At 39.4% G+C, this 243,793-nt stretch overlaps 1 protein-coding gene across 1 annotated transcript; it reads right to left on the bottom strand.

Moving 5' to 3' along the window:
* Positions 1–300: 300 nt before the first annotated feature.
* On the bottom strand, positions 301–171,276 carry SYT9 (synaptotagmin 9). Its single transcript, XM_063095326.1, has 7 exons — positions 171,132–171,276; positions 126,423–126,774; positions 116,534–117,080; positions 45,434–45,554; positions 43,803–43,974; positions 41,619–41,748; positions 301–409 (listed from the first exon to the last, which is right to left on the bottom strand). The coding sequence occupies exons 1-7, from the start codon at positions 171,274–171,276 to the stop codon at positions 401–403; spliced, it is 1,476 nt and encodes a 491-aa protein (XP_062951396.1). The 3' UTR covers positions 301–400.
* Between the last annotated feature and the right edge of the window lie 72,517 nt (positions 171,277–243,793).

Raw genomic sequence — 243,793 nt, 5'->3', positions numbered from 1 at the left:
ATTCTGTCCTTCCAGGGCATTCAAGCAAATAACATCATGTCAGAGTGACTGTTGCTAGGGCTGTCTCTACCACCAAGGGCCTTATATTAGTCACTAAGAGTCCCGGTACTCTTGGTACTCTCACTACATCATTTGGTTTCTTCCACAGTGCAAGCTTGGTACTTGGCCATGAGAGATGTGCTTCTCCTGCAACACATCACCTTGGCCACCTAAAGAAGGTGGCTGGACCATTCAGGTTCACCAAACCCAATCTGGAAAGAGGGCCAGTTATTGCTGTGATTACAGCTGAGCATTTGGTCACTGGAGTTCTCCGGGTGTTGCTGGATGGGAAAAGTTACTCAAAATCTTTGTAAGATGGCTGTCCTACTGTGTCCTTGGCACGAACGGTCCTTACCCACAGTCATCGTTTCTGCAGGAAGAAGAAAAAACAAGAATAATTTGGTTTTCAATCATATATTTTTAATGCGTACCAAACAAGTGCTAGGCACTGTGACAGATGCTGGGAATACAAAGGCCACGAGTAAGACCCTCACCTGCATTCAAAGGGCTCACAGAGGGAGAAATTACAATGTGAGAAGCTGAATAATAAGGATGTGCCTAAAATGCTGTAGGAGCAAAGAGGAAGGAGGGACTAACTTCAAGGGGATTGAGAGGATTCTGAAGGATGAGTCTTGAATCAGGCCGTTTAGACTGAAGAGGAGCCCATCAGGAGATGAGGGCAGGGAAGACCATTTTGGGCAGAAGGAAAGAGCCTGTGCAAAGGCACAAAGGCAGGAAAGGGCATGATGCATTGGAGGAAACCAAGACTTTTATAAAATGAGGTGTGAGGAAAGATTTTTCTATAGTTCATTAAAGCACTGACCCAGTGGGATCTTGGTGGAGAGATGGGGTGGTGAAGACCGTGGCATCAACATGAGAGACAGCAATGGTGGTTTTGAGGGCGGATGGGCACAATGCTAGCCTAGCTGGCTCCAGTGCTGGTGCCAGGCCCATGTGAGTGGGCAGAGCAGCAGTGTCTTTTATCAGAACCAGTGGCCTCCACAGGTTTAGAAGGTACCAGGAACTTCAGTAGCATCAACAGGGAGTAATGGTTACAATCCTATCTGAACAGAGGGGGTTTTAAGGGAATTCAATTGTCCTGAGACACAGGGATCTGACTTGAATTAAACTGAATTGAAACTAAAGATGAGAACCATCTCCATGAAAACTGTAATGTGCAGTGACATTTCAATCACAAAAATGACAGCTGATGTGAGACAGGCCATTGAAACTGACCCGAAATTAAGAACATGAAAAGACTGAGTGGAGCATTAGATAACCTCTCTCTGTGAATTTGAAAATGGGTTTTGATTGCAGGAAGTACCTAAAGGCTCTGAACTAAGAAGCTTGTCAAAGATTGAAATGATTCTTATTACATGATTCAATCTCATGTACTTAATATTGTTAAACTTGCATTTTAAAATATTATTTAGAAAGCACTAAAATCTCGGGATTTTGTTGATTATTTATTGCTTAGCACAGCTCTGCAAATATATTAAGAAACTTTGTGCTCTACCTGCTTAGATTCTGTTTAGCTTCTCCCTTTCTCCAAAGAGGGCATTTTTTTTTTTTTTTTTTATTCACTCCCCTGCTTCCCTTGAAGAACTGGTATGTCAAAGAAATAAAGCAGTGCGAATGTGACTACACTGCCGATCAGGAAATTGGGGCAATAGTGTGGAAAATGGAAGTCCATTTGGATAATAACTACTATTTACTGAGCACGTAAGCTTTCTCTCTATCCTAAGAGCTTTGCATACCTTATCTCATTCAATCCCCACTTCAACCCTCTGTGATAAACATTACAGTAACAGTTTAACAAATGAGGGAACCTAGTCTGAGAAAGTCCAAATAATAAAGGTAGGAAATGGCAGAGCCAGAAACTGCCACCATGCCTTTAAGGATCCAAATGTCTGGTCTTAAGTCCTGTGTCCCAGATGGCAAAGCATCATGCTTTAAATGCCAACTCCACTACAGTGCCTTTCTCCAATGGATTCCCAGTCCAGTAAAAAATTATGAATAGTCCAGACTTCGTAGAAAAGTGAGTTAAGATCCATTGTGAAGACGACCTCAAGGGGAAAGGTGGCGTATGGTTGCATGTGTGACATGTCAAATGTCATTTGCCGAGAGAGGTTCATTAGAAACGACAAGAGGCAAGGCTGTAAGAGTAGTCAAATTTCTTCAGATGAGGGGGCAAGTTAGGGAATTAAGGCAAAAATTAATCTACATAATGAAAGTAAGTGGAGGAGTTTATTATTCCAAATTTATATTAATTACATTTACTAATTCACTCAACAAACATTTATTGAGCACCAGGCACTTGTGCTGAGCACTAAGAACACAGAGACGAAGGATGCACCCCCACACGTGAAGAGCTCACAGTGGCCATTAGATGAGTACAGAATCAAGGATGATGAGGAAGAAAAGAGAGTAAAGTGAAGTGTTGGCAGGAAGCTCTGCCCGTAACTGCTGTGTGTGGGTGCGTGTGTGTAATTCCCTCTACTCAAATCAGGGAACGAGAAAGAAAAAAGTTATGATAAAAAATTGCATAAGTGTGAAAATTGAAAAATTCCTAGCATACACTAGGGTACTTCAAAAAGTCCGTCAGAAAATAGAATTAAAATACAATACAACTCTTCCTGTGAACTTTTTGAAGTACCCTCGTATATGATGCACTGGACTGTGAAACAAAATTGCATTAAAAAGGCCTGGGACTGTCTCCCACTGAAAGTACAGCAAGCAGAAGACAACCAGAAGAAGGGACTTGTTTTTTTTAATTCATAGCCTGGTAAAACTCTCCTGGGAGGCAACCCATACCCCATCCCTGTCTGCAATTTGGGACTCAAATCTATGAATGGCCATCTGTAATCTCTGTTGCTATAGGGGACCTGAACTGATAATTCTGTTCCTATTACAGTCATGCATTGCTTAAAGACAGGCATACTCTCTGAGAAATGCATCATTTGGTGATTTCATTGTTGTGTGAACATCACAGAATGTACTTACAAAAACCTAAATGGCACAGCCTACTATACACCTAGGCTATATAGTACAGCCTATTGCTTGTATGTGAGTAATGCATTGCTCTATGACATTACAATGGCTATGATCTCACTATGTGACAGGATTTTTTCAGCTTCATTGTAATCTTATGGCACAACCATTGCATATGAATTCCACCGTCATTGACTGAATTGGCACTATGCAGCACATGACTAAAATTGGAAAAGTAACTTTGCAACAACAGAAAGGTATAACAAATAAGAATTACAGATGATGAAATAAAGATGCTTTTGCGTATATTTATTCAAATGCAATATACATTTTGTTATCCCAATTCTGCTTTACTTATGCTTTATGTTTTTAAGATAATAATATAGTAGAAAATTATTAGATTTATGATCTTAATGGATATATTTAGGAGAACTTAACTGGTTAAATTTATAGTCTAAGTAGTCTAATTTAAAAATGCTTAGGAAAATCCATTATACTAAATTTATAAGTTAATTTTTTAAATGTTGAAATACTTAAGATAATTTAATATAAATGTGTAAGATTTTATTTATTAGCATTATAGGAGTTAAGTGCTTGAGGACAATTTGCTTAACAACTACTGTGTTAGATGTTTGAAATATTTGATATAATCACATTTAAAACTTGTGATCTTAGTTTGCAACATTAAAGGGAATTTAGCTAATCAATTGCTTAAATTGCACTTAACTATTTAGAAGAACTTTATTTGCTAGATTTATAAGATTTTTTTCTTTATTTTGAAATGTTTAAGAAAATTTAGTTAAGTGTGGAATTTGTGTTTAGAAGTTTAGAAAAATTTAATCTGTCAAATTAATGAGCTAATTGAGAATTATACAAAGAATAAGTAAAAACAAATATTTTCATTTCCAAACAAAATGATTAAATTTATAATTTTAATAACAGTTAACATGATATAGCATTTGGTATGTACCATTTTAGGAATACTACACACATTAATTAATTTACTCTTCACCACAACTCTCTGCGGTAAATACTATTATTATCCCCGTTTCACAGATGAGGGAAATTGAGGTATAGAAATGTTAAATGACTGCTTTACCAAGTGTATTAGTTTCTTAGGGCTGCCATAACAGAGTACCACAGACTGGATGGCTTAAAACAACAGAACTTTATTCTCTCATAGTTCTGGAGTCTAGACTTCTGAAATCAAGGTGTCAGCAGGGTCATGCTCCCTCTGACGGCTCTAGGGGAGAATCCTTCCTTGCCTCTTTCAGCTTCTCGTGGCTTCTGGCAATGCTTGGCTTATAGCTGCATCACTCCACTTCCTGTCTTCATTGTCACATGGCATTCTCCTTGTATGTCCCTCTGTGTCTTCATATGGTCTTCTTATAAGGACACTAGTCATTGGATATAGGCCCTACCCTAATCCAGTATGACTTCATCTTAACTAAATATATATCTGCAAAGACCTATTTCTAAATAAGATCACATTCTGAGGTACTGGGTAAGCACGAATTTTGGGGGGACACTATTCAACACAGCATCCTATGGCTACCAATATCCAGCACATTGATAAACCCAGTGTCAGTTGTCAATCCTCATCTTATTTATTATATCTTATTTGACACATCTGGCCATTCCCTCCTCCTGGAAACAACATCCTCTCTTGCCTTCTAGTATACCGCACTCTGTTGGTTTTCTTACAATGGCAATGACTTTCTCAGTCTGTTACTTTCTCTTCTTTTCCCTATCTTTAAATGTTGGAATGTCCCAGTTCTTAGTCTTTGGACCTCTTCTCTTCTTCATTTATATCTGAACCATCTTTGCAACTATAGCCTGACCTTTCTCTGGGACTCTAGATTCCTGCATCTAACCGCTACATGGTGTTTCCCTGTGACTATACAATAGGTGCCTCAAACTTAGTGGGTCCAACTCTTGATCACCTGGCACAGGTGCTCTACCTGCTGCCTTCCTCACCTCACTTCATGTCAACTTCATCCTTCCAGCTGCTCAGGCTCAAAATTTTGGAATCATACTTCACTTCTCTCCCTCATACCTTACAGGAAATCCTGTTGGGACTCCCTTCAAAATATATTCAGAATGTAACCACTTCCCATCAATTTCCCTGCTTCTGCACTGGTTCAAGCCTTATTATTTCCATCTGGATTACAGCAGTAGACTCCTAATGGATATTCCTACTTCCGCCCTTGCCCTTATATAGTCTATTCTCAACAAAGCAGCAGAGGGATCAGTTATAAGCTTAGGTTATGTCACATCTGTGTTGAAAATTCTGCAATGGCTCTCTGTTCACCTCAGAGAATGAACCAAAATACTTACAAAGATCTATCAGGTTCCATGTAACCTGAGCTCTGCCCACTGTTACCTTTCTGATCTCATCTCCTACTTCTCTCTCTCACTCCCTCTGCAACCCACTGCGTTGCTCTCTTCGCTGTTCCTTGTATGAACTTCCTTAAGGGACTCGTATTGGCTGTTCCCTCAGCCTGCATGTCCATATGGCCATACGGCTCACTCTCTCTTCTCATTCAAGTGTTTGCTCAAATGTTCCAATTGTCTGTGAGCCCTACCATCATTTCTACTAAGATTACCCCACCCCTTAAAAACAAACCAACAAAGCCCACCACTCTTCTGATCCCTCTTACTTGCTCTTCTTTATTTTTCACAGTACTCATTACTTGCACAATAATTGTGTACTTTATTACTCTATATGCCCATTTACAGTGCTTACTTTGTGTCTCCCATTAGAATGTAAGTTCTAGGGTAAAGATTTTTGTCTATTTTTCCCCCACAAATGTATCTTCAGTACCCATAGTAGGTATTCAATCAATATTTGTTGAACAAATAAATATATGCTTGAAATCCCCCATTTCCCTCTGCAAAGTGACTGTTTTAGAGGAAGACTGATCGATCCTTACTTGAATGGAATGCCCACCATACAGCACATGAGGCAATGCAAAGAGGCATCTTGAAAGGTTGCTGAGATGAGCTGACAGCACAGCAGCCAGCATGGTGGTTCCAAGCATGAGGGGTGTGGAGCTTTCTGGAAGAAATGCCTGCGGATCTTCCAGCCTGCCTTTTACACTAAGATAGGTCTCTTACCAAGGCCTTTATGAGATGGTTTGAGTCTTTGTGCTGCTGCAAATCTCATTTGAGATGATGACTGGGACCTTGACTGCCATTGTCTTAACTCTTATGGGTGTTGCCTTGCACTTGAAGAACTGGGTGCCAGAAGGAAGAGAGGGCTCACTTAGTCCCCAAGAAAATGGAACTTTGGCTTTCAGAGCTAGTGCTCAGTTAATTATATGCATTAAAGAACCACTAATTAACATTCAGAGTCTGCCTAAGAAATCAGTAATCCTTTACAAGTTGTAAGAGAGAAGAAATTGGAATTGTATCCAACAAGAATTTATTCAATGGTGACTTTGTGCCAGGCATTTTGCCAGGTACTGTTTATACAATGATGAATATCACTCAATCTCTATCCTCAAGGAGCCGCTGGCTGTGCTGGAGATGACACATACACAGATAATATCAAGTGACACCGAACACTGTGTTAGGGGTAGGCACAAAGCGCTAGAAGACAGCACAGACAAGAAACATTTAGCTCATACTAGAGGATCTTCAGAATGCTTCCTGAAAAGATGACAACTGACCAGATACTTACAAGATAAGCTGGATCTAGCCAGGCAAAGAGGGGTAGAAAGGACAACATTAGAAGAAGGTAATGTAGGAGCAAGGCATGGGAATGAATAAAAAGCATGTGTGAACCACCCGCAATCAGGCACAGCCCCAACATAAATTGCAAGGAGGAGATGGAGGCAGGGTCATACAGGACCTTGAATGCCAAGGCAGGGAAACTGATCTTGATCTTATTCAGGATAAAGGGCAGTTATGGAAGCATTTTAAGTAGGGAAGGAACATAGTCCTATTTGTGTTTTAGGACGAGGACCCTGTGGTACAGAGGAAAGGCTCACTCATCATCTGTAGCAAAGGTCAGCAGAGAGCCCAGTCAACTAAATACCATCACCTCAGTGAAATACAGACAGATCCTACTTTTCACTTTCACTATGGGGAGGAAACACTATCCCTCCAGGGGTTCACGGTCAGGAGGGAAGACAGATGTACCTAACTATAAGACAAAAGCTAGAGATGGCAAATGGGCAATGTGACTCGTAATCAAATAATTATGTCAGCACTTCATGCTATGGGGTGTGGTTTATTGGAGGTGGCACTTAAACGAAACCCTGAATATTATGTAGAACTTACATGGTGAGAAAGTAGAGAAAAGGTATTCTAGGCTTAGAAAGTATCAGAAGAAAAAGCACAAAATAAATTGATTTAGGGACTGTAAGAGGTATGGCCAGCCAGCAGAAGCTTTTGAAGGAGAGAGACAGAGTCAAATCTGGGTTCTCCTTTCTAAGGAGAATGGCTCAGAGTAAGAGGGAAATGACCGAGGGGTTGTTGGAGGAAGGGGAATCCCTTCCAAAGACCACCTGAGGAAGAGATAACAGCAAAGGGAGACCTCCTCCTTGGGCACCTGCTGGGATCAGCCTCACCTGATTGGGTGGTGATACTCACTTCAGCAAACATGACCCAGGGGATGGTCATTGTCACCCAGGTTTCTCAGGCCAAGGAGAGCTGCTGCAGAATTAATTTGTAGCCTATTATGATACCACAAAGGATAAGATACTGACTGCATGAGGGCCTCAAGCAGGGTCTTCATACCCCTTCCCCAGGCCCTTCATACTCCCCTTTCCTTTTCCAGGAATGATTATGGATGAGTTTTCCCCCATTTGGGAAGAGTTCTCAGAATTAGCTTAAACATTGGGATGTAGTCATACAAAAAGTTCAAAAAGTTCATGGAAAGATTCATATTACTTTTCAATTCCATTTTTCTACAAACTTTTTGAAGTACACTTGTATGAAAAAAACACATTTAATAAGTTGATCAGAACTTCATTTTAAAAAACCAATTAAATATGTGCTAATTAAAAATGTTTAATGTCTTGCAGCTTACTTTTTTCTGAGATAAAGATACATTGAGAGAGAGAGAGAGAAAAATAAAGACTCTTAAATGTGTCTGTTGTTTGAAAAGAGGGTATGAGATAGAAAGTTTCTTTTCCCCTAAATGTTTGGAGGCTTTTACTGACATAAGTTATTAATAATATCAACATTTTTGGTACTATTCCTGCTATTAGCTTTTCATCTCAAAGATGCTCACAATGTCAAAAGAAAAAGAAAACACCTATCAGCACAATCAATTTTCTCTTATCTTAGTATCTGCTTTCCTGTAAAAAATACTGATTGTAGGCCATGAAATTCATATCTCCACAATGCTATTAGCACTGGGCTTTCTTGTGAATTAGGAACAGGAGCCCCCTCCAGGCAAACTCACCCCTTGGTGAGTGGAGAGAAATGTGACTTGAGCTTCTCACTCAGCCTGGCACGGTGAAGGAACCACCCACATGACAGTGTGCCGGGCCCTGCGGAGAAGCTCCTTGGGGGGCTATGGGAGGGGCTTGGGTTATCCAAGGTGAAGCCCAGGTCCTGTCTTAGCACAAGAAGCTGTATTACTCTGTCTCACATTGTAAAATGTGTTCCCTGTAGGCAGTTTCCTCTTGCCAGGAGCAATTATGTTATCAGGAGGATGTTTCTTTCTCTGGCTATAGAATGTCCAGCTTCAATTACCTGCTTTGTCTTACAATCACTCCTGTTATCCCCAACCTTTAGGAAAGCTTCATTAAATACTACAGTCTGGCATTAGCTGTGCTTTGGGGAACTGAGGAAGGGGCTGTGTCCATGCCTGGGATAAGCAGGGGAGGAGAGGATGACAGCTGGAAGAAGCAGTTCCGGCACCTCTACAGATGACCGGCAGAGACCTGGAGCACAGATGGGAGTAGGAAGGGTAAGCAACAGCCTGGAGCTTTCCTCAGGCAAGCACAGAGCCATATGGGGAGAAGAAACCAACTTAGGGCCAGACAAAAAGGGCAGAGATATTTGTGTACTAAATGGAGGGTGATTCTTGGAGCTGGCAGATTCTCATCAAGAGGCAGCTGTCTGGCTTCATGAGGGATTGGTGTGTTACACCGTGATCCCCTTCAGGGAAGCTGCCCTCACTTAACTCTGCAGGGAGCCTCTGGCCTGTCACTCAGATGGGACTGCAGAGGCACTGGCTGAAGGGACTGGGCCCAACTTCTCTTCCCTGGTGCTCCTGATGAGGGCATGTGAGATCAGAACCTCAGAAGCAGCCGCCTTCCATACCCTGACCCTGACCTCACATCCCGTGGCTCTTGTCACTCACAGTCCCAGCTATATCTGCCTCCCCTCTTCTTCTGGATGTGTCTACTTCCTCCAGAACTTTTCACTGGCCACCACTTCAATGGTGGAAATGCTCTTCCAGGCCTTTGCTCAGCTGTCTGCTCTGATTAGTCAAGTTAAGTGTTACCTTCTCAGAGGCCTTCCCTGCCACCCAGCACATCTCGCTGTTGTATTTTCATCCTCCAGCTCATTGTGACCTATTTTTCTGTTTAACTGTTTGTGATCTGTCTATCTCTCTCCACCAGCATATGAACTCCATGGCAGAGGGGTCCTGCCTGCCTTGCTCAGCACAGTATTCCTGGTGTCTGGAACAGCATGCGGCACAAGACAGGTGCTCAGTAAACGCCAGCTAAATGAACTTGTGTGTGGTACAGATCAGGGAACTGAAGACTGTGTGGGAAATGATGATAAATGTGCCAGTGGCCAGCCATTAGGGGTTAGGGGAACACAGTTTGGAATATCTTCCCAGCTCACGCTGACAATATTCCCACTCCCTAGCTGAAGTGCCATCTGGCCACAGCAGCGAGTCCCTGGAAGTCATGCTGTAAGACAAGGCTCTGCTCTTCATCCCCACACCCAACTACCTCAGCTGTGTGAATCAACGCAAGATGAATGAATAAGAGGTTCTTCTTTGGGAAGACGGAGACGGAAAAGAAAGGGAAAAAAGAGATAGGGAAATGAGACTATGGATAAAGAGAGAAGTGTGGTAGAGGTAAAGAAAGGAGAGAGCAGAGTCAGAAAGGAAATAAACGCCCAGCTTCTCAACAGTCTCCAGTCCCAGTCATTCCTGGCACTGGCCCCTATAATTCCCAAGTCAGGATCTACTGAGTTAGGGAGCCCAGCAGAAGCCTCAGCCCCCTACTAGGTGGGACCTAGAGTTCTTGCAGCCCCTGGTGCTGGATGTGGCTTGCAGAGCTACTCTTGTCACCTGCAGGTCCCAGGGCCACCTATTTATACCAGGTCAGCCGTATCCTTACTGGTCTCAGCCTCTGGTCCCAGCACCATGCTACAGCTTCTGCAGGGCTGACTTTGGTAGGGGTTCTGCCACTTTGCCTGCCTCTGCCAGACTTGAAACTGGTCCCTGGCAAAGGATGTGTCCTGTGCCCTGTCAGCCAGCCCTCCCTGAACAGCTCTGTGAGGCTTCCCAGCTCCGGCCAACTGCTCAACATTTCTCTTCACTTTCTTGTGCTGGTGAGGTGCTGGCCAGTTCCACCTGAGCTCTCCAAAAATGACATCACCAATACTTCTTCACAAGCTCTTGGCCAGCCCATCTGGTTCTCTCTATTTCTCTCTATCCCTCCCTCCCTCCCTCCCTCTCTCTCTCTCTCTCAAACTCTCTTGTATTTCTCCAACTCAATAAAGTCTCAGCCACACTGTGGTTTTGGATGCATCAGATGTGGGTACTTATATGAGGTCTTGGTAAGCTTCAGTTATTTCTTATAAATTCATAGTACAGACGTTTTCACCATACACAAGTACCCATCACTCAGCTTCAACGGTCATGGTCATTTCACCTGCTGTTGTGGTTTGAATATGGTTTGTCTCCACTGAAACCCGGGTTGAGGCTGGGTTCCCAATGTGGCAGTGTTGGGAGGTGGGGCCTTTAAGAGGTGGCCTAGTGGGAGGTGTTTGGGTCATGAGGGTGGCTATCTCATGAATATGTTCATGCTCTTCTGAAGGGGTGAGTGAGTTCTAGCTCTTACAGGAAGGGAATAGATGAGTTCCTGGGAGAGCTGGTTGTGAAAAAAGCCTGGCACGTCCCCTCCCTCTCTCTTGCTTCCTCTCTCACCATGTGATCTTTCACATGTCCGCTCCTCTTCCACTTCCCACCATGAGCGCAAGCAGCCTGAGCCCTCACCAGATGCAGCTGCCCCATCGTAGACTTTCCAGCCATCAGAACGGTGAGCCAAATTAACCTCTTTTCTTTATAAATTACCCAGTCTCAGGTGTTCTTTCTTTCTTCATGCTGGAATATTTTAAATCAAATCCCAGACATTACATCACTTCATCTATTAATACATACACATCTATAACCAGAAAAAGACTTTAAAATGTGTAACCATAAAACCATTACTACCCCTAACAAAATTAACAATAATTCCCAAACATCATCTAATACCTGTTTAAGTTCAAATTTCCCCAGTTGTCTCAGAACTATCTTTTAAGAGTAGGTTTGTTTAAATCAGAACCCAAACGTAGTCAGATGTTGAATGTGGCAGATATGTCTCCTGTCTCTTTTAATGTCTCAATAGTTTTCCAGTCTCCTCCCAACCTCATGCCATTTATTCTGCAAGACTGTCCACATTCTCAGTTTGGCTGTCTGCATTCTCAAAAACATGGCTTAATGTGTCCCTCTATCCCCATATTTCCTATAAATAGGTAGGAAAATTCAGAGGCTTGATTTCAAATGAAATTCAAACGTTTTGGAAGAATATTTCATAGATAGGGAAGAGCTGTGTTAAAGCAAGAGGCACATCATGTCTGGTTGTCCTATTTTTAGTGATTTTAAGATGGATCAGTGGGTTCAGACGTTGTGTCAATCTAATCCACCCATCATCAAGTTCCCCTAACTATTTTAAAACTATAGATGATAGCTGATTAGCTGTTGCAGCCTTTTCTCCTCTGAAGACTGCAGAGCCAAGAGAATCTCAGAGACCTACTAAAGTAGACGTTCTAATGACATTGTAAACCTCTGGATTAAAACGCACCTCTCATTGTTTATTTACATGAGACAAATTCATTTTATTCCTTAAAGCGGTTTGAGTTTGGTTTTTTGTCCCTGGAATCCCAAAGCATCCTACTTGACCCAAGGCATGATAATTGTCCTATTCAAAGTGCTGTGGGCATCTAGTTAGTAGAAGGCCAGCTAACAGATGGACATCTTCAGTCCGAGGTCTGTTGGCTACATCAGATGAAGTTTACGCTCTGCACTAGGGACCAGCTCTCTATAAAAGGTCTATGGGTAAGGCAAGAGATAAAGAAAGAAAAAAAAAAGGCCTTCTGGGGAGGGGAGATCTTCAGAACTGTTCTGATAGAGCAGAACCAACATGTGGATGCTCCAAGGAGGTCATTTGACTCTACAGAAACAAAACTTTCCCAACAATTACAGCTTATCGACGATAGCCTCTTAAAACACTGCACAAGTGGATGGGAGAAGTTGCCTTTGAGATGGGCCCAACCCAAGCATCTGAATCCCTACATGGGAGACAGCAGTGGCCGGAGTCAGAAGGCAGCTCTTCTGTGTGAGAAGAATGGCAGGTAACAGAATCAGGCCTTCAGTCCTGAAGGTGGACAGTCCATAGGGATGCCTGGAAGTTGGCCCTGCTGACATCGTAGGGCATGGTCTGTGTCTGTGAGCCAGGACATTCTTATCTGATACCTCGAGGCCAATGTGGTGACAAGCAGCAGTGCATATGGTAGATTTTCCAGGTGTCAATTGCTTAAAGTCATTATGTACATTGACTTATTTCACATTTGACAGTGGTTTCTTATAGTTTGATTTTGTTTCCTAAAAGATTTTTTTTTTTAATCTATAGTGCTGTTAGTTTTTCCTTTTTTTTTTTTTTTTTTTTTAACTTAGTGGTCATTGACTGCTCATTCACATTTTAAAATTAAGAACTGGGTATTTTTTGTGTTTTTTTCTCTCCTTTTATGTGTGAAGAATGATTTTCTAGTTATATCTTTCCCCAAAGTTGGAATTCTGATCAGGAACTATGTCAGATTTGTTATTGTTGGTCATGGGGTACATGCTAGTCCCTTGCAAGAGACAGCTTCAGGCACAGCTGGATCCAGAGGCTCAGACAATGTCACTAGGATTCATTATCACTTTTTCCACCTCTCAAGTCTGGTTTCTTTTGTTTTGCTCCATTACAGGGAGGGCACTAATGTTCTATTGGCAGGATAGCAGCCAGCAACTCCACATTTACATCCTCACAGCTCCAAGTGCACTGGAAAGATGTGACTTTTCCTGATAGCACCCCAAAATCTCCTGGGCCTAAATTGGGTAATGTGTCCACCCTGAACCAATCCTTAGATGTGCCATTTGAACTTAAGCCTGGGGGGACACAGAGACACTCCTGGAGCTAAGGGTGCAGTTACTTCTACCCAAACCACATGGACAGTTAGGGGAAGTGGGGATGAAACCTCAAGGAAGCGGGCTTCTTTAATCAGAAGAGGACAGAAGGGATGCTGCATAGGAAAAATAAAAAATGTCCACTTCAGGGCTTTTCAAGCTAAGATAGATAACTAGGGAAAATCATGTCCTACTTCGGAGGAATCAAATCTTTGCAACTACAAAGTTTAGTCTTATCAGAATACAACATTTAAAAAGACATTTGTGGAAAACCCCCAGAGAACTTAACATGATTACTAAAATGAAAGAGAATTCCATTAGCTTTCAGGGTTTTAAAAACAAAGGGCTTTCAGTTAATCAGTTTTACTGCATATTGTTCACTGCAAGTCCTACTGGTTTTGGAAATTATGGTTATGCTGAAGCAGATGATTAGGTGGGAAAGAAACAGCAGAAGCAAAACAACTGAAAGTAAATTAGCAAAAAGCTTACATTGCAAATCATTCGAGAATATACAATCACAAGGGATAATGAATTGGTGTCAGCAGAATGGAAACGAAACAATTTTCCTGAAAATTCTTAGGCACTGTTTCAGTTTTACATTATTCAGTGAACTGAATAATAACAGCACAGAAGGGAAAAATATTTTAGTACCAGCAGGTGTGTGATCCCTAAACTGACCATATAAGAAACTGGCTGTGCTCTAATCGATACAGCTATGTCTTCTTCAAAGCTGCCTGACCAGCAGAGAAAGAGAAAAGTACAACTAAAACATCTATAGGTTATGAGATTCATTTCGATGACAAGGTGATGAAGAGACAGAGCCTTTCCTATGGGGGTAGACAGAAGCCCACTTCTGGATCCAGTCTGAATAAGCTTGGTAGCTATGCCCAAGAAGCACTGGGTGGAAGAACACTGGGAGTGTAAAAGCACTGTATGGAATCAGGAAGATCTCAGTTTAAATCTGTATCAGTCAGCTTTTGCTGCAATAACAAACAATCCCCTAATATTGGTTGCAATAAACATGAATTTCTTGCTCATGGGGTTGTGGGTTGGCTGCAGCTCTGCCAAACAGGTAGAAGTCTGCTTGCAGGTCTTGTCATTCCAGAACCAGGCTGAGGAAGCTCCTGTTGTTCAGGGCATGTTATCCTCATGACTGATGCCAAAAGCTCAAAGGGGTGAGTAGAAACATGTACTATTTCTTAAAGCCCTCATTTGGAACTGGCATCCCCCCATATTCTACTGGTCAAAGCAAATCCCAGGGCCAAGTCCAAAGTTACTGGAGTGGAAGACCCTGACAGAGTGTGGAGGAGCACATGACAATGAACAGATGGAGGGGAGGAAAAGTGGTGGACTACTGGGTACAAGACTATGCTACCTACTCTAAGTGAATCATTATGCAGCATGTGCATGTATCGAAGCAACATACTGTACCCCACAAATATGTACAAATAAATGTTAAAATAATAATAATATAAAACCATGAACAGATAATACAATCTACCTCAGTCTGCTATCTCTACCACTTACTTGTCTCGTGATGTTGGGTAAGTTAGTTAAGCTTCCGTCTTCTCCATCTAGGGAGACAATACTGTTTACCTCACAGAGTGGGGGTTAAATTAGATGATGCACCCACAGAACTTAGCACAGTCCCCTGGATAGAGGAGTTGTTCAATGTAGGAAAGCTAACATCATGTTACTACTAATCCAAGGTATCGTAGTATAGGCAAGACATGCCTGCTTGTCGGGAGGGCAATGGCCCGCACTGGGGAGAAGGGAGGACAGGGATTGCCAGGTTAGACAAGCACAGGAGAGGAGGTGGTGGTCAGGCAGGCAGGTAAGGGTTTAAGGTGGTAGTAAGACCAGGAGCACACTGGACCCAATGTTCATAAACACCTGATGATGGATGGATGAATGGGCACATGGCAAGAAACCCTCTCTCAAACAACTCTATGAGAAGGCTGTGCTTTTATCTTCCCAGCCCTAGGACAGCCTGGTCACCTTACTTCCTCTGAGAAAGGCAGGCTTTGCCACTTGAGACCAAACTTGCCTCAACCCCTTGCTTTCTGCAGTCCAGTCCACATCACCTCTCCTCTCCCTGCTGTCGTCCACATCCTGCCTGCTCTTCCCCTTCTCTGAACCCGGCCCCTCTTTCCGCCGTCTCCAGCCCTGCTCTGGTGCTCTCTGTTCTCCATCATCTAACTCCCTGACATCCTTAACCCTTTAGTAAAATCTATCCACTGCCTCACCTTCATTGAATCCTGGTTCTCCCTCCAAGCCACAACTGTCTCTGTAGCGCTCTCCAAAGAAGGCCATTTAATCCCTCACGTTCTGAGAATTGCAGGGTGGGGTTGTCTCCTTTGCTCCTCCATACTTTGCTCCCCCACCTGCTTGTCAACCTCCCAGTCTACCCTCTGCCTCTCCTCCTGCTACCATCGGGAGCACCCGGCCACCCCCCTTCATTCTGTAAAGACCAAGGTACCTGCTGCTTCCAGTTTTTCTTTCCAGCCTGAGCCCTGCCACTGCACCACACCAATAACCAGGCCTGGTGGGTTCTCATCCTTGGTGCTGACTCATCCACCATGAAATACCAGCTGAGAATTATGGCAGCGGGAACTCAGGTCTCTGGGGTAGCTGTAACTCATTGTGTCTGCTGAAGAATTATGGTTGAGGGCCCATAAAAAGTGAGCTATTTTGAGAAAATTCTTTGTGCTCTGTGGTAGAGGAGATTTTGCTATTTATTAACCTATTTCAGTAAGTCTGGAAAACAGAACCACATGTAACACAACATTGGAGACACAGAGGGTACAATTGCCATTTTCAGCATAGATTGCAGAGGAATAAGGGGAAGTTTCAGCATGAAACTACAGTAGATAAAGCACAGTAGTCTTGCTGACGCTGACACACTCATGGTATACCCTGGTCTTCTGCCTTGTGGAAACCCACCGCAGGGATTTGGTGCCCTGAGCGGTAGATCAGATTCACGCAAGGTGTCTGCACACACCACCCTTTTAGCAGGAGCCATCAAAGGCAATTATATTTCCCCAAGCCTCGGGCCGGGCCCCTGCACCTGAGTGCAGCACCCTTGCACTGCAAAGGCCACTTTCAGCATAGATCTGAGACAGGAGCACCCTGCTGTGCAGCCCCACTAAAGGTGGGCTTCTCACCCTCTGCCCTCCTTCCGGGCTGCTTCTCTAAATCGTCTCCAGGTGAGAAATGTCTCGAAGTCCATGGGACCCCGACATCCAGCATTATTTCTCTCTTTGTGGACTGCAAAAACTTTTCTTAAAGGCCCTCCAGAGGGGGGGATCTCATGCTGTTAGACAAACCATGGGATGTTGCCAGTGGGGTTTTCTCCATTCAGCTTTTCAGTGTGTGTAAGTTTAAACATGCAATCTTCTGGAACTGTACAATGACTGCCAATGAAGGATCCCCAATCTGAGTCAAGAAAGCGGTTTGCACACCTCATGCTGAGCATGTGGGAAGCTGAGCCATTGGGAACTGGGCCCTCCCACTTTCTTTCTCTTTCTCTCATTCAGCCAACACTGAGCACCTGCCCATGTGCTGGGGCCTATACAAGGCTTTAGGCATTTACAGATGTATAGACACAATCCCTGTCCTCAGGAATTCATAATCTATTTAGGAAAACTGACAAAATCACAAAACGGCATATGGGAGCTTCCACAAAGGTATATATAGAGAAAGAAGGTTATGCATGGGTTGAATCCTAAAGAAGTAAACATTGGCAAGGCAGCTCTGGGAAGTATGCCAGGAAGAGGGAACAGCACGTGCAGAAGCAAAGTGACATCACAGAGCAGTGTGTCCAGGGTCCTAGAAGTAGTTTGTGTAGTATGGCTGGGCATAAAATGTCAAGAGGCAGAAATGGACTATGATCCCAGATGGGGAGGGGTTGGGTCGTGAAGGCCTCTGTGAGCACACTAAGGCATATGGGCTCTAACCTGCAAAAGGAAGCCAGGGAGACCCAGAGGGAAAGATAGAGAATCGGGGCGAGGTGCCAGGGTGAGACATGAAGCGGGCAGGCAGCTCCCTGATGTGTTCACCGTGGCCCAGGGGAGCTGGCAGCATCTGCTTCCTGCTCAGAGCGGCTCTGATACAAGATCGGGATTGGACTCCACCACGCTGTTCCAGAGAATCAGAAAGCTGTAGTGGTCCATCAGCCACGGTGACCTCACCTGCTCTGCAGGCACACACACACTTCCATGTTGCCAAACCTCACATGCCAAAGCAAAAGGGCACTAGGATGCCCCAGGCCCCAGGGTAGACACCCAGGCAGTGCTGGCATGCCCCGTGCTTCCCTACCACGCTCCTCTCAAGGACTGGGTCCTTACTGCACACTGAATAGGCATCATTTCATTATTCAGGAGTCATTGCAAGAGGCCTGGGGGGCTGAGCAGAGCCAAAGTGGGCTCACAGACAAAAGACAGGGAAGGAACCAGCTACCCACTTTCTCCAGGAGGAGGGAAGGAGAAGCCAGGAGGTACAAGTGCACTGGAGAGGGAGCTCCGGATATCCCCCTCCTGTTTTCCTATGAGGGAAAGCACATGAAGGAGCTGGAAGGGAGGGGGTGGCCAGGGAGTACCTTTCCTTCCCTTTCTCTGGGTACTGCCAGTATCCAGTTTCTTAAGGGACCGTCTACCTGTGGTACCAAATGTTTGATTTAGGGATAGAAAGTTGCCATGATCACTGGGCCTGGAGATGACTGGACAGAGGACCTGCCCATGAGTAAGCCCTCCTGGGAGTTCCCAAAGCAGGAGAATCAGTGTTTCTGGCCAGGACTCCATAAGCCTCATGAGGTCTGATTTCTCCTTTAACAATAATAATAACTAATACCCATTGAGCAGACACTAGGTACTAGGCACTCTTGTAAGTGCTCTGCATTTACTAACTTATTTAATTCTTGTAAGTCTCATAGGTGGTAGTTAAAAATTAATCTCCACTTTATAGTCCTTCCAATGATAACAATGATTATCCCTGAACACAGAAACTAGACATCCCAGCTCCTTGATTTCACCAGTTGGAAGCTTCTCATTTCTTTTGCAGCTTTAAGCTCAGGGCTGGACACAAATGTAAGGTCAAATGTGTGCTCTTCAGGCTGGTGTGGCACCTGGACTAGATGCTGTGCTTGGAGCTGGTTCCCAGCTAGGGGCTCTTACACAGGGGCTGCTCCCGCTAGGGCAAAAACCATCCTTATGGCCTGTGCTAGCTGCAAGAGCTGGGCTTTTTACTAATCCCAACAGAAGAAATCATGTGCTGTGGGCAGTAGAGCAAGATGGACTGAGCCCAAATGCTGACTGGAGGACTGGAACAACAGCCTGGAGAGTCGCTCACAAATAGGGACTTCCTCAGGGCCTCATGATGTAGACAGCCTCTGGGTTCCCAGCATTAGGTACTGCTATGGGTTGAATTGTGTCACCCATGTATTAATCCACACTATACCAGTGTTGAGGGTGGGAAATCCTATTATGGTAATTGAAAAGTGAGGCCTTTAAGAAGTGATTAGATTGTGAGGACCATGCTCTAGTGAATGGATTGATCCATTCATGGAGTAATGGGTTGATGGATTAATGTGTGTCATGTGCATGGTTCTGATGGCTTTATTTTTTTTATTTTTATTTTTTAAAAGATGACCGGTAAGGGGATCTTAACCCTTGACTTGGTGTTGTCAGCACCACGCTCACCCAGTGAGCAAACCGGCCATCCCTATATGGGATCCGAACCCGCGGCCTCGGCGCTCCCAGCGCCACACTCTCCCGAGTGAGCCACGGGCTCAGCCCCTGATGGCTTTAAAAGGAGAGCAAGTGAGGAGGTGAGCTCTCTTGCTCAGCCCATTCGCCGAGTGATATCCTGCAGTGGTGCAGAGAGTCACCCCCAAGATCCAGGCCCTCACCAGATGTGTTCCCTGGACTTTGGACTTCCCAGCCTCTGGAACTGTGGGAAATAAATTTTATTTCTTTATAAATTACCCAGTTTCAGGTATTCTGTTATAAGTAACAGAAACAGGCTGATACACAGGTTTAGAGTCTGAAGAGCTGATTCAGCCTGAGTCCTGCTTGTTAGAAGAAGTGTCTCTCTGGTGTCAGGAGACCAGGAAGCAGTTGCATCTATGTGGGTTGTCTGTCAAAAGCTGCTTTGTGTGGTGTAGAAAAAACAAAAAGTGACTAAGGACAGAAACTTGGGACATGACTATGCTCAACTGTCAGCCCACAAAAGCCCATGAGAGAGACAGAAGAGGGCAGTCAGACATGCAGGAGGAGGGTGGCTTGTGTAGGGAGCCGGGGGAGCTGCAAGGTTCCTGGAGAAGCATCAGGCAAGACAGGGAAGAAGGGAGTGCAAAGTGAGATGCAGTCAGGAGCTCCTGGGTGGGTCACCCCGAGAGAGGCTAAGGTCTGAGAGGGCAGTGGCTGTGAAGTCCAAGGCTGGCAGAGCACCCAGTGGCAGCACCAACCACAGCTCCACACGCTTCCAAAAGCTGCTGGTTCTCACAGAAGAATTGGACACTCTAGGTCTCCCTTCTGCTTCTCTACTTCCCCTGCACGTACTTGTATGTTAAACAACATCAATTACTAAAATTTACCTAGCATCCATTTAGTGCCAGACACTGTATTAAACACGTCCAGTTAATTTTTTTTATTTAAGTCTCACAACAGCTCTATGAGGTAGGATCTATTATTGTATCATTACAGAGTGGAATAATCTGAGGTTTGGAGAAACTTAGAAACTTGCTCAAGGACACACAAGTCAGAAGTGGTAAAGCCAAGATGGGAACCCAGTGGTCTGACCCCAGAGCCACACTCTCCTGGGTTCCCAGGGTGAAAAGACCTGGTATGAGTTAGTGGATAGTGGCCCAGGGCCCTTGCAGAATCCCAGCAGGGGAGGACCCTCTGGAAGCTTCTTGGCAAAACAAGCTATCCACACCCTCCCCCACCCCCATTTGTCCCCAGCCACTGACCTCTGAGACCTAGCACTAATCCTGCTTTGGAAAATCACGAACTCCATGGGTGATCAAAGGCAAAGTCCGGGCTCCCGCCTGCCAGTCCATTACTGCTTGGTCCTTCATGTGGTGCAGGCTTCCAGGGAGGCAGTGACCACACGATCTCTCGGCTCTGCCTTCATGGGGAAAGCACACACGTGGGCCTCCGCTGGCCATGAAAATGGGGCAATTTTTCACTTAAAACCATCTGAAAACAAACTTCAATGCCTTCAAAATTATATATTCACAGAACATTTCTAGACTCTGGAATAGGATTAGATGGTAATGATTTAATTGATGGTTAAGTGTGTAGATAAAATGAATGTGCTGAATCCTTCCCGTAATTATCTCTCCAAGGAGCCCCGGCAGCTTTAATTACTGTCTGAGGCCAAAATTACAAACCAGCTGTAGTTTTAAGCAAAATGTCTTGCAGGCCCTGCTGAATCTTTAAGGAAAAGTGGGTCACTACCAGCACAGGGGCCCCTAGGACCTGTCAAAGAGAGAGAATGGCCCTTGCAGAGGTTCATTTTCCAAACCTCAGGGAGTGTGTTCGCACAGCATTGTTCTGCGTCCCTGCCCCTCGCTGTCACTGCACACTGCTCTGCTCTCTTTCCCTTCTGCTGGAAATCCTTCCTCTGCCCTTTCTCTGCCAGAAAGATTTCTCAGACCAGTCAGCTCACCCTGACCTTGCACCCTGTGGGTCAGAAAGCAGGCTGAACAAAAAGGGGGACAACACAGGGATGATGGCAGAGCCCTCGCTAGCATGGAGGTAGACTGGTGGTATCGCTGCAACTCAGAGTAGACACCTTGTTTATGGCCAGCAGGCCAAGTTAGGTTATAAATCCATTTCTGTCTACAATGAACAGGAATGGCTGCCTTCATTGATCAAATGAGTCCAATCATGACCAAATTCTTCGCAGAAGCTCATTTCCTGCCTGGCTAGTTCCGCAAAATTCATGCGTTCATTCAACGACCATGTGGAATTACAGAGTACCTCCTAGTGCCTGGTACCATGTGAGGGGTTGGGCAGACATTGATGAAGAGAGCAGACACGGACTGCAGCTCTTGAATTATCTTTGACTGGACTTATTTGGAACCACCAACAGTCCCATCTGAGACATCAGGATATGCATATGGAGATGAGGGTTTCAGGATGAGGTAGGCATGCTGTAGATGAGGAAAGAGCGCAGGAGCTGCTGCTTGTCACTGAGCGGGCTGGAGCCTCTGGCCATGACTCTCAGGTCCCTCTGCTCTGCTGCCTCTTTCACGCATTCAGCACTTCCTGGTGCCTCAGACTCTGGGATTCATTCCTTCTACCCCCAAAACCATTGTATGAATAAAACAGAACACTTCACCACGTAACACTTACCACAATCTGTCTAATGATTTACTTATGTCTCTCTCCTTAGCTGGTTTGTAAATTCCATGGGCGATTGGACCAGCATCTCCCCACTGTATCTCCAGAGCCTGGCATAGTGCTTGGCATCTGCTTAGAAATATTTGGTTTATAAATGAAAACAAGTCCTAAAATCCTCGGGAGGAAGAAGGCAGATGTGACTAGCATGCTCCACTGACCAGAGAGAGGTCAAAATCCCAATCTCCACCTGAAAAGGGGAAGGGGTACTCAATTCCACGGACTTTTTCAGGTTAAGGGTTTAGGCATGGAATATGCAGAATGATGAGCTAATCTAGGCTTCCACAGGGGTGAGCTAGAATTCATTCCTTCCCTTTCATTGTCATATTCTCTCTCTTTCCCTCTCCCTCTCATTTTCCTCACTAGACTGTGTACTCCTGGAAGGCAGACACCAGGTATTCTTACTGCTGAATCCTCAGTGTTTGGACATCGCCTGGTACAGGGTGGTCCTAAATAAGTGTTTATTGAATGACTGCGTCAATGAGCCCACCAGAGCCCTAAGGGGTTACCTGCAGTCATGCCCATGGCCAGGGGAGGGCAGCAAAGGGCAGCAGAGCTGATGGCAGAGGCCCAGGAAAGGGCTATTTGCTCTTTAGGAGACAGATGCTTGGCATTGGGTCAAGGGTCCTATTATCTGTGTGAATATTTGGGGACATTGACACACCAGGACTGGAGAAAATTGCTGATAGGAGTCTAGTGAATCCCATTGTCATGAAGGAGGGAGACCAATTTGGCATCTGCTAGAGAAGCAGGTGGCCAGTGCTGGTGGTAGAGGTGTGTGGAGAGAGGAGCTAAAACCCAGGTGGTCTACAGTCACAGTGCTGGCAGCGTCATCCCTGAGCTACGCACCTTAGGGAGCTCCAAACATACCCTCAGGGCTTCGACTCTGGCTCCTAAAATGACATGTGTCTTGTAAGTTGGGCGTGACACCATCCTTTATTCTGATTTCAGCTTATGAATGAACAGTGGGAGGAGGGGGCCAGGAGCAGACCAGAGATGTGTGCGGAGGGAGCTTTTCAGTTCCCTCCTCAGGCCATCCACAGGTGTGGGAGTGCCAGAGTTTTGAGTCTTTGGAAGAAAAGCTCCTCATCTTAGTCATCACTGGAGAGTAGAGATTCGATGGCAGGTGCACAGGTGCTCCCAGGGGGCCGCTGGGGGCCTGCCAGGGTCTTCTCTTATCTGGAGTGTTTCTCAGTGGGAGCTGCATGTCTGACATCCAGACTTTGGAATCTAGACTTGATTTTCTTCCCTGTGGTGCCTATGCTGGTTTGAGCCTTTAGTATTGGCTAGAAAATGGTTTATTTCCAGGAGGGCAGATGATGGAGTCTCGAGCTGTTGTGGGAAGAAATTGTGTGGGAGGGGGAAGAGACATAGCTGAAAGGTTGGATGGGTGTTGCTAGGGGAGGAAGGGATGATGTTTTCCATGGTGTCTCAGAAAAGGGGGATCCATCTTCAGGGTTAGACCTGTTTGGCCCACATAGCCCTATTCTTTTTGCCAGATATTGTTTCAAAAACTGGCATACTTCTGGCCATGACATGCAAGGGAAAGTCTGATAAAGAGCTACATGAAGTACATTTTCCTCTGGATATTTTCATGTCTGGATGCAACACCTAGACTGCATCCTCTTGACACCAACCTGAAGATGAATCTAAAGGAAGGATGGTCCAGCAACCTGGAAAGAATTGGTGTTCCAGACACTGAATCTATAATCCCTGAACCCCCAGCCTCTCTCTGTACCCTTTGGCCAGATGATACATTTTCTGATTGTTTAGTCCAGTTTACATCTGATTTCTGTTCTTTACATCTAAAGTATTCTAATGGACATATCATGCAGCAAAGCAACTCAAGAACTTGTCTGATACTCTGTCTTTAACCAATGACTTCCAGGACATGCCTCCTCAGTGGGCTTCTCCCTCAAAGCTAGCTTTTCATCTCTGTACTAATGCTGTGATTTGCTTTAGGAACATTTCCCCCTACCTGTGATATTCCTTTAGTGGGGTCATTTCTAAGTCCCACACATAGGTTTCTCAGTGAGTTTTCAACCTCAGATGCACAGCTTTCTGGGCAGGTACAGCACATTAATCTATCTGCTTCCAAGTGGTCTGTTAACATGCTTGGATGTCAGTGATACCTGCAAGGCTGTAGACATTGCCCTGGGTTATTCTGTTTGTTCTCTGTGCAGAATGCATTAGGACACCTAAGGCCACATGCATCACTTACAGCTGGGCACCTCCTGTCCTGACACTCTTTTTCCCACATTCCACTTAATGTCATTCACAGCAACTGGTCTCATGGGTTATCTGTTTTGTTGTGCTGTCTTCCTCTTCCTCCTGGTATTAGCTTTTAAATCTTTTTGATGAAGTTAGCTAATCAATCACTGAGCAACGTAGTCCCCCATGTCTTCGCAAGATGCTCTGCATTTCTGGCTGGAAATGATTTCTTCTGGTCTCTTAAGCCATGGTTCAGAACCTCATTCTAAACCTGATATTTTAAGGCAACTATTCATCATCTTTCAGGTATTCCTGTCGTCCAGCGTTCCAAAGGGCAATGGGAAGAAGTAATGAAAATACCACCTGTATTCTCAAATCCTTCATTTTCCCACCTCCAAAAACACTGCCCTCGAAGACACATCCATGTTTGCTCCTAGTGGGTTGTCTATGTTCACGAGAAGCAGTGACTTTGACCATTTTGGGGACATTCTTTATTATACCTTATTCAACATAAGGAAGCCATGTTGCCATCAGACCTTTTGGGTCCATGCTCCATTTTTTTATGCCTCACAATGAAGAGTCACCAATCATGGTCTTTTTTTAGTTTCCCTCCAAGTAGCGTTCTTCACACTCAAGTGACTGGGGGTTTCTCCCTCCTCCATGCTTCTCTTCCAGAAAGTCTGGCTTCCTCCCAATGGAATGAGTCTCATGCCTATCTATGTTATTTTGCCAACTATGTGAAAACAAATGGAGTGGTCAAACACACTGTTCATCAAATTAGCTTCTGGACAGTCCCAAGTCCATATGTGTTTTGGTGAGTCTTGACGTTGCAAGGAACAGAGACTTGCTCAATGTAGTTCAGTAAAAGTTTAGATGGGAGTGCTTGTGATGATTATAAAAATACTCACAGAACTACTGCAAATGAATTCTGACAGAAGCTCAAGAGACGGAACCACGATAGAAGTGGGTGCAGGAATTTTGTTTGGGGTCCAGCATATCTCCCAGGACCTCAGTATCAGAACCTCTGGATTTTTGCTCTGGTCTGTGCTATTAATGAGACTTAGCTTTTCTCTGTTCATCTGCTTCTCTCTCCTCTTTTTTATTGATTGGCTTCTTTATCCTCTATTTTGCACACATTTCCTCTCACTAAAATTTTGGGATACTTATAATGTGGCTTTCTCATGGCCTATCAAGATTTCCAGATCCTATCTTTAAAATCTCATGACCCTTCAATTTCTGTTTCTGCTGATGCCTCATTTTCTTGACCTTTCCAAGTTCACTGGAAAATCTAATTGACCCCACTCACCTTGTGGTATCAAGCCATGTCATAAGTCATTAGACAGCCCATAGACTGGCTGCTGGGAGCATGTGCCTGTCTTGATCCAAACACCTGCTGCCAAACATACACATCATACAAACCACGGTGGTTAGGGCTGCCTCTTCAGCCGATATTAGGGGTGTGTGTGCATGCGGGGAGGCTGACAAGGGGCAGGCATTGTGAGTAACACATGCCTCTGCCGGCTGTCTCTCCTCTGCTCCGTATCCCACCCCTACCTCATTTTTCTGACCTCCCATTTGCTGAAGTCTGATCTCCAGTCTTGAAGTCTCTCTGCTCAACCTCTCCAGCCTTCAGCTCTAGTCTTACCTCTTGCCTCTCAGTCTGTATTTTGGCTTGATGTGGCCTGACTGTACTTCCTGTGCTTGGCCTGGGGGTCCACTCCCATGAAATGCTTCCCTGGCAGCCTTAGCAGGTCTGGCCTGGTGTTCTTGAGCACTGGCCACTCCCTCGGCATCAGTGTAGGCTACTTGAGGTTATACATGCAGCTCTTTTCTATCACTTTGGCTCCTTCATTGACTCTCCCCAGCCTCCTCTTTCTTGTTTCCTAGAGTAGAGAAAGTTTCTGGTTTCCCAGAAGATTTGAGTTCACGTTCTAGGTGAGGGTCTTACACTATCATGGATCTCACACCATGATGGATCGAGTGGCTTTTCCTTCTCTTCTGTGTTGTGTGCATGCCTCCATGCCCTTACTAGTGTGCATACATCCCATTTGTGTAATTGCTTCCATTCTCTCCTGGAACTTTGTCCTCTCTATTAATCTAGGTTTTTAGGAACATTTTCCAGGCTGCTTCATCCCTCTCAATGTCTTGGGGTTTGTCTGATTAAAGCTAAAAGGTGCAGTGAGTGTTTGCTTTCTGAGTGGTGAGAGGAGGCCTCTCGCATCGGCACTGGGGCTTTTAGAACTTTAGAATAAACGTTCAAAGACTGCCCACAGCTGGACTTGCTGGAAATGAATGAAGGTGAGGCTGAGAATTAAACCTGGGAGGAAAGGACTTAGCAGGAAGAAGCTTCTGTATCAAGGGCTGGTGCTGAAATCAAAGATGAAGTCTAAACAGAACTGTGACATCCAAGTGTTAGGGGTGGGACGTGGGAGGTGCATGGCATGACAGGGGGTGGGGCTCTGATCTGAGGGGTGCAGTTTCAAAGTACAGAGCAGAGCACGGGGGAGAGGCGAGGTTGTTCCAGACAATCCGATGAATGTTGATGAACACAGAAGAATAGGGTCTGGATGCTGGCAAAAGACCCACCAGGACCAAGGGGGGAAAAGAGGCTCTTTCAAGACTAAGCCAGACTGGAAGAGGGCAGAACTACTCCCAGGACAGCACCTAGGTACCAGGAGGTCTGGGAGTAAGGAGGAAGGGGATTGGCTGGGCTCAGTTCTAGTAGTTGGAGGAGATGGTAGGGGGCACTGCATAAATGCTGGGTCCTCTGCTTTTATATTGAGAGAGGACCAGGCTACTTCCTCGCCCTGCCCATGGAATAACATTTGCTTCCATACACTATGGAGGCAAGACAGAACCATGATGTGCATGTCACAGGAGGGGACCATGTCTTGCATGCTCTAGGAGAAAAGCTGGATCACATGTCTCCAGGTGAAAGCCCATACAGCAGTTATCCCCTCTCCCTCCTGTATCTCTTCAACCTTTCCTTCCCCATGGACTTTTCCTCAGCTTGTAAAAATGCTCACATTTCTTGCTTCCAAAAAAGAAAATCCTTCTCTCATAATCCTTTACCTAGCCTGTCGCTTGCCTTCTTTCATCCAAGACACTTGAAGGAGCTGTCTATATTCATTAACTCCTCACTTCCCTGTTCCTTGTTCCAATCAGGATACCACCAGATAGCACCACTCTCTGAAACTACTCTCCTTAACAGCAGGCAGACATAAGGACTCAGAGTAGTCAGCCCAACCAATTCATGCACACAGAGATGAGTAGCAGAGGCATGGGACATTGTGTTGAGAAATGATTTTAAAATATTATTAAGTTTATTTTGCTATCAATTTGAACAGATTTTGCTCAGCCTCCAATTTGCCCTGGCCTGCTCAGTGGCCTGATGTTGGCTGTGCTAGTGTTTCTGTCTCCTTGTGCCTCCCCAGCCCTTGCTCCCTCCCTGGCTCCTTGTTAGGCGGACAGCCCCATCTGTCCACTTCCCTTGCTGGCTGTGTTCCAGAATTTTTTTTTTTTCCAGTCCTCACTCCAGGCCTCAGCAGGGAGAGGGCTGCAAGACAAAGAATGCACCTGTCTGAATCCAGGTCCCTTCTCTTCATATGAGGTCACAGCTGAGTCTACAGCCCTCTAGTACTGACATTTGGGCAATGTGGGAAAGACTGCAACCTCCCTTAATCTGAGGAAAGCTTTTCTCAGTAAAGCTAGAAACTTTCTGACATGCTTTTCCCCAGTGGATCTGTGGCTTATAATTCAGGCTAACTAGTGTTTTGTCAGCAGATTACGGGCACAAGCATTTTCAAAAGTTTATTTATTTTTGATTAATACATAATAATTGTACATATTTATGGGGTACCTGTGATATTTTGATATATGTATAAAATGTGTAATTATCAAATCAGGTTTATTGAGATAGCCATCACCTCAAACATTTGTCATTTCTTTGTGTTGGATTTTCTTTGAAAAACCCAGGTGAACAAATCTGCCATCGTTCATGTGGCCGTAGGCCCAGAAAAGAATCTGACTGGCTGTCAGCTAAGAAAGGGTAGGAGATAGGAGCAATTTGTGTGTGTGTGTTTGTGTGTGTGTCTCTGTGTATAGAGAGATGGTTAAAATCTAAGAAATTTAGTTGTGAACTCAACATGTCTTTTAGAACTATCTTTATGAAGAAGGTAATGTGTGAATTGTGCATTTTGTCAAATTCCATTGCTCTTGGAACATGCTGAAACTCCTTGTCAGCTCCCCGCTTCCCTCAACCCTTACTCCAAACATCCTGCCCCTTCTCTACCATTCTGCAGCTCAGCAAGCAGCAGGACCATCCATCTGGCCAACACAGAGGCCTGGCTATCATCTGAACTGCTCCCTCTTCTTGACCTCTCATTCGGTTTTAGCTCATAAACCTTCACAAGTCCATTCTCTCCCACCCATCCCCTACTTCTGTCCATGTCAGGCCAGGAGGGCACAGCTCATCTTGATCTCTGCCTCCAGCCTCATCCTCTCTCATCCACAGCTCTCCAGATGGTCAGCACAATTCTTTTAAAACATCGATGTAGGCTTGCTGCAGCTCTTCTTAAAATCACTCCAGAGCTAACCTTATTGCCCCAGCAGAAAGTCCAAACCCCTTATCGTGGCTGAACAAGCCTTTCCCTCCCTGTCTGGCCTCATTTCCATCCCCTGGGTACTCCACCTTTCAGTCATCTGAACTTGGTGTCCCAGGCACCGCCCTCCTCTTTCACACCTTCATGCCTTTGAATGTGTTGATCTTTCCTCTCAAAAGTCCTTTTCCTCTGTGCAATGGGAGGATTCCTTCTAATTTCCAAAAGCTTGCATGAGCCAGGTCAGTGTGTGTCTCTGGTCACTACCTTCACCCCTGTCGGGGTTAGGAACTCTCTCATCTATGCTCCCATACAAATTTTGAAAATGCCAATTATGTAATTTACAATATTACACTGGAGCAATTTCCTATCAGATTCCACTGCCAGACTCCTTGAAGGTACTTGTCTCCACCCCTGTGCCTGCAGCACTTAGTGTAGTACCTGTCACCCAGCAGGAGTGAAGGAGTCGGTGTGGAGCCAGTCACCTCTGCCACAGCATGCCACACACCTTCAACTAGAATGGCCTCTTCCTTCCTTCTGTGGCTTTACACAACATTTTCTTTCAATTATAAAGACAGTCTGTGTCTCTATGCAGCCTGGCATTATAAGGCTAAGCACAGCTCCAAACTAAAAGGTTAAATATTTGTGGTAAAAATAATTTATTTGTGCTCATGTAAATGTGGCAATGCAAACTCAGGCATGCAGAATCCTGTACAGAGAAGCTCACACCAAGGGAAGGTGTCAATTCCTGGCCAACATGTGATGAGAAGTCCAGAATTTTGGTCTTTCGGAGAAAAAGCACCCCAATTGGCTCTAAAAATGTGTGTGGTTGGTTATGATTCAGTTTTATATCTATGTGTGTGTCATAACGTAAAGTGCATTTCTTAATGTGAATCATAGCCAAGAACATTTGAGGCACACTGCTCTACTCCATATGTAACTGGAAACTTATTGAAATACTGTGCTACTTACATTCTTGACATTAAAGTCTCCATGAAACACTGGAAATTCCCGAGACAGAGAAAAGAAAAACTTGGAATATCTCTCGAAAAGTTGCCCTTATTTGAGCATTGTAACAGCACCATCAAAAATCAGCTACGGAAAAGCCTGCGTGGAGTTATATTTTCCCAAGGTTTTAATTGGCCACAAAAAGGAGACAATTGTTGAGCATCTTTCACTGCAGAGACTACACTAGGTGCTTTCATACATGTGTGCTACATCACTCGATCATTACAACAGGTATTTAAAACTAGGTACTGATATTCTTATTTTATGGAGGAGGTAATGAATCCTTAGAGAGATTAATAAATTTGCTCAAGCTCAGCAGATCTAAGTGGCAGAACTGGCATGAGGCCCCTTTTCCTGTTAGATACCAGTAATACTACCACCGCAGTCCATCAGGAGGTTTAACTGGGTCATGCCTTCCTCTTTGATTAAATGCTTTTGCTCTCCTTGCTTTTCATCTGCTTCTATCACAGTGGCTCTTGCATTTATCTGCTTTACACGGTTTCCAAATTACATTTGACTTCTGGGAAGAGTTCAGCAAAAAGCAAACAAACAAACAAACAAAAAAACTGGACACCATTGTATTAAACAATTATTTTAAGCTTTTACATATATGCTTAAGTTTGCTAAGAACTAACGTAAATTTTTACATACACACACACACACATACACACACACACACATTTAAACAGCAGTTACAAATAATTTAGCATCATGTTGGAGCACATGGACCTTCCAGTCTGGGGCCAGACTCAGCAAGCTCTCTTTTTACAGCCCAATGCGAATCCTTATAAATTCTGCTGAAGATATTGTCCCCAACTTCCCCTCCCCCAGCACAACCAAATTCCTATCCCTGTGGCTGGCCTCTGCTCCACACTTCTCTCTCTTCCAAACAGTAGGAAAGCTTCTTCAACCACCTGGAAGGAACCTTATGCAACAACCTCCCACCCACCCTACTCAATAGCTATTCAGCAAGCACATCCCTCTCAGCAGCACAGAGCCTTTAAAACAGAGATTCCCTAATGTTCTCTGAGGATGGAAGGGGTGGTGATGGTGAAGGGGGCTCAGTCCTTAACTTCCAAGCCCTCCTCTCTTAGGATGGGAATGGGTGAGGCCCCGAATCTGGTCCACATCTATTTCTTCTTTCATAGTTCTGGTTCCCCATTATTCCTTGTCTCATGGAGTCCTCTTTTGGTATTTGCCCCTGATTTTCTAATCAAGGAGTCATGCTAGTCTTTGTCTGCAATTGCTCAAGGACTCTCTTTTAAAGTTCAGAGACCGTCCACCTCAACTACAACACAGGGCTCAGCCACTGTATTTCCAGTGTTATTGCTATTATTAATTCTGCCCCTAGTTCCTGCTACAGAGGAAAGTTCATACTCAGCAGGAAAGTCTCCTGGGCTCCCATGAATTCAAACACAATCTGTAAAGACAGTGAAGGAAGCTACATCTGTGCTTGGGGGCTTTAGAGAATTATTGGCTTGAAGCAGTAAGAGGAATATCTTCTGGGCTGAGTAGTCCTCGAAGACTCCCATGTGATTCAAAAGTCCTTTTCTTCGCTATTATTCTCTCTCTTGCTTTTAAGCACCTTCTCAGGCAGCAGCAATTGGAGCTAAAAGAGATTTCTCTGTAATAGAGAGCAGCTTTTTCAAGGACTTTGCTATTAACACTTTCATGCCACTGACATGTGGGAGAAACAGAAGGCTGGAGCTGATGGTGCACAGTGAGTGATGCTTAGATTCTCCCTGGACTTAAACTGTGTGATTGACTGATGGCAGTATCCCTGATTTCTCCTTGTTACCCTGAGAGTGTAGGGTTTCTCTGAATTTTATTTCTTTCTCTGCAAAGATCCCCAGATCCTCATTCCTGATATAAGATTTAGTTGCACATTCACATGATACCTTGGTTCCATACCTGAAAAGCAGTGGAAGTGCCACATTATTTATAAGCAGTAGGATAAGAGGCATTAGCCCTAATCCTGGGAGTGGACATTCTGCAACTTTAAGAAACACAAAATTTTAAATGCAAGTGAAAGATCAGATTCTGTCACCCCCCAACTACTCACCCATGAATACAATGATGACATCACCCAACGGGCTTAAAATAGAGAAGCAGATCTGCCCTCCTGTGGCTGCCCTGCCATGCTTTGGGGTCCTGTGATACAATCTTCCATAGCCAAGGGGCCTTGGCTGTTGACTCATTCTGGACTTTGTGTGCTAAAGCAAGTCCAACTGCCCCACTCTTCACCTCCGCCACTAGGTTAACCCAGACTGCCAGGCTAGGATCCTCAAAGCAGGATCCTATCTCGATCCTAAAAGTTTTCCATGAAGAGCTCTACCATGACCCTCCCTCCAACCAGAAGCCCATCCTAATCCCTGCCTGGCTGCTGGTTCCTTTGTTAGAGGCCATCAATGGCACTGGAGGGCCCCTGTATGAAAGCTTCCAGAACTAGGATGACAGCACCTGATGCTCAGCCTTGATATCTTATGTATGGACTCTGTGGGCCAATTCCTGTCTTCCCGAGTAGGTGCTGCCTGCTCCTACGCAGCCTTATTTCTTGGTATGCCCTTGACACTAGTCAACAAGGAGGGTGTCTTAGTCCTTTCAGGATGCTATAACAAAATACCTTAGACTGGGTAATTTATAAACAACAAAGTTGATTGTTCACGGTTCTGGATGTTCTCTGACTCATGGATGGCGCCTCTTGCTGCATCCTTATGTGGTGGAAGGGGGAAAAGCTCCCTGGAGCCTCTTTTATTAGGGCACTAATTCCATTCATGAGGGCAGACCTCAAGACCTAATCATTTCCCACCTCTTAATACCACCACATTCAGGATTAGGTTTCAACATGTGAGTTTTGAGGACACAAGCACTCAGACCACAGCAGAGGGAGAATGCAGACAAGGCCCAGCGAAAAGCACAAACAGCTGTGGATTTCTGTGGATCCACGTCTTCATGCCACTGTCAGAAACTTCACTTAGTGTTAATAACAAGAAGAAAAACCCAGAACATTTACATTTTTTTATTTTAAATCAATCTTAATCCATTTGTATGGTATTTACTTCCTTGATTGGTTTTATGATCTTTCTATAGTAAACTTTATCAATCTGGACAATTACTATCAATATGCAAAGTATCCTAGCATGCACTGTTCAGATCCTCAGCTATGTAGGAAAAAGTCACCCTGTACTTTTCTTGCCTCATTCATAACTGCTTCTTTGCTGACAATCTGAGTACAACTTACTACAGTATACTATATAACTGAAAGGTAAGATTGCAGTATGTAATTGCTAAATGATTTGTAAAGCTCCTCTTGCTTTTTAGAAAACTCTATTTTAAGCATTTCAATTAGCAGTGTCATCGCATTTTGTGTCTTGAATTTTATTTAAAATGGGAGATAATATGTAATTCTACCACTACTGACTGAAGACTTTAAACATACACCTGAGCTTTACTTAAAATAAATAATATAGAAATAAAAGATAATGTTAGGGTTGTTAAAACATTGTCGTTAAAAGAGTACAGATTTTCATTTTCATTCTAAACAAATGAATCGCACTACATCACAGGAGACACTAATGAGGAGGGACATATGATCTTCACTCCCAGGAACTGTGCCTTTATCAACTGAAGGGAGCAATTATAAAAAGGAAAACTTCCACTCCTTGCAGGATTTGAATTTCCCTCTGGAAAGTAACATATAAACACAAAAGGCTAGCAGTTTTCCCCTTAAGTATATACAGTATTTGTGTGTCATTGACAGCAAAATGTCTCTCTTTTGGCCATGACTGTTTCAATACACAAGTTAATTAACCAAATGTCAATAACTTGTTTCAGTAGGAAAACTTTATTGAGAGTCTACTCTGTGCCATGCACTTTGTTGGGTATGGAACATACCACAGTGAGCAAGACAGAAGAGCTGATCTCATGGCACTTTTGGGAATGGTTCTCTTCACTCCAAGAGAACACCGTCTGGGCAGGGTGGGTGTTGACCTCTGTCTCAGATAAGATATTGTCTGTCTCAAGTAACAGAAATCTCACCTAACGTTGCTTACACACCAAAAGGAATTTACATGCTTACATAGCCATAAAGAAGTAACATGTGTTCAGGAGAGGCTTGATCCAGCAGCTCAACCATGCACATGAGGGTCTGGTTTCTTTTTACTCTGTTCTGCCACCCATGGGCTTGGCCTCTCCCGTAGCCTCACTCCTCTATTGAGGTCCAAAGAAACCAGAGCTGCTCTTAGGGTATATATTCCTTTGTTTACATGCAACAAAAAAGACAGCATCTTTGTCCAAGCATTCACACCCAATCTTCTACAGTACTCTATGACTGAATCAGCTTATGTAGTGCTAAGCTCCATGGTTGGCTTGGCCACTTTAGCTTGAGACTAAGTCATCCATATCATCATGAATCCAGGATCCCTAGAATTACCAATCAGAAATCAGGACCATCAGAAAAAGGGCTTGATGCTGGGGAGGCAAGTAACGTTCATGCTGTCAGTGTGTGTGTACTCACAGGCCTGGGCAGGATCCTTCATGAGCTCTTCTGCTTTTTGTTCCTGGGGTGTGAGAACTAAAACCATCTACCCCAACACACTTTACTATCTACAAAGTAGACTCTATATTAACTACATTGACTTTACCGTTCTATTGTCTTCATTAACATAACTTTACTATTCCAAGAGACTCTTGCCAAGAAAGATAAAAGTTGCAGATAACATTATTTGTCATTCCTGGGACTTCCCAAAAGACTGTTCCTTAGAAAGCATGAACAGTCTACACCCCAAGATTCTTTGAATCCCAGGCTCAAAATCCTTACTTTGTTGTGTCCACATAAACTATTATATCATGACCCTTGCCCAAATCCTAACCAAGCTCCCACATACCCACCACATCCTTTTGCTGCACTGAAAGACCCACCTTAAACCAGACTCCAAAACTGCAATAAATCATACCCTGCCCTTCCCCTTCCATCACCACAGAAAGCAATAAACTCAGCTTTGCAATCAACAGGCTGTTCTGATGATGATAGGCTGGCAGCATTTGACAGGCTTTTCTACTGAAAGACTCATATCCAGGAGCAGTGGCCTTCCTGGATGTTTACTGCCAGGGTGCTCCACCTTTGCCCTGGGCCCCTTCCCCAGGCAAGGGATAGTCCTCTTCCCCATGGGAATATCAGGAGGGGGTGTTGTTCTTTCAGAATGTGGCATAAACCATTCTGGTTCATTTTCATCTGAAGGGAAAAATCAGCCAGTCATGTTAGCAGTCACCTCTGAATGCCATTCCTGGAGACGGAGACAGCCCATTGTCATTCACCTTCCCACTTAATAACTATTCAAGTGGGTAGCTGGGATGCTCCAGGGCAGTGACTGCGGGAGCAAGGTCGTTTGTGAATGAGAGGAGAGTCAAGATGAAGTTGACTTTCTGTTTAGGCAGATATGTTATTTTCTACTACATTGTTGTTATCTTTTATATCTCCAGTGTTTACCCTAAGTGTCCCCATGTTTTTTATAATTATTATCTCTACAGACCTTCAAAAAAGTCACTCATCCCAGCCGAAGACGAGAAAACTCTTAGCATCCCTTTTTTTTCCTACTGATAATTCAATACAAGAAAGAAGGCTTGCTTGGAAAAGTCCAAATGGTCTTGGCTTTGTTTGCTGACCATACCCTCCACCAGCTGGAAATACAACGCCCCATTTACACTAGCCGTGCCTGCTTGTCCAAACCACATTCTGGCCCTTATATCAACTGGCACAGATCCTAATAGGTTTGTTAATGTTTTTCAGATCCCAAACATGTAGCACACTTTTATGTTCTTTTCAATCAGTTTTGCTTCAGTGGCCCTGCAGGTGTTTATAGATACTGGCATGCTACATCTCACCATTAAAAATAGGGTTTTTTGGTGTAAAAAAAGAATACCCTCAGAAATAAGTCCTTCATTTTGTCCAAAAAACCACCTTTCCCACTATTTTTCTCTTCTTTATCTTCACGGGTAGGTGAAGCAAATCATTACCTTGTATAAAATTGCTGCCGAAATGCCTTCCTGGTGAGAAAATTCCTTGTTACCTCCTTATCAGCACTCACTCAGGGTGCAACTGTCTGCCATTTACCACTGGGATCCCTGTATGCTTCTTCTCTCTTATGAAAGGGGATACTGAAATACTCTAGCACCTGGCCACCCATCTCAGCTCCAGAGGGACCTTCCTAAGCTACTAAGGGGCCTCAGTTGTTCTGAATATTTCTCGATTGCACTCAAAATACAAGGGCCAGCCCCGTGGCTCACTCAGGAGAGTGTGGCGCTGGTAGCACCAAGGCTGTGGGTTTGGATCCTATATAGGTATGGCCGGTGCACTCACTGGCTGAGTATGGTGCGGACCACACCATGCCGAGGGTTGCGATCCCCTTACCAGTCAAAAAAAAGAAAAGAAAAGAAAAAAAATACAAAGCCACTGTCATCAGATGGCAGTTCATGGGAACCAAGGGAGAAAACGAACTCTTCTCATGTCCTCTTAAATGGAGAAAAGGTAATCAAAGCTTGGACCTTAATAAGGACCATCTCCAACAGCCATCTGCAAATTTATTCTCAATATCTTTTATATCTTGCCCTGAACTGACTTCTACTTTATACTCCACTGAATGGGGCGTTCTGGAACTTTAGAACTAAAGAAACCCAATTTGTTTCACTATATGTCTCATTCATTGATTCATTCATTCATCAATTACTAACTCAATATCTATGTAACAGGAATAGTATTTTATTTTCCTTGTCTGTAAATTATGTTGTCCCATGCATTGAATCAATGCCAAGGGCAAGCCAAGGGCAATTAATACTCCTGCAAGCCAAGGGCAATTGATACATGGTCAATGATCAGCTAGTCCCCCAAGAAACAAGTCTTAAAACCAAGCCTTGTTGAAAGAAAAGGGATACTTCTAAATTCCAAACGGTTCTTTTACATGGTTAGAGAAAACCTTGGAGATGTGAACATAAGTCTTAGGTAGAGAGGAATCATGCTATGATACAAAGGAAGTTTCCATCAGATAGGAAGAGGAAGTAGAGGGTTTTTAGCAGAAGAGATAGGGAGAGGAGAGGAGGAAAGGTTCTGGTTTGACCTCTCAGGCTTGAACCCCCAAGTTCAACTGAGGATTAAGGGGGAAGCTGAAGGCAAATGTGGGCTAGAGGAATAATGCAGAGATAACCACGTAACTCTACGGGCATGAAGAGTCTCCTGCAGCACCGATGTGTCTTTCCACATCCCATCCTTCCTGGAGAATCACTCTTGTTTCCTAAATCTGTTGGGAATATCAATTGCCCAGAGTGCTAAAGCCTCTCACTCCTTTAACTTCAAAATCTCTGGAGAAGCAGTCGTGTTCATTTTAGTCAATTTCCCTGTCCTGCAAGGACCCTTCTTAAGAAATCTACTCCCAAAACTCCTGCTGGAATGAGCACCGGGTCACATTTCCACGACTTCAGGTCTATAGCAAAATGGACCAGGGATGGACAACTAACCCAACCAGGGCAATCAGATGCTTTCTCCTGAGATCCTGTGGACCTTGAAGACTTCAGGTAGGCTCTATTGGGTGCTTGATAGATAATATCTAGAGATGGTTTAAAGGGGCTGCTCGTGTAACACCAAGACAGGTCTGGGTAAATGATGTTTGCTTTAGTCCTATAGCTCTAAATTTACAGCCTTAAGGAGGCTGAAAGTGGTGAGGACTCTGTTCATGCCAGGACGTACTGTACCATAACTGCCCCCTAGTTATGCTGGAATTGTATAACCCTGAGTTGAAGAGGGGTAGCAGGCTCAATGAGGTGGTCCCAGCAGACAGCCAGCCAGATGCATGCAGAATCTTTTCAGTCATATGTACATGTATGTACAAAGGCTGAGCTTGGAGAGAGGAAGACTTATCAATGACTGAACACACCTTGAGTAGGACTTTGGGGGTTACAATCTTGCACCTCCATCAATCTGGATAATGTTGCTGCTCTTTACTGTATATTCTGATTGGATTATCTCTTCTATCTCTTTTAGAAAAGCAAAATTTGATTTAACCAAATGTGTCTGTGTCTGGTCTTCCCATCAAATCAAGTTTACTACTTGTTAATACAGATATTATATAGCACTACACAGGGAAGCAACAAAAACCTGGAACTATTTACTAATAGTCTCCCTGAAGGTCATGATGTGGGTCAGCCTGACCTTCAGGAGGGTGGCACAAGTGCTGGAATAAGGCCAGGAAGCACTATCTTCTTTTGGTTGTACGGAGGGTTCTGTGGTGAGGGATCCCTTAGAGTGCTGCCATCTCCGGAGGCCCCATGGAGGGGATGCTGCTATCTCCAAGTCCCTGGCAGCCTGATCTGGGGGAGGTTTGCCCAGCTTTCCAAGCCTTTGACATCATGGAGAGTAAAGGGAGCAGTATTGGCTGACCTTTGAGTGTGCAATGAAGCCATCCAGAATCCCTGAGAGAGAAATGGATTTTTGAACTCACTGGCATTGAAGACTCCATCTGCCACCTGCCCTGGCAAGGTCAGGGTATATTGAATGCAGCCATAAGCAGGCTGCCAGATTTCTGCAGGGCTCAGTGTTCAGTCCTCACCTGCTCCCTAGGTCCCCAGCAGTGAAAAGCTTCTGCCAGGCCAGCTCCCGTTCACACTAAATCCCAACTCCCCCATATTCATTTCTCCCTCTCTCTTTCATACGCACATGTTCATGTGTACACATACACACACACACTTATCAAGAGGACTGGGATTTAATTGTTGTTTTTCTTTTAAAGCAGAAATTTAAAAGGTTCTTAGTACAACAGCAACTTATCTTTAAAGCCAAGGAAAAGAGGAAAAGAGACACAACTTATTTATGTGCATCTAGGTCCAGCAAGTCCTGAAAGACCCCTCCCCCCAATCTGAGATGATAGCTTACTGGGTGCAGGGCTGGGGGGTTCCCAGCCTTCCTTTGTGTGAGAAAAGTCTCATGAGGACACACAGCAGCCCCTCAGAATGTGGGATATACACATAATGATAGTAACGGAGAACTTTACTGAGCACTTATTATGTGCAGCCACAGTGCTGTGTTTCACGTGGATTAGACTGCTGAATCCTCACCACCACCCTCATGAGGAGGTGCTCTTATGGCCACTTTACAGATGAGAACACTGAGATTCAGAGGGGGAAGACATACAACTAATAGATGGCAGCACAGCAATTCGAGTCCATCCAGCTCCAGAGTGAATGCTTCCAACGGCTCTGTCCATTGTTCCCTCCATCCTTACAGCTAAGAGCAAGGCACAGCTAGCCTCTCCAACTCTGCTTTTCATCTCATCTGGTTCCATTGCCCCAGTTCTGCCAGTTACACATTTATTTTTAAAAGGGAAGCCATCACTTCCCCTCTCGGGATGGATCTGGAGTCCTGGGCAGGTACTTCAAAGAGACAAGAAGCGACAGGGAAGGGGCGGCTTCCGTTGGTGTGCCCTCCATAGAAGGGGCACAGGCATTTCATTTCCTTAGATCTACTGCAACAGTTGAGAAACAACCACTGTATCAGCTGAAGTAATTCTAGGTACTGTAACAAATGACTCCCAAGTTTCAGCAATTGAACCCTAAAGACATTTATTTCTCACTTACGTAATTGTCGAACACAGATTTGCAAAACGCCGAGTGCTCAAGTTTTAAGAAATACCTCCCAGGTGACCAGTGTCGTACAGCAGTGGAGGAAGCCTCCCAGGTCCATTTTCTACACTCTCCATCACGTAACACGTGCATGCACTGCTGCCACACAGGGTCCGTGCACATCACCCACCGGGGATAGGGGATACTAACTGCCAAAGTCATTGAGCCCACACTGCTTGTGCATGAACCAGGGCTCAGCTCTCAGCCCTGCATCACACTCCTCATCCTTACTGCTTTCCCACTTCCTGTTTCCTGAGAAGAACAGAGCTTTGACACTCTTTGACACTCCCAATTACAAATAAGAATTAAAGCCAGCAATGACTTACGAGGGTACAAAAGTTTATTACAACTGCCCTAACTGCCGCTGCTCATGACAGGCCCAGACAATTTAATAAGGCCACAGATGGATTACTTTGAAAATTCACCACGAGCTGAAGAGGTGAGGTATCAGTCCCCTAGCTACTTCTCAAATGGCTCATAGGTCCTACGCGGCTCCCTTAGGGATTAATTTTGTGTCCAGGAAAGAAAGAGTCTGTCTTAGCTCCTATGGCCCAGGGGCAGAGATGACCTCAGGGACCTGAAAATTAGTGGGCCCCAGGCTCTGCTTGAATACACCCAGATACCCTGATGATTAGAATCAGTCCATAAACACTGTCTTACCCTTCTCCCTCCTGCACCATCTCCAACAAAGGAGATGTCTCTTGCCCTTAGGCCTGGGTGTGAGGCCTCCTGCCTCTTGACACCTGCACCACACATTTACTCCAACCAGACTCACCTGACTATCCATGGCAGAGGTGCCCACACAGGCAAGGCTCCTGTCTTGGTCTCTCAGGATGGTTTTGCAGGGAACAGAGCTGCCTGCACCAGGAGAATGGAGGAAAGTTCTCTGCCTGGGACCCAGGTGCCCTTCTTAAGCAACTGTCACCTGCTTCTAGGCATTCTTATTCCCAGGGGCTCAGTTCTCTACATTTACTGAGAGCAGGAAGAAGGAATGCTTCATAGACAGTCTCCCCTAAGCACAACATGGACTGCTCTCCTCTGTGCTCCTGTAGCACTTTACATGGATGGGGATGCTTACGGTTGCGCACTTTAATAATTAGTTTATGCACCGTCTTCCGTCTTCCATTTCTCTTATGGCCCATAAGTTATACAAGGGAAGGGAGGTTTCTTCTTCACATCTGTATTTTCTGAATCTATTATGGCATTTGACCCTCGTTACTCACGTGTACAAATTATTTTTGAGAAAAGGACTTAGTGGATAAGTAAGAGAGTGAGTCAGTGAGCAAAGATGAATGGGGTGAATAGAGAAGTCAGTGAGGGGGAGTGAGGGAATGGAGGAGGGTGTAAGTGGCAGAATGATGGCCAGTCGCCTCCAGGAATCCTCTCCTCTTCTTCCTTGCAAACAGAACCCTGGTTTTTAGTTGGGAACATTAACACCCATAAACAGAATACATTTCCCACCCTCCCCTGCAACTAGCCATGTCCATGTGACTAAGCTCTCTTAACTAAATGGAATGTAAATAGCAGTGTTGCATGAGACTTCAAAGAGAATCTTTAAAAAAGGACTGTGTGTCCTTTTGGCTCTTGCCCCTTTCTACTTTTTTATGGCCTGGAAGATATGTGATGGTCAGAGCTTAGCATTTGTATTGCACAACAAGGTGACTTCAGGAAAAAAGCCACAGCAGGATGATGAAGCAGGAAGACAGAAGTCTAGGTTTCTATTGATCATGGAGCCAACACAATACCCTAGACTTCCTTCCTCTGGACCTCTTGTATATAAGAGAGAAATAGATTTCCATTTCATTTATTGTTCTTTTATGGTTTGTTAGTTTTGGTTTTTATTATATGTAGTCGAATCTGATACTAACCAGCTTGCCCAGAATCACAGGTTAGAGCCAGACCCAGACCTAGAATCTAGGCCTGCTCTCTCTCAGTATCAAGTTCTTTCCCAAGTCAGCCTCAAGTCACTATATGATGGCCTGAAAGGCCACCCAGATCCTGCAGATAACCTCCAAATGCCAACCCAAAGCCATAACATGATATTAGAGAATTTTGATCTTTTTAATGATAATCACAGTGAGGGATGATCTCTCGATGCTCAAAACCTGCCAGACCAGCGGGGAGAACAGATTCAATCTCAGATTGAATCAAGTCCCAGTGGCCCCAGGAAATGCAACCAGGAAGACCCATCTGTGACCACAGATCCCGGTACACTCACACTTCTAGTGGCTCCCGCATCTCAACGTAAAGCATTTACTTTTCTGCAAAGTGGAGCATGTTGGGGTAGGGTCTTACCTCCACCAGGGAATGCCAGTGTGCAATGGGCTTCCGAGGATATGACAACATTTCACTCCAGTGGTCTCTGCCCAGCCTCTCAGCCTCGTTGCCTACTTGACACACGCCGATAATCTCATTGTGACCTACACTGTGAAAATGTTCCACAATAGTTTTTTCTTAAAATTTTGGTATGTAAGAGCAACAGCAACTCAATTAAACTGATGGAGGAATTGGGGAAGTGGTGGTTTCTTTCATTCCCTAATTCAAAACTGCAGGCCAAGCTTAACAGCCAATAGGACTTAGGATCTAATATCACATCCCAGATTTCCTATCACTGACATGGGTTAGCTTATTCCTAAGAACCCTGTGTTCGAAGAACTCCCTGATGTATGCTAAGAATGCTACCTCTGGTTTTGGAACTAGGTTGGCCTCCTAATCCATGTAATGAAAAAGGAGCCATCTGAAAGGAGGCTTTTGCAATAACGGCTACTCAAATTCCCACAAGAGGCAACCAAAAACAGGTGAGGGAACAGCTCTGTGTCTGGCAACCGTGGGTATTGAGCTCACAAAGGGGGCAGAGTTGAAGAGCTCCTGGGTCTTGTTGCTTCCCCTTTCTTTAGAGAACACTGTGGTCGTCTCATGCACTCCCTCTTTCCTTCCAAACCCAGCTATGCTTTTTTGACTCAACTTGATTCCTCAACTGTAGAAAGATACTTATCTTCTTTAACCTTACTGCTAATATTTCTGAAACTTTCCCTGGGTAGGTCCCTGCCTTCGGCCGATTTTTTTTCTTATCTTTTGCATAACTGGAATGATATAGCCTATCATTTAACTCTTTGGTATCCAAACTCACATACTTTCTCTCTTTCTTTTTCCTTCCTGCAAAGATGAGTGATTTTTCTCCTATTTGTATGTGGGGAGTAAAGGGCTGAGACAAGGTTGGAGAGGTAGTGTGAAGGATATTTGAGTCTATGCTTATTAAAATCAGATGCGTGCAGAAGCCCCATGAATTCTGCCATGGATTTTTCCAGGCCAGATTTATGAGTTTACTGAGAATTAAATTGAGGCAGAGCTCACATAATCAGATTTGTCAATGCAGGAAACTTGGCAATAGCTTGAAAAATGCTGGCCTTGCCTTCCACAGTTGGCGGGCAATGTCCCTTCCTGGGACCTGACACTATTGGTGTTGTGTGCTGCCTAGAGGAGATGGGACAAGGTCTATTGCCCAGCATAGGCTGTCATACCCATGGGCACCAGAGCCAACTCACGTACCTTAGGTTGGAAGATGTCATGCTTCACGCTGACATCTGCTGGAAAGAGTGCTCAGGTCACTGATGCTGCCTTACTGGCATTTCAGAAGGATGTGGGAAAATTTTTAGCTATAAATAATATTTGCAAGATTATATTAGATTTAAGAATAGTTTTTTTTTATAATTGTTCCCAGACCACGTGGGAGGTTTCTAATTAAAAAGGGACTTTGCATTTCAGTCTAATGACTGGTTTAACATGTATAATTCCCTGTTGGTACTTTCTTTGCATATTAAAATGACTGTTTTTCAAATCTGTCCTTTAAATACACAATTGGCAACAATGCAGGCTATAAATATCTCTCCTGTGCTGTATTAATTAAAAAGCCAAGCATCTTATACATGTTAATGTACCTTGTCATCCATACTGATTCCAGAATTTTCAAGAGAACATTTCTGTTTGCTTTCAGACTTCAGTGAATGAAATGATATTTATTAAACACATTGCAAGAAGGAAAAAGATTGAAGTTATGTATTTAGAAATGTTGATGGTTTGGATAAAGTAATCATTGTGCTGTTTTGAGTGGAATGTTTCCCATGAAGGGCAGTCAGGATTGTTCAACAGAAGATAAGACCTGGGGACCACAGTTCTCCAAGCTGAGGTTCCAGGAGGTGCGAAGAGATGGAAGAGGGGAAGAGGTGGGTTGGGGGGAGGGTGGAGAAGGAGAAAGAAACAAGAAAAGGGGAGGAAAGAATGGGAGAGCTGAGAGGCACTTTGGCAATCTGACCCTACAGCACGGTTTGGCAAATAATGACTGTTTTCCATGTGCTGCTCCTTCAACTCATTTCCTGTGGCTGTAGACACCACCTAAGACTTTATGGCTGCTCTCCCCCTCTGCCCTCCTTGCCCATGGCACAGTGCACTCGCACTCAGAAAGAACTCCAGGTATCTCACCGGTCATAGTCCATGACTGCTATGGACAAGTGGATTTGGTCAATGTTCTCAGGAGGGACATCAAAGACTATGGCTTCGTTGTAAACAGGATTCAGTGTGTTCCTCTTGGTGGACGTTTTCCTCTTCTTCAGTCGTCTACCATCACACATCAGTGAGACTTTCACGTAGGGATCTGTACAGACCATGAGAAGCAGGGGTACTGTGAGGATAAATGTAGATTTAGGCCAGCAGTTAACAGCACTGTTGGTTTTCATGGACTATGGTATGCAGAACTCCTTCACCTGCCTGTGGACTGGAGTTTGAAGATTTTAATTAATATGTATTAGGCAGCAACTAAAGTTTGGATAATTAAGTCATTCATTCAAGAAAAAGCACAGGACACTGTCTTCTCAAACTGAGTGAAATTTAACTATAGTGTAAAAACATCTGTTACTGAATTAGAAAACATTCCAGCTAGAATTCAAGACCCTGGCTGTGATAGTAATAGCAGTGCATAGGCAATTTCAAGGCCTGGAAAACAGGCCCCTTGACTTTCAGCCACCTCAGGGAATCTTTCCCATAGACCGGATCCTTAAGAAAGAAAATCCTTAGATTCCTAGGATTTCTGAATTCCTAGAGGACTGGGAGGGCATCTAGGGGTGGATTTCCTGAAATACAGGGGCCTGGAGCCTCCAAGCCACCTTCAGTTGGGTTGCAAAGAGAGAAGAAGTTCAGCATGTCAAGGAGAGAAAGGACACAGGCTTGCTTGTGGTGGAATGCTGCAGTGGGGTGACAGATGACAGGCTGGATCTTCTTCACACAGGGCTCTTCTGGTCCCCCCGCCCCTGCTCAGTGGCGAGCTCTCCTCTCTTCACCTGCATAAGCATGCATTTCCCCAACTCCTATACGTGGCCCAGGAGGGACTCAGAGGGCCAGAGGGGCCACATCTTTTTGCTGCTTTGGAAAACACTGGACTATAGGATGCAGAATATATTGCATCTAATGTTCTTTGAGTTCAGTGACTGCGAGCCAGTTTGTACTGAGTGTTTTGTGACCACATTTTGGGAGCCTCTGCAGAGGCTGCTTGTGAACTCGTATAGTAGAAACTACATATTGAGGCATCTTTTGTTAGGGTTTAGAAAGTGTACTTGCTTGATTTACGGAAAAACCAAATGGCATAGTTCATTTTTATAAGGAGATATAATTGTCTTCAACCTTCAATAAGCTTGGAACAGTGATATCGAAGGAAACCCAATTAGATAAGCTATATCAGCATGTGCAAACTGTAGGTCCAGTACACAATTATGCTGAGGGAGAAGACCCATGAGAGAATAATAACAACAACTATAACTAACATTATGTGGCATCTAGCGTGCATCAGATGCTGTTCTTACAGTTTTATATATATCAACTCACTTAATATTTCAACGATCCAATGAGCCAAATACTATTATTACCCTCATTTTACAGATGGAATTCTGAAGCCAGAAAGGTTAAGTAACGTGCCGAAGGTCACACAGTTATTAGGTGGTAGGACTGGGATTAAACCTAGGAAGTTTGGTTTCGAAGTCAACATGCTTTATTACAATACTACATATTTCATAAGGAACACTAGAACAGGATGAGGAAGTCTGAATTTGGGAATGTCTCACCTGATGCTCCTGTTATGTCCATTGCCTTTAAATTCCTTGCTTTTATAATGGTAATGGTCAGCCTGCCAGCCGTTGGAAGATAGCAGAGGGAAAACATCAACTCTCCAAGATCCACCTTGTCCTGTTGAGAGAGCACAAACTGAAGCATTAGAAAGCATCTCGAGCCTGGTGTGCATGAAACTCAGCTGCAGGACAGCCCTGGAAGAGACCACGCAGCTCCTTTTGCTCAGCTCATGAATCCCTGGTATCTCTTCCCTTCGTGTCAGTCACATGGAGGGAGTTCCTCACCCTAAATAAGCATAGCCCATCCTTAGTTGGCAAAGCTGCAAGGTTGGCCCAGCCTCTGCCACCACATATCCAGCCACACACAGCACTGCACAGCCTCACATGGGGCCACCGAGCCCACAACCCAGCCCCCGGTGCAGAAGCCCCTGCAGACTTAAAGATCCTCCACAGTGTCCCCTACTCATATGCCTACCAAAATCCACAGAGACCCCAGGACAAGCCACACAGAGATGTCCCTCTTCACAGGCCCACCCATAGCCTAGGTTCATTCTGCACATAGCTGCCCCATGAGGCATCGTGCCATCTCTCAAACAGGTCCTCACCCCACCCCACCCAATCCCCTGCACAGTGCCCTCAAGTCAGTCATAATATCCCTGTATACCCCTGTATACCCCAACCCCCACATGCAATCACTGTGCCCCAGAGCACTGCACGCAACCTGGCCACACACAACCTGTGCAGTCAGCTCATGCCTCCACTGGACCCTGGAAACTTCTAGTCCCTCACATAGCTCTGCATGAGACTGAGATGGCATCCAATGACTCCACACATCCACAGCCCTGGACACTCCTAGACACTAGCCTAGACCCACAAGCCTCTACTCAGGGAGAAAAGTGTGGAGACCCAGATCTCCAGAGGCCCCTTAGGCCTCACTTCGCCACAGCTCTTCCATTCTCTTGCTGTGTCTGTGAGGAGCCTCCATGTCCCTCTGCTGGGCACACATCTCCTCAGGCAGTGTTCAGCCATTCAAATAGGTCAGAATACATGATTCTCTTTCTCCTTTCATCCCAGGGAGAGTGTAGCCAGAAAGGAGAAAAAAATGCCAGCTCATTTAGTTTTGATTTCTGAGAGATACCTGAGGTTATGGAGCTGGATGCCTGTGTCTAATTAATAGTTTCATACTGACAGTGCTCTGGGGAGTCAGGTTCTTGCCCTCAACATCCACAGCCTCCCCTCCCCTTCTCTATTCTCAAAGGATGCTTCTATTTTTAGAAGCATAGATTCAGTTCTGGAAGGTCATCTCCCCAGCCTCCCTGCCTTGACTGCTTCCACAGGAGGATGAGGCAAAGGATCTATTTGGTCACTAAAGCAGATGGATTGCTTTGTGTCTTCCTGCATCACTGGCCTCAGGTAATTAAATGATCTCATCTTGCAAGCCAGGCTCTCGTGTTACCTGGAACTCTGACCTCAAGAGGCCCAGGTGGCTGGGCCTTTCCCATTGGGGAGAGGTGGGGATGGGGAGAACAGAGTTCTATAGGAGTGGGGGTTTCACACACAGCAGTATCTGGACTGCTCTGTGGTGCTGGGTTCTCTTTTACGGGAACAGTGTCTGCTCTCACTAAAAAGGAACGGGCTGACCCAGCTCCCTGCTGGTGGCAGAGGGGAAAGAGAAGCAACAGCTGTCCCGCAAATCATCCTTTTGCCTCCTTGCTCCCTGGCCCCCTTCTTTGCCTTTGACTTCTATTCCTCCTTCAGAGGGCTTTCACTGCACCTAGCTCTCTCCTTCCCCCTCATCCTGCCCAGAAAATCTTGGTTTGACAAAGTAAATTTGGAAGTAACCAAAATCATGACTATGAAAAAGACCTAACAAACAAAGGATAGGATCTGCTGACACAATGAAGCTGTTCTTATTTATGGAGTAAATAAATTAATAAAAATAAAACTGTAAATATTGCACTCATAAAAAAAAGATCATGCCTATGAAGGTTCATAATCAATTCTTTCAGCAAACATTTCCTGAGAGTGCACACTGTGCACATACTTTGTAAGGTTTGGGATGTAAAAATGCACACAGTCTAGTCCCTGCTGTAAAGGCTGATGCACATAATTAAATGTGATGCATCAGATTACTCCTGTGCTAAGTATGTTGGGTTTTTGTTTTTTCCAACATAAACCCCACTCACAAATATTTATATTATATGACTATTTGCTGATGAGTTAAAAGAAAAAATCAAACCTCAAACTTGGTGGTATATTCAGAATGTAAACTAGTGTTAAAAGTCCACATTTGTACTTAAAAAAAGAAAAAGGCAATAGCAAATTAAAGAAATAGTTACCAGATGAGTCACACTGCACTCATTTGCTGGCTTGATTGCCTGCCCAGCACCACCGCTGCACCCCCTACACCACTGTTGCTGCCCCCATCCCCACTTCCACCTCTAGGAGGTGCCTCTCATGGAGACTGAGGATCAACCCCTGGCTGAGAAACTCACAATTAGACTGTTGAGAATTCCTACTACTGCCTAAAGAAAATCTACCTTGATTTAAAATACAGGAAATACAGGCAGAAGGAGTGTACAGGGACCTCAGCAGCCATGGGCAGCCCCCACGGCTGCCACAGACACTGTTGACACACAGGTGGTCTGCCATAGCCACCACCACAGCTACTGCTGCTGCAAAAGTGGACTGATGCTGCAGCAGCAGCCACCACCCAATTACCACTTGACTGCATTAACACAAGGAGAATCAACAGTGGATCTTGGGGAGAGAGGTGAGTGAGCACAGACCTGAGACCCAGTGGCCCAATCCACAGGGAGAATTATGCTGCCACACACAGTAGCACACGTGGTGGTGGTAGGTACATTTGCTACCTACGTGACTGCCTTGATCTGGGGAGAAACACATGTGAAGCCCCCCGAGAGTAAAGAAACCCAGGATCCCTAACCCTAACCCTAAACTTCAAATAATTGGGATATCCAAAGAAGAAGAAAAAAGAAGAAATGTAAAAAACATATTCATGGAAATAATGGCTGAAAATTTCCCAAGTATGGAGAAAGATGACAAGATCCAGGTACAGGAAGCTCAGATGTCACCAAATTCAATCCAAGGAGAAACACCTCAAGGCACATCATAATCAAATTATCGAAAAACAAAGACAAAGAAAGGATGGCAAAAGCAACAAAAGAAAAGAAACATATAATATTCAATGGAGCACCAATATATCTCAATGGATTTCTCAGTAGAAACCCTGCAGGCCAGAAGAGAATGGGAGGATATATTCAGGGTGCTGAAGGAAAAAGGCTGTCAGCCAAGAATTCTCTATCTAGCAAAACTGACCTTCAGATATGAAGGAGAAATGAAGTCTTTCTCAGACAAACAAAAGCTAAGGGAATTCGCCAACACTAGACCTGCCTTACAAGAAATGCTAAAGGGAATTCTTCAGTTTGAAAGAAGATGACACTAAGGAGTGGCAAGAAAACAGCTGAAGGTACATACCTCATTAGTAGAATAAATTCACAGACAACCTCAGAATACTCCAATATCATAAGGGTGGTGAATAAAATGCTTATATCCTTAGTATGAAGACTAAACGACAAACCTAACAAGACAACAACAAATAAAACAATTGTATAAGACACACGCAATATTAAAAGATGGAAATTGAAACAACAAAATGTCAAACAGTGTGGGGCAGGTGAAAATGCCAAAGTTTAGAGTTGGCTTTGGTTCTTCCTATTTTCTCAGATATCACAGTTGTTATTAGTCTAAAAGAATTTGTTAATATAACTATAACATAGTTTTTCTGTAAGCTTCACAGTAACCATAACACAAAAACTTTTAAGAGACATACTAAAAATAAATAGTGAGAAATCAAAATACACTGCTAAAGAAAACCACTCAACCACAGAGGAAGACAGTAATATCAGAAAAAAGAAAAAAATGATCAGCAAAACAACCAGAAATAAGTAACAAAATGGCAGTAACAAGTCCCTATATACCAATTATAACCCTGCATGTAAATGAATTAGATGCCCCAATTAAAAGACAGAGAGTGGCTCAATGGATTATAAAACAAGAACCAACAATATGCTGCTGACAGGAAACTCACTTCATCTATAAAGATGTCTACCAACTGAAAGTGAAGGGATGGAAAAAGATATTTCATGCAAATGGAAACCAAAAAAGAGCAGGAATAGCTATACTTAAAACAGATAAAGTAGACTTCAAACCAAGGAAAGTAAAAAAAGATAAGGAAGATCATTATATAGTGATAAAGGGATCCATTCAACAATTTGAAGTATATATGCACCCAACACCGGAGCACCCAGTTCCTAGCTATACAAAGCAATTACTATTAGACATAAGAGGAGAAATAGAGTCCAACACAATAATAGTCAGTGACTTTAACACCCCACTTTCATCAAAGACAAATCATCCAGACAGAAAATTAGCCAAGAAACATCAGAATTCATCTCTACTCTAGGCCAATTAGGCCTAACAGACATATATTGAACAGCAAATCAGTAGAAGGAGAGAAATAACAAAGATCAGAACAAAAATAAATGAAATAGAAATTTAAAAAAGAACACAAAAGATTGATGAAACAAAGAGCTGTTTTTTCCAAAAGATAAACAAAAACGATAAACTTTTAGCTAGACTAACAAAGGAAAGAAGAGAGAAGATTCAAATAAATAAAATCAGAAATGAAAAAGGAGACATTACAACTGATACCACAGAAATACAAAGGATTATAAGAGACTATTATGAACAACTATATGCAAACAAACTGGAAGACCTAGAAGATATGGATAAATTCCTGGGCACATACAACTTACCAAGGCTGAATCATGAAGAACTAGAAAACTTAAACAGACCATTAATGAGTAATGAGATTGAAGCAGTAATAAAAAGTCTCCCAACAAAGAAAACCCCAGGAACAGATGGTTTTACTGCCAAATTCTAAATAGCATTTAAGAAGTACTAATGCCAATTCTTCTCAAACTTTTGCAAAAAAATTTAAAGAGGAGGAAAAACTTCAAAATTCATTCTAGGAGGCCAACATTAAGTTTATACCAAGACAGGAAAATGATACAACAAAAAAAGGAAACTACAGACCAATATCCTTAAAGAAGATGTGAAGACCCTCAACAAAATTCTAGTAATCAGCGTCCTACAACACATTAAAAAGATCATTCACCATGATCAAGTGGCATTCATTCCAGAGATGCAAGGATGGCTCAACATACACAAGTTAGTAAATGTGATACATCACATCATCAGAATGAGGGGGAAAAAAATCATACGATCATTTCAATAGATGCAAAAAAAGTATTTGATAAAATCCAACACCCCTTCATGACAAAAAACACCCAACAAACTAGGTATAGAAGTAATGTACCTCAATACAAGAAAGGCCATATAAGAAAAACCCATAGCTAATATCATACTGAATAAACAAAAACATGGAGGCTTTTCCTCTAAGGTCTCAAGCAAGACAAAAATTCTCACTTTCTCTACTCTTATTCAGCATGGTACTGGAAGCTCTAGCCAGTGCAATAAGGCAAGAGAAAGCAATAGAGGACATCCAAATTGGAAAGGAGGAAGTCAAACTATCCTCATCTGCAGATGACACTACTGTATACATAGAAAACCCCAAAGTCTCCACCAAAAAATTACTAGAAATACTAAAAAATTTGGTATGTTGGTGGGATAAAAAAATCAACAGACAATAATCAATAGCCTTCCTATATACCAATAACATAACAACAGAAGAAGAAATCAAGAAAGTAATCCCACTCATAATAGCTACCAAAAAAAATGAAATTCCTAGTAAATGTAACCAAGAAGGTGAAAGACCTCTATAATATAAACTATAAAATATTGGTAAAGGAAAAAAACTGAAGAGAACACAAATAAATGGAAAGAAATCACATGTTCATCAGTTGGATGAATTAACATAATCAAAATGTCCATGTTACCCCAAACAATCAACACATTTAATGCAATCCATATCAAAATACCAATGACATTCTTCACAGAAATAGAAAAACGATCTCAAAATTTGTATGGAACCACAAAAGAGCCCATATTCCTAAGCAATGTTGAACAAAAAGAACAAAGTTTGAGGCATCACACTTCCTGACTTAAAAAATATACTATAAAGCTATAGTAATCAAAACAGAATGGTTCTGGCATAAAAATGGATAAATACACCAATAGAAAAGAATAGAGAGCCCAGAAACAAACCCGCACTCTTAACAGTCAACCGACAAAGGTGCCAAGAATATATAGTGGGGAAAGGACAGCATCTTTAATAAATGACACTGGGAAAACTGGATATCCACATGCAGAAGATTGAAAGTAGACCACTATCTTTCACCATACACAAAAATCAATTCAAAATGGATTAAAGACCTAAATTTAAGACTCAAAACTATGAAACTACTAGAAGAAAACATAGTGGAAATGCTATGTGAAACAGGAGTATTTTGAACAAGACCACAAAGGCACAGGTAACTAAAGCAAAAATACACAAATGGGATGACATCAAACTAAAAAGCTTCTGTACAGCAAGGGACACTATCAACAAAGTGAAGAGACAACCTGAAGAATGGTAGAAAGTGTTTACAAACTACACCTCAGACAAGGGGCTAATATATAGAATATATAAGGAACTCACACAACTCAACAGCAAAAAAAGCAAATAACCCAATTGAAAAATGGGCAAAAGACCTGACAGACGTTTCTCAGAAGAAAACATACAAATGGCCAACAACCACATGAAAAATGCTCAAAATAACATCACTAGGGATGTGCAAATTAAAACCACAATGAGATATCATCTCATCCCAGTTAGAAGGGCTAATACCAACAAGATAGAAAATAACAAATGCTAGTGAGGATGTGGAGAAAAGGGAACCTCCTACATTGTTGGTGGGAAGCCATTGTAAATTGGGACAGCCATTGTAGAAAACAATATGGAGGTTCCTCAGAGAACCAAAAATAGAACTACCTTATGATCCAGCTATCCCACTACTGGGTACATACCCAAACGAAATGAAATCAATATATCAAAAAGATACCTGCATCCCATGTTCATCACAATGCTATTCACAACAGCTAAGAGACAGAATTAACCTAAATGCCCATCAATGTATGAATGGACAAAAAACCCCTGTGGTATATATACACAATGGGATACTATTCAGCTACAAAAAATGATATCCTATCCTTTGCAGCAACATGAATGGACAAAAAACCCCTGTGGTATATATACACAATGGGATACTATTCAGCTACAAAAAATGATATCCTATCCTTTGCAGCAACATGGATGGAACTGGAAACCATCTTGTTAAGTGAAGTAAGTCAGCACAGAAAGACAAATACCATATGATCTCACTTATATGTGGAATCTCAAAAAAAAAAGTGTTTCTCATAGAAGTAGATAGTATAATAATGGTTACCAGAGGCTGGGAGGGGAGGGGAGTGGGGGAGGAGAAGGGGTAGAATAATAGGTACAAAACTATGCTATCTACTCTAAGTGAATCATTGTGCAGTATATGCCTGTATCGAAACAACACAGTGTACCTCACAAAAATAAATAAAAGTGAAAGAAAAAAATAGTAAAAAACAATTTTAAAATTTATATGGAACAGTAAAAGACCCCAAATATCCAAAGCAATGCTCAGCAAAAAGAACAAAGCGGGGGACATTGCACTCCCTCTAAAAATATATTAAAAAGCTATAGTAATCAGCATGGTACTGTCACAAAAACAGACACAGACCAATGGAACAGAAAAGAGAATTCAGAAATAGATCCATATACCTACAGCCAACTGTTTTTCAACATAGGAGCCAAGAACATACATTGGGGAAAGGACAGTCTCTTCAATAAATGTTGCTAGGGAAATTGGAGATTCACATGCAGAAGAATGAACCTAGAACCCTCTTTCTCACTATATACCAAAATCAACTCAAAATGGATTAAAGACTTAAATGTAAGACCTGAAACTATCAAACTTCTAGAAGAAAACACAGGGGAAACACTTTAGGACACAGGACATAGAACTAGGCAAAGATTTCAAGAATAAGACTTTTAAAGCACAGGCAATAAAAGCAAAAATAAACAAACGGGATTATTTCAAACTAAAAAGTTTCTGCACAGAAAAGGAAACAATGAACAGAGCAAAAAGACAACTTGCAGAATGGGAGAAAAAATATTTTCAAATTGTGCATTCAACAAGGGATTAATATCCAGAAAATACAAAGAACTCAAAAAATTGTAAAAAAAAAAAAACGGATTTAATAATGGGCAAATGAGCTGAATAGACATCTCTCAAAGGAAGACATACAAAGGTTCAACAGGTATATGAAAAAATTCTCAACATCACTAATCAACAGAGAAATGCAAATCAAAACCACAATGTGATATCATTGCACTCCCCTTAGAATGGCTGTTATCAAAAAGAGAAAATAAATGCTGGTGAGGAAGTGGGGAAAGGGGAACTTTTATACATTGTTGGTGGGAATGTAAATTAGTACGGCCATTGTGGAAAACAGCATGAAGCCTTCTCAAACAACTACAGATAGAGCTACCATATGATCCAGCAATCCCACTACTTGGTATATATCCAAAGGAAAGGAAATCAACAGTTTGAAGGGACACCTACATTCCATGTTTATTGAAGCTCTATGCACAACAGCCAATATTTGGAACCAAACTAAATGCCCATCAGCCAAGGACTGGATAAAGAAAACGTGGTATATATACACTATGAAATACTACTCAGCCATGAAAGAATGAAATGCTCCCATTGGCAGCAACATGGATGAGTTCTGAGAAAATTACATTAAGTGAAAAAAGCCAGGCACAGAAAAAGGAATACCACATGTTCTCACCCATATGTGGAAGCTACAAAAGTTGATCTCAAAGATGTAGAGAGTAGAATAGTTACTACAGACTAGTAAGGGGAGAGGGATGGGGGAATGGGGAAAGTGTGGTCCACAAATACAAAGTTGTAGAGAGAGAGGAAGAATAAGATCTAGTGTTCTACAATGCTGTAGGGAGACTACAGTCAGCAACAAATTACTGTATAACTTCAAGTAGCTGACTGAGAAGATGTTGAATGTTCTCAACACAAAGAGGTAACAAATGTTTGAGGTGACAGAAATGCTAAATACCCTGAGATCATTGCATACTGTATAAATAAACCCAAATATCATATTGTATTCCATATACATATACAATTACCATGGGCCAATTAAGAAAAAATAAACTATAAAGAAAAGAAATTTCAAAGACAAAAGTAGATTAGCAATGGGGGGAAAGGAATAATGAAAAGTTATTACTTAATGGGTAAAGAGTTTATGTTTAGAATGATGAACAAGTTTTGGAAATACATAGAGGTAATGGTTGCACAGGATTGTGAATGTAATTAATTCCATGCAATTTTATGTTTGAAAATGCTTAAAGTGGCATTTTTTTACCACGCTAAAAAAAAGAAACATGAATAAATCTCAAAAACATGACGTTGAGTGAAAGAAGCCAGACAAAAAAGACAACATAACTGTATGATTTCCTTTATATGAAATTCTAGGAAAAGCAAAAATAGTGACATAAAGTGATCAGTGGATGCATTGGAGTGGGAGTGGGAAGAGAAAACTGACTGCAAAGGGGGCCAGGAAATCTTTGGGAATAATTGAAATTTTCTATGTCATGAATGTAGTGATGGTTACATGACTATACACATGTGACAAAACTTGTGTGCTTAAAATAGGTTAATTTTATTGTACGTACTTTAAATATCAATAGAGGGGATCAAAAATTCTGAGAAGATAGATTTTGCAAAGGTCTATATCTTTGTCTTCTAGGTTTATTGCCTTGAGTTCAGAAGATATGCCCTGATGTTTTCAACCATTTAAGATATTACTCTATTTTATTCTATTCCATTCTACTCTATTATTTGTGTTCCAACGCATCTGAAAATTATGTGTATTCTCTGTAAGTAGGAGACAAATTTCTGTGTCTATTAAATCAAGCTTATTAATTTTGTATTTAAATCTTCCTTCTAGAATTTATTATACTTCTGTTTTTTAAATATGGTTTCTTAGTATTCCATTATGTTTCACAGCCAAATTATCAATAAACATTTAAACTATGGTTAAAATGTTTTCATTTCTTTGAAAAGTTTCTAAAAACCCACAGCATCCCTCTTTGTATGTACATTTTTCATTTTGCTAGAGTATGTCCCTGGGGCCCTTTTTTTTTCCCCAGAGAGAGTTCACAAGTAGTTAAAATAATCTTTGTTAATGCTCTAATTCTTAAAGGAAAGTTAGCTGGGCATAGAATTTAGGTTAAAATAATTTTATCTTAGAATCGTTTTACGTTGTCACAATGTCCTTTAGTACTTCATGTTCCTGCTGAAGTGTTTGATGTCATTCTTTGGTATATACTTTTTCTCTCAAGGAGTCTTTAAGATTGTCTTTTTATACTTTTACTTTGTACTTGTGCCTTCTGAAATTTCTCCAAAATTTATTTAGATATCTTGTTTTTACTGATCTTGCTTAGTACTCAGTGATAGACGTTAATTAGAATTCTTTCTTCTCTCTTTAATCTCCTTCGGGGAGAAGTTGATCTATTTGTTTATTTTGTACCTTTTCTTTTGTGATGTTGGTTTTTTCTTAGATTTTAGGACATCTTTAATTGTCTCTATTTATAACTGAAGGGTCAAAGCAAAAGTATTCTGCTTATGCCTTTTGTAGTTTTTTTGCTACAAAATATCAGTTATTTTATGGGGGTGGTGCTGCCCAAGAAGGAATGGGGGCAATCTCATGTTTTTCATCTGACATATTTAACTGGAGGTACTGATGAATTTTTCTTTAATTCTATTTGCATAATAATTACATCACCAAACTTATTAAACTTTGGCTTTACCCTTCTATAAAGGCAGGCAAAGAGAGTCATTATCAATATACTTTTGATACCCCAATCTCTCCAATATTTTTTGAGTAGCATCTTGTCAGAAGTCCCCAAGACCACCCTGAGGTTTGATGATTCACTAGAAGGACTCACGGGACCCAGAAACGCTGTTATATTCAGAGTTACAATTTTCTGGATTGGCCCAAGGTCTTTGTATAACCTTGGGCCTTAAAGATCACCTGTCAGGAACCAGTGAAGAGCCAGTCCTTTCTTTGGAATCTTTAGGGTTCAAGAACTGTAAGCCTGCTAAGTAAACCCTTCACTGAACAACAACATGAAGCCCTCATTTAACTTGCCTTTTCGCACATATTTTCCTGTACTGAAAAGGGAAGAGGTAGTTGTGGTCCATATGCTTGTGTACCCAACCATCACACGTTCTCACCCAGAAAACAAGGCTGATGTCATGGAAGACATTCTGGAAGGAGGTTAGTTAAAAGCCTGGCTGGCAGAGATGTTAGACTGGGTGAGAGATAATCATAAGGCAATTAAGCTAGAAATCTATAATAAAATGATAACTAGAATGTTTCCATATGTTTGGAAACTAAGAAATACACTTCTAAATAAACCATGGATCAAAAAAAAATCACAATAAAAATTAGAAATATATTGAACTGGATGATGATAAAAGTAACATACTTTAAAACATGTAGAATACTGAAAATCATATTAAGGAAATATTTTCAGTTTTAAATGCATAAAACAGGACAAAAGAAGGCCGAAATAATCAGTAATCAAAGCATCTATCCCAAGAAATTGGAAAATTAAACAATCAATTAAGTGAAGTAGAAGAAAGGAAATAAAAGAGCAGAAATTAATAAAATAGAAAACAAATATATTTAGAGGGAATCATCAAAGCCAAAAGTTAGATTTTGAAAGGCAAATAAAAATAGCTAACCCTCTTTCAAGACAGATAAAAAAGAAAGGGTACAGGAGAGCAAAAAAGTAACAAATAAGCACGTCATGGTTGAGAATGTAAAACCACTTCAGATCCTAAGGGCATTCAGAAGATAAAAGGATTTTATAAACAACTTTATACTCACAGACTTCAAATTTGGATAAAATGGACAAATTCTTCAAAACACAAAACATAAAATAGATGTAAGAAGAAATACAGACTCTGAATTTCTATGTCTCTTTTAAAAAATGAATATGTAATTAAAACCTTACCATAAAAAAATTTCAGGCTGGGTGTGTTGACTGGTGAATTCTATTAAATATTAGGGAAGAAATAAAGCCAATATTATGCAAATATTTCAGAATATAGAAAAATAGGGAATACTCCCCTATTCATTATCTGAAATCATTATATTTTGGGTATCAAAACCTGAGAAGCCCATTATAAGAATGGCAAAATTACAGTACAATTTTCACTATGAACTGAGATTTAAAAAATTAAGAAAAGTATTAGAAAACTGAATCAAGAAAAGCATTGTAATGATAATATATTATAATCATATTTGTTTTATTTCAAGTTTACATGGTTGATTTAACATGTGAAGTTTAAACAACTTAATTGTCCATAATAACAGATAAAGAGGAAAAAAGTCATATGATGACCCAAATGAATGTAATAACATCAAGCATTTATTTATGATAAAAGCTCTTAATAAGCCAGATATGGAGGGGAAAGTATCCACTGGAGGGCATCTAAAAACAAGGCTACTGCAATGGTATATTTAATAGTGAAATATTGAAAGCTTTCAAATTAATGTCAGGGATAATCACCACTTCACATAACCACTTCTATCCAATAATGTACCTGCGGTCCTAGCTAGTGAATTAAAGCATGAAAAAGAAATAAAAGGTACAAAGTTTTGACATGAAGAATTCATTCCATCATTATTGTTAGATGACATGATGTGCAAAGAAAATCCCCTCAAAATATACAGATAAATTGTTAATTTCATCTGTACCTTTATTTTTAATAAGCATGCTTATGATGATTGATGGATTGATGGATACAAGGTCAGTAAACAAAAATAAACTGCGCTTTTATATATCAGAAAAAACAGGTTAAAAACAAAAAATAGAACAAAAATCTCACAATTAATTGCCTCAAAAACATTATATACTTTGGAATAAATTTACCAAAAACGTCCAATATTTCTTTGCATAAAAAAGGTAAAAACATTATTAAAAAAATTTAAGGAAGGTCTAAAAAAATAGAGGAATATACCACGCTCATAAATTGGAAGACTCAATATTACAAAAATATTCCCCAAACTGATCTACGGGCTAAATGTGATTCCAATCAGATTCCAACTTGACAAATTGATTCTAAGTATTATTTGGGTATACAAAGTGACTAGAATAGCCAAGATTCCCTTGAAGAAGAACAAAGTGGGAAAACTTGCTGACCTGGATGGGAAAACTTGTTAGAATGCTGCTAGACTACTGTCCAGAATGAACTGAACTAGTGCAGCATTTGTGGAAGGCAAATAATCCATGGAGCTGCCTAGAGAAGTCAGAAACTGACTCATGCATATACAGATATTTGCTTTATGTTCTGGTTTTCTTATTTATTTATTTGTTTGTTTGGTTATTTATCTATCTATCTATTTATTTATTAAGAATATTCATGAGATACAAAGCTAATTGTCACCCTTTGTGCCCATGATGTGAGGGCCAGATTCATACTGGGGGTATACCCATTACTGGAAATTACTTTTGTACCCTGTCTCCCCACCCAATTATCCTCCAACCTCCCTCCCTCCCCCTTTCTTCCCATTCCACTTTGTAGCCCTAGGAATGTTCCCTCCCTCTGTAAGACCACCGCACTACTGTGGTCTTTCTTTCCTTCCTTCCTTTCTCTCTTAGCTCCCACATATAAGTGAGTACATGCGGTATTTATCCCTGTGTGCTTTGCTTATTTCACTCAGCATAAGTTTCTCCAGGTTCATCCACGTTGTTGCAAATGGGAGTACTTATTCTTTTTTATGGCAGAGCAGTATTCCATAGTGTATATGTACCACAGTTTCCTTATCCAATCATCCATCAGTGGACATTTAGGTTGGTTCCATATCTTGGCTATCGTAAACAGAGTTGCGACCTCATCCATACCACTCCCAGGCTTGCTTTATGCCCTAAAAGCCTGTGCTCTATAGAAAGAAATGAAACTTGATGCATTCATTTAGAGTCTTAAATGTCTGATGGAGTTTGGGATGAATTAGCAACAGAGTGCATGAACACACACACACACACACACACACACACACACACACACACAGCAAATAAAACCAAGGTGATTCATTCCATTATTCTTTATTCAACAAACATTTATGGAATGCAATTATTTGCCAGGTACTCAGCCTTTGATGCTGGGAATCTATCAATGAACCAAACAGGCAAAAATCGTTTACCCTCATGGAGCTTATATTTCTTGTGTGAGAAGATAGACAATGAGAAAAATAAATTATACACACACATACATACATACATAAATACACATATAATGCAGTGGAGAGAAATAAAGCAGAGAAGGGCGTTAAGTGGTTTTGAGGGGTTAAATAAGATATTAAATAGGGTGGTCGGGGAAGGCTTTCTGAGAGGGCAACTTTTGAATAAGGATCTGAGAAATGGGGTAAGCCAGCTAGGCATGCAGCTCTCTGAGGAAAACTCCACACAGAGAAGCAAGCACAGACGCCCTGAGGGGACAGTATACCTTCTGTGTCTGAGGAAGGGCAAGGTAGGTGTGGCTGGAAAGGAGTGAAAAAGGAAGAGAGTAAAAACGATGGGGTCACAGAGGTTGTAAGAGACCAGATCACGTAAGCTATCGAAAGGATTCTGGCTTGTGCTGAGTGGAAATGGAAGCCATTTAATGGACTGAAGTAGAAAAGCAGCACAATGTCGCACAAGTAGCACAAGGGCCACTTTAACAGGGCCTCTCAAGCAGCTGTGCTCAGAACAGCCTGGGGCGACCAGGGCCACGAGCAAGGAGGTTACTGTAGTAAATCTGGTGTGAGATGACATGGTGCGGTCTAAAGAAAGCAGTGGAGGTGGTGAAATGTCATCACATTTTGAAGATAAAGAACTAGGATTTTTTTTTTTTTTTTTTTTCTTTTTAAAGTGACCGGTAAGGGGATCTTAACCCTTGACTTGGTGTTGTCAGCACCACGCTCTCCCAAGTGAGTCATCCGGCCATCCCTATATGGGATTCGAACCCGTGGCCTTGGCGTTATCAGCACTGCACTCTCCCGAGTGAGCCACGGGCCGGCCCCAAGGATTTTCTCATAGATTAAACAATAGAAAGAGAGGAGTCAAGGATGATTCCAGTATTTGGGGCCTGAGCAAGTGGAAAGATGGACTTACCATTAACCTCCATTTCTAAATGGAAGGGGGCAAGGCACCAGGTTACAGGGGAGAGCAAGGACTCAGTTTTGCATATGTTAAATGTGAGACACCTACTAGACATTCTAAATGGAGATGTCAAGTAGCCAATTAGATATATGAGTATGGAGATCAGGGGAAAATCCAGCTGAGATATAAATTACCAACTCCTGAGGGGAAGAGAAAAGAATCAAAACACAGCAAACTACACGGTTCAGCTTTAAATTAAATTTATATAATGATAATGATATAAACATGAATAATTATCTCCACAAATTTATAACTATTTTGAGAAGATGGGAGAGGAAAGTTTGGTGTGAGGAGTGACTGTGTGTGTGTGTGTGTGTGTGTGTGTGTGTGTGTTTAGTGAATTTAGGAGCTAAATCCTCATCTCCCATACTAAAATTCAGTAGAAACCTAAAACTAAAAATAAAGTCAAATGAAGCATTTTATTTAAAATATGGAGGCATATTTTTACAAAAAACAGTTAAAGTAGTTGGTAGAAAGTCCTTCTCAAGAGTGGGAATTGAGGTTAGGAATATAAACCTAAAGATGACTTCATTTGTATTTAAAAGCTCCTGAAGCCTGGACATATGGTACAATTGATTAAAGCTGAGTTCAAGTCTTGGCTCCTCACTTAACCTCAGATAGGCTACATATTTTCTCGTTTCTCAGTTTTCTGTTTTCTCATTTGGAAAGGGGAATTAATATTTGAAGCATAGGGTTGTTAAAAAAATTTAAATGAGAAAAATGTATGAATGCAGTAAGTACTGAACAGGAGGTAGCTATTATTATTTTTGCATTTAATTACACATTTGTCACTCTGACCAGTCTGTGCACTCTGCAAGAGGAAGGATCACTTATCTGTCTCTCCCAGTGGCTGCCACTTAGGAGTGGTCCAGTCAATATTTCTTGTAATTAATGAATTGAGCCTTGCTTCCTGGGGTTTTTGAATCAAACGCCCAGTGAGCCACCAGGCTATGGGACATCTGGTCTCTCCTCTCTGTCTCCCTCTCTTATCCCTCCTACCCTGCCACCATATTCTCCAGTATTACTGGCTCACTGAGAAATCCTGTTCTTACAGAGCCTCTTTCAAAAACAAAAACCCTTGTGAGATACAGTGGTAAGAAATCATTTATTTAGCAAGTGGAGAGAAAATCCTAGTTGCAGCATTCCTCTGAAGTGTCCTTAGTCCTCACCTGTCATAATTACACTAACGGTCCAAACCTGGTACACCTGTAACATAGAAGCTGTTAATGATTTCTTCATTCTATTTTCTCAGAAACTCCAGCTGTATTTCTGATACTTTCCCCAGATATGACAGAATTGGCAGAAACATCTTTTTTCAGTGATGGATCCTACCAATAATTAACATGCACTGTTAAAGTAACTGTTGATTGCACTTTATTTATAGATATTAATATGATTAATTGCACTGGAAGTGTGCCTGGATGGTGATGCTTTCCGAGCTGGTGCTGGGGCACCAGTGAACCCCATCTCCTTCACTGGGTAGTGGGTGAGGATTGGGATCGGCCCACTCCTGTTTTCTTCCTGAATTGCTTCTTCAAATAATTCTAGGTCTAATTCCATAAGAATTAGAAAAAAATTAGAAAAAATTTTCTTTGACCAATGATATGTCCAGCTAAGAATGGACAAGATAACATCACATATGATACTGTAAAACTCTTTATGGTCACTAAAAAACATGACATCACTATCTTATCTGACCTTATCCAGTTCCCTGGTTTAAAAATGCCACCTATATGAGGGGTCTTCAAAAAATTCATGGAAAAATTTATATTATCTTTTAATTCTATTTTTCCACAAACTTTTGAAGAATCCTTGTATATGGGTGACTCCAACATTTATGTCTCTACTACAGCATCTTCCGTGCATTATAGACTCGTTTATCCAAATGCTTCCTTTAGATCTTTATTTAGTTGTCTAATAGACACCTCAATCTTAATATTTCAAAAGTGGAGCTGATTTCCTTCCCCTTCCCCTAGCCTTACTTACTACCTAAGCTGCTGCCTTCATCTCAGTCTGGTAAAGAAACCCTCCCAGAAGATGAGGCTGAAAATTTGGTAGTCATCGTGTCTATATTCCTCCTCTTCTCTCACCCTCCCACATGCGCAAGTCATGTCATTCTTACCTCCAAAAATATCTAGAGGCTGTCCAATTCTCTCCTTCTCTATAGTGCTACCCTATTTCAAGATGCCATCATCTCTCTCACATGCACTGCTACAAAACAGCAAAGGCAAAAGGAGCAGTGAGTCCATAGGGCAGGATGGTTGCTACAATATGCTCATATCCTAGGATTCTATGCCATGCAATAAGCTCACAGCTGCTCAAGGTAGAACAGAGCCTCAGGTGCTTGCTTATGTATCCTCATGCCTACACTGCAACATGACTCTGAATCTTGGATTCCCAGCCTGGTCTGATGCACTCCGGAGCACTCAGAGTGGGCTCCAGAAAAGGGCTGGTTCCATCTGTGGAGATGATGTGATGTCGTGGCTCTTTACTTCCTCACGTGATTATGGTTTTCCCCTCCAAGGCATCTAGAGTCGATGGGGTGGTGGGAGCTCTCCACCACTGGCTCAACTCTAGATGCCTTGGAGGGGAAAACCACATTCATACAGGAAACTGGTTGTATCCTAGGGTTGCAGTGGCCGATGGGACTGATAATAATTATCACACAAAGGATAATTAAATATAGAAGAATGATAATTGCTCTATCTGAGCAACTCTTTGCCTTCCTGTAAGAAAGACGTGGCTCTGGCTTGTCTTGAATGACATGATGTGTGGTTTTGCATTTTTCATATTCCAAAACACACCCCAAAAAGTCAGGGAATATGTGGTGAATCTGGCAGACACACTCTTCTGTGACACACTTAGCTAACAACATGTCACTGAGGGCTTACTAGGTACCCTGTTTTTCTCAGTACTAGAGGTGACTGACTTCTACCCCATAGGAGCCCACTGTTTAGGGTGACAGGGCAGAGCTTCTCTACAGGGCAATGGTTGGGGTCCCTAATTGGCAGAGAGGGAAACCACGCAACAAAGTGTAAAGAGCTGAGCCTTTCTCCTGGGAAAATAAGCTTGGTGCTCATCTCAGGCATGTTATCAGAATTAATTATTAAAAGGTTTCTTAACCCCTAAAAAATCACTGAGTCTTAATGGGTTTATTAAAAACTGGTGATACCAGATTAACATCATTTTCTTTTTTGACTTGGGTTATTGGACTCATATATCAGAGGGCTTTTGTAGGTCCAGTAAATGTGGATCTCAACACAGCATCTGGTAAGCTCTCTGCTGATACCCTCATAGAGGATTTGAGTACATTTAGGCCACCTGATAGTAAAACAAAGTGAATGCATATCTAGTTTGACAACCATATCTAAAGGGTGCCAATTAATGATTCAACAACCTGAGTATAATCCAGTTTTGTAATTTTATCAATAGTTTAGAAGAAGAAATAGAATTTGGGTATGATAAAATAGGTGTACTAAGCACATTGGAGTCCAAAATCAAGATCCACAAAAATCTTGACAGGTAGATGATTTGGATTAAAGCCTAACAATATATATTTAACAAGATAAATTATCTGAGGGCTTTAAAAGTCAATGATTCAATCTTCGAAGTACATGTAATCTAAGGCATTTGAAAATAAAAGGCTTTATGGTTTGACCTTATTTTGAATCAGAATGTGATACGGCTACCAGAAATGAATTTTGCTTTAGGCTGCATCAACAGAGGTATAGTGTGGAGAGGAAGGTTATACACCAGCCACAACACACCTGAAACATTCATTCTGTTCTAGGTATCTCAATTTTAGAGATGTATAAACAGCTGGAAGATGGTATATAGAGCAACAACCATGAGAGAACTATTACGTTTCAAGAAAAACATTCAAGAAGCCCAAGATTCTTTTCAGCACAGATCTGAAGGGGTGTTACAGAGAAGAAGGACTAAACTTGTCTTTAATGGTTCCAAGGATTAGAACTAGGACAAACAAGTAGAAGCCACAAAAAGATTTGGAATATTCTTCTCTATCACAATCCAAAACCCTGGGCTACCTGTATCTGAAGGTGGTGAGTTCCACATCTGTTCAGCAAGTTTCTCTGCTTTAGAGAAGAATAAAGTATCAAGCAAGTGTTTGGACAAATATAAACCCCTTTCCAGCCCTGATCTCCTGTAATCCAGAAATTAGCTCTAGGCAAAAGGAGACAATACATTTCTGGGGCAGGGCAATTGTGTTATCAGAACCATGTCTGGTGGAGTGTGCAATTGTATTTGAGGGGAAGATGTGCAGACTGACAGGCTGGAAAAGATGAGGGCTGTTGACTAACTAATTCAGCATCCTAGGAGCAGGCATACTTTAAAAGGTGACATGGGAAAGAGGAGGTGAATTCCAAGCCTTGGTGCACAGGAATTTGGGGTATTGGAACCTTATTTTTTTCTCAACCTGCTACCCTAATAGATAGATACTTTGAGATTCATACATGATTTTTTTAATCCTCCTATTTTCCCGGGGAGCATGTATAGTCAAGGAGAGAGTCCTTCGCTAAAACAAAGATAGCTTTAGAAAGTTAAAGGGTTACAGAAAAGGCTTTAGTATTATATTTGAAAGTTAAATAACCTACTCTGAAAAGACTTTTTACAGATACAGCATTCTCAATAGAAAAAGACAAAAACAAAAACAAAAAGTAATTAGAGGTGAAAATGTGTTCTTATTTAAAGGCGTGGGAATATCAGAGCATCCTTAGAATTGAGCATTGTGTGCTGGCTCTGTGTTTCCTTGGCTTTTGAAGAAAAGAAAACATTAACATGAGTTAGAAATAATTTCAAATTTACCCTGCATTCTCAGCATCCTTGCCATCTGGAAAATTTCCATCAAAACTAAGAATTCATGCAGTTTATGAGAGATGAAAGGATGGAATTCTCTAGTAAAAATGCCCTTTAAAGAGCATGGCAGCAAGTGGATTAAATCAACATGCTCAGGGTATGAACAACCAATTAAATAAAAATACAATATTTTTATTCTTCCACGGATGGCGAGCTGCTCCATGGATAATCAAAGGACATAGGGTTGCTTTTTTTTAAAAAAAATCTTTTATTGGAGACATGCACTATACATCCCCCATCCCTTTTCCATCTCTATCAACTGTTCCTCCATCCCTATTATCATGGGATGATGATATATGATGAGGATATCATATATCATCAGAGAGGTTTTAAGGACTTGCCCTTGGTCACAAAGTTCATCTCTTACAGCTTAGTAGCTGGGTCACCAAGTCATGTTCATTCTACCTCCAAAGTATGTCTTGATCGCAATTCTTCCTCTCCATTCCCTTTGCATCATTCTCTGAAAGATTACACAGGAACAATTTACCTCTTCCAATTAATCATCCATGTAAACACAGACTTGATCATTTCATTCTTTGCTTAAATCTTCAATGGGTCCCAGATGCTCTTAGGCTAAAATTCGAACCTTTTAGCGTATCCTATAAAAGACAACTTTTCCAGCCTTTCTCTGTTATTTCTCCTAACATACCCAATTCTCCAATCAGTTTGAACTATTCTTAGCTCTCCCCATACACCTTTCCCTTTCATTCCTTTGTGTGCTGTTTCTTCTTCCTGCATGACCCCTGCTCACCTGTCTGCTGGCAAAGTTTTCTTTTCTTTTCTATCTTTGAAGGCACAACTTGATATGTTATTCCCTCTGTGCAACCTTCAGGGTCTCTCCAAACCTGTGCTCTCTGCTCTGGTAACTCTGTCCATATTTCTATTACCACATTGAAATTACAGATATATGTGACTCTCTTGCTAAAGGCAGGAGCTATATCTTCTTCCTTTTGGCACTTTTATCTGGGGCTGTGGTCATTTTATAGAGGAGAACCCAGAGTCAGAGAGGTTAATTAACTTGCCCAAGGTCACATAGCTAGTTAGTGCTGGAGCCATGCCCCAGCCAGGCAGTCTGACTGCAGAGCCTACAGAACTCCCAAGTGGGGAGTCCTTGCATAACCCGAGAGGCTCTCAGGGACTAGAAAAAAGGAAGGTGGCCCAATTCTCCTTTCTTGTGCGGTGGAGGCTTAAGGGAACTTGGAGGAACTGGACTGGGAACTAAGTCTCCAGATTCTTTCCTTTACCACACACAATGTTTCCACCCCCAGGGCTGACCTTCTCTCTTGTCTTTTATTAGCAGGAACTTACTTTTCCTTTTGCAGCTAGCGAGGAAAAGAAAAAGAGAGAAAGAGAGAAGCTACCATGACTGAATCCTATTTGAGAAGTAGGGCAAATGGCACTTTAGCGATTTGCCTCTCCTCCAAGCACAAGCATCAGACCACCTCCCTCTGTGTCCACTGCAACTTTTCTAAACTCTTTAGGGAAATAAGAGATTTTGCTATAATAAAGGATAGTGTAGATGCAATCAGGGATCATCTCAGATATGTTTCAAATAGGGACAATAATAATTGTCTCTCTCTCAAATTAGATGAACTAATACATGTAAAGCATTTAGCACAGTGTCTGAAATGTGTGTTAACTCATTATCTGTGTTGTTCTCACGCCTATTAGAGCAGTGCCTGGCACACAGAAGGTCCATAATTAGTAAACTCGGTGCATCAGTGAATGAATAGCAGTGGCCTCTACAGGAAGGGAAAGATAGATTGATCAGGGACAGCTCAGAGCAGAGATGCCTCTCCACCAACCCAACCCACATTCAAATATACTCTTACATCCTGATCTACAAGCTGGAAAAAGGAGACACAAAGATGCTATAAGAACTTCCTAGGCTGTGGACAGAATTACACAGGAAAGAAAACAAATAAGATATACTTTTTAAATGGTATGGCCCTGGGAGCTACAGGGGATTATCATATATCATCAGAGAGGTTTTAAGGACTTGCCCTTGGTCACAAAGTTCACCAGTCTCAAGAATGAGTCCGGAAGATACTTTCTATACCCGTGTGCTCTCTCTGACCCTAAGGCTTCATTCAAAGGTGGTGATTTTTAGAATGTGTCAATTAATCCTATTAGAATTTCAGATCAAACCTCCCGCTCCAACTCCCAGGACACAGCAGAGGGTCTGCGGTTTTCTCCACCCAATGCTCCATTAGATACTACTCACAGCCTTTCTAGGAAGAGTATGCCAACTGCTACAGGGAGACCAACTCCTGGAAATAGCCCAAGGCCATCTCATTCTGGGCACTGAGGTTGTTGCCCTGATGACCTGGGGAATCCCCTGACTGCCTAGAGTCATGACTTACTCTATGGTGTGTAGGAATCTGTTTGTCTCTCCACAAAGGCATAGCTCTTATTCACCTAGGACAAGAAATAAGACAGCTATATGGGGGCCAGGCAGAATCTGGACATGTGGAGGGAAGGAAAGAAGAGAAGAAGGAAAAGAGAGAGGAGGGAAGGGAAGCCTTCATTTTAAATTTATTTATTCATTAATTCAACAAATATTTGTTGAATACCTAGCATGTACATTATTCTAGGTGCTGAGACTACAAAGAGGAAGGAAGGATAAGAATGCTTGCTGTGATAGAGTTGTCATTCTAGAATTCAGACAATAAGCAAATTAAACTGTATGAAGGTACTTCAAAAAGTCCATGGAAAAGTAGAATTAAAAGATAATATGAATCTTTCCATGAACTTTTTGAAGTATCCTCGTAGTGCATGTTAAATGGTGAAAAGCATTACCAAATAAAGAAAAAAAAAAAAAAAGGGAGATAGGAGCTGGTGGAAGGAAATGCAATTTTAAACAGGGTAGTCAGGGAAGACCTCAGTGATGATGGCATCTAAGACCTGAAGAAGTGAGGGAGCAAGGCATGCGGATACCTAGGGAAGTGGTTCAGGCAGAGACAATGGCCCTGAGGCAGGAATGTGTCTAGCAACAGCAAGGAGGCTAGTGTAGCCAGTGGAGAAATGTGCAGGAGAGCGGTGGGAGCTGAGTCAGAGATGAAGTATATATGGGGGGAGGGTGTCCAAATCCTGTGGGCCATGGTTAAGAACTTTGGCTTTTACTCTGATGAAATGGGGAGTCGTCAGAGGATTTGGAGCAAAAAAGTACCAAGAACCAACCAATCATTTAAAAGGACCACTCTAGCTTCTGTACAGAAAACAGACTTGGGAGTGGGGCGAGCAGCAGATCAGGAGGAGGATAACCAGTTAGGAGGCCATCGCCATAAACCTGCAACTATACTATGGTGTTCCAGTTTCCATTGTTTTTAGCTGACTCTTTGGGATTGTTTTGAATTTTACAAGGTCTCCTTCATCATTAAGAAGTAATTTAACTCGTTATTGAATTGGCTATTGGTTCCATTCTAGACATGTTTCTGTTACTCATCCGATCAGATGCTGGAGTGATTGGTAGGAAGCCGCTTTTGTTTAGAAAGGGTCGCATTGGGGGCCTAATTGAATATTCTCCCCAGGAACTCAGGGATACCAAAGCAAGAACACTCTAGGACAATCTACAAAAATGTTAAAAAAACATTGGAAATGTTCATCAGGAAGCCTTTCTCCCACACCAAGGGTTCCGATCACACCCATTACAGACATCTCCCTCCAGGGTGTCCAATAGAGAGGAAGGGAAGGCTTTGCCAGCTTCCAGGGGCCTTTTGACCTGTGGGAGGAGGGTCCAGCATTAGAGTGAATTATGTAAATCCGCCATTTTTGTAGGTCGAAAATGGTGGAATATCAGCCATTTCATATAGTTTGTACTATTCCATGGCTCAGGGTCAGTGAGAACTGTGCTTCCCAGTGCTCTAGATGCCCTCATTAAATGCCCTCAAGCTTAGTTCATGAGAACTTATTCCAAAATGAAATACAAACCTGAACAACTCAGGGCAGCCAAAGATGCCAGAAAAGCCTTTACTTGCATCAGTGGAACCAAGAGCAGTTTCCAGAGCAAGTAAAACAAGAGGCTTGAGAACCTCTGGAGTCCAGCATAGGTCAGTAACAATATGCGATGAGGAGACGTGAGGGGAAGAAAATCACTCAAGGGTAAAACAGATAGGGAAATGGAAACCATAAGGTAACATATGTAGTTGATCTATTTAAAAATATATTCCAGAAGAGAAAATAATAACAAGGCTTCAACTCTTCTACTGAGTTTAGTATAACCCTGAAACCAATATCAGATGAAGACGCACAAAACAAGCAAGTTCCTCCACCAGGACAATAACAAATAAGAAGGCAAACAGAAGTATAAGCCAATTCTTATATGAATATAGTTGAAAAATCCTATATAATGCAATGACAAATAAAATCTATCAATATTAATAATACACCTTGACCAAGTAGGGTTTATTCCTGGATGTACGGATGTTTCAAAATTAGTCAACTAGAAATGTAAGAAATAACATTAATTGATTGAAGGAGAAAAATCATGCAAACATCTCAATAAAGATAAAATTCAACATCCATCCTAATAAAACAAATACAAAACTTAGTACTGTAACACTAATGGTATTATCATTATACTCAGGATCAAGGCCAGAATCCTTGCTATCACTCTTATAATTCAGCAGTTTAATAATCAATATCATAAAATAAGAAAAATACATAAAAGTTAAAATTATTGGAAAAAAAAGGAGCAAATATGTAATTTTTCAAAGAGGATCTGATTTCTTAATTGGAAATGCAAGATAGCCAAGTGAAAAACTATTGAAACTAATGAGACAGGTAGCTAATTATAAGTATGCAAAAATAAAGAACTCCTACAAATCACAAATCAGAAGATAAACAACCTAATTAAAAATGAACAAAAAACTAAAATATAAATTTTATAGAAGAAGATATATGAAAAGGTAACCAACATCATTAGTCATAAAGGAAAGCCACATTGAAATACCATCACTTAAGATGGCTATAATAAAAAAGATGACAGCACCAAATACTGGCAGGGATGTGAAGCAACTGGAACTCACACTACTGCTGGTGGGAATGTGAAGTAGTGTGATCACTTTGAAGAACTATTTGCATTTCTTATAAACATAAATTGATCCAATAATCAAGGAATTCTATTCCTAGGTATTTACCCAAGAGAAATGAAAACATAAGTCCACACATAGACTTGCACTTGCACAAGAATAGTCATAGCAGCTGTATTCATACCAGGCTGCCCCCAGCCCCCCCCCCCAAAAAAAACAAAACAAATACCAAAAAACTGGAAACAACCCAAATGTCCAAGAACAGAGAAATGGATGAACAAATTCTGGTATATTCACACAGTATAATATCACTCAGCCAAAAAAGAAAAAAAAAAAAAAAAAAAAAAAGGAGCAAACTACTGATGCATTCCACAGCACAGGTGAATATCAAAAGCATTGTTAATTAAAAGAATCTCCCTTCCCCCCTAAAAAAAATATTAAGAACAAGAACTGGAAATCATGGTGACAGAAGTCAGAAAGTGGCTGCTTTTTTGATACTGACTGGAACTGGGCATGAAGAAACTTTCTGAGATGATAGAAATGTTCTATACCTTATTTTAGATGGTGGTTACACATATGAACATAAATGTCAAAACTCATCAGACTGAGCACATAAGGAATATGCATTTTATTAAGTGTAAATTATATCTCAACTTAAAGAGAGCTTTTTTCTAAATATACTAGGAAGATAAGAGATTTAAAAAATGAAAAATATCCCATTGTCAATGGCAACAAAAATATAAAGTACACAGAAAAAAATCTTAAAAATAATATAAAGAATCTAGAGAAAGAAACTTTACAAAAATTTTATTAAATAAATTATTTTTTTTTTAAATGGAAAAAGAATGAAATTTTAGCATTTGCAGCAATGTGGATGAGCCTGGAGAAAATTACTCTAAGTGAAACAACCCAAGTACAGAAAGAGAAATACCACATGTTCTCACTCATAACTGGGAGCTGAATCCAAAAATAAGCAAATGAACAATAAAGAGAGAGAGAGAGAGAAAGAAACCAACAACAATCACAGTAATACGTCGAACTTGTAGAAAACTAGAGGTGGAAAAGGGGAGGGGCGGGGGAGAGGGAGGGGGGTTAATGAGGAATTGGACAAAGGACACAAAGAATGATTGCGTACTGTAATGATGAATAAGCTAACTACACCGACCTAACCACCACGCATTCTACACAATTATTGAAAACCAACATTGTACCCCACATGTATGTATAATAAAAAATTAATTAATTAATTAAAAAATAAAAGTGGAGTAAAGAGAAATAGTCTATGTTCCCAGATGTTTCATATTGTAAAGATGTTCGTTTATATCAAACTTGTATATAAATATAAGCAAATTCCAGAGCAAAATCACAATCCATTTTAAACATCTTTCCTAAATCACTTAAAGGTTTAGTTGCAAGATTAAATGGATGAAACAACCAATCTTTTCATGTTTTATAAGAATAAGATGGGAGATTTGTCTTACTAGAGAGTAAAATGTATTATGAAGAGGCTATAATTATAATATCAACATATTGCTACCAGAAAAGTGAAGATCAATGAAAAAAAACCGTAAAGTACAAAGATAGACCAAAGCATGCAGGCAGTCCGCCACTTTGGTACATAATTATGTCATTAAAACAGATGGGGTACAAATGCACAAAAACTGGAAAGCATACTTAGATATTATAAAGGGATTTCTATTCTCTAAGAACTAAAAACTCCAGTAAAGCCCCAATCACACATTATTTCGGTAGCACAAGTTTTAATAACATTTTCTTTCATTCAAAGTAGTTCCTACAATCAGCAGGCTTATTGTAAGAGAGCGTCTGTTTGAGGACAACAGTGAACAGCTTTTAAATTCTAATTATTTCCATATTTATCCTAATTTGGTTACATTTGTGAGGTTTACACTTTATGATTAATTCCAGCACTTTTCTATTTCTCATCTTTCTTGTGCATGTGTTTTTGTTTTTGAGAGGGGTGTAGGGCTGCATTTTTTTTTAATTGCATTATTAGGATATAATTTACATCCCATAAAATCTACCTGTTTTAAGTGTAAAATTCAATGAAAGACTTACAGAATTTTACAATCATTGTCATAATCTAGTTTTAGAACATTTCCATCACCCAGAAAAGAAACTTTGTGCCCATTCATAGTCACCCTATTCTCACCCCTAGACACCCACTAATCTATTTTAAATCTCTATAGATTTGCTTTTGCTGGACATTTCACATTAATGGAATCATACTATGTGTGTTCTGTTGTGTCTGGCTTTGAAATAAGGCCAAAATGACACACAATCTTTAAAAAATTATATAAGTACCACAAATCAGATGAAGAAACTGTTGCTGCAAGTGACCCATTTCAGCAATGCCACTATAAAACGGCTTTCAAGAGCTTTTTTAGCTGACGCATCAAATGTCAAATTTAAGTAGTAAAAGGTAGTTAGTGATGTAAATGTGTAAGGTTCAAATGTACAGACGGCACAAAAGCTAAAAATATGCGTATTTGTTATATGACAATATTGGTAGTTTGGGAAATGCTGGTTTATTTAGACAGGGTTGAGGTAGCTGATTATTGGAGGAAAATGAGTTAAGATCATTAGCTTATACATACCCCAAATTAATTCCAAATGAATTCAAGGTTTTGTTTTGTTTTTCAAAAATTAAAAAAAAATTTTTGTTGTTGTTTTTACTGTAACATAATTGATTGTATATATCTGTGGGGTACAGAGTTGAACATCAGTACCTGTGTACGGTATGTGATGCTCAAATCAGGATAATTAGTATATTCAACAATATACATTGTAATCATTTTTTGCGGCCCTTTACCAATGCCTCCCGTATGCCTCCCCCTGACTTTCCCACCTCTGGTAACCTCAGTTTCATTCTCTTCTTTTGAAAGTTCAACGTATTATTGTGATAGTTGTCTCTTTCTTTCTTTCTTTGTTGCTTTTCTTTGTATTATTATTATTTGTTTGATTCCAGTTTTAAAGTACAGATTGTACATTAGATTGTGGCCTCTGGAGTCAGATTATTTGGGTTTCATTCCAGGATTGCCACTCCTATGTGAGTTTGAGTAAGGCACGCAACCATTTGTGTCTCAGTTTCTTTATTTGTAAAATGAGTTATAACAATATTTTGTTCCTCATAGGGTTTTGCAATGAACAGAAGAGATAGCATATACAAAATTCTTAGAATGGGGCCTGGCAAATGGTTAATGTTAACTCAGTAAATGTTAATTGTTAATGTCATTATTGTTAACATAGGCAGTTTTTATAATCTTGGGAATGAGGGTGTGCACAGGAGGGACTTTCTAAGCATAACTCCAAAGGCAGAACCTCCTTTGGAAAAACATTATATATGTGAATACATAAACATTTAACAACGTCAAAAAGCAAAGAAAGGCTGACACCATTAATTTCAAAGAGATCCTAGAAATTACTAAAGAAAAAAAGTAAACCCAATACAAAAATGAGTAAAAGATACAGGCAAGTAACAAAAAAAGAAAAACAAATGGTCAATAAACTTACAAAAAGATGTTTAAACTCATTAATATAATTATAAGAAACACAAATCATGTCGAAATCATCATTCCATATTTTGCTTATTAGATTATCAAAAAATGAAATTATGATAATGGAAAAAAACTGAGAGGTCTGCACTAAATAAAAGAATAACTATAAAAACTAGAATAAGCAAAATGAAAACATCTGTAAAAGACAGCCTCCCCAGAAGGAGAAGTGATGATGGGAGGGCATTTTCTGTTTTCTTTACACCTTCATACACACCAGAGTCTGAAATTTCTATAAGAGTCAGGTATAATTTCTATAAACCATAAATTTTATGTACATAGTTTTATAATAGAAAAATTTATAATACATTAAAGATAATTCCATAATAATAATAATAAATGTTTATGAGGGAATAATGAAATTGGCACCTCAATACAATTCGTGGAACCATAAAATAGTAAAACCAAATGAGTCTCACCAATATATATCAAAAGATATCAAAAATGTATATCCTTTGGCTCCAAATTTCTACTTCTAGGACTTTATTCTGAGGAAATAATTAGACAGTACAAAAAAAAAGTATTTATGAGGATTTACATCATAGCATAAGCCAAAAATTAGTAGCAGCTCTAATATTAATAGACGACTGATTAAAATACATTAAGGTACCTCCATAAATGCAATGGAATAATAATAATCCAAAGGTTTGTCATTTAAAATGAATATGTGGATGTCTATTAATTGACATGAAGAACCCTTAAGAGTTCTTCTTAAGAAAAAAACATATTATGAAGGAGTATGCATGGAGTAACCTCACGTTTGTTGGAAAAAAGTATATATGCGTACGTGTTTATGTATATGTCTAGTCATTGAAAAAAATCCTAAAGTATATACACCAAAATATTAGTGAATTCTTAGAATAAGAGTGTGTATTCACTGGGGTAAAAGAAGAGACTACCTGGGAGAGTGATCCATTTGCAGATGAAGGTCCAAGACCCAGGCACGTCAGAGCTTAGAGAAGCTGCTAGCCATTGAGGGGCCAAGACGAGGTAGCAGCATGTCCTCATGACTGGGCAGAGCAAGGGGCCATGGGAGTCATGCCTGGAGTCATGTGGTCAGAAGAGGAGCACCTGGAAGGTGGCCCAGTCACAGGCACATCTCGGTCCCTTGAAGGGTAACTTACAAAAGCAAGCAGAATTTCCCTCAAGGGAGATTATCAGGCTATAGGGTACATCAGCAGAACAGGAGTCAGTGTTAGTATCAGCACCCCAAATTAGGAGCACAGAGTCACCAGTGTGATATAGTAATGACCTTAAAGACCGTGGCCTAGAGCTGGATGGGAAAGGAGTGGAAGCCTGATATTTACCAGCAGTAAATGTGATCACTGATGACTTCTAACCCTGCTAGAATATTTCAGGATTTTAAGTCATTTTGATAACCAAAACAATAACTAGAAAAAGCAAAAACTAAAACAGGTATGAAATCTCCTGGAAATGTCAGTAAAGAGAAAGCATGAGAATCAGAGGCCAATGAAAACTGTTGCTGCAAATATTCTGAAAGAAAAGTTTAATTAGCACATTCATTCATTTATTTTTTTTTTTAAAAAATCACTGCCCTCGAGATGTCAGGCATGGCATGAAGTGCTAGGGTTTGGGGTAAGAAAAGGTGAACAAATCAGTCCCCCCCCCCCCCCCCGAGAAATTCCAATCCAGTTTGCTCAGAAGTGCACATAAGATACAACAATAATTAAGCAAACATAATGCACATATTATCAGAATACTACAAAGTCTTAAAAATAGTTTTAGGCTTGCAAAGACAGAAAATGAACAAATTGAGTTTTTCTTCATTTTCAGTTGAGAAAATACAAAAATGTGCTCTCTTCTATAAATTGGGAAGAGAATAAAAGATGGATTTTTTAGACTGGGATGTTTGTTTTCCTGACGAATCATCTGTTCCCATTTCCCCACACTCGATTAGCATAGCTTTCCATTTCATAAGCCTTCTGGTTATTGGACGGTTTCACAGCACAAGGGAGTAGAGGGTGGGGTAAGTTCGGGTGGGTCTGAGAGGCAGGGCATCTGGATGCCTGAGAAGCACGCTCTCTCAGACACACCAGGACATGAAACAAGAGACCTCTAGAAATCCATAAAACCTGTCTGGAAGGCAAATCCTCACTGTCTGCCCAGAAGGTTCAGTTTAGGACAGATTCTTTTTTCTTTCCTTTCTCCCTCTAGCATTTGCTCCCTCATCCATCTGTCACAGCTGCAGAATTCCCCAGCCATGAAGAAATCTGACCCCAAATTCTATTTTAGTCCTAGTGATGTCTTGCATTTATCAGAAATAAATGCAACCACTGAAAACAACTAATTCTGCTTAGGCAGGTTAGAGTTTTCAACTGGGTCACAAAATGATCTTAAATATCTATACAAACTATAGAAAGGCCAACAAAGGGATAGCAGACGATTTCCAACAACCCAGTGAAAAACGGGAGGAGATAATGTCTGTCATTGTCATAGTCTCTTAATATCTCAAATTAGTGTCAGTCTTAAAGTCAAACAGATCTGGGGTTCAATCCCAGCTCTGCCATCTGTGTGGCATACATCCCAGCTGTATGAGTTTGGGTAAATTTCTTAACATTTGTTTCCATATCTCTAGAGTGAGAGTCATATCATTTATAGTTTTCTTTGTGGGTATGAGAAATAATATGTCCCTTATATTAGAAATTCAACAAAATGTAGCTATGATTTACTCATTGATCAGGCCTCCTATTCCTTCTCAAACCTCTGAACTTTTTCCTTTATCTAACTGTCAGAAAATGACTTTGCCTCTTACTTTAAGGAGAAAACATAAGCCGTTAGACAGGAAGTCCCTTAACTTGCCCCCAACATTGTCTATAAGGATGTTTGCATCTTTCTCCTTCCAGTATGGGCAGATGTGCTCCTCATCCTGTCCAGCAGGATGGATACACTACCCCACCGAGCTTTCCCAGAAGCTCAATGAATTATCTCTGCTCTTCTCAGTTTTCAGCCTTTTCTTCTCCACTGGATCCTCTACATTAGTATTTAAACAAATTCTCTATATTTTTAAATAAACTTCTCCTCTGAAAGCATAGCCCTCTCCCAGCTACTGCCTATCACCTTCTTATCTTATCTGGCCAATCTTCCCTAAAAAGTTGTTTAAACAAAATAATCCCAATTCCTTATCTCCTACTCACTCCTCAGCCCACTTATATCTGGCTTATGCACCCAGGGATCTACCCAAATTCCTCTCACCAAGGTGCCCCCATGTTGCTGAATAGACACCTCGCTGTCCTCATCTTGATTTCTCAGAGGTATCAGTCATGGATAATCACTCCCTCCTTGTGAAAATACTCACTTCTCCTGGATTCCATGATGTTAAATTCTCTTGCTTCTTCATCTTTTTGACTCTCCCTTTTCAGTTTCATTTGGGCAAGCTTCTGTTCCAATTGGACCTTTAAATGTAGGAAGTTTTCATGGATTGGTCCTAGATACTTTCTTTTCACTCTAGAATATCTAAGATGGTCCTGATACCTTTTCCATGCCTTCAACATGTTCAGACTATCCCCATCTTTAAGTTTCACATCTTTATATCAACAGCCTAACAAACATCACCACTTGGATGGCCCACAGACACCTCACATTGACTATGTACAAAACTGAATTAATGATCTTCCACCAAATGTGTTTCATTTCTAGTACTATACATTCCAGTAATAGTATCACCATTCACCTAGATGCTAATGTGAGAATCTGACCATTCTTATTTTTCTTTTGAGTTCTTCGTGTTAAAAGTGCTCAAGTCTATTGGTTCACATGGGCAAGTCCAGAAAAATTTAGGTTAGTTGTTTTCCTACTAGTTTCTCTACCTAATCCAGTAAAGTCATTCAGAAACAGCAGCAAGAGTGAATTACAGAAGGATATGCAAAAAATTCAGCAGAGAAATGACAGTAGCTTGGGCCAAGGTAGTAGCAGTGAAGATTCAAGGTAAACATACAAAATGAGATTTACAGATACTGGTGACTGATGAGATGTCTGAGGAAAGCAAGAGCAGGGTATAAGGGAGCTATTCCGCGTTCCTAATGTAAGTAACTGGTAAAGTAAGGGCATAGTGGACAACCAAAAAAATGATCAAATCAACAAATAACTAGAGAAATGATAAAAGATGCAAAAAAAAAATCAATGTGTCAACTAGAAAGCAAAACATTAGATGGTGGAAATAAAGCCATATACATCAGTAATGGCAACATATGTAAATGGATTACATTTTCAATAAAAATATGAAAACTGATTAGATTTAAAATCTAGCTCTATGCTATTTACAAGAGACACTTATAAAATGTAATGATACATTGATGTTGGAAGTAATAAAAATATATATCAGATAAATACTAACCAAAAGTTCATACAATATTAGACAACATGACCTTTAAGGTGAAAAGTATTATTAGGGATAAAGCAAGTATGGCATACACTGCTGAATTTCCATGTAATATTCAATATCCCTTCTTCCTGACCAACAGAATCCAAATTTTGTCTGGGATACCAATGGGCCCAGTTAAAAACACTTAATTTTTAATATTATTTTGCAGCAAGAGATGATCATCTCTGGCCACAAGCACATAGGTGAAAATCTACTGGATGGTACTTTCAGAAACACTATTATTTTACTGATATAAAGGAATAGTCTTAGCTGGTATCTGACTTTTGTCCTTCAACCCTCTACCATCCTCTTGCATGTTATGCCAAGCTGATGCTGGAGGTAGGGTGACTATGAATTTGAAAGTAAAATTGTAAGAATGGTGGAGCAGGAAATTTAGAAGAACCTGGGTCCTTGAAAACTTGCTTGAAGAGTATGACCAGCCCTGAGTGTCTATTACTAGATTTCTTATTTCTTGAGAAAAATTAAATTCTCTTTCACTAGTCACTTGGTTTTTCATAACATGCAGCTGATCTAATTTCTATCAGACACAATACTATAAGGAACAATTTGCCAAGAAGATAATAATGACCCTGAACCAGCATATATATATATATATCAGAAAGAGAAATCAACAAATTCACAATCATAGTTGGAAATTACATCTCTTTCAGTAAATAACTCAAGCAGACAAAACATGTAATGATAAAGATTATTTGAACAACACAATTAACAAGCTGGATCTAAGGGACATATATGGAATCCTGAATTCATCAATAGGAGAAAATATGTTCTTTTTGAGGAACCATGGAACAGCTGTAAAAGCTGACCATCTATAAGGCTGCAAAGCAAGTCTCGGTAAATAAAAAAAAATTATATTCTTCATACAGTGTTCTGTAACTAAAACTGAATAAGAGTATAAATCAAAGATAAAAAGCCAAATAAGTCCACAAATTTTGAAATTCAAAAACATACTTCTAAATAATTAGTCAAAAATGTGACTATAATGAGAATTAGAAACTACTTAAAACTGAGGACTCCTAGGATACAATGAAAGACTACACTGAAAAGTTATAAAAAAAATACTAAACCACGACAAAAAGCAAAACAAAACAAAAAACCAGAAACAAAACCGAAACAGAAGTAAAAGGGGGAAATATTAAAAATGAAGAGAATGAAAAAATACCAAAGCTCGTTCTTTGAAAAGTTCTAACAAATTAGTTAAATCCCTGACAAAACGGACCAAGAAAAAAAGAGATAAAGAAAGAAAGAAATGATGTTAGAAATAAAACAGAGGCCATAACTATGCTTATATTAAGAACTTTAAAAAATGTTAGAGAATACTATGACTAACTTTATGCCAAGAAATTTGAAAACTTAATGATATGGGAAATTATCTAGAAAAATATAATTACCAATGTCAGAATCATGAACAGATAACTTGAAAAATTATAGCCATTAAATCATTCAAATCAGTTATTTAAAACCCATTTCAAAAAGCCTTCTAAGATAATTTTATAGGCAAATTCTACCAAATCATCAAGAAACCAATATTCATATTCTCTATCTTATATAATTTTTTCTAAAGAATAGATTTTAAAAAGGAATTATCTCCAACTCATTTTATGAAAATTAGAGTAATCTTGATATCATAACCAGACATGAACAGTAGACCAATTGCCTTTATGAACGTAGCTGCAAGAGTGTTGAACAAATTATAAGCAAGCAAAGTAAAGCAATATGTGAAAAAGACAGCACATCATGAAAGTATGCTTTTTCACCAGCATTCAAGGATGATTTAGCCTAAGATGATCTAATACGAAGGGTCTTCAATATTATCATCTCAATAGATTTTTTAAAAAATTTACTAAAATTTAACATTCATTCATACAAAATATATTTTACAAGCTATGAATATTTAATCTGATAAAAGGTGTCGATCAAACATTCTCTGAAAACATCATAATCAATGGTGAAACACTAGAAACCATCTCTTTAAGACAGGAATACTTGCACCATTTCTGTACAAAATTGTGTTGGAGGACCTAACAGTGCGCCACATAAGAAAAATAACATTGGGCAGGAGATTAAAGAGAAACAAAATGGTATTTTGTCAAAAATGACAATCTAAAGAGAATCTGCAAACTAATTCAATAACCACATACAAAAGTTTTCTGGATATAAGATCAGGATTCAAAAATCAATAGCACTTTTATTTACCAGCCAAAAAATGTAATTTTAAAAGACACTTTTATACTAGCATCAAAAAAACACATTATACTGAGAAATAAATCTATAAAAATTATAAAAGATTTTAAGGAGAATATTATTATTGAATGACATGAAAGAAGAGTACTCTACATAAAAAAGTATTCAACTGATCATCATTCTTTAGTCTTTTCCACACCATTTTTCTTCTTTCCAGTAGTTGTCATCTCCTAACAAATATATTTTTTTGTTTATTGTCTATTTTCCCTTACTACAATATAAAGTCCTCAAAGCAGTACTTTTTCTGCTTTTAATCTCTGCTGCATAACAGTGTCTGGAATAGTGCCTAGCACATATTATGGCTCAATAAATATTTTTGAATGAATTAACAAACACCTAAATCAGTGGAGAAATAAATTTTGTCTATGGGTAGGAAAAAATTAATATTATAAAGATGTCAATTCTAGTCAAATTAATACATAAATTCAATGCAATTTAAATAAAAGTGTCTACATTGTTTTTCATGAGCTGGATAAGCTAATTCTAAAATTCTTAAGGAATGACAAAGGACTAAAAAATATCCAATCCATGTAAGAGGGAAGAGAGGAAGGTTGAGAAGGTTGAGAAGGGAATAGAGTGGGAGGAGACTCATGCTACCAGATTTGACAGTTACTAAAACTGATACAATATAAACTGAAGGAACACAAAAGAGTGTCCCCCACAAAACCATCTATATATGAGAACTTGCCATATGTCAGAGGTAGACTTACACATTCATAGGGAAAGGACAGACTTCATAAATGATGCTGGGACAACTGGCTATTATGGTACAATAGCAAAAATCACCCCTGTTTTCTGCCCCTCTCTGTACATACCCTTTGCAACATGATGTTTCAGCTCCTCACACAAAGGGGTGGTCTATTTCCCCATTCCCTGGATCTGGGCCAGCCATGAAAATTGCTTTGGCCAATAAAACGAAACCAAAATGTGTCAGTTCCAAACCTTGCATACTTGTACTTTCTCTCTTACTCCTCAGACCTTGTTGTGAGAACAAGCCTGGGGAACCATGTGGAACCAGTTAAGTACAGTTGTCCCAGCAGAAGTCCTAGACATGTGAGAGTGCCCAGCCAAGATCAGCAGAGCTGCTTAGCCATACATAGTCCAGCAGATAGTAGACCCATGAGTGAGGCCCACTGGGCCAAGCTTAGATCTGCTTGGTATGTTGCCAAACATGCAAGCAACATACATATGTCACCAAGTTTTTCTGGTTATTTGTAACGCAATATTATCGTGGCAATAGATAATAGATATTGACATCCTTATGGAAAAAGACAGACCTGGATCCCTAACTCACACATTATACACATAAAAACAAAATCCAGATAGACCAAATAATTGTAAGGGTTATAAACTAAATAGTGTTAAAAGATAATCTACGAGTCTCTTTTTATGATGTTGGAGTAAGGAAAGACTTACAACACAGTCTAAAATTGTAGACCATAAGGAAAGAAGAGACAAATTTGACCATATTAAAATTAAAGCCTTTTCTATGACAAAAGATACAAGGCTAAAAGTTAAGCTCTAGACTGAGAAAAAGTATTTGCAACATGCATAACTGAAAAATTGTAACAAGAAAGTAAAGAAATACGAACAATTAATGAACAAAAATAAGTTCCCCTATATGAAAATGGCCAAACTACATAAATAGGCAACTCACAAGAGTAGAAATCCTAATGACATACATGAAGGTACTCCAAATACTTTTCCATGAACTATTTGAAGTACAATCGTGTGTGTGTACACACACATATATACACACATATATAATTAGAAGTTCAAATCTTGTTAGTAGTCAGGGAAATGTAAATTAAAATAAGAATGAGATATAATTTAATACCTGTCAGGTTGTCAGAAATTAACCAAGTTTGGGGGAACATGTAGATACTAAAACCCATATATTTCTATTGGCAGTATAAATTGACATAACTACATGGGAAAGCAATTTGTAAATACCTAATAAAATTGAATTATGTGTATACTCCAAGCCTTAGCAATTTCATTTCTAGAAATTCCCCAAAGAGACATGTAGTAGGATGTTCATTATGGCATATTTTTTTTCAGCAAATAGTAAAATTGATATAACTAGTCATCAGTTATGAGAAATAATAAACAAGCTGTAATTTATTGAAAAATGGAATTCTGAACAACAATTAAAACAAATGTTTTATCTCTACAAGTATCGTGGATAAACCTCGAGAAAATAATATTAAAACAAAAAAAGCAAGTTGTAGAAGGACATGTAAATTGTGATGCTACTTATGAAAACTTCTGATATATATATATGAAGGAATATTATATTTTGATTATGCATATAATTATATGCAGTAAAATAATAAAAATACACATGGGAAAGATACACACCAACTTCAGGCTTATCTCAAGGGGTTGTGATGGTTTTGATTGTGTATATTTTTTTTAATAAAATTATTGAAATCAAATACTAGAACCAATATTAACATACAAGCATCTCATATTTTCTACATTTTTCTGTAAGTGAAAATATTGAGGAAAAAGACAAATAGTCATGCAGGATGAATTAGGTTTGGAGTTCTAATGTACAGTGTGGTGACTATAGTTAATAATAATGTATACTTCAAATATGCTGTGAGAGTAGATCTTAAGTGTACTCACCACACACACAAAATTGTGTCTATGTTAAATGATGGATATATTAATAAGCTTGATTGTGGTAATCGTTTCACAATGTATTCATAGATCAGAACACCACGTTCTACACCTTAAACATATACAATTTTTATTGTCAAGTACACCTCAATAAAGCTGAAGAAAAAGAGACAAATAGAAAATGGAAGGAATGAGCCCCCCTGGCCATCCAACTTCTCTCCACCCTGGTCTCTCTGACCACTCCCTCAACCCTGCTCCAGGGCAAGAGACTCTTAAGATTGCAAATATTTTTTCCAGGATGGATGCAGCTGTTGACAGGTAAGCAATGGCTCTTCTTGGACTGTGTCTTGATTTTGTTAGGTTCCTGCCAAGGTGCCTATCCTAGGAAAAGTAGGGTTGGGTCTCTTGCTACCCATTTACCTGAAATTAATATGTGAGGGACTTATTTCTCGTTGCCTTTCTATCTTAAGGACCCTCTCAGAGAAGCTGGGTTCCAATTAATATGGGTTCATCAGCATTCCTTGCTTGGGGAGACAACACTAGTAATGTCAATAATTTTAAAAGTTTTTATTATCAGGTCTTGAAGACCACTGTAAAATTAATATTATTTGTGTCTTATGCTGATATTTTTTACATGTATTTCCAAACAATCAGATGTTGGCTCCCTTTTTCTAATCTCTCAATGTTGGAAAATACCAATATAGTCCTTGACTATATTTCCCAAGACACTTGACAATCTCTTCTTGACATAACAGCCAGAGGGATATTTTTTAGATGCAAATAAGGTCATATTAGTCTCTTCCTAAAAATCCTTCAGTAGGTTTCCATTGTTGTATAAGGGGAAAAAAAGTCCTGAATACTTAACATGGCTTGTTTTTTCATTGTGGAGTATTCTTTGCACAACTTCTCCTTAGTCGTCTTCTTCTAGTTACTTTCTATTCACACTTTGGCTTCAGCACAAACACTAGTTCTTTGAGGTAACTTTTCCCTGATTCCTCACATCAGGTTTGTCCCCCTGTTACAGTTTCTTGGAGTACCTGCTATATTTTCTTGTACCACATCTCACTATTTTAATTAAATAACAACCTGTGTAATTATCTGCTTAACATCTGCCTCCCTCCTAGTTGAAACACCATGAAGGCAGAGGACCTAGGACATAGCAGCAAAATGCCTGGCATGTAGTCACCATTCAGCATAGAACTGTGGAATGCATGGATTAGCATGTTTAATATTACAACTAGAAAAATGGGAAGTAAAAATATTCTCCAAATAACGGAACTCATAACTGGAGCTTCAATCAGTGATGATCACAATTAAACGCATCTACTATAAAATGTGACAGTAGTCTCTAAAGGACTCATAAGGTTGAAAAAGTGGCTTTTGTTACTATCTCACATGTTCTCAGTAACGTTTCTTGAAATCCCTACTCTATTACAGGTACTAGTCCAAACACTAATTCATCTGGTTTTTGTATCAACTCCATAGGTAGATACAGGTATTAATATCCTCAGAAGAAATCTGAGGCATAGAGAGACATGGTGATCATAGCATTTACAGAGAGGCATCCTGGGAGAGTATTCCCAAGAGGCAATGCTGTCACTGTGGGTGGTGAGGTGAGAGTGCTGAGTAAGATGATGGATAGATTTAGATTGTTGGCACCTCCACCTCTGAAAATAAATTGTACAGCATCATGGTGGGCCCAGCACACAGCAGTTTCTTGCCAAGAAGCAGCAGAGCATTATGCTGAAAAAAGGGAACAGATGAGAACCCAATCAGCAGAGACCACAGGAAAACAAGACCTTAAATTACTGAATTTTTCAGAACCAAGAAAGGGATCATGTGTCAGATTAAAGGGAGGAAGAAAGGAAATCCAAGCCTCAGGATCTGGGCTCCAACAGGAAAAGCCCTGGTGCAGGGTCCCTCTGTGTATGTTCCCCCCCTCAGGCATGTTTATGGGATGAGTGAGAGTAGGTGACAAGACTGGGGGAAATGACACAGGTTGGTCTTGCCAAGGTTTTACCACCAGATTCACCATGGCCCGAGGACACCCACATTTGCAAACTGGTGGCCAGACTAAATGTCTACAGATAAGCTTTGTAGTTTATCATAAGAATGACAGGGAGCCAATGAAGTGTTTTAAGCAAGGGAGTGGCATGCTCTTTACGTGAATCACTATGGCTGCAGTATAGTAATGGACTAGAAAGAAGACTGGGAGGCAACTTAGAACAGGGGCGTCCAAAGAAGGCTAATATGCCCCAGAGATGTACAATCTGGTGCTCTGGAGTAGGGTAAGGAAATCAAATAACTTCTCTTTATCTTTGCTTTTTAAAAAAATGAAACAAAGTCTACTCATACTTAATATAAATATAGACACAGGCATCTTATCTCAATCCCAATCAAAAACACTATATGAAGTGTAGATATTTATTTACTATTATTAATGATTAACCATGTTTGGTCTATATTGTCACTTGAGATATATGTTAATGACAGTATAAAGCCATTATAATCAACAAGACAGTTAAAATACAGTATTTCAAATATACAGTATTTCATCTTTGTCCTATTAAAATGTTTTGGGCATCATTTAACCTGTTTATGAAAATTAGTAAGATAGAACATGAATATAATTGATAAATAAGAAAATATAGATATATTGGCAATGTATGCTCCGCATTTTTTTACTAATGGAAGTACATTGAGTCAATGTGGATCCATTCAGCAGGGAGAAATGATCTAGTAATTTGGACAGAGAAAGTTTAATATAAAGAATTATTAATTATAACAGAGGATTAGAATAATGAGGGATTGGCTAGCAAGAAGTAAAGAGAATTCTAAAGACTATAGGAATTGCAGATATAAAGAGCAGCCATCTCCCCTTGGGCTGAGATAGAGCACCCATGGAAATGATACCCTTGCCCTCAAGGCTGAGACCAAGATCTTGCTGGAGAGAGCACAGCCATCACCCACTGAATGGCAGAGAAGTTGCTGTGGTACTGCACCAGTAGAACTTACTGGAAATCCTTTCTGGCACTTGGCAGAAATTTGCCTTCTAGGTGCCAGGAAAAGCTGTTTATGAGAAGATGTCTCTCCAGAGGTACTCTTCTACAAAACCACCCAAGGGGTGCCGGAAGAAACTGCTGGCCTCTGGGTGCTGCTGATTGCTGTACACTGCAAGGGCTGAGCACTGGAGAGGCTCAGGTGTTACGGAGCATGGCACTGAAGCAGCTGCCCACACTGCAGGAGCCAGTCACTGTGTGCTGGAGAATGTGTGCCTCCCTGCAGAAGCCTGAGGAGAGAACACCAGAACTCGGAAGAAACAATCCCCTCCTTTTGCAATACTTTCTCAGCGCCCTCTGCTGACAGAGCTTAACATTGTGCCAGCAGATAAAAGGAAAAATATTTAAAGGTCCCAACTTAGCTTTTCCAGAGCAGGCAATGAAGGATGAATTTGGAGCTCAGAGGAAATAAATTTATAATTATCACATGCATATGAAAAATGTTTGGGGCATGTACCCCCATATATGCATATTTTCTTAATTATAAATTATATATATGTATAGAATTCTAACAAATTATGTATATAATAAACATACACACACACAAAAAATGAGAAATAACATCACTCCATCCAGCCAAAGCCTTTAGAAACCAGTGCCAAACTGCGTATTCCATGATGGAGTCTGGATGTATTGTCCTCCCAGAACTTGTAGAAATCTTATCCCCAGTGTGACAGTTTGAGTCACGGGGGTGGATCCCTCATGAATGGATTAGTGCTCTCTCTAGGTGGAGGGAGTAATGAGTGAGTTCTCGCTCTATGAGTTCCTGCAAGAGGTGGCTGTTTAAAGGACCTGGCACCTCCTCTCTCTATCACTTCCTCTTGCCGTGTGATCTGCTTGTACCCGCTGCTGGCTGTCATTTTCCGCTGTGAGTATAAGCAGCTTGAGGCCCGTGCCAGATGCAGCTGTCCCAGAATCATAACCCAAATAAACTTCTGTTCTTTATAAATTACCCAGTCTCAGGTATTCTGTTATAGCAATACAAAACGGACTAATACATTCCACAATGCCTTTCTCATCTTCCTAGCTCAGTCATTTCTTTGTATTCACATATCTGTATGCATCTTGCTCTGTGTTGCTACTTCAGTGTTTCATAGGTGTGTCTCATATTCTCTAACAACTGCAGGAAGCACATACTACTCCCTATAAATCTAGGCAAAAATTACACAGTCACAACAGACTAGTTCATTCACTGATGTTATGGTGTTATTTATTCTTAAATAACATCAATATCTACCTTAAGACTTCATTATTCTTTGTTATTCAGATAATTACCAGCTAGAGGCATCATATGTTTCCAAAGTTAAACCTACAGATCTCTGAGTATTACTTCTACGCAGGGATAGAAGGCGATTGAATATTTAATAAAATGTATTCATTGACATCAGTATTGAATGACTGTTGCCCAACTTTCTGACTAATCTACATAAACCCTCTGTGGATCCCAGTGCAGATATTAGGGATAGCTGTGCAAACCCAGCTGCCTTGCCAGGGAGGCATTTATCTCTTCTCCATCTCCGATGTGCCTCGACAGCTGCTGTGTAAAAACTCCTGAGATTCTAAGTTTATATATGTTTGTGCTTCTTCAGGAAGCAAAAAGACCACTTCCTTTAAAATCATTTAGTCAGAAGCCTGCCTGAGGCAAAGACTGCTCTATTCTGTGTAAAATCACATAGCACTTCACAAAACATACATTTCCTGAACTTCTCAGGGATGGTCGTTGTCTGTTGAGCCAGTTGGGGTTTGGCCAAATAGCCACACCAACTGCTCACTGTCCGGGTCCTCCTCAGGCTGATGGAAGAGCTAGACCTATAAAGAAAAGCAAGATCTAGTGGTCCCACTGTCCCCTCCTATGGAGTTTATTTCCAGGAAAACACATTCACAAGCCAATCACCACAGCTCACCCATACAGCAGGCTCTGGACAGAGTGGTTGGTTACTCATTATTTTTTCCTTCCTTTCTCTTTACTCTTAGACCTGGGTGTCACACTCACGACAATGTTTGTAAAACAGAATCCTCTCCACCTTGGGTATTCAAATACCAGCATATCTTTCAAGTAAGCCCACTATTTGTGTGAAGATACTTCACTTCCCAGAGCAACAAAATGTTGACAAAACATAGCTTAGCCTCATCTCAAGTTTCTTCTTCCATCTTCAGAATCGATGAGGATTCTGGAAAGTGCATCATTAATCTCATTACATCATCTTATTGAAGATTCTGGTGTGATGTTTACAAAAGGAAACGCTTTCTTTCTCCATAAAATCAATAATGACAGGGTAAGGCTCTGGGCAGGGAATGAGCAGTCTAAAGCTCCAGTTCAAAACACAGCTCCCACACGGGGAGCCCATAACTCAGGAGCTGCTCTCAAAAGTAGGCCAGTAAAGCCACTGCATCGTGCATTAGGGGGCTGCCATCAGACAGGCTGCCCAAAGCCTCAGGGCCCTTTTGCAGTGACTACAGGAGCTTGACCCTGGCTAGCCACATCCCTGCTCAATTAGCACAGATGACAGACTCTTGAAAATGTCTGCCCCAAACAACACAGATGACACTTTCCTTGTATAAAGATCTTGAGACTATTGAGTTTTTAGTTTCTTTCCCCACCAAAGTTCATGACATGCAACCATTAAGAAATAGACAATACACACCATTTTATTTTTTTCAGCGGGTAAAAAAAAATCATTAAAAATTATTTTTTAAACCCTGGCTATTTATACAGAAGCAGTACTTTTTAAGGTGGTCACTTTGATCTCGATATTTTTAAGTCAAAAGCATCATTTCATAAAAATCACTGGGTTTATTATCACACTGATGCTTACCCCAAGCGTGACCTCACTCCGTAAGTGACATTCACTCGAAAATAGGATGAGTGTCAGTTGTGGGTTCAAGAGTGGGAATCCACTACATATAGTTGTTTCAGACATTATTTATAAATGTCTTTAAAAGTTAAAGTTTATTTGTTTGTTTTTAGGTCATGTCAAAATGCACATAGCACTTATTTTCTCTTTCTTGCCCCACCTCACGGCTTCTTGAAAAATCATGCTCTCAGGTTGAAAGTCGGAGGTGGCAGCAGTAACAATGCCAGCCACAAAAGGAGGGGCTGTGGCTGTGGGCATTGAGAGAAGAGAATACTGGACCTGCAAGAAGACAGAGTGAGCTACAGCATAAGCCTTGAGATAAGGAAGATGGAGGAAAGTCAGCCCAGGCCACAGGACTATGTTTTGCAGGTACATATCTATGAGGCAGAAGTGGGCTGAGACACAGGAAAGAGGGCAGGAAGACTTGTGGCCTGCAGGACACACCTGTGCACATGGGCAACTCAGGCAGAAGACGACTTTGGCTGTCCTTCAGATGGATATTGTTTAAATACCTTTTCAGTGTTTATTAGGAGAGAAGTTGACTTCTCTGGTGGGTAGAGAAAGAGGGTTGTCAGAAGCAGTGCTAGTCTCTTCTCTATCACCCGAATAGCTCATGCCTGAAGCTTGCAGTTGACTGCACCTACACCTCCAGCAGACACGACAGTGAGCATTCATTGCAACCTGAGCTATTTGGGAATGTCATGGCTCCCCTAAGTGGCTTATTAAAGTATTATTTCCAATTGTATGTAATGTCCTCCCCAAAAGAAATACTGATTAATAGTTTCTTCCACCTTAATGTTTTAGTACCCATTATTGATTAGTTCTCTGGAAATCTGTCTGGGAAACTTATTCCTTTTCAGGCTATCATTTATTCAGCACAAACTATACTGGGGGCACAAAACTCGTGGGTGGGTCCTACTGGCACTAGCGTCTCACAGGTGGAGAGAGATGGGAACAGAAGAACACCAGTGGCTCTCATAAGTATGCTGGATTCAAATCATGATGCACACTCATTTTTATTCCAGAGTTGATGATGGCATTGTTCAAAGTATGTTTTCATGCCAAGACAGATATTTTGAAATGTGGCATAATGGGAGCAAAAGATGGGTTTTGGAACACAGGTCTTAAACAGACTTACATTCAAACTTTTTCTCACCTCTCATTATTTGTGTGACCTTAGGCAAGTAATGAGCCCCTCCACACCTCAATTTCTCTTCTGTAAAATGGGCATAATACCTATTTCACTTTGGTGAAAATTAATTGGGAAACATGAAAGCACTGAAACTGGGGCCTGGCACATAGGAAATGTGCACTGCACCTGAGTCCCCTTCTTCCTCCTGCAGAACCTGCCTGGAATCCAGCACCAGAGTTTGAAGGGTTCAACCACCATGCAGCTGTTCCTTGACTGCTTTGAGAATTTATAGAAAAGAAAAAAATGTTTTTTCATTCAGATTTCTGTTTTGTCTTTCCGGTGGATGTATCAGTACCCAGGAGAAAACTTTGCACAGGGATGATGACAGGTGAGAATTAAGGGAAGAGAGTGAAATAAAATGGGTGGATTGTGTTAGAACAGATATTGGTAGGGTGATGGGCTCCTGGAGGCTGAGGGAAGTACAGTTGTCACTTCTTGGAGCCTCTTCTAAAATAAGGAGGTGCTCCCGCAGGGATACTGTTCCCCTGTCCATCCCTAGCAGCAACTCTGTGTGCTCAGGTCTGGGCTCCTCTCTGCTGACTCCAAGTCTCTTTTGCATCCTGGTAAAGGATTTTTATGTTGCTCTGTGTGTGTGTGTGCACATGTGCATGTGTGTATGTTTCATATATTTATTTTTTACTCTGCTAAAATATACATAACATAAAATTTACCATTTTAACCATTTGTAAGTGTATAATTCAGTGGCTTATAAGTACATTCACAATGTTGCACAACCATCACCACTATCCATCTCCAGAATTTCTGCATCATCTCAAACAGACACTCTGTATCTGTTAAACAATCTCCCCTCCCCCAGCCTCTGGCAACCCTGGTAGAGGTTTTTAGCTCCCAGTAAGGAGAGTAAGTGGTCCTGATGGTACACAGGGGCCCACTTCAAATTTCCTATTCCAAACCCACTTCTGAACTTTCTGCCCCCTTTGGAAGTTACACCTCCAAAGCTGTGGGAAGCCCAAAACCTCATCAGGGTGTGTGGTCCCTCTTCCTGAGAGCTAGCAGTCACACCCGCCCCCTTGCCCCAGCTGTGGCCTTTTGACTTCCACAGTTTATGGAGTTCAGCTTCCTTTTCTTTCTCCAGGATCAGTCAAATCGACCTCTGCTCTTTCTATAACTTCTAGCATTGAGAAATACACAGACCAGAGCCAGGTTAAGGGTCTGCTGCCCATGACTGGGTATGAAATCTAAGAGACAACAAAAGAAAAAACCCATTTTTTAAAAGGACCAGCTCAATTCCTGAAAACCACCCATCCACAATCTGAAAATATAGAAGGGCTTTTTCTGTTTAAAAAAAAAAAAAAAAAAAAGAGGTCTGATGGCTCTGATACTTGGAATGGATTAAGCGCTAAAAATAGCTCAAGGTATTGAGAATGCTGAGGGAGTACACAGTTCCTGAAGCAGAGGGCAGTAAAAACCAGCATTAAATGCTAACGAGAGAGGGGTTCTTACAAAATGTTCAGGATCTGTGAGTCACTGGGACCTTCCTCTACGAAGTGTAAAGCAATATTCTTTACAGCAGCAGGATTATGGATCTTACTGTCCAACTCAGTGTGTTGAGAAAGCATTACACGTCCAGTGAAGGACCCCAAACTGATCTGAAATGAAGGAAAGGAACACTGCATTAGATCCTCTAATGCCTCCGTTTTGGGTGAAGCCATGCTGACAGCCAGGTGACATTTGCAGGGCCATCTGGTGACATTCCTTTTTGGAAACGGATTAATAGAGACTGGGGTGGCTGGTAGAGTTGGTGCAGGGGCCAACACAAGATTCTCAGGTGGCCTCCTGGAGCTGTGTATGTCTCTAAGGAGGGGACATCCTATTTTTTTTTAAAAGAATATGGCCAATCTCTAATTATTCAACATTGTATGACCTGATGGAGGGCTCACATGCAGAAAGAGTTCCTTTTAATTCAGAAACATCAATTAACATGAAATCCAAATATTAAGGAAAGTCCTTTGTTAGGAAATGTCCCCTCCCTCCCTCCCTCACTCTTACGGGGTGAGAGGGAAATGAATGTAGTTAGAGCTGAGTGGCTACTTCATGGAACTGCTTCCTGCTCTGATGCCACAGACTGAGGCTCAGCCGGCCTGTGGTTTCCTCCTCCAGTTTCTATGGCATTCCGGTGCCTAGCACAGAGCCTCTCTGTTGAAAGAATGGACGTTTCACTGGGTCATGGACCACTCCCTCATGCTCTGCACTCAGTGAGTTCTTGGTCCCTGTCTCAAAATGGCAAAACTCCAAACTTCACTCAGCTCTGCTTCCCATCCCCTCAAGAAGCTGCTTGTGAATGAATAGGAGACTTTTCCCTCCACGCCCAAGCAGAAGCATTTATCCGCACACTTCTTACTCCCCAGGGCCCATAGCTTCCTTTACTGCAGAGCTGCCGGCCCCAAGATCCCTGAAGCTGCATATGTGACATCCCCAGTGCCTGGCCTTGCAAGCACTGCCCTGCGTTGATTGGAATATTTTGATGAAAACTGTTTGAAAGCAGTACTGGTTAATTGATCAGTGCAAGCTTCTCTTCCAGACACACTGACTGTGACCCCTCAGCCTCAGAGAAAGAGGAAGCCAGATGAGCTTCCTCTGAAGGCTTTGTACTGGATTTCTGCTTATTCAGGGCTGCCTCGCTGGCAGGGAAGCCCTGATCTCAGAAAACACGGACAAAGGAAACCAAACGCTGTCCAGCTGTTCAGAAACAGGGGCCCCACATACCTGCAAAGTGGGTCCTCCAAAACACCCAGCTCTGTGTTCTGCTTCTTTCCATGAGCAAAATTAAAGCAAGGAAGCAGGCAAAATAGAGTCACAACCATACAAAATTGTAAATAAAAAACCATGTGCAGAGATTTTAAAGAAAAGACATATCAAAACTGTAAGAGCGGTTATTTTGTGGCAGAGGGATTGTGGGTGACTTTGTACTCGCGATCATCTACTCTTCTGTTTTTATTCAAGTTTTCTGTATTGAGCAGATGACCTAATAAAGGAAAACACCAACAAATTCTTTTTGAAAAGTAAAATATATTCTAACATTTAAAACAGACCAAAGAAAGTAAGACTGAGTTTAACAAGTAATATTTTGTATTTACCATAAAAGAAATCATCAGACCAGTATACACCAAACGACCATGAGCTCCCCGAGGGCAGGGCTATTTCATACAAATCCTGAGCACACAGCCTGGTCTCATACTTCACAGAGAAGATGGAGCCATCAGCTGGGGCTACACTTAACTTCTTGCCACTGGACCCACAAACATATCTACACTTTTGGGGGCCTCTCTTTCACACTGGTGACCTGGGAGAGCAGCTTATCAAAACCCAATCCGTCAGCTCTGCTCTGGATCCCATCTGCTCCCACCTTCCAGTGGGCTCCCAGCCCACAGCCTCACTCCTCTGCTCATTCTCTTTCTTGTGTCTTCAGGCTCCCCCACTACACTCGCTCTTATCTGTCAGTATTTAAAATATCTGGTCCCTCCCATCTTGAAAAAGCCCTCCCCAATTTCTCTCTCTCTCCTCCTTTTTGCAGCCATTGTGTCACAGGACCGCCTCCCCTGTTTCCTTTTCAGTCTACTCTACTCTGGCTTTGGTCCTTGCCCTACGGAAAGTTCCCTTGCTAGAGTCACCGAAGGCTTTCATGTCACAGGACCCAATGTGTTCTTTTCAGTACTTTCTTTCTTGACATCAGTGCAGGTTTTGTCCCACCTGACCACTCATGGTTCCTTGAAACATTCTTCTAGTGACTTCCGTGACACTATCAACTAGTTTCCCTTTTATCTCTTTGGCTTTCCCGCTTCAGGTTCCTTTAAGGTCTCCTTTTCCATCTAAATTCTAAACATGAGTATTCTTCAGGAATCAGTCCCATACACTCTTCTTTTATCACCCAACATTCTACTATCAAATAACTTTATCAAATTCTATTACTCAAATACCATACCCAGTATATCTTGACAATCCATAAATTCGTATTTCCAACTCAGACTCTGCTTCTAAACTCCAGCCCTAGTATATTCAACTGCTTTTTGTGTTTTTACACTTTAATGTTTCACAGGAGCACAGACTGAATATGTTGAAAATGGAACGTATAAGCTTAATGACATCAAAATAATAAATACCCCATTCTTCACCTAAGGTCTCCCATCTCAGTAGATAACAACACCTTCATTGAAGTTGCTCAGGGAAACCAGAAAGCCATCCATCTTTAACCACTTCCTTGCTTCAAGTATCACAGAAAATCAATCACTTGGAAATGAATTTACTCTCACACTTTAGCTGAAAATCTAGACAAAATATATGAAACAATGGTTTCCAAGACACTGGCCATCAGGCAATGAAGAGATGTGATCCTTGGGTGACAGGAAACAAATGAGGCGAGTCCTGTGATTGCCCATCTCACTACCTGGACAGTTTTCAAGGCACAGCACAGACAGATGGGAACCCAGGCAGAGCCAGGGGAGATCCCTTGGTTGAGAAAATGGACTGAGTATGTCTTTCTTCCATTCTGTTTTCCCCTTTTTAATTGCCTTGCATTTTCTGCTCCTTGAACTTGTCCAAACTATTCCCACCTCAGGGTCTTCATGCAAGTTCCTTTTGCATGGAAATTTGCCCTTCTCCAGGCAAACTCCTAAGCATTCTTTAGTCTCAGTTCAATGTTATTTCCTCCAAGCACCCTTCTTGAATCACTAGGCAGCTTAGATGGTACTCGTTTATGTCTCCTTCATGGCATCAATCACAGACGTAAGTAATTATCTGTGCAGTTTTTTGTTTCCTATCTGCCCTCTTTCCTACATTCCCATCTCCCAAGACAATAAGCTCCAAGAGACTAGGGACCACTACGGACTTGATGCCTATCACATTGCCTGGCAAATAGAGGTACTCAAAACCACTTGTTGAATAAATGATAGAGACAGAACTAGAACTCACTTCCTGACCCCGAACTCACTTCCCGACTTCCAAATTAGACTTTTCTCAATCCATCCATGCAAATCCATCCTTCTGTATCTGACAGCCAGGTGTACTTTTCCTATAGTCACTTAGGTCTCAAACTGGTAAGAATGAAGAAATGTAATATAGGAGTATTTGTAAGTACTAAATACGTTGAAACCAAAGTATTAGATGTATACAAAAAAAGGAGAAAAGGTGAGCAATGTTTAATACAACTGAACTGATAGAGCAATTGGAGTTTTAAAAAAGTCAGTCAGTCGTGCTCATTTGAATAACACATTTATTCTGGAAGTTACACTCCAAGACACTTAACAAGGGAGGAAACCAGGCTAGAAAGGCACAACCTCATAGGAAACAAAGTCATGGCTCATTGCTGAAGGGTGACTGAGCGTTAATCCAGCACTACCACATCTTTAGGAAAGCTGTGGCCTAGATTCTCCATGTAGCTGAGCATGTGGGTCTGGGAAGATAAAGATTGCAAACATGGCCACTTTCCAAAACAGCTTCCTAAGACACAGTCTACCTTCCCCTCCCTTTCACTCCCCCACTATGTTTATTTGGACTCCCCCCTAATTAGAGCATTTCAGCACGGAAGCATAATCCAATCTGAAAGAAAATTTCCCTGGAGAGCCATCTGTCAGAATTAGACTACGCTTAGCTACTGGACAGTAAGGCTGTTTTGTAAATACCACAGACTGCTTCGATTCACGAAAGGCTCAAAACTAATTTTTCAAGCAAGCAAATGCCAATCCATGGGACAAAACTTTCTGTCAGGAACCTGGCTCGCTATTTTGGACAGCAACGCTTCCACAGGTAGAAGATCACTGAAAGTAGTCCCAGGGGGACATTCTACCTGACTAGTCTCACCTTTCTTCAGAGATGAAATTACTGTCCTTGACAACTCTATTAAGCTGCTCCAGGTTTAAAGAAGATTTTTTTCCCCACTTAGCTCAGTTGTCCCTGTGTACTCAGCTGTGGAATAATTTAATTGTGTAAGGGGGGACTCAAGTGGAGCCCCCTCAGCTCCCTGCACAGCCAGCTTCCCTCTCAGAAGCATCCAGCTCACCATGGAGACAGCAGCGAGTGGTGCCCATGCCAAGGCATCAGGCAGACTCTTGCCTAGGAAAGGAGAGTGTGGGGTGGGAGGTGGGGAAAAGACTTTTGCTCTGCTTCTCCACCACCTCTCCACCGTGTATCTCAGAGGTCTCATGGGCCAGGGTCCTTCCTGTGTCCCCATATCCCCTTCCCATTGTTCTGTTTTATCATACTGTGGTAGACCCCACTGTGCCCTGCCTAGGGCCCCTGACCAGGCCAGTGCAGCCATTCCTTAGCTGCTGAGTTGTGGCTGCTAACAGCTCCTGGCTGCATCCTTCTTGGGAAAATTCCCCTCAGCTTATAGGAGATACCCTAAAAACTACAAGGCAAGGTATGCCCTCTCCCTGGGGGTCGCCCACAGCCAGGGACATACTAGTATAGGCTAAATGGCGGCTTCCTGGTCTCAGGGTGGGATACCTCTGTGTTGGTCTTCATGCTCCAGAGCTCTCTGTGGGGTCAGACTCAGGAAAGGTTTTACCTGCCCCCCACCTTTGCTTAGCTCTTTCTCCTAACCTACTTGCTTCTCTTACTGCCTATGGTTTTCGCTTAGACCAGTCCCTCTATAAATTACTCGCTTTTATAGCTGAGTAGTATTCCATTGTGTAGATGTACCACATTTTCCGTATCCACTCATCCGATGATGGGCATTTGGGCTGGTTCCAACTCTTGGCTATTGTAAAGAGGGCTGCGATGAACATTGGGAAACAGGTATACCTTCGACTTGATGATTTCCATTCCTCTGGGTATATTCCCAACAGTGGGATAGCTGGGTCGTATGGTAGATCTATCTGCAATTGTTTGAGGAACCTCCATACCATTTTCCATAGAGGCTACACCATTTTGCAGTCCCACCAACAATGTATGAGAGTTCCTTTTTCTCCGCAACCTCGCCAGCATTTATCGTTCATAGTCTTTTGGATTTTAGCCATCCTAACTGGGGTTAGATGGTATCTCAGTGTGGTTTTGATTTGCATTTCCTGGAGGCTGAGTGATGTTGAGCATTTTTTCATATGTCTGTTGGCCATTTGTATATCTTCCTTAGAGAAATGCCTACTTAGCTCTTTTGCCCATTTTTTAATTGGGTTGCTTGTTTTCTTCTTGTACAGTTGTTTGAGTTCCTTATATATTCTGGATATTAATCCTTTGTCAGATATATATTTTGCAAATATTTTCTCCCACTCTGTTGGTTGTCTTTTAACTCTTTTAATTGTTTCTTTTGCTGTGCAGAAGCTTTTTAGTTTGATATAATCCCATTTGTTTATTTTTCCTTTGGTTGCCCGTGCTTTTGGGGTCGTATTCATGAAGTCTGTGCCCAGTCCTATTTCCTGAAGTGTTTCTCCTATGTTTTCTTTAAGAAGTTTTATTGTTTCAGGGTGTATATTTAAATCCTTAATCCATTTTGAGTTGATTTTAGTATACGGCGAGAGGTATGGATCTAGTTTCATTCTCCTGCATATGGATATCCAGTTGTCCCAGCACCACTTGCTGAAGAGGCAGTCCCTTCGCCACTGAATAGGCTTGGTGCCTTTGTCAAAGATCAGCTGACAGTAAGTGTGTGGGTTGATTTCTGGATTCTCTATTCTATTCCATTGGTCAGTGTGTCTGTTTTTATGCCAGTACCATACTGTTTTGGTTATTATAGCTTTGTAGTATAGCTTAAAGTCAGGTAGTGTTATGCCTCCAGCTTTATTTTTTTTGCTCAGCATTGCTTTGGCTATGCGTGGTCTTTTATTGTTCCATATAAATGTCTGGATAGTTTTTTCCATTTCTGAGAAAAATGTCTTTGGAATTTTGATGGGGATTGCATTGAATTTGTATATCACTTTGGGTAGTATGGACATTTTCACTATGTTGATTCTTCCAATCCAAGAGCATGGGATATCTTTCCATCTTCTTGTATCCTCTCTAATTTCTCTCAGTAGTGGTTTGTAGTTCTCATTATAGAGATTTTTCACCTCCTTGGTTAACTCAATTCCTAAGTATTTTATTTTTTTGGTGGCTATTGTAAATGGGCAGGCTTTCTTGATTTCTCTTTCTGCATGTTCACTATTGGAGAAAAGAAATGCTACTGATTTTTGTGTGTTGATTTTGTATCCTGCTACTGTGCTGAAATCATTTATCAATTCCAGCAGTTTTTTTGTAGAGGTTTTAGGCTGTTCGATATATAGGGAGTGGATACAGAAAATGTGGTACATCTACACAATGGAATACTACTCAGCTATAAAAACGAATGAAATACTGCAATTTGCAACAACATGGATGGACCTTGAGAGAATTATATTAAGTGAAACAAGTCAGGCACAGAAAGAGAAATACCACATGTTCTCACTTATTGGTGGGAGCTAAAAATTAATATATAAATTCACACACACACACACACACACACACACACACACACACACACAAACCGGGGGGGGGGGGAAGAAGATAACAACCACAATTATTTGAAGTTGATACGACAAGCAAACAGAAAGGACATTGTTGGGGGGGAGGGGGGGAGGGAGAAGGGAGGGAGGTTTTGGTGATGGGGAGCAATAATCAGCCACAATGTATATCGACAAAATAAAATTAAAAAAAAAAAAAGAAAGAAAAGAAAAATAAATAAATAAATTAATTAATAAAAATAAAAATATAAATTACTTGCACAAGAATCCTTCTCAGCCTCTGCTTCCAGGAATTCCAAATGAAGATTCACACATCATACTGAACCTATTTTCATTTTATTCATTCATTCACTCAAAAAGAATTTTGCTGTCCACCTCTTAGGTTAAGTACTACGGGTATAGTCACAGACCTTGTCATCAAAGAGCACCCAGTCTAGTGGGATAGGTAGAGATACACAGATATTTTTCTAACATGATAGCTGCAGTGAAGAGGTACTTACAGGGTGCTTCAAGAGCACACAGGAGCACATAATTTGCTCTGGGCGGATACAAGGAGGGCTTGCTTAATGAGATGATATTTAAGCCTAGGACTTATAAGGTGAATAACATTTAGTTAAACAGAGAAGAGAAGTGGAAAAAAAGGTCATTACAGACAGAGAATAAGTGTATATACAAAACAAATACATAAGATTACACACAGCACATGCAATTAGAGGGAATTAGCTGAAACAACAGAAGGGAATTGGTTGTCCAAAACTGTGGTAGACATTGCTATTGGATCCTGGTCTTTCCGTTTGCTGAGCCTTGAAGTTGCTTCTAAATCCTTCTTAACACAGCCCACTGGTCAGCTACCACCAGCTGACCGGAGTTGACTCTCAAGATGAAAAATCGTTGTCATCCCCTTTGCACATATTTTTATATGTTTTATCTTTACACATCTCCAAATTTAAAAACTTACCTGCATTTACTGTCATCCTTTTGTTAATTCCTGTAACAAAGAAAATGTTGTCCCTTTATTTATCTAAAGCCATCCCCTCTACCTATATTTTAGATCCTGTCTTCTACCTTTTCAAGGAACTTGCTGAAATGATTCTTACCTAGTCTATATCTTCCTATAAGTTTGATACAGATATAGATTCTATATATTCCCATATCTTCAAACTCTACCTTTACTGACTCTTTTCATTATATTTTCTCATTTAATTGTCTTTATCTTCCCTCTCAGAAAGGGACTGTAAATTTTTATAATTTATTTTTAATTTACATACACTAAAATTCATTGTTTGGTCTACAGTTCTATAAGTTTTGACAAACACATAGATGGAGTCATGCACCCACCACCACCACAATCACAATAGAGAACAGTTCCATTACCCCCTCCAAAATTCCCTCATGTTGTTTCTTTGTAATCAACCCATCTCCCCACCCCAACTCCCGGCAACCTGTGCTATGTCCCTATAATTTTGCCTTTTTCATAATACCATATAAGTCGAATAAGACTTTTGAAATGGCTTTTTTCACTTAGAATTATGCATTTGCAATTCATTCATGTGACTGTGTGTACATCATGAACACACTGTGTGTTCCTTTCATTGCCGAATACTATTTCATCGTATGACTGTAACAGTTTATCATTTTACTCACTGGAGGACATTCAGCTTTCTTCCAGATCTGGCAATTATGAATAAAGCTGCTATAAACATTCACGTGCAAGTTCATAGAAATATTTTTTACAAATGTGTTTTTATTTCTTTTGTAAATTTACTCTTTTTCAAATTCCATCTAAAATAATTAAAATAAGGGTAGATTTTTACAGAGAAAAATATCAGTGTCCCTTGCTATGTTCTTTGAGCTATGGAATCATCTCTACAAGTGTTCATAGAAATCCCAACAGTGCCAGCTTGCTTTCTCTGCTTTCTGTCCTGTCCTCCCTCTTGTGCACCCACTGTGCCTAAATGAGACGCTGCAGTTCAGACTCAGATTCAATTAAAGGTTCCTGAGCCTCTCCTTCTGTGACATTGGGACAGATGCCATAGACTTAATATACATTTCTAATCCCTTCATCTGGCCACACTCCAACATAGATGTTGAAAAAGCTACATATATGCATTCATTACATTTCTTGAATATGTAACACAGCTTTGGCCAATAAGAAACAAGCAGGTGACATCAATGTGACTTTTAGGAAAGGTTTTCCTTTCCTGATTGAAAGTAGCCTTAGTGGTAGCTAGCACTGCCATTTTCCTTTTGTCTCAAATGCAGATGTGACATCTAGAACCATATATTTTGTAATTATCTGACTGAAAATAATATGTAAATGAATTGATAAGTTTAAAGAAACAAAAAATATCAAAAGTGTGAAAATGGGACAAATGATTATATGAATGAACAAAGTTTAAGGAATCAAATAAAGTTGCTAGAAATAACATTAATTTAAATGAGAAACTCAATTGACTTATTGAACAGCTAATTAGAAACTGCCAAAGAGAAAACTATTGACTGAAAAACTGATCTAAAGAAATTGCTGAGGATGCATCACTGATAGGAAAGAGTAAATGAACAAACACAGAAGAGTGAGTAGGTCTAAAAATATCTAAAGAGATTTGATATTTGAAGAGAAGATAGAAAGTATCAGGACAGACAATAATCAGAGATTATGGCTGGAAATTTTCAGAATTGTATGAGATGCTAATCCTCAGATTCAGGACACCCTATGAATCCTAAGCAAGATAAACAATATTTTTTAAAAAATCTACCCTACTCATATCATCATCAAATTGTATTCAAACAGGTCTTAAAATATGGCATAAAAAAAGAAAAGGGTGTTACAATTAGACAGCAACTGATTTCTCAAAACCAAGAGTTTGGAGTTAAGAAGCTAATAGAATAGGTGTTAAAAAAATTATTCACCTAAAACTTGTATGCTTATGTTTTCTCCATTATACATGTGAAATGGTGATATTTTCAGACATTTGAAGACTAAGAGCTAACAACAACAGGCCGTTATATGAAGAAATTACTCAAGAATGTATGAAACATGAAAAACAATATAGAAGAAAAGACTGAAGAAATGGTAAATAAAGAAAAGTGGTAAATACATGGAAATTTAAACAAACATTGATTATATGAAACATTAATTACAATGTGTAACTGAAGAGTGTAAAAAAGCAAGGCAAGATAGAAGTAAAACATCAGAAAATACTACTATATTATCTGGAACGTGGATGATTGAAGTTGAAGGTTCAAGGTAAAAGTATAATTTTGGAGGAAGTTTAATACACTGATTAACTTCTTACTTTATTAAATTAACCATGCATATTACAATTTCTAGGAAACCACTAAATGAATAGGAATAGAGGGTATAATTTATAAGTTAGTAAAAGAGAGGAAGTGAGATGGGAAGAAAACAATTCAAAAAGGCAAAATAGAAAAAATCAAGACTAAAATAAGAACAGTCTAAAATAGCAAAAATAAATCCAAATATACTAATAATCACAATGACATAGTGGACTAATCTCACTTCTTAAAATTCAGTGGTTTTCAGAATGAATTTTTAAAAAATCCAGCTATACCTTACTTACAGCATTTACACTTAAAATGTAAGGATATAGGAAATTTACAAGTAAAAGAACAGAAAAAACATATAAAACAAACTAAAAGTAAGATTTTATAATTCTGTACATACCAGACAAAGTACATTTGAAGGCAAAAATCATTTATTTATGTAAAAAGTAAAACTAAATAATGACAAAATACTCAAATGGCCAGAAATACATAAAAAGTAATAATACTTGTATCATAATTTAAAATATATACATGAAGCAAAAATTGATAGAACTTCAAGAAGAAATGGAAAATACTCTCCATCATAGTAGGAGATTCAAAATACATTTTATCAATAACTGATATATTAGACTGACCAAAAATATCAGTTAAGATGTGGATGTGAGTGATAATTAATTTTGTCAAGTGCATATAGCACATTTATAAAAACTGAGGATTAAGAAAACATAAAGTAAATTTTAATAGATATCAAATAATCTATAAAATATATTCCACATTATCTGATTACATTCTAATTAAGTTAGAACAGTAACACTTTTAAAATAACTATACAATGTGAAATTTTAAAAAACATACTTTCAAACAACAGATAGAGCAAAGAAAAAATATTGGAAAACACTTAGATCAAAATGATAATAAAAACACTAAATATCAAAATTTGTAGACATATAGCTAAAGCAGAACTTTGAGGGAAATTTATAGTCTTAAAATGAATATTTTTTAAAAGTTTTTAAAATAAAGACTGAAAAATTACTAACCTAAAGATACAAGTAGTTAGAAAGAAAATAACTGATAAATCTAAATTTTTTTTTTTAAAGAAAGAAAATCACACAGTTAAGAGAAGAAATGAGAAACAAAAACTAAATGGAAATAAAACTAAGTTGTTTCTTTGAAGAGACTAATTAGACTGATAAGCCTCCATTGACACTGATAGAGAAAGAGGAGAACAAAAACAAATAATTAATACTGGAAACGAGAAAAACAGAGATGAAGCAGAAAATAAAAAGAAAAGATGGTGAGGAACTTCAAGCCAATACCTTTAAAACAGATGTAATAAGCAAATTTCTAGAAAAATCCAAATCACTAAATTGATTTATGAAGAAATAAAAAACTTTGCATAGTGTTATAATCATCTAAGGAACTGCACTGATTTTCCCCAAAGTAAACATCTGACCCAGAAAGTTGTATGGGCAAGTTCTACTAAACATTAAGGGAAAAGATTATTTCAACCATACACAAATTCTTCAAAGAATAGGAAAAGACAGAATGTTTAATAAGTTATTTTTAAGGTGTGTATACCTTTGATAGTAAAACCTGATAAAGAGAGGAAAATATAAAATTGCAGGCTGATCACACTCACAAATTTAGTTGCAAAAACCTTAAAATATTAACAAACTAAATATCTGAATATACACACATATCCATGTACATAAAAAAATACATAATGAACAAATTGGATTTATCCCAGGAATACAAATTTTCAACAAAATTAGAAAATACAGCAATATAATTTATTACATTAAAAGATAAAAGGAGCAAAACACATGGTTATCTCAATAGATTCTGAAAAATTATCTGAAAAAAAACAATATCCATTCAGGTTTTCAAACAGTCAGAGTCCTACTTAGTGGTGAAATATTCAAAGCATTCTTTTTAAGACCAGAAACAAGCCAAGGGGATTATTCTACTGGACTTCCCACTAGTGATCTAGTAAATGCAATAAAACAAGCAAAAAGGATGAGGTGGGGAGAGAAGTCAAAAGAATTACGACGAAAAGAGAAACAAAGTTGTCATTCATGGGTGGTATAACTGTTAATGCACACAACTCAAAAGAATCTGTGGTCAAATTACTAGATTTAGAGTTCATGGCAACAAAAAATATTGATAAGAACACAGATGAAAATGGGCCAAATACTGCTGGTGATATTGTAAATTGGTCAAACCACTTAGAGATATAATTTTCTTTGACCTAGCAACTCCATTCCTGGCTACACACCTTAGAGAAATTCTTGTGCATATATACCATGAGACATGTACAAGAAAGTTTAATAGCAGAATTTTCTGAATTAGAAAAAACTTAGATTAATTCAAAAATCCATTGACAGGAAAATAGGTAAATAAATTATGGCATGCTATGTAACAGAATGCTAAAATACTGCTCCAAAAAAAATCTACTGTATAGTTATGTACATGAACATAAATAATTCTAATACACATAATATTGAACACAGCAGTTTGTAGAATAGACACGGTTTAATTTCTTTCACATAAATTTCAAAAGTAGGTCAAACTGAAAAACCATTCTTACGTGTTAAATTGTAAAAACAAGGGAATTACAGATATGAAATGAAGTACATCGATTACATCTGGGGGACTTTTGGGGATGGAGGAAAGGCAGACAAAGGAGCTTCAAAGAAACTGATAATGTTCTTTTTTTCAGCCAAGTTCTGGATTGACTGATGTTCATTTTACCATTATTTTAAAACCATACATATACATACAAGAGTATGCACATACACATAACACATACAAGAGTATGTGTCATACATTTCATTAAAAAAATCAAATGCTTTTTCCTGGCACCCACATGAGGATAAAAACTATCAAATTCTCTTTGTTAGAAACTTGTAGCTTCATCAGTTCCTTCCATCAGGTGTTATGTTCTGTAGTCCTGCAACATTTCACTCCCTCTGAATAATCCAGATGTCAGAGGGATAACATGTCTAAGAGATTGTGATTGGGAAAAATGAGAGCTGGATTCAGTGAACTCTCATGATGACACAGCTCAGTAGAGCCCAGCGAGACCCCACCCACATCCACTTTATGGAAGGAACTTGGCTTCCTCGTTGACAGTTGGAAACCAGGGCTTTCTAAGGGGGTTTTCAAGTTGTTACTTCCTTACCATCAGTCAACCAACCATCCCTTCACATTTTTAGCACTACAGGTAGTGGTGTACTGGAGCCAGCTGTGACCTGCCGGCACCAGCTCAGAGAGCTAATCATGAGTATCTTTTGACAATTCTGCTTTCAGTTATGTCACACTGGCAACTTGAAATCAGCCCCGCTGGGAGTATTTACACCACAAAAATCAGCAAATGCTACAAATCAGGTCCCCTTCCTTCCCTGCTTCTCTGTCCCCAGCCAGTTGCTACACAACTACCAGGACACCAATGAATGTGACATAGCCATAAAATCATATATTACTCACTTGTGACTTATGGTATGATGGAATGAAATGGGATTCAAATTAATAAACATCCTCAGTCACAGAGCCTGCTTGCCCCATTTGTATTCAACTGTGGGTAGCAAGCACCCTGGGCTTCCCTGAATACTTACATCCTCCCCTGAGTGGCTCCAAGTGTCCACCTCTATCAGGTCTGGAAATGGCCTCAGGATCCCAAGAGACAGCATAGGGAAATTCCTAAACTAGTCAGTACAAAATACTGAGCATTGCAATGACTCAAAATCCAATTTTGATGAAAACGTAAGGTTTTTAAATTCCTAGGATTACAAGAAAGTCTATGTATGCTGTTGTAAACTGAACCCTTCCCTTTTTTGAACTAGGATCCATGTTGGCATAAAGGGAACCTCATGACTTCCACTGTCACCACATGAGAACTCTGGCATCTCCTCTACATCAGACTCTAACTGAGGTGATCATGGGGTCCAGAGAAAGCCCCTGGACCAGTTTCTAAGCAGGCCACTGAGAGATTCCTGAAGTGATCAACAGTTGTTTGCCAGGGAGCCAGTGATGAGTAAGGTATACTAAAATGCCCAGAATATAGGCCTGACAGTCAGCATTCGCTCAGACCACTAAATGCATGCTCTCCCAAACTCTGATCTTCCCCCAAATGCTATCTTCTCTCTTGTTGATTGATAAAATACCCAAAAGATGCATTATACTATTATTGACTGATGTGGCTTCAGGAGTTGAGAGGTTTAATTCAACTATCATTTTTTGTTCAATAATTGCCATTTTGTCCCTTCACAGGAAGGTGTGAAGATTAATTTTTATTTGACTGCTAGCATTTATAAAACCCATACTCTCTTTGGAGAAATAAAGAAAATAATTAAAACAGATTATTTTATGTGTTCAGCCCTGCATGACACTCCCCAACCAAATCAGTCCCTAGAGCCTCACCAAATTAGCCCCTCATAAGGAGCTTCATTTTATTCAGCAAGTGCTTATTAAGTATCAAGTAGAGTGTCATGGAAGCACACACTAGAAAAGCCTATCCTAGTTCAGGGCTCAGAAAAGAGATCTCTGAGGAGGTGGCATTTAAGCTGCAATCTGAGAGTTTAATAGGAGTTAACCAGGTAAAGAGGAAAAAGAGAAGTAAACCAGCATATATAATAATTATGAGCCACTTTTTTTTATGAGCAGACTGAATTGGCTGTTAAAAACCTTAGTCCTATCTCCTGCTTGGCCATTACTCAGCTATGTAGCCTTGATTGAATCTCCTAATGGCCTTCCACCTCAGTTTTATCTGCTAAATGAAGATTTAGAAAGCAGGACCTCTAAATCTTTTTTCCAACTATTCAATTGCAAGGTAAACATATAATACAGATTACCATTCAGTTAGCATAAGTAAAAACAGCTTTCATGAACAGGCTTTGAGCGAGACAGCAGAGTGTTTACAGCAGTAGAGTGAATGTTCACAGAAACTCCTCCAGGTAAAAATACTGGGTTACAAAATCCTTTTTAGGGAGACATACAAATGGCCAACAGACACATGAAAAATTCACAGCATCACTAAGCATCAGGGAAATGCAAATCAAAATCCACACTGAGATAACATCTCACCCCAGTTAAACTGACTATTACTAAAAAGGCAGAGAATAACAAATGTTGGCAAGGATGAGAGAAACGAGGAACCCTCCAACACTGTTGGTGGGACTGTAAATTGTTGCAGCCATTATGGAAAATAGTATGGAGGTTCCTCAAACAACTACAGATAGAACTGCCATATGATCAAGCAATCCCACTGCTGGGTATATCCCCAAAGGAATGGAAATCATTGTGTCAAAGGGATACCTGTACTCTCATGTTTATTGCAGCTCTATTTATAACAGCCAAGAGTTGGAAACAGCCTAAATGTCAATTGATGGATGACTGGATAAGGAAAATGTGGTATATATACACAAGAGAATACATACTACTCTGCCACAAAAAAGAATGATATTCTGCCATTTGCAGCATCATGAATGAACTTAGAGAAAATTACATTAAGTCAAATAAGCTAGCTAGCATAGAAAGAGAAAGACTGCATATCCTCACTCATGTAAAAAAATAAAGAAATAAACAAATAAAAATTTAAAAATTTAAAAAAAGAAAGAAAGATACAACAATCACAATAATATGTTGAACTTTCAAAAGGAGAGTACAAAACTGAGGCCACCAGAGGTGGAAAAGGGGGGGCGGGATGAGGATTAAGTGAGAAATTGGTAAAGGGCCACAAAAAATGACTACATTTTGCAAATTCGAATATACTAATTATATTGATTTGAGTATCACATATTGCATACAGGTGTTGATATTCAACATGGTTCCCCACAGATATGTACAATCAATCATATTTCAGTTTTAAAAAAAGTATTTCCATGTTGGCAGTTTATCTGGGCACTATGTAGAAGCAATCACCACTCATCTTTGAATGAATGCACTTTAAACCCAGGCCTTGAAAATTTCTGCTGACAAAGTTCCAAGCTAAATGAGCTCACAGTCACAAATCACTAAATACAATAGGCAACAAAGCATGATGGGTTAGAGACAATGGAAATGCCAAACAAAAGAATCAGAGCTCCAGAGATGACAGTTATTGGAGTTATGAGTAACAAAATATAAAAATAACTATGAATGGAATTATAAGAATAACTATGAATGGAATTATAAAAATAAAAAAAGGAATTTTAAAGAAAAATTTTAGATATACCACATTTTCCTTATCCAGTCATCAGATGATGCACATTTGGGCTGGTTCCAACTCTTGGTTATTGTAAATAGTGCTGCAATAAGCACTGGAGTACAGGTATACCTTCAGCATGATGATTTCCATTCCTCTGGGTATATTCCCAATAGTGGAATAGCTGGGTCATACGGTAGATCTATATGTAATTGTTTGAGGAACCTCCACACCATTTTCCATAAAGGATGCACTATTTTGCAGCCCCACCAACAGTGTATGAGAGTTCCTTTTTCTCTGCAACCTCTCCAGCATTTATCATTCTCAGTCTTTTGGATATTAGCCAACCTAACTAGAGTGAGACGGTATCTCAAAGTGGTCTTGATTTGCATTTCCCAGATGCTGAGTGAGGTTGAGCATTTTTTCATGTGTCTGTTGGCCATTCGTATATCTTCCTTTGAGAAATGCCTATTCAGCTCCTTTGCCCATTTTTTAATTGGGTTTTTGTTTTTTTGCTGTAAAGTTGTTTGAGTTCCTTATATATTCTGGATATTAATCCTTTGTCAGATGTATATTTTGCAAATATTTTCTCCCACTCTGTTGGTTGTCTTTTACTCTGTTGATTGCTTCTTTTGCTGTGCAGAAGCTTTTTAGCTTGACATAATCCCATTTGTTTATTTTTCCTATAGCTGCCTGTGCTTTTTGGGTCCTATTCATGAAGTCTGTACCCATTCCTACTTCCTGGAGTGTTTCCCCTATGTTTTCTTTAACGAGTTTTATTGTTTCAGGATGTATATTTAATTCTTTAATCCATTTTGAGTTGATTTTGGTATAATAAAGAAAAAAATACTACCATTTGCAACAACATGGATGGACTTAGAGAAAATCATATTAAGTGAAACAAGTCAGGCACAGAAAGAGAAATACCACATGTTCTCACTTATTTGTGGGAGCTAAAAATAAATAAATAAATACACAAACAAATCAAGGTGGGGGGAGGAAGACAGAATAACCACAAAAATTACTTTAACTATTTAAGTCAAGTGAACAGATATGATTTGGGGGGGGGGGTGGAGGGAGGGGGTGGAGAGGAATGGGAAAAGGGGCATGAAAATCAACTACAATGTATATTGACAAGTAAAATTTAAAAAATAAAAAAAGAGAAAGCTTGAATAAAAAAAGAAAGAAAAATTTTAAGGAAAGTATTTTAAAAAAAAAAGAAACTGTAAAATATATTAGGCAAATTGGAAACACATCAAATAATACTTCTAAAACTGGAAAGAAGTAAATTGCTGAGAAGTTCCTAGAATGGTTAAAAGAAAGCAATTCTGGAATCCCAATAAATATCAATGAGAGTAAATGAAAAGCAATGCCCATTTAGAAATATTATACTTAAACTACAGAACACTAAAGAGAAAAGCAAGATCCTGAAAGTAGTAAGAAAAAAAAGAAAAAAAAATTAGATAGAAAGGAACAAATCTTAGATTACATGCTGACTTCTCAAAAGCAGTTTGAGGTCAGAAGACAATGGAATGACAGATTTACAATGCCCAAAATCAAAATAACTTGCAGTTTTACACTCCCAAATTTTTATACCCACAAAAACAGTCATCTAAGAATAACAGCAGAATAAAGACATGTTCAGGAGTTGTTTTCAACTGAAGGTTATTGCCAGGCTGTGGGTAACACAAGAAATAGGGGAATAAATATCTTGACCTCACTCTTCTTCCTTCCTAATTGTCTGAACTAAGGGAGTTCTTTTCAGTTTGAAGAACGTGCTAATTATCCTGATTTCATCATCACACATTGTACACAGGTATTAATATTCAACTCTGTACCCCATAAATATGTATAAACAATTCTGTTTCAATTTTTTAAAAAATGAAGAAAGATTAAAGAAACAAACAAAAAACCCAAAGCCTCCAGGTGTACTGAGCACAAACAAAAGGGAGGTATCCGAAATAATCCTTCAACTTCAGAAAGCAAGAATTATTATGATTGCAAACCATACAAGGATAATACAAGAAAGTAAATGACATGCGTCATCAGCATAGATGCAAAAAAATGCTAAATGAAAAATTAGCAAACTGAACTCAGCAATATATAGAAAAGGTAACATATCAAGGCCAGTTTGGATCATTTTAGGAATACAAGATTGGCTCAAAATTAGAAAACTGGTGAATACAACTGACCACAATAGGGGGGGAAACCTCACAGGATCATAGCACTTGAGAAAATAACAACTGTTTGTAATAAGAAGTCTTAGTCAACTAGGAATAGAGGAATACATTCTTATTATGATAAAGGCATCCACAAAATATAGCAAAAACACATTCTGTGGAAATGTAAAGACATTTCATTTAAGGAACAAGTCAAGGATGCCTAATACCATCATTATTACTCAGCATTGTATAGGAAATCCCAGACTGCACTAAATAAAAACAATAAAAAGAATTAAAGGTGTATTGATTAGAAAGAAACAAACCAAATTATCATAATTCACAGATGACTTATTATCTACAAAGAAAACTATAAAGAATCTGCAATCAAATTTTAAGAATTAATAAGAATTTTACAAGATTGCCATATAGAAGATAAATATACAAAATTGAAACTATACAGCAGCAGCAGTTATAAAATGCAATTTTAGAAAAGACACCACTTAAAATAACAAAAATTAAGGTACCTCGCAATAAACCTAATGAGAGACATGTAAAATATCCTCATATTTAGAAAATTATAAGCCTTGAATGAAAAAATTTAAAGAAATAAATTGAGAGATACACCATGGTCATGAATAGGAAGACTTAACATAACAAAAGTTATAAAATTTCCCTAAGTTAATCTATAGACTTCATAAAAGTCCAAACAAATAGCAGAAAGAATTTTTGTTTAACTTGACAATTTAATTCTTAAATTTATGAGAAAAGCCAAGTATTAGTCAAGACTGAAGTAAAGATGAAGGAGTCTGGATAGTTTGCTCTTTTAGATATTCAGGCTTATCACAGAATAATAGTAATTTCCAAATTGTGATATTGGTAGAGATAGTCAAATAGAACAATGACTGGAAAAGAGAATCCAAAAACATACTCTTCATATATGGAAATTAAATAAGATATTTATATAATTTATCTTATAGTATTTATAAGACACTTATATAATTCATAAATTATATAAGATACTTATATATTTATATAATATATGGAGAATACACTGCATATTACTGGGAAAATATGCTGGAAAACTGTTTATCTATATGGAAAAATAAATGTGAATGTGTTATGGACTGAATATTTGTATTCTCCCAAAATTCATATGTTAAAGCCCTAACCCTCAATGTGATGATATTTGGAGGTGGGGCTTTTTGAAGGTAATTAGGTTTAAATAAGGTCATGAGGGTGCATCTCTCAATACAGGTCCCGATAAAAAGAGGAAGAGAAACTGGAGCTCTGACTCCGTCCACCATGTGAGGATGCAGCAAGATGGCAAACCAGGAAGAAAGCCCCACCAAGAACTGAATCTGCCGGCACCTTGATCTTGGACTTCTCAGCCTCCAGAACTGGGAGAGACAAATGTCTGTTGTTCAAGCCACCCACCCTATTGTATTTTGTTATGGCACCCCAGCTGACTAATACAGGATGCCAATATTACACTATACAAAAAATTCCATTCTGGGTGTACTAAAATCATAATTGGGAAAGTAAAAATTTTCAAACTTCTGGTAAAAAATATAGGAGAAATATTTTCATGACATAGGACAAGAAAGGATTTCTAAAATAAGACACAAAAGTTCTACTTACAATGGAAATACTGATATTGATATGTTTTACTACATTAAACATAAGAATTTCTATTTATCAAAAAACACCATAAAGTGAATACAAAGACAGTCCTAAAGGGATGATGTTTGCAATAACATAACAAACAAAAAATTTGCATCTAGACTACATAAAGAACATATATGAGTCAATAAAGAAAAGAAAACCATAGGAAAAAAAGCTGAACAAATCTTTCACAAGAAAGGAAACATGAATGACCAATAACATAGGGAAAGATGGCTAACCTTAACAACCAAGGAAATACCAATTATATACCATTTTACATACATGCACACACACATGTTAATCAGTCCACAACAACTGTAAGAGTTGGTGAGAAAGTGGAGCATTAGGAACAGTCGCATCTCACCAGTGGGAGGATCAATTTGTACATCCACTGTGGAAAAGACCTTGTGACTACCTAGAAAAGTTGTATACTTTACCACTACCAGAGATATACCCTAAAGAAATTATTGCATATGTAAACCAGGAGATGTGTACAAAAATGTTTTCTGCAGTATTATTCAGAATCACAAAAAATTAGTAAGAACCTAAATTTCATCAATATAAGAATGCTAATTTGTCATATACTAATGCAGTGGAATACTATACATCAGTGAAAAATGCATGTACCACAGCTCTATTCATCTCTATTGTTAAATGCCATAATCAATATTGACTGAAAAAAATCAAGTCAAAGAAGAGCTACAAAAAGCAGAAACCGACAAAATCAAAACCTATATTGTCTTACTTGCACAGTCATGCACTGTATAATGGCATTTGGTCATCAACAGACCACACATACAGTGATGGTCTCATAAGATTATAATGGAGCTGAAAAATTCCTATCACTTAGTGATGTCATAGCCATGGTAACATCATGGTGCAACACATAACCTTTTCTATGTTTAAATATGTTTAGATATACAAAAACTTACCATGATATTACAATTGCCTACAGTATTCAGTACAGTAACACGCAGTATAGATTTGTAACGTAGAAGCCATAGACTATACCATATACCCTAGATGTGCAGTAGGCTATACCATCAAGGTTTGTGTACGTACACTCTATGATGTTCCCACAACCATGAAATCGCCTAATAACACATTACTCAGAACATATCCCTGTTATTAAGTGATGCATGACTATATGTCACAATACAAATACAAGGATACTTCAAAAAGTTCTTGGAAACAGAATTAAAATATATTACAAATCTTTTTTTTTTTTTTTTAAAGATGACCGGTAAGGGGATCTCAACCCTTGGCTTGGTGTTGTCAGCACCACGCTCAGCCAGTGAGCAAACCGGCCATCCCTATATAGGATCTGAACCCGCGGCCTTGGTGTTATCAGCACCGCACTCTACCGAGTGAGCCACGGGCTGGCCTACAAATCTTTCCATGACTTTTTCAAGTACTCTTATTAAATTCTGGATAGCGGTTTCCTCTTGTCAGGAGAGGACTGAAAGAGAATGTGATGAAGGAGGACAATCTAAGGGTCAGCAAAAGTACTAGTAACGTTCTATTTTTCAGCTGAGTGTTGGGTTCATACTTATTCATTTAATTATTCCTTCATTAATCTGTACATGTACACTATGCACACTGTATTGTATACATGTTATATTATAAAAATGGAACCTTAGTGAATCTCAGATCTTTATGTTCAGTCTTTGTACAATGTCACAGTCAAAAAAGCCCCAAATAAGACTTTTAAAAATGGAATTTAAAGAAATATATGGCAGCTAATGAAATAATCTGTAATTCCATAGAGGACCTACTCTCTCTTGCCGGCTATGCAAAGGCCTAGACCAATGATCAGAAGATTTACTGTTTGCCAGAGAAAACAACTGAGAATTTTGAGGTCTTTAGCCTTACCTGTTTTCGGCCTTGATCAATAATTTCATATTCTCTTCAACTCTATGAAAATTCAGGATTTTCCAGCAGAAAACTCAGTCCTAGGAGCGCTGAAATAGCAGTGATCTTAGGACCAAAAGGTCCCTGCAGCCTGAACCTACTCTTGAAGATGTTTCTACCAGGGATCAGCTTTACCCAGATCTTTAACAGCCACAGTGCACTCAGTGTCGTTCCTCCACAAAGTCTCCAGAAGGTACCTCACTGCAGGATCCCCACTGAGCTTTCTGATAACCACACCAGCTGGTCTATGGAATCCATTTGTCAAAAAACATAAATTGATGTCTCACTAGTTGGTGTGACCTATCAAATCTTGAGATCAGACATAAATCCAAGGCTCATCACTGCAGTAGAAAGGGTCTCAACTTTGATACCTGATAGAGTCTGGATGTGTTGTCCCCACCAAAACTCATGTGGAAATCTGATCCCCAATGTGGCAGGGCTGGAAGCTGTTCAGTCATGGGGGTGGATCCCTCACGAATGGATTAGTGCTCTCCCTAGGTGGGGGGATTAATGAGTGAGTTCTCCCTCTATTAGTTCCCGTGAGAGCTGATTGTTTACAAGACCCTGGCACTTCCCCTCTCTCTCTCTCTTGCTTCCTCTCGCCATGTGATCTGCTTGGACCCACCAGCTGCCTGCCGCTTTCCGCCATGAGCAGAAGCAGCCTGAGGCCCGTGCCAGATGCAGCTGTCCCAGAATCATAAGCCAAATAAACCTCTGTTCTTTATAAATTACCCAGTCTCAGGTATTCTGTTACAGCAAAACAAACGGACTAATACAATACCCAAGAAGACTTGGTAACGCCCTAGTGAAAGGATTAATTCTTGGGCCATTCATACCTTAGCATAAGCAGCCTGCCCATTTTGTTTCTAAAGCTTCTCAGGCTGCCTCCTGATTTTGGCAATTAAGATTTAGGAGACAATCCTTGCTTCCCCAGCATCCATTTTTGGGTTTACATATATTAACAGATGAAGAGGTCTGTTCACTCCCCAATATCCCAAATCACCTTAGTTTCATCAGCTGCTGTTATCCACACCTTCCTCAGCTGCTTCTTTTCTCTCTTCATGATTATGACAAAGCCAGCAGAACCCCATGCTACATTTCACTTATCTGAATAGCAGGACAAAACTAGCACAGGAACTTTGTGGCATGTGAAGAGAAGGTGTCCCACAGAGCAGCTAAAGTGCAGGTGAGTCCTCAATCTGTAAATGTGGCTAAGGATGGGAGAGAACTAGTGTGGATATTTGGCCATTGGACAGATATTTTGTGTGTCTTCTTCCTGAGCAGAGTGAGAGTCTTTCACTAAACAGGCTCCAGACTTAAGCTTGACCCGTGTCTGAGCTGAGTAAGGGTGGTGGTGCTCAGTCCCTCTGAATGCCAAGGAAGAGAAAAAGAGCTATGCTGGCCTCAGAAGGGCTCATGTTCAAGAAGGTGAGCTAACAAATTTGTCTCAGGGAACTTAGACAGGTGAAAGAAATAAGCAGCTTTAAAATATCAGAGTTACCTAAGAAAGTCTTTTCCCTTTCTATTTCTAGAATGTCAATATACCTCTGCAGGATAGTGAAAAGGATATTGATGGAATAAAAATATCACTTCTGCAATCTTACGTTTAAAATGTGAACGAGGATACATGGTACCACTACATAGCACCTCTGTCTCCTCTCCTGAGCTCTAAATTGGATCTGACCTTCTATAGACTAGTTTTGCCATTACCTATAGTTTCTTTTCAGACTTACCTCCATGTAACTTTGATTCTGTGAATTTTACATTTAAAAATGCAGTGCCAACTCTTCTCAACCACTTCTACTTCTAGGGTTAAAAATGAAGTTCTGATCACGGGAAATGCTATTGAGTCAACTTGAGAACATAGATAAGGACTTAATGCTCTCAGAGCCAGGCAATGGTCTCTTAGCAGCGGTCTACAGTTAATAGGATGACAGGATCCATTTAGCACGAACAGCCTAAGAAAGCTCTAAAGAAAGTGTGGTAAGGAGGACAGATAATATCTGCCGTCTATTAGGGAACAGCTAAGAATCAGAAAGCAGAAAAGAGAGTATGTTATTTTTTAATATTGTTTTCATGAATAATCCTTGGAAATTTCAAAATGAATATTGTTAAAGAGGTATTTCTGGAAAGTTACAAAAAGGTTCTAAAATAACAGCTATATGTAGAATTTTATACTTTGCCCCCAAAATAAAATAATGTTAGCAATCTGTTCCCATGCAAACCATGAAGCCTCCCCCCACCCTGAAAAAATGAAAAATAGCTGGACTCACATTGATGACATATTCAATATCCTTCCAAAGGATGCACTCCCTGGGGAAATCAGCCAAGTCTAAGAAGTGATCCACCACCACTTGGCCAATCAAATCATGGCGAGAGAACCTGTCAAAGTCATACACAGAGAAGTGAAGCTTCCGTGCTTCAAGATCATTGTAGGGAACCGGAAATAAAAAAACTTCATCAAACACAGGATTCAGGGTCTTTCTGTGAACTTTAGTCTGGTGTTTTGTTTTCCGATCAGGAAGCAAATAGATCTTGACATAAGGATCTGAAGTTCCAGAGAAGTCCTTGGCAGGCAAATTGACAGCTTTGTGAATCTTTACGATGAGTTGCTCTAAGTCACAGTCATACTTTAAAATGAAGTTCAGTCTCCCACAAGCTTTGCTGTTACTCCGTCTCCCATCATCATTATCCAATGACCTCTGCTTGTATAACTCTGGTTTAATTCTGCCAATTCCAGTCAACTGCTCCTGTTTTTGAAGCTGTTGGATGTTGAAGTCCGGGTTTGACAGGTTGAGTTGTCTGCGGATTGAATTATGCCTTGAATGAAGAGCAAGAGAGAGCAAAGTTATAACCTCATTAGCTATGGACTTTCAGAAACTTGTGCCTGGGATGTAGGTAGACTGTTATGTTCTCTTAAGAGCTTAGATCTCTAGGCTTTTTTAGGCCTAAATTCAAAACGCTCATCAATGTGAGTAAGCTGCTCTCTAAGGCCTGAAGCTCAAAATTGAGGCTTGATATCAGGAGATGAACTACTAACATGTACCTTGGAGCTTTAAAGGTTTAAGGCACTTTCTAATTAAAGAAGCTTATTCAATTGGTGGAATGCAAAATTGTACACAGTGCTCTAAAAAATGAAATTATTCACCTTTATATATAATATCCCGAAATTGAAGAAGTTAGCTAAGTGTTGTCTTAAGAAGAACAAATCTTTCTCTAAACTACATAGAATCTCCTGTCACTAGCTTATAGCTTAATAAGGATGTGAAGTCTTGCTGGTTCAGATCAAATAATTTCATTACAAAACACAGTTTGTGTTCATGTGAAAATGTCTGTGATGGGGATGTCTCTGTTTGCCATGGATTGTGCTGACTCCAACAGGTGCAAGTGACAGTGCTGGGACTGTGCTTTCGTTGTACCACATGGGTGACTAGAGATCAGCAGGAAAGGTTTTAATCCTGAAATAAACACAAATAGCACAAAAGTTAAAAGTGAGCTACTATAAATGCACATAGGGATTCGGTTAGAATGTTAGATACTGTTATTTGCAAATTAAATATTTGCTAATGTAGTCTACTCTTAACTCTGTAAGCTTATTGGTTTGGGTTGGAAGTTTCACTAAAATTCCTTTTAAAAACTGTCTTATCTGTGTGGGTCCTCACAAGTCGAGAGTAGTTATTACATACAAAGTTGTTTTTAAGGTTACTTTTGTTTGTTCTCAGCTTAGAGTTCTGAGTCATTATATTGTATTGTATGCGATCTCTCAATAACCTTTATTAAAATAGTGTCTCCATTAGAGGGTAAAAGAGAATAGCTGGGCTGTCTCTGAGGAATCAGTAAATAGTTGGAGAGGCAGAGTAAACATTTGAATTTCTCTTCTTCTCCTTTCTTGAGACTACTTTATGAAATAAAGATTGAAAATGGGATTAATAGACCTCAAAACACGTTTGAAATTATTCTCCCTTGTCATCACAGATGTTGTCACAGTGGAACATTCTTCTTCATCCTAAAATAGCCTCCTGATCACTAATCACCCATGTGGTGCAATAAGAGTATTGTCACAGAGTTGTCACCTGTACCTGTCACACCCAACAAAGTCTACCACAAGCAGATATATGCAAGTCACAAACATTTCCACAGGGGCAAAAACTATGTGGTCTGAAAGTTGCTATGTGAGATCTAATTTCTTACAGAGGAATCCACAATCTTAAGGCTTCTCTGTATCTTATGATTTTTGGCAGAGGGTGAGGGTAGGCCAGGAGATGCTGTTAAGGACCTAAAACTGGCTCCCTGTGCTCATACAGCCAGGTCATTCCATTGTCCAGAAATGGAGCTAGCATGGTGCTAGAACAGAGCTTCCGTCTCACTCTATTGGACTCTGTGGGCAGAAAGGACTGACAAGGAGCAGCAAGTCGCCTTCCCTACGCAGAGGCCAGAAAGGGCTGCTGCCAGCTCTGTCTCCCTCTGTTATTGACTTTTCTTTGCAGGCTAGATTCAAAAAAGGTCCATACTTTAGTCCTGAGTCAGTTCCCACCATTCTGGGTGGGGACTAGTTAGTGGGACTAACTAGTGGGACTAATATAGATCATTCTGGGTGCTGTCTAGTTACAGTTTCTGCTTACATAATAAAAGTGCACCCTCAAGACCCACTGGATGAGCCTTCTCCAGACTGGAGTCTGTGATGGAACAACAATCCTGTGTCTACACCCAGCCCCAGGCCCTGCCATTGTGCTACCACTTTTCCTCCCAGGTGACTGCCCAGAAGACTCTCTGTGCATGACAATGTACCTTTGAGTCTTTTGAATACTGGCTTTACATTCATCAAAGCAACATTTTGTCTTTACCCTTGTTTGTAAGATCAAACCTACCATGTAAATTTAAACTTTAATTTAAAATACATGGATTTGGCTACTTAGCAATAAAACATGTTCTGTTTTACATGTACATTTTCTTAGACAGGAAATCTGAAGGGACATTAGTCCTACATGCTCTGCTCTTTCTAACCACAATGGATTGCCAGTGGGTAGAGGAGGTGGGATGGGGAGGGCATTGTGGAGAGATTTGTACTTCAAAGACCAAAACAAGATCCCACTCCTTGAGAGCCCAACTGTTCAGGAAGCCTCCCATTCAAAACTCCAATACAATTGATTCTTCTTAAAAATCAGTCACAGGTATGAATACTATTATCTACCCAAAAGTTTTACATGATAATTAATCATGCAAAATTTCATTCCCATTGTTCCCCCATTCAGAAACACACTTACAACTGGGAAAACAGTTGAATCTAACTGTAAGGTAGCGGCTTAAGGCAGATAGCAAAGACTATAACAAGGCATGACAGTTCTTACTCCCTGGGGCTCCCTTTCTATCGCTTTCAATTTCCTTTCAGGAGGGAGATAGAACTTACTGGAGTTGGGAGGGGGGGCATTAGAATAGAGAAGCACAGAACAGCTAGAGAAGCAGGGTAACTCATAATCTCCCTGCATAACCTCTGGAGCTCTGGGGTGCTGAGAAATGACAAAGTAGAGCAGGGAGGCTGCCCCAGGGACATGAAGGAGAGATGAGGTGGAGGAAATGGTAAATCAATATTCCATGGCTCCCATAGGCTGCTCAAATGGAAGTGGGAAGAAAAGGCATGTTCAAAGCAACAGGGAGGAAAGAACAGAGTGTTACAGCCTGAGCTCTCCCACCCCAGATAAGGTGGTTCTAAATTGTTGCTGGAGATGTTCTTTGATGGCGGTAACTGAGATGTTCCCCAGAGCAAGGATCTAGGATTTTAATGCCACCAAGTGGCATCAATTATGACATTGAGTTAGCGTGGCAAGGAGGAAACTGTGTCTGATGTGGTCAGTCCTCTAAGTCTAGGTCGTCCTGTATTTTGGTGTCCTCAGGACTTAAGGTGCACAATGAATGGAAAGAGGAAGAAGTAGACCTCAAAGACAGGTGTGAGAAGGAAAGTTGAGAGATGGTCTCCTCTGTAAATGAGTCACACCCTAATGCTGTCTCTGAGAAGCTGGCTGCTGGGGATGGGATTCCACTTCCTCCATTCCCCATTCTCTCACAGGGCAGGCAGAGGCTGTTTTCCTGCCATGGAAGAGAAAAGCAAGAGAACTCAAAGATTGGACTTGGCTACCCCAGACTTGAATTGGAAGATTGGTGGTTGAACCTGAAGAAAGCTTGAGTTCAAAGATAATGAACACAGGGAATAATTGCAATTTGTGGTAATGGGCATGCTGATAGTATTGATCTGGCCACCACATCTTGGGCACAAGTGGTGATGGTCACCTTTGTACCCCATGAATATGCATAAACAATAATTTTTTTTAAAAAAGAGGAGAGATTGGGAGACATGTGAAAGAAGAAAGAAAATATTAAAAATAAAATTAGAAAGACAAAAAGCAAAGATAATGAACAAAATTTGTTAAACGGATTTCCCATAACAAACTCAAAAACATACTTCCATGCCTGACAAAATCTGAGCTTTGTGCTGAGTTGCAGCCATGGATCAGGAAAGGGCAGGAACTCGGAGGCAAAGGGATTTTTCCTTCTCTCCTTTTGTCAAATGTGAACTAACCAGTCCCAGCTCCAGTCTCAGTCCCTGAACCATCAATCGAAAAGCTAACTATGCCTACTAGACCTTAAGAAAGAGGATATTACTGCAATTCAACAAGTTTGAATGTGCAAAGCATGGTGTCAAGAGGGGTGGAAGGCGCAGAGAGGTAAAACGTAGTCACTGCCTGGAAGGAAATGACTGGACAGGCAGGTGATGAGATAGTCCCACAGTAACTAAAGCTGGGCACAGGAGGTAAACACTGACCAGAGGTTACACAGCCCTGAAAGCAGAGAGGGAGGAAGAAAGACCTCTGGCTTGAGAAATTGTTGGAGGAGAAGGTACCCAAGCTGGGCCTGCCTACTTAACTTGGCCTCATTATTATCTGCCTCCAAGCTGATGCTGTAGACTTCAGTAAGGAATTGATTAAATTTTCATCTTGGTCCCAGTTCTCCAGCAGGATGGAACCTCCAGCTCTTCTGCCCCAGCAGCTTGCTCTGGAGTTGCTCACATATGCCCACTGCATCTTCCACTCCAGACTCTATAAGAGCCAGTGCTCAGAATCCCCAGCATCCCTTCCATCTCTGAGTTTCCTGTGCAACCATGGACAAGAGCACACTCATCTATGTCCCCTCACCTCAGTGACCCCCATCTCAGACGTGGAACCTGACCTATCCTTTCCCTGGTTCTGTAGCACCAATGTCAACCAGGCTTCAGGGTCCCAGGAGAAGAAAGAGAGAAGCAAGTTGTGGTTTCAGAATCATCACTTGTTTCTTTCCTATGTTCAAATGAAGGCAGGGAAGTATGGAAAGATTGAAGACAGGACTCCGTTTTCCTTCTTCAAAACTCCCCTGGTGATGCAGATCAGAGAGCTGGCTGTCCTGAATCACAGGCAGACACAGAAGAAGAAGTCCTGGGCAGGGACAGATGCAGTTAACAGACTGTAAGGGCAGGAGGAAGTGGGGATGTGAGGCTTTCTTGGCCTGGGATTCAGGGGCTTCTAGGATGAGTGAGATAATGGAGTGTGGGCATCAGGCCTGGGGTCCAGTGGAGATGTGTGATCAAGTGCAGTTAGATACACAGAAGCACGACCCGCTTCTTCCCACCCCCTCCCAAGTTAAATAGGCTTGACACCCATGTGTCACCTTCAAATACTTTATTCCCCATAACCAAGATGAGCCTTGGTCCACCCGCACTTTCTCCAAAGTAGCTCACATCCTATGTCTCTTTCCATTCCCGTTGCTCCCAGTCAAGTTTAGGCCCTCATCTTTACAGGTCTGAGCCAGCCCCCGTATCCAGTCTTCATCCCTGTCCCACTCATCTTATGCATTATTTCCAGATTAATCTTCGAAAGAATAATTTGAGCACTTCAATGTGTGTTACTGGTGCTCCTCTTGTGGGCCTTTTGAAGGCAGGGTTATATCTTTTTTTCTCTTTAATACCAGCAACTAACATAGAATTTTGCACATAGCAGATGCTTAACGCATGTGTCTATGGTAAATACATAAATTCCATGGACATAACAGTTTCTGATAATTAAATCTCAGTAGAGAAAATACACATTTACATCTAATTTCTGGGTCTCATGGAAATTGAGACAGATCTAGGCAAGTCCCGTTTTTGAAGTTCTCAGTTTATTAAAACCTGAATAAATAACTAAAAAAGCAATTCAAAAATTATTATATTTCAGATGTTTACATCTAACCATTGCTCTCAATACACAAAAATATAAGTTAATAGAAATGGCTACTCATGGAGTAATTACAACATTTCATTTTTGTGTACCACTCACTGGAGTTGTGACCAGTAATGGGACCCAAATTTAAAGTGTGATGATTATCTTCTTTCAGGTCTGTGGGTGTATTTCTGTGACTCTATGCATTGCCTAATTCAGAGATAAGGTGTAAAGTCTAGATGTGAGGCTCTTCGTGAACGGGAGGCCTTCCACCGGCCTCCCACCATTACAGACCCTGCTCAGTTTATTTCTTTTGTTCTTCTGAAAAGTCAGAAGAACAAAAGAAAAGTGGCCCAATATTGACCAATATATTCGTCAGGCATTCATGGTAAAAATTCTGCTACGTGCCACGGCCTGCACTAGGGGCTAAGGAGAAACAAAACAGATGTGGTCTCAAAGCTCACAGAACTCTTAGTCTAGAACAGAGTACAGGCAATAACTAAACAAATAACCACTTAGAAATAGAGTTTAATCCCATGAAGGAGTGAAAACAAGGCAACATGAGAGAGAATTAAGAGTGGAAGGAAGTGGAGGACAGAACACGTACTTCAGATAGGGTGGTCAGGAAGACCTTTCTGAGGAGGTCGCAATTTAGTTAGGACATTAAGGCTGCAAAGGAGCTGGGAAGGGCAAAGAAAAAGAAAAAGCATTCCTGCCTAAGGGAAGAGCATGTGTGAAGGTCTCAAGGCAGGAAAGGACTTGGGATATTGAAGGAACTAAGAGAGGCTGGTGTAGCTGGGGTACAGTGAGTCTTTTCCAGGTAAAGGCCCCTATTGAGTCCATGTTAACAGTGTCCTCTGGGGTTGTGCACCATGGTTACCCTGGCCAGGAGGTGAGGCTTTAGGAGCAGACTGGCAATATCATACAGGACCTTAATAGACCTGATAAGGAGTTTGTGGTATGGTAATTGAAATTTTCGTAAAAGCAAAGAGTTACATAAGAAATTTGAGAAGGCTTAAAAAACCAGGAAGAACTTTCATCTTGGGACTTGAATCAGGAAATGGATTAATGACCTTTCAATGGTCCTTCTAATTTGGAGACACAGGAATTTTCATATATTTGGAGGAGACACCTTTATAAAGCTCTGGTATTGAAAAATTCTGAGAAAAATTAAAATATACATATCCCCAGCATATTAGGTAATTATACAAAAGGGATTTCATCAAAATAGAAAAGAATCAAGAATTTGGGATGGTTCTAATAGTAACTGAGCTAACTAGACACAGAATCTTAACATGCTTGCTCTTGGAAAAACAACAGAAAGTCATGACCAGAAACATTCTTAGAAGATAAGACAAAGCTCATCTTTAGGATATTTCCAAAAATCATTGGTGTGAGCAAAGCATATCCAAGCTGAAGAGGCCAGGTGAAGTTGAGATTTACAATGTAAATGCTGTGGCAGAAGCTATGCCAATCACAATGATAGCAAGGATGCCTTTATAAATGGGAGTCTATGTCTGTGTGCACTGGGCCAAGCAGGTGTCCTAGGAGCCCTGGGACAAGTGACAGTGGCTGCAGGGTGGACACAGTAAGAAAGTGACAGCAGTGAGAAAGTAAAGAACATAATGAGAAAGATGGGAGAAAAAATAACTGGAAATGCAGACTATTACTTAAAGCCATCTCAGCAAGGAGTACCCTGCCCCTCCCCAAATATGGTATCAAAAATGTTACTTAAAAAAGAATGTTAAAAATGTTTTGGAGCATGAAGGAAATTTCATTCATTTTTTCCATTTTGTCAGTAAAAGGTGTGTGTGTGTGCGTGTGTTTTCTTATAATGCAACACAATCCCTAAAGGATTAGAAGACCATACATTATTCTTATTATGGTGATACCATGAGACAAAGATATGTATTTAAAGATGGAACCTGTAAAACGAGGTCAGTAGTAATTTAGGTGTGAATATTTTAAATGAATAAAGATGCGAACTGTCAATAGTAGGTCAAATGCAGCTGGAAAGAGTTTAGTTTTCTTATTGTAATTCAGATATTACTAAACCTGATTTTTGCCACCAGAGAAGATCATTTAATTGCATGCCTCCCAAACTAAAATAAATCTGAATGTTAAATGCATTATATACAGGAATAATGCCTTTGCTGTCCTCTTTTATTATTTTTTTCCTCTTATCCAATTTCCACAAATCAGTGGTGAAGATAACAGGGTTTTTAAAAATGAATTATATTCCTTGATATGCAGAGTATTTATACATTTTTCTAGAATATTTTCATAATTATGGTGATATTATTGCTATCAGTTTATTAGAATTAAGGCAGAGTCCTCATATCAAATCTATTTAAAACACAGTACTATCACCTTATATTGAGAGAATTCTCACCAGAAAAATTACATGTAGAGTAGAACAGAATAGGAGACAATTTCAATAGAAACTCTATCTGGGAGGTTCTATTTATTGAAGGACTGAAATGATTTTATTATGAGTTATGAGTCTGCACAACTGCATGAATTCCATGACAGCATCAAACAGAGCTCTAGTTATATGTAAGTCTTAAACCTGAAGAGAAATCATAGTGACAAAATCTGAGATTTCTTATAAATCAAATGGCAAACAACCACCCATTTCCTCACAGAGGAATACTTAGATTTAGCTCTTTGATTCAGAATTGGAAATGATGCTAAAATAGGTTTCTGAAAAAATGAAATTATAAACTGTCATATTCCATCCCACTTAATGTGAATGAGCAGAGCCTCTAGGATAAACTTTATTAACATAAAAAAAGTTAAAATTGTATTTCTGCTTCCAGAGAAAAAATAAAAAAGATTTTTTTAAAAAATACCCTCAAATTGTGCTTGTACTTTCCAAATAAAAGCACATGTTATTTGTCTGGCTATTGCTCAAGCAAATATTTTCATTTTAAAGAAAGCTGCTTACTGAGTCACTTTTCCTGAAATCTCTTACTAAAAATTGGTTTTTATATCCAGTAATAGAACTGGCTGTTTAGCCTCAAACTCACTTTTGTGCAACATATGAGTCTTGGGAGAGCCCTGTCTCAATGATGATGATGATAGTGATAGTAAAAGCAAAATGGCAGCTCAAGTTTTGGAGCACTTATTAGTTGGAGACCTGTGCAAAGCACATGTTATCATTTCATTTTTAAAACCACCTATAAGTTGGAACTAGTACTATTCCTCTTTTATGGAAAAGGAAATGGAAACATATGAAGGTTAAGTAATGTGTCCAATGTCACACATATAAGTAAAGCCGGTTCATTTGACCCCAGAGTCCATGCTTTTTATCCCTGCAGTATATTATTTTTCTACTGCTTAAGAGCACAAAGTATCCAGACAATGGAGAGAATGTGACCCTAGCCCTGGGTATTCTGTAGGCCTTGCAAAGGCTGGAGATGGACTCCACATTGCAGAGTCTGAGGAGTCTGTGAACACTATGCTAGGTCAGAGGCATAGTGAGTAAATTTTATAGCACTGGGAGGGCAGCAGGGAATAGTGGCTAAGAGCTTAGGTTCTGGTGTTGGTTAAACGAGGGTTCAAATCCTGACCTAGGTGCTCACTAATATATGAGTTTGTTACTTCATCTCTTTGACTTGAGTTTTTTCTACTGTAAAATGAAAATAATAGTATCTATCTCATGCAAAGTTGTAAACTATAATAAAATAATGCATTAAAGTTTTTATATAGTATTTGACACATGGTTAAGTCTTAACAATGTTAACTACTATTTTTACGAAAAACTAAGCAGATGTCAAGCATAGGAAGCATGAAGTTTTTCTATATTCATGTCTCTGATACCAAACAGACATCTAAAAAGTTTCAGGCTCCTTGGCCACGCAATGCTATTGATGCCAAGAGAGGGGAATGGAGTGGTCTTTGCCTTGCATTCAGAAAGGAAGGGGGTGTTACTGACCGAGCCGACGAGGTTGGCTCTGTAACTTGGCGCTGCACGCGGACACCATGGGCACAGTTCTCCTGGACCCCCGCCTGGGTGGAGAGGGGAATGTCAGGGGATGTGTGGCTGATCTTCATGGAGGAGTCAGGGCAGGGGGTGGGAGGATCTAGGAAGTCCTCACTGTTGTCCTGCTCATTGGTCTCTGTGTCTGTGTAGTTAAGAGGCTCCCGGTTGTTGTCTTTGCCACCAGAGAGCAGGCCTCGTTCTCGCCACGGAACCCAGCAGAGTTTCCAGGACACGAAGAGAGACACGCCAAACAGAGCAAGACCACAGGCAGTAACCACAAGGGTCAGCAGGCTCACTGAGATATCTGCAAAGAAACAAAGATCAAAGTTCAGTTTGATTGCTCCTCCCATGCCCACCTTCTGTGCAGGCAGCTGAATGACTCTCAGCCACTCAGCCCTCAGGAGCCGGCTGTGGAAGGCTGGCCTGGGGATGCTTCTGACTCACCTGGTTCTAGAGCACTGTCAATGAGGATTCAGACATAAACCAGAGGGCCAGTGAGAAAACGCACAGAGGAGGTAACATAACATGCAGGCTGTTATCTAGAGATAATAAGCAGCCTGCAACAGCAAGGAACAGTATATTCAGGGTGACTAGGCATGTCCGGCAAGTCAGATAAGACCCTATCCCACAGGCAGTACAAATCATTAATGTTTCTTGAGCAGGACAGTTTCAACCATCCTTAAACATTCCTTTGTCATCTCAGAGAGCTGTATAATATAACTTGGGGATTGTTTAAGTCACAACTTTTTAAAACAAATGAAACTAGAATACTTTTCTTTTTCTATTTTTTGCTATTAACATTTAAGGGTCTCAGCAAAATGAAGCTCAAGTCCTCTGTGGATTTTGTGACCTCAAGAATAGCCACCATTCAGTGGTCAGGCCCTCAGAACCCAGGACAGGCTGTCGTAGTTTGGGTTTTCCCAGCAGCAGACCCTGAGATAAGTATTCGAGGGCAAGTGGTTTATCTAGAAGGTGAAGGAAACACACGGAGGGCAAGTGGGGAAAGTGATCCATAGACTGTGGCCATTCAAGGGTGTATTATCAACCAGTTACCACAGTGGGGGATGAGAGCTTAAGCCTACTGGGTAGGCTCCATATACCTCTGAGTTACCCCACCCAAGGTATAAAGTACCTGGCTATTTATACATCAACTCCCTGTAGCCACTGATTTGAGGGCAGTTCTCAAAGGGCATTCAATCCCTAACATTTCCAACCAGCAGCACAGGTGAGCAAAGTGAGCTTCAGTGCCAGACGAATCCCACATGAAATCAATGCAGAGGCTTCACTGGAGGTTGACAGGTATGCACAGAAGTGGTCAGGGTGAGGGGGTATGGTGCGTAATGACAGCATCTACCACATGGCCCATGGCCCCATGGCCTCGGCAAGGGTCCGTGGCAGAGCAGCATCCAATGGCTGTGGACAGAGACTGACAGACAGAGCCCAAGCACCTGCAGGCTTCACTACCACTACCACCACCACAGTAGAGTCTGGGAGGCTGAAGCATCAACCTGAACTCATTTCTGGCACTACAGTGGCTGTAAGCTCCTTACTTTAAAGGACACCCCTACCTGTCCTTACTATGCTCCACTACACTCAGGAGTCCCAAGGATTCTCCCCAAATTTTGGGGAGAATCTACTTTCCATCATTAATATTTGCATTGCTTCAACCAGAGTTTTCTGAATTCCTCTATGTGCCAGGTACTGTGCTAAGCTCTAGAGATACAATAGGGAACATGACAGACACACTCCATATCTTCATAGATTCATATTCCAATGCAGGAGAAAATTAGAAATTAATGTCATTCAGTACTCACAATTTGAACTATGCACAGCAGTATCAAGATTCTATGATCTGTGACAAGTTGCTTTTCTGCTGAGGCATGCATGGGAACCCCTCCTGCGCGTCACTCACCTACAGAGTCAAGCTGACCAAGTACCATCCCTGTGCTTTTCAACATGACTCTGAAGGTACTTGATCATTCTCATGAAATAATAAAACTGTTCCTCCATGAAAAATTGCTCTTGAGAGCAAGCCAGCTGCCAGGGCTGGTGATGGATCTGACGTATCTCCTTTATGCCTCCCCATCAATCTTTGCCCTTTTGGTAAAATAATATTATATCTCTGTTTGAAAGCACTGGGGTTCCAGTTTCAATATGGGTAACTGAGCTCAAATCTTTTTCACTTTTGTCTGTTCTAGTCCCACTCAGACGGGATAAGCAATGGAAAACAAGGAAGGGCATCATCCATTCACCAGCAAACCAACAACTCTGGGGAATTTCTGGAATTGTTTTAGAGGAAAAGCCAATCAGTGCTGATCACTTAACAGAGGAAAATGAAGTGTCCCTGAAAGAAAATAAAAATTAAAAATCCCAGGTGCAGAGCAACAAGGGCAAGGTTTGGGTACAGAGAGTGGAGTCAGAGGGGGCAAAGTATAAGGTGCTAGAAACCACACCTCACAGATCCCCACATGAGGTGGGGAAACCGTGCCTTGAGCCCAGGCTCCACTTGGCTTTGACAGCTTGCACAGCAGAGTGGAACATTTGTTAGTGTAGACCACTATGATAAGGGTAGTGCTGGGGACACAGGGAAAGAGGAGACTCTGTCCCAGTTAATCACACTGCCATAGCAAACATCGATCCCCACTCCAATAGAATCTAAAAACAAAACAGGCTCCACACAGTGGTAAAATCCTTTAATACCCTGTACTCCAAATGGAGTCAAAACTCCTTCCCCATGTCCTGTTAATCATTTCAGCTCTGTCCTGACAGAGGCAGCACTTGGAAAACACCAGCATGGGCTGGAGGAGGGGCACACTGGGAGGCATTAGGGTTTGCAAGCGTGATGTGATGGCTGTATTATTAGTCACCAAATATTCACTCTCCCCTACCGCAGCTCTCCCCTCCAAGGGAGGAGTATAAATCCCAGTTTCCTGATGTTGGTCTTGGCCATATGACTTGCTGTAGCCAATGAAATATGAGTAGATATACCCATGCCACCTTAGACCAGGGGACCCTTGGGCTCCCACCTTCTGCATGAGAAGAAGAGCTCTCAAGTAAGAGTTGATCTTCTAGCCTGGGTGCCATAATAAAAAGACTTGTGGAATTGGCCCAAAATCCAGAATGAGGAGTAAAACTAAACATGACTAACAGCCTGTAGCAGAGCTGCAGCTGATCCACAGATCCATTAACAAAACTTAAATATCTGGTGTCTTAAGTCACTAAGATTTTGGAGGGATTTGTTGCAATGTCAAAAAAAGTTAACTAATATACATGACCATATAATTTACTGTCCAAAGCTGGGTCACTTTTAAGAAGATAAAGGTGTTATATTAATAACTACATGGTGATAAGGTACTTAAACCAGAATTGACCAGGTAAAACTATGACACAGAGACACCATGGACTTAAGAATCCCACCTGAGCTCTGAACTCACTGGCTTAGTGCAACCTGACCTCTCGGGATTCACATGGCACAGAAATGGTTCTAAATAAATTTAAGTCTTAGCTCACTTTTACTAGCAACCATTGGACCCTTGACCCAGCTCAAGAACACCTCCAGCTTGTTAGTTGACTGCCAGATCCTGCACTTACAAAACAACTTTCTCAGAATCCAGTCATGGGGTTCCTTGAGAGCAGAGATCTTGACCATCCCAACTCTGAATGCCAAGAATCTAAGAGTGCCTGGCACATAGTAGGCATTCAATAAATGATGAAGCCCACCTGAGGAGCCCTGTAGTCATCTGCTACCTCTTTCTTGAATTACAGTTGTGTGGATTGTGGCTGTAAACTCTAGGGGGAACTAGGCACATTCATAGCCATTATATTTTTTTGTGCATATAGCTATGACAAAATATTTCTGGCAAATGGGGAGTGTGACTTTTTCTTATTCACACAAAGGTACCATTTGAGTTAGCAGTGGGCCGGGGAACCAAGGTGACCTGCACAGCCACACCAGCCAATAAGCATAATCATCTGAACTTCTGTTTCCAAACAGCCCAGTGTGCCCTGTAGACACTACATTTGTACTTTTTTCTCTTTTTTCAGAAAGAAGTGCTAGAAAACTACATTGAAGTCACTAAGGCCATACTCCCCACCTCAGACCCATGACCTTGGAAAAGGGAGAGTCTGGAGAGTCAGCTTAGAATCACAAAAGAGCTTATTTAGGAGAGAAGTTATTTCTTAAGTTAGGTAGTAGGTACACAACCATTTGTTTTATTATTAATCTTTAAACTATACATATTCACTATATATGCTCTTTGGAATTTAATATATTTCATTATAAAAATTTTAAAAATAGTGATATTAACAAATAATTATGGGATAATTTTTCTCAAGAATAGGAACAGCATAATTGGTCATTCTGTCCAAGGATCAAGGTAATAACCAGGATGATCATTCAGGAATGAAAGGAGGCAAATGGCAAACCACCTCTGAACCAGATCCCTGGAAGTGCTGTTGCTTTGGAAGTGACTGCATGAAACTGTACCCAGAGCTACCATGGAGTGCTTCATTCCCAGGGAAGATGTGAGAATGCCCTGCATCAGGCCTGCTTGTCAGAAACCTCTTCTACTGGCTGTTAGCTCTAGCCATAGGACATGAGGTTCTGCAGCAACCGGATACAATACACCATGACCTCTGGGTCCAGCAGACATTCAAGCTGGACACCTATAAATCTAGGGGATTCCTGCAAGCCTAAAAGAAGCAGACTTGTTTTGGAATGGCAACTATTATTGGCCAACAAGTGAAAAGCTTGAGCATCCATACTCATATGGATGGAAACATTAGTCACCCCCCTAAACTGTGAAGATCCAGGAAGAACACATGAACAGACAACAAAAGAAAAGGCATGGGACAAATGGGGCAAATCATCAGCTCAAAAGAGGGTAAGAAAGCCCTCAGAATAAATGGCCCCTGACACGAAACAAATCAATGCAAGAGGCAAATTAATTCATGGACTGAGATTTATAAAATAGCAGCTAACAGTGAGAATCATGGCAGCAGCAATAACCAGAGAAAGACACCCTCGAGATCCCATCTGAGCTAGAAGTAAAATAACACGATTGCTGAAACAAAAGAAAAACTCAAGGGAAGATAAAGTCAAGGAATATCTACCTGAATGTGGCTCCCCCAAAACATTCAGAAAATATAAGTAAAAAAAAAATAAGATGTAGAGTATTCATCAAAGAGGTCTAACATTTAAGTTTTCTACAAGGTGAAGACAGAAAATGAAGGTAAAAATAATTAAACAGACTTTAAAATTCCTTAGAACTGAAGAACAAATTGATAGGGGTCCACTGAGCACCTATAATAAAATAAAACTACCTTAGGTGCTTTATTGTGAAATTTCAAAACATGAAGATTGCAGAAAATCACAAAACTTATAATAAGGACATAAAGAAATTAAAACTATACTGGCATCACACTTCTCATCAGAAAGAGCAGATAGTGAAGTAATGTCTGCAAACTTCTGTGAAAAAGCTTATGTTCAACTTAGCATTCTATACCCAGACATGCTATAAATGAAGTGTGAGGGCTGAAAAAGGCATTTTTAGACCTGCAAGAAATCAGAAAGACTACCTATCATGCATCTATCATAGGAAGTTACTTGAAGAAGAATGCAGGAGATTAAAATGAGACAAAAGAAGAAACAGTGTAAAGAAAAATTGCAGTCAATTCAGAAGACCAGTGGAAGGAAGTTCCAGCCTGGGAGCTGAACTACAGGGCTAGAGAGGAACCAGACCAGCCTGAGCAGTTACATGATTAAGCATCTAAAATACCATGCAGTTAATAAACATTGATGAGACTAGGAAAATCTGAATTGGAAATGTAATGATATTATGACTGTTAATTACTTTGAGGTATAATCATCGTATTGTGGTTATGTTTCATAGATGTATATGGGAATATTCAAATGATATGATGTCTAGAATTTGCTTCAAATTATAGACGAAATAACATTGACTGTGAGTTGATAATTGTTGAAACTGAGTTTTGGGTATGTGGAGTTTATTATATTATTCTCTCTATGCTGTAGATTGAATATCCCCCTCAAAAAAAAAAAAAAAACCTCACTGAAGCTTAACACCCACTGTAACTGTTGAGGGAAATCCTACTATGGTACTTGAAATGTGGGGCCTTGAAGAGGTGATTGGATTCTGAGGACCATACGCTAATGAACAAATTAATAATGGTGGTCATGGTGACTCTGAGGACTTTAAAAGGAGAACACATGAGAGTCTCTCTCCCTCTCTCTCTCTCTCTGCTCCATCACTCTTGCAATGTGACAACCTGCATTGCTGTAGAGTCACCTCACCAGTTATGTGTCCTGGACTGTGGACTTCCCAGCCTCCAAAACTGTAAGCAATAAATTTTTTTTTCTTTCAAATTACCCAGTTCCAGGTATTTTGTTACAAGCAACAGAAAGGGACTAACACACTCTGCTTTTGAATATGTTTGGTAATTTCCTAATGGAAAGTAAAAATAAAATATGTTTTGGTAGGGGGAAAATGTTGATCCCTGATAGGTCTTGGGTGATGTATTAATCCATTTCTATTGCTTATAACAGAACACCTGATATTGGGTGTGTTCCAAACTTCCCCTGGTTTGTTTTCAAAGCTCCTTGCCCTTTAGGAACTATTAGTCAAGAGAATTTCAATAGCGCTATTCACAATTCACTGAGTACTACTAGAGCACAGAAGTTAGGGGTACATAACCCAATCTGGAGGTCAGAGGAGATTTCCCATAAGACTAATATGGAAATTGATATCAAGAACCTATTACAAATACCTAAATATGTGGAAGCAGCTTTGTAACTAGTTAATGGGTAGAGGCAAAAAGAATTTTGAGGTACATACTTGAAAAAGCCTACAGTGCCATAACAAACTGTTAAGAGTATTCTGATGAGGGCTCAGAAAGAAAAAGGGAGAGCTGCAGAGAAAGCCTCAATCTTGTTAGAGAATAAGTAATCATGAACAGATTGTTGGTAGAAATATGTACAGTGAAGACCATTCTGGTGAGGTCTCAGACAGAAATGAGGAAAGTGTTATTGGAAACTAGACAGGTGATTCTTGTTATAAAGGTGATTCTTGTTATAAAGTAGCAAAGAACTTAGCTGAATTGTGTTCATATTCTACTGTTTCATGAAAGAAAATGCAAGCAATAAAATTGGATATTTAGCTGAAGATATTTCTAACCAAAGTGTTGAAGACATGGCTTGGCTCCTCTTGGCTGCTTATAGTAAAATAAGAGAAGAGAGAGATGACTTAAAGACAGAATTGTTAAGCAAAAAAGGAAGTAGAACTTAAGCATTTGAAAAATTCTCAGTCTATCCATATTGCAAAAATTGAGAAAGCATGTTTAGAAGAGATCATTAAGTGTGTGCACAAGTGACCATTCAATAAAGAGATTTAGCATAGGTGTGAACCACAGACTTAATCAGCCACACCAGCAGGAAAACTGACAGTTTGAACTGAAGGGAATGGATATGGGAAGGAATGAATAAAGGCTGCCAGATTTGGATTTTACATGATGGGATCATAAAGCTATTTCGTTTGGAACATGCATTATTCTTCAAAACAAAGAAAGAAGGACCCTAAAGAATATTCAGAGAACATCAGGGCTGCCTCCTCATTTCAAATGGGGAGACCATTGCCTTGATTTCAATAGGCAGATGGCCTCTATCCATGGAGCCAGAGCTGCCCAGAGGTATGGGTGTGGGGCCACCTGGAAGAAACTTGGGGGTATAATCCATGCTTGGCAGAGCTGTGGAAGCAGAGTCAAGGCATGACTTTGGCTTCAGTGGGCCTAGAGGGCAGAGCTCTGAGCCAAACAGGATTATTTTTGAGCCTTAGGGCCTCATGGAGTTTGCCTTGTAGTTTGGGCTTACTCAGGACTTGTTGCCCCATTCTTTTTTTCCCCTTATTTCTCCCTTTTGGAATGAAAATGCCCATCCATTGCTTGTCCCACCATTGTATTTTGGAAGCACATACCTTGTTTGTTTTCACAGGTTCACAGCTGAAAGTGCAGTTTGCCTCAGGATACCTTGAGTCTCACCCAAATATAATTTCAATGATATTTATATGGCACCAGAATTTAGACTTAACAGTTAATGCTGGGATGGGTTAAAATTTTTGAGGTTTCAGAGATGTAATAAATCCATTCTGCAAGTGAGAAGAAAATGGATTCTGGGGTACTAGGGGCTAAGAGTGGAATGCCATAGACAGAATATTTGTGTCCCCTCAAAATTCAAATGTTGAAATTCTAACCCCACAAGAAAGTGGAATCTCTGGAAGGTGATTAATTCATGAGGGTGGAGCCCTCATGAATGAGATTAGTGCCTGCTACAGGTCAAATATGTCCCCAAAAGTTCATGTATTGAAAACTTAATCCCTACTGTAACAGCGTTAAGAAGTTGGGACATCCAATTATGATATTTCAAAGGTGGAGTCTTTGAGAGGCAGTTGTATAGTGAGGACTGTGCTCTCATGAATGGATTAATCCACTTATGGAGAAATGAGTTATCATGGGTGTGGACTAGTGGCTTTATAAAGAGCACATGAGGGAGCTCTTGCCATTCTCTCACCATGTGATACCCTGAGTTGCTGTAGAGAGTTATCACCTAGAAGAGGGCCCTTACTATGTGTGTTCCCTGGACTTTGGACTTCCCAGCCTCCAAAACTGTAAGAAATAAATTTCGTTTTCTTTATACATTATCCAGTTTCAGGTATCCTGTTATAAGCAACAGAAACAGACTAATACAGTGCCCTCATAAAGAGATTCCAGAAATATCCCTTGCCCCTCCACTATGTTAAGACATAGAGGATAGCTGTTTATGAAACAGGAAGCTGCCCCTCACCAGACACCAAATCTACTGGTGCCTTAGTATTGGACTTCGCAGACTCCAGAACTATAACTAAAAAATTTCTGTTACTTATAAGCCATCCAATTTATAATATTCTTTTATAGAAGTCCAAACAGACTAAGACACCACAGATGAAGAGTGAGCCAAGTCCCATTTACAACCACTTCTCCTCCACAAAGATCAACACAGGTTATCTGGCCATGTGGCCAAAAGACTTCACAAGCAATAAGGGAAGACCAGGGCTCCTGTGTATGGCCATGCATGTTGCATAAGTCACAACTTGCTCAACTTTACATGGTGGCCCAGGAAAGAGCTTGTATATTCCAAGGGACCTAGGACCATTTTGCCAGTTTATATTTTGTGATCTTGGGTAAGTCACTGTCCCTCTATGGTTTTCCTCATCTGTCATAAAGGGCCTAGAAGTGGCTCTCACATTTTGTGGTTCTTGTGAAACTGCCAAATGACCTTGAGTTCACAACAGTGTCTGTATCTAGGACTAAAGCCATTATAATAATTCCTATTAGTGATCACAACTCAATAAGCACTATCCAAATGGAGGCTAAAATTTAGGACCATTCCTCCTTTTCATTCTTGTAGCAGACATAAGGTTCCTGTAGCACCAGTTGATGGTGAAAATCACAAGGATTCAGGAGCATTAACTTGGGCCTGCAGGGGCCATACCATTATTAAGGTACTGAGCCAGGTAAACAGAGCATTCTGCTGCCTTACCTCAAAGAAGACTGGAGGGTAGTGAAATGAAATTAGAACATGGAAACTGGCAAATGGCATCAAATGTATTTTTCTGTGATTGACATAAAGGGAGGAACATCTGTAACAGGATTGTGCCTCTGGCCCTCCGATCCTTTCCGCAGAAGGCTGCCCACATGATTCCGCCTGTGTTAACTAAGCAGCTGGCCTAAAATTAGCATTGAGGGAACACTTTCTGTTGCACCTTCTATTTGCAAAGTGCTGCCTCATTAGTGTGACAGCTCCTCTTCACACTGGCATCACCACCTCTGTCTCAGCCAGATGGGGCAGGGGCTACTGAAGCTACACAGTGGCTGGCTGGAGCCATAAACACTAAGAACTGGATTTTAGCTCTTGTGTCTCTAATCCCTGACTTCTAAACCCTGTTGTACATGAGCCCCTGCTGTGTGCAAAACAGGAAGATTCAGGAATCATTATCACATTTGCTACTGCGTTTCCACACTCTTTTTACTTGGTCTCTTCAGAAATTATTTAATTGGGAATAAAAACTACTTAAAAAATATTTTACCACCCACTTAATTGGAAGTGCTTGCAAAATCTACAATGTTTTCTGTATCAAGGGATTCTGGCCTGTGTAGAGTAAATGGGAACACTCAGATGTACTAGGATTCTTACAAAATAACAGAAACTCTGATGTGCATGCAGGGTTTTAGACAATGGGGACTTTTTGTCTGAAAAAAAACACTGTGAAACTAAATTCAAGAACATGTGAGGACAGGGGACAGGCCAAAGAGTTCAACACCCTCCTTTGTGTGTCCACAGGAAATTCAAGGCCTGGGCTGCCTAGCAGTGCTATATGGGGCTGCAGGGGGATGGGAGTCAGTAGTGGGAGACCTGGTGTCCAGCTCTGTTACTTACTTGCTGTGAGACTTTGGGCCGCCTGCAAACTCTCATGGGCTATTTCCCACCTCTACTAGGGGGGTAGAAATTCCTCCTGTCTGGCTATGCACTTGTATGTGTATAAAAGCCTGTCACAATGCTTTCATTGTGTTGCTTGAAATTATTTTAAGCCTGGTACTGCTGCATTGGCCCAATAAGCCACACCTCCCACAGGACCCGTTCCCACACTTTTTTAGTCAGTGTCCTTTCCTAGGCCAGATCTGGTCTTGCTTTGATCCATTTCGTGTTTAAATCCCTCATCTACGCTATGGAACAAGATCAAAAGGTTGCTGACAATCAGTTTTGTGAAGCAGCATTTAGAAAAGTCACATAAAGCAATGTGTAATGTGGGAATGCTTCTTCCCACTCATGGTTCCCAGGAGGAGTGACTTTTCCCTAATTGCTCCTGATCACGTCTCTCACCCCTTACTTCTCCACTCAGAGGGGAAGTGAGTTATTTGATTAGAAACCTCGGGACTCAGTCCTGCCTCTCCCTTCTACTTGATACTGGCCCACCTGCACAGGGTATGGTGAAGTATTGGGAAGTCTGTTGTTGCTCTGGACCCTAGAGTTGGGCAGACTTTCCCTCCTGGTCCTTCCTCAGGCACAGCTGGACCCCTTCAGAACGGGGCATCGATCCTTAGAAACGGCTGGGCTGACAACAGACTGCACACATGCTCTCTGCTAGCTGTGCCTACACTGGAATGAACAAAGGACTTCTAGGCTTCTATTGGCATGAAGGTAATTACACAGGGGGATTTGGGTTTTGTTTGTTTGTTTGTTTTTCTGCAGAGCACACCAGCTGAACAAGAGATAGGAAATATGAGGAAATGACCTGGAGACTGGGTGCAGACTTGTTTTTAAACACATGTGCGACCCTCTCTAGAGTCTTCTAATATTTCTTGAAAGGAGCAGAGCCCCTGGTGAGTCCTGGTGAGCTGTTGGCACTGAGCCAATGAATTTTGTGTCTAAGTATCTACAGACTGTCAGGTTCTAGGCATTTCAGTTTACAATTCTATGATTCTAAAATAATATTTTGTCTTTCAAATTAAAAACTTTTAAAAAATCCTGTACTCAAATAACAGCATTTATATGTAATGCCCTTCATGATCAAAGACCCTCTTCCAACGTCTGATTAATACTGAAATTATGTCCTAACATTTATTTACATTTTAAGTCTTCTGGTAAGAGCCATGGAAGTTCCATTTTACCACTCCAGATCTACTCTCCTGCACTCTACTCTGCTGTGGGCCAAGTGAGACTGATCCATATGGACTATATCAGGGGGTTCCCTCGCCTTTGGCTTCTGTTGAGTTCAGCCAGTTGGAGGCCCTAGTGGGACACTGAATGGGAGGAGCATGAAGATATGGTATTTATTATCCCAACTTTCTTCCTGCTAAGCCATCAAGTTGAATGTGTCCTTCTTCTGAAAGCTACAGCTCCATTTCCAGGTTCTTTCAGGTCTATTGGTGGTCAAGGCTCTGGTCTCCTTGAATCCTGACCACATCTTTGTAAAAAGTCCCTGTATTAAACTCCCCTCAAACTACCTAGTTTGACTATGTCTCCAGTTTCCACTAGGACCCAGATTGATTCACTGTAGAATGAGTTGTTTTCTATTCTGGGCCCTACCCCTAGTTACCTGGGTGGCCTCAGGGAACCTGTACTCATATCTGGGCCTGAGTTTTCTAATATACAAAATGAGATGTGATGAGATGGAAGGGCCTTCCATATCTCATATTCTTGAGTTGCATGAGAAATTCTCTCTTTGTTTTCTACAACCTAGCATGATGTTTGGCACACAAGAGGCACTCAAATTTGATGAGTGCTAAAATTCTAAGCAATGTATCATTTCCATTTTATGTACATTCCTTACTCCGCTAAAAAAATGTGCTTCAGGAAAAAGAACTGCCAAAGAAGCCATGTGTTTAGGCATATAGAGAGTGGCCATTAAAATTACTTTTTCATCGTGATTGAAAATGGTACAATATTTCATGCTTCTCTGAACATTTAAGACTCCATGGAGGCAGTGCAGTATAGAAGGAGCACAGGCTTTGGCAACCGGCATCATTTATTAAGTTAACTTCACAACACATTGTTTTGAGCTGCTGCTCATGAAGATGTTATATAACTGGGGCTATAGTGACCTATCTGGAATGTGGCAAGGAAACTAAATCTCCAGGAGAAGCTCTTACAGCCAGATAATGTTTCTAAAAAATCTTGCTTCTGTGGCTAACAATAACCCTAGAAGAACCTCTCCTGAGAAACACTTCCAGGCCATAAGGCTGCTTAAAGTTAGAACACAGAGTGGACTCCTGGTTCAAATTCTTCCCTACTTTCTTCCTCTTCCATCTGGCTTGAACCCTGGTCTATGGCTAAAAATGCAAAACCTGTTCCAACATCTAACCCCTTACTACCTATACTGCTAAACCCAAAACCCAAATATACCCACAGGTCATGGATTTGCATGTGCGGCAAGCATGAGCAGGTTTAAACTACTGGTAATTGGTTAAAAGCATGGGCTTCGGTGTCTTTGTATTTAACTGTCAACTTTCTATAAATTATATGATTTGAAGACAATTTCCTTTTAGCAAATATCTCATGCTACTAAAATGAAGATTATTTCTTTAAAATTGCAAATTTTCATCAGTAGTCATGCATAGCAATTGACATTTACTCATCATCAGAATGATTAATAAATATGGTATATGACCAAAAAATGCAATAATTGTTCTAAAGAGCATTGATCGATAAAGAAAAAAAAATACTCAAGATTTCAATACAATTTACTCTTAACTCTAACTAAAGATACAGAGAATACCAATGGTTCTCAAAAGTCTTCTCCTTAGGCCGGCCCTCTCCATGAATTACAGAAACTCTGCATAACAGGCAGCGCGGAAAGAGCTATAGCTATGAGCAAGCACTGATGTATTTTCCTAAGACATTTGTGCAATCCTCACTTTTCTTTAAGTCAAGTGGGTTTTTTTCACATTTTAAAAGATTATAGCAAAATATACTAATATAAAATTTACCATTTTGACCATTTTAAAGTGTACAGTTCACTGGCATTAAGTACATCCTCATTGCCATGCAACCATTGCCACTATCCATTTCCAGAACTTTTTCACTATCCCATATTTAAACTCAGTACCCATTAAACACTGACCTACCATTCCCCATCCCCCTAGCTCCTGGTGACCACTGTTCTCCTCTCTGTCTCTGTTTCTCAATGCCCAAAGTCCATAGTTAAGTGAGAAAGAGGCTGGAAAATGGTGAAAGGGTCATGTAAAGAGAAAGAAGATTGGAGAAACAGGAGGTGGGAACAAGAGGCTCACCCATACTAAAGTATTCTGAGGTCAACTTTTGCCTTCCAAGACACTGAGAACGTAGAGCAAAGAGACAAAAAGCAATAAAGACACTAGAAAACATAGTGGATTAATCTAAGAGACTTCCCAAAAGAAAACTGAGAAAATGTAAGAGAAGAAATTATCATAAAAATAAAATAACATTTCCCAGAGTGACAGACAGACTAAAGCTTTTTGATTAAATGTCCTAGGAAATGCTGAGCAAGATGAATGAAAAAGGGCACACAACCAGATACATTGTTGTAAAATTTCAAAACTCAAGGCTGGAGAGAACACCATAAAAAGATCTAGAAGCAGACTACCTTCAGACTTCTCTTAAGCAATTCTAGAATGCTAGAAGATCAGGAAACAATGCCTTTAAAATTCTAAAGAAAATTATTTCCATTGTGGAATGTATGCTCAGTCAAATCATTAGTTAAAATTAGGGCAAAATAAAAGCATTTTTAGAAATGCAAAGGACTCGATATTTATATCCTATGTCTCTCTTCTGATAAATTTATTTGAGGATGGATTCCAGCTAAATGAAGAAAAAAGAAAAAAAAAAAAAAAAGAACTGAAGAAAGAAATAGTAGGGAAACTAATCTAACTTTCAAGTTCCAGTGCCAGTGATATGAGGTCCCAGGACCTCAGCTCTGTGCAGGTTTGAGAGAATCTTAATAGAAGAATACTGTCAAGATGAAAATAAATTCCCAATACCAAATGTGCAATCAAGAGGCTGGATGTATTTAACAATATAGTGAAGAAATATGTTTCCTTTGTTTACAAAATACCCTAAGTATTTTAAGATAGAAAATATTATGAAATAGTCTAAAAAACACATAATGACATAAAAGAAAGTAACCGTCAAATACAAAGTCAATTAAAACATGACAAGATTTTGAATAATTGATGGCATAAAACTGAAGACTTTGGATGCAAGTAACTGAATCCTTCAAGTGGCACAAGATTAACAACATAGAACTGTGTTGGCTCTTCAGAGGGTCCAATCCACTTCAAGGTTTGGTTGTTATTAATTATTTACAAATCACAATATTGTAATAGTGATAACAATAGCTTCAAATTGGAGTGCCTAACAAGTGTCCATGCTGTGATAAGATAATTAATTGATCATCAGGAAAACCCTATGATTTCCACAATTGAACAGATGAGGAGATCAAGGCACAGAAAAGTGAAGTAACTTACTGAAGGCTACTCCTAATCACTGTACTCTAACATTAGAACGTCTTTTTAGATAATGTGATTGGTATCAGTTAATTGAAAAGATGGTTAAAGCAAAAAATCACCCCCTTAAACCTTAAAGGTTTTATTTTAATATCATTATAGTTTTGTGTTGTCTCTCATACATCAAAAATACACATAATGCACTTGTGTCCAAATTGCATTTCTTTAAAGTAGAATAAAAAGTTAAGGATGTTTATGGAGCAATCTGAGAGGAGAATCCTTTCAGATTTTTAGCAGTTTTCAATCTTTCACAGTTGCTCCTGCATTCCTAATTCACTGATATTTAAAAAAAATAATAACTTGCCTTTATTGAGTCTTACAAAGAATTTGATTCCATTGCCATAGAAACAATTCTCTTTTAGTATCCATATTTTGTCAGTATATGTAATATTTAATAATACAACAAAATAAGCAAGTTTGGGAACAAAAATAACTTCTTAGTAACCATTCAGCTTAACTTATGGGAGCAGAAGTACATGAGAATAGTTGTGAATCTGCTATCTGTGAGCACTCAGCGTGTCATGTCATCTCTTGAAAAGTTTTCTAGAATAAATGGAAAGCCCTGATACTTCTGGCCAGTCAGATATCTTGGAGTCGGTAAAGAAAGCTTCAAATGTACCATAAACACAGTTTGATGGTATATAACAGTTATAATTAACATATAGACAAAACATGGGTGATTTAATTATAATAATACACAATGTAAAAGTTTACCATCGCAGTATAATAACAGCATAAGAGCTGACCAATATCCTCATTCCACACAGTGGCGAGTCCAAAGATAATATCTAAGGTTGATACAACAGGAAATGAAAATTTTAATTTTTTTAGGTTTAAAATGTAACCAATAAAAGAACACAAAACTACATAATGAATAAAAATTGGAAATGAGAAAATTCCTCATCTTGTTTTCTCTACTCATGTATTGTCTAAAGTTGGTAAACAAAAAATTAAAGTACAAATACATGATTTACTCTATGGAGGGAATGGCAGGAAACCTAACCGAGGAAAGGGTAAGTAGAAATGGTTGCCTCTGGTAATGGACCCATAGGTAAGAATTTAAGCTTCTCTCTCTCTCTCTTCAGTAAGCGTGGCCTACAGGCTACCCCGGGGTGGAGGACCCAGACAGCCACCAAAGTTGGCCCTGAGTTGGCGCCTGTGCACAGTGCCGTGGGAGGTGCACACCTGCGTGTCCTCGGGCACTGTGGAGCCGAGCGTGCCTCCCCTGCCATCTGTCTACCTGCCTGCCTCTATGAACTCATACCTCTATACCAACCTGGCCAAAGGATATTTTAAAGAAACCCTAGATCGTGGTTCCATTGTTTGCCCTGAACCAGAACCATGGAATCGACTGCACATATACACTAAGAGATCTTCTGTACACAATGACTTGGCTTCAAGAGAAAAATGGAAAGATGGCATCGATGCTCTGAAAGGGGTTTGGCATCTCCCTCCAGCCAAAAGATTGTTTGGTTTTACTTTATGTTTCTACCAAGTTTCTTTTTTTTTTTTTTTTTGTCCTTTTCGTGACCGGCACTCAGCCAGTGAGTGCACCGGCCAGTCCTATATAGGATCCGAACCCGCGGCGGGAGCGTCGCAGCGCTCCCAGCGCCGCACTCTACCAAGTGCGCCACGGGCTCGGCCCTTACTTTATGTTTCTTATAATATGGAAAAAAAAAGTTGATTTTTGCATTTTACAAATGAAAATTTTATTACAATATTAGGAGAGAAGCTTCCTTACCCCAATTAAGAATCAGTGGACTCTATAACAATTTTTACTTGAGGTAGTGTCTGAGGGCCTGTAGGAGATCTCTTAAGGCTGAAATAGCAGCCAAGTTGCTGGGTCATAGCCAATATCCACAGCAGGAAAGAACAATTATCAACTTAAAGTCATTTTGTGTTTATAATTGTTCAGCAAGCAAAGTTCTGTTTAAGAAGGCCCCTGTGATGTAATTACAAGGGTCAGTCCAGAAAATATTGATACAGCCCAGGTACCCAGAGTGTGAAATTCAAACACCCTTCAGGAAATGCTCTTGGGCAGCAGAATGAAATTATTTAACAATTTGCTTACAAGCATAACACTGAGAAAACAGGAAGGGAGAATACGATTGTGCATTGGAGGCATTTTACGTATTCCATGACTATTCAAAAATTCTGTCAAAGAAAAAATACTCTATAGCATAGTCTGTTTTTAATAAGAATTTATGTAAAGGTGGTGGCTCAAATCCTATCTTTGCATGTGGCAGGTAGCCTCAAACTTTCAGCTCCAAAAACTTATAAACTTCACATAAATTTCCTATAGCTGGATTTGAGCAAACAGCTCCAAAAATCTACTCTCGTGGCCACAGCCAGGCTGCCATCAAACTTTAATTACAAATTGATTGCTGTTTTACAAAATAGGTGTAGAAGAAAGAAAATAGAAAAGCAAAAAGCAATAATATCATAACATCACTGTACTCAGAAGGGCTCATGGAGTGTCAAGGTATCAAAAACAGTTTTGCTAAAATCAGTAGGATGCAACACAAGGGAGGTGCCTTTACATGTCAGAATATCTACTGATGCAAAATGCAGAGCTGGCAAAGAACATGAGTCATAGTTTCCCAGACATGACAGGAGAAACCTATTCTATTGGATCTGACCTCATTTGTTTAGGAATTCCTCTCCACTCTGATGCCCAGGGCGGGAAACATTTGTCAGGCATGTTAGTGTTATACTCTGGTTTGGAAGAGCTGCATATTTACGCAAGTATGAAAATGTGCCTAGATATATCTGTGTTCCTAAATAAAAGTAGGGACATAACCTTGTCAGATATCTGTAAGTTCAGAAAACTTGCCCCTATTCAGTAATGGGCTAGAGCCAGCTCTCAAAATCTCAAAAGAGCCAACAGTTAAATTTTCAGGAATTTTCAGAGCTAGTTATTAAACACAGCCATTATTTAAAAAATAATAATAAGCTATATAAACTTACAATTAAATAAATTATATTGAAAATGAAGGTAAAAAATACTCAAAAGACATCATCTCCTACTCATTTTACATTTTACCATTACCTATGTTCTCAGAGTAATTTACATCTATAGTAGCTGAGTAATGGAAATATTAGATAATGATGTGCTACTGTGTATCTCTTCCCAACTCTGTGTTCAGCAATGTCACATAGCTTGAAATGGGCCATGTTGGGAGCATTTACACCACAGGAATTGCAAACACCACAAATCAGCTTGATTTATTATTTTGTTGTTGTTTTATGAAAATGATGGCTTATGAAAGTGAGAGAGAAAATGTTAATAACACAGTTCAAAAGTGTCACATTTGCAGCCATTACATTGTGAACAGCACAGAAAATTAGGGATATAGTCTTCCAGTATTCAAAAACTATTATCTGACTCAACAAAGAAACTGATCACATTATCAATGAACAAATAAAGTTCTGACATGTGTCATTATTGTTTCACTTTCATCTTGTTAACACAAATGAAACTATCAACCAACATGCACCTCTGACCTACATCATTTGTCAGTTGCATCCAAAGGTTGCTATGGATACAGGCGTTTGGAAAATCAAAGAAAACATTCTGTGAGAATCAATTGTAATGTAATCAATGAAACACAGTATGTATTTTATTATAAATTGTGTGCTGTACATCCTTTATATGAGTAGCATTTATAATAAACTTATGTGCATATATCTATGCAGTCATTTTTTGTTCTGGAGAACTGGTTGTTACACATGTACTGATACACCACTGTCCCCAATCCAGGGAGCATGGAAACTGGTGTTCTCAAAAAACTGTACAGAATTAAGTTTTTTCTAGTATGCCCCACGGCTCTTTACCTGATGCAGAATTCCCAGAATGTAGAGCTCAAAAGATTTGCCTCATCAGTCCTGCTTTTGCAGCATAAGTGGCTGTCACCAGATGGCAACAGGGTTGGGCTTGACCCTGAGGAATTAGATGCAGCGGAAGATCAGAAATTTCTGGGTCACAATAATATACCAAAAAATAAAAATAAAAATGAATCTTCTTATAAAACAGTTAAAGAATTCCTATATTTCTCTAACTGGGTAACTTTCTTCACAGCAAATGATCTTTGAAGCAATAATTCTAAAATCTATGTGTGCTTGATAATTGTCCGGGAAGCTTGTTAAAAGTGCCTCCAGGGATCCTGATTCTGGGTGAGGCCGAGTAATCTGTTTTAAATAAGCACCCCTAAGTATCTCTGAAGGTACGATGGGATCATGGTTCACAGTTTGAGAAATGCAGAATTATGGAACACTCTGCACACAAACATGGTAACTTATCTAAGCTTGCCACTGCTTTCTTAAGGAGATTGTAACTGGGTTTATCAAGCTGGCTATAAGGAGGTACTTCCTGCCTGTCTGGCTTTTCCTTTCAGCTGACATGAGCTGTACCCCACCCACACCCGCTTTCCCCAACTCAGTTTCTTCGTTGCCAGCGAAAACAGTACATGTGTTGGTTATCATAAACAGCCTAAAGACAAATCTTGCTCAAGTTGAGTGTCTCTACCAATAAGAGAAGCACGGGAAGTTTACTATGACTTGGTCTTAATAAGCTAACTCTGGAACACCTTTTCTACATGCTCACAAGCCATCTGCTAAATTGGCTTAGGACTTTGCCAGGGATGGACACCAAGCTCACAAAGCCTTGGATTTCTAGATTTCACGTATCCTCCACTGTGAAGACCGGGCCATCTGCCCAACTCTATCTGCTGGCATTGCTCCTGCCACTATTGGATGTCTCCCGGCATCTGTTATCATTACTGCCTCTCTCTGGAAAAGGAGATGTCTCTCTTCTTGGTTTGAACATAAATTAAAATAATACATTCCTAATTATTCTTTGGACGTTTTCAAAATATCAATTCATTATGGCTGTCAGCATTCCTGAAATATCTTCACAATGTATGCCTCCTTAACGTTCCTACATGTATAGCTGCCTGGCCCCTTCATTTGTGTGCCCATAACCCTTTAAATTTGTGCTCATCAGTACTAATTTGGAGATAGTGAGGTCTCTCCCTTGCTTCTACTTTTAAGAGTTAGAATGTGAGAATCTAAAAGATCTTTTATGTTTTTCACTCCTTTGGAGCCATTTGGAATCTTACTACATGAAATTATGCCTAGCTTTGTTCATTTATTATTTCCTATTAAAGAACACAAATCCAGCTATATTCATGTGCAGCCAAATCAAGTCAGATATAATATCAAGTGAAACATGATGAAGAACCACCCTCTATAAACCAGGGCCAGTGTTGTTGCTCTGGCTGAGGGAATGAGGTACACAGCTTCAGTTTTGCCCCTTAAGTCCACCTGTAGGTGGCCCCAAGACAATGCTGTAGAAACTCAGTGTTCAGTAAACCCAAGTGTTAAAACGACTGTGCAGATTCAAGCACATACTTCAGATTGGGAATGGCTTTTTTCAGCCATTTAAGTAATGTTCCACATTTCTAGTGTTGAACAAGACTACAGCATCACCAGCACAGAGCCTTTTTAAATGAATCTTTACACGCCACTGTGACAAATCATTCAACTCAAAATATTCTGGGTATAAATTCCAACAAGTTGATGATAAAATTCTGCAAAAACAGAAACATTTGTTTTCACATTGAAAACTCAAATCTAGCATGTACTCTGGGAAAAGAAGCATTAACTTCCAACTAAGCATATACTAATCCTTGAGAAATTATCCACTAAGCCATATTACCCACCTGCCTAACACAATAAATATTATTATAAAAACACAATTACTTTACTGTTGCAAAAATCTCCTTCTGTTCTTGTTTGAGAAAAACCTTCAGATTCATAGGCTAAAGAAACCAATGGATGTAATCTCCCAGTGTTCCTTGTTTCCTCTTCTTTTTTTCTTTTTCATGATTGTTAAGTTGATTTTTGGTTTTAATAGGACAAACGGGGAAGGTAAAACACGGGCGCTTTCTGACAAGTGTAAACAGATCGCTCTGCAGCACACACATAATGAATTCCAATTTTTCAGATCACACTAATATCTTTCAGGTTTTGGAAATGCAATTCTGTGCCTTAACTTGATGACAATGACCAGAATTCAGCCAGAAACACTTATGTAGACAGGTCACTCTTCTTTCACCCATTCAAACATTTATCAAGTACCTGTTATGCCTCAGTCACTGAGTTAGAGAAGGGGATAGAAAGATGAATAACGTAAAGCCCTTTCCTTCAATGAGTCCACAATCTAATGAAAGAGGCAGACACACAGACAGTTGTTTTAAGTGCAGGTACAGTGATAGGGAAAATGCACAAGAGCTCAGAGAATTTAAGTGACTCCAAAGCTGAGGCTTAAAAGAAAAATAAGGAAGAATCCTCCAGAAGGGAGGAGGCAAAGGGCAAGGAGAATCATTCTAGGCTGAGGGGGGCAACTGAGGTATGGAGGCAAGAAACTATGCATCAAACTCTACTGTGAGTATAATGTGAGGGAAGGTACAGTGTGTGACCAGATTAGTCTCATTATGTTATGCTAAGGAGCTTGGCCTTGGTCTTATAGTTAATTGGGACCAATGAAGAGTTTTACAAAGGAAAGCAGCAGGGTCAGATCTGCTGTTTAGAAACCACTCTGGCTTCTGTTGAGGCTGAATTTGGGTGGTTAAAAACAGAGGCAGGAAACGCATTGGGAGATGCAATAATGTAAGAGAAAGGTTTGATGGTCTGAAATAAGATTGTAGTCATAGGAGTAGAGACGGGAGACAGACTTGAGAAATAATTATGAGGTAAAACTGGTCACTGTTATGTGCGGAGAGCTGGGGTGTGGTGATGGTAATGGAAATTTCTGGAATTACTCCAAGTTTCTGATTTGAGTGACTGGGGGTGGGGGTGGTGTCAACCATTGAAATAAAAATACAGAAGCCAGTCTTGGGTTGGGGGATGATTTTTTCATTCACTTTCTATTTGGGCACCAGAAATTGGTCCAGATATTACAAACAAAATATTGAGCAAAACAGATAAATAGAGCTTACTTTTTAGAGGGAAGGGGCAAACAGTAAACAAAAAAAAATTATATAAATTCAGATATAAGTGCTCTGAAGAAAAATAAAGCCAGGGAAGAAAAAGGCACATATGGGGTCTTTCTGAGAAGGTGCTGATTGACCAGAGGGGTTACATGAAGTGAGAGATGAGCTGTATGGGACCCATGAGGAGAATATTTCAGACAGAGGAACAGCAGCAAGTGTAAAGGCCTGAACTCCAGTTTGGGGCATGCTGAATTTCAGGAAACCTTTACCTATCCAGGTGGCGAGGTGGTTGCTCAGCAGAATTCTGGGCTGGAATATGGATTTGGAATTAACAGCATGTTGGAGGCTGGTGAATCTTGAGAGTGGAGAAGATAACTTGGGGAAAATGAGTCAGTGAGAGAAGCAGTAGGTCAGCTCTGTAACGTAAGAAACACCAACATTTAAGGGGCAAGTAGAAGAAAAGCAACCCATGAAAAAGAAAAGATCTTACCTACCACTCACTCCAAAACATCATTCATACACTTCCCTTGGACCATCATTAGGCTATGTTCTCGCCATGAAACTCGCTTAGAATGGCACTTCTGCTTCTTGGAAAGAAGCCAACCTCCACATTCCTGTAAGCAACTCCTGTGATACCAGAGACTAAACACTCCCTATTTTATTCTAATTGCCTTCACAGGAAATGCATACTGGGTTCTCTCCCCCACCTCAATTATGTTCTTCTTACACTTTGATCTCTCTTGGATACATATAATTGGATAGTGATTACTTAACTATGCACACCAAATATAAGGACATGCAAAAGGACCAGAATCATGTAAAAGATAAAAACAAACAAACAACAACAAAACACCAGTAGGGAATAACAAATGCAATCACTACCATAATTTCAAAATAAGATGTGAAATTCCTTTTTAATTTCAGACCCATATTTGCAACTACTACATACCTCAAACACACATTTTAAAAACCAAATTCATTATCTCTCTCTCATTCCCTCAACCTGCTCCTACTTCTACATTCTGTATGACCCAACTGCCTAAATTAGAAATCTCAGACTTCCTTTATTCCTCTCTCCTACTGCATCCATGTCCTATGGATTTCATCATAGAACATGATCACTACTACCATTAGGATAAAATTCAAATTCTTAATATGGCCCTCCAGACCCTTACTTACCTCTCTGACTTATCTGTCATCACATAAACAACTCCCATTCTAACTCTAAAATTCAGCTCCACCAACCATAAACTCATTCAGGTTCCGTAAGGTCATGCACCCTTCAAGAATTCAAACCTTTGCACATGTTGTTTTCTTTTCTAGAACCTCTTCCTCCAAATGCTTTGCCTGAATACTCACTCCCGTAACACTTCAGAGCTTATTTATTTCTTCTTTGGAGAAACCTATCTTGACACTACTCCTTCCAAGTTTGGGTTAGCTGCTCCTCCTTTGTGCTCCACAACACACCACACTTTCCCTTATTGAACTGAGTTGCAATTGACTGTTGACTTATCTATATCCTCCACAAGAAAGTAATCTCCTTGTTCACAATAACTCCAGCACCAAGGCCAGGGCCCAGTGCATGGTAGGTTTCTGTTAAACGTGAATGAACAGCTAAATTACATTACATTCTCACTTATGAAAAGCAGCAAAAAGCAGCCAACAACAAGTTTGAACATAAAATGAATCAAGGGGGGATAAGTTGAAGAAAGAGGAAAGAAAATAATAATAGAGTAAGGCACCAGAAGGTGGGTGGCAAAAAAAGAGAAATTAAAGGAAGAGGTAAAAGAAAGCAAAAATAAAGGATAAAGTAGGGGTCATTTGTGCAGATTTCTGTGAAACATAAAAAAAAAGTCTCTATAGAGGAGATTAATAAGGGAACTAACATTAATTGATCTGTAAGTGCCAGGCCCTGTCCCAAATACATGATCTTATTCACACCTTACAGTTCCCTTATAAACATTATTATCCCCATTTTGCAGATAAGAAAATTGAGACACCAAGAAGTTAGGTAACTCTCCCCAAATTACACAACTATTAAGTATTGAAGCAGCTTTTGAACCCAGTTTACATGGACTGCCCAGGATATATGCTCTTACCTGGAAGTGTTCATTTAGGAAGTATTTAAATGTGGAACGAAGGCAGATTTGATGGTAAAAAACTTTTTTTTTTTTTTTTTTTTTTGTGACTGGTAAGGGGATTGCAACCCTTGGCTTGGTGTCGCCCGCACCACGCTCAGCCAGTGAGTGCACCGGCCATCCCTATATAGGATCCGAACCCAGCTCCCAGCGCCGCACTCTCCCGAGTGAGCCACGGGGTCGGCCCTGATGGTAAAAAATTCTAAGCACCCAATCTTATAAATGAAGCTGTGACTTACTTCCTCATAGTTCAGCTCCAACTTTTTTGTGTCTAATTTTCTATTTCATGCTCCTCTGAGAGCAAGCAGAATATCCTGAAGTCATCGGTAGCCTAAATCCTATGTGGATCTGAAGTCAGGTGTATCCATTCTTCCCCGGCCCCCTCCAGGGAAATGCATGGCCTGCAAGCCTGGGCCAAGGACCTGGGACACATCCCTGTACATGGGTTGCTCTCACCCACCCTTTGCTACAGGCCCAAAAAGGGATGGGAGTGCTGTTACTGCACCAACCAGCAATCCACGATGCATAGTCCAACACTGGCTTTTCTATGTTCTAGCAATACCCCCAAAATGTTAACTTCTGATAGTGCAGATATGACCCCTAGGTAAGACACCTAACAGGACCAAAGGAAAATACTTCCTAAATTGACACTGAAAATAGACTTGGAGCTAAAGTATATATTGTGTTATTTTATATTAGGGAAAAAAATGTGTTCTCTATGTTTTTCCAAACTTCTATGACAATAAAATAGCTTTGTCATAACAGTTAGCATTCACAGATATGAGGGAAAGAAGGCTACACCTCTAGCTGAACAAAAGCTTACACGGTGGCTATTCTGCCTCAGGTTCCTTCATTTATATGTCTTCTTTCTCCAAGTAGAAGCAGAGTCCTTAAAGACAGAGCCTTTGCAAGCGTCCCTCATCTTCCCCACTTTTTGAATTTACTAGGCTTTGCAGATTTTCATCTACACATATCCTCCACATTTGATGACACTATATACATATACACACATACATGTATATACATACACATACACATACATATATTTCTTGTGCAACTAAATATCAAAGCCAATACCCTCTCATGGAAGATTTTCACAAGAAATTAATTTTAACTGATTCAATTCATCATCTAACGGTGGTTACCAAGGATACCAAATAGCCGAAACCACTTGGCTCCAACTTGCTTGTTAAATCAGAAGATGTTAACAGAAAGCTGTGAAGAATTATTGTTGTCTAAGTAATCTGGCCAGAAACAGTGCCCCCTTCCGATTGTCCCCAAGCCCTGAACTCAGTTAAAAACATTCCAGTCTATAATAACCACTAAAAACATGCAAAGATTTTTCAAGGATTTGAAATTTAGTGATTAGTATTTGGAAAAATGACCGCTAATGGTTTCACTTTAATTCACTTCCTGATGAAGCACTGAACTGAGAATGGCTACTGATTTGATCATCTTATCAATCTGAAAGCAGACGATTCTCACCATGGCAGTTAATTGAACATTCACGTAATCTAGCTGAATCTGTACTAAATCAAACAGCCCATCACTGTACATTTATTAACACAGGGTAGCATTTAACATATATGCCCAGAATGTCCCCTTGAGGGTGGAGAATTAAAATAAGAATACCCAAAACAAAAAATGCTTCCTCTTGCTGAAAAGTCAACATGGTTAAGGGGGAAAAAAGTATACATAAGACTAAACACTGCCTGTAATGTATTAGTGTACATTTAAAGAGGAACCAAAGTATTGATACTCTCTTTCCCAAAAGTATAAGCAGTCAAGTTTCTTACTAATTAATGTATTTCTGTACACTTTAAGAACGTTAATTCTTTCTCATTCACTGCTATTATTTTCTCTAGCTTTTTGATTTGTCTTAATTTTGTTTATATTGTCTTTTGCAAAAGAAAAAAATGTCTCTGTTGTTGTGTTTGTCAAAATCTGTCAACATCGTCTTCTACAATTGTTGGCTTTGGGATCATGCTAAGAAAGGCTTCACACCTACCTCAGATATGACAGAAACTGGTAGTTGCCACCCAAGGTATGTTTTCCCCTTTTTCCAAAATAACAGAATTTAAACTGTATTTGGAATGACAATATATCAAGCTAAAAGACTACATTTCTCAAACTTTCTTGAAGCTAGGTATGGTCATGTGACTAAATTCTACCAATGAGATGAAAGAAAGTACACGTACAACCTTCCAGAAAGGTTATGTAAAAACAGCAGACTCAGGGCCGGCCCCATGGCGCACTTGGGAGAGTGCAGCGCTTGGGAGCGCAGCGGCGCTCCCGCCGCGGGTTTGGATCCTATATAGGAATGGCCGGTGCGCTCACTGGCAGAGTGCGGTGCCGGCGACACCACGCCAAGGGTTGCGATCCCTTTACTGGTCACATAAAGACAAAAAAAAAACCCCAAAAAAACCCCAGCAGACTCAGGTTGGTGTTGGGGTCTCCTGTGTTTCCTAGGGATGAAAATGTGAGTGCTAGAATTCCTGCAGCAATATTAATCCATGATGTGACTTTGAGGTAGAAGCCATGACCTAAAATAATGCAAAATGGAAAGAGAGAAGGAACCTTGGTCTTATGACTACCTGGAGCCTCCCATATCTGGGCAGCCTACCTCTAGTTCTCTTTACATGAGAGAATTGTTAAAATTTACTTTTTGTGTTTAACCTGCTGCTATTGTTTTGCTGTCATATGTAGAGAATTCTGATTAGAAAATTAACATATACTTCCCTTTAAAAATTTAATGGTTTTATTTTTTGTAATATTTAAACCCTTTTGTAAAATTTTTTGGGGACAGGAATCTGTTTTCCCCACATAGTTAGCCAATTATCTCAACCTTATTTGCTGAATAACCCATTTTCTCCCCCACTGATTTGAAATGCCACCTTTACCAGATACTATATTGTCATGTGACTTTGTTTTTGTTTCATTCAGTTTGCTTTTGTTTTTTGTATAGTCTTTATTTTCTCTGAGAAATGAGAAGTACAGTTATCTGAAGAAAGTTGAGAGTAGAGGTAGAGCTTCAGATGCATAGGAGAAGGGTAAGGAAGAGTCCAAATGACTAGGAAGACACTGAGGGCCAACCTGAGACGAGACTCTCCATATCACAACACAAGAAGTAACAGGACAGAGTGTGCACCCAGAGTGCCTGCGTTCAAAATCCAGCTCCATGACTCACCTAACCTCTCTCTGCTTCAGATTCCTCCTCTGTAAATGGGGATAACACCAGAACCCACCTCAAGGTTGCTGTGTTAAGTGAGTTATTATATAAAAGCTTAGAACCATACCTGGAACTAAGTTCTATTAAGAATCATTATTATTATTAATGATAGTTATAACTGTTATTGTCACCAAACTTGTTATAGTAATATAGTGGCTTTTCTGTCTCCTAAGGTATTACCAAGAATAATGTTGAATTTTATCACATGCTCTTTTGGCACTATCTGAAATGATTATGTCTGTTTCTTCAAAAACTTATTGTAAATGAGACACCTTTTTGCACTCACTAGAATGGCTATAATACAAAAAACAGATGACAAATACTGACAAGGATGTGGATAAATGGGAGACCTGATACACTATTGTTGGGAATGTAAACTAGTGCAGCCATTTTGGAAAACAATTTAGCAGTTCCATCAAGATGTTAAACATAGAGTTACCATATGACCCAGAAATCCCACTTCTAGGTTATATGCCTAAGAAAAATGTAAACATACATCCACATAAAAACTTGCACCCAATGTTCTTAGCAGCATTATTAATAATATCCCACAATTGGAAATGAGTCGAATGTCAATTAACTGGTAATGGATAAACAAAATTTAGTACATCCATATGATGGAATACTAATCAGTAATAAAAGGAAAGCACTAATGATACATGGTGCAGTGCAACATGGCTGGATTTCAAAAACATTATACTAAGTGAAAGAACCCAGACACAAATTTATAGAAACAGAAAATAGATAGTGGTCTCCTGGGGTGGGGATTAACAGAATGAAAAGTTAATTCTTTCTGGGGTGATGGAAATGTTGTAACACTGACTTATAGTAATGCTTGCACAACTTTAAAATTTACTAAAAAAAATTAAAAATTTGAATTGTACACTTGAAGTAGGTGAATTATATGTAAAATATGCCTCAGTAAAGTTATTGTTTAAAAATGAGGGAATAACTAGAGATAAATTAAGAAAATATGTGGTTTGTTACTTATTTTGTGTAAACATTGTCAAAAGTTAAAATAAATAATAATATATACAAAACAACAACAAAAACAAAAACCTATTAGCATAATAATATGCTTCTTAGTACTTTATCATTCTTTTAGTCTTAAAATAAGCCAGGTCACAGTATCTCATTATTTTAATACAAAGCTGTATTTACTATTATTTAACATAGAATTTGTGCATTTATGTGTTTGAGATTGGCATCAAGATTTTTTTCCTTGTCTATGTCAGATTTGATATCAGTGTGATACTAGCCTCATGAAGTGAATCAAAATGCGTTCTATACTTTTTTTATGCTGTGACATAGCTTTAAAAGTATATGAATTGTTAAACCTTTCTGGAGGACGATTTGACAGTTTTGTACCAAAATATTTAATGTGCGTAAGCCAAGATCTAGCAATTCTACTTGTAGTAAAAATATTAACAGTGATTCTTTCTAGACAGTAGAAGTGATGATGACCTTTAATTCTTGTGCTCATGTAACATTTTTATTTGCAATGAGAATTTAAAACAAATTTGCAATGACTGTTATGGTTCCAAAAAATAAGAGGGATGATGCATTCCTTGATATTTTGCTAAACCTGACCTACAGAAATAGCTGAGTCTATAGCTTTTTATGGGGAAAGTTCTTTGACCAGGTCTCAGTTTCTTCTAAATATTTTTATATCCACTCTAAGATGTTTATACCTTCCACTCAATTTGTAGTTCTACACCATTGGAATATATATTATTTTCTTGTGCTTTTTAATACCTTCTGTATCTGTCATTAAATCTTCGGTCTTTTTCCTTTTGCTCTATATTCATATTTTCTCATAATTTTTTCTTAGTATTTCTTTGTTTTTCAAAGAAATACATCTTGGCTTTGTTTATTAATACGACTTCTTTGTTTTGTTTTTAATTTTTCACCTAATTCATTAATTTTTCTTTTGGTTTTACTGATACTTTGCTACTACTTTTTGAGTTTGCTTAATTTTCCATTTTTAGGCTATTAAATTCAGAAGTTTTCTACTGCTCTGTTTATTTATTGTAACAAGTTAGAGTTAGAACTTTTTATCTGAATATGAGGGTACTTCAAAAAGTTCATGGAGAGATTCATATTCTCCTTTAATTCTATTTTTAGACAAACTTTTTGAAGTACCCTTGCATTTATAGCTTTGGCTTGACTTCACGGTTTTAATAGATGCGCTCTCATCTTTCCAGTTATATTCTGTGTCTATAATTTTAGTTTATATTTCTGATTTTTAAAAAATTTTTATTGATTATACATATTCATGGGGCACAGAGCTGAAGGTCAGCACCTGTGCCCAAGATGTGATGTTCAGATCAATACTATCAGCATGACTCCCCACCTCAAATTGCATGTTTTTATTGAAGAGATCTCTGAAAGAGTTCGATTTTCAGGTGTTTGGGATTTTAGCAGTGCTGTTGTTACCTAGTATCCGTTCATTGATAGTTTCATTGCATTATCATCAGTAAATGTGGCCCACACAATTTTTACCTTTTGGAATTAATGTTTTCTTTTTATGGGCTGATCACGTACCGATCAATCTTTTAAATGTTTCATGAACATTATTTTTCTCTTACTGGGTAGAAAATTCCATAAGTTTCACATAAAGAAACTTTTAACTGTGTTACTTCTATCCTCTACTTATTTTGACTATTTGATGTATCTTATTATTAGTGAAGTATGGTAATCTCCCAATACAATTTTGATTTTTTTCACTTGCAAAGTTTTAACAAACTTGGTTTCATATATTTAAATATTGTTTCATTAATTAAAAGTTTATGACTGCTAAGTCTTCATTGTTTATTGTACTATTTATGAACCTAAAATAAGTCTCATTTAATGACTTATGTCACATTCAGTATGTTTATTATAGTAATGTTAATTTAACTAGCATGAGGCTTTGAAAAAAACAGCAGATAAAGACTATAAAATCCACAGACAAATATTTTACACTTATTATTTTAATATATTTATTCAAATTATTTCCTGAACATTCAAAGAATCAGTTATTATAGAGCTAACACGCATCCTCTTCTGGTAATTAATTACCCATGTTCTAAATTATTAAGGACACTATTCACTACCCATCTGTCTCCAGGAGTTTCCTTGGATAAAATCTGATGATTTTTCATAGCACTACAGTATATAGCTGCAAACCTGAGACATCACCTTTTATTATAAAGGCATAAGCTGTAGAGCTCTTGTTTTGTGAATCTGCCCAATTTAACTTCCCAATTCCCACATACTGAGAGACTGGGAAGACAGCTGTGACTGAGTTACTGAAACATAAGACAATATAAAAATTAAAAGATCAAAAAAACCAATGTAATGGAAAAGAGCTGCGAGTTTAATCTTTATCGGCCTGCAGAGTGGATCCTCTCAAACTGAACCTGTGGGGATTAGACTTTCCCCCAGAGAAGCCTACAGTAATCCACACATAAATGGCCTCTAAAGCAGCGTCGAGTTATAATCACTGAATGTTTGTACCAACAGCATATGGAAGAAAAAAAGAAGCACTTTGGGGGATTTTCTAGTTCTCTTTGTAGACTCTCTCTGAAATAGATTCCATAACATGATGAATTTTAGCTACCTCAAAATTAAAGTAATACACACAAAGAAATATAAAAGCCCCAGAATAAGGATGACCTATAAATTCAGGATATGACAGTGATATTAAATCTAAAGTAGCAGTCACAGTGGAACAGATTAAAGAAAAGCAAACAGCACTGTTTTCTCATTCCCTCTGAAATAGTTTGGGAAGCCTTCGGAGCTAGCTCAGCTATGCCAGCAACTGACATCCATATTATTGGAAAAATAAGAATTGAAAATATGTTTAACCTGGGATTCTCTGAATGAAGTGTTAAAAGTGATTCTAATGTGGCTTCCTCATTCACATCCACCTTCTTTCTCTGTTTCACGGTTTTGTTTTGTTTTTCTTACGAGAAGTGAGCATATGGGCGAGGATGATTCATAACTCACAGGAATCAAGCAACCTTGTTCTTCTCCGACCTCATGGACTAGTTAGTTTTTACAGAGTTTATTTAACGTTTGGTTATTCTAAATTTAGAACAAGGGATAATCATACTACATGCCTAGCAATAAAGAAGAACATGATTTTAATTAGTGCAAGCATGCTACAATTATATCCTACAATTATATCCTAAATTTTCTAAAGACTTTATTACTAGTTGTGCAAACAGTGGCTGTACTTACTAATAATTTTAGATAATTCCAATTGTGGTTAAAAAAAAAAAGAAAAGAAAAGGATCAATGATAAACAGTAACTGTATTTTCATGTTTGGATTTCCTCACCTAATAAAAGTTTCATATAGATGGTTTGAGCATTTATTTTGACAATGGGGGCTGTAAAAAGTAATTTCAATCCACAAAGACCATGAAAGCATATTATTTGCAACCCTGACTGCACATGAGACTCATGTGCAGAGATATTTTAGGTGTCACCCCCGAAGACTCTGATTTAGCCAATCTGCCAAGACAGTTGGCTTAGAAAGTCCCCCAATTGATTTTGATGCATAACTGAAATTGAAAACCACTCTCCAAAAACCTTTGAGTTGTAAAGAGTCTTAGAATTCAACCATTTCTCACTCTCCTTCATTTCCTGTAATGTCTTCCCAATAGCCAACCAGTCAACTGGTCTGGACATCTGCACCAGATGTCATATACATCCTTGAACTAAATGTGCTTAAAATTAATCTCCTTATTTCCTCATTGCCCTCCATTCTTGAAATAGCCCATTTGCCAACTTACTGTTACTATCTCTAAATATTAGTCATTTATAGTCCATATGACTATTTTTGTCATAATTCTTAGTTAATCCAATATCCATGTAGATAGCACTTCCAAAACCCTGGCCCTTCAGTTCTTAGAGTTCCTTTCTTTCAATAATTTATCCTCCTCCCTACCTTAAGGCCTCCCTCTTGTCATCATGCCCTTGACCTCATCATACCAACAACTGCAGCTCCTCCACAACCTCGATTTCAAATATCCCACTCTCTGGCCCCTCCTCTTCACTGCATTCCCAACACATCTCACCTCTCCAGGACCTACAGTCCATTAATTCTATGACCTCTTTACTATCACTAATCCTCTTATATGTTCACTTTTCTCTCCTTACTCCAATGAAATTTTGGGGTCAATCATTCTAATCACTCCATTCTATACACCCTCAAATCTTTTGCCACCCTTTCATTGTTTATATATATATATATATATATATATATATATATGCACAACTCTGGTTTAAACATAAACTTTTCTCTTTCATGTCTGCACAAACACAGCTGAGCACAGTGGGAGAAAAGCGCACACCTGTGCTAATGGACATCACTTTAATTTATGAGCACCAACTTCAAATGGGCCCTTAGTATTGCCCGGCAATCATACTCCACTTCCCTAACCCATTCACTCTCCCACTCCCCTAGACAATCATTTATGATTCTCTTGTGTTCAAACCTCCACCATTTTCTACCCATCCTCACTCTCAGCTGCTAACATTGCTACTTCCGATTTCATTAAGAACAGAAGAGCAATCAGAAGACAAATTTCTATAAGTTCCCTAAACTACATCTACCCACCTGTGCCCATATTTTCTGCCTTGACTCCTTGACAAGGAATGAAATGTAGAAACCCCAACTACTCAGCACATCACTCCAGCATTTCAGTCCTCTGCATCATTTTTTCCTCCTCTCCAGCATACATACACAGTTACTTTCTCTTTTCTTTAAAAGCCATCTTTTGAATTATTTTCTCCTCTTCCTTCCCTTCACAGCATAATTCAAAAAAGTTGCTTATTTTCTTTTTCTTCAATTTCTCTCCTCTCGTTTTCTTTTGAAGAGACTCTAGTAAGACTTTCGCCAATCCCACTGGCCAAAACCAATCACTCAGTTCAACGTCACCAATGAACCACCACATTGCTAACTGCAATGGTCAGTTCTTGCTCCTCATCTCACTTGACCTCTGAGCTGCATTTCATGCAGGGGATCACCCCCTTTTTCCAGGAATACCTTCTCTCCTTTCAGGCCATCACACTCCTAAATTTTCTCCCCCTTTACTTGCTGGCCCTTCTTAGTCTCCTTATTGTTTCTCCTAATCTCCCTGACCTCTAGCCAGTTGTTTAACTTCTTTTCTATCTTCATTCACCTATTGGTAAGTGCTATGGTCTGAATGCTCGCCTCCTTTTCCCACCACCCTAAAAAATTCACATGGTGAAACCTCACCTCCAATGTGATAGCATTAAGAGGGAGGGTCTTTGGGGAGGCAATTCGATCATGAGGGCAGAGCCCACATGAATGGGATTGGTGGCCTTATGAAAGAGGCCCAAGGGAGCTTGTTGGCCCCTTCCATCACGTGAGGATGCAGTGAGAAGGTGCTGTCTATGACAAACGGGCCCTCACCTGACCCCAAATCTGCCAGCGCCTCGATCTTGGATTTCCCAGCCTCAAGAACTGTAGGAAATAAACGTTGTTTATAAGCCACACCATTTATGGTAATTTTGCTATAGCAGCTTGAGTCTGAACAGACTAAAATGGTTAAGCTCGTCTACTTTCTTGGCTTTATCATTTATGTGCCTATGGTGCCTATATGTATATCCACAGTCCAGACTCCCTTGAACTCCTGAGAAGTACATCCAACTGCCTACCCAAGGACAGCACTCAAGCAATCCTACCCTCTTTATCCTACGTCACACATTTTTGTTCTCTATTACATCATTCCCATCACCTTAGCAATGTTAACTCTTCCAACTTAAAAAATAAATAAATAAAAACAACACTTGATCTCACTTCCTTCACCAGCAACTACTACCCTATTTGCTGTTATCAGCAAAAAAACACTTGAAATATCAGTTGATCCTAACTGCCCCCATTACTCTCCCCCCAAGTCTCTCTTAAGGCCACTCCACTCAGGCTGTTGATCCCACCTCTCTACCAGAACTGCTCGTCAGCATCACTTCCAATAACCCCTATATTACTACCTGCTATGGTCAATATTCAGTCCTCATTCTGCTTTGACCTAACAGTAGCACTTGATAAGTAGCTACTTGACTAAGTAGCTTATTCCTCCACTTTGATGCACCTTCTTCTTTATCTTGGCTTCCAGGTCAACACTTTTGCTTAGATTTTCTCTTTCATTTCTGGTCCCTCCTTATTAGTATTCCTCTGTGGTTCCTCAACTTCTCTTTAACTTCTTAGTGCTGGAGAGCTCCAGAATTCACTCCTGGTCCCCTATTCTCTCTAATCACACTGCCTTCCTAGATTATTTCAGCCAGACTCCTTTTAAATATCATCTATATGCCAACAACTCCCACATATATCTCTTCAGTCTAGCCATCTTTCTCAAACTCCAGGCTCATATATCCAGCTTCCTAGTCTGTAACCCCATTGGGTTCACTCATAGCATTTCCAGCTTAACACATCCAAAACTGAGCTCCTATTCATTCCCCTCAAACCTACTATTCTGGCTGCTCAGGCCAAAATCTTGGAGTCATTATTGATTCCTCTCTGTCTTTCACACTCTACATCCATCCATCACTAAATCCTACTAGTTCTATCTTTCAGCTGCCCAGATCTGATCACTTTTCATTACCTCCACTGCTATCACTCCGGTCCAAGCCACCACCATTTCTCACCTACATTATTATGATAGCCTCATAACTGCTCTCTCTGATTCCATCCTTACCATTCGATGGTCCATTTTCTTTATGCTGGTCAGATAAAACTTTCTCTTCCTAAAACTGATGTTATCCCTTTTCTGCTTAAAATTTTCTAATGGATTCTCATCTTATTCTGAGTCAACGTCACATTACTTACAATGGCTTATAGGGCCTGACTACCAGCCTGCCATCACTCTCTGACCTCACTATTAGCACTCTCCTCCTTGCCAACTTCACCACAGTTTCAGTGGCCCCTGGCTAACACCTGGACACATCAGGCATGCTCCTGCCCCAGGGCCTTTATATCTGCTCTTCTCCTGCATGGAATGCGCTTCTCCCTGATATGTGCATGCTTGCTCCTGCATCTCCTTCTGACCTTTACTTATACATTAACTTCTAAGTAATGCCATTTTAGTCTCCAGGCCTTAGTCTCTTTCTATGCTTTATTTTTCTCCTTGGCACTTAATACTATCTAACGCACTATATAATTTATTTATTTATTTATTATCATTCTCCTCTCACCAACATGTAAGTTCCATGAGGATAAGCTTTTTATTTTCTGTTTGATTCCCTACCATATGTACAATACCTGTGTCTAGGTATCTAGGTATCAGACACACCTAGACCAGCACCTGGAACATAGTAGATGCTCAGTAAACATATGATGAGTAAATGAATGGCATCCCACTTACAACCTCTCCAATCAACCTTCCATCCTGTCTCCAGAATGATCTAATTAAGAGATAAATCTACTCACCTAAATTTTCAGCTTAAAACCCTTCAGTGTTTCTGCAGTGCTATAACTGATGCAAACTGAAATGTCTTCAGTAGCCAGGTATGCACCCAAATGTGATAAGCAAAGTGTATGTGTGTGGGGTGGGGGTTGGGGGTAGAAATGAAAAGTGGAGAGTGTGTGACCCACCCGAGGGCATTCAATTCGATTATTTTAAAGAATAGTGCCTGTTACTTGGTAGCCGTGTACACAGAATAAAAGAATCATCTACACAGCATGCTTGGTGGGTACTGGGAGGGCCTGCAATGCCTAGTCCTTCCTGGGTCTTACAACATCAGAGAAAACAGACTGTGCATATCTACAGACTGGATGGTTGTAATGCATCTGAACACACTGCTTCTTCATTATTAATAACCAGGCAAAGAAGCAAGATGTCACTGTTGGCATAGTTAGAAATTATATCTGGATCCCAGATGTTTGAACCAGATGACTAAACTTGCTAAAGGCAGTTTTTACAACTATATAAGGTAATTATACTTGAGTTTGAGGGTGACATGATTGGGGATCTAAAATGCGTAATCTTCCATTCAGTGATTCCAATCTGTCAAGACCTTATCTTGCACAGAAAGAACATCATTGCCACCAACTTGAGCATATTTTCACAAGGACCCAGGAAGGCGAGAAGGTGCACTCACAGGAGCTACCCCAGCATGAAATCTCCTGCTGTGTTTTGCTGAGAATTGATCTTTTGTTCGTATCGCAGTAAACTGTACTTCTTTCAAGTCTTCTCTTTCAGAAAGCTCTGGCCCAGTCTTCAGTGAGACTTTCACAATGACATACAAGGACTTCCATGATCTAACCAGTGTTTACCAGATCATCTCTCATTATTCCCAGCACACACTTCACTGACTACTATCAAGAATCCATTCTCTCCTGTCTTAGGGCCTTTGTAAATTCCTAGAATGCCCTTTCTACCCACAAGTTCCAGGCAAATTGCTCCGCTCAAGGACTGACTTCTCTAGGAGGCCTCTGCAGATCCACTCAGGTCAGCTAATTACTTCTCTCCTCTTTTCCTGCACTGTATCCAGTACATATCTCTCTTCCTGACTTTATTTTATTAAGTACAATTATTATTTTATCTCAATTCCAAAGGGGCAATAAACATGTCTAATGTATCTTTGAATTACTGATGCCTAACCTAGCACATGGCACTCAATAAGTGTTTTTGAGTGTAACTTAATTATGATTAGAAAAAATTGATCAGATCAGTGTGGCTAGATTAAAAGCTATATAAGGGCAGGGTGGAGTGGAAAAGAAAAAGAGATACAAGTTATATAAGAACAATTTTTTCATATTCAAATAAAGGCAGCACTTTGTAGTAGAAAAGAATCTTACAATGAATCCCTATTTATTGATGCAACTCTGAAATTTTAAAAGGCAATCCAGTATGATGGATTGCTTTTAATCAGACACCCTGAGTTCATTCACCATACAGTGCTCCTTCTGTGAGCTAATTTGAAAGGCTATTTACATTCTACCTAATGCAAATTGGTAGGAAAAACATTAAGATTCACAAAAAATAAATTGGGACATCGTAGAGAATAAACACAGAAAGCTCACATAAGAGAAAATATAAGTAGATTTAAAATATTAAAAATACTCAATCCTACCAACAAAAAAATACAAATTGAAACAACAACCAGATAGACATTTAAACTCTATTAACTTAGCAACATTTGTTCACATTATACCACCCAATGCTAGTGAATTTACTGTTGACATGTTGTAGGGCTAACTGATATAAATCTACTGCAAAGCAATTTGAGCTCATTGCTGATTATTTATCATTAAAATGTTTTCCCAAAAGGAAGTAGGGCACTATAGATATAAGGCATATCTATACTAATGAAAAATTAGAAGTTAAAAATACTCAAAAAAATGGTTAAGTAAAAAAAAATACCTACTCTTTAGAATATATTTAGTCATCACAATAATAATAATTGCACAAGAATGATTGTTCATTATGAAAAATACGATAATAATAGTAATCATGACTAATATTTATTGAGCATTTCCTATGTGCCAGGTACTAAGGTATGTATTTCACATGCAGTATGACCTAGGTACAAGTTAGGGTTGCCAGCTTTAGCAAATAAAAATACAGGATGCCCAATTCAATTTGGATTTCACATAGACAACAGATCATTATTTCCTATAAGTATGTCCCATGCAATATTATCCACTGTTTATCTGAAATTCAAATTGAACTGGCATCCTGTATTTTATCTGAATACTAGTAACCCAGATACTAGTGATACATTTTACTAATGAGAAAAGTAGGACACAGAGGTTAAATAACTTGTCCAGAGACATATAGCTAATAAATGGCCATAAAATGCTAAATATAAAAAAAGTAGAGGAGAAATTTTGTCTACAAATGACTATAAATTGATAAAACATATGCATGCCCATAGACCACGGCTAAAAGGAAACATATGCAGGTGATACTACTACCAACAGTATCCATTTATTCAACACTTATTTGAGCATTTACTCCGGGCACTGTGCTGCAGCAACCTTGCACTCCCATTTTACAGAAGAATTAAATATTTTGCCCAAGGTCACTGAGCTGGTAAGTGCAGGGTCAGATTCTGACTCCAAAGCTCTGGCTCATTCCACTTTGTCATCTAGATTTCCTGGGTGATTTCTGTTTCCTTTTTTCTTTCAGGTGCAGTTCTATCAATGTTGATATAAAAGTTTTTGTGTGAGAAAATGCATGCACAAGGACACATAAATACGTCAAGGAGAACTGCAAAGCCTAGACCTTACGGTTTGCTTTGGTCTAAAGCCATTCTTAGAGCCAACCAAATGAAACACTTGAAAGAAAAAGTGATGCACATTTATAGCTGCAAGGAAGATCAATTACACAGTGAAAACTTCTCCACGACTCAAACTGTGACATCATTCAGAAAGCAGAACCACATGCTCCATACTTACCCTTTTAAAAGTGAGACTGTTTTCCCATCTACACTTCTCGCCAAGCTCCTCTTTCTCTACACACTTTGGCTTATGAACTTGTTAGCTCCATCAAGCCAATCAGTCAAGAAGGGATTACGATTTTTTAAAAAGCCAACCATATGGAAAATCGCACGTGCACACACAAACACAAAAGAGCCAGTGAGCTTTTTCAGTGAAAGCAACACTTATGCTCCACAGGTAATAGAGAATTTTAGGGTGATTTCCCTTAGGTGTCAGCTTGCTTCTTCCTTGAGAGTTTAGCCCACATCAAAAACTTTGTGCTTTTGACTGTTTTTTTCTGAAAGAGGCGGCTGGCCACAGGGCTGTCTGTGAAGCCTTTACCACAATTTGCTTTTGGTTTTTCCTCTTGATAATTACCTCATGACTAAACTACTCACTGGTCCATGTAGAGGAATCCCACAGAGATGAAAACGCACTTGTTTAAATAAAATATTTATGAAGAAGCCCTAAAATGTCACTGAAGTAAATGCAAATTAGATCTTCTCATATTATGCATCCAATATGCCACTCATTCCTTAGAAGTCTCTATTTCCTGATTGCAATTAACATATAATTTTTAAAAATTAATCCCACTGTGCATAATCACATCAATGTCTATTCATAAAAATCCAGTGTTTAAAGATTGATTCTCTTTTGACTATCTTAGAAAATTTGATTTAAGGCTAACCTTCAATATTGATGATTATTTTGGCAATTTTTCCTCAGAAACTATGATAATTATTATTTTACATGTATATATTCTAATAAGTCATCTCACTATATAATTCAACACAAGGTGATGTTAGTGAAAGTTCCACATTCTGGCTTCTTAAAGTAACACAATATGGATAAGACTTTCTCAATTTTTTTTTCCCTTCCAATTGGCCAAACACAATAGCCAAGTTATGGGACCAACCTAAATGTCCATCGACGGATGACTGGATAAAGAAAATGTGGTAAATATACAAAATGGAATACTACTCAGCCATAAAAAAGAAAAAAGAATGAAATTCTTCCATTTGCAACAACATGGATGAGCTTGGAGAAAATTACAGTAAGTGAAATAAGCCAAGCACACAAAGAGAAATACAGCGAAATATGTTCTCGCTCATAAATGGGAGCTGAGAGAAAGAGAAAGAAGAAATAAAGAAACAATAATAATAAGATGAACTCTCAGAAGGAGAAAGCAGAACTGTGGTTACTAGAGGTGGGAAAGGGGGAGAGGGAGAAGCATAGTGAGAGACTGGTTAATGGACACACACCAGCTAGGTAGGAAAAATAAGTTCTATGGGTGTACTGTCGAGCTAGGCACCTATAATTAACAATAATTTACTGCATGTTATCAGAAGGCTAGAAGAGAGGATATCAAATGTTGTCATCACAAAGAAATGATTAAGCTTTATAATGAAAAATATGCTAATTATCCTGATTTGATCATCATACACTGTATATATGTATTGATATTCAATTCTGTACTCCAGAAATATGTTTATTCGATTTGTTTCAATTTTTTTAAAAAAGGACAAATTGGGTGAACATAACAGGCTCTCGTGAAATTTTCAAAGAGCCCTCACAATAAAAATTTGGGGTAATGTTGTCAAAAGAAAGTTAAGAATCAATCAGTTGATTGGCACTGTCATGGTTGGCACCCTACAGAAGAAAATACTTGCGAGAGAAACAATGAAACATGTTTAAGAATTTAGAAATTATATGATCCTAGAAATTATATGATTCAATCCCCCTTTCTTTTTTAGATGTGGAAACAATGGGTCTTGAGAAATCAAGATAGTTACCTCCTAATAGCCAAAGGTGTATAATGTAGAAAAGGGATAAAACTAATTCTTTTTGACTGCGTAAAGTGTAATCAAGATCAATGAGTAGAGGGCTGGCCAGTTGCTCACTCGGGAGAGTGCAGTGCTGATAACATCAAGGCCATAGGTCCGGATCCCATATAGGGATGGCCAGTTTGCTCACTGGCTGAGAGCGTGGTGCTGACAACACCAAGCCAAGGGTTAAGATCCCCTTACCAGGTCATCTTTATTTAAAAAAAAAAAAAAAAAAAAGATCAATGAGTAGAAGTTAGAGAGTTTTTCATTCCCTACAAGGGAAAACCTTCTAACAATAAATGCTGCTATACAAATAATTATCCCTCTTGACAATGAAGTCTCCAGTTACAAAATATGAGCATGGACCAGTTGGTGATGTTAAAAAAGATATCCATACTTCAGGCCACTGTTCAACTACAAGACAGCTTGGGTATCTAAAAATGTATCACACGCTTAATACATACAAAAAGTTTTAAACAAAACAAAAGAGAAACCTCCTTATTTGCCTCCCACTCCAACCTTCCTCCTGAAGTCCTCTGCTCACTAAGTTGCTCAGGTCAGAAAGCCTGAAGTCATCCTTAACTCCTTTTCTCTCACCCTTCACATCTCTTCCATCAATAAATACTAGGGGCTGTACCTTCAAACTGTGTCCATAATCCTATTATTTCTCACCACCTGCATTACAACTATCCTGGTCAAAGCCACTACCACCTCCTTCTGGATTTCTGAAATAGCTTCCTAACAGGTTTCTCTGACTTTGCTCTTGCTCTTCTACAGTATTTTCTCAACATAGCAGTCAGAGTTAACACTTCTCTGCTCAATACCTTCTAATGGCTTTACATCACATCCAGAGTAAAAACCAAAATCCTTTTACTGATTTACAAGACCCTGCATGGTCCACCCTCTTCAACCCATGATCATATTTCTTAACACTGTCCATCTTTTCCATTCTTCTCCAGCCACCCTTGAAGTCACCATACCTGGAATCATATCAATGATGCTCCTACCTCAGGACTTTTGCATGTGTCCTTCCCTCTGCCTTAAATACTATTCTCTGAGGTCTGTAAGTTTACATCTCACACCACTAGTATATGAAACAACATAAAGACACCCAACACAGCATTCTAATTTCTCTCTATGGACAAACGTGCTCACACTCAGCTTAAGGACTGGCACTTTACTTTCTGCAAGTTGGTACAAATCACGGACTGGGTAAGGCATTCCATTCCAGTCCAAGTGCAACTTGAGCTCATTTTTAGAAATCACTGTTGCATTAAGTCCTCTGTTAACACCCAGTGAGGGAAGGCTTGGTGCTATACTCCCCCATCAGAGCACTACAACTACCTGGGCAAAGAATAAGCACCTGGTGGCTCAGGCCCACTGATCTATGCTCCAGTCTTACCCCACCACTAAAAAAATGAACAAACATTCTAGATGCAGTGTTACTCTGCTGTCCACAGAGAATTACATCTTGTTTTTCTCCTTTTATAGCCAGAATCCTTAGTTGAGGTTGAGAAAACCTGGCTACCACTGGGTGGCCATGAAATCTGGACAGAAACCTGGAAGGTGGCATTCAGGTGGATTCCTTCACAGAAAAGGAAGTCACCCACTTATAGTCTCTCTAGAGACCCAGGTTCCAGGGCTGCTGTACATGTTTGTTTTAGTTCACACTACAAAACAGCAGGGACACTATCTACTTTTCAATATTTGCAGTGCCACTTCTCAGCCACTCAGCTTTTAGGGCTCAGAGATTAAAGCCACTCTTGGCTTGGACAAACAGCTTCAGAGGGATGTAGATAAATGCATCTGATGTAAGAATTAATGTGGGCACGGAGAGGAGGGAGGAAAGAGAGACTTGACCTGAGCTGAAGTGCTCTGGAGGAGAGGGTGCACTTTGGATGTCATCTTTGGCCTCATTTCCTCTCACCTTGCACTCATGGTCCCCCACTACTCCTTCACGACCAGGTTACTTTCTTCACAAACCAAAGAGCCAGAGGGGCGTGGGGCTACCTCAAAACTCCTGTGCCCTTGTTTAAGAAAGCAGATCACTGCTTTCAGGAACTCAAAGAGCAGCAACCAGACTCTTATCTATAGCTATTTCTCAGCTAAGGAGTCAGATTTCCTCTTGCAAATAGTCTTCTTTGTGACTCTTCCTCGAGGGCTGCCAGTGCAGGGACTGAGAAGAACCTGAGAACACAGAATCGGCCCCTAGATTAAAAGGAGCAGAAGCAGAAAACTGGCCAAAAAGATGTGGAGTATTAAATATGCGATTCAGAGATAGGCCTCATCCATCTTCTTTTGTAAAGTAAAAGACAACTTCTTATGTGGGATAACAAGAAGTCGTGGCACAGTGACAGGCAAGGAAGTGAGATGTTGCAACACTAACACTTGCTTTGGGTGAAGCATGTTAAATAATTTTCTTGTTACTGCTGCTCAAGGACAGAACTTCCCCCACTTAGTACATCTTCCTGGGACTCCTGCTGATGAGATAAGGTGCTCCTATTCATACCTGTGGTCAATGCAGCACAAGGCATCCAGCATTAAGTCACATACAGGCTGGACATTAAACCTCCTGAGAAATCATTGGGATATGTATTTCTTGACTTAATTCCCCACTATGAACACATTAGTAATCATTTGATAAACATAATGTAACCACAGGTAATGGGAACAGTAATTTTCCTTTTTCAATAGAAAAAGAGTCTTCGAGGGAAAATCTGATGTAAACTTTTAACAGATCACCTCACCCTACACATAACACCCATTTTGAATATACTATCAAGGATATGCTATTTAAGGGCTCAGTGAGACTCTCTTTACGAATGAAATGATTCTTTAATTTATCCTTTGGGTAAATGAATTTTTATATAATGATTAGAATGAGGTAAACTCATACCAGATAATTTGTACAGCAATAGCTCATTTCCAATATTTATACACAGGAATACCAAAGGAAAGGTTAATTTCTCATCCCATAGTTAACAATCCAACAATATGTTTCGGGATTTTTGTAACAGTACTTAGGTTGAAAGAATATTCGAGCAAATGATTTCTCCAGGGGAGAAGCATCTCAAGTAACATTTGGAAGGAATGTTCTTCCCCATAGCCAGTAGTGGATAAGACCTGGGAGAACCAGGGCTCTGGGGGAAAGCAAATGGCTCCACAAAAACTCCCTCCTCTAATCTTAACTGGTCAAATGCCAAAATAAATGAACTTTCCAAAGTTAGGAGCTTTGCAACTTTCACGAGGGATAACAGCTGATGCACAAGCCGGACCGGCAAACCCACCGACCCCACCGACCCCACCGACCCGACTGTGCCGGGCTGCAGCAGCTGCTCAAGCCAGGCGCCCAGGCCCAGCCGCCTCCGCGCTTTGTGACCCGCAGGGACCGGGCTCGGCCCGGCTGCCCAGGACTCGGAGCTCCCAGTCCCGGCCCATCCCTGATCCTATTCCGCCCTTCTCACCCCAGACCAAGAGAAGGAATTGGATGCTCATGAGCGAGGTTGAGCAGCGCCCAGTGGGATTCAGCCGCAGCCCGCGGCCGTTCCCAACTCCCAACTTCCCAGAGTTTCCTCTGGCATCGTCCCCCTTCTCACGGCTCGGGAGGCCGCTGAGGCCTCCCCTTGCTGGGAGCGCAGAGCCCGGGAAGTGGAGCGCGTAGCTCGGAAGCCGCCGCCAGGAGCCCTGGCAATGGGAGCGCAGGTGGCGGGCGTGGTCCCTCCAACCCTGCCCCAGCCCACCAGGACTCGGCCTCCGAGCAGCAGCCTCCGCCCGGGTCACCGCCCGGTTCCAGGATGAGGCCACAGTGCGCTGGTTCTTGATTCCTCCCCAGGCTTGGTGGCCGCCCCCCGCCCTCCCTCTGACCGCGTCGCTCTTCTGCCTCAGGCCCTGGTGCGGCCCCAAGTCCCAGCCCCGGGCCCTTCGGTCGCGCCAAGCGGAGGCGACGGCACTCACCTGGGTCGCGGAGCCGGGGTCTGGCGCGGTCCCGCAGGTGGTAGATGAAATCTTGGCAGCTGTCGTGCTCCAGGGCCCCACGGGCACAGAGCTCGGCCAGCAGCTGCAGCGCCTGGTGACAGAGCGCGTCCCTGGCCCCGGGCATCGCCCCCCCGCATCCTCGGACCGCGCCGGGCAGGCGGGCGCGGGAGACAGCCCTCCGCCTGCCAGCTCAGAGCCGCCGCCTTCGGGCCGTCCGCGCTCGCCGCCAGGTACCCGCCGAGAAGCGGTGCGAGCCCGAGCCCCAGCCCCAGCCGGCCCGGCCTCCCACCGGTTGCATGCAGCTCTTCCCCAGCCAGCCGGTCGGGCTTTCTCTCTCTCCCGCCTGGCCCCTCCGTCCCTCCCCCGGCACCGAGGAGAGGCGGCGCCGCACAGCCCAGCGCGCCTCTCTCCTTGCGCTCCGCCCGCCACTCGCGGCCGCCGGGGGGCGGGGCCGGGTCAGGGTGCGCGCCGCGGGGTGGGACAGCGGCGGCCCCAGCTTGCGCGCCAGCTCGGGGACGGGGGCGCTTGCAGGCTCCTGGCGGAGCGCGGGACTCGGCTTGGGACCTGGCGCTCAGAGCGGCCGCGCCCGGCTCGCAGAGTGTGAGCGGGTGCGCGCTCCGGGCGCTCCAGCCACCCCACCCCTCCGCCGCGAGGCAAGCCAAGAGCTCCCTCCCACCACCTCTCGCCGCGTGTGTCCAAAGCGTGTTCTTGGTGCGTGGCGCGAAGGTTTCAGTCCGGACCACACCCGTCAGATGCTGAGAACCGAATCCCTGCTTCGAACTTGGAAAGCGTCGCCCAGGCATAAACTCTGGGCCTAAGGGTGCCAGGTTCCCAAATGCGGGGTTTGGGGCCAAGATTCGCCAACAGAGGACGGATTTCCCAAGCGCAGGTCCTTTTCGACCACTGTGGTGATTTGGAGAAGGTGGAGGCTCTCAGATCAGAACTAAGGTCAAATAAATGATCCCTGGGAAAGACGCAGCTTCCTCAGGTCCTGGCTAGTTTTCTAAGCAACTAATTGGAAATCCGAGGATTGCCAGTGTGTCTCCAGTACCCAAGGAAGAGTATCACAGAATCCTGAATGTTTGGAAGGGACCTTAGGGTACCTCTCGTCCACCGATCTTTTCACCCTTTCAGGCAGTAAGCCCAGAAATAACCATGAAGTATTGAGCTGTTTTGTGTGTGTGTGCCGGGCACTGTGCCATAAGCCTTTTAGATGTATAATCTTATTTAATTCTCTAAATAGCCCAACAAGGTCTGTGTAACTATTATCCCCATTTTACCAATGAAAAACTAGGAATTTGGAAAGATGTCACTTGCCCAAGTTCATACGTGGGGAGGGAGGATAACTTTATTTTCTTTTGTTTTCTTTTTTCTTTTTCTCTTTTTGTTTTTATATAATGCTAATGTCCAGGCCCCACCACTCTAGAACAATCAGAGTAGAATTTCTACAACAAGCAACTGGCACGCTTATCCATAAGGTTGTGCTATCTCTACGGATATCTCATAGCAAATCATATTGTAGAGAAAGATAATTCAAGATCCCTTAGAATGTTCACCCAACAGGTAAGCTTTGAAATTCTGCTGCGAATGGTGCTAGGGCTTCAAGAAGCTCACGTGGTAACAGCAGAGAAAATGTAAAGGTAAAGATAACTCCAGAGAGTTGTGAAAAGACAGGTAGACTCTGCCCTAGAAATATTAGGAGGGAGAAGGGAGAAGGAAAACCTGTCGAAGAGGTTGAGCAGATGCTGAAAGGAGGGAACACAGAGAAGGAGGAAAAGGCCATGTAACAGTGGAGGTGTCACCAGAGAGGGTGTGATGCTAGGGCTGGCACAGTAATGGTGGGGAGGTATGTGGGTTAAAGTGTGTAGAAATATAACACCGATGCCACTAGGTCTGAGGGGGGACTGAAAGTGATAAGTTCAATTAAGAAATGACTTCAATAAACCAGGTAAGATAAGATGAAGGTCTAGACCAGGCCAAAAGCATTGGCTGATTGACAGAAACATATACATTTTTAAAATATCTTAAGTATTAATTAATTGACAAGATTGCAACCAATGAAACGAGGAAGAAATGAAAGACATAGAAGTTTCAAAAACCTACCTGGGTCAAATGTGATGACTCTGATGACATGTAGAAATGCAAATCTAGAGTTTAGGGGAGAGGGGAGACTGGCAATCATCAATGAGAAGATAGAAATTGAGTTGCCACATTGGATGGGTTCCTGTATGAAGACCTGGAGAAATGGGAGCGAACTTCGGCATTTAAAATATGGCCTAACAAGGAGAAGATTGAAAAGTAGCAATCAAAGAGGGAGGAAAAATTGGACAGAGGGGAGTCATGGGGGTCAAGAGAGGAGGAGTATTTGGTAGAGGAGTAATCAACAGCATCAACTGTCAATGTTAAAACAGAGTTTAAAGAGAAAAAAATCTAAGTATCCTTTGGATATAGCAGGTAAGAAGACATTCAAAATTTAGAGAGAATAGTTACTGTGCAACCAGCCTCGTGCAAGTTAACATTTTTGTGCCTAGGATTTGTCATTAGATAATACCAACACGTGCATCATTGGATTCTTATAAAGATCACATAAAGTAATACATTTAAAGTACATAGAATAGTGCTGCCACATACTGTGGGCTCAATCAATACATGTTTTTGTTGTTGCTATTATGTACCTGCTACAATGTGCTGGGTGCTAAACACACTTTCTTAATCTATTACTCACAACATCCCGAAGTATGGTAGACATTATTTCCTATTTTATAGGTGAAGAAAGTGAAGAAGGTGGTTAAATAATTTGCTCAGGGACAATTGATAGATTGTTTCCAAAGACAGCCACAGCCATTTCTCCATTACACATGTCCTTTTGCAATATGATTTACCACTCCTCCCATGAAGAAGTCAGGTCTGTTTTTCCCTTTTCCTTGAATCTGGGCTGAACCTGTGACTTACGTTAATCAACAGAATGTGTGAACGTGATATTCTGAACTGACTCTAGGGCTAGGGAGGTGTTGCAACTTTTGCAGGCTATCCTACTGGAGAGAGGAAGAACGAGAGAGAACATGGAGAAAAAGATCATGTGGAAGGGAACTGAGATTCTGCTATGGATTGAACTGTGTCTTCCAAAATTCTTGTGTTGAACCCCTAACTCCCAATGTGACTATGTTTGGAGATAGGGCTTATAAAGAGGTAATTAAGGATAAATGAGGTCATAAGGGTGGAACCCTGATCGATAAGATTGGTCTCCTTATAAGAAGAGTTACCAGAGAGTTTGCTTTCTCTCTGCCATGTAAAGACATAGTGAGAAGGTGGCTGTCTGCAAGCCAGGAAAAGAGCCTTTACCATAAATTGAATCAGCCAGCACCTTGATCTTGGACTTACCAGCTTCCAGAACTGTTAGAATATAAATTTCTGTTGTTTAAGCCACCCAGTCTATGCTATTTTGTTATGGCAGCCTGAGTAGACAACATAGCTGCCTTAGCTGACAGCCAGCACAAGGCCCCACTCATGTGAGTGAGGCCATAGACCTTCCAAGCTTGGACCTTCCAGCCCATAAGTGAGCCCAGCCGACCAGAAGTGGAGCAGAGATGTACCATCCCCACTGAGCCCTGAGCAGATTTCTGACTCAAGGAATCATGAGCAATAAAATGGTGGGTTTTTAAACCATAAAGGTTAAGGGTGACTTTTTATGCAGCAATAGACATCTGAAATAAGCACAGTGCTGGCAAGTGACGGAAACAGGACTGGAACTGATGTCTCTATGGACCCAAAACCTCTGCTTTCTTGCAATTATAATAGAATGGTGAGGGTGGAACCAGATGAACAGAGGATTAAAGAGTAAATGGGGGCTGAGTAAGTAGAGTTAGCTAATATATGTTATTTTTTCCCAAATATTTATAGTTATGCTTCATTCGATGATGGGGATACATTCTGAGAAATGCTTTGGTAGACAATTTCATCATTGTGTGAACATCACAGAGTGCTCTATGCAGACCTAGATGGTATAGCCTATGGCTTCTAGGCTACAAACCTGTATAGCATGTTACTGTACTGAATTCTGTAGGCAATTATAGCACAATGGTGAATATTTGTGTATCTAAACATAGAAAAGTTACAGTAAAAATATAATATGAAAGATAAGACATGGTTGACCTGTATAGGGCACTTCCATGAACAGAGACTGCAAGATGAGACATTGCTCCGGGTTAGTCAGTGAGTGAGTGGTGAGTGGATGTGAAAGCTTGGACATTACTGCACACTACTGTAGACTTCATAAACACTGTACGGTTAGGCTACATTAAATTTATTTTTAAATGTTTTTCTTTCTTCGATAATAAATTAACCTTCAATAATAAATTAACTTTTTTACTTTATAAACTTTTTAAAAAACTTTTTGACTCTCTTATAGTAACACAGCTTAAAATACAAGCATATTGTATAGTTCTACAAAGATATTTTCTTTATTTATTTCTTTATTCTATAAGCTTCTTTCTAATTTTAAATTTTTTTATTTGTTTTTACTGTTAAAAATTTTTTGTTAAAAACTAAGACAAAAACACACACATAAGCCTAGGCCTACACAGGGTCAGGGTCATCACTATCGCTGTCTTCCACCTCCACATTTCGTCCCACTGGAAGGTCTTCAGGAGCAGTAGCACACATGGAGCTGTCATCTCCTGTGATGAGAATGCCTTCTTCTGGAATACCTCCTGAACAACCTGCCTGAGGCTGTTTTACTGTTAACTTTCTATAAGTAGAAGGAATACACTCTAAAATAATGATAAAAATATAGTATAGTAAATACACAAACCAGTAACAGTCATTTATTATCATTTTCAAGTATTATGTATGTGCTATATTTCTATACAACTGGCAGTGCAGTAGGTTTGTTTATACGAGCATCACCACAAACACATGAGTTATGCATTGTGCAATAGGAATTTTTCAGCTCCATTATAATCTTATGGGACCACCATTGTATATGCAGTCTGTCATTGAAATGCCATTATGCAGTGCATGACTGTATTCTTTTATTCAGAACAAATATTTACGAGGTCTTCCTTATGATGCAGGAAGCACTCTAGGCCATGGGCTTATAAAAAGAAATAAGAAATGATCCTTGCTTTCTGATGCAACACTTTTCAGCCTTGTATTTGTCATGGCACAGACAGGAAATGAACCTTTTATAGAACATATGCGTGGGTAAGAGATGAAGCCACTGAAGGCCAGCAGGGCCTGAGGCTGAGAGGATCAACATCTCCGTTCAGATGTAACCCATTTGTGGCACACCATGCTTCCTTGGTGCCCTGGATAGGAAGCTTTGCTGTTTAGCCTTCCTGTTTAGGAGTAAGTCTTTGACAGCTTTTCTTTGAAAGAAGGACAGAGAAGGTAGTAACTGAAAAGAAAGGTGTATAGAAGGAAAGCTGTTTGAGGGTAGAGGAGGCTTCACAATGTTCGTAACAATGTTTCTCAAAGTAAGGTTCACTGGCCCTCTGCTCTAGAATTGCCCAGGTCTCTTACTAAAGTGCTTATGATGTCCCCTAATAATATTAATTATTATAATTGATAAGTTATTGAGCATTTGTTATATACCATGCACTGTATATACATTATGGCATTTAATCCTGATCGCCCAACGAGGTGCATATTATGTCTTCATTTTACAGATGAGGAGACAAGCACAGAGAATTTTAGTAACTTCTCCAAGATCCCACAGTTAGGAGACATCCAGGATTTCAATTCAAGTTTTTCTGGCTCCAGAGCCTATATTTTCTATGCCACACTGCTGCTCCGAGTCACTTCCGGGGTAAAAATACCCCAATCTTTATCCATTTCGTTTGATATTGTTCAAGTCCTCTCATCATCCTGTTTACTGCCTTCTTCATGTGCTCCAGTTAGTCAAAAGCTTTTCTGAAATGTGGCACCTGAACCAAGCCCAACAATCCCAGTGAAGTCATTCAACATTTAGCATGTAGTATTTCCTCCTCCCTCTATGCCTCTGGCTCTGAGTTGCTGCTTAGATTATAGCATCTCAACATGCAGTTGGTGAAATCCAAGTCTTTCATGCTGCTGTTAGACCAGAGCCTCACTCCTGTTCCTAAGACCTAAATCCTGTACTTGGGAAATGGTTTGGAATTCCTAATGACAGAACATCCTATAAATTGTCATTTTGTTTGATTCAGTTCCTTACCAGATAGTTGCCTTTAATAAAAGAAAATAAGATTTGATTGGCATGACTGGTACTCAGTGAGTTCATGCTATCTCCTAGTGATTAGCACTCCCATGAAATGCTCACAAACCTCCTGCTTAATTATCCAAAATAGCTATTTATCCTCACACTTGCTTTAGAACCCAAACCATAATTCTTGTGGACCAAGGCACTAGAACTGACTTAGAACTCACGTTCTGCGGCAACCACTCTCATTTTGGGGATCACTCCCCTTTTAAATCTGTGAGCTTCATCCTTTCCTGTTTGAAGTGAATATTTCTTGAGAGATGAAATGAAAGAAAATTGGGAATTGCACTATTACCCCAAGTAGAAGATCGTTCCGATATGTTCAAAATCCTTATTCCTCTTCCTGGACTGTGTGTGTTCCTTCCACATTTTATGATTGACAGTTATAAAGCTATAATTCCAATTTCTTTCACTTTAAAGAAAGTAAAGATTTATTAACTTTAGAATTTAAAAGATGCACCATACAAGGAATACTAAAAGGAACAGAAGGCGATGTTCCAGGTCAGAAGGCCTGGCATTCTTCTGCTGTCTCTTCTTAGTAGAAACTCGTGGTTTTTCATTTGTTTATGTTTTCAGAATGAGGTCAGAAAAGAGAGCAGAGGTCAGATTTCTGCTGACTGAGACTAGAAAAATCTGGACCTCAATACTCTTTACTGACAGATTAAGGGGGAAAAAAAAACAAAAACCCAACAACAGCTTACTGCCTTCCTGGAGCTGACTTTCAAAGTAGCTGATGCCTCTCACCCTGCAAGGGTCTGGACAACTCCTGCGGTCACTCTGGATGCTCCAAAGAGAGAAGAGAATGGTGAAATCCAAAGTTGGCTAGACTATGTCACAAGTGGTCATGTAATATCCAACTAGCTAAAGAGAAGCTGTAAAAAAAGATTCCAACTAACCAACACACAGCAAGCCTCCCTTCATCCCCAGTGCCAAAAATGAATCTAGAGCAGGTTGATCTACACTCAGGTGCTTGCTTATTAAGGGAAGAGGTCAATGTGCACATTTATGGATAAGAACATAGGTACTGAGCACTTAAAGAAGACTTACAACAATTCCTTTCTTGATCCTTTGCTTCGTAATAAATGGCTTTGACAAAAATCTCTGAGTACACACAGAGGAAAGTGGGTAAAGAGGTGAAAGAGAGAAAGAAGCATCCATTATATTGCTTCTTTGGCCTGATTCAGAAGACCTAAGAAAACCATGTTTGTCTCAGCTCTCACTCTATCCAAAAACCAGGCTCCAGGTTATCGGCTGAGTTTGGTGCTTAATCATATTTAATCAACCAATCAATTAATCAGGCAATCAATTAATCAATTAAAGTCTGAGTGCTCACTAAATGCAAAGGTTTTTGATGCAAAATTCCATATTTAAGCTTTCTTCCTCTTATATCTTACGTTAATTAATTAATTAATTATAACTACAAAACAATTGCTGTCTTTTATCACAAATATTTTTCTCTATACTGTATATATTTTATTTTCTCTAAATATTTTTCACAAATATTATTTAATAGTTTATTCTCTTAGTGTTGGTTATACTTTGAGTTATTTTCATTGCAAATTTTCTTAACTTTTCTTTCCCACCTTTAACCTATCTGCTCCTAATTTTCTTCTCTCTTATTTTCTTTCCATAAATTCATTCTGCAAAGCTTTTATCAGCAAACAAAATGGAATTTGGAATCCTAGAGGTCTATTTCAAAGCTATGATTATAATTATTACATTACAGTTATTTTTACTATAGTTTTTTGAGCTCATGTTATGTGCAAAATACTCTAAAAATGCTCTAAATATGTTACCTCATATAATCTCCATAACAACCCTATGAGGAGGGCATTGTTATTAATTATCACCACTTTCAACTGAGGAATCATAAGCACAGACATTAAGTAGGGTGCCCAAGCTCACACAGCTGGTCAGCAGTAGAGATGAGACACGTGACTCATGAGCTCTGCCCTCAACACCCTTCCTCTGCAGGTGGGGCCAGGTGAGAGCACAGCCCATGTCCTGAAGCTGCACAGGCCCAAATGGCTAATAAGAGCAGCTCTGGCCTTGTGTCTTTGCCCACTCTGGTACATGCAGTCAGATCTATGTCTTGATTTTGTTTTCTGCATGTGATGATTGGCAGGGTCTGACCAATGTACGTTTGTGTCCTGTGTGGTCTTTCCAGACCAGCCCATGCATCCGGTTATAGCCAATGTGTATTGAGCCATTGCCCTGCACCACATACTGTGTGCTGTGCTTTATGTGTCTTCAATTTAATCATCATCACAACCGTTTGAAATAGTTACTGTGATTATCTTCCTGGTTTTGTAGATAGGAACACTGAAACTCGGAGGCCTAAGTCACCTGTCCAAGGTCACATAACTAAAAGCAAACCAACAGAGATTCCAACACATTTTAGGGAGCTCCAGAGACTGAAATTTGACCACCGTATGATATGCCTCCCCATGAATCTCATATCAGAATTGCCTAGCGGGATTTTAAAAATTTTATGTACACTCTCAGAGATTCATATGATCTTCTTAGACAATTACAGGAAAACCAAATCCGCACTCAAAAATGAATAATATACAGCTTTCTAAAGAATTGATTAAAACCCAGGTGACTATACTATAAACTACAAGCAAAACACTCTGTACTCCTATTATTCTGCTAATCTAGTCCCACCTGACTAAGATATCGGCCATCCCACTGTGGCCTGAATCCTCCCCACTGGCGTTCTCCTCGTGTGCATCCTTTCGCTACTTCTCTTCTGTGCTTCTGCTTCTCATGTTCATATGCATTAGAATTACCTTCCTCCAACACAGAGACCTCAGTTCTCTATCTGCAACTCATCAAAGCTCATATTTTGCATAGATTTTCCACTAAAATACATTTTCCTCCCATTTGATAACTGCAAAATAATTGCTATCTTTTACCACACAAATATATTTTCTCTCCTTCTACCTGGACAGTGCTTTACAAAGTTTCTCTACCTCTTTTCTCTCCTTTTCATATGGATCTCTAAAATCCATGCCGTGTCTGTGTGTGCGTGTGCGTGTGCGTGCGCGTGCGCGTGCACGTGAGCGTGCGTGTGCGTGTGCGTGCACTTTAAATAACCTCTTCCTTCTTGCTGGGAGAAGAGTAACTTTTTACTCTTTTCTGGGCTTGGCCAGTAGAGGAAGTAACAACTCTATCTGTTGCAATATAAAACATCATCCCTAGATGCAGGTGGATGTAGCAAAAAAGCTATTATCTTTTTCTTTTGAACCATTTTATTCCCTGTGGAAGAATATTTGTTTTCAAGTAAAGTTAGAATCCCTCAGGTTCATCAGGGCATAGCAGTGTGCCACAGTGACGGCTTATTTTGCATTTCTTGAAGGGTCTTTTTAGTTTAGGCCTCTTCTGAGAGAGTACGATATATTGAAAGGAAGAGAAACTCATCAAGTTTAGATAATGAAGGTTTTATGCAAAATCTGAACTTCAATGAACTTTAGATGGCTGCCTGACTTTGAGGGTTTAATTAGAAGAGGTGTGCCTTTTAAACTATAATTTTAACTTCCATTAATTAAAATAAAAGCTCATGCCTTAATTTTCTTTTAGATCTAAAAAAAAAAAGATTATTACAGTTGTCCTATTTGAAATAGTTCTATTTAAAGCAACATAATGTTATTTGTGAACTACTTTAAGAATACTACCTGAATAAAATAATAAGAGATGGTCTTGTTCATTTTTTATTTTAGAATGTTTAGAGTGCTAACATATATATTCAAAGCTTGTTTTGAGGGTTTGTTTTTTAGTCTTTTACTATGACATTTATGAGAAAAATGCCTTGCATATATTATTCAAGAAAGAAAAGTAGATAGGCTTTCTAAAGTGTTGTTTCCCCCTCAATTGTGCTCCTGTTTTTCTTCAGTTTCCATGATTTTTAGGCTCAGTCAGGAGTGAAACTCAATTAAAGTAAATCTCTTAAATGAAACTTCAAACACAGGGGCAAGTAAAAAGGCAAAAGATGGTGGTTACCTTCAAACATACATATCCAGGGTGGTGTGGTGGGGAGAAGGCAAGAATGGAAGGGAATTGGGACTGGGGAGGCTGGAAAACTACTTGAATCATCTCTTGACCTCTGTGATCTGCCTTGATTTTCTTCTCTTCTAACAGGCTCCTCTCCTCTCTTTCATTCTTTGCTGGTTCCTTTTCTTCTACCTGACCTCTAACTGTTGAAATGCTTCAGAGCTTGGTTCTCACATCTCTACTCCTCTTTTGCTACCCTTTTCCCTAATGGATTTCATTCAGTGTGTGGTTTTAAATTCCTTCTATATGCTGATGACTCTGCAGTTTGTACCATCAGCCATATCTACAAACTCATATGTTAAACCACCTACATGGAAACTACTTGAAAGTAGAATTTCACCTTTACCTCAACCTGTTTTTTCCCAAACTTTCTCATTTAAATAAGTCATTTAATTGCTCAGGTCTAAACTAATGCATCACTCCCTTTGTCCCTTTCCTTTCCTTCTCCCTCCTAATCCAGTCCACCAGGAAATCTCATTGCTTTTAGGTGTATAATATAACCCCAATCTGTTGCCTTCTCTCTGTTCTTACTCCAGTACCCTAATAGTAACCCACTTTCACCTGCCTGAACCTGAACCCTGTAATAACTCCCTGTAGCACACAGTATTGGTTGTTTACCCAGCATCTATTTATTTCCAGAAAAGCCCTATTTTTTTTTTTTTTTAATGTAGCCACCTTCCTCCATCTGGCCAGGTACTTTAAGGGAGCCTGAATCCTCCCCCAGATCCTGGAGATAGAACCTAATCAGTCCAAGGCAATTGTGGTAATACCATTCTCCTTACCAGTGATTGGTTTAGGAAAGGGCCTCTGACCAAATTCTGGCCGATGAGATATGAAGGAAAGTCTATAGAGGGCTCCTTAGTAAGGTTTCTCACTCTTAAACACAAACACAAAGAATATAGAGACTCCTGCCTCTGGACATTAACACGTCTAATCTAATACTTGGAACTTTCACAGCCAAACTGCAACCAGCCAGAGAGGATGAAACTAAAACACAGAGAAGGGCATAGTCTAAAGTGCTCTAGTAAAGTTGAGCCAGAGCTTTGAAAGCTCATCTCTGCAGCCTCCTTCCTCTGTACTTGTTCTGGGAGCGAATTCATTGCCCTATCATTTAAGTTGCTTTGATGCAGTGTTTTCTGCTACTTACTTTCGAAGCCTCCTGTGTTAGTCTGAGTTCCTAGTTGCCAATAACAGAGCCCACTCAATAGTTAAGCAGAAAGTACGAAAGAATACCCTGGATCAAATCAGGCTTGGAGGCCAGACAGGCAGGAATAATAACCATGTTCCATCAGCAGACAGCTCCAGTGGCGACTTTGCCACTTCCACCACTGCTGGGTACAGGCACAGTGGTTCACGCATTAGAAGCTGGGCAAAAGATTCACTGCTGGCAACTTTGCCTCCCCTGAAAGCTGAATCTCCCTCCACCACCCTCACAAGAATCCCCCTTTTTCATGTCATTCATTCCTGAATTGAAGTCTCAGTCACATGGGTCAGACTGGCAAAGCTCAGGTCACTTGCCTTTGCCTGAACTGCAAAGAAGGCTAGTAAAGAGAGTCCCTGGCTTCTACCTTGTGATGGCAGGGCTCAAAAAGGGATGCATTCATTATCTATCACTATCTAACAAATTACCTCCAACTTGAGCAACTTAAAACCACAAACATTTGTTATTTCACAGTTTCTAAGCATCAGAATCTGGGAGCAGCATAACTGGGTGGTTCTGGTCCTGGGTCTGTCATGAGATTGCAGTCAAGTTGGCCAGGGCTGCATCATCTGAAGGCTTGACTAGGGCTGCTTTCAAGAATGCTTATTGGATGGTTGTTGGCTAGAAGCCTCACTTCCTTCCCACGCAGGCTTCACTACTGGGACACCTGGGTATTCTCCAGAAATGGCAGCTGGCTGTCCCAGAGTGAGTGATCCGAGAGAGAAAGAGCCCAAAACGTAAGCCACAGTCTTTTATAACCTAATCTTAGAAGTGATATACCATCATTTTTGTTGTGTTCTATTGGTTCCATAAACTAAACCCTGGTACAATGTGGGAGGATGTAAATAAACAAGGGTGTGAATACCAGGATGTGGGAATCATTAGAGGCCATCTTGGAGTCTGGTAACCACAGTGGGAAATTCCCCAAACACAGAGTGTGTAAAGGAAGCTTCTTGGCTAGAAAGCACAAAAAATGTTTATTAGAACAGTGCTTTCCAATCTTTTCACTTCGTGGCAGACATGGAAAATGATGCTAATTATTCAGCATGCTCAGGGTAAAAGATGAGTCTCTTTGTGGCCAGACCAATCCTGCAGCTTTGGCCAACCCAATCCTCTCCTGGGTACACCAAGAAGAGAGGGGATCAATATCTTTTACATCTATGGCCTGTTTATGTGCTAAAACATTCTAACTGATGCACTTACTTCTTCCAGTCTTGACTTCTGCAATTCCTCCTCTTCAGAGTAGCCATAGCAATCTTTTAATTCATGAGTTAAATCACATAGATTTACTGCTTAAACCTCAGATGGCTTCCAACTGCCCTGGAAATTAAGCCCAAACTCTCTTGTCTGATCTATAGTGTCCAGTATAATTCAGCCCCTGTCTACCATTGTGATACCAGCTGTACTTCTCTTTGCTCACGTGGTCTCATCACATTGTTCTTTCTGTCCCTGATACAGTCAGCTTGTTATCAGTTCACTAATTTTTCATTTGCCTGTTCCTCTACCTTACCCACACCTCATCAGCTGTCTCCTTCCTTCTCTTTAAATATTAGCCAAAACATCATCTTCTCAAAGAGACTTCCATGCTCACCTTACCTAAATTCTCTATTTCACAACAATCTATTTCCTTCATATCACTTATCACTAACAGAAACTATCTCACTCATTTCATCAAATCACAAATATTTATTGAACATCTACTATGTGCCAGAAACTGTTCTGAGTGCTGAGTATCTGTTTGCTTGTTTTTCCCACCCCCCATGCCCTCTGCCAACTAGGATGCTCACTCCATGAGGGTAGGGACCTAGTCTATCATGTTCATCACTGCAAATCTAGCATCCAAGCCAATGCCTGACACATGGAGGTATCGAGTGAATATTTGTTAAATGAAAGATGGTAGATAATAAAGGGCAGCACTGAGATCCAAATGGGCCAGGATACTCAAGACAGCATTGGTGAGGAGCTTGGCAAATGCATAAAAACCAGTGTCATATGTCAAAGAATCATGTGAAGTGGAGATTAGAATACAAGTGATCATTCTGGATCTGGATATATGCAGGGCAGGGAAAAGAATTGTGAAGAACCAGCAGCAAGATGGAAGGAACTCCATCCATGCAGACAAAGTTAAGTTTCCCTCCACCATCATCTCTTTTACTGTCAGTCTTAACAACACAGACCCGAGCTAGCAGTGACAGCTGTAGTGGGTCAAATAGAACCCTCCCAACTCATGTCTACCTGGAATCCCAGAATATAACCTTAATCTGAAATAGAGCATTTGCAGATGTAATTAGTTAAGGATCTAGAGATGAAATCATCCTGGATTTAGAGTGGGCTCTAGATTCAATGACTGATGTCCTTACAGGAAGAGGAAAGGATACAGAAGAAGACAGAGATAGAGATTAAAGTGATGCAGCTACAAGCCAAGGAATGGTAAGAAATTGCCAGAAACCACCAGAAGCTAAGAAGAGGCAAGGAAAGATTTTTTTCCTAGAGTCTTCAGAAGTAGTGGGGCTCTGCCAACACCTTGATTTCAGACTTTGAGGCACCAGAACTGTGAAAGAATATATTTCTATTGTTTTAACCCACCAAGTTTGTAGAAACTTGTTACAGTAGCCCTAGAAAAATAATAAAAGAGCTCAACAGCTATGCTGTGGAGTGTGTTTTTTTGTTTATTTTATTATGTTTTTTTTCTGGGCATAGAGTAATTGTTCAATAATTCAACCAGACAAGTTTGTAGCCAACAACTTGCCCATTATTTGGCAAAGAGCAGAAGATTTTTAAAATGCTTGTTGAAATAAATGTTTGATGACTGAGTGACCTGGTGAATTTCAAAAACCCTCTAGGAGAAATATATCAAAAGCTTTCAATGATTCTGTTTGCGAATATGAACTGTCAAAAGCACCTGAGGAACCTGACCTTTTCCTGCTGGCTGAAATGAACATGCAATACTCTTGTATGTAAAATTATACAGGAACGGAGGTTAAAATGGAGAAGAACACCAGGGCTTGGAAACAGGTCTGTAATTTTTATGCTGGGTTTGAAATGTCTTACCTTGAATTTGTAACTGATATTTATTTCTTCGCTATCTGTGCTACCTGGTATAATGAATGAATGGAGCCCTGGACCAAGAGTAAAGTTACCTCCTTTCAGATCACTGTGGGCTGATGAGTTGAACACCTCCTGGAAATTATGACCTCATCAGTCACTGTGGGCTCTATAAATGTGTAAAATCAGGTTCTTACCTGTGGACCTCACAGTCCTAGAGGAGGGTCAGATGGGTGGACACCTAGTTAAAAAGAGGGCCGTGTTGAAATATTTTATAAAGTTATAAGACAATTCAAATGGATGAAGAGAGTAATTCTGTCTAAAAGAACTGGTTTATTTTCTGGCTGTGTGGTCATAAGAAAGTTACTTAATATCTCTGGATATCAGTGTCTCGTTGGCAATATGAATGTGTTTGACAAGATGAGGTCCTTTGGGGCACTGCAGTCTAACCCTGGTCTTGGCTAGTCTGTTGTGTGTGTATTGGTCTCATCTCCCCTATTAGACTATCATGGGGTATGAATAATGTCTCAATCATCTTTTTATCCCAGTGCTCAGGGCACTGCTGACCCATAGTAGGCATCAGCTGAGTGCATGTTGATTGGCTGACTGAAATTCATTTTCTTCTCTTATTCTAATATCTCTGAATCAGATAAATTTTGTGCCCCAAACTGACAGACTTGAAACAACTGAATTTATTTATTTATTTTTTAATTTTTTTTAAGTTTATTTATTTATTTATTTTTTTAATATTATTTTGTTGATATACATTGTGGCTGATTATTGCTCCCCATCACCAAAACCTCCCTCCCTCTTCCCTCTCCTCCCTCCCCCCCAACAATGTCCTTTCTGTTTGCTTGTCGTATCAGCTTCAAGTAATTGTGGTTGTTATGTCTTCTTCCCCCCCCCCCGGTTTTGTGTGTGTGTGTGTGTGTGTGTGTGTGTGTGAATTTATATATTAATTTTTAGCTCCCACCAATAAGTGAGAACATGAACATGTGGTATTTCTCTTTCTGTGCCTGACTCGTTTCACTTAATATAATTCTCTCAAGGTCCTTCCATGTTGTTGCAAATGGCAGTATTTCATTCATTTTTATAGCTGAGTAGTATTCCATTGTGTAGATGTACCACATTTTCCGTATCCACTCATCTGATGATGGGCATTTGGGCTGGTTCCAATTCTTGGCTATGAAACAACTGAATTTAAAGATAAATATTAAATATCTGCTGGGAGCTATTCCTGGCCAAGTACATTACTCTCACGAATCCTGCTGAAGGGCTTGGGAAGGGCTCTGTGCCTCAGCTTTTCTTTGATAGCAGTCTATCAAAAAACTCCCTTTTCTGAGCTGGTGTAAGCCCATCACTCCTCCATGATCCTCTCTGGCTCTTAACACCTCAGACCTGTGTTCATCACGCATCTGTATGACTATATGTATCTTGAAGATGTGAGTGTTCATATGTAAGAAGTGTGTGTGTGTGTGTGTGTGTGTGTGCGCGTGCAAGATGTCTGAGAGACATTCTCTGAGTGTGTGCTTGTGGGTGTTGATTAGTCCAGCGAAAGGAAGGGAGTTCTTTATGCCCCACCGAATCCCCCGTCCAACCTCTGAAATCAGAAGGCTTCCTCCAAGTTACAAAGTTTATCCCTTGGGCCTCCATTTCCTATTCCTGGGGGGAGGATTCTATTCACGTGATACTTTAGACAAAGTGACTACGGAAGAGCTACCAGTCTCAGGTTTTTTCTTTGGGCTGTTAAAAGATAGCAAGCAAGCAAGCTTGGCTTTCCCTACTGAATAGATGATGTTCTATCTGTCAGAAAAACTGTTGTCTGAAAAGTGTATTATTATTATTATTATTTTTGTGGACAGTTGTTTTAAGTTTATGACTTGTGCTGCTCCCAGAGAGGTGAGAGAATAAATCATTTGTTTTTCGAAAGAAAACATAGAATCATAAAATAAAAAAATAATGGCCCAGTAAGCTGATCTCTCCCCTGTGCCCCAGTATAAGTTATACTTGTCTGACTAAACATGCATGAGTAAAGGTATAAGCAGGTCCGACTCCAGAGACTAACCCATGAGTATTAATAATAATGTGGGATTTTCAGGGAACATAAAGTAGCCTAATGGCTCACTACAAACACTGTTTCTGGGTCAGGATGACTCCTGAGGCAAGAGGAACTTCTCTGCACTGGAGAAGCTTAAGGTTTCTTTTCTCGTACACCATCACCTCACCCTCCCCCAGCCCTTGCTGTTCTGTTGCAGAACTAACAGCTAACAGAGAGGGAGCCCATTTGTGGAGCTGTCACTCATCTACACACGTTGCAAGCATTAACTCACTGATTCCTCAAAGTAATGCTATAAGGTAGGTACAATTATTATCTCCATGTTAGAAGTAAGGAAACTGAAGCCTGGAAGATACTAAATCATTTGTCCAAGCTGACACAACCAGGGAGTAGAAGAGCAGTCTGCTTGGAGATTGCTTTATTAACTGTGACACCACATGGTTTGATTGACCAAGCCACTGCTGCAGGCAAGTTCTAGGTGTGGGCTTATGATGTCAATATTAAATAAAATCAGTTTAAAATAGAACAAAACTTTGGCGATTGTGTATTTGGAGATTGATTAATTTTAAAGATTATAACCAGACAGATATAAGGATGGAAAACAGTGAGAATTTGTTGTAATAGCTCATGGCTATAATAAAAAATGTACTGATAAGAATAAGGAGACTTCAATGCTTTCTCTGCTTTTACTCTTTTACACTATCAACTTGATGTCTCTGGATATGGTGTTCCACCATCTTCCTTAGCTATGTTGAATCCTGGGAATTGAATTTCTTAAAAGCATACAGAAAGAGACTTACTAACGAGTAGACTGTTTTGTGTGGTTGGAGTGGAGGAAGGGTACAAAAAGAAAGGCTCCTCTGCAGCCTTTTATAGGTGAAAGCCCTGGACCTCTTAGAATCCTCCTCACTTAAGGCCCATCTATATTAGTGGCTTTATTTGGAATCTACCAGATATTTTTACCAATATTTCTATGTAACATGTTATTCCATTCTGAATCCTAAATCAGAGCCCCTGGCCAAAGTTATCAACTATTTGTGACATATGCTTGATTATTTTTCCCACTGAATTAATTATCTATTGCTGCATAACAAATTATCCCCAAACTTAGCAACTTAAAATCACACTGTGCCTGTGGATCAGGAATCCAGGTGTGGCTTGGCTAGGTATCTCTAATTCAAAGTTTTTCATGAGGCTGTAGTCAAGCTGTCAGTCAGGGCTATGGTCTTATCTGAAGGCTCGATTGGAGGAGAATTCTCCTTCCAAGCTCACTCATGATGGTATATGTGCTTCCATTCCTCACAGGCTGTTAAGTTGGGGGCTCAGTTTCTTGCTGGCTACTGGCTGAGACATCCCTTGATCCCTTGCCATGTGGGCCTCTCCCCTGGGCAGCTCACAACATGGCAGCTGGCTTTCCTCAGAGCTAGTGAGTAAGAGGAAATGTCAAGATGCCAAGAGAGATGGAATCCACAGTCTTTTTGTAACCTAATCTTGGAAGAGGCATCCCATCACCTCTGCAACATTCTATTTGCTAGAAATAAATCACTAGCCCATAATCAGGGGGGCAGGTTTATACAAAGGCATGAATATCGGGAAATGGGGATCATTGGGTGACATCTTAGAGGCCTACCACCGTGTCCATTTAGGACAGGGTCAATTGTAGCTGGGGGGATTATTGATATTTAAGCATTTGTAATCTGCTACTCTCCAAATTTCGCATCTTTCAAGTCTTACCCTTTGCATAATAACCAAATAAGATGGTTCAAGCTGCCATGTTGTACTGCATGAAATACACCTACCTCTGCCACTAGTGTATTCCCTTATATTTCCAGAAGGGCTTCTGTTCTTATGAGTGCATCCTGAATCATGCTTCACCACCATAGCCTGCTCCTTGTAGGTTTTCTTGCTTCTGGATCTGCATTACCTTTTACAGTGAATTGTTTTCCTCTTCCTTCATACCGACAAAGTACCATTAACACGAGATTATTTTAGTTTACTGAGTTCTACTTAAGGTTTGGAGATGATAGAAGATAAATATACTCAATAAACCCTTAAATTTAACAGATGACATTTTTGTTCGTACACATGTTTCGGTCATTCCTCATCATCAGCAATTCCTCCAGGCCCAGGACCCTCTACACTAGCCTAAACTCTCTGACATGTTTCTGGGACTCTTCTCCCTCTCTAACTGTGTCACACATCTTCTATTTCTCCTCATCTTCTGGAAATTCAAAATTTTTTCTACTTTTTTGCTTTTGGGACAATTTGGGACTATCCCAACTAATCTCTGAGATTCTACTAATGTTGACTTTCCAAAGAAACGGGATAGGAGTCTCCATCTGTCTTCTTGGGAGGCTTCATGGCCCCATTGTAAAATTTTCCACTTTCTATTCAAAGATCAGATATACACTTAGGGACATTGAGAAAAGGCAGCCTTGGCAATGACACGAAAGTTCCTGTTATGCCTTTTTCCCAGGGCAATAATCAAGTGTATGTCACAAATAGTTGATAACTTTGGTTAGGGGCTCTGATTTAGGATTCAGAATGGAATAAAATGTTGCATAGAAATATTGGTAACAACACATTTCTCACAATGTCTCCCTGTTGTTAAGTGATTCATAACTGTACTTCTATGTCTTATTCCAGTGAATCAGGCAAAAACTCAAAATAAAGAATAAAAGAATGTGTAACTTATGGTATAAAATGATTGGAGAAAATAAATATCAATAAAAGAATGTATTAATTTATTCAACAAATATTTACTGAATGCCAATTACGTGTTAGATACACTTCTAGGATCTTAGAATGCATCAGCAGCAAACAAAATCTAGACCTGGGCTCTTACAGAGCTTTCATTCTAGTTACACAGTGTGCTAGATGGTCCCATTTAAAAAAAAAAAAATAGAGACAGAGATACCTGGTAAGGGGCATCTAGAATACAGGGAAGTGTGTGGCCAGGTTACAATTTCTACAATGACATTTTAGAGACAGATGCAAAAATATTAAGTAAACCAAAGAAAATAATATAATAGTATTCACTTATTAGTAGTACATTTATTAATATTGTCCATCAGTAATAGGCCAAAAGAGAAAACCAACATAATCACCACCAAAGATGACCTAAAAGCATCTCATATAGTTTAATATCTATTCTTGGAAAAAGTCTTAGAGAACAAGCAAGAGAGGAAACTTTTAACATTAGAATGAATATCAAAATCTAGAAGCAACATTGTGAAGTTTGAAACACTAGAAATACTTCCTTTAAAATTCAGGGACAAAAACAATATCCTCAATGTCTCCATTATTTAATATTATTTTGTAAATTTGTAATATGATAAAAAAGCTATTAAAGTAAGAAGAAGAATACCTTACAAATTATTGATTTGTTGATCTAGAAGACCCAAGAAATTTTAATAAAAATTATTAGAACTAATAAGAGAAGTTAGGAAGGTGTCCAGATGCAAACATAAAATATTAATATATAAAATATTAATAATTACTTCTTTTTACCAACAATTAAATAGTCAAACTTATGGTGATGAAACTATTTTATTCTATGTCATCAAAAATAATTAACTCATCTGGAATTCTACTCTGCTATAAAAAAGAATGAAATCCTACCATTTGCAACAACATGGATGGACATAGAGAAAATTATATTAAGTGAAATAAGTCAGGCACAGAAAGAGAAATACCACATGTTCTCACTTATTGGTGGGAGCTAAAAATAAATAAATATACAAACAAATCAGGGGACGGGGAAGAAGACACAACAATCACAACAATTCCTTGAACTTGTTAAGACAAGTGAACAGATATGATGTAGTGGTGGGGGGAAGGAGGGTGAAAGAGGAATGGGTAAAGGGACACAAAAATCAACTACAATGTATATTGAGAAGTTAAAATAAAAAAAATTAAGCAAATTTATAAACAACTCTGTGAAAAATAATTTAGAGAATTTTGTATCATCTATATGAAGAGAATTAGAAACACTATGTAGACACGTAATAGGAGAATAAATGGAGAAATATACCGTGTTCCTGTATGAGAATACTAAATATTATAAAGGTAATTATTTAATTCTTCCCAAATAATTTAAAAGTTTAATGTGATTCCAATAAAAATTTTCTAAAAATTTTTACTTGACAAAGTAATAATATAGCTCATTTTAAGAAGTGTATCATTTTGAATAGTTAAAAAGTTCCAAAAATAATAATATACATAAGATGGAAAGGGTAATGAAGAGAAATTTATCTTACAAAATAATAAAACCTACAGTAAACTTTCAGCTATCAAGATGCTCTGTCTCTATAACAACCACAATTACTTGAAGTTGATACGACAAGCAAACAGAAAGGACATTGTTGGGGGGGAGGGGGAGAGGGAGGAGGGAGGGAAATAAAATTTAAAAATAAAATTTAAAAATAAATAAATAAATAAAGATGCTCTGTCTCTAGGGCAAGAATTGACAGTTTGATCAATGGAGCAATATAAACATTTTAGAAACTGACTCTCATATATTAAGAATTTAATGTATAGCTAAATTTCCATCATAAGTCAATATGTAAAGGGAGGAATATTAAATAAACGATTGATTTTTATTGGAACAATTGATTAGGCATTTGAGGAAAAATAAAGTCAAATTGAAATGACTTCGTTATATGCTTAAAATTAAGACAAAACAAACTAAACCAAAGTAAACTATTCACACTGTATAGATTAATATTTTACACTGATAGATTAATAATATTGTATTTTTACATCAACTACAAATCATATTCTCAAATAATTTAATAACATTGAAAAAGTATTCACAACATAAATGAAAAGCTAGAATGAAAATTGTTTATATAACACAATCATAAATTTGTATATATCTATGTACACACACACAAATACCAGCATATGTGCACATATAAAGATGACTAGACAAAAATTCTCGAAATCTAATTTTATCTTTGTTAATTAATTATGAATAAATTTTCTTTTATTCTATTTTTTTGTAATTTTGAAAATACTAGGAATATTATACTTTTATAATAATTAAAGAATTATTGAAGAAGGATAAGGGGATACTTCTGGAATCTAGGAGACATTTTTTTTTTTTTTTGGACTGGTTATTACAGGGATAGAACCCTGGACTTTGGTGTTATCAACACCACACTCAAACCAAGTGAGTTAACAGACCAGCCCGATTCATTTATATACTTATTCAACAAATATTTACCAAGTGTCTACTAGTGGCAGGCACTGTGTTAGGCCCTCAATAAATAAAGGGTAAACCAAACACAATTCCTTCCCCCAATGACTTTATAGTTCTGTCCCACTCAAGATTTGTATTTCTAGTTTCCCACCTCTCTTTTTCTAATAGTATCTCTGTCAGAATAAATAGCTTGCATTTTTCTCATACTCAGCAAAAAAAAAAAAAAAAAAAGAAAAGAAAAAAATTAGCTTGTTTTCGCACAGTGAAAACCTAGCAACCAATTCTCTTAACTTCCTATCTTTTTGCTCCAAGAGGCAGCTTTCCCCTGGAGCTAACTTTTTTCATGAATGATGATTGTGTCATCAGCAAAAGCCAAATTGCCAAATAACACCTTCCTTTCTTTCTGATGTGTTACCAGCTCAGGAGCTCAGTTTAGCAGAAATCTGTGCTGAAGCCTAGAAAAGAATGAATTGTTTCTTTTAAATAAGCTCTAAGAGGAGCTCTAGAAAGAGCTATAGTAAGCTGCTCTTTCCCCCAATGTTTCCCTGTTATTTCGACTGTGGTGTATGTGTCTTAGCATGATACATTAATGCACAGGTGCCATTTACATACCATATATGTGTACTAGATTTCCCAAGTGAAACTTCACAATTTATGAAAAAATATGTTTAATATGTGATTTGAAAAGTAACCTTCCCTATTGCTATCACCCTTTTAATTACTGTTTAGCTGGGCAAGAATTTTAAAGCTTTATTTTTGCTGCAGTTGAAACAGTGTCTGTCAGCCAGTCATTCAACACTGTGAATCCCTTCTAAGTGACAGTAATGATCCTAAGTCACTGGGGATATTGAGATGAATGAGGCACATTCTTTACCCTCAATGCCCTTACAGTGTTGAGCAGAGGTGTAGATAATATTAGAATACTGTGAGCTAAGGGCTACATTCAAAAAGCTCTGGGAGCCAAAGGAGATATCATCTAACAAATTATTTTAAAATATCCTGTTTGTGCTAAATTTGCAAAGATCTGTAAAGCTTGAATGGCACACAAAAAATGAGGACAGACAAAGAAGGGGCATGTGCAAAGTTAAGGAAACCTGCAAAAGTAATATAGAGTACACACCAGGATAATTTATCGACCTACTAATCGATGTCGTATTCCTGCTTCTGTAAAAGAATTGGAAAGAATGTGTGTTCTTTGTGTTTTTCTCATTGTATTTATTCTCCTCTCTTTCTAACAAGTTACTAGACACTGTTCTAAATCCTTTTTATAGCTACCAATTCAATAAGTCCTCATTATAACACTATGAGGGAGGAATTATTATCATCTCTAGTTTACAGATAAGAAAACTGAAGCATAGAGATTAATAACTTGCTGATTATTGACAAACCAGAATTCAAACATAGGCAGATTGGGTCAAAGCCTAAGCATTACAACCAGCACCTAAACAAAGGAGCCATACGCAGAATATGTTTTTTAAAAGTTCCAGAAATCTGTAAGAGAAAATACAGAAAAATTGCCACAGGTTAAAAAGTTTGTAGAAGAAGAAATCCAAAGAACAATAAACTGCAAAAAGATGTTCAACTTTATTTGAATTCTGTTAAATGCAAAGTAAAGCAACAACACGATGCCATTTTTCTCTCATCAAATTCACAAATATTAAAAATTCTGAAAATATCAATTATTTGCAAGGATTTTGGGAAAATGGAATTCTCATACATTACTGGCAGGAGTATAATTGGCATAAGTTCAGGTAACAACTAGCAAAATTACAACAATGCAAACTTTATGATCCAGAAGTTCCCTTCTAGATGTACAAACTAGAAAAAATTCTCACATGTGTTCACCACAAAACAATGAAAGTACTGCTGCCAGGAGGGGTGGGCACTGTGATGATTCCCCACCGGACCAAATGGAATGGAGATGGGGTGGCTTCCCCAGTGGAAGAGGGGTGCTATTACCAAACAGAGGAGGAAATGCTGGGCAGCAAAACTAACTGGTACCACACATTCACCCCAAATTCTTTCTAGGTTATCCCTAAACTTTAGTTATATACAACTTCCCCCCATTAGTGATTCTCTAGAGAATTGCAATGGGCCTTGAAGGCAAATGGCATTCTCCAAATCACCCTTCCACGGAGGGCAGCATGGTGGTGGCAGGATCGATATGATGGAAAATGGCAGCTGCAAAGATCCCTAAGGCACATACGAAAGTCACCATAAGAAACTAGATGACAATAAAGGAGTCTTCAGCATGAGATGGCCCAGAAGTGTACGTGAGACAAACTCCTTCTTCCCCCAAATACATGGAGAAGGAAAAGCTTTGGGATGCGGACAGGGAGACGTCCCTGCTCTTATGTGCTTGGATTTTCAGGCGGCATACATACCTGATAAGCTTTCCACTACTTCTCTCTCCCTCCCACTGTGCTCAGTTTCTTTGTTTGGCTCTTTTTTCTATGTATTCTTTCATTCTCCTCTATCTTCCGTGCCCATGTCTCCTCCTTTCTGACACACTTCTTTCCATCTTCTCTAATTTCCCATGAGAACTAGTCTTTTTTGGTTAAAAAAAAAAAAAGCCAACTTTAGACTTTTGGGGAAAGACTGTCATCATTTTACTTATTACTGAACATGAGAAAATTAACTCTTCATAGCTGTGAGATGCTGAGATTGTCTCTCCTGCTCAACGGAAGTGATTAAAGACACCGATGAGAAGGACGGAAGCATACGCATAGCAATATTGGAACATATCCAATACATTAGAATGTATTTATGCAAGTGTAAAGATACCTACTTGGAGGAAGAAAATTCTGGGAAATGTATGGCAGGAGACCACTTCCTTGAGCACCTTGACTTCTTTACAGATCATGGACACATGATCAAAAGACACTAAAATGCCTTCTGAAGACTTGAATGGAGGGTGCCCCAAGTAGTCAGCCCAACTGCTCTCAACAAGCAAGCGGACTCTGAAGGCTGCAGTATTAGTACTTACACTGTGCCTCATTGGCTAATAACTCCCTTGTTGCAGAAGTTTCATTTTGAACTCAGCCATATCTACAGTCACCTGGGTGAATCTTTAGTTCCAGTGTCTACCATGGGAAAGACCAGTGCACAGTGATCCTCCTACTTCCTCCCAACTTCACAGCTCTCTAGTCAAAGTGTGAGTGCTCTTTTATTCTCCTAGGGGAACCATCTGCCCTCCCTGAGTGTGGCCATGCTGTGAAAAGAGAGATTATAGAGTATTGCTCTCCAGCCTGCTTCCTCAGTAGCTGATCACCAGGCAAAATGTCAGAGCAGCTGGTGCTCATCAATTCACCCTCTGTGATTTCAAATACCAATTAAGACTGTGAACTCCTAATTGCCTCATTTCTAGCCACATTTTAAAGTAATTAATAAGTAATTGAGTAATGCGTTAATAATAGCCCTCATCATTTTTCTAATGATCAGCTCCTGCGTATAGTCATCTTTACGACCCTTGGGGATTGTTCCATCTCAGGTCATATCTTGCTAATAGCCCCCAAGCCGTAAAGCAATTTTTTTTTTTTTTTTTTGTCGTTTTTTCGTGACCGGCACCGGTCAGTCCTATATAGGATCCGAACCCGCGGCAGGAGCGTCGCCGCGCTGCCAGCGCAGCACTCTACCAAGTGCGCCACGGGCTCGCCCCGTAAAGCAATTTTTTATCAGGGAAATTTGCTTTCCTCCCCCAAAACAGGACCAAAAAAAATTTTAAAAACCAACCTTCAACCTGAGGTTCATCAGGCCTCTGCTTTTCCTCTTTTCCCCCCTCTTGCATGTCCTATTTCTTCCTCCCATCCATTTTATTCTCCCACTGGAACTCAGAAGGGAATGTCAACATCCAGGAGTGATTTCTCATTGCAGCGAAGCCTTATCGCGTGACCACTGCTGAGCACACACTTCCTTCACTGATAACATTTACCTGCACTCCCAGTTTTGTTTCATCATAATTATAGCTTATATTTAGCTATTAGATATGAAGGCACTTACTAACTTTCGGGTTTTGAGTCAAGGGGAAGGATTGCCACTGCAAAACTACCCAGATCATCAGGAAAGCTATAGGCAAGAGATATAGAGAGTCATAAATAGATCCCTAAAGCAGATTAAAACTTGCTCTCATTCTGACTCCTCGCAGCTGAGAGCCAGGGCAAATAAGATATTTAGAAGTGGTTCAAAAGAGCACTGGAAGTCTCTATCAAATCTCACCAACCTTCAATCTTATGGGTTAAGGGGTTTGGGTATGGAAATTCTAATTCTAAAGATGCTGGGTAAGAGTTCACTTTTATAAGTGTGGAGATGAGACTACTGGAGAATAATTTATAGGGCTTGCTTGGTATAGGGTCTTTTCAGGCAAAGTGGTCTTTTTATTAATTATTTCCTTCTTCTCTTGGATTCTCTCTCTCTCTCCACTGTTCTTTTTCATCCAGAATATAAATATTCTAAACTATCTCCTTTAAAACACAAACACACACACACACACACACACACACACACACACACACACACACACACACGCCAGCTCTTTCTCTGCCCTTCCTCTTTCCTCCCCTTTCCTCCAGCAACTACCTTGTATAACCAGTAAGCCTTTCCATCAACAGCAACCCCTCAAGACAGGTCCATCCCAATGTGCAGACAGTTCAATAGTGTTTAGAACATTGTTTCTCAAGGAACTGGTGCAGTAAGTGTGAGAGTGTAAGGTGTCAGAATTTGGGGAAGAAAGGCATCCAGGGTGGACACAGATAGGCATGGCCATAGTATATAATATTCCAATCTCTAACTCCAGCTCGTAGATGAGAACTATGCGTTAGAATTACATCATGTTCACTTCTCATTTGGGGGACTTTGATTAGTCCTCCAAATGATGAAATCAAAACTGTGTTCTTATAGTTAGATCCAAATCTGGGAGACATAAAGTTGCATAGTGGATTGAATTATGACCCCCTAAAATTCACTGAAGCTTGAATTGTGTCCCCCAAGTTCTCTATGTTAGAAACTTAGCCCCTACTATGACTGTTAAGAGGGTAGAAAATTCTATTATGGTAATTGAAAGGTGGAACCTCGAAGGGGTAATTGGATTGTATGATGGAGTAGTAGTGAATGGATTAAAAATGGTGGTCAGGGGCATGGTTCTGAGGGCTTTAAGGAAGAGAGTCTGTCTTTCTTTCTCTCTGCTCTGCCATTTTTTGCAATGTGATACTCTGCCATCACCGAAGACACCACCCAAAGAAAGCCTTCACCAAATGTGTTCCCCAGACTTTGGACTTCCTAGCCTCAGAAACTGTTAGCAAATAAATTTAGTTTTCTTTATAAATCACCCAGTTCCAGGTATTTTCTTATAAGCAACAGAAACAGACTAATACAAGTGTCAGCAGTTGCTGAGGCTATACTCATTCCCTTAGGATTAGTTCCCCAGAAACAGACCCTACAGCCAAGATTTGATGTAGGAAGTTTATTGAAGACAGCTCTTAGGAACAATACCTATAAAGGAGTAAAAGAAACAGGGTTCTGCTGAGGGAGAGTTGAAAGTGGATGCAGTCACACTGATGTTTTAGCCAATCTCATGGGAGCTCTGAAGCTGGGATGTCCCTTTGGAGATGTCCTGAACTGAGGCAAGGTGACTGGGTCCTGACAACCCTGCATTGCCTGGTCAATGAATGCAGGTTACCCCTGGGAAGGGAGCATAACCTTCGACAAGGACAATTGCTGGAGTGGGACTCAGTCATGAACAACCAGCATTCTGCCTCCCTGGCAGCTGGAAGAATGACTGCCTCGCTCCTGATAGGGGGATCTAGATTATACCTGCCAGCATCCAGTACATCTGCTCTATCTCTATCTACGTCATCCTACTCAAGCCTATTCAGGTACCTCAGCCTCGTCCACCCTGCCTACACATAGGTATGCTGGGCTTCTCACAACATGGAGGTGTCTTTGTTTACTGGCCTGAATGTGCTCTGTGGGGGCAGGATTTGTTCATCTTTTCTTTCCTCCCCCTTTCCACGAATTTGGCTCTGTTCACTTCCAACTATAATAACCAAATTTCTTGTCAGAGACTTCCTTCTAATCTCAGGTACTTCCTCTAACACCTGTTCAAAGAGTGACTAAACAGTCAAATCAATTCTAAGAAAATAGACTGGAACTCTTCCACACCTTTTGTCTGTCCCTCACCATAATTAGAATTTCAGTGACTTCCCAACTGTCAAAGTCAAAGGTACTTTTTAGTCCTCAACCTGTTTGACTTCTCTAGAATACTGCTTTATTCTATACTTTGAAACACCCTTCTCTCCCTCCACTTCATTTTCTTTACCTCACATTCTCTTCATATTCTGTTTACCTCTGTAGGGAAAGTGAAGGGAAACGGTCAGGGCCCCTCAGAGGTTCAGAATCTTGCTGAGCATTTGATGTAAATATGCACGTGCACCCAGGTGTTCCTTGGTTATTGTCTAATGTAATTGCGTGTGAGCACCCAGGTGTCCTGGGTTATGGACTTAAGTATAAAGGACAAGTGACTCTGATCCATGCCCCCCCATGCCTCGGGGGGGGGAGGGGTGTGGGGAGGCTGCTACTGCTGCTGGAGGCTGTTGCTGCCAGTGCCCCCAGGATGCCCAGAGAGGCTGCTGCTGCTGCTGCTACTGCTGCTTCTGCTGCCGGAGGCTGCCGTAAGCTGCTGCTGCTACTGCTGAGGACTGAGCTCATGTCATCTGCCAATGGCTCTCAGGATCTTTCCCAATTACCTAGTGTGGACTTGTGTGTGTGTGAGGAGTCTATGACCCAGCCTGGCATGTGAGGGGTCTGGTAAACCAGACTGTACAATGGGTATGAAGGGTTTGGCCCCTAGCCCTGACAATACAAATGAAAACTTATATAACTAAAATAATGAAATGTTTTAGCTTTAGATGTGAATTGCCTCAACAATAGAATTGCCTAACCAGACAGTGTAGTTATTGCTGTAACTCGATGATTGGCATAGTTATGTAGCCTTACAACCTCTTTGGCTCTTGTCTCTGAAATTCTATACTCCTCACTTCTGTCTATCCCTAAAACACCAATATAGTATCTAGACCATGTTAATAACTCAAAATTGTGTTTAACATTATTATTCTTTCTTTACACATCAACCATATGCTGTTGACGTCTATATCTATAGATCTGGCTCATATATCCTTACTGTACAATTTTGGTATGTGTGCGTGTTGTGCAGGTGTACATATTGAACACATTTGGACATTTACACTCAAATGTCTTAGACACATTAGATACAGTATGTCCTCTTTTACCCTCAACCCAATTCTCCTCCTGTATTCCCTGCCTCGAGTAATAGCATCACGAGACACACCCATCACCAAGCATTCTAGGCTCTGGCTTCTCCTCCTCATCTCACATGTAGTCAAACACCAAGTCTGTCTATTGTACTTGCTAAGCAGCTTTCAGATCTCTCCACGGTTCTCCACATTGCTACTCACTCTAGTAGGAGTCTCATAAATTCTCACCTAAACCTCTTTAACAGCTTCCTAATGGGTTTCCTCACTTCATTCTCTTCCCCTCCAATTTATTTCCCATGCTGCTACCAGAAAGATGTACTTAAAACGCACATCTAATCTTATTGCTTCTTTCTTAAAAGCCTTCAACTTCCCATTGACTTCTGGATAATGTCCAAACTCTTTGTCATGGCATCAAAAAACCTCATGATTTGGCCAGAGCCCAACTCTCTAGCTTTATCTTTTGCCACACTCCATTGCAGAAATATCAGATATTTTGTAATTTCCAGCATCTGTCCTGTTTGTCAGACCATCATGTCTTGCTCCTGCCAATCTATTTGGAACGTCCTTTCCCACATATGAAGACTGTTTTTCAGAAGTAAGTTATGTTTTCATAGCATTCCTCATTTGACCATGTTGTCCTATAGGGGTGAGGGCCAGTTGGTACATTTACATGAGCATTCTGTGGCCCATAGGATTAGAGAGTTGGAAATGAATGGTCAATTCTTAGAGATAAAGAAATGTACCTCTGTTACTTCAAAATTGAAGTTAGGAAAAATAAATTATAAAAGATATTTAGAATTCTGAGAAGATAGAAGCCTAAATCTAATTTACTACTAGGCAACCCAATAAATGTTGATGGAAAATCACAGCCAAATTATTATCATTGGAAAACAGAGAGGAACTGAACTAACATTCCTGCAACTTTAGGTTCAAAAAGACATAAATAGGAGGATGGATTAAAGGACAAGCACATGACCACTGTTTGCTATTAGTTGCTGAATGCCCATAGAAGCTGGCCAGGGGAGAGCTCTCTTGGCTGACTCAAGTCTGTGTTACCTGACTGTAGCCACCCTGCTTTCCTAGAAACAGACAAAGCTGTGAGCCAAAACTACCCACAGCTGCCTGCCTAGATCAAAGGGCTTGCTCAACTCTAATCTATGATGGTTTAGAAAATAAATCCAACTGATGTTTCTCTAGGTGTACAGATATCAGAATTACGTAGGATTTGAAGGAACCCACCCCAATGGAATAAAATACACTGTGTAGCTCTTTAAAGGGGAAAAAAAATCATGGAACATTTTTTTAAAAATGGTACTTCAAAATAGAGTATTAAACTGGGAAATCAGGGAAAATAGGCCAATATTTAAAAAAAGAATTAATGTAGGAAATAGGAGTACACTTTAAATAATTTTAAGTTCTGTTCTCTGTTAATGGGATATTGCGTTGATAAGACACAGCAGGCTGCAATAATAAAGAGCAATTTGACAATAAGAAAGTGTTTGTCAATATTAAAATTGTATTTGCCAAAATAAAAAATCCAATAGAGGCAAAGAACAGAATGTATGCTATAAAAAACTGAGTTAAGAAATTTAATTATTGAACAAATTCTCCCAGAATACAGAGCAAGAGGATAAAAGGATGGAAATTATGAGAAAACTCATGAAGGACAAAGGAAGGAGCTCTAATATTTGAATAATGGGAAAATTAAAAGGAGAGAAAAGAGCTGATGGCAGATAAATGGCAATAAAAATTGAACTGCAAGAAAATTTCTCTAAGCTGAGCAACCAAGTACTAGGCAATTGCTGAAAAATATTTACATTTACTTACACATGTCCTGGTAACTTCTGGAATCAAAAGATAAAGTCCCAAAAGCTTCCACATAGAAAAGATCAATTACCTAAAAAGAAGGATAATCAGATTGACACCAATATCTTCATTCATGATACTGGAAATAAAGTATCAATGGAGCAATATCTGTGGATTTTTTAGAAAAAGAGATAGTAATTCTGCATTATCATATACAACCAAATTTTGTTCATTTGTGACAGCAAGAAACTCATATTTTTAGACACGTAAGCACTCAGAAAGCATCACAACCATATTTTCTTTCTGAAAAAAGAAAAGAGACTCATCAAAATACTCTAGCCAAATGAAAATTACATTAGCATAAAGATCTCAAGATGGCAAAAATTTAATATACAAGAAATCATAGCAATCAAGAGTAGTGGTAATTCAATTTAAATAACAGTTGGTACTATGGTCCTGAAGTATGTGGGAATTGTTTAAAAAATTCTTGAAATAGAAAGAACATAATGTGAGAAAAATGAATAACAATGTAGGAGTAAATTTAAGAGTGCAGGTTCTCAAGCTTAACTGCTACTTCTATCATTTTCTAATAGTTATAATAAATGGCAAATTATTTAACCTGTGTGCCTTGTTTTTTTCTTCATTATTATGAGACTGATAATAGCATCTGCTTCATATGGTTTGTTCTGAAAAATGAATAAATTAGTACATGTGAAGGGCTTAGAGGAGTGTTTATAGCATACAGTAAGTGCTTAACAAACGTCATCTATTATCATCATCACTATCATCATTGTTATTATAATTATGCCATTGAGAGGGCAAAAACACAATTACTACTTAATTCTTAACACCGCTAGATACCAACAAAGGTTCAAAATGTTCATTTAAATTAAGTAAACCAGTAGAAAACTTGAAATAGGTTATAGAAATTTGAAATCAATTGAAGAAAAGGGGAACAAAGACTAAGTGATTAAACTAGCTAATTAATCAGGATGACAAATACAGAACAAGGAGCTTATTTGGGGACAATTATAAACTCAATTTTGGAGACACAGAATTTGAGGTGCTTCTCAGACAGTTAATTTGGTATATGAAACTCAACCAAAGACAGATATCTGGTCTACGGACATATATTTTTGGAAATGAAATTTACAGATGTAGTTAAAGCATAGAAGGATTTCAAGAAGAAGGATCAGGGTACTGTGTGGCCAAAAGGTCTGATAAAATAGTTTGATTTGGCCATTAAGGGATCACTGGTAACTTGGTGAGAACAAGCTTGATCGCAGTAGACTGACAGCATGCAGAATCAGTGATCAGTGCCCTGGCAGCATGGAGAATCAGTTGGCTAAACTGAATCACCCTGCCGATGAAATGCTACACTCAGGGAAGAACATCCCTGTCTCTGTGCAGAGACATAAAATGGCACTCTAGGAATAGGACACAGGCCATGGGGCAGCGGGGTTGTCATTACTTTGTACATTCAACTATTGAACACCTATATGCCACATGCTGTACTAGAATCCATGACACGGTGGTAAATAGACACGTCTTCCCTTCTTCTATGGGGTGTTAATGTCTGTAGACATGAGAAAATATAGTCTTTCCTCAACCCACAAGAAAGAGAGGTCTCCTTCCAGACATTAAATCAGCAAGATAAATGCTAGAATGTAAGAAGGCTCCAACTTCTTTCTGTACCTCATCAGAGAAAAATGTTTATGTGGACCACCCACTATCATTCATTCTTCTTAGATGAGCAGGCAGCACAATAAATGTCCCTAAGCTGCCCGCAAACTGTAGGTCACTTTTTTAGAGGAAAGTCTGGATGTTTCTTATGAGCATTCTTCCCCGTGCCTCCACCCCATCCACCTCAAATCAACATTAGGAAGGAGACTGGGTCAGGCATATCTTTCCTTGCAGTCCCTGTGAACACTCTACCATGGATTCCAACTCCATACTTGTCAATGTGTACCAACAGCAGTCTCCTAACTGTGTAACTTCACACTTTGATATGATTGTGCTGCATTCTCTATTGCAGGAATAGCACAGTAACTATTTCTCAAGAATTGCCTTGAGTGAGTGATGGAAGACTGGGAATTCAGAATTCCAGGTATAAATTCTGAAGATATACTGTACAATAGGACCAGGGACTGGAGCAAGGAAATCTTTAAAAAAAAAAAAAAAAAAAAGTAGGGAGCAGGGGACACCAAAACTAAAGATATGCACAAGACTGGGATGGGAACGTGAACATGAAGAGCAGCCATCCTAAATTTAGGGTAAGAGACAAAAATCAGGGATGACGCAAGCAAGAGCAACAGGCACAAAAGGGTTGGTGATTGCCATTATAAAACTACTTACAGTATAATTGGGGTAAGATTTGTAGAGTTTCTGAGATCTATTGAAGTCACATGTGACCTCCACGAGCAAAAAGCAATTTTGTTGGAGTATTAAGTCAGAGAAAGTCTGTGTGGATTGTAGAAAAATAAGAACATAAATTTTTCTAGCTTCAATATGCATCCCTTAGAATCAGTTTGCTCTAGTTTCCTGGAAAATTATTACTGTTGGCTGTAGAATGTTCCATTGAATGGATACATTATTGGGAAGTCAACCATTCTCTTATTGTTGAACGTTTATGCCATTTTTATTTTTCACTAATATACTATCATTAACATCTTTTTACATGCATTAGTGTTTCTATTAAACATTATAGTATATTCTTAGAACAGATACAGAGGCAGAATTTTAAGAAGGAACGTAACCTAATCAGATCAGTATCTTAGATAGTTCCAATGAAAGGCAAAAGAGTTGGAAATAAGGACACCAAATAGGAAACTGTTGGCAATAACCTGGTAAAAATTGTAATTACCGAACTAAGGAATTAGCAGAGCCAATGAATATCAAAAGGAAGAACTGATAGAACAAATATCTGAGCAGAGTAGTAGGGAGAGAGAGGAGGAATTCAGGTAATTCCTTGGTTCCTAGGAGGCTAACCTGCTGAATTTGAGGTACCTATGAGACGTCGTAAGGGAGGAGAGTGGCTGGTTGAGATGTGCAGCTCTAGAACACAGGAGATCTATGAAGCAGAAGACACAGCTGTTATTTGTCTGCATGTAGGTGATACTAGAAACTGTAATTGCATAGATATGAGTCCTGTGCAGAGAAAATAGGTCAAGAAAGGTCAGATTCCTGGTAATCCCAAAATAATATGGGAGGACAGATGAAGAGAAGCCTCTGTTTCTTCAAAGCAGAGGTCAGTGATACAGACAACCAAGATATGATATCATTAGAGAGACCAAGTGAGAGAGCTTCAGAAATGGAATGACAATATTTCTTAATGCTAAAGATAAATCCAATGAGATAAGGATTAGAAAACAACTGGTACCAAGCTTCTTTCAGATTCCTAGATTTCTTCAGTAGTTCCTATAGAATTAGATTCTCAATGAATTATTGAAAAAAAATGCATACTTATAAGTGATACTTATCCTATGCCTAAAATTTATAAAATCATATATGATAGATGTAATTCTGCTGTAATCATTTCGACTATTGACTTTTTTTTACGTGTTTACGTCACACAAAACCTCCTTATTTGTTTTAGAAATGATGTATAAATTTAATATTTTTTTTACTAAGATTCATCTTTGATCCTTTAGGGTACCCACTAAAATACTTTGTTTATTGTTTCTTACTAAATATTTATTGAATTTATTTAATTGAATCTAAGATATAATTTGGAGCACCTAATAGATACCTAATAAATGTTTATTGAATGAACAAATTAGCGAATCAATGAGTCCAAAGTCTTAGTCCAAAGTCAAAAATATTTCTCTTACTCCTTTTGAAGACATCTTAGTGCTGTGTTACATAGCCGGGGAAGCTGGTTGCAGCTAGAGGCAATGTAGTGTTATTGAATGTGATGTCAAACATGATAACTAATCACTTATGTGTGCCAGTTGCTGGGACAAACATGTTTACATACAACTGTCTATCTACTAGAATCTGCACCTTTATTCATTCTCTTCTTTCTCTTCTGTAGATGAATATTTCCTCTGCCAGCCCCGTCATTGACAGACTTAGTTGTATGCTCATAGATGTTTAACACTCTACTCTCCTGGGGTAAAATAAATAAATAAATAAAATAAAGCCCAGATTTGTAGTATTTGATGATTTGTATGGTGAAAGGGTCCCACCAGGGCCTATTTCAAGCTACCAACATGATGTCACTAAACATGGAGTTGGGGAGAGATGCGAGTAACTTGTTCTTGGGAGCCTGCTTGGGCGGGGCTCAGAAACACCACTAGATGAGCTAAATCCCACTCCTTCTTGCCACCGAAGGACATTGCTCTAGCAATTCTTTCTTCTTGCTCCTGAAATAATGACTTTCCTCTCTACTAGAGTTTCCTTATCAGTCTGTGAACATACTGTTATTTCACCCATTAAAAAAATACATTAAAAAACCTACTTAGCCCTACTTCTATCTCCAGTTATTATGCCATTTTTTTCTGCTCTCCTTACAGCAAAACTTTCTGAAAGAGTCGTGTATAATTGTTATATATAGTTTTTCTCTTTCCATTCTCTCTCAAACTCACTCAACTTTGTTTCCACTATTCCACCAGAACTACTCTTTTCAAGATCAATAATGACCTCATGCCTACCAAATATAATAATTAAACCGATGTTTAATTCCATATTTAAATTCAATTTGAGCCAATATTTAATTTTGCTTTCTCATGTTGCTTGACAAATCAGCAGTATTGGACGCTGGCTTCCAATACTACTTTCCTCTCCTGGTTTTTCCATCCTGCTGACCACTCCTCAGTACCATGTGTTGATTCTCCCTCCTCTCCTACGTTCTTGATGCTGGAGTACCTCAGGGCTCAGTTTACAGACTTCTTTTATCTGTTTAAACTCCATCACTTGGTGACTTGTCTCATGGTTTTAAATATCATCTATAAAAGAAGAATTCCTAAATTTAAATCTCTAGCTCAGACCTTTACCTTTAACTCCTAATTCACATATCCAACTCCTTTTTCAACATCTACACTCAAATGTCAAATAGCCACCTCAAATTTATTGTGTCCAAACGTGAGCTTCTGCTCCTGCCAGCATTATCTGCTCTTTATCTACTGTAGAACATCCCAGCTAATGGCATTCTTCCCATGGTGCAAACCCAAAACTTTGCAGTCATCATTGACTCCTCTCTCTCACATTTCACATTGATCCATCAGTAAATCCTTTAATATCTGAGTTTAATATACATCTAGAATCTTGCCACTTCTCTCCACATTCACTTTTATGATCATCTCCCACCTTGATTTACTTTCCAACTGGTCTCCCTTCTTTTACCTTTGTTCCTCTACTGTTCATTCTCAACACAGTAGCCAATGGAAATCTAAAATTTAAATGAGATCAGGGTAATTCATCTCATTGAGAGTAAAGCCATGATTCTTATAATGACCAATAATGCTACATGATCTGAGCCTGTGCTATCATTTGATTTTATCTTCTACCTTTCCTCCTACTCGTGACTGCTCTAGCCACACTAGTCTCCTTGTCATTCCTTGAACAACCTTAACATTCATTAAGGACTTAAGGACATTAAGGACTTTGTACGGGCTGTTCCTCACACCTAGAGCACTCTTCCTCCAGGTGTTTGCCTGGTTTAGTCCAGCACATTCTTCAAGACTGCTGAAATGTCACTTTCTCAGTGATTGCTTCCCTACCCCCAACACCACCCCAGTCTCTCTTAACCTGCTCCATGTCTCCATAACACTCACACTGCACTGTAATGATTGCTATTTGCTAGAATTACCAGTTTCCGGAGGGCGGGGAATTCTTTTTCTTATTTTGTTCATCAATATCCCAAGCACTTAGAACAGTTACTAGCATGTAGCAGGTATTCAATAAACATTTGTTGAGAGAATAAATTCTCTCATTTAACTCTCAACATGCCATGAGGTAGGAGTTATCAACTTCCTTATGTTACAAATAAAGAAACTGAGCCTCAGATATATTAAATTATCTGGCCCACATTCAAGGAGATGTAAAGTGGTAGAACTCAAATCCAAATGTATTAGTAGGCTGAATAGAACACTAAAAATTACTAATGGAGTCTGAACTTCATTAAAATATAAGACTTTGATTACAATAGACAGAAATTTTTTTCATTACCTTAAGAAAATATTGGTTACACACAATACTTATGAATAATAATTTCTTCAAAGGGGGAGGTAGGTCATAAAAACCTGATTCCAATGATTTGGAGTGGGTGTGACCACCCAGGTTTCTCCAATTACACATTAGTGAAAACCACCTTAGTAAATCATCCATGTCTTTCAGAATATTTCTTGGTTAATAGGTATATTCAGATAGAAAAATCTTTTGAAACTGAAAGTTGAGATGAGGAGTCATTTGTTAGAGGAAATCATGCTGGACTAGTATATCTCTAAAATCCCTCGCATTTAGGATCGAATACTTAATATGAGCTCTACCCTTTTAGTGAAATACTATATTCCTCTGACTGTCAGATATCCAGATATTTGAGGAAATGGAAGAGGAAACTGAGCAGAAACAGTGAGGATCCCAAACTTTGAACAAGAGAGATATATGTTGTACCAAAAGGGCACAGAGCAAACCAAAGTCCAGAGGTTGGAAAGTTTACAGCTTTGTTCTTGGAATGGGAAAAGGTGCAATACACAAATGGGTTGGAAAGAAAAGTTGGAAAAACATGGAAGGCGATAATGAGGATGCTAAGCTGTTCTTTAGCGATAGGCTTTGAAAGATGTGGGGTGTATGTGAGTGTGTGGTGGGGGGTGGTGATTGTGATAGTTGGTCAATAGGCTGTTACGGCCTTTTGGAATGAGGAAAACAAATGCTGAGACACGTTATAGAAAATGTGACATAACCACTTGAAGGCAATGGAAGCAGGAAGCAAGTAACCTAAAACATAAGCCAACGCAGTGGAAAGAAATGCAGCTAGAACCAGTCTAGGTAAGTCAAGCATACATATGCATGCACACACACATGACACCACACCAAGTTGCATTGCTAGAATGAAAGGTCTGACACATTATAAGTTGTCATAGTATGTATTGACTGCCTGGGCACACGAAGACTTCCACACACTGGGCGATCATAGTCTGTATTCATCATGGTACAGTGCAGAGTGGCACATGCTGGGCTGTTACAGTATGCAGTGGATGCGATAGAGCATGCAGACTTATAAACCCTGGGCTGCCTCAGTGTATACAGACTGTTAGGATACAAGTAGGCTGACATATGCTGGGCTGTCATAGTACATGTAGTAACACAAAATTCTCCCCCATCAATGTAAACTGGTTACTGTGATTCATGCAATGTTGTCTTGGTATATACTGAGCTGTCAAGGCACAAGCAGAAGGCTGTCATATTGCACAAGACTGATAAATCCCAGACCATCACAGTTTACATTGGCTGTCATGAAACATGCATTCTGACATACTCTGGGCTGTTACAGCAAATATAACAGTCATGGTGTGTGACACTGACATACACTAGTCCCACACAGTGTAAAAAGACTTTCAAAGTATGTACAAGCTGACACATACACATCATATATGTAATTGGTTGTCGTAGTGCATGCAAATTGATACATAAGGCTATCACAGTATATAATGGCCTCTGCATACACAATAACATACTTGGGCTGATATGGCATATATGGGGCCATTATGGTACATGACAAATATGTTGGACTGCTTTAAAGTCAACCAGGTTGTCAGGGTGTGAGCAGGCTGACACATCATGGACAGATACAGTGTTTGTAGGCTGCCTGCATGCTGGGAACTAACAAGGAAGCTAGCCAAACAAGTTTCCTATTTTATGTCCCGTGATGTATGCCTCTAGCTCCTATATGAAACAACCACAGAAGTGCTAATAATGTTGCATTTAGTTCAAACTAAGTTATAAGGCGCATGCTTAAATTCAAAGTCCCTCTACTCCAAAGGAAGTACCCAAATAATTAAGCAATCATATTCCTTTCCCCAGTACATAAGGAGAATATCTTTGGTGTTCATTTCTCCTTCAGTTACTTGATTTATATATTTTTTACTTATCTAGGCAGATGGCAATAAACATACTGTGTTTTCTGTAACAGATAATTTGGTTTCCTACACACAGAGTATACCATGTTTACACCAATACATCGCAATATTTATCTTTCGCTTCTCAAAGCTAAATATATTTGTGATATTTGAAGATATGATTGATAATTTTTAAAAGTTTTAATTGTCAAAATAAGATAATAAAATATGTATTTTACATATGTGAACTTCAAGATATAGGCTAAAAATTTATGAGAAAATACATAATAATTAATATCACTTGGTTTGTATAACAAATAACAGTTTTTGTATGAATTGAATATAATGCCAGTGGGGCAAATAATACCAAATATGATGTCGCATCTACTAAGGGTTCTGACAAGCTGACTTCATGTTTTCGTCAGCGTGAATGTTGGATGTGCTGAAGTGTGTCTGCAGCATTTACACTTCTATTCTGATGGTTGCAATTCAGGTTCTAAAAATAAGCACATCCTAAGTAGCAACAGTCCAGTGAACAGCCGTGAAGAGCAGATGGGAGTGCCGAGTATGGCCAGTGCATGGTGAGCCACATGAGACAAGAAGCTGCTCGAGGCTCTGGAGGTGAGAGTGCACTGTGAAGAACATATTTGGTACTGGATATGGAAGTTGGTACTGGATAGGGAAGTTGTACACACGAATTATCTTTTTTGTGTGTGTGTACATTTTGTATTTTGAGACAATCTCCAAATTACAGAAAAGTAGTGAGTTCAGTACAAAAAACTTAGAGAGTAAATTACTGATTTGCCACTCTGTCATCTCCTGAATACTTATTATGTGTTTCCCAAAAGCAAGGATATTTTCTTAATAACTGCAATGCAAACATCAAAATCAGGAGACCCCCGTATAAATTTTCCCAGTTGTCCCAGTAATGTCCATTATAGCAAAAGGATCCATCTTAGAATTATGTGTTCCATTTAGGCATCATGTCTCCTTAACCTCCTTTAATCTGGAACAGTTTCACTGTCCTTGACTTTTATGACTTCTAAAGATTACAGGCCAGTTATTTTGCATCCTGCCTCTCCAGTTCAATGTGTCTGATGTCTCATGACCACACCGAGATTATATGATTTGGCAGAGGTATCACAGAATAATGCTGTGTTCTTGTCATTGCAAGATGACACAGAATTTTAATTTCTGTCATTACTGATATTCACTTCAATCATTTGTTTAAGGTAGTTTATGCCACCCTTCTTTACTGTGAGGTTACATATTTTTTCCTTTGAAATTAGTTAGCATTTTGTTAAGAGGTTCTTTGAAACTATGTAAATATCCCATTGCTCACCAAACTTTCTTATTTATTTCAGAATGAACTATCATTTCCTATTTTATTCGATAGATTATAATCCTTTACTCTCATGATTTATTCTGATGCTCAAATGTGATGGCCTTCAGGATGGCTCCTGAGTCCTTTTAACATCTCATTATTCTTTGAACACTTCTTTGCTTTCTGGTATTTAGAAGCCAAGATCTGTGTACTACATGTGCTCATTGCTATTGAGCTGAGGCCTCTAGGACCCCTCAGTCAATAGAGCTATACATACATGTACTTACACACAATTACATCTACATTTTAAAAATCTATTTATATTTATAGAAATCCATGAATTCACACCAGTATCTCCATTTCCAATCTAACACATAGGTTCAGTCTAGCTTTCTTCCTTTCCACGTTTGTAACTCTCTTCTGTGACAGTGAGAAATCTTACCCCATTATCCTTACTATTTTCTTATTTTATCAACTCGGTGGTATGTAACAACTCTCCCATCACTCTTCCTACCCTCTTCCCTGCATGAATGCTCTCCCATGCCAGGAAGCCTCTCTGTATGGTTAGAGACCCTGCTTGGTCTCTGACATCTCATGCCAGGCTGTTTCTCCCCACAGACACCTTCCTTACCCTACCCCAACTCCTGCACCCATGTCAGGCATCTTATTTATTTTTGAATGAGTTACTGAGCCTATATATTTGGGATATGATCTGACTAGAGTGGTCATAAAGAAAAGAATTTGAAATTTTCTACCTGTGCTGGTAAGTGGAAAATTTGGGGTTGATTTATCAAGACAGGCTATCTGCAAACCCCTCCTCTAATAACCACATTCAGTCATGAAATACATATTAACAATAAACTGTGGGTCAGGCACTATAACAGCTCTTCATTCATAGAAACAACTTTAAAAGAGGGCCCTTCGTATTAGATGCCTGGTGTATAGTAAATGTTCAAATGATGTTTACTGAATAAGTTAATTGGCCTGGACATTGAATCAATACCTGTCTCTTCATGCCTTCTCTGTTCTAGGCTCCATGACAGTCATGAAGAAAATACAACAGGGAGTGGTACATATTTCCTACCCTCCAGGAGATAATTTTGAGGTGGAGATAAACATGTAAATAACTACAATGCAATATAAAATAAGTGATATGGTAGAAGCTGTGAAGAAGTGTGAGAAAGGAAAAGCTTATCTAATAGTGATACTCTTGGAGAAAGCAGCATTCCAATTGACTACGGAAGGACTAGTTAAACTTTTCATGGGTGGTGAAGGCAGAAGAAGTTGTCTCATACTAAGTAATAGCAGGAGCAAAAGTAAGGACCAAAAAAAAGTGCAGCATATATTTGGAGAAGGAGGAGAATAAAATGTGGCCAGAGAATGGTACACTGGGGAAAGTGGCAGGAGATAAGCCTGAAAAATAAGGATGAAATATGAGTACAGAATTCCCAGAAGATTAGCTTAGCCACCAGATTAACTTGGCACCAGCTAACTAAAGTTAACTGAGCAGGTATTAAAAAGCAAATAAATTAAATCTAAGTTACTAAAAGAAGACCTATGAGCTAAAGGTCCTAAATTTGAGCCAAGGAGCTTCATACTGAGCCATCAATGATCTACTTGATTAAAAGAGGTAAAAAATGCTGAGGGAAATCATGACTTGGGTTGACAACTTGTTATTTTTGATGGTAAGTGTTAATATTAATTAGGATATTGCTAACAATATCTTATGTTGTTATCCTACATTGAAATAAAAAACTTCTCTATATTCTTGGAGAAATTAAGGAGGACATGTGATTGTTGAATGAAAAAAATCAATAAAGAGATTCAAAGATAAAAGAGACACTAAAACAAACCCAGCAAGGAAGGGAGAGGGATTGTGCCACAGATTGATTCTATATTTTATTTGGAAGTATATCCTATAACAGACAAACCCCCGCTTTGAACGGTTTAACACAGTAAAAAGTAATTTCTTTCTCACGTGAGTGTCTAAAGCAAATAATCCATCTTGCGGTTTCACTTTCTTTCTGTGCTTCAGAGTCCTCAGTATTTATCCAGAAGATAGAAAGATAAAGGGCAGATGTGGTGTCTTTTTTTTAACACCACTTCAATTCTCTCATACCAGCTGAATGTCCAGCAATTCAATCTACTTCTGACACTGAGGCAGGAAGTTAGATAGAGGCAGAAGAGGGAGGAGGAAACTTGGTTATTTTCAGGTGGGAAACTGGTTCCCCAAGGACATAGGCATGCACATGTGCAAAAGTGGCCACAGGAGGCAAAGACAATTCCAGGCAGGGAGCCCCCCCACAAATGACCAAATGACACAAATCCTGCTAAGAGGACTTAACCCCCAGGAATGTAACCATTGGTGCTCTTGAGCCACTCTCCCACTGGCGCCCACTCCATCCTCTCTACAGCGTAGTCTCACTTGGCTAAATAAAGCTGCTCTTCGCTTTTCACCTCTGGCATGTCTTGCATAATTATTTGTCTGAGATACCAAGAACCCAGATTTAGCCAGTGGAACCTGGAAATTTCCTTTAACAATACTGAATCCCTGGAGTTAGCTCATACCCCACAGGTTCAGGACTCAGTCCCGCAAGACTGCCCCCACCTCAGACACCAGTCCCAAGTCTCAGGTTAACACCTGTACTTCTGACCGACTGGTTATAAATCAGGGGTTACCACAATCCCCTCCTCAGGTTTCATATTCACTAGAATGACTCACAGATCTCAGAAAAAACACCTTACTTACTATTTACTTATTTATTATAAAGGATAGAACTCAGGAACAGTCAAATGGAAGAGATGCATAGGGCAAGGTATGGAAGAGGGGCATGGAGCTTCCATGCCCTCTTGGGACACCACCCTCCTCTAATAACCAACACAGGTAGTACCCCTCTTTGGGTACACAACAACTCAATGTGTTCACCAACCCAGGGGTGTCTGAACCCTGTCCTTTAGGGGGGTTTATGGAGGTTTCATTACATATCCATGATTGATTAAATCATTGGCCACTGTGATAACTCAACCTCTAGCCCCTGTCCTTCCCAAAAGTCAGGGGTGGGTCTGAAAGTCTAATCATGGCTTGGTCTTTCAGGTGACCAAACCCCATCTGAAAGCTATGTTGGATTCCCCCCCTCCCAGTCATCTCTTTAGCACACAAAAGATACCCATCACTTAGGAGATTACAAGGGTTTTAGGAGCTGTCTGCCAGGAACTCAGGACAAAGGCTAACTATATTATATTTTTATTACACCACAGCAAAGAAGGCTTGTCTGCCTTCTAACCACTTTATCCTGAAATGACACATATGATTTGAGCTCATGTTCTCTTGGTGATAATTGGTCAAGTGGCCACACCTAACTGCAAGGGATGCTGGGCAGTATAAAGTAGGTGTGTGCCCAGATAAAAGAGGGAAAAGATATGGTGAATAGTATGAAGTCTCTGCCACAGTGCTATGACTACCTTTCTGGATTAATGTTGGCCCAGTATACTGACTGCTCCAATCCTTGCCTCCTGTCACACGCTGACAATAACTGAAATGCTATGCAGAGATTACAAACTGTGACACAAATGATTTTCTAGCTCAATTTATAATGGCACAATTAAAACGGTTTTCAGGTTAACGGAGTAGGATTAATCCATTCTATTCTTCAGTAAATAGAAGATCTCATACAACAGACTCCTTAGGCCTGCTGTATATTGGTTTTGTGAGATCTACCCTGCATCCATGTGAAAGATGCCCCCTAGAGTTATGCATAACCTGTGCAGCTAAAGATGGCAGCCCTGCTCTCCGACTTTAGATACATAATTAGCAAAAAGGAGAGAATGCAAGAAATATGCATAGAAACTACAAGAAAGAAAAAGTTGAAATCAAAACCTTCCCTGCATTCTCAAAGAACTTAGAAGACAAATATTCTTTGAATCAAAACATCAATGAAGGGATCAAAAGATCAAAATGAACTAAAAAAAAACCAGTAAGGAGGTAGATGGTCAACCACAGGAGGTTGATTTTGCCAGTTTTTACATTTTGTTTGAAGGCATAAATTTGTATTAATAATTGATAATCTGTTGTAAAGAAGAAGGACATGTACATAGCAGATGTAAAAAATGCTATAAAACTTTCAAAATCAAACAATACGGTGCCAGTGTACAAATGAGGAAAGAAATCAATGGAAGCAGAAAAGAGAGTCCAGAAAGAGATTCAAGTGCAAATATTGTCTTAGTATTAAAATAGTGACATTTAAGGTCTGTGAGGAAATGACTGATTATTAGAAAAATAGCTTTTGATTATTTGGCTCTCTCTTTGGAAGAAGATAAAGGTAAATCTCTATATTGTACAAAAATAAATTTCACATGGCTTGATAATCTATTTCTTTTCTTTTTTTCATTGAAACATAGTTGATTGTACATATCTGTGGAGTACAGAGTTGAATACCAATACCTGTGTGCAATATATGATGCTCAAATCAAGATAATTAGTACACTCGACATTATACAATGTAACTGGTTTTTGTGGCCCTTTACCAATACCTCCCTTACCCTTTCTTCCCCCTTTCCCACCTCTAGTAACCTCAGTTCTGTTCTCCCTTTTCAAAGTGAAACATGTTATTATGATTGTTGTATCTTTCTTTTTTATTTATTTGTGTTTTTTGTTTGTTTGTTTGTTTGTTTTATTTAGCTCCCACTAATGAGAGAGGATGTGGCATTTCTCTTTCAGTGCCGGGCTTACTTCATTTAATGTAATTTTCTCTAAGTTCATCCATGTTGCTGCAAATGGCAGTATTTCATTCTTTTTATGGCAGAGTATTATTCCATTGTGTAAATGTACCACATTTTCCTTATCCAGTCATCCAACAATGGACATTTAGGTTGGTTCCAACTCTTGGCTATTGTAAATAGAGCTGAGATAAACATGGGAGTGCAGGTATCCCTTCAACATGATGATTTCAATTCCTTTGGGTATATACCCAGCAATGGGATTGCCAGATTGTATGGCAGTTCTATCTGTAGTTGTTTGAGGAACTTCATACCATTTTCCATTATGGCTGCACCAATTCACAGTCCCACCAACAGTGTAGAAGGGTTCCCCTTTCTCTATGTCCTCACCAGCATTGTTATTCTGTCTTTTTGATAACAGCCAGTCTAACATGGGTGAGATGATATCTCAATGTAGGTTTGATTTGCATTTTCCTGATGCTGAGTGATGCTGAGCATTTATTCATGTGTCTGTTGGCCATTTCTATGTCTACCTTTGAGAAATGTCTATTCAGATCCCTCGCCCATTTTTTAATTGGGTTATTGGGTTTTTTACTGTTAAGTTGTTTGAGTTCCTTGTGTATTCTGGATATTAATCCCTTGTCAGATGCATAGTTTGCAAATATTTTATCCCACTCCATAGGTTGTCTTTTCATTCTGTTGATTGTTTCTTTTGCTGCAGAAGCTTTTTAGTTTGATATAATCCTATTTGTTTATTTTTCGTTTTGTTACCTGTGCCTATGGGTCATATTCATAAAATCCTTGCCCAGTCCTACATCCTGAACTGTTTCCGCTGTGTTTTCTTTTAGGAGTTTTATAGTTTGGGCTCTTATATCTAAGTCTTTAATCCATTTTGAGTTGATTTTGGCATGTTGCAAGAGGTACAGGTCTAGTTTCATTCTTCTACATATGGATGTCCAGTTTTCCCAGCACCATTTAAAGAAAAGGCAGTCTTTTCCCCAATATATGTGTCTTGCTGCATTTGTCAAAGCCAAAGATCGGTTGGCTGTAAGTATGTGGACTGATTTCTGGGTTTTCTATTCTGTTGCATTGGTCCGAGTGTCTGTTTTCATACCAGTAACATGCTGTTTGGGTTGCTATAGCTTTGTAGTATAATTTGAAGTCAGGTAGTGTTATGCCTCCAGCTTTTTGTTTTTTGTTCAGAATTACTTTGGCTATTTGTGGTCTTTTGTTGTTCCATATGAATGTTAGGATTGTTTTTCTGTTTCTGTGAAGAGTATCATTGGTATTTTGATGGGATTGCATTGAATCTGTAGACAGCTTTGGATTGTATGGATGGTTTCACAATGTTAATTCTTCCAATCCAAGAGCATGGAATGTATTTCCATCTTTTTGTGTCCTCTTTGATTTCTTTTAACAGAGATTTTTAGTTCTCATAATAGAGATCTGTCACCTCCTTAGTTAAATTTATTCCTAGGTATTTTATTCATTTGGTGCAAATGGGCTAACTTTCTTGATTTATTGTTCTGCTAGTTCATTGTTGTAGTAGATAAAGACTACCGATTTTTGTATGTTGATTTTGAATCCTAAAATTGAAATTGTTTATCAACTATAAGAGGTTTTGTTTTTTGATTTTTGGTGGAGTATTTAGGCTTTTCTATAGATAGGATCATGTCATCTGCACACACACAGGAACAATTAGACTTCAATCTGGATGAACTTTTTTCTTTGTCTTGCCTGATTACTCCGGCTAGTACTTCCAATACTATGTTAAATGGAAGTGGTGGGAGTTGGCATTCTTGTCTTGTTCCCATTCTGAAAGCTTTTCTCCATTCAGGACAATATTAGCAGTAGGTTTGTTGTACATGGCTTTTATTTTGTTGATATACTTTCCTTCCATACTTAATTTGCTGAGAGTCTTTATCATGAAGGGATGTTGAATTTTGTCAAATGCTTTTTCTGTGTCTATTGAGATAAACATATGGTTTTTGATCTTGATTTTGTTGATGTGGTATATCACATTTATTGATTTGTGTATGTTGAACCATCCTTGCATCCCTGGGATGAATTCCACTGGATCGTGGTACATAATTTTTTTTGAAGTGTTGCTATATTCTGTTTGATACTACTTATTGAGGATTTTTGTATCTATGTTCATCAAAGATGTTCACCTATAGTTTTCTTTTTTTGTTGTATCTTTCTCTAATTTGGGTATCAGGGTGATACTGGCCTCCTAGAATGAGTTCGGGAGAATGGCCTCTGTTTCACTTTTTTGGAATAGTTTGGAAAGAATTGGTATTAATTCCTCTTTAATGTTTTGGTAAAATTCAGAAGTAAAGCCATCTGGTCACGGGCTTTTCTTTATTGGGAGATTGCTGATTACTGCTTCAATCTCATTGCTTGTTACTTTTCTGTTCAGGTTTTCTATTTCTTCTTGGTTTGGTTCAGTTTTGGTCATTTGGATGTGTCCAGAAATTTACCCATTTTCTCCAAGTTTTCAAATTTGTTAGTATATAGTTGTTTGTAATAGTCTCTAATGATTCTTTGTATTTCTGTGGTGTCAGTTGTAATGTCTCCTTTTTCTTTTCTAATTTTTTTATTTGGGTCTTCTCTCCTCTTTTTTTAGTTAGCCTATCTAATGGTTGGTCTATTTTGTTTATCTTCATGAAAAACCAAGTTTTTGTTTCATTGATCTTTTGTATCATTTTTTGGATTCCTATTTCATTTAGTTATGCTGTGATTTTTATTATTTCTTTCCATCTACTTTCTTTGGGATTGTATTGTTCTTGTTTTTCCAGTTCTTTGAGTTGTAGCATTAGGTTGGCTATCTGAAATCTTTCTATTCTTTTGATGTAAGCATTTATTGCAATAAACTTGCCTTTTAGTACTGCTTTTGCAGTATTTCACAGGTTTTAGTATGATGTGCCTTTATTTTCATTAGTTTTAAGGAATTTTTTGATTTCTTGTTTAATTTCGTCTTACACCCATTTGTCATTCAGGAGCATGTGGTTTAGTTTCCACGTGTTTGTTTGGTTTCCAGAGTTTTGCTTGGTAATGATTTTTAGTTTTAATCCATTATGGTCTCAAAAGATACTAGAAATGATTTCAATTTTAAAAAATTTGTTCAGGCTTGATTTGTGACCTAATATGTAGTCTCTCCTGGAGAATATTACATGTGTGATGAGAAGGATGTATATTCTGTAGTTGTTGGATTAAATATTCTGTAGATATCTACCAAGTCCAATTGGCCTAAAGTGTGGTTTTAATCCTGTGTTTCTCTTCTCAAAATTTATGTGATGCTGCAAAAGCAGTACTAAGAAGAAAGTTTAGTGTGATAAGTGCTTACACCAAAAGAATAGAAAGACTTCACAAAAACAACCTAATGTTAAATTTCAAAGAACTAGAAAAACAAGAACCATTTAATCCCAAAACTAGTAGACAGAAAGAAATAATTAAGATCAGAGCAGAACTAAAGAAAATAGAGACCAAAAAAGATTTAAAAAATCAACAAAACAAAAAGCTGTTGTTTTGAAAGGATAGCAAAATAGACAAGCCATTGGCCAGTCTAACTAAAAAGAGAAGAGAGAATACCCAAATAAATCCTGTGTTTCTCTTTTAATTTGTTGCCTAGATGATCCATCCAATGTTGAGAGAGGCACATTCAGGTCCCCAGCTTTTATCATATTTGGGTCTATCTCTTTCCTTTGGTCTAATAGTGTTTGCTTTATATATCTGGGTTCTCCAATGTTGGGTGCATATATGTTTATGATTGTTATGTCTCCTTGCTGGATAAATCCCTTTATCATTATGTAGTGGCCTTCTTTGTCTCTGTTTATAGTTTTTGCTTTAGATAAGAATAACTACTCCTAATCATTTTTGATTTCCATTTGCATGGTATATCTTTTTCTGTCTCTTCATTCTTAGTCTGTGTATGTCTTTACAGGTGAGGGGAGTTTCATTTGGGGCAAAATATAGTTGGGTATATCTTTTTAATCCAATCAGCTAGTTGGCTTGATAATCTAAAAGAAGAACTTAAAAATGTGTAATTACTTGAAGAAACTAAATAGCAATTTTTATTATCTTAGAGGATGACATAAGACTGAGGGGTAATAAAGAAGAAGATTGACTAATTTAACATAAAAACTAAAGTTTTCTCAGCTGCTCAAGAAATCATACAAAGTTACAAGACAAATAACAAAGACAATAAGAAGAATTTTTGCATGTCAGATGATGGCTAGGTGTTTTACATGCAAGACTTAATTCTCCAAGTCACCCCATTATGAGGGAAATTATTATTATCTGTACTTTACAGTTGTGAAAACTGAGGTTTTGAGGTGGTTAAATGACTTCACCATGGTTACCTAGCTAGTAAGTGACAAAGCTAAGATTATAACCAAACTTTAATTCCAAAATCTATTTAATTAATGAGTATACTACATTGCCTCTTTAATACATAAAAAAAAAATTGCATCATAAAATGTTCAATGCAATTATATCTATAATGCCTACAGAACTCTTACATATGATTTAGAAAAAGACAAATTAACTTAATAGAAAAAGTAGGCAGAAGATATAAACAGAAAATTAATATAAGAAATGCACATGATTAACATATTTTAAAAAGTCAACTTGGCAAATAAGCAAAAAATGCAAATGAAATAAAAATGAAAATCAAATTTTAAAAATACATCTTACTCGGTAATGGTGTAGAGAGTTAGGACTATTATTTGTTGCTTGCAGGAATACACACTTGTACATATTTGGAGAACACTTTGGAAATATTGGCAGTATTTTAAATATGTGCATTTATGGCTCCAACTTTCAGTTCTAAGAATGTAGCCTAGAGAAACACAAAATTTATAAGTATTTCTGTGCAGTTTTTTATTTCTGTATTATTTATAATAATAAAAAACTAGAAATAATCTAAATGTTCAATATTAGGAGGCAGTTAAATAAAAGATGCCACAAACATAAAATGGTAAATCTACAGTTCTTAAAGTCAAACGAAGGCCACATATCTTATGTTGTCCACAGTATGCTGCTAAAACTAGTGACACTACACCCACCAGATTGCTAAAATGAAAGAAAGAAAATACCAAGTTTAGAAAGAATATGGAGGAGGAAAAGTAACTCAAACACTGGCTGGTAGGGAGCATATTACTCAGGGTTCTCCAGAAAAAGAGAATCAATAGGAGGTGTGTGTGTAGGGAGAGATTTATTTTAAGGAATTGGCTTACGCAATTGTGGGGGCTGGCAAGACCAAAGTTCGCAGGGTAAGCTGGCAGGCTGGAGAGGAAAGGAAGAGCTGTAGTTCCAGTCTGAAAGAAGTCTGCTGACAGACTTCTCTTTCCTTCCAGGCTGGTCAGGCCCTTCAACTGATTAGATGAGGCCCACCCACATTGTGAAGATTAATTTGCTTTACTCAAAGTCTACTAATTTAAATGTTAATCTCATCTAAAAAATACTTCCACAGAAATATCCAGAATAATGTTTGACCAAATATTTTAGTTGTCATGGCCTAGAAAACTTCATACATAAAATTAACCATCAAAAGGGTTATAATGGTCTTTGGAAAATGTCTTTGAAACTTATACTAACACTGAATATTATCATACTCTATGACCCTGTAATTCCATTCCTTGGTTTATAGTCACCTGAAATGCATATGCATTATTCCCAAAAGACATGCAGAAGAATGTTCACAGCAGTATTATTCACAAGAATGTCAAACCAGAAATTACTCCAAAACCCTTCAAAATTCCAATGGATTAATATGTTAAGATATAGTCACACAATGGAATACTAGACCACATATTTTATTATTCTTGTGGTTGCTATTACTACATTTATTTTAAATACAAAACCAGCCAAACTCCCATTAGAAGTCAGCAGAGTCAGAATAGTGACTGGAAATGGGCATAAGGAGGTCTTCTGGGGTGCTTGTTATGTTCTGGGTTATTTTTGTTGTTTTTATCCTAGAACTAGTTACCCAAGTGTGTTTAGTTTGTGAAAATTCTTTGAGATGTACAATAGTGGTATGTGCACATTTATTTATAAAAGCAATACTTCCATAAAGTATTTTTAAAAGTAGCAGAACAACATATATTTCTAAACATTAATATATCGTTATATCCATTCATGTTAATATAAGGGTAGATATGAATTTTAAGGTCTTAAGGTTAGAAATCAAACCATTAACACTGCTTATCTCTGGGGGCAGGTGTTGTGGGGAGTCAGTGAGTGAAGTGAGACATTTTACTTTTTACATTTTTGTGTCATTTGATTTTTTTAAACCTGAAACATGTATTTTTTGTTGTTATTTTTCTTTGGGGGGAAAAGAGTGGACATTCTTTCAAGCATCTCTCTATTCATAAATAGGCAGAAGGCCTACTATTATACTTTTACATAGCCTGTATTATGAAAGCTTCAGTTTTTCATTCAACAAGATCTTTCCAGTCAATAAATATAGAGTCCATTTTTAAGAGCTGTATGAAATTCCTACATCATAATTTACTTTATCATTCCATTATTTATGGACTTTAAGGTTGTTTCACATTTTCTATATTGTAAATAGAGCAGTAATGTACATACATATCTTTAGGGTGAATTCCCAGAAGTGTGTTACAGCACAAAGTATTTTATATTTTAATATATGCTGCCATACTACTTTCCTAAGGTGATGTGACTCTCAACAATATTGCATGAAGACTTGCTGCCCCTCACAGTTGTAATTTGGGTTTGTCAATAATTTTAAGCTTTACCAGTTTGGTATGGGGGAAAAGACTATTCATATTTTACTAGCATTTCTTGGATTATTCCTGAGACTAAACACTTTTCATCTGCCTTTCTGTTTCTTTGGCAATATGCCTAAGAGTATTTTGCTCATTTTTCCATTAAAACATTAAATATTTTCCCTATTGATTTTTAAGAGCTCTCTATTTATCTAGGATATTGATTCTTTGTCTTCATTTTACCACAAATAATTTTCCAATTTGCCTTCTACCTTTCAACCTTTTATGGTGTTTATTTTTACACAGATGTCTCATTTTTTTAACTAGTCAGTTTTACCAATTTTTCCCATTATGCTTTCTGCTGGTTGAGACAAACTTAGAAATGTCTTCCCCAACCCCAGGCTATAAAAATACTAACAACTTGTTAGTATTTTGTGGTTTTAGCAAGAATTTATTTTGATATAGTAAGTGAGGTAGGAATCCAGATCTACTTTTTGTTCAAATGGCTAGCTAGTTTGAAAAGGTTGTCTTAATTTCTTTTACAAATCTTTGTTTTCCCTACTTATTTAAAAAGCTACTTTTATCAGACATAACCTCCCCGTATACACTTAGTTCTAAGTCTGGAGTTGTATTCTTTCAATTGATCTTTCTGATTTTGCACCAGGTACATATATAATTTTTTCAGTTTTATTTTTAATTGACAAATATTAATTGTATATATTTATGAGGTATAAACTGATATTTTGGTACATGTATACTGTTGCTTTGCCTCCCACAGATTTGTCACCCTTTACCCCTGGGTGATGGAGCCTCCAAAGATTACTCAAAGCCCATCTCTTTTGAGCAGTGAGAAGCCCCAGAAAGGGGTTAATATCCCAGAACTTCCTCAAGTGTGAGGCATTTCTTCCATTTGGGAAATTAACCATGAATTGAGGTTCTCTTCCTGCATTTATTCTCCAGACAAAGAAGTTACAGGAAGAGACATAGGTGGGGTTTTGCTAAGTACAGTTTAACAAGTTTAACAATAGAAGCTGGTAACATTCAGTAAGTCTAGTCAGATGACATTCTGTTAGGCAATTAAGTGATCCACTAACAAAGGCTTGATTTAGCCAACATTCCTTTTTCCTCCAGCAGCTTTTTAGTAACTTTACTCATCAATTAGTAACTTGTCTGTCTTTGAGCCAACAACTTTGCTGTGTTACAATTCTTATCTTGCAACAGAGACTCAATAGCCTGGGGAAAATTTCCTGTCCTTTACAAGGTCAATATTTGACACTGCAAGGCTTTGGAAAACCAGGCCTTATGAGGTACATTTGCTTTATGAATCCTCTACAGTATACATTGTGGAATGATCAAATCAGAGTAATTAGCATATCCATCACCACAAATATGTATCAGTTCTTTATGGTGAGAACATTTAAAATCCTCTGTTTTTAGCTATTTTGAAATATACAATACATGGAACTGCATTGAGTATGTAAACAAATATAATATATTGATCTCTTCGTAGTACAAAGTTTTTCTATCCTAAGATAATGTGGACCTATTTATTTATGGTTTTTGGTAAATTTTTATAATTTTATGAATTTCATTATTTGTGTTACACATTACTGGTTATTTTTCAGCTGTTAGAGTAAAGTATGTTTTTTCTATTATATTTTCCAACTGGTTCTTATTGGTACATATAAGATATGTTGATTTGGGTACATTAATTTTGTAATCAGTCATACCAGTCATTTATTTCATTATTTATTAGTTTTATTGGCTTTCTTGGGTTTTCTAGATACATATTCATATATATCTTATTTCACTATCTTGTGCAATAATAGTAACAATTGTATTATGTTAATATGCAAAGAAAATAATAGGAGTCACAGCAGACATCATTGCTTATTCCTAGTTTTATTGAGAATGTTCCAGTGTTGACATCAATATTGACATTTGGTTTAAATTTAGATATATGGAGATATTCACATGGTCAAATGAGCATCTATCTTTCTATTCCTATGACACTAATAATTACAAATGTGGGTAAATTTCTTTTTAATATCAGGGTAGGAAAAACTTTATTGAACATGATATAAAAAATACAAACCCAAAGGCAAATTTTGTTAAATATGACTACATTAAAATAAGAAACTTCTCCATGACAAAAGAAGCAATTAACAAAGTTAAAAGATACGACACAGATTTGGAGGAGATATTAGCAACCCATAAAAAATAATTTATATTTAGTGGGCAAAAAGTAATTTGTAGAAGAAAGTTAAATGGCTAATAAATATTTCAAAAATATTCAACCTCAAAATAATCAGGAAAATGCAAATTAAAATTAAAATTTTACACCCATCCAATTGTCAAAATTTATAATTGATAATACCAAGCACTGTTGTAGACAGAGAGAAAGAAAAACTTGTATAATCCTGGTAAATTGTCATGACCACTTTGGAGTGTAGTTTAGCTCTATCTAGTGAAGTCCTAGAAGTTTATGCTCTTCCAACTTTAAAATGTTTATCCTGGAGAAATTCTAGCACATGTGCACAAGGAGACATAAACCAGATATTTATTACATCCTTGTAAAATGAAAAATAATAAGTAAATGTCTATCGATATGGAAATAGATGACCTAAATAACAACCAAACTGTAACATTTTCAAACAGTGGACTATTTACAGTGGTTTAAATGAATAATCTAGATCTACATGTATTATTGCAGATAATCTTGAAATATTAAGTTAAAAAAAGCAAGTTGCCAAATGATATGATCCCATTAATGTAAAATGTTGAGATATTGTATGTTTTGTAGGTACAAATGTATGTGGGAAAGGAAGGATCTTAAAACACACCAAAAAATGTGGCTTAAACTAATTGAGAGGTTACTTTTTTCTTGTTATGGGAAGTCCCAGGCTGGTTCAGTATCTCCTTAAGGATATGATGACCTCACTCCTTCACTCCTTCTGTTTACTCAGCCATCCTGAGATTACCGCTCCACCTCTGAACAGCTCATCCATATTCCACAGAAACAAGGGCAAGGGCAAAAAAACCCATAAAAGGGATGTTCCAACTGAGTCTGCTGCTCTCTAGGAGTTTTCTCAGGACCTTCACTCAGCAACATCTGCTTACATTTCACTGAGAGAACTGAGATACTTAGTTAGCCCTATCTGCAAGGAAGTCGGGAAGATGCTGTATGGTTGTGCACATCACTAGCACTAATGAAACTGGGTTCTGTTTATGAGGAAGAAGCGAAGATAGCTTTTGGGTAGGCAATAGCAGTCTGCCACACAGATGCATGGCAACTTCAGGAGAATGGTTGCCCCTAGGGAGGGTAGGAGGGAAAGGTGGTGGTACTAGTGATGGTACACAGGGTACTTTAGATGTATCCTGAATGTTTTGTTTCTCTCAAACAGAATGATCAGGAATAAAAATGGTGAACTGGTAACATGAGTTAAATTTTTGCTATATCATTACCTTTAACATTAAGATTTGAAATAAAGCTTTAATGGGGTAGAAAAGCCAATTATGAAAGGTTTGAAAGGTATGGAGTGCTATTTTAGATGGGGTTGGCAGAGAAGACATCTTTGAGGAAAAGTTATCTACACAGAAGCAGCCAACCATGCAAAGACCTGGAGGAACAGTATGACAGGCACATGGAAAAGCAGTTCTAAACCCCTGCAGGTAGAATGGTCTTGATGTGTTGGAGAAACAGCAGGAGGGCCACTGCAGTATACACTGTGGTGTACTGCCCAGAGCCCCTTCAGGATCTGGACACTTAATTCCCCAGCTCACAGGAAACTCACAGTTGAGTTCTTCCCCAAGAGTTGGGCATGGAGCTGATTGCCTGTATCCAAAGACTTAAAATCTCTCTCCCAACTAAACTAAGCTGTATCTGGACAGACACCAAGTTGTTTTTGCTGTTGTTTTTTCCTCATTGCATCCCGAGTACCTGTCACTGTGCCTGGAATATAGCAGGAAAGCAATAAATAGTTGATGAATGAATTTTTTGGAATCTCATCTTTGATATCTTCCTGCACAAACTCTGTATTTTTCTTACTTTCATGTAAACACAAAGCTATTATGTAAAATTCTCTTCTGCTCTCCTGAGTAAATTCTCACTTTATATGCTGTATTAGTTTTATAGGGCTTCTGTAACAAAGTACCATGAACTGGTGGCTTCAAATAACAGAAATTTATTGTCTCACAGCTTAAGGCTAGAAGTCTGAAATCAAGATGTTGGTAGGGTCATGTTCCCTCTGAAACCTCTAAGGCAGGATTCTTCCTTGCTTCTTCCAGCTTCTGATAGCCCCAGGCATTTCTTGGCTGTGACAGTATAACTTCAATCTCTGCCTCTGTCCTCACATGGCAATCTCTGTTTGTGTTTGTGTCCAAATTTCTCTCTTATAAGGACACCAGTTATATTGGATTAAGGGTACTACTTCAGTATACTTCATCTTAACTAATTACTTCTGTGATGACCCTATTTGTAAATAAGGTCACATGCTGAGGTATTCCAGGGGTACAAATCAATATTTGTTGAATGGATAAATTAACAAATGATTGAGTAACCACTTCACAATTTTTTAAATCCATTAAACCAAACTGAAAATGGAAAGCTTGCCAAGGATTCACCTCTCCCCAACAAATTAGGCAAATAGTTTTATTTTAAACCATGTAGAATCCTATATTTTTTATTCACTTTTGCTATAGATTTCACTAAATGAATGAACAAACCAACAGATATTAATTGAATGCCTATTAATTAACAGGCAAAATAGGAGCTATCTTATATTTTACTTATATTATGTCATTTAATGCCAGACATCCTCGGTGGGCAAAGTTTCTGTTGTGTTCCCCCTTTCACAAATCTGGCTCTTTCCAGGTGGTTACAGTTATAACTTTTTATCCTCTTGCCCCTCCAGGCCTAGAGGCGGTAATAACTCATCTCTGTGTTAACTGCTGGATGTTTTCTGATCCAACAAATCATAAAGTTGGCTATGTGTCCCAGCATCCCATTATTAAATGGATATAGCATAAATGAGACCATGCTGAAGAAATTCTGGAAGGTACAAGTAACACTGCACGAATAGGTGGCTTAGATTCATACGCAACATGCTTCTACTGCTTTGTTGCATTTTCTTCCTCCAATTCTGAGGTTTCATGGGGAGTTCCTAAGACCAGCTAATAGAAGAGAAAAAGGCACATGATTAGTTTACAGAGGGTTGTACTATATGCTGTCACTGACTGTAAGTGGATAGCCACAGCATTATAACCTCACCCAGGGTGGCTGACAGCACTGAATGGAAATATCCCAGGGTTAGAACTTCAGGAAGTATACATGGTTGTCAGCAAGAGATGACCTGAAATATGGATTTACAGTAATTTATTAGCAGTGGCTAACAGGTTGGCTGGTTGTTCAGAGACTTATAAGGTACAGAGACTGGAAGGTTAGCGGTAAGGAGGTCTAGTGAAGAGGTATGGAACTGATTTTTCAAAAAGAACAAAGAGTGTGATGATATTTCTGTTTCACTATAGAGTGTCCACTGTAAAAAACGGTATTCAATATTATGGTAGACCAAATGATCTGTCCTATGGCTCTGAGTCATCTTCCGTCTACAGGAGTACTTAGTGGGTAGATTCAACTAAAAAGTAGTCATGGCAACAGGGAACAGAGGTTATGCATGAGCTCACCAATAAGTATTCCCCCTCAGTAAGGCTGAAATATTTATAGTTACCGCAATTGCTAATTGATTAGCTAACAGTAGAAGCCAATGCTGAGCCCCGATATGGCACCTTCTTTGGAGGTCCCAGGTAGTCACTTGATAGCAAGATGACAAGTTGATTATACTAGGTTTGCTTCACCATAGAGTTGGCAGAGATTTCTCATAGTCGTAGACTTAAATTTTGGATCCAAATTTGTCTTCCCTTCCCCAAGTACTTTGTCACTACCACTTGTGGGCTTCAGGATGTCTTAATTGCCATGTTATCCTACACAACATCACCTGCAACCAAGGAATATATTTTATGGCAAAAGAATTGTAGTAAAAGGCTCCAACCACAGAATTTCCTAGTCTTACTATGTTTCCCATCACCCAAAAGCAGCTGGTCTGATAGAAGAAACAAATAACCTGTAAAGACTCAATATGGAAATAGTGGAGGACAATACTGTGAGGTGTGGTCTATTTGATGGAATGTGGTATATGCCTTAAGCCAGCCGCCAATATGTATATGATGCCCATTCTCCCAGAGAATACATGGGATTGAGAACCAAGAGGTAAAGGCAGAAGGTCCTGTAATTTATACCTTAAAACCCATTCGCAGAACTATTTTTTCCCATTCTATCCCTTGCCTCTTTCGACCTAGGGGTTGTCCGAGTTTCCTGCTGTTGCTAGTGCCTGGTGTTTCCCGTCTCTTGCTGAGTCCCTTCATGAAACTCTCTGGAGTAGAAGCCCTTTGAGTGTGCCATCTGTCGGCTTGTTGGACCCGGCTGCTACAACCTGCTCCTAAGGAGCAGCACCACCTACACTGCTCTGCTTTTAGGAGTAATCTTAGGGGTTGCAGTTTATGCCTCCCCTCATTTCCTTCCAGCAGAGTTTTAAAATTACAGATTCTTTCACCAATAACAAAAAGATATTTCCTTAATCACTGGATTAAATGAATTTTAATTTTCATCAGAATGTCAAACACAATTTTCCTTAATTGACCAGATGAATGCAGTTTGAATGGACATATGACTAACTCGTTCATGAGAAGAGGAGGGCCACTTTACATTTAGGGTTATTAAGAAAGAGCCTGGGTGCATCCAAAAGACAGCTCTCCACGTGTGCTGTTGTTTTTACCTCTGTGCAAGGATTTATCATTGTTGCCACCTGAATGGTCTTAATTCCCTCTTCTATGGGGAGTCAACTGGACTTCAGATACAGAGTGCAAAGTAAATTCTTTACTTAAAAATGAGGGCTCAGAGTCCAGTCAAGATGGTGAAATAGACGGTCCTCAGCATCACACTCTCCCACAAGTCAACCAATTTACAACTCTTAAAAAGCAATGACAGCCCTGATGGGGCTGCTAGAGCTCAGGGGAAGAAGAGGAGAGACCTACGGAGTTCATGAAGGCAGGAAAAGCCACAGTATGAGAAAGAAAGTATTGCTTCCACCATTTCAGGCCCCGGTCGCTTCAAGGCTGAAGCTGGTGAGCACATGGAACAACAGCTGGCAAAAGCCATTGCTGTGCTCTTCATATGGAGTTGCTTGGAGGCTGCAGGGGAGAAGAGGGACTTGGTAGCCGTAGGGAAAATGAAGGAAAATGGTCAGGGCCTCTCAGATGTTCAGAATCTTGCTGAGCATTTGATGTAAATATGCACGTGTGCCCAGCTGTTTCTTGGTTATTGTCTGATGTAGCTGCACATGGGCACCCAGGTGTCCTGCATTATGGACTCAAGAATAAAGGATGAGCAGTTCTGACTCACAGGTTGCCCCGCCCCCAGGGGGGCCACAAAGAGGCCACTACTGCTGCTGGAGACTGTTGCTGCCAGTGACCCCAGTTTGCCCCAAGAGGCCACTGCCACTGCTGCAAGCTGCTGCAAGCTGCTGCAAGCTGCTGCTACTGCTGCTACTGCTGCTACTGCTGCTACTGCTGCTACTGCTGCTACTGCTGAGGACTGAGTTCATGTGGTCTGCCAGTGGCTCCCAGGATCTTTCCTAATTACCTAGCGTGGAGCTACATGTGAGAGATCTAGTGACCCAGTCTGTACAATGGGTTTGAAGGGTCTGAGCCCTAGCCCTGACAATACAAATGGAAAACTTTGTGTAACTAAAATAATGAAACATTTTGGCTTTAGTTATGAATTGCCCTAGCCATATCATTGGCATAGCTATTGCTGTAACCTGATAGTGGCCCCAGGCAAGCAAGACCAATAACAGGGTTCCTGTGGACCCACATAGAAGTGAGAAGCAATAGACAACAGAAAAAGGAATCACTCAGAGGCTGGTGAGTCATCACAAAGGACTGGTGCATGGCCCATCCTATGGGAAGTGTTTGGAGTGTGGGTGGTGGGGGACATGGGCCCACCTGGGGAACACTGGGGCACAGTATGGACAGCTGATTTGCCCCTCAATCAGCACAGGCCCACTCAGTGGAGACTTGTCAGGAATATAGATCTGCAGAGGGCACAGTCTGCTGAAAAGACTCTGGCCCAGACAGGAGTTTCCACACAACTGAGGTGTACCGGATTTCAGGAGACCTGGGAGTACATACAAGGTCAACTATTAATACCTAAGCTGCACAAAAAGCCCTCCGTGGGGAATCAGCAGCACTGAAGCAATTTAGCTCAAAAACAGGGCTCAAGTGCTGCTCCACAGAAGTTCCTCCATTTCAGAAGTAAGGGGAGGACAACAAATTAGTTCCTGTGCGGAGTTTAAGTAGCAGTAACAGTAAATAATTCAACACAGAACTGAAAGAAAAGACAAAATACCCACAGATCAGAGACAAAGTTTGATATTAACTAGTAAAGGTCTAACACCACCAAAGAACACCTCTGAAACCTAGAAGGACTGGAAGCTCCCTGGGCTCCCAAGCCAGGGAGGGGGAAAGGGCTGAGGGCCTCAGCCACACCACCCTGACATCTGAAACCAGCCCAGCGATGATCACCCAGCCACCACTGGTAGTGCCCCAGGCTCCATAGCCAGAGTGGTGGGGGGCCCCCGCCGAGGGCCTCAGCCACGCCCCCTGACATTTGCAACCAGCCCAACGATGGCCACCAAAGCACCACTGGCAGTGTCCCGGGTCCTGAGCCAGGGTAGTAGGGGGCTGAGGGCTTCATCCATACCCCCTTGACATCTGCATCCAGCCCAGCAATGACCCAGCCGCCACTGCAAGTCCCCTGGTCTCCCCTGCCAGAACGGGGGTGGCCCACAAGCCTCAACCATGCTCCCCCTCTTTCTCCCTCTTCTCACCCTATTTCCCCTCCCCTTTCCCTTCTCCCCTGCAACTGCTCCGCAACAACATCTTAGAATGAGGCATGGAGCCGAAGGTGAACTCAGCAGCAACCAGGTAAAGAGCACACCAGAAACAAGATTTTCACACGGGTAGCCCACCATAGCCACCACAATTACCATGGTTGCCACTAAAGTGGCTAGTCTCTATAGCTGCAGTCACAGCCACTGTGCAGATGGCACACCAGATTCTCAGCTGCACCGACACAACAGAGGCACCAGCGGAGACCAAGAAGAAAAAAAAAGAGGTCTTCTCTCTCCACAAAGCACACTCCAGAGTAATAGAAGAAGCATCTGATTTATGATAATAGGGAGGACTTGATCACACCTGTCTCAGTACTGGACAGATCAACTAGGCAACAAACCAACAGAGGAACAGTTAATCTAGCAGATGGAGAGAACAAATCCATGGTTATTAGAGGGAGAGGGGAGGGGAGGGGGAAGGGAAGCGATTAGATAAGGGGCATAGAGAAAAGTATGATTTGTAACAATGAATATACTAAAAAAAATGAGGACTCAACATATGATATCTGTCCTAAAGTTTTGTTTTATTTGTTTGGTTTAACTCTGTGTGGGGTGGGGTGGGGGTGGGGGTGTATTAATATAAAATTAAAAATTCAGTTCTTCGGTCACTCTAGCCACATTTCAAGTATTCGATTGCCACGTGTAGCTAGTGGCTGCCATACTGGGAAACACAGATAGAAACATTTCTATCATCACAGAAAGAGCTACTGGGCAGGACTGTTCTAAATTATAGAAATACTTACAAAATTGTATAAAATTAAATGTGCAAGGTTATTCATTGAAGCATTATTTATAATAGCTAAAAGATTGGGGGCAATAAAATTTTCCACCTGAAAGGGAGTGGTTAAGCAAATTATAAAAATATTTGTTCCATGATGTAATAAGCAGTTATTAAGGATGAAGTATTCTGTATGTACTAACATGGAATAATATCTGAGTTATAGAAAAATGGATATTATATGATTAATTAAAATATTTTCTATTTAAATATATTACATAATTTTATATTTTATTTATCTTACATATTGCATATTATCATACTTATAGTTTGGGATGTGTACATATATGTATTGTACATGAATTTTTATTGGTCTAGAAAAGGTTCAGTTAATAGTTTCTCCTCGGGAATAGGAGTAAGGCAGGGTGAATTGTACAGGAGACATTTATTTCTTATTTTATAGACAGTTGTAATTTTTGAATTTTTTTAAATGTATGAAACAAAAATATGGAAGGCACAGTGAAAAATGAAATAAACGTGTATCTACCACCTAGAATTAGTAAATGTTAGCCTTTTTCAAAGTTCCTTTGTAATTTTTAAATAAAACACAATAAAAATGACTCTTCCCTAACTGATTCCCCGTCTTTTTTTCCTCAGCAGCAACTATCCTGAATTTGGTATCTATCCCTCCAATCCATATTAAGCTAGACATATATACATATCTAAATGTATATACCATAAACAATATATAATAATGCTGACTGCTGTTAATATTTAAGTGAAAGATGTAATAACTGATACCATTGTATATTTTATTCTGCAATCTTACTAAGTAGTACATTTGTCAAGGTCTGCCATATCAATATATACCATTTGTCAGGCATGTATTATAAATATCTTCTTTCCAGTTTGAAGTAATCTTTTTTTGACACAAATATTAAGTTTTAGGTAGCTAATTTTATCAATATTTTCCTTTAAGTTTTGTACTCTTTGAGGTGCAGAGAGTAAGGTTTAAGAGAATACACTCTAAAGTTAGATCACCTGAGTTCAAATCCTAGCTCTACCACTCATCTGTAAATTAAAATTAATAAGAATACTCAAACAATAGTATTTTATTCTTTTATTAATGAAGATTATATTAATAAAGATTCTTTTAATGAAGAATAGTATTATATTGTTCTTTTAATGAAAATTAACTGAGCTAATGTTTATAAAATATATACAACAGTGTCAGGCATGTAGTAAGTACTCCATGATTCTTTGTTAAATAAATTTTGTAAACTTTATGAAATCTTTCCCTACTCTGAGATCATAAAGCTATTATTCTAGACTTTCTTCTAAGGGTTTAAATTTTTTTCATATTGAGTTTTTAATCCATATGTAATTTATTTTTGTATCCTTTGTATAACTTACGGATCTTCCTCCTTTGTCATATGACAGCCAGCTATAGTAATAAACAGCTGATGTATACAATAAAATTAGTCTTCTCCCTACTGATTTGTACTACTGCCTCGGCTACACACCATAGGCCTGGGTCTCAGTCATGGCTGGTCTACAATCAGCTTGATGAGCACCTGGTGGCCTATCACAGAGAGGTTTTAATCACTAATGGGGTAGTACACTTAATAATGTTCAGGTTCTCTTGAATGCTGAGACTTCGGAGTTGGGTTTTTGTTTTTGTTTTTTTTTTACCGGTAAGGGGATCGCAACCCTTCGCACGGTATTGTCTGCACCATGCTCAGCCAGTGAGCGCACCGATCCCCATATCCCCATATAGGATCCGAACCCGCGGCCTCGGGTGCTACCAGCGCTGCACTCTCCAGAGTTGGGGTTTTGGCTGGATTTGAAAAAGAGGGGAAAAAAAGCAAAAAAGACAAAAATATGTTATCTGTCACCTCTCAGATTTTTTTCTGCAACAAATTAGCAGAGGTTTAGCAGTATTCAAGGGAGGATTTCTATTTCAGGCTTTTAGTAGTGGGTTGTGTGCATTACCATTAGCCCTCAGGATGTAACTGTCGGTCTGCGGCTCAGCACCTGCTGGAGGGCACATCTGCCTTGATACAGATGATGGGCAAAATCTGGTGATTATACATATCTGGGTCAGTACTCATTTTTTGCTGGGAAGTTTAAGATTTAGATATTACAATGATTCCATTTTCAGTGATTCTGAAAGAATTTATTTTGAAGAGTTTTTGCACTGCCATGCCAGTACTTTTCACCTGGTAAATGATACTGATTGATTATCAATCATTCGCCACTACTTTTTTACTCTGATGCCTAATAGTGAAATATGTTTATTTTTCTGGCATCTCATATACAGATAAAAGGCCACGAATAAATCTGTCACTATTTTCATGTATTGCATTATCTGAAAATATATTAAACTAGACTTTTTGACAGTGTGTACCAGTAATTTAGCATTGGGAACAGTTTTATGAAAATACTCTAAAATATGATTTTTTTGTTTTTAATACTGATATAAAAGAAAAAGTCTAATTATTATAGCTGTCTCATGTCCCCAACAGTACAGATTTTCTAGACATTTATATCTTTACAGATACAGAGAGATCTTTATATGTTCTGAATATTACTCTTGTCAGTTGCCTATGTGGCAATATTTTCTCCAAGACTGTGCCTTTGAATTTTGTGCAAAAGTATAGCAGGTCCACAATTTGGGGGATCTAATTTAGTTAACATTTGAGCCCCTCTTTTAAAAAAGGACACAAAATTAAAATTTAAAAGTTCTTGTAAAAACCAGTATTTATTTACAATGAGAAAAGAAATCATAAATTATAAATTTTAAAAAGCTGACATAACCACAAATATTACAATTGTCAGGAAAAAAACAATCTTTTTATTATCTTCCTGACACATACCTTTAATTCTTTTTCTTACACTTTTTTTCTGCATGTCCTTTGATTGGTTCTTTGGATGAGAATAATTTTAACATAATTTTCGATAGAGTATATGGCTCAGTTTTTCCTTTAGTATGGTTATCAAAACATTTTTTCTCAATTTTAGTTCATAATTTTGACATTATGAGGTTTCTGTCAGCCTTCTGTCTATCAAATTACATTTTTTGGCTTCTCCTAGGATGCTTCCATCCTATTTACAATGGAAATTTTGAATGATCAATTATTTTGGAATAAATCATATAAAATCATTCTGAAATTAAGACATACACAAAGTCAATTCAAATGATTTTTAAATTAGTGCTGTGCTGTGTTGAGCTATCTAGTTGTGTAATCAGATTATTTTCTTATACTGATCACATTGACTTACTGATGAATACATGCAGGAGTTTAATCGTGGGAATTTCTTCAGGCCGTTCCACATGTTGGTAGCAATTGTGTGTGCCATATCAGTTGGATCTCCAAGATGACAAGATCTCTCAGATCCACTAAGATAAAGCTGATCTATACGAAAGTTAGAAAAACAACTTTTTACATAGTTATACTCATTATTTGTGATACTGCACCAGATTTGTGCCTTACAAATGTAGGGGCTAAGAGAAAAAAACTTCCTCTTTACCCCTGAAGGTTCATTAATAAAGATCACTGACAAATTTAGATCAATATGAACAAAAGGTATAACAAATTTCATTATTTAACATGCTGGGAGAGGGCAAAGAATGGGGGAATCACAAGATAGTAATGTCCCAAATGTCCCATTGGAATATAGAGCTTATATATCCATCTCCATAGGGAAAGGGAAGAGGGGGGGCAGGAGTAAATGATTCTTAGGGGGACACAATGGGCCTGGAGAACATACAACGGCCTAGGACAAAGTCTATTTGACCCCCAGAGCAGGCAATGACTGGTATATGTTTCTCTTCAAAATACTGAATGGGACCAAGGTATAAGACAATAGCCTGTGACAAAAGTTAGTCCAGGTGTGTTGACAGACTCCAATCTTCCTTCCTGTGATGTAAGTTAAGTTAATGAAAATTCAAGGAAAGGGCCAGAGGTAATTGTCTTCTTTTTTGGCAGGTGCAGACTTCGGGCAGAGAAGGGAACAGCTTCATCCTGTGATTTGGAGAGTGACAGAGAATTGAGGGACTGGACGGGGTCAGAGAGACCTTGAGGCTGCTGCTTTATTTCAGCCTGTCAAACGACATATTTTGGGGTAACAGCTTTTTGCACCTCAACATTAATGTAATAATTCAATAAATTTTATGCAGTTCTGATCAAAAAATAAAAAATAAATGTGACTGCCAGAGGCCTAGAGGCTGGGAAAAATCCAAAGCAGCCAGACTGGGTGGGGATTGCAACAAAGAAAACCCCAACCCAGTGTTTCCTGAGGGTGGGAGGAGTGGTGGTCTCTGGAAAGTCCGATTTGGAGAAGAGTCAGCGTCAGCTATCTGTCACATCTGGAAGCACTCACATCAACTCCAACTTTGCCAGTCAAATAAGACTTTTGGCCTTTATCTGTTCCCCCTCCCTTCTTTGTCCTTACACCGCTCTGGAGAGGTCATAAACATCCTCTGAGAATCCAAAAGTAGGAGATAGGGAAAAAAGAAATCAAACATGCCCCTCCATTAATACAGGCTTCCAAGACTGAAACGAAGCTCCATTTGGGAATGAGTAAAGCTTTAGATTCAATAAAAGTTTAGAGTTTTGTAGTATGTAGAACTAGAATTTTAAGTGCCAAAAAATAAGGAAAAAATAGAAAAAATAGGAAACCGATAGTGACCAAAAAGTAGGCAAACTCACTAAGATTTCATTCAGGGATATGAAATATCAAGTTGAAATGCGGGTTTAAAGGTGTGGTGATGTAATAAGATTGCTTTCTACTTGCATTCTATTCTATTCTTGAGTCCAGCTCCTTTGATAAAACTTAAGTTTGCCTATCATGTTTTAAGTTGTGAAGAATTTTAAATTTTAATATAGTAAAATACGACTATAGTGTTCTTTATTATATGTCTTTTTGTTCCATGTGTTAAGAAATCCTTTCCCACACCAATGTCATGAAGATATTCCTGTATTTTCCTTTCACATATTTAAATTATTGCTTTTAACATTTTAATGTACCAGGAAATTATTTATTTAATGTTTAATGTGAGATAACAGACTCATTTTTTTGTATGATAACCAATTGTCTCAGCTTCATATATTCAACCACCCATAATTTTCCCCACTGATTAGTAAGGCCATCTCTGCGGTAAGTTTTTTCATACCTACCTGGATCTATTTCTGGGCTTTCCATCTGATCTTTTAGCCAATGCCACAATATCTTCATGCCTTAGATTTCTAATTGTAAGCAAAATTGTATATATGTTATGATATTGATATATGTTATATATCATGATAATAGAAAAATGGACAAATACTTTTGGTCATTTGACACTTAAAGAATACATCATTTCTGGCACAGACACCAAGTGTCAAAAATTAATATCAATGAGATAGAGATGTAAAAATCTCATGATTTAACAAAGAAAGCTTTACTATAAAGTGGAACTCAACTTCATGTGTCCTGACCAACTGTAAGTTAGTCTAGATCCAGATCTAGAAATCCCAGATGTTCTCATATAGTACCTCCTTTCTTTGGGGTCTGAAAAATAAATGAAAATTTATGAAGATAGGAAAGTAATGACACTACTGAACTTCATCTTGAAGGCAACTACAGAGAGAAACCAGTATGAAAATAAAATAATTTTAAAGTATAAAGTAAGTATAAGTATTGTGAATAAAAACCCCAATGAGATACCTCACACCGTTAGAATGGCTGTTATCAAAAAGACAAGATATAACAAGTGTTGACGAGGGTGAGTAGAAAAGGGAAACTTTGTACAATGTTGGTGGGAAAGTTGATGCATCCATTGTGGAAAACGGTATGGATATTCCGCAAAAATTTAAAATAGGACTATCATATGATCCAGCAATCCCACTTCTGGGTATATATCCAAAGGGAATGAAATCAACACCTCACAGAGCTATCTGTGCTCTCATGTTCATTGCCATTATTCACAATAGCCAAGACATGGAAGCAACCAAAATATCCATTAACACACAAACCGATAAGGAAAATATGGAATATACATACAGGGGAATATCATTCAGCCTTTTAAAAGCAGGAAATACTCCATTTGTAGCAACATGGATGAACCCGGAGGGCATCATGATAAGTGAAATAAGACAGGCACAGAAAGAAAAATACTGCATGATCTCAGTTATACGAGAGCACTTCAAAAAGTTTGTGGAAAAATAGAATTAAAAGATAATACAAATCTTTTCATGAACTTGTTGAGGTATCTTCATATGTGGAATCTAAAAAAAAAAGAAATCAAATGCATAGAAACAGAGAATAGAACAGTGTTCACTGGGATGTGGGGTTGGGGGCAGGGAATGAGGAGATGTAGGTCAGAGTGTACAGAGATGCAGTTATCTCAAATGAGTAAGTCTACAGATCTAACGTACAGCATGAGGATTATAGATAATAATATTGTATTGCATACTAGAAATTTGCTAAAAGAGTAGATTTTAGGTGTTCTTATCAAAAAAAGGTACCTATGAGATAATGAATATGTTCATTTGCTTGACTGTAGTAATCATTTCACTATGTATACATATATCAAAACATGTTGAATATCTTAAATATACACGATAAAAAATAGAAATAATTTTAAAATATTGCTATAAACATTTTTTACTCAGGTTTTCCAGTGGGTATTTAATTAACTTTATGACAATTACACTCTTACTCAAGATGTCTGCATGTGCATTTCGATAGATTTTTGAAATTTTAGAGCATTTAAGAAGCTTCAGTATATTCAAAAGGATCCTGATTAAAGATTTTGAAGTGTTCGATTAAGTTTGCAATCAACCTTTAAATGTTTTGAGAAATCTAATCTGTTTAGTGCACAAATTATTTATTAGTTTGTGTGCATGCTGTGTAAATATTCAGTGGAATGTTACTAATATTTAAATAAACCCTGGATTCATAATAATTAATAAATTAGAAAATAAACTAATTATAAGTAATCGTGTTTACTTGTCTCTGTATAGAAATTATTTGAACATAAATTAATCACACAATGGTAATAACGTATCTTTCCCTCAGTTGTTTTCTGCAAAAGGGTTTGTTTATTTTTGGCCCTTAATTCCTCCATAAGAATTTTAGAATTAGCTTAGTAAGTTCTGTACATGTACTCATATGTGGAACTGCTTAATAAAATAAGCAGTTATTTTAATTGAAATTGTACTGAATCAATAGATTAATTTGGAATGAATTTTCCTTTTTTTTTTGGAACATATAGTATTTTTTTCTGTTTCTGTATCAAAAGGAAATACTTCTAACATGTTTTTAGTTAGGATAATGTCTTCTTGCATTCAGTAATGCTGATGAAAAATCCAATGGTAGTGTTATTTACATTCATTTGCATATGAGCAAGATACTAGACCCTTATCAGACATGTGATTGGCAAATACTTTCTCCCATTCTGTGGGTGGTCTTTTCACTTTTTCATATTGTCCTTCGAAACACAAAAGTTTTTAACTTCCAGGAAGTCCAATTTATTTCTTTTGTCTTTGGTTGCTTGTGCTATTGGTGCCCTAAGAAAACATTGCCTAATACAATGTCACGAAGATTTACTGTCATGTTTTCTTCTAAGAGTTTTACAGTTTTAGTTCTTACGTATAGGTCTTTTTAGTTTTGTGTTGTTGTTGAGGTATGGGGTAGGAGTCCATATTTATTCTTTTGTGTGTGGATATCCAGTTGTCTAAGCCCTATTTGTTAAAAAGACTATATTTTCCCTATTGAATGGTCTTTATACTCTTGTTGGAAATCAATTATATGTGCATGGCTTTATTTCTGGACTCTCAATTCTATTCCATTGATCTATCCTATGCCAGTACCACACAGTCTTATGATATTATGTAGTTTTCAGTGCATACATCTCACACTTCTTTTGTTATATTGATTCCTAAATATTTTATTATTTTTGATGCTATTATAAATGAAATTGTTTTCTTAATTTCATTTTCAGATTGTTCAATGCTGGTGTATACAAATGCAACTGCTTTTTGCATCTTGTATTTTGCAACCTTGCTGAGCTCATTAATTAGCTCTAATAGTTTTGTATGTATGTGTATTCCTTACAATTTTTTATATACAAGATCATGCCATCTGTGAATAGAGATAGTTTTACTCCCTCCTTTCCAATCTGTATGTCTTTTATTTCTTTTTCTTGCTAATTTCTGTGTCTAGATCCTCCAGTATAACATTAAATAGAAATGGTAAAAGTTGATTTCTTTGTCTTATCTCATCTCTTAACTATACGAATACATTTTTTTAATCTCTCTGTCTCTCTGGACTGTGTTCTGAGTGAATATCAAATTTATTTCTTCCAAATATCCAATTCTCTCCTCAACTGTATCCATTCTGGAGTTTATTATTGTTCCAGCTTCTTACTTCAATCACTATACTATTCATTTCCAAGATATTTTAATTGTTCTTTTAAAATCTTTATCTGTTTTTATCCCTATTTGTTATATAATTTATTTTTATTTTTATAATGGAAAGTTTGTCTCTGTTTACCTTTTTAAATACATTAAATAAAATAATTTTATGACCATCTGTTTTAGAAATATAATGTCATTTGTAATGAATTAATTTTTCACTTGTTGATTCTGTAGGCTGTTTTCTTAATATTAAGTATTTTCATATATTTGAGTTTTCGTATGCAAGCTCAATTTGAATGATAAAGATTTTTTTCTTTCTATTTATTTTTTGCTTTTCCGTCTGTGTTTACCTCTTCATATATTATGGTTTTGCAAATGCATCCCCCCAGTTCCCTGCTTCAGTATCTGGTCCTATAATGATTGGTTTACTACTCCACTGTGATATTGGGGATATGGAAGATTTGGTTATAGAACACTCAGTGGCTTAGTTATGTTCCTGGTTTCTAGCCTTTCTATGCCTCTAGCACCTGAGAGTATAGACTGGCAATATTCAGCACACTTAAAATTATTTACTTCCCATTCTTTCTCTCTAACCTTTTGTCTTACTAAAGAAAAGATTAAACATTTTTATTTTGCTTTGAGTCTTTTTTTTTTTTTGTCTTTTTCGTGACCGGTACGGTACTCAGCCAGTGAGCGCACCGGCCATTCTCATATAGGATCGGTGGGAGCGTCGCCGCGCTCCCAGCGCCGCACTCTCCCGAGTGCGCCACGGAGAGCGCGGCTGAGTCTTGATTAGTAGTTTACTATTCAATGTTACCCTTTTATCTTCCGACATCTATTGTTACTGAGGAGTCTGCTATCAAGATAATTGTTGCTTTGTATGTAACCTGTATTTTCCCTCTAATGGTATTAAATATTTTCTCTCTGTCCTTGATGTTCTACATCCTTGACATACTCTGAAATGTCTAGGTGTGGAGCGTCATCTGTATGTACCCTGTTGGGTTCTGGGAGTACACTTTCAGTCTGAGCATCCATATATTTATTTGATTCTGAAAACTTATTTGTTTTTCTCTTCACACATTTATTATCTTTCATCCCCTGCATCAGATTCTTTTGGATTCTTACCAAATAAATATCCTTCAGGCCTCTCAACTATCACTTCGCAATGTATATATTAAATTGTTTATCTCTTTTTATAATGCCCACTGTCCAAAACCAGTCATGTTGTCCTCACTTTATTATAAGAGGGTCGAGAATGTGGAGGAACAAATGAAATTTTGAAGAGCACCCCTGCCCCTGCCATGGCCCTCCCTCCTCCAGTTTATTCCCTTTCTTGCTTGAATTCTCTTCAATGTAGACCTGTAGCTTTGTTCTCTTTCCTTTACTACTCTTTTTATTACCGGTCCCATCCTTTTGACAGTTTCCTTGGTTCCCACTCTGTGTTTCCTGCTAGGTGCTATGCCTTTTTTCTATTACCTTTATATTAGTATATTAGTAAATAGTATATTATCTCAGATGCACACTAGCCTTTCCTGTTTCCCTCTTCTAGCTCTAGATCCTAGAACTCCGGTCAGAATTAGCAGATGTGTATTCACCCATGTATTAAAGTACTTTGCTATATGTGCTTTAAACTTTTATTTATATTTATCAAGGTTTTATAATTTTTTATGAAGTTGTATGTTATTTTATCCTAATGCCTTTATGTGTGTGTGTGTTATACTGAGGGAGGACCTTTCCTGTTTAGACTCTCCATTTATTATTAATATATTAGAATATTACTGATTTGTTTGTTTTGTCTTCAAATTGACATATCTTCTTTATTAAAAAAAAAACCTAATACTATCAGTTCTTGCTAGTTCTCTGAGATTTTCTAACTATACAGATATTGTTTCAATCTTCCCAATATTTATTGCCCTCATCTCTGGGAGTAAGAAAACACAGCATGACTGGCAATATCACACAAGAGTAAGCATTGGTGCCACTGAGAAAGCACCTTCATTAGCAATGTGGGCTACAGAGTTTTGTGCAATCAGTGAACCTAAGAGACTTGTTAATACTCACATGTGGGACACTCACTGAAGAATTCCAAAAATAATTGAAGAATTTGTAGAGTGGGAAATACCTATTGGTAGGTATGGAACACACCCAGAAAAATCTAGTTTATGACTAGATCCTGTTTATTACTTTTGATATGCCATTTGGCTTTTGTGACCAGAAAAATGTGGAGTAGACAACATCAACTGTGTAAGTATACAAGAACTGAATAGTTTGGATGAAAATGAAAAATAAAGAATTATAAACATTCCTGGAAATAGCAGAGAGGAAGGCAAAAAGAGACAGTAACTCAAAAGATAAAGTTAAATCTCAAATCTCAATCCTGGAGAAATGATATAGACGGATTCAAAAACAATTAACTTAGAAAAAAATGACGAAGATTAGTGCTCCCAGACTTTTGAATTTCACAAATTGTTTTTTCTTCTCTTTTTTAAAATTTTGAGGACTGACTCAGTATTGTTATCTTTCTTTAAGCCAAGTAAGAATGTTAAAGAAAAAAAAAACCATTATAATTTTTTCATAAAAGAAAAACATTTTGTAGCCAAAAATTTAGGAATGACATAGGCTCAGAATAAAAAATAGTCTTTAAGAAAACAAAACAAAACTGAATACACATATGTTTACAAATTAATTTTATTGTCCTAATATTTCTCAGTTAAACTAAGACAAATACATATTTTATTAGCGAGGGGCACTGGCTCACAGACTATACTGTAAGGTGACTATACCAGGGAGATATTTAGAATATTTTACAACTGTATTTTAC

This window comes from Cynocephalus volans, chromosome 4 (genome assembly GCF_027409185.1).
Source record: "Cynocephalus volans isolate mCynVol1 chromosome 4, mCynVol1.pri, whole genome shotgun sequence".
Lineage (NCBI taxonomy): Eukaryota > Metazoa > Chordata > Mammalia > Dermoptera > Cynocephalidae > Cynocephalus > Cynocephalus volans.
This window is presented reverse-complemented; position numbering and strand designations above follow the sequence as displayed.

Coding starts and splice junctions, on each gene's coding strand:
- SYT9 (XM_063095326.1), bottom strand. CDS start 171,276: ATGCCCGGGGCCAGGGACGCGCTCTGTCACCAGGCGCTGCAGCTGCTG. Junction 126,775..171,131: donor ACCCCGGCTCCGCGACCCAG/GTGAGTGCCGTC, acceptor GTTTCTTTGCAG/ATATCTCAGTGAGCCTGCTG. Junction 117,081..126,422: donor GAGCCAACCTCGTCGGCTCG/GTCAGTAACACC, acceptor TCTTCATTCAAG/GCATAATTCAATCCGCAGAC.